Source organism: Muscardinus avellanarius, assembly GCF_963383645.1.
Source record: "Muscardinus avellanarius genome assembly, chromosome: 3".
NCBI lineage: Eukaryota > Metazoa > Chordata > Mammalia > Rodentia > Gliridae > Muscardinus > Muscardinus avellanarius.
In genome coordinates this window covers 112,431,774-112,690,768 of record NC_137788.1, presented here as the reverse complement: position 1 = coordinate 112,690,768, position 258,995 = coordinate 112,431,774, and the positions used below count along the sequence as shown (strand labels likewise).

The following is a 258,995-nucleotide window of genomic DNA, read 5'->3' as shown; positions in this document are numbered from 1 at the left end:
TGGCACATGTTTATAATCCCAGTACTTGGGAGGCTGAGACAGGAGGATTGCAGGTTCATAGCCAGCCTCAGCTACTTAGTGAGGCCCTCTGCAACTTAGTGAGACACTGTTTCAAAATAAAAAAATTAGATAGCAGGGTATGGTGGCCCACGCTTGTAATCCCAGCATTTGGGACGCTGAGACAAGAATATTGCAGGTTCTCTGAGAGCCTCAACTACTTAGAGGGCTGCAACTCAGTGAGACCCTGTTTCAAAAATGAAGAATAAAAAATAGGGCTGGGGGAGTGTTGCTTGGAAGTAGAATGCCCCTGGGTTCCATTCCTAAGACTACAAAATAAAGAATAAAAAAAATAGGGCTAGGGGCATAGCTTAGAAGTAGAATGCCCCTGGGTACAATCCCCATCTCCTGTACCGCAAAAAAAAAAAAAAAAGAAAAGAATTAAAAATAGGGGTGAGGTGTAGCCCAGAGGTAGACTGCCCCTGCAAAAAATAAAAATAAAAATAAATAAATAAATAAATAAATAAAGGAAATAGGTCTTGTTAAGTTGCTAAGGCTTGCCTCAAACCTGTGATCCTCCTGTCTTAGCCTCCCAAGTACCGGGGTTACAGGCTTGGGTGCCACCATGCCTGGCTCTGTCTGGGCTCTAAATACTTTGAGATTGGCACGGGAGGCCAGACACTGGGCAGGGTGGCTTTTTCTTAAGGAAGGAGCCAGTTTTTCGTTCGAGCCCTGTCTCCATCTTTCCAGGAAACCTCACAGTCTGCCCTGGGGCCAGCGAGGAGCAGCTCCCCTCCCCCCAACACTGCGGCCCCATCACTTCCAATCACCTGGCCAGCTCTGCAGTAGCGCACGCTCCCACTGCTCCTCGGGGCTAATCATGGCTGTCTCCGTCCCTGAGTGCCAGCCTCCCCTGCCCTGGTGATTCAATCTGGGTCTTATCACCCCAGGCCCAGCCCAGCGGTGTGCGTCTGCCTCTTGTCCAAGCTGCTTACTGCTAATGGAGGTCCACCCAGGGCGGAAGGCTGATTGATGGAGCGGGGTGTCCTGGTCCCCAAGGGCCAAGTTCACAGGCTCTCTTCCCCTGCTCTGTGGTGGCAGCGCTGGTGCGGCACCGCCCTTGTGAGGGACAGCCTGGGGACCTGCGCAGGACGCAATCGCAATCAGGGAAGCAGATCCTGCAGGTGAGGCAGAGACAGGCGAGGAGAGAGCGCAGAGAAGGGGACAGGTCTCTGGTGGCCTAGGAGGCTGCTATAGAGGTGGGTACTTGTGAGCAGAGAGAAAGGGAGGCAGAGATGGCAGGCAGGACGGGCGTGGCCTGTCATCCCAGTACTTGGGAGGCTGAGACAGGAGGAGCCTAGGTTTGAGACCAGCCTCAGCAACTTAGTGAGACCCTGTTTCCAAATAAATTAGGGCACAAAGCAAGCCTTGGCACTGTAGGGAGGCTCTCAGAAACCTAACGAGCCCCTGTTTCCAAATAAAGAAATAAAATTGGGTTGGGGGTATAGCTTGGAGGTAGAATGACTCTAGGTTCAATCCCTGGTACCAAAACAAAACAAACAAACAAACAAACAAAAAATTCTTAGCCTAGCGTGGTGGCGCATGCCTGTAATTCTAGTAATTGGGAGGCTGAGACAGGAGGATCACACAGGTTCGAAGCCAGCCTCAGTTACTTAGTGAGGCTCTCAGCAACTTAGTGAGACCCTGTTTCCAAATAAAATATAGAACAGGTCTGGGAGTATAGCCTGAAGGTTGAAAGCCCCTGAGTTCAAAAAAAAAAAAAAAGAAAGAAAGAAAGAAAAAAAGGAAGAAAAGAAAAAAAGAAATAGAAATAACAATAAAATAGGGCTGGAGGTGTAGCTCAGAGGTACAATGCCCCTGGGTTCAATCCCCAGTGTAACTAATAGTAATAGAAATAATAATAATAATAATAATAATAATAATAATAATAATAATAAATAATAACTGGGCATGGTGGCACATGCTTGTAATCCCAGCATTTGGGAGGCTGAGACAGGTGGATCGCAGTTCACGACAGCCTCAGCTACTTAGTGAGGCCCTTTGCAACTCAGTGAAACCCTGTTTCAAAATAAAGAGAAAAAATAGGGTTGGGGAGTAGCTCGAAAGTAGAATGCCGCTGGGTTCCATCCCTAGTACCTCAAAAAAAAATAAAAAAAGAAAGAAAATGTGGGCAAGTGAGGTGAGGTGTTCTGGGAACAAGGACAGAAGAAAGGAAAATTCCAGGAGGCCGTGCAGAGAGAGCCAGGCAGCTGCCATCAGTCTGAGAACAGGGGCTGCAGCCTGCACACCAGTCCCCTTAGGCAGCAGGGGGCTTGTCGTGGCCAGGAGGGTCCTGTGGCCTGAGGGCCGCTCCCATTTACTGATGGACGGGGTGCAAGTCATCAGGCCTACCGTATACACTCACACCCAGCTGCAAACGCGTCTCCCTCTGTCACACACACACACACACACACACACACACACACACACTGCTGTTGGATTCCACTATCATTAAGGCCCTCCCCCTACTTTGGCCCCTGCCCCCTCCCCGTTAATTACCTCCTGGCGGTGCCAAGTCCATTAACTGCCCCCACACGTACCCCGGGGACCAAGCACCAGCCGAGATGGACGGCTGCGGGGGATCGATGGAAGGGGCCCTGGGGACCCCTGAGAGGGCCGGGACCAGGACAGCAACCTGGGGCAGTGGGGGGGGGGGGCGGCTGGCCGCAGCCCCGGCCTCCACAATTTCTTCCAAGAGAGGGCTGCCTAGCTGGGAGAGGGGCTCCAAAAAGATGTGGGGGGGCCCCCAGGAGTGAGCAGCAGAGAGAAGAAGCCAGGCTCCCTGCTCAGGCTAGGCTCATGATCTGCGGAGAACGCAGCAGGAGAGGTTGCTAAAAAAGCCAGGGAGCCGCGCGTGGGGGCCCACGCTTGTCATCCCAGCATTCGGGAGGCTGAGACGGGAGGATCCGGGTTTGCAGACAGCCTCGGCTATTTAGTGAGGCCCTTTGCAAATCAGTGAGACCTTGTTTCAAAATAAAAACAGGGCTGGGGTGGTGCTTGGAGGTAGAATGCCCCTGGGTTCCATCCCCAGTACCACACACACACACACACACACACACACACACACACACACACACACAGAGACACTAAACGCTCTTATTCTTCCTGTCCTGCCCCCTTGGGATGGCTTCCCGACAGACAGAAGGACACAGTCTCTAGAAGCTCAGCTTCCAGGAATGGGCTGGGCCAGGAGGACTTTGGGGCTGCAGGAGGAGGAAGCCCACCTTGGAGCCCCAGGGCCTTGGATAGAAAAGAGGTCGTGAGCCAGGCGCAGTGGTCCACCCTTGTAATCCCAGTGCTTGGGAGGCTGAGACAGGAGGATCACGCAGATTTGAAGCCAGCCTCAGCTACTTGGTGAGGCTCTCAGCAACTTAGTGAGACCCTGTTTCCAAATAAAATATAAAATAGGTCTGGGAGTGTAGCCCAGAGGTAGAAAAGCCCCTAGGTTCCACCCCCAGTACCACAAAAGGAAAGAAAGAAAGAACAAGAAAAGGAAAGAAAAGAAAAGGGGAAAAAAAGGAGGTCCTGGAGAGAATTCCAGACTGCCCAGGCCCTGGGCCCTTGAGGTACCAGCTGAGGGAGCTGTCTTGCTAACGTCCTGAAGAGCCCTTGGAAAGGCTGCCCAGCGCAGGAGGAAGGAGGGCACATCCTTGGAGAATCCCTGAGTCAAGGATCCCCGAGTTCAGCCTGATCTGCCAGACAATCCCAGCACCTTTTGGGGGTGAGGGGTGGCTTCGTCTCACATTCTGGGGGCTCTGCCCCATCCCACCCTCCAGTGCTAAGAGGAGGAGTGCACAGCCATGGTTCTGGGTAGTGAAAAGAGAGGTCGTAAGCCAGGAGACACAGGCAAGACAGGGCTGGAAGCGCAGGAGCCACGCAGAGGAGAGGCCAGGGCTCGGCAGCCCCTGCAGTGAGGATACCTGACCTCCACGCACTGCCTGGAATCCTGGGAGCCAGAGGCTCTGCGGCTCCCCTCCCTCTAAACAGCCCCTCCTCCACACGGGGCTGTGCTGCCTGGCATCGCAGCTTCGAGCCTCGGTGGGCCGATTCTGTCGCTTCCCAGGTGTGTGGCATCAGGCAGGTTCCTCAGCCTCTCTGCCTTAGCATGCTCCACTGGCCACCTGCATCCCAGGGCGGGTGACGATGCTTTTGTCCCCTGCACCTGCCCTTCCCCTGCTTCCTCTTTCTCCCTGTCCTGCCCCAGGTCTTGGCCGCCCCATCTGGCTCTGGCTCCGCTGTTTAGGGTGGGGCATGCTGTATGTTTTGGGGGGAGACAGTGCTTGGGAAACTTCTGATACCAACCATGCCGTTGAACTGCAGCTGCTTCAGAGAGTGAGGTGTGAAAGAGGGGTCTCTCTATGCCGCCCCTCAGGAGGCCCCAGTGGAGGGACAGCTTGGGGTGCCACATAGAAGGCAGGGCCAGAGCCAGACCATCCCTGGCCAGGTGTCCTCTTAACTCAGGCCTCTGACTCCCTGATTTTCCCTAGTGGGAACTTCCCTCCCGGCTCACCTCCTCTGGGCAGCGCTCAGGGACCTTGGCCCCTCTGTAGGGTGCTCCTGGGTCACAAATCCTCAGTGACCCTCGGTCAGGTCTCTGATAGTAGCAAATAGGGTCAGGAGTGCTTTACCACTGAGCTCCACTCACATTCCTGTGTGTGTGTGTGTGTGTGTGTGTGTGTGTGTGTGTGTGTGTGTGTGAGTGTGTGTGTGTGTGTGTGAGAGAGAGTGTGTGTGTGAGAGAGTGTGTGTGTATGTGTGTGTGTGTGTGTGTGTGTGTGTGTGTGTGTGTGTGGTGTTGGGGATTGAACTCGGGGCATTCTACCTCCAAGCAACACCCCCAGCCCAATTTTTTATTCTTTATTTTGAAACAGGGTCTCATTAAGTTGCAGAGGGCCTCACTAGGTAGCTGAGGTTGTCCACGAACCCAGATCCTCCTGTCTCAGCCTCCCAAATGCTGGGATTACAAGAGCATGCCACCACACCTGGCTTACTTCTGAGACTTTCTATTCTTTATCCCCATGGCCTCCTGTTCCTGTGTTCGAGGAAGTCCTTCCTGTGGTCTACCTTCCTCTTCCCACCTGGATCTGAAGGGGTTACTCAGTTCTAGGCCTGCCCACTGCAGGTCTCAGCTGCCTGGGGCCTGTGGTCAGGGCTAATGTAGGCTAGAGTCGGAGGACAAGAGGGGATAAAGTTATTAGCGTCTTCATCTTTGAGGGATATCGATTGTCCAGGTCTCCAGGCTCACTTGGTCTTATAATGGGGCACACGGGGGTGTTGGGAGGGGCGCAGAGAGATCTCACAGAGCCCCCTGCCCCGTATCTCAGAGTGGGAGCTGGGCTCCCAGGTCTACTCAAAGGACAATATTGTGAAAACAATTTGCGGAGTAGGGCTTCAGGGAGGAAAGGGAGGAGAGGGGCTGAGAGGGGAGCTGGGGCTCTGTGCTTGGGCAAGGGGTGAACTGGAACGGGAATTGGTTCTCCACTGCACTTGGCCCTAAGAATGAGTGCGATAAGTGTGTGTGTGTGTGTGTGTGTGTGCGTGTGAGAGAGAGAAAGAGAGAGAGAGAGAGAGAGAGAGAGAGAGAGAGAGAGAGAGAGAGAGGAAGTTCACAACTGAGCTAGAGAAATTCAAGATGGCAGCCACCAGGGAGAAAGGAGAGGAGATGGCCCCTTCTCATGTGTGGGCAACTGGTCCTCCAGCCCCAGCCCCCTTCACACAGGCAGAGCGCTGTCCCCAACATCCCGGCATGGGGAAGCTCTGTAGCAGTCACCTGGCCCTCCAGGGAGCATCATTGCTGTGCCTCTGGATGGGATGTTCTCCTTTATTTCCAGTGGTGGTGAGGAGTCGAGTAAGTTTGGTGTGTGTGTGTGTGTGTGTGTGTGTGTGTGTGTGTGTGTGTGTGTAATACTGAGGATTGAACCCAGGGACATTAGGGGCATTCTAACTTTGAACCCCACCACACAGCCCTACTTATTTTATTTATGGGAATGGAACCCAGGGGCATTCTATCTCTGAGCTACACCCTCAGACCTATTTTTTATTCTTTATTTTGAAACAGGGTCTCACTGAGTTGCAGAGGGCCTCACTAAGTAGCTGAGGCTGGCCGCGAGCTTGGGATCCTCCTAGCTCAGCTTTCCAAACACTGGGATTACAAGTATGCACCACCACACCTGGTTTTATTTATTTATTTTTGTGGTACTGGGGTTTGAACTCAGGGGCATTCTACCTTTGAGCTAAATCCTCAGTCCTATTTTATTTATTTTACTTTTTATTTTGAAAGAGGGTCTCACTAAGTTGCAGAGGGCCTCACTAAATTGCTGAGACTGGCCGTGAAATCCAGTTGATTCTCCCATCTCAGCCTCCCACGTACTGGGATTATAAGCATGTGCCACCACACCCGGGTTTATTTTTAAACTTTGAAATAGAATCTCTTTCTAAGTTGCTGGGACTGGTCTCCAACCTGAGATCCTCTTGTCTCAGCCTCCCACATACTGAAATTACAGGCATGGGCCACCATGCCCGATGTGTGTCTGGTTTTGTCTGATAAGAAGGATCGCGGTTTGCAGATAGCCTCAGCTACTTAGTGAGGCCCTCAGTAACTTACTAAAACCCTGTTTCAAAATAAAGAATAAAAAACAGGGCAGGGGGTGTAGCTCAGAGGTTAAATGCCCCCCTGGGTTCCATCCCCAGACCTGCAAAAAAAAAAAAAAAAATCAGGGTGCCCCTGGGTTCCATTGCCCCCAAAAAAAATTAGAAAGAAAGGATCCTCTGGTGTTCACAGCTCCCGGCTGAGCACCTCCAGGGGGTTGATGGAGCTCAAACTGCTGGGACTGGGATGTGGGGATGGGGGAACCAAAGACAAATTTTCCCTCCGTCCCTCTCTTGCTGTTTGCAATCCTCTCTTCCTCCCTTTCCTTCGGAAGCAGGCAGGAGGGGGAGGCGGCTCCTCTGGGCAGGGGGTCAGAAGCTCTGGTTCCTTCTGGCCCCCAGAGGAGCCAGCTTCCCCTTGCTGGGCTGGGAGAGGAGGTAATTAATGATGGGGAGGCCAGGAGGGGCCAGTGCTCAGGGCTAATGTTGGTATTAATCAGGAGCGGGTCCCCAGCGAGGAGCAGGATTCAGCTGGGGCACTGTGTGTGTGTGTGTGTGTGTGTGTGTGTGTGTGTGTGTGTGTGTGTGTGTTAGGGTGGGGGCTCCCCTCCCCATTCAGCCCTCCCGTCCCTGCCCTGATTTTTCTGCAAGTCCCGCGGGCTGATCCAACCTTCCTGGGGTGGGGTGGGGGTGTGTGTGTGACGACGCTCCTCAAGTCCAGGTCGGTCCTGGGGTGCCCTGGCAGGCCCCTCCTGGCTGGCCCTTCCCGCCCGCTGTGACTCCCGGGCTGTCAGCCAGCTAATTGCCTCTCAGCTTTCTCCCTGCACCAGGGCGGCCCCCCACGAACTCCATTAGTCCCCCTCCTCCTGAAATCAGCCCCAATTATTCACAGGAGGGGGGATCTGGGCTGAGCTGTAATCACAGCTGGAGTGGAGGGGCAGAGAGGAATCTGAGTGCCCGGCGGGCTGGGGGAGGCCGGGCTGGGGGCCCTGGGGGAGGCTGTGACCCGGGAGCATCCAGGGGCCGGACCGGAGCCAGAGATGCAGCGGGGAGGCCAGGTTCAAGTCCTGGTTTGTAAGACCGAGGAGGATGGGCGGCAGACAGCCCCGTGAATGGGGCTTCAGCATCACGCCGAGCACAGGGCTTTCCTGAGAGGTCGGCGGGGCCGCGGCGGGAGGATGGCGCGCTGGGCTGCATCGACGTCCCACCTGCCTGGCTGAAGGATGCTCCGCCCGAGACCGTGGGAGCCGCCTCCTGCCGGGTCTCGGCTGCCCTCTGCTGGCCCATGGGAGCCTTGCCCCGGAGCCGGACGCCCGTCGGCTTAGGTTAGGAGCACTGTCCCTCCCTGGCTCCCTACAGCCTCTTTCCAACGCAGCGATCGGTCCAGCCGTCCTACTGGGCTCTGGAAGGCCTGGCAGAGGTGGGGGTCTCGGTCACTGTCTTTTTTTTTTTTTTCAGTACTGGGGATGGAACCCAGGGGCATTCTACCTCTGAGCGACACCCCCAGCCCTATTTTTCATTCTTTATTTTGAAACAGGGTCTCACTGAACTGCAAAGGGCCTTGCTAGGTAGGTAGCTGAGGCTGGTCAAGAACCTGTGATCCACCTGTCTCAGCCTCCCAAGTACTGGAATTACAAGCGTGCGCCACCACGCCTGGCTCAAATTTTTTAGAAATATGAAACAGGGCCGGGCGTGGTGGCGCACGCTTGTAATCCCCGCGCTTGGGAGGCAGAGACAGGAGGATCGCGCAGGTTCGAAGCCAGCCGCGCGCTGGCTTAGGAGACCCTGTTTCCAAATAAAAATGTAAAAATAGGTCTGGGAGTGTAGCCCGGAGGTAGAAGGGCTTCCAGGAACCCCAGTACCAACCCCCCAAAGAAAAAGAAATATGAAACAGGATCATATTAGGTTGTTCAGCATTTTTCTAGGTTGCTGAAGGTCTTGTTACTTTGCAGAGGGTAGCCTCGAACCTGTGACTTTCCTGTCTCAGCCTCCTAGGTATTGGGATTATAGGTGTACAATACCGTGCCTGGGTTGTTTTTCTTTTTCAGAATTTAGGGAGTTGAATCTAGGGCCTGGTGCATGCTAGGCAAGCACCCTACCATCGAACTACACCCCCAGTGCTGCTGCTGCTGCTGCTCCTCCTCCTCCTCCTCCTCCTCCTCCTCCTCCTCCTCCTCCTCCTCCTCCTTTTTCTCCTTCTTCTTCTTCTTCTTCTTCTTCTCCTTCTTCTTCTTCTTCTTCTTCTTCTTCTTCTTCTTCTTCTTCTTCTTCTTCTTCTTCTTCTTCTTCTTCTTCTTCTTCTTCTGTGTTGAGACAAGGTCTTGCTAAATTGCCCAGGCGGGCCTGCAACTTGCAATCCTCCTGTTTCAGTGTTCCAAGTACTAGGATTACAGACATATGCCTCCACATCCAGTGGCAACTGCTTCTTCATAGTTTCTTCTTCTTTTTCTTCTTCCTTCTCCTTCTTCTTCTCCTTCTTCTTCTCCTTCTTCTTCTCCTTCTCCTCCTCCTCCTCCTCCTCCTCCTCCTCCTCCTCCTCCTCCTCCTCCTCCTCCTCCTCCTTCTTCTTCTTCTTCTTCTTCTTCTTCTTCTTCTTCTTCTTCTTCTTTACTGGGAGTTCAACCTAGGGGAATTCCACTACTGAGATACACCCCCAGGCCCAGGCAGAAATTACTGCCTATTTTATAGCTGTAGCTCCCAAGCTTACACATGGTAGACACTAAAAAAATCCTTATTCATGAACAAATGGATATTCGACTCTTTCCCCAGTTAGAATATGAGCTCCTTTAGAGCAGGGAACTTAAATTATCTATTTATTTATTACTTGTTTAATTTTTTGTGGTACTGGGGATGAAACCCAGGGGCATTCTACCTCCGAGCTACACCCCCAGCCCCATATATATATATATATATAATATATGTATTACATATATATATGTTTGTTTTTTTTTGCGGTACTGGGATGGAACCCAGGACATTCTAACTCTGAGCTACACCCCAGCCCAATTTTTTTATTTTGAAACTGGGTCTCACTGAGTTGCAGAGGGCCTCACTAAGTAGCTGAGGCTGGCCATGAACCATGATCCTCTGGTCTCAGCCTCCCAAATGCTGGAATTACAAGCGTGCACCATCACGCCGGCTCCCAGCCCTATTTTTCTTCTTTGTTTTGAAACGGGGCCTCACTAAGTAGCCGAGGCTGTCCTCAAACTGCAATCCTCCTGTCACAGCCTCCCAATTGCTGGGATTACAAGTGTGCACCACCACACCCAGCTGGGAACTTTAAATGATCACATAAACAAGTTCTGAAGTGTAAAGGTCTTCAGTGCCCTGTCGTCAGTAGATATTCATTCAATAAAAGTAGTTGCTATCAATACCATCACCATTATTTTCTCTGTGTTCTGGGCATGAAGTAAACAGGAAGGATGTTGAACCGTGGTGTGAATGAGAACTGTGGGCTCTCTCACACCTTCCTGCGGGGCCTCGGGGGGACTTCTGGGCTTCTGACTAGAGAACGAGGCTCAGGAGGTGGGACTGAGGTCCAGGGAGCTGGGAGAGAATTGTGTGGAGCGGCCCTGGTTCACCCTAATGTTTATTGAGCACTTAATTAGTGCCAGGCCCTTGGAGAAAAACGATGATTTGTCCTCAAAGAAGAAAAGGTCAGCCGGGCGTGGTGGCGCACACTTGTAATACCAGTACTTGGAAGGCTGAGACAGGAGGACCGTGCAGGTTCGAAGCCAGCCTCAGATACTTAGTGAGGCTCTCAGCAACTTAGTGAGAGCCTGTTTCAATATATATATATATATATTAGGTCTGGGAGTGTATACCGGAGTTAGAAGGCCCCGGGGTTTCATCCCCAGTACTACAAAGAAGAAGGAAGAGAAGGAGAAGGAGAAGGAGGAGGAGGAGGAGGAGGAGGAGGAGGAGGAGGAGGAGATGATGATGATGATGAAGAAGAAGTCTCATGCCCTAAAGAATTCAAGAGCCTGTGGTGAGGGCAAGTGTCACACTTCTAGAAGAAAGAGGGGGAGCCGAGCATGGTGGCGCACACTTGTAATCCCCACGCTTGGGAGGCTGAGACAGGAGGATCGCACAGGTTCGAAGCCAGCCTCAGCTACTTAGTGAGGCTCTCAGCAACTTAGTGAGACCCTGTTTCCAAATAAAATATTTTTAAAAAATAGGTCTGGGAGTATAGCCCGGAGGTAGAAAGCCTCTGGGTTCCACCCCCAGTACAACCAAAAAAAAAAAAAAAAAAAAAAGAAAGAGGGGGGATGCTAGGAGTAGGGTCTGGAAAGCCTCCCAGGAAGACGGGAGGGAGGAGTGCCTGTTCCTCTTCCTCTCTGGGTCTTGGTCTCCCCATTTGCATCTTGAGTTTGCTGGATTAGATGACTTTTTTTGTGTGTGGTGCTGGGGATTGAACCCAGGGGCATTCTATCTCCAAGCTACACCCCCAGCCTGCCCGATTTATTTATTTATTTATTTATTTATTTATTTATTTATTTATTTATTTAGCAGTACTGGGGATGGAACCCGGGGGCATTCTACCTCTGAGCTACACCCCCAGCCCTATTTTTTATTCTTTATTTGAAACAGGGTCTCACTAAGTTGCAAAGTGCCTAAGTAGCTGAGGCTGTCTGCGAACCGCGATCCTCCTGTCTCAGGAATGCTGGGATTACAAGCATGCGCCACCAGGCCGGGCTCCGATTTTATTTCTTATTCGGAAACAAGGTCTCGCTAGGTTGCTGAGAGTCTCGCTAAGTTGCTGAGTCTGGCTTCAAACCAGCAATCCTCCTGTCTCAGCCTCCAAGTGCTGGGATTACAGGCGTGGCCAATGTTGACATTAGAATTCATGCTGCAACTGTGATCTTTGGCTTCTGGTCCTTGAGCTGTGCGCTGGCTTTTGCTGCCCCCTACTGGAGAGTCTTGGTAATGCCGAATTTGTGAAAGTGACCTTTTTCTTTCCGAAAGCCATCAATCAGCATGATCTCATCCCCTGTCCCCACACATCCCTTACCCCTCAAAGCAACAGATAAAACAGAGCTTGGCTCTCAGATGGAAATTTCCCAGATAAGAAATAGTCTCAGTGCATATTTTAGACAAAGGACTTAAAGCTAGAATACCCAAAGAATTCATGATTGAAGACAGGCGTTATTTGCACACTTGTAATCCCAGCATAAGGGAGGCTGAGACAGGAGGATCTGGGTTCACGGCAACCTCAGCTAGTTAGTGAGGCCCTGTGCAACTCAGTGAGACCCTGTTTCCAAATAAAGAATAAAAATAGGGCTGGGGGTGTAGCTCGGTGGTAGAATGCCCCTGGATTCAACCCCCCAGTACCACACACACATGCACAAAGGCTATATATACACATACATGTTGTAGTACTGGGGATTGAACCCAGGATCATTCTACCTCCAAGGTACACCTGTAGCTTTGTGTGTGTGTGTGTGTGTGTGTGTGTGTGTGTGTGTGTGTGTTTTGCTGGAGATTGAACTCAGGGGTATTCTACCTCTGAACTATACCCTCAGCCCTACTTATTTAATTTGAAACAAGATCTCACAGGGTTGCTGAGAGTCTAAGATGCCGAGGCTGGTCTTGAACTTGCAATCCTCCTGTCCCAGCCTCCCAAGTGGTGGGATCACAAGCATGCACCACCATGCCCAGAACTCCAGCCCTTTTTATTTTGAGATAGAGTCTCACCAGGTTGCTAAGAGTCTTGCTAAATGCTGACACTGGCCTTGAACCTGTGGCCCTCCTGTTTCAGTCTCCCAAGTATCCTTTAACTGGATACTGCTCCCCAGTACTGGGGATTGAACCTGGAGACATGCTATTGCTGAGTCAAACCCCCAGCCCTTTTTATTGTTTTAATTTGAGACAGGGTCTTGCTGAGTTGCTGAGGCTGGCCTCAAACCTTTGATCTCCTGTCTCAGCCTCCCAAATTCTGGGATTGCAGACCTGTGTCACCATGCCCTGCTCTAAATTTTTTGTGTGTGGTGCTGGAGAATCTAACCCAGGACCACTGAACCCCAATTCCCATGTCACCCCATCCCCACAATGATTTTTGTTTTGGGGGGGTACTAGGAATTGAACCCAGGAGCATTTTAACTCTGAGCTACACCCCAGCCCTATGTGTGTGTCTGTGTGTGTGTCTGTGTGTGTGTGTGTGTGTGTGTGTGTGTGTGTGTGTGTGTATGGTACTGAGGATTGAACCCAGGGGCATTCTACCTCAGAGCTACACCTTGAGCCCTATTTTTATTTTTAATTTTAAAACAGGGTCTGAGTTGCAAAGACCTTCACTAAGTAGCTGAGGCTGGTTGTGAACCTGCGATCCTCCTGTCTCACCCTTCCAAGTACTGGGATTACAAGTGTGTGCCACCATGCCTGACTTCCAGCCCTATTTTTAATTCTTTATTTTGAAACAGGGTCTCCTTAGGTCCCCTCACTACTTGGTGAGGCTGTCCTCGAACCTATGATCCTCCTGTCTCAGCCTCCCGAATGCTGGGATTACAAGCGTGCACCACCACACCTGGCTCGTATACTTTATTTTGAAACAGGGTCTCACTGAGTTGCACAGGGCCTCACTAACTAGCTGAGGCTGGCTGTAAACCTGCGATCCTCCTGTCTCAGCCTCCCCAATGCTGGGATTGCAAGCGTGCACCACCACCCCTGCTCCCTGGATGTAAGGATGAGGCCCAGCCAGGCGCTAAGGGCTCCATGTAGCAACACACCTGTGGGCCGCTGTGGTCACAAGCCAGCCTTGTTATCAGGCTTAGACGCCCCGGGCTGCGCCGCTGGCCGCGGGGTGGCGCGCGCCCCTTGGACGGGTTCAGCTCGGGGCTGCTGGGCGGCAGAGCCCGGGACCCGGGGCCAGGGCCCGCGTCCCAGCTCAGGCGATCTCGGGCGGCGGGAGGCGAGGAGGGGCCGGGCCTGGTCCTGGTCCTGGTCCCGGCTCCGGGGAGGGCGTTGAGTCAGATCCCGCTTAGTGGGCAGCGCGGAGTGATGCTCGACGCGGATGCTGCGCAGGTGGGCAGGTGGGCACGAGAGGTCCAGGAACCCCGGCGGCCCGGGAGGGGGGCCCCGGGCCTCCCTGACTCCTGGCCCCCTCTCTGCTCCAGTGCCCCCACCCCCAGCAGGGTTCCCTCCGGCGCTCTGGACCTCCCCTCCCGGCTCCAGTTTCCTTGTCAAAACTTCCTGCCTTGGCGAGAGCCCGAGTCCCCACCCCCTTCCTGCGCTCCCGCCCTGCGAGGCGGCCGCCTCCCCGCCGCTCCGCAGCAGCCGGGGGCTCCGGGCAGGGACCCTCGCCCGCGCCCCGCGCCCCGTCCCCACCAGGCCCCAGAGCGGAGCCCCGAGGCAGGTGAGTGACCTGCCTGGCGCCACCCTGCGCCCGGGGAAGGGCCTGCAGACCCGGGTCCCTCCCCGACCCTGCGGGACCGTGGGACAGAGACTGGGGGGTGGGAGGGGGGTTGGAATGAAAATAACTCTGCCGAGGCTACTGGTGAGCGGGATGTCCAGGGACAGGCTCTGCCGGCCGGAGCGCACCAGGCCTAAGGGAGGTGCAGCCCTCAGATCGCGGCCGCCCAAGCTCCAACTTGGTACCTCGGTTTCTTCTTTCCAGAGGCGGATTCCACGCAGTGTAGACGGCACATGGCGACTCTGAGGCTTGGGTGGGCAGGTGGTGTCTCCCACTTGGACCAGTACAGAGCCCGCAGGGAGAAACAGGGGCAGGGGCAAGACAGGGACCAGGTTTGCAGATCCCTGGCTCCCATCTTTGCCCGGAGGAGGACTAGGAAGTATCCAGTGGAGCAGGCCCTGCAAAGCTTTGTGGGTGGGTGACCGGGGCAGGGCTGTGGGGCGTGAGCAGGTGGCTGGGCCCCTGGGCCCAGGACCCAGCGGGGTCACCCCTCCCCTCCTACCCCCATCACGGAGCCACACCCCAGCCCTTTTTATTTATTATATTATTATTATTGTTACTATTATTATTATTTGCGGTACTGGGGATGGAACCCAGGGGCATTCTACCTCCAAGCTACACCCCCAGCCCTATTTTTTATTCTTTATTTTGAAACAGGGTCTCACTGAGTTGCAAAAGGGCCTCACTAAGTAGTAGCTGAGGCTGTCCGCGAACCACTATCCTCCCTTCTCAACCTCCTAAATTCTGGGATTACAAGCGTGCGCCACCACGCCCAGCTTATTTTATTTTCTTTTTTGCAGTACTGGGGATGGAACCCAGGGACAGTCTACCTCTAAGTGACACCCCCAGCTCTATTTTTTTATTCTTTGTATATGTGTGTGTGTGGGTATGTGTGGTACTGGGGGTGGAAATCAGGGGGCATTCTACCTCCGAGCTCCAGCTCCGGCCCTATTTTTTAGTCTTTATTTTGAAATGGTCTCACTGAGTTGCACTCAGTTACTAAGTAGTAACTGAGGCTGTCCTCAAACCATGATCCTTTGGTCTCAGCCTCCCAAATGCTGGATCATAAGCATGCCCCCCACGCTGGCTCCTTTCTATTTTTTATTTTGAGGCAGGATGTTGCTAAGTTTGCCTCTCCTAGCCTCTCCTTCGCAATCCTCCAGCTTCAGCCTTCTGAGTGGCTGGGATTGCAGGCCTGCGCCACCGCACCGCGCCACGCCAGCCTTGGACCCCCGACTGCCCTCCCTGTGCTGGCCTTTTAGGAGCGGCGTCTCCGGGAGCTGGGCTGTGACCCTGGTCCCCTGGGGGATGAGAACAGCTTGTGCTAGACTGAAGTTCCCAGGCTCAGCCTAGCCTGGGCCCCAGGCAGGATTGGATGAGGGGTCACTCTCAACCCTGGCCCAAGCTGGCGGCAGGAGGCTGGACCCTGAGCCCGCCCAACCCACAGAGAATACCTGTGTGTGTGCGTGTGTGCATGAGCCGGGGCGCAGTGGGCCTCCTGTCTCCTGCATCCCACACCGGCAGGCCTCCCGGCCATCCCCGCGGCGGCTGGCACTGCCCAGAGCCTGGTCAGCCAGGCTTGCCCGCCTGCCTCCCTCTTTCTGTGCGGGGAGTGGGGGTTGACATCTGCTCCCCACCGCACCCACCCCAACGTTCCCTATCAGACTTTTCCAGAAGAGGAAACTTGCTCCCCAGGCAGCTCCAACCACTTGCAGGGAAACTGGACAGACAGAGGCCACTGGCCTTTCCCACAAGTACACACTTCAGGAGAGGGCTGAGGCCAGACCTGGCCTCCACGGCCTCCCAGCCTCCCCTCTGAGGAGCCTCTTGAGACCCCTGGGAACTCATCCGAGCTCTGGGAAGGAGGCTGCTACTGGCACCCAACTATGGATGGGGGAGAAGCCACTAGGAAGGGGAAGAGGGGGCCGGGGAGCTCCTGATGGGCTCACTATCAAAGTAAAAGCCGGGCGTGGGGGCGCAGGCTTGTCATCCCAGCATTCAGGAGGCTGAGACAGGAGGATCGCAGTTCAGGGCCAGCCACAGCTGCTTAGGGAGGCCCTCTGCAACTCAGCGAGACCCTGTTTCAAAAATCAAGAATAAAAAAATAGGGCTGGGGGTGTAGGTCGGAGGTAGATTGCCCAGTACCAGGGGAGATTAAAAAAAAAAAAAATCAAAGCAGAGGCCCACACACGCAGGCAGAGGCAGAGGCAAAGACTTAGAGTAGCAACAGGGCCCTGGGGAGAAGGGCCAGCTTGGAAAATAGGGCAAAGGCTAGAAGAGCAGAAGGGTTAGGAGATCAAAGAGAAGCCCAGGGCCCGGACACTGAGCACTGATCACCGGTTTGGGAGCACCGGCCTGCTCCAAGCCTTGCTGTGCCGCAGGTTGGCTGTGTGGCTTCAGGGAGATGACTTAACCTTCCTGGGATTTTCTTCTTTCTTTCCTTCCGTTACTGGGGACTGAACCCGGGGATACGCTACCACTAGTTGGGCTATTTCATTTTTTCTTCTTTTTCTTTTGTTGTGAGTCTGGGGATGGAACCCAGGGGCATTCTACCTCCCAGCTACACCCCCAGCCCTATTTTTTTATTCTTTATTTTGAAACAGGGTCTCACTGAGTTGCAAAGGGGCTCACTAAGTAGTAGCCGAAGCTGTCTGCGAACCACCATCCTCCTGTCTCAGCCTCCCAAATGCTGGGTCTACAAGCGTGCGCCACCATGCCCAGCTTCATATTTTCTTTTAAAAAGCTTTTTGTGGTACTAGGGCATCCTACCTCCTAGCTAAAACCCCAATCCTATTTTATGTTTTATTTTGAAACTTACTTGCCGAGGGTCTCACCAGATTGCTGAGGCTGGCCTTGAGCCTGGGCTCCTCCATCTCAGCCTCCCAAGTACTGAGGTGAAAGGTGTGTACCACCACCTCCCTACACATTTGACAAGCATGGTCACCAGTGGTACAGCACCCGCCCACGGCAAGATGGAAGTCCTGGGGGAGGCAGCTGTGGCGGGGCCCTGGCTGCGCGCCATCCCTCCGTTGAGAAGGGCGTGTGGAGTGGGCGCGAGGGGGTGTTGTCCAGGGCAGGGGCCGCACACCACACCCCTGCCTGGAGTTGAGTCAGTTCCTTGCAGTACTTACACTCAGCCCGTAGGAACTTGGAGGCCAGCCCTGAGGAACTGCTGCCAGCCCGGCATGAAGCGCTTCCTGAATTCCACCAATGGCACGCTATCTGTCTGTCCGTTTGTCTGTCTGTCTGTCTGTGGCACTGGGGATTGAACTCAGGAGCATTGTGCAGTGGACCATGGTTGCTCCAGCTCCTGTTTGGAGCCAGCCTCAGGGCAGAGTAGAGGGGGAACAAAACTCGTCTCTTTCTTCCCTGCAGGGGCCTCGGGGGTCAGGGAGAAGAGGCTGAGGCTATCTTGGGGAGCCTCCAGGTGGCGGCTCTGGCTTCTGGGGACTGCGCAGAGGTGCCGTGTGCCCAGAGCTATGTGGGGACCGCATCCTATGGATGTGAGGCTGTGTGCTTGATTCCTGCCTGTGTGGGAAGCCACTGAAGGTGGTAGAGGGGGCAGTGACCGAGCAGAGCCACACACCCTAAAGGTAACCTAGGCGCACGCTTGGAATCCCAGTACTTGAGAGGCGGAGACGGAAGGATTCCAGGTTCCCGGCCAGCCTCAGCTAAGTAGCTAAGACCCTGTTTCAAAATAAAGAATTAAAAATGGGGCTGGGGAGCCTGGCGTGGTGGCGCACCCTTATAATCCCAGCATTCGGGAGGCTGAGACAGGAGGATCTCGGTTTGAGAACAGCCTCAGCTACTTAGTGAGGCTCTCTGCAACTCAGTGAGACCCTGTTTCAAAATAAAGAATAAAAGATAGGGCTGGGGTTGTGACTTGGAGGTATAATGCCCCTGGGTGTCATCCTTAGAACTGCAAGAAAAAAAAAAAGATAAAAAATAAAAATAACCGCCGGGTGTGGTGGCACATGCTTGTAATCCCTGCACTTGGGAGGTGGAGACAGGAGGATTGCGCTGGTTTGAAGCCAGCCGCGCTGGCTTAAGAGACCCTGTTTCCAAAAATATATATAAAATAGGTCTGGGAGTGTAGCCCGGAGGTAGAAGGGTTTCCAGGAACCCCAGTACCACCAAAAAATAAAAATATAAAAAATAAAAATAACCTAGAGTGATGGTGAGCAAGGTTGGCCTGTGTAACCGTACCCGCCACTTTGTGGTCAGAACCTTATTCTCATCCCATTTGTTTATTTATTTATTTGTTTATCTATGTATCTATCTATACTGGGGATTGAACCCAAGGATTTTGGACCTCTGAGCTATACCTTCAGGCATTTTTCTTTCTTTATGTTTTGATGTGAAACAGTCCTTCTAAATTGCTGAGGGCCTTGCTTAGGTTGCCGAGGCTAGCCTCAAACCTGCAATCTTCCTGCCTCAGCCTCCCAAGTACTGGGATCACCGGTGTGCACCATGGCACCTAGCGGGCGGGTCATCTTCCCCAGGACCCTGGACTGTGTCACCTGTGGGGTGAGGCGCGATGGCCAGCGTCTTCTGGGGAGGTGGCGAGGGCGGGGGACAGGCACTGGCGTCAACCTGCAGTGATGTTTGGTAAATCAATCGGAACCCTGTAGCTTCTCTATTTCCTGATGAGTAAACAGCTCGGACCGAGAACCCTCCAGCTCCGCTTCCTGAGCCACCCAGAGTGCGGGCCGCTCTTCGCCCTCTGGCCCTGGCCGCGTGCAGGCTTCCTGTCCCTCCATCCGGCAGACATGCCTGGCGTGCACAGTGGGCTGGCTGCAGCAGGGGCTCTGCGCCTGCGTGTGCGGGAGGCACAGGTGTGTGCCAGGGCTGCGGGGCTCCGGGTGGGAGGGAGGAGAGGGCCCTTGGATGCAGACAGCTGCTGAGCCATCCGGCCTCCGAGGCAAAGATAGGTTAGGAAGGGGCCCAGAGGGACCCAGACAGGGAGAGGCCGGCAGACAGACAGACAGACAGACAGACAGACAGACAGACAGACAGACAGACAGGAGAGGTACGGGCAAGACAGCCTCACCTGGTGTTATACTGCACAACTGTATATGACACCCACCTTTCTTTCTTTCTTTCTTTCTTTCTTTCTTTCTTTCTTTCTTTCTTTCTTTCTTTTTCTTTCTTTTTTTTTTTGTGGTACTGGGGATGGAACCCAGGGCCATTCTGTCTCTGAGCGACACCCCTAGCCTTATTTTTTATTCTTTGTTTTTTTTATTTTTTATTTTTTTAGTGGTGCTGGGGTTCCTGGAAACCCTTCTACCTCCGGGATACACTCCCAGATACCTATTTTTTATATTTTTATTTGGAAACAGGGCCTCTTAAGCCAGCGTGGCTGGCTTCGAACCTGCACGGTCCTCCTGTCTCTGCCTCCCAAGCAGGGGGATTACAAGCGTGCGCCACCACACCCGGCTGACAAGCGCCTTTTTTTTTGTACTAGGGATTAAACTCAGGGGCATTCTATCTTCGAGCTACATTCCCAGCCCAATATATATGTGTGTGTGTGGGGGGTGTATATGCGTATATGCGTATATGTGTATATGTATATATATATATGTATATATGTATGTATGTATGTATTGAGGGGGTACTGGGGATGGAACCCAAGGGCATTCTACCTCTGAGCCAACCCCAGCCCTATTTTATTCTTATTTTGAAACAGGGTCTCACTAGGTTGAGTTGTATGTCACAGTGCTTGCTGAAGCTGTCCTTGAACCTGCGATCCTCCTGTCTCGGCCTCCCAAGTACTGGGATTGCAGGCATGTGGCACCACGCCCAGCTCCAATATATATATATTTGAAACTGGGTCTTGTTAGGTTGTGGAGGGTTCTGCCAAGTTGCTGAGGCTGGTGGCCTCAGACTTGCGATCCTCCTGTCAGCCTCCCAAGCACTGGTTTTACAGGTTTGGGCCACTGTAGTGGCCTTGATACAGAAAAGGGAGGGGAGAGGCAGAAAGACTGAGACGCGATGGAGGCAGATAGTTACTGATGAAGAGCTGGAAAAAATGAGAACAGAAGAGACAGAGCAGCCTCTAGTCCGAGGCTCTGTTCCAGCGTGGTTACTGGAACCTGCAGCTCCACCCCGCTCAGTCCCGGGAGCCGTGTGTGTGTGTGTGTGTGTGTGTGTGTGTGTGTGTGTGTGTGCGCGCGCGCACGCATCTGAGTGTGAATGTGTGTCTGTGTGTGTCCTTGTGCCTGTGTGTCTGTGTGAGTGTCTGTGTTTGTGTGTCTGTATGTGAGTGCATCTCTGTATGTGAGTGCATCTCTGTGTGTCTATATGTCTCTATGCGTGTACGTCTGTGCATGTGTGTCTGTGTGTGTGTGTGCGCACATCTGGGTGTGTGAATGTGTGTCTGTGTGTGTCTATGTACCTGTGTGTCTGTGTGAATGTCTGTGTGTGTCTGTGTTTGTGTGTCTGTATGTGAGTGCATCTCTGTGTGTCTGTATGTCTCTATGTATGCGTGTATGTCTGCATGTGTGTCTGTGTGCGTCTGTGTGTATCTATGTGTCTGTGTGTGAGCGTGTGTCTGATCTGTGTGTGTCTGATCTGTATGTGTCTGTGGTGTATGTATGTCTGTGTGCCTGTGTGTGCATGTGTCTGTGTGTGAGTGTGTCTGTGTTCCTGCGTGTGTGCCTGTGCTTGTGTGTGTATGTGTGTGCACGTATGTCTGTGTGCCTGCGTGTGTGCCTGTGTATGTGTGTGTATGTATGTGCATGTATGTCTGTGTGCCTGTGTGTGTGTGTGTGTGTGTGTGTGCGCACGTGTGCGTGTGTGTGAGCCGAGGAGTTTGTCTTCCGTTTTACAGATGAGCTAGTTTCAGCGGGCTCGGGCCACTTCACTGAAGTCCACAGCTTTAGAGGCAGGATGGGGCTCTCCTGGGCGCCATGGGAAGGGCAGAGCCGTGCAGAGAGGAGGAGGCCGGGCGGGCGGAGGGCAGAATCCAGGATCCTCCTCTGGCTCCAAGACCACCTGGCGGCAGCCCAGGTCCTGGGGTCGGCTTCTTGGCGCCGCCCCTCCCACCCCACTTCCTTTTTCTGTGTCAGCAGTTTCAGCCCCGCTCCCCTTCCCGGATCATCCTGGGGTTCTTCAGAGAAAAAACAAGTAGCAGTTTTCCTGGAGGAAAGCACAATGCCAAGGGGCGGAGAGATGGCCCCTTAGCAGCCGGAGCCCCAGGCACAGAGGGTGCTACCTCGGAAATCCAGTATCTATATTACCCCACTTCATCTGCACAACAACCCTACAGAGGAAGTATTGTTGTCGTCCTTTTGTTTTTTGGCGTTGGAGATGGAACACAGGGGCATTATTATTATTATTGTTATCAATATTATTATTGTTTTGCTGTATTGGGGATTGAACCTGGGCCATTCTACCTCTGCGCTACACCCCTAGCCCTATTTTTTTTTTTTTATTCTGAATTTGAAACAGGGTCTCACTAAGTTGTAGAGAGCCCCACTAAATAGCTGAGTCTGGCCCTGGACCTGCCATCTTCCTGTCTCAGCCTCCCAAGTACAGGGATTACAGCGTGTGCCACCACACTCGCTGGCATTCTTTTTTTTTTTTTTTTTTGGTACTGGGGGTGGAACCCAGAGGCTTTCTACCTCCAGGCTATACTCCCAGACCTTTTTTATATTTTATTTGGAAACAGGGTCTCACTAAGTTGCTGAAAGCCACACTAAGTAGCTGAGGCTGGCTTCGAACCCGTGTGATCCTCCTGTCTCAGCCTCCCAAGCGCGGGGATTACAAGTGTGCGTCGCTACGCCCAGCAGCATTCTTTATTTTTGAAACAGGGTCTCACTGAGTTGCAAAGGCCTCACCAAGTAGCTGAGGCTGGCCCCGAACCTGCGATCCCCTGTTCCCACCTTCTAGTACTCCCACCGGCTGGGGTCTGCATTTCTGTTTTATAGGCAAGGGAGCCCAGCTGGGATTCACACCCAGGTTGGGAATGGGGTGGGTGGGAGGTGGCAGAGGTTGGGGTTATCCTGGGCTACAGCACTCCCCAAAGGAGCTGAACGGGAGCCCAGGCGGAGTCTCTACCTCGCTCTCAGAGGCCCCAGGTCGTTTTTCTTCTCCAGGGGGGCCAGAGGGGCTCATCTTGGAGCTTGGGAAGGCAGGGTTGGGCCCTGCGTGGGCCGGAGGCGAGGCGGAGGCGGGACTGGGCCCTCCAGGGCTGGCCAGTGGCCCAGCGATTTGCATGTGGAGGTGGAGGAGAGAGAAGTGTCCCCGGAGCCTGGACCAAACACACATGGCCGTTCCCACGCCTCCTGGTAGCCCCCCTTCTCCTCCTGCCCAACCCCTTGCTGGTTTCCAAAACTGAGGCCCTCGGGACAGGAGGCAGAAAGCCCCCGGGGCTTCCCTTTTGGCTCAGGAAAGAGATTGGGAGATTGGGAGGCTGCAGGCAGCTTGGGCTTGGATCCTTGGTGGGTCTCTACTGCTGTGTGGCCTTGGGCAGGTCCCCCCTCCCACTCTGTCTCTGTTCCTGTTTCCTCCACTGGTGAGGGGAGAGTGATACCTACCCTGGCGGGCCATTCCCCTCCCTGCCTGCCTTCCTCCCTTCTGAGAACTGAACCCAGAGAGGCATTCTACCTCCAAGCCACATTCCCAACATTCCCAGCCCTTATTTTATCTTTATTTTGTTTCAGATAAGGAAACCTGTCAAGTCCCCCCCCCCCCCCCAGTACTGATGATGGAACCCAGGGGCATTCTACCGCTGAGCTATGCCTCCAGCTCTATTCTTTATCCTTTATTTTGAAATAGGGTCTCACTAAGTTGCAGAGAGTCTCACTAAGTAGCTGAGGCTGGCCACAAACCTGCGATCCTCCTATCTCAGCCTCCAAAATACTGGGATTACAAGTGTGTGCCACCATACCTGGCTTTTTTATCTTTATTTTTATTTATTTATTTTTTGCGGTACTGGGGATGGAACCCAGGGGCATTCTATCTCTGAGCTACACCCCCAGCCCTATTTTTTATTCTTTATTTTGAAACAGGGTCTCACCGAGTTGCAAAGGGCCTCACTAAGCAGCTGAGGCTGTCTGCGAACTGTGATCTTTCTGTCTCAGCCTCCCAAATGCTGGGATTACAAGCGTGCGCCACCACGCCCAGCTTTCTTTATCTTTATTTTGAAACAGAGTCTTGCTAGGTTGCTGAAAGTCTCACTACTTGCTGAAGCTGTCCTCGAACTTGTGGTCCTCCTGTGTCACCACACCCCTGCACAATATTTTTTTATTTTAATTTTTGGTACTAGATGTTGAACCCAGGGACATTCTGCCTCTGAGCTATGCCCTCCAGCCCTATTTTTCATTCTTTTATTTTGAAAGAGGGTCTCACTAAATTGTGGAAGGCCTCACTAAGTAGCTGAGGCTGGTTGCAAACCTGCCATTTTCCTGTCTCAGCTTCCCAAATACTGGAATTATAAGAGTGGGCCACCATGCCCAGCTATTCCTTATTTTTTAAAATAGGTTCTCACTAAGTTGCAGAGGGCCACACTAAGTATCTGAGGCTGGCTGTGAACCTGAACCTGCAATCCTCCTGTCTCAGCCTCCCAAATACCAGGATTACAAGCATGAGCCACCACACCTGGCTTGCATGCATGCTTTAAACAAGATTGAACTGCTCATGCTGGGTGTGGTGGCGCACGCTTGTAAGCCCAGTACTTTGGAGGCTTAGACAGGAGGATCACAAGTCCATGTTCACAGCCAGCCTCAGCTACTTAGTGAGGCCCCCAGAACTTAGCGAGACCCTGTTTCAAAATAAGGAATAAAAGCCAGGCGTGGTGGCACACACTTGTAATCCCAGCATTTGGGAGGCTGGGACAGAAGGATTATGGTTTACGGACAGCTTCAGCTACTTAGTGAGGTCCTTTGAAACTCGGTGAGACCGTTTCAAAATAAAGAATAAAAAATAGGGCTGGGGCTGTAGCTCAGAGGTAGAATGCCCCCTGGGTTCCATCTCTAGTACCACACACACACACACACACACACACACACACACACGCGCACGCGCGCGCGCGCGCGCGCACACACACACACACACCAAAAAAAAAAAAAAGAAAAGAAAAGAAAAAGAAAAAGAAAAGAAAGAAAGGAAGGAAGGAAGAAAAGAAAAAAAATTGAACTTCTCAGCACCCTGCCTGTTCCAACAGAGTGCAATATATATATACCGGGGTGGTGGGTGGCACAAGCCAGGGGTGATGGCACAAGCCTGTAATCCTACTTGGGAGGCTGAGACAGGAGGATCGCACAGGTTCAAAGCCAGCCTCAGCTACCTAGTGAGGTTCTCAGCAACTTACTGACACCCTGTTTCCAAATAAAATATGAAACAAGTCTGGGATTAGCCTGGCGTGGTGGCGCATGCTTGTAATCCCAGCATTTAGGAGGCTGAGATGGGAGGATTGTGGTTCAAGGACAGCCTCAGCTACTTAATGAGGCCCTCCAAAACTTAGTGAGACCCTGTTTTAAAATAAAGAATAAAAATAGGACAGGGGGTGTAGCCCGGAGGGAGAGTGTCCCTGGGTTCCATCCCCAGTACCACAAAAACAAAAAGAAAAAAATAAATACAGCATACATATTCTGGTTGTGAGAGAAGGTGTTTGGTCCCCTGGACCAGGGGTGTAGCAGAGGATGAGGGCTGAGCAGGGCGGCGGGGAGGAGTCCTTCCCCTCCCCCAAGAGAGCCGGATGTGTAATCACAGGGTTCCACGGGGCGGTGAGGGGCAGGACCTCAGGGCCTTCGTCCTGGAGCAAAGGCTCAGAGGCCAGCAAGCCTTCTTGTCTGGCCTGTGTTTACTCCTCAGGGCCAAGCTTTCCCTCTCCCTCTCCTCTCTCCCCCTCCCCATCTCCTCTCTCCCCTCCCTGTTGGCCACCCACACGGTCCCCCGAACCCCAGCTTGGCTTCTAGCCCTGGACTGAACTCTGAGGCTCTTTGGAGAGACAAGATCTAGCTGCCCCTCCTGCAGCCAGCCAGAATTGGGAAGCACTCCATCACAAACAGCTCCTCCGCAGGTCCCCTTAGAGCCGTGGGCACCGGTTTCTTGAGCGGAGGAGTTGGTTGGAGAGGTAGTAAGGACACCCGCGGTGCTCGGGGCCCTGGGTGGAAGCCAAGGCAGGTGGGGAAGTGATTTCCCTGGACCTGGCAGCCAGGTGCAGTGGCACACACCTGGAATCCCAGTACTCAGGAGGCTGAGACAGGAGGATCACAGGTTTGAAACCAGCCTCAGCTGGTACTGGGGTTCCTGGAAGCCCTTCTACCTCCAGGCTACACACCCAGACCTATTTTTTATACTTTTTTTAAAATTTGAAAACAGGGTCTCTTAAGCCAGCACGGCTGGCTTCGAACCTGCGTGATCCTCCTGTCTCCACCTCCCAAGCGCGGGGATTACAAGTGTGCGCCACCACACCCAGCTATTCTTTTTATTTTAAAACAGGGTCTTACTAAGTTGCAGAGGGGCCTCACTAAGTAGCTGAGGCTGTCTGCGAATCGTGGTCCTCCTGTTCCAGCCTCCGGAATGCTGGCATTACAAGCATGCACCACCATGCCCGGCTTTTATTCTTAATTTAATTAAATTAAACAAAAATTTTTGCGGTACTGGGTGTGGAACCCAGGGGCATTCTACCTCTGAGCTATACCCCAGCCCTATTTTTATTTTTTATTTTAATTAATTAATTAATTTTTGCACTACTGGGGATGGAACCCAGGAACATTCCACCTCTGAGCGACACTGCCAGCCCCATTTGTGTGTGTGTGTGTGTGTGTGTGTGTGTGTGTTACTGGGGATGGAACCCAGGTGCATTCTACCTCCTGGCTACACCCCCAGCCCTATTTTATAATTTATTTGGAAACAGGGTCTCACTAAGTTGCTGAGAGCCTCACTATGTAGCTGAGGCTGGCTTCGAACCTGTGCGATTCTCCTGTCTCAGCCTCCTATGCCTAGGGTTACAAGTGTGCGCCATGCCCGGCTTATTCTTTATTTTGAAATAGGCTCTCAGTGAGTTGCAAAGGCCTCACTAAGTAGCTGGGGCTGTCCATGAACCGTGATGCTCCTGTCTCAGCCTCCCAAGTGCTGGGATGACAAGCGTGCGCCACCACGCCCGGCTCTGTTTTCTATCTTAGGCTCCATCCTGAGTGCTGGGACCCCCTAGGACATTTTCTGTACCCCAAACCCCTGCTGGACCCCCCTGCTCATCCGAGCTCCTCTGGCTCTACCTGGTGAGTTTCTTGGGGACTGAAGGAGCTTGGGTGGAAGAGAGGAGGCCATAGGTGATGGGGCCCGGTGGCCCTGCATGACCAAAGGGGGTGGCAAGCAGTGTTTGCAGGAAGGAGGAAATGAGCAGGGTTGGACATCTGACTGATGCCAGGGGGAGGGCTGCAGGGGTGGGGCTGATTGGCCCCGGAGTGCGTGGGAGGGGGCGTGGAGTGGGGCCGCAGCAGGCATTCCAGAGATACTCAGGGGGAAGGGGCCAGCATCCGTGACCTCTCTTCTTGGAAAAATTATAAGCAGATGTTGGCGCCTCAGGGATCGAGGGCAAGTTTTAGGAATACAGAACACAGCCCGCGGAAGCTTAGGCGGGCCTCTAGCAGCGCGGCCTCTCTCTAGTGAGGCACCCAGAAAGCGATTCAGGATTCCGGATTCTTCCAAGGTCCTGACCCTCCTCCCACCTGCTGGGTGAGGCCAGGGCTGCAGGGTGGATGGATTCTGTTTCTTAGTGGCTGCAGGGCTGTCCAAGGGAGGGGGCTGCTCCCTAAGTCCAAGGCTAGCTCAGGGACTTCCTTGGGTTTAGCACCTAGCACTGGGTGCAGCGGTGTGCTGGCAAATGTTCACCACCAGCTCTTCAGGGCAATTGGCCATGGTGCATGGTGTGTGGACTCGTGTCAATTTCTACCCCCCCCCTCCCCCAGTGATTTCAAACTCACTGATGCCGCTGAGCACGGATTGGGGAAGTCGCCTCTCCAGAGCCCACCGGAGCTCACACCAACCCACCAGTATTTCGAGCTCCCGCGCACCCAGTCCCACTCCTGCCCCGAGTAGCAGGACCCTCGACAGCGCTTTGTCAGAGGGGTTTTGGCTTCCGCCTGCGCTCTTCCAGTGACGGGGAGCTCAGCATCTGAGGAGGTAGCCGACTGTCTCGGTCCACATTCCCACTGGTAGATTCCAAAAGACCCAGCCACACAACTTACAGGAAGGAAGAGGAAGATTTATTTGTTCAGAGTTTTCTGGAGATTCTGGGTTCAGTCTATATGAGGGCATGGTGAGCAGGAAGCCCAGAGAGAGAGAGAGACAGACAGACAGACAGACAGACAGACAGACAGACGGAGGGCACAAGGTGATTCAAAGACACATACTCCCTGAGGCAACATCCCTAGGGACCCACCTCTTCCAACGGCACCCCATCAGCCTAGGTTAAAACCCAGATAAATCATTTACTGATGAGAATACAACCCTCCCTCATGACTTAACAATATCAACCCTGAACATTAATACATGAGCAGGCGCATTGGGGGACATTTAACATGTTATATAACTGTCCCACTGACTCTGTTACTGAATTGCCCTGTTAGAAAGTTCTAAGTGAGCTGGGCGTGGTGGCGCATGCGTGTTATCCCAGGAGAATCCAGGTTCACAGCCATCTTAGTGAGGCCCTTTGCAACTCAGTGAGACCCTGTTTCAAAATAAAGAATAAAAAATAAGGCTGGAGGTGTAGCTCAGAGACAGAACACCTCTGGGTTCTATCCTCAGTACCACAAAAAAGAAAAAGAAAGTTGTAACTGAGCCCAAGTGCAGAATTTCCCCCTTGGGGGTCCATGCCTGACACACACATCAAAATGTCCCATGTGTGTTTGCTGGGTTAGGGGCTGGGGATTCAGAGATAATGATCTGGGGGGGTCCTTGCACCCAGAAGTCACGGTCAGGGATGGACACTAGAACAGGTGGGTGAATGTTATTGGGGGGTTCCAGGGGAGACAGGAGGCAGTCGGCAGCGGGGTCCCTTGGGCAGGCTTTGCGAGAGGAGAGTCTCGGGAAGAACCACAACTAGAGGGTCTAAGCAAACCCTGAGCCAAGACCCGGAGGCACAGGCCTACACGGCCTATCTGGAGTAGGATCTGGGGGAGATGGAGCTCCAGGGGCAGGGCCGTGGCTTCCTGAGCGTGCCCACAGCCCGGATCTCTAGGGACGCTGTCACCCAGGCTGCTCACCGGCTCCCACCTGGCCCTGACACAGGTCTGCGATGCCGCTCGGTCCTCTCCTTCTTCTGGCCCTAGGCCTGGGGCTGGCCAGAGCGCTCAGCTCCAAGGATCCCAACGCCTGCAGCTTCTGGGAAAGGTGAGGGGCTGCTGTGTGTGCCTGGAGGGCGCCCGGCCCAAGATCCATGATCCCTAAGGGGCCCCTTTCCTGCTCTCTGCAGCCCCCTTTCCCGACCCGACCCTCCCTTCGATTTCTCTGTCTCTGCTCCTGCAGGGTCTGCCTCAGACTCCTTTCAAAGCCCTCTCTGACCTTGTCTCAGCCTCCTTTAGCCTGTTTTAAACCCTGTCCCTTCCCCATCCCTCCCTGGGGGCCTTGGGAAGCCGGCTGTAGGAAAGCTTGGTGGGAGAGGGGCAGGGAGCAAGGGCCCAGGGCTCGGAAGGACACCAGGGCAGAATTTAGCCAGAAATGCTCAACCCATCACTGGGCCCACAGTCAGTCCCAGCTCTGTCTTCTCATAGAGGGAGCAGAGGGGAGGTCAACAGAAGGCTTTGGTCAAGCCAGGCGTGGTGGCGCACACTTATAATCCCAGCATTCGGGAAGCTGAGACAAGAGGATCATGGTTCAAGGACAGCCTCAGCTGCATAGTGAGGCCCTTTGCAACTCAGTGAGGCCCTGCTTCAAAATAAAGAATAAAAAATAGGGCTTGGGGTGTAGCTCAGATGTAAAATGCCCCTGGGTTCTATCCCTAGTTCCACAAAAAGAAAGAAAGAAAGAAAGAAAGAAAGAAAGAAAGAAAGAAAGAAAGAAAGAAAGAAAGAAAGAAAGGTTGGTTCTGGTATTTCTCATGGAACCCAGGGGCATTTTACCTCTGATCTATACCCCCAGCCCTATTTTTTATTCTTTTTTAATTTTTAATTTTATTTTTGCGGTACTGGGGATTGGACCCAGGGGCATTCTACCTCCAAACTACACCCCCAGCCCTATTTTTTTATTCTTTATTTTGAAACAGGGTTTCACTGAGTTCCGGAGGGCCTCACTAAGTAGCCGAGGCTGTCCGCAAACTGTGATCCTCTCAAGTACTGGGATTACAAGCATGCACCACCACTCCCAGCTTTGAAGTGACATTCTGATTTAGGGAGAAGCCCTCCAGACTTGAGGAGTTGGGCTGGATGAGAGAGTCCCAGCCCAGGCTTGGGGAACAAGCCCAGATATCGGGGTCCTGATTCTCCGCCATGGCCAAGCCCTGGCCCAGGGCCAGCTCCGGCCTCTCCCCAGCCCTCGGGCCTGACCCTGTCCACTTTCTTGCAGCTTCACCACCACCACCAAGGAATCTCACTCCCGGCCCTTCAGCCTGCTGCCCCCGGAGCCCTGCAGCAGGCCCTGGGAGGGCCCCCAAGTCTGCCCCCAGCCCACGTGAGTGCGCTGCCCCCCAGTGGCCGCCTCAGCCCACCCCACACCCTGTTCCCTTCTCAGAACCCTGAGTTAGAGGAAAGTCCTAGCTAAGGCATCCCCTCCCTCAGTGCCCTGCACCTGTGGTCCAGGTGGAATGTGATCTGCAGTGTATGCCAGTGTGTTTGCAGTGTGCAGGCGGTGTGTAGCATGCATGTATGATGTGTGTGTGTGTGTGTGTGTGTGTGTGTGTGTGTGTGTGTTGGTGGGGACAAGACATACACATTGTTTCTGGACTCCCCCAGCCCAGAGTGTTGGCCAGGGCCCAAGGGTGGGCAGCAGGGTTCTCAGCTGGAGTCCCGAGCCCACCTTCTGGGTGACCCTAGAGTCGTGTACCGGACCGTGTACCGTCAAGTGGTGAAGACAGATTATCGCCTGCGACTACAGTGCTGCCCGGGCTTCTACGAGAGCAGCGGGGCCTGCGTCCGTGAGTCCCACGCTGGGCCCAGGATGGGAGGGGGCCTGGGCCACCATCAGAAACTGGCCCTAGCCAGGTGTGGTAATCCCAGCATTCGGGAGGCTGAGACGGGAAGATCGCGGTTCACGGCTCAGCTGCTTAGTGAGGCCCTTTGCAACTCAGTGAGACTGTTTGAAAATAAAGAATAAAAGTCAGGTGTGGTGGCGCATGTTTGTAATCCCAGTACTTGAGAGGCTGAGACAGGAGGATCGCACGGGTTCCAAGCCAGCCTCAGCTACTTAGTGAGGCTCTCAGTAACTTAGTGAGGCCCTGTTTCCAAATAAAATAGAAAATAGGTCTAGGGGTATAACCTGGAGATAGAAGGCCCCTGGGTTCTATCCACAGTAACACACACACACACACACACACACACACACACACACACACACACGATAAAAAATAGGGCTAGGGATGTAGCTTAGAGGTAGAATGCCCCTGGGTCCATCTTCAGCACCGTAAGAAAAAAAAAAAAAGGATTAAAAAAAATTGGGCTGGGGGATGTGGCTTGGAGGTAGAAGTCCTGGTTCAACCCAGTACAGAAAAAAAAAAAAAAAAAAAAAGCCTCCTCTGCCCCAGCAGGGTGCGCCTGCCCTCTGCCCCCCAGGAATCTAGCAGCCAGGTGACAGGGCCCAGCAAAAATGGTCTGGAAATGAAGGTTGGCTGGCCGTGCCCAGCTACCCTGGCAAGACCCTGGACGGGAGCCGAGCAGGGTGGCACTTGCTCCATCTGACAACGAGAAGCGTAAGAGCTGCAGGCAGAGCACCCTGAGTTCAACCCTAGTGCCAAAGCAAAGCTGGTGCAGGGCTGGGATCCAGGTGTGGACAGCCAGGCTCCCGGGTTTCCACCTGCCCTCCTCAGCTCCGCCTCATGCCCTGTCCAGCTGACCTGGCCCTGGCCCCATGGCCCTGGCAGTCTGTCTGTCTCAGAGCTCTCTTGCTGTCTTGGCGTCTGTCACTGGGTTCTTCTCTGTCTCTTTCTGTCCCTGTCTCTGCTGCTGCCTGGCCTTCCCCAGGACCCCACAACCCCCCAGGCTAGACCCTGCCCCTTGCTGCCAGATCCCGTCAGCCTGCAGTCTCCACTTCCCAGCATGACCCAGGCCCACCCTAGCCCTTCCCCTCTCTCTGACAGTGTCCAAGTCCAGCCTCCACCTGAGGACCCCCACTTAATCCCAACAAGGTGAACATTTCATGGAAAAAGGCCAGGGAGCCGGCACCCTGGCCAATTTACAGCCTCTTTCTTTCTTTCTTTCTTTCTTTCTTTCTTTCTTTCTTTCTTTCTTTCTTTCTTCTTTCTTTCTTTCCTTTATTCATTTATTTTTTGTGTGTAGTACTGGGGATGGAACCCAGGGGCATTCTACCTGAGTTCCACCCCCTGCCCTATTTTTTATTCTTTATTTTGAAACAGGTTCTCACTGAGTTGCAGAGGGCCTCACTAAGTAGCTGAGGCTGTCCTCCAACCACGACCCTCCTGTCTCATCCTCCTGAATGCTGGGATGACAAGCCTGCTTCACCACGCCCGGCAGGGGTGGAGGCGTGTCTCATTCACCCCATCTCTGTCCCCAGCACTCTGTGCCCAGGAATGTGTCCATGGCCGCTGTGTGGCACCCAACCAGTGCCAGTGTGCGCCAGGTTGGCGGGGTGAGGACTGCTCCAGTGGTGAGTGGCTGGTGACCCGGGATGCTGGGTGGAGGTGCTCAGGGCCCCAAGGCAATTCCCGGGAGCCTGCGGTGGTGAACGGGATGGGCATGAGGTCAAGGGACGTGGGGGAAGGCATAACTGGAGGCTGGGGAGGACAGGCCCCTGGTGACCCTGGTGACCGTCCCCATCACAGAGTGCGCCCCCGGAGTGTGGGGGCCGCAGTGTGACCGGCCCTGCAGCTGTGGCAACGGCAGCTCCTGTGATCCCAAGAGCGGGGTGTGCTCCTGCTCGGCTGGCCTGCAGCCTCCCCAGTGCTCCCAGACCTGCGCCCCTGGTCACTATGGCCCTGCCTGCCGCCTCGTCTGCCAGTGCCACGGGGCGCCCTGTGACCCCCAGACCGGAGCCTGCTTGTGCCCCCCGGGGAGGGCAGGGCCCAGGTACAACCCAGGGGATAACATGGGGATGAAGTTTCAGACACAGCCTTACAGATTTCCGTGGAGAGATGAGGGGGTTCAGGGTCCTGGACATGGGGATGGAGTGGACAGTCCAAGGTCCTAGCCCAGCTGGCCGGAGACTAGTTGAGTGACCCTGCACACATTGTTGAGTCTTTAGGAGTTTGTTTTCTGGCTGTGCGGTGGGAGAGGTCCTGTGTGTCTGGAAGGGCAGAGATTGGAAGGTGTGTCGCTGCAGCCAGAGATGCCCTGGTGCGAAGCAGACTGGGAGGAGGTGAGGGAGTTGAGGAAGGAGATCAAGGCCGGAACCTTGTGGGGGAGCTCGGGGGCGGGGGCCCTCCAGGACAGGAAAAGTACAGTGTCAGCTGGGTATGCCTGGGCAGCCGAGCCTCAAGGCCAGTCTCAGCAACTTGGTGAGCCCTGGCTTTCTGACTCCGGGTGCCTGGCGGGAAGAGCAGGTGTGAGTCACCAGGTCGCAGGTGGGGCTCTCCTCCTCAGAGGGCCTGTGTGCGGGTGGCCGGCTTTAGGGGGTCAAGGGGGCAGCAGGTGAACTTTTTCACCCTGACCCTCTGTCCTGCAGCTGTGAGCTGTCCTGTCCCCAGGGCACTGCTGGATTCTTCTGCCCCAAAACCCATCCTTGCCAAAATGGGGGTGTGTTCGAGGACCCCCAGGGCTGCAGCTGCCCACCTGGATGGATGGTATGAAGGCTGGGGCCAGCGGGTGTGGGATGTGCGTGGAGGGAGGATTCCTCTAAGAGGGTGGGTCTGGGGGCCTGGAGGGGTTGTGGCCTGGGGCTCTGTCCACCTCTCACCCCCACAGGGCTCCATCTGCTCCCTGCCCTGCCCCGAGGGCTTCCACGGCCCCAACTGCTCCCAGGAATGCCTCTGCCACAATGGCGGCCTCTGCGACAGATTCACCGGGCAATGCCACTGCGCTCCGGGCTACACGGGGGACCGGTGAGTGCGGAGGCAGGAGCAAGGGGCGCGGGAATCGGGTGACCCGGAGGAGGCCGGGCAGCTCGCTCACGTCTGCGGCCCCCAGGTGCCACGAGGAGTGCCCGGTGGGCCGCTTCGGGCAGGACTGCGCCGAGACGTGCGACTGCGCCCCGGGCGCCCGCTGCTTCCCCGCCAACGGCGCGTGTCTGTGCGAGCACGGCTTCAGCGGGGAGCGCTGCTCCGAGCGCCTCTGCCCCGACGGCTTCTACGGCCTCGGCTGCCAGGCGGCCTGCACCTGCGACCCGGAGCACAGCCTCAGGTGGGCCGGGGGTCGGAGGCCCGGAGGCCGGAGGGCTGGCGGGGTCTTCGGGGCTGATGGGGTCTGGGGAAGGGGCCTGGGGTCCCCTCCCTGCGCCCAGCCCGCGCCGTCTGCGCCCACAGCTGCCACCCGATGCACGGGGAGTGCGCGTGCCGCCCGGGCTGGGCCGGCCTGCACTGCAACGAGAGCTGCCCGCAGGACACGCACGGGCCGGGCTGCCAGGAGCACTGCCTCTGCCTGCACGGCGGCCTGTGCCTGCCCGACAGCGGCCTCTGCCGGTGCGCGCCCGGCTACACGGTGAGGCGCGCCCCGGGGTCGGACGGAGGGCTGGGAGGGGGCCGGAGGGGCCGGGCCGCCCCTGACCCCGGCTGCCCGCTGCCAGGGGCCTCACTGCGCCAGCCTCTGTCCCCCCGACACCTATGGGCCCGACTGCTCGGCTCGCTGCTCCTGCGACAACGCCATCGCCTGTTCGCCCATCGACGGGGCGTGCGTCTGCAAGGAAGGTCAGGCGCCGGGGTCTCCCCGAGCCGCCGCTGGGGGCGGGGCCAGGCGCGGGAGGGCTGCAGGATGGGGGGACCAGGTGCAGGAAGCTGCAGCATGGGGGCGGGCTTAGGGGGGGAGGGTGCAGCGTGGGGGCGGGGCCATGCGGGGAGGGGCTGCAGGATGGAGGGGGGACCAGGTGCAGGGGAGGGGCTGCATCCTGGGGGCGGGGCCAGGCGCAGAGGAGGAGATGCGGGATGGGGCGGGGCCAGGCTAGGGGAGGAGCTTCAGGGTGGGGCGGGGCCTGCCGGGCCCCTGGCTGGACTGTGGGAAAGTATCCGGGCTATTTCCTCTCTGGATGCTCCACTTTGCTTTTCTGCAATCATCGCAAACATCACAGCTCGTCCTTAAAGGCGCCTCTCTGGAGAACGTGTCTCTCACACCCAGCGTTGGTTGGTTCGCCACCTGGTGGCGGCGGCGCTGAGAAAGGGGCTCAGAGGCCAGCGGGGAAGCTCTTTGGCCGCCTTAGGTTAAATTCAGATACGGATGTGTTTTGTTTGCTAGTTATATATTTATTTATTTTTGCGATACTGGGTATGGAGCCCAGTGACATTCTATGCTGGGATTAACAAACAAAACACAAGCATGCGCCACCACGCCCAGCCCGATCTTCCTTTTATAGAAGGGATGACCTGGACCCAGAATGGGGTGGTGTGGCACTGGAAACCTTTTAGCCTTCTATTTATTATTATTATTGTTGTTATTTTATGTTTTGGTACTGGAGATGGAACCTAGAGACTTTTTATCTCCGGGCTATATACTCCCATACCTATTTTCTATTTTATTTGGAAACAGGGTCTCACTAAGTTGTTGAGAGCCTCACTAGCTGAGGCTGGCTTTGAACCTGTGTGATCTTCCTGTCTCAGCCTCCCAAGCGCGGGGATTACAAGCGTGCGCCACCATGCCTGGCTAGCCTTCTATTTAACATATAATCGTTCCTCTGCCCTTTCCTGTATACTCTGAGCAATCACCCCTAGCTCACAGCATCATGCCCAGTACAGCTAGCACCCAGTATGTGCTTGCTCAGGCAGGAGCGGGGCGCCCATGCCCACCTACCGCCTCTCTCCAGGTTGGCAGCGTGGTAACTGCTCTGTGCCCTGTCCGCCGGGAACCTGGGGCTTTGGCTGCAATGCTACTTGCCAGTGTGCCCATGAGGGAGTCTGTAGCCCCCAAACTGGAGCCTGTACCTGTACCCCAGGGTGGCACGGGACCCACTGCCAGCTACCCTGCCCGGTGAGTCTCAGCCTGCCGCCAGGGGAGGGGTGGGCATGGCTCCCCAGCTGACCGGCCTCCCTTCCCTTCCCCTCCCTCTCCAAGAAGGGGCAGTTCGGCCAGGGTTGTGCCCGCTCCTGTGACTGTGACCACTCTGATGGCTGCGACCCCGTTCATGGACGCTGCCACTGCCAGGCTGGCTGGATGGGTGAGCATTCCGGGCCTGTCATGGAGCTGGGGCTGCACCCTGCTGGGAACGTGTCCCGGAGCGTGCCCAGGGGGCAGGAGGGGCTCTGGCCATGCTTACCCTGTTGCTTTCCTCCACAGGCGACCGCTGCCACCTGCCCTGCCCTGCAGGTCTCTGGGGAGCCAACTGCAGCAACACCTGCACCTGCAGGAACGGGGGCACCTGTGTCCCCGAGAATGGCAACTGTGTGTGCGCGCCAGGGTTCCGAGGCCCCTCCTGCCAGAGACGTGAGTCTCCCCACGCCCACCCCGCTCCTGACAGTAGCTGGGGACAGTATAACGCAAAGCCAGCCAGGCACGGGAGCACAGGCTTGTAATCCCAGTCTTTGGGAGGCTGAGACAGGAGGATCGCAGGCTCAAGGACAGCCTCAGGTACTTAGTGAGGCCATGCTTCCGAATAAAAAGTAAAATGAAGCTGGGAGTATAGCTCAGAGGTAGAATGCCTGTGGGTTCAATCTCCACTAACACACACACACACACGCACACACACACACACACACACACACACACGGCGTGGTGGTGCATGTTTGTAATCCCAACACTTGGGAGGCTGAGATGGGAGGATTGCGGTTCAAGGACAGCCTCAGCCACTTAGTGAGGCCCTCTGCAACTCAGTGAGACCTTGTTTCAAAATAAAGAATAAAAATAGGGCAGGGGGTGTAGCTTGGAGGTAGAATGCCCCTGGGTTCCATCCCCAGTACTGAAAAACAAAACAAAACAATCAGGAGCTCTACCTCTCTTTTATGGATATGTCAATTAGTATGATTTATAATTTCACATGTATACACATCAATTATTACTCTGGGTACTATTTTTTTGTGTGGGTCTAGGGATGGAATTCAGGAGCATTCGACCTCTGAGCAACACCCCCTGCTCTATTTTTATTCCTTATTTAAATTTTTTTTTTTTTGTGGTACTGGGGGTAGAACCCAGGGGCTTTTCTACCTCCAGGCTACAGTCCCAGACCTATTTTATACTTTATTTGGAAACAGGGTCTCACTAAGTTGCTGAGAGCCTCACTCAGTAGCTGAGGCTGGCTTTGAACCTGTGTGATCCTCCTGTCTCAGCCTCCCAAGCGCGGGGATTACAAGAGTGCGCCACCACGCCTGGCTTTATTTATTTATTTATTTTTTGGTGGTACTGGGGGTGGAACCCAGAGGCTTTCTACCTCCAGGCTACATTCCCAGACCCATTTTATATTTTATTTGGAAACAGGGTCTCACTAAGTTGCTGAGAGCCTCACTAAGTAGCTGAGGCTGGCTTCGAACCTGCACGATCCTCCTGTCTCAGCCTCCCAACCGCAGGGATTACAAGCGTGCGCCACCACACCCGGCTTTATTCTTTATTTTGAAACAGGGTCTCACTAAGTTGCTGAGGGCCTCACTAAGTAGCTGAGGCTGGCCCTGAACTGTGATCCTCCTGTCTCACCCTCCCAAATGCTGGGATGACAAGCGTGCGCCATCAGGCCCGGCTTACTTTGGGTCCTATTAATGCATACAATTATGCTCTGCCAATCCCAAGCTCTACCTCTCTAGGTCTCTTTCTCTGCCTCTAATTTTTAAAATTTTCTTTCTTTTTCCTTCCTTCCTTCCTCCCTCCCTCCCTCCCTCCCCCCCTCTTTCTTTCCAGTACTGGGGATGGAACCCAGGGGCTTTCTACCTCTGAGCTGCACCCCCAGCCCTATTTTTTATTCTTTATTTGGAAACAGGGTCTCACTGAGTTGCAAAAGGCCTCACTAAGTAGCTGAGGCTGTCTAGTCTCAACCTCCCAAATGCTAGGATTACAAGCGTGTGGCACCATGCCGGGCTTGCCTCAAGTTTTCAAGCTAGCACTGTGGGAAGGAGGGGGCGAGATGGTGGGGACCATCAGGGCTGATGGTTCAATCCCCTGCCCCCAGTCACCATACATCTCTTTCCCCAGCTTGCCAGCCTGGCCGCTACGGCAAGCGCTGTGTGCCCTGCAAGTGCAATAACTATTCTTCCTGCCACCCCTCGGATGGGACCTGCTACTGCCTGGCCGGCTGGACAGGCCCCGACTGCTCCCAGGGTATGTGCTGGTCCATGTGTCTGGGCCTTTGGGCATGCTGGGTCGGGGGAGGATGGGAGGCTGGTTTCCCTGCCCCTGAGCAGGGATCTATACTGTCATAGCCCCTGGGCTTATTATTATTATAATTATTATTATTATTATTATTATTATTATTATTATTATTATTTGCTATACTGGGGGTTGAACCCAGGGGCATTCTACCTCTGAGCTATGCTCCTAGACCTATTTTTTTATTCTTTATCTTGAAACAGGGTCTCACTAAGTTGCAGAGGGCCTCACTAAGTAGCTGAGGCTGTCCACGAACCTGCAATCCTCCAGTCTCAGCCTCCCGAATGCTGGGATTACTAGCGTGAGCCACCACGCCTGGCTTATTTTTTATTCTTTATTTTGAAACAGGGTCTCACTAAGTTGCAGAGGGCCTCACTAAGTAGCTGAGGCTGGGTGCAAACCGTGATCATTTTGTCTCAGCCTCCCAAGTACTGGGATTATGAGTGTGCGGCACTATGACCGGCTTGGGCTACTATTATTTATTTGGCTGGGGATTGAATCCAGGGAATTCTACCTCTTATTTATTTATTTTTTATTATGAAACAGGGTCCTGCTAAATTGCTGAAGGTCTCACTGAGTGGCTGAGGCTGCCCTTGGAAACATGCCCAAAATTTGAGTTTAGGATTTCCCCTGCTCCTGTAAAAATACTGCTCTTCCCAGGCCTCTTATGCTGAAGGGTAGGGAACTGCCTTTCTTTCTTTCTTTCTTCCTTCCTTTCTTTCTTTCTTTCTTTCTTTCTTTCTTTCTTTCTTTCTTTCTTCTTTCTTCCTTTCTCTCTCTCTCTCTTTCTTTCTTTCTTGTAACCCATTAATTGCTATACCCTAGCACCTAGAACCAGTACACAGCATGTAGGCGATGCTCCGTAAATGTTGGTTTGTATCGTTTACATCAGTGAGTCCGGAGCTGGGCGTGCTGGCACATGCCTGTCATCCTAGTACTGGGGAGGCTGAGATAGGAGGATTGCAGGCTCGAGACCAGCCTTGCAATTTAGTAAGACCTTCAGCAACTTAGTGAGCTCCTGTTTCAAAATAAGAAAGGGCTGGGGGTATAGCTCAGAGGTAGATTAACCCTGAGTGTAATCCCCAGTACCAAAGGAAAATAAAAAAAAGATAATTCGCATCTGGCATATAAAAACTATGCGTTATGCTGAGCATGCTAGCACGTACCTGTAATCCCAACTTCTCAGAGACTAAGCAGGAGGAGCAAACATTCGAGGCCAGTTGGGGCAATTTAACGAGATCTTGTCTCAAAATAAAAATAAAAAGAGCCAGGCACAGAGGCACATGCCTATAATCCCAGTACTTGGGAGGCTGAGACAGGAGGATTGCAGGTCTGTGGCCAGACTTAGCTACTTAGTGAGGCCCTCCGCAACTAGTGAGGCCCTGTTTCAAAATAAAGAATAGCTGGGCGCGGTGGCGCACGCTTGTCATCCCAGCATTTGAGAGGCTGAGACAGGAGGATCGCGGTTTGAGGACAGCCTCAGCTACTTAGTGAGGCCCTCTGCAAATCAATAAGATCTTGTTTCAAAATAAAGAATAAAAAATGGGCTGGGGGTGTAGCTTGGAGATAGAATGCCTCTGGGTTCCACCCTTAGTACCGCAAAAATATAAAATAAAACAAAAAATGAAGTCGAGCATGGTGACGTGTGCTTGTCATCCCAGTACTTGGGAGGCTGAGACAGGAGGCTTGCGCAGGTTTGAGCCAGCCTCAATTACTTAGTGTGGTCCTGTTTCCAAATAAAATGGAAAAAATAGGTCTGGGAGTGTAGCCCGGAGGTAGAAAGCCACTGGGTTCCATCCTCAGTATCACAGGGAAAAAAAAAAAAGGGGCTGAGGCGTAACTTAGTGGTAAAAAACCCTAGGTTCAATCTCCAGTACCACAGAATGAATAGAGATAGATAGATAAATAGATAGATAGATAGATAGATAGATAATAAGTAAGTAAATAAGGTTAGGGGTATAGCTCAGTGGTAGTGTGCCCCTAGGTTCAATCCCCAGTAATGCAAAAAGAAAAAAAACCCTCACACCTCTCTCTCTCTCTCTCTCTCTCTCTCTCTCTCTCTCTCTCTCTCTCTCTCTCTCTCTCTCTGGCAGTACTGGGGATGGAACTCAGGGGCGTTACACCCCCAGACCTATTTTTTATTCTTTATTTTTAAACAGGGTCTTACTAAGTCGCGGAGAGCCTCACTAAGTAGCTGAGGCTGTCCATGAACTGTGATCCTCCTGTCTCAGCCTCCCAAATGCTGGGATTTTGGAAGCATGCACCACCATGCCCGGCTTCTCATATCTTTATTTTTTATGTTTATTTTTTGCAGCACTGGGAATTGAATGCAGAGGCAATGTATCTCTGAGCTATACCCCCAACCCTATTTTTTATTTATTTATTTTTACAGTACTGGGGTTGGAACCCAGGGGCATTCTACCTCCGAGCTACATCCCCAGCCCTATTTTTTATTCTTTATTTTGAAACAGGGTCTCACTGAGTTGCAGAGGGCCTCACTAACTAGCTGAGGCTGTCCATGAACCTGTGATCCTCCTGTCTCAGCCTCCCGAATGCTGGGATTACAAACCTGCGCCACCACGCCCAGCTGAGCTAACTTTAGTGATGCTGGGGTTTGGGTTTATCCAGGAGGGGGCGACCCCACCTCTCAAAAGGCTCCTTGCCTTCTGTAGCATGCCCCCCAGGCTACTGGGGGGCCCACTGTGGCCAGCTCTGCCAGTGTCACCATGGTGGGACCTGCATCCCGCAGGACGGGAGCTGCATCTGCGCCCCAGGCTGGACCGGAGTCCACTGCTTAGAAGGTAGCGCAGGAGGGGAACCCGTGCCGGGCCGTTGGCGTGTCCCTTGCCAAAGAGGGGCTACAGTTTCTTGATCCCTGCCATCTGTGTCTGCCTCCTTGGCACTCTCCCCAGGTTGCCTGCCAGGGATGTTCGGTGCCAACTGCTCTCAACCATGCCAGTGTGGTCCCGAAGAGAGCTGCCACCCTGAGACCGGTGCCTGTGTGTGTCCCCCGGGGCACAGTGGCGCACCCTGCAGGATGGGTGAGTCCTTAGTGTCCCCGCCCCATCATCCCTACGGAACTGGGACCCTGGCCCCTGATGCCGCCCCTGCCTTCCTCCTGGGCGTCCGTCCACTATGCGCACCCAAGCTCAGTAGCAGGCCGAGCTGCCAGCCTGGGTGCCCGCCCGTCCCACACAGGAGGCCAGGAGCCCTTCACCATGACGCCCACCTCGCCAGTGGCCTATGACTCGCTGGGCGCTGTGATTGGCATCGCAGTGCTGGGCACCCTGGTCGTGGCCCTGGTGGCGCTGTTCATCGGCTACCGCCACTGGCAGAAGGGCAAGGAGCACCGGCACCTGGCAGTGGCCTACAGCAGCGGGCGGCTGGACGGCTCAGAGTATGTCATGCCAGGTGAGCTGCCACCGGGGCGCCGGGCACGACCCCAGGGAGGGAGGCCAGGGGTCAAGGTATCCGTAGCCTGGGACAGAGTGACTCCAGGGCTCCCCATGTGCTCTCTGCCTGCAGATGTCCCTCCAACCTATAGCCACTACTACTCCAACCCCAGCTACCACACCCTGTCACAGTGCTCCCCGAACCCCCCGCCCCCTAACAAGGTCAGTACTGCACACTGCGGGGGACGGCGCAGACCTGGTTCTCTGCCAAACCCCAGCCTTCCCAGCACCGCCTGCGGCTCCTTCCCCCCAGGGTCCAGGCACTCAGCTCTTTGCCAGCCTCCAGGTGCCTGAGCGGCCAGGCGGAGCCCATGGGCAGGATAACCACGCCACCCTGCCTGCCGACTGGAAGCACCGCTGGGAGCCCCATCTGGGGCCCCCGGACAGGGGTAGGTCCCAAGCGCAGGCTGCTCAGAGGGGAAGGGGGCTTGGAAGGAGGAGGCCGGAGCCTCTGGTGGAGACCGCCTGCTCTTCCTCAGGTGGCAGCTGTCTAGATCGAAGCTATAGCTGTAGCTACAGCCATAGGAACGGCGCCGGCCCCTTTAATAAAGGTGCGTGCGGTGCAGGGCAGCCAGGGTGTGCTGAGCTGGGGAAGGAGCCGGTGCCGTCGCCCTCCCTCGCGCCTGACTCCTCCCTCCATCCTTAGGGCCCATCTCTGAGGAGCAGCTAGGAGCCAGCATGGCTTCTCTGAACAGCGAGAACCCCTACGCCACAATCCGGGACCTGCCCGGCCTGCCCGGGGGCCCCCGGGAGAGCAGCTATGTGGAGATGAAGGGCCCCCCCTCGGGTTCTCCCCCCGGGCAGCCCCTTCAGATCCGGAATGGCCAGAGGCGGCGGCAGCCCCTGCCTCAGAGGGACAGTGGTACCTATGAACAGCCCAGCCCCCTGACCCATGGTGAGCTCTCCTTCCCGCCTGCACAGGCCTTGGGGACCTAGGGTGAGGGAGGGAGGAGGAGAGAAGGGATGGGGAGAGAATAGAGAGGGTAAAAGACCACACATGGTGGTGCATCCATGTAATCCCAGTACTTGGGAGGCTGGAACAGGAGGATTGCAGGTTCAAGGCCAGTTTAGGCATTTTAGAGAGTCCCTCAGCAACTTAGTGAGACCCTGTTTTAAAAGACAAAATAAGCCAGGCGTGGTGACACATGCTTGTAATCTCAGCATTTGGGAGGCTGAGCTAGGAGGATTGCGGTTTGCAGAAAGCCTCAGCTACTACTTAGTAAGGCCCTTTGCAACTCAGTGAAACCCTGTTTCAAAAAATAAAGAATAAAAAATAAGGCTGGGAGTATAGCTCGGAGGTAGAATGCCCCTGGGTTCCATCCCCAGTACTGCAAAAAAAAAAAAAAAAAAAAAAAAAAAAAGAGAAAAAAGAAAAAGAAGAAAAGAAAAGAAAAAACAGCCAGGTTTGCGGCCAGCCTCAGCTACTTAGTGAGGCCCTTTGCAACTCAGTGAGATCCTGTTTCAGTATAAAGAAGAATAAAAAAAAATAGGGCTGGGAATGTAGCTCAGAGGCAGAATGCTCCTGGGTTCCATCCCTAGTACCATAAAATAAATAAATAAATAAATAAATAAATAAATAAATAAATGGCAAAATAGCTGGGCATGGTGGTGCACGCTTGTAATCCCAGTACTTAGGAGGCTGAAACAGGAGGACTGCAGGTTCGAAGCCAGCCTCAGCTACTTAGTGAGGCTATCAGCAACTCAGTGGGACCCTGTTTCCAATAAAATATAAAAATAGGTCTGGGAGTATAGTCAAGAGATAGAAAGCTCCTGGGTGGTTCTGTCTCTAGTACCATTACAAAAAAGAAAAAGATGAAATAAAAAGGGTTGAAGGCATCTCTTTCTTGGAGGTAGAATGCCCTGGGTTCAATCCCCAGTAGCAAAACAAAACAAAAAAATGAAGGCCACAGGCCCCAGGCTTTTGCAGACAGACATGGCCTCATCAGATGCTGGCCCCTTAGAATCTGTTCCTCATCTGTAAAGTGTCGTGCCTACCTTCAAGGCTGAGCATTTGGAATTGTGGTTGTATAGCACCTGGGGGGTGGTATCCAGAAAAGTGGGGAACAAATTAGATGACAAGGCGCCCTCGTATCCTGAGGTGGAGCCGCTCAGCCTGGGCGGCGGGCCGTCCTGCCTGTGGACACCACCCATCCTCTTCTCCCTGGGCACAGAGGTGGGTGGGAGGTAGTAGTGGGAAATGGAGTAGCCGCCTCCCACTCAGCCTGCCCCTGTGTCTCCAGATCCAGACACCCTGGGCTCCCAGCCCCCAATCCCTCCAGGCCTGCCACCCGGCCACTACGACTCGCCCAAGAACAGCCACATCCCTGGACATTATGACCTGCCTCCAGTAAGGCACCCCCCGTCACCCCCACTTCGGCGCCAGGACCGTTGAGTACCGGGAAGCTCTGGTGGAGGCCGGAGCACCTGACCCTTGCTACCCCAGGGCTGGGCGGAGCCTGGTGCCCTGCAAGAGCCCGCGTGGACCGGCAGGCCATGGCTCTGGACACATTGAAGGAAGGAAGGGAGACGTGGCAGCCTCGCTCCGGGGCCCAGCAGGGGAGACACTGCTGGGCGGGCGCGGGGTTCCCTTCCCCAACCTGCTGTTCCCTGTGTGTATAAACTCGTGGGTTGAGTACTGCTGGAAAGCTCTGATTTCAGATTGATTCAAGAAATGTGTATTGGGGATGTTTTCTGTGCATGCCTAGGACGGGCTGTGCGTACGTGGGTGCATGCGGGCGGGCGGGCGTGTGGTTTCGGAGGGGGTACTGTTATGGTCGCCATTATTTCAGTTATAATATAAAAGATTGACCATGTAACATAGAGGGAAGAAAATTTATTTTCTTAAGGTTTTGGGTTTAGTCCATGTGAGGTTGGGGACCAAAGGTCTCAGGGCATGTCGGCAAAAGGGAGAATACATGGGCTGCGCTCCTCATATTATGGAGGCCAAACCCAGGAAAAATGTTGGGGGGGGAGGAACCGTTTATATAATCCCAAGGCTGCACCCCCAGGGACCCACTCTCAGCCACACCTAACCAGCCCGGGCCACCACCTGGATTTATCTACCACCAGTATGACAACCCTCCTGGCTCAATTACACCAGCTCCAAGCATTGATAAATGAGCTCTCTTTTTTTTTTTTTATGGTACTGGGGATGGAACCCAGGGGCATTCTACCTCCAAGATACTCTCCCAGCTCTATTTTTTATTCTTTATTTTGAAACAGGGTCTCACTGAGTTGCAAAAGCCCTCACTGAGTAGCTGAGGCTGTCTGCAAACCACGATCCTCCTTTGTTAGCCTGGGACATTTTCTATGTAACTAGAACAGGCACCTGCCCAGGTCCTGCCTTTGGGCCCCTGTCATTTAGCCCGGAGGTGGCCAAGCCAAAGTAGTTCCAGCAGGAGCCTCTCCACCGGTCTCCCTGTGTTGGTCTGGCATCTCCTCCATCACAAAGCTCACCTTGCAAGCTGGCTGGTTGCTCCCTGCCTGTTAAGTCTCCATGCCCTCCTGGGTGCCCCGTTGCTTTTGGGGCCAGAGTCAGGACTTTTTTTGTGTGTATGTGTGGTACTGGGGATGGAACCCAGGGCCATTCTACCTCTGAGATACACTCCCAGCCCTATTTTTTATTCATTATTTTGAAACAGGGTCTCACTGAGTTGCAGAGGACCTCACTAAGTAGCTGAGGCTGTCTGTGAACCGCCATCCTCCTGTCTCAGCCTCCCTAATGCTGGGATTACAAGCGTGCGCCGCCACACTTGGCTGAATCAGGGCTTTCAAAGGCCTCAGAAGCGCTGCTGCTGGCCCGTCTGTCCAGCCTCACCTACACATGGGTCCCCTGTCCCTCCATGGCGGTCACACCAACCTCCAGGCAGGCATTCTCTCAGCCACACTTCTTTCCGACACTTACCTGTAGTGCTCCCGCTACACCTCTGGGCTCCCGCTGCCCTTCCTGCATTCCACAGGACAGCGCCCTGTAGTCATGTACCCTCCCTCACACCCTGATGGCCGCTGTGTCTGCAAAGCCTGGCCTCCAGGGTGCCCAGGCGCCACTCCAGGGTGCGGTTTCCTTTATCATTAACTCTGGATTAACCTCTGCCTCCCCGGGGGACCGTGAGCTCCCTGGAGGCAGGATGCTCGTCTGTCCGTCGTCGGTTCATAGGGTGACTACTGGCTCCCTTTGGCACACAGTAGCCACTCAGTAAATGTTCCTCAAAAGACGGAGTGGGTGCGTGTGAATTAAAGGGCCTATGTGCCCAGCCAGGGAAGAGGCCACTCAGCAGGGGAGCCTCCCCCAAAGGGCCGGCTTCCAACAGAAGGCCCTGAGTGGGATGGGGAGACTGGAGGCAGAAGACCACGGGAGATTGTACTCAAAGGGGCCCAGGCCAGATTTGCGTGGATATGGCCTCCTCATCAATTTATTAATGCACCAGACCAATGAGATTGAATCCCGGGGCCCCAGGAGGTGGCCAGATGGGGTGGAGAAACCCCATGCCTCGCTACGGGGTGGCGCTCTCTGGACCCTTCCCACCAGGTGCTCGCTCTCCTTATAGGATGGATGAGTGCACCCTGGAAAATGGACCTGCCCCCACCTGGACCTTCCCTTCCTAGCGTCCTCAGTGCAGCCATTACCATGCTGAGCTCTCTCCCCGGGGGTCCATTCCAGGGATGCTCGGCTGGCTCGGCGCCTGCCTCGTCCCCACTAGGTCTGTGCATCCAGGCCGCGCTGGGCCGCCTTCTGCCTTGGCACACGCGCTGTGTGCTCACCTGCACCCAGACTTCAAGCCATCATCTGCTCCAGCCGGGCTCGCCCCGGCCGGCTCTCCTGCAGCGCCCCCTGCCGGCCCGCGCGCGCTCTGCAGCTGCTCTGTCGCCGTCGCCATGGAGACCGACGCTGAGGCTCTGCGGCGCATCCTGGGGGCGCGCACACCGCAGAGACCCCCTGATTGAGCCGTTCCCAGGGTGATCCCCAGAGCCCTGAGCTCCATTCCGCCCCCACGAGGGCCCCAGACGTCCCAGCATGTCCAGCGAGCCGAGCGCACCCGGGACCTCACCCAGGACCCCTCGTCCTGGGACCCAGAAGTCGTCCGGCGCGGTGACCAAGAAGGGGGAACGCGGGGCCAAGGAGAAACCCGCCACCGTCCTGCCGCCGGTCGGCGAAGAGGAGCCCAAAAACCCTGGTAGGCCCCGGCTCTCGGCTCCCAGCTTGGCGATGTTTCGCTGGACTCGCTGGGCCCCATGGCACCTGCCGCCAGTGGCCCTTGGTGTTGCTGGGGGCTCCGGGCTGCCTGCGCCCGGCGGGGGCTCCCACCCCATCTTCCCTGCCGCACCCTGAAAAGAGCAGGGGTGTCGGGGAACCGGACGCCTTTGTCCGCAGAGCCATCATGGGACCCGGGGGGCTTGTCTGAATTAATGACACAGGAACGAGTTAATCTATCTTTCTTTCTTTCTTTCTTTCTTTCTTTCTTTCTTTCTTTCTTTCTTTCTCTCGTTCTTTCTTTCGCAGGTCTGGGGATAGAACACAGGGGCATTCGACCTCCGAACTGCACCCCCTGCCCTATTTTTTTTTATTTTGAAACAGGGTCTCACTAAGTTGCAGAGGTCCTTACTAAGTAGCTGAGGCTGTCCGCGAACCGGGATCTTTCCCTCTCAGCCTCTCGAATGCTGGGAGTACAAGTGTGTGCCACCACACCTGGCACAGAGTTAATATTTCTTATTTATTTATTTATTTATTTATTTATTTATTTATTTATTTATTTATTGGTGGTACTAGGGGTGGAACCCAGAGGCTTTCTACCTCTGAGCTAGACTCCCAGCCCTATTTTATACTTTATTTGGAAACAGGGTCTCACTAAGTTGCTGAGAGCCTCACTAAGTAGCTGAGGCTGGCTTCGAACCTGTGCGATCCTCCTGTCTCAGCCTCCCAAGCGCTAGAATTACAAGCGTGGGCCACCACGTCCGGCATGAGTTAATATTTCTAAAGCCTTTAGAAAAGCACTGCAGGCTGGGATATAGTTTGGTGGCAAAGTGCTTGCCTGGCCAGTGCACTGTCCTGGGTTCAATCCCCAGTCCAAGAAAAGACCCTTAAAAGCAAGCAAGCAAACAAGCAAGCAAGCAAGCAAGCAAGCAAGCAAGCAAGCAAGCTAGCTAGCTACCAGGCATGGTGGCGCATGCATATAATTCCAGCATTCCAGAGGCTAAGACAGGAGGATTGTGATTCCCAACAGCCTCAGCTACTGAGTGAGGCCCTTTGCAACTCAGTGAGACCCTGTTTCCTAAAAAGAATAAAAGATAGGGCTGAGGAGGGTAGCTTGGAGGTAGAATGGCCCTGGATTCAAACCAGTACTGCAAATAAATAAATAAGATTAAAAAATAGGGCTAGGGGTATAGCTCGGAGGTAGAATGCCCTTGGGTTCAATCTCCAGTACTCAAAACAAACAACAACAAAAAAGCTAGGAACACACACACACACACACACACACACACACACACACACTTGCCTGGAGTGATGGTTCACTTTTGTAATTCCATTACTTGGGAGGCAGAGCCAGGGGGATGGTGGGTTCCAAAACAAAGCCCTATTTTATTAATAGGGCTGGGGGAGCAGGGCATGGTGGCCCATGCTTGTAATCCCAGTATTCAAAAGGCTGAGACTGGAGGATCGCGGTTCACGGACAGCCTCAGCTACTTAGTGAGGTCCTTTGCAACTCATAGAGACCCTGTTTCTTTCTTTTTTTTTGGGGGGGGGTCTGGGGATGGAACCCTATTTTTCCTTTTTTTTCCCTTTATTTTGAAACCGGGTCTCACTGAGTCGCAGAGGGCCTCACTAAGTAGCTGAGGCTGTCCAGGAACCGCGATCCTCCAGTCTCAGCCTCCCGAATGCTGGGATTACAAGCCTGCGCCACCACGCCCGGCTGAGACCCTGTTTCAAAATAAAGAATAAAAAACAGGGCAGGGGTTGTAGCTCTGAGGTCGAATGCCCCTGGGTTCCATCCCCAGACCAGCAAAAAGAAAAAAAGGAAAGAAAAGAAAGAAAGACCAGGAAGGCAGCCTAGGCCTGAACCCAAAGAGTCCCAACAAGGAAGGGAGACAAGGGCAGAGGCTGAGGACTCCTGCCATCCCCACCTCTCAGCGAGTGGGAGCCGTGACCTGGGATGAGTGGAGGAGCCGCTCTAAAAGGCATCCCCAGCCGGATGTGGTGGGAGGCTGAGAGCAGGAGACGGGATCTCAAATTCAAGGCCAGCCTCAGCAATTTAGCGACACCCTTGACAACTTACCCAGACCCTCTTTCAAAAAGGAAGTGGCTTAGCCTGTCGTGGTGGCATAGGTTTGTAATCCCAGGACTTGGGAGGCTGAGACAGGAGGATCGTAGGCTTGAGGACAGCCTGAGCAAGTAGTGAGCCTCTCAGCAACCTAGAGAGACCCTGTTGCAAAGTAAAAATAAAATGGGGCTGGGGCCGTGACTCAGGGGTGGAATGCCTCTGAGTTCAATCCCCAGAACCATATAGAGCTCAGTGGTAGAGTGCCCCTGGTTCAATCCCTAGTACCACGCCCTTCGGTCCTCTTTCTGTTGCTCTTCCCCTGAAGTGTTTCCAGCGCTGGTGAGGACCAGCTCCGGGAGCCCCGACCTTGCGGGGCCAGGGCATGGGGCGTGGGAACGCGGACCTATTTGGGGGCCTGGGTCTCTGCTGCCCCCTGGCGGCGGCGACGGCTGAAGCCAGTGCGCGGGCCTCTGCTGCCCCCTGGCGGCGGCGGCGGGTTAAAGCTGGTGCGCAGGGCGCGTGTCTCTGCTGCCCCCTGGCGGCGGCGACGGCTGAAGCCAGTGCGCGTGTCTCTGCTGCCCCCTGGCGGCGGCGGCGGGCTGAGGCCGGTGCGCGGGGCGCTCTCCCTCGCAGAGGAGTACCAGTGCACGGGGATCCTGGAAACCGACTTCGCTGAGCTGTGCGCGCGCTCAGGCTACACGGACTTCCCCAAAGTGGTCACCCGGCCCCGCCCGCACCCAACCTTCGTATCCTCGGCCTCCATGTCGGAAAAGCCGACCCTAGGTGAGTGACAGTGGGTGGAGCTGCCTGGGTTCAAATCCGAGCATCCCTGCAGGGGCGCGCCTGGTCCCGGGTCCAGGTCCCCGCGCGGGCCGGGCCGTGCGCTCCCGCCTCGCCCCTGCCTTCTAGACGACCAGCGGCTGTCGGCGTCCTGCAGCCTCAACAGCCTGGAGAGCAAGTACGTGTTTTTCCGGCCCACCATCCAGGTGGAGCTGGAGCAAGAGGACAGCAGGGCGGTGAAGGAGCTCTACATCCGCGGTGAGCAGGGCGCCGGCGCCCCGTGCCCCCGTGCGCCCGCGCCAGGCCTGAGCGCATCTCTGCTCCCTCCGCAGGGTGGAGGGTTGAGAACCGCATCCTGGGCATCTTCTCCAAGTGCCTGCCCTCCCTCAGCCAGCTGCAAGCCATCAAGTGAGGCTCCTGGGTGTGGGGACAGCGAGGGGCGAGAGGGCCGGCTGGGAGGAGGCCCTCAGGGCTGGGGGCCACCTCCGGCTGTTTCTGTACCCTAGCTTCTGGAAGGTGGGGCTGACTGATAAGACCCTGGTGACCTTCATTGCGCTGCTGCCCCTGTGCTCCACCACGCTCAGGTCAGCCTCAAAGCCCGGGGCCTGGCTGGGTAGGTGGGTGGGAGCAGGTGAGTTTGGGTGCCCAGCTCCTGCAGAGCCGCGCTGGCATCCCCAGAGAAAATGGCTCAGCCGGTGCCTGGGCCCAGGGAGCTCCCACTGGTAAAGAAGCAAGCCTGGTTTCTGCCCACACTAGCCTTCACAAAGGCCAGCCTCCCTCCAGGGCCTTCTCCCCTCTCCTCTTCACTTCTACTGACCACCTACACCAAACGTGGAGGCCTTCTTCCTCTTCCCTGGCCCAACATCGGGGCTGGTAAGACAATTTTTTTTTTTTTCGGTTCTGTGAATGGAACCCAGGGGCATTCTACCTCTGAGCTACACCCCCAGCCCTATTTTTTATTCTTTACTTCGAAACAGGGTCTCACTGAGTTGCAAAGGGTCTCATAAGTAGTAGCTGAGGCTGTCTTCAAACCAGAATCCTCCTGTTTCACCCTCCCAAATGCTGGGATTACAAGCGTGTGCCACCATGCCCGGCTTTCTTTCTTTCATTCGTCATTCATTGATTCATTGATTCATTCATTTGTGGTGCTGGGAATTGAACTCAGGGGCAGTCTATCTCCAAGCTACACCCCAACCCTGTTTTGGTAGTACCGGGGATGGAACCCTTCTACCTCCAGGCTACACTCCCAGACCTATTTTTTTATGTTTTTATTTGGAAACAGGGTCTCTTAAGCCAGCGAGGATGGCTTTGAACCTGCGCGATTCTCCTGTCTCCGACTCCCAAGCACGGGAATTACAATTGTGCACCACCACGTCTAGCTCCCAGCCCTATTTTGTATTTGTATTTTGAATCAGGGTCTCAATAAGTTGATGAGGGTCTCCCTATTTGCTGAAGCTGGCCTCGAACCTGTGATCCTCCTGTCTCAGCTTCTCAAGTACTGGGATTACGGCCATGTACCACTGTGACCAGCTGGGGAATGTCTTCTTTACCCAGGCCCAGCACTCTGTGCAGAACACTATGAAACCCATCACAACAACTAGAAATTATTTGGCTAGCAGGAAAAGAACAATATGGATTCATTATGTAAGAATAAGTCAGCCGGGCATGGTGGCGCACGCTTGTAATCCCAGCATTTGGGAGGCTGAGGCAGGAGGATCATGGTTCGTGGGCAGCCTCAGCTACTCAGTGAGGCCCTCTGCAACTCAGTGAGACCCTGTTTCAAAATAAAGAATAAAAAATAGGGCAGGGGATGTAGCTTGGAGGTCGAATGTCCCTGGATTCTATCCCCAGACCTGCAAAAAATAAATAAAACTAAAAAAATATCCAGGAGTGGTGGCGCACACTGGTAATCCCTGCACCGATCTCTCCCATCCTCAGGAAAGTGTCCCTGGAGGGGAACCCGCTGCCACAGCAGTCATACCACAAGCTCATGGCACCGGACAGCACGTGAGCGGCCCCTCGCCCTCGTCCCCCTTTCTCTGAGCCTCTCCCTTTCTTTTCTCTTTCTTTCTTTCTTTCTTTCTTTCTTTCTTTCTTTCTTTCTTTTTTGCAGTACTGGGGGTGGAACCTAGGGGCTTTTCTACCTTTGGGCTATACTTCCAGACCTATTTTATACCTTATTTAGAAACAGGGTCTCACTAAGTTGTTGAGAGCCTCACTAAGTAGCTGAGGCTGGCTTCAAACCTGTGCAATCCTTCTGTCTCAGCCTTCCAAGCGGGGATTACAAGCATGTGCCATCACGCCGGCCTATTTTTTATTCTATATTTTGAAACGGGGTCTCACTGAGTTGCAGAGGGCCTCCTCACTAAGTAGCTGAGGCTGTCCACGAACCGTGATCCTCCTGTCTCAGCCTCCTGAATGCTGGGATTACAAGCGTGCACCACCACGCCCGGCTGCCTGCTTCCTCTTCTAAACTACGCCTCATCCCCACCCTTCCCTGATTCTCTGGCCTCTCCCCAGGGGTCCTCAGTCCCATCCTGTCCCCAGGCCTCCAGCCCCGTGTTCCCGTTGACCCTGTTCTTTCGCTGCCAGGATCGCTCACTTGTCCCTCCGGAACAACAATATCGACGACTATGGGGCGCAGCTCCTGGGCCAGGCGCTGTCCACCCTGCACAGCTGCAACCGGACCCTGGTCTCGCTGAACCTGGGATTCAACCACATTGGGGACGAGGGCGCGGGCCACATTGCAGACGTGAGTGCGGCTGCGGCGGGCGGGTGGGCGGGGAGGCGTCTGCGGGCTCACCTGTCCCTCCCTCACGCACCCCCAGGGCCTCCGGCTGAACCGCTCCCTGCTCTGGCTGTCCCTGGCCCACAACCGCATCCAGGACAAGGGCGCCCTGAAGCTGGCCGAGGTGGGTGTGCGGCCGGGCGGGCGGGAGCGGAGCCCACTGTCCTGCTGGAGGGCCTCTGACCGCCAGGGCACCTCCTGCCCCAGGTCCTGCGCCCCTTCGAGCTGACCCACACGGAGGTGGTGGAGCGCCGGCGCCTCCTGCTGGAGAAGGGCACGCAGGAGCGGCTGCGATCAGTAAGAAGCCTCCGGAGCCCAGTCACTTTGCAACAGCTGGACTCTAATCTCCATCCTCCTCTGCTGTGACTGTCTCTATCTCTGACTTTTTTTTTTTTTTTTTTGCAGTACTGGGGATGGGACCCAGAGGCATTCTACCTCAGAGCTACATTCCCAGCTCTATTGATTTTTTTCTTTTTTTTTGGGTGGTACTGGGGTTCCTGGAAACCCCTCTACCTCCAGGCTACACTCCCAGACCTATTTTATATTTTTATTTGGAAACAGGGTCTCTTAAGCCAATGAGGCTGGCTTTGAACCTGCACGATCCTCCTGTCTCCGCCTCCCAAGGGGGGATTACAAGTGTGTGCCACTACGCCCGGCTTGATTCTTTATTTTGAGACAGGGTCTCACTGAGTTGCAGTGGGCCTCATTAAGTAGCTGAGGCTGGCCGCAAACCATGATCGTCCCATCTCAGCCTCCCAAGTACCAAGTCCTGGGATTCCAAGCGTGCATGCCCGGCTCAGGATTGAGAAGATTGAATTAGCATTTAGCTCAGTGCCTGACACTTAGCTCAGTAAAGGCTACCGTTTTCCCTGATTTGAGGGCCTGAGCCCCCTCCTCACCCACCCATAGCTCTGCTCTTCCTGCCCACAGCTACTCAGCCCAGATGGGTCCTGTACAAGTGCTTTCGCACCAGGGCAGGGGGGTACGTGGCATCTGCCCCTCCTCATCCACCCTCGCTGAGGAGGGAGGCCCCTTTCTTCTCTCCCTTCTTCCATTTTTGAGCACAGCCCACCTCCTCGCGACTGATGGAGTCCAAGACGGAGCGTGGTGAGAAGACCCAGCTGATAGGAATGAGTACGATCGCACTGCAGGAAAAGCCGGAGAAGATGCAGACGATGAGGACCCCCAAGGGCCTGGGCAAGAAGAAGGAGAAGCCAGGGGTGGGTGGGCTGCGGACAGGGGCCCCCGGGCGGCAGGAGGAGCGGCCGTCTCCCGGGGAAGTGGGACTGCCAGCTCTCCTCTCACGTCCTCCCCAGGAAGTGGTCAAGAAGGAGGAGAAATCAGGGTCTGGGCAGTCACCCACACAAGGGACGCCTAAGAAAGAAGACACCACGAAGTCAAGCAAAGGGAGTAAGTCCGTGTCCCCCTGCCCCCCCCACCCCCGTGCCAGCCCTACCCCAGTGGAGGAGGGGAGCCTCCCGGCAAGGTGCAGGGATTCTTCCTGCATGGCTGGGGTGGCCGGGGTCACATTCCCTTCTCATAGCAAGAGGCAGAAGGTGCTCTAGGCAAAGACGCCATGGCTCGCTACCTGGGGCTGGGCCACCGTGGCCCTGGAGCCCGCCTGCCCGCCCGCTATCGCTGGGGAGCCTTCAGAGGGCTGCACGGTGCATTCTGGGTTCTCTTCTGGCCCCAGAGGTGACCATCCCCGAGCAGAAGCTGAGCAAGGGAAAAGGGACCAAGACGGGGAGCAAAGAGAAACGTAGCATCCTGCCGGAGTCAGAGGTGAGTGGCCGGCCCCAGCCGAGAGCTGCCCCACACCAGCATGGATGGCCTGGCGGTAGCTGCTTCTCTGGACTTTATCCTTCATTTTCCACCACACCCAAATGACTGGGGACTGCCAGTCAGTAAGAATAATGGGGCCAGTGCCCCCTCTCCCTTTCCTGGTCCTGGGGTAGTCCACATTTTGGGTCTGCCGTCCCCAACATCCCCAAGGGCTGTCAGCTCACCACTTCACTAGGGCTTTTTTTTTTTTTTTAGGTGCTGGGGATTTAATCCAGGGGGCATTCTACCTTCCAGCTACCCCCCCCAGCCCTATTTTTTTTATTTTTTATTCTGAAACAGGGTCTCACTAAGTTGCAAAGGACCTCACTAAGTAGTAGCTGAGGCTGTCCGCAGAACACCATCCTCTCGTCTCAGCCTCCCAAGTGCTAGGATTACAAGCCTGCGCCACCACGCCTGGCTTCACAGCCCTACCTTTTATATTTTATTTGGAAACAGGGTCTCACTAAGTTGCTGAGAGCCTCACTAAGTAGGTGAGGCTGGCTTCGAACCTGCGTGATCCTCCTGTCTCAGCTTCCCAAGCGTGGGGAATACAAGTGGGCACCACCATGCCCGTCTTCTCATTGTCTTGAGGGCCATCTCGCCCCAGCTCCCTCTGCGCCTGGATACCATGTGCTGTTTCACGCTGGGGGGGGGGCTTTTGCCTGGAATATATTCCCCTCACCTTCCTCCAAGGCTGTCCATAAGCTTCTAAATGCTAATTTAATCCTCTCACACTGCGGCTCACCAGCCTCCTCCATCAGGGGCCCCACACTGGCCCGGATGTCCCCCACCCGCCTCCTGTTGCCCCCCGAGCTCACTCCCATCAGCTGCCCCGTTGCGCGGCCTCCTGGTCTCACTGTCTGGCTCCCCACAGCAAGGAGTGTCTGGAGGGGGGGCTTCTTTACCTCTGTGCCCCCAGCAAGGACAGAGCCTGGACTAGAGCTGGCACTCAGAACAGGCAGCACCCCCTCCGCTGCAGCTAGTATTCTACCTCAGCAGCTGGTCGCTGAGACCACGGAGATGATCAACCCTCTGCTGGAGCCTGTGGAACACCGAGACGGGAAGGTTTTCCTGCCTGGGAACAAGGTCCTTTTGCACCTGAACCTCCTCCGTATGTGTGCCCACCTTGCAGCCCCGGGGCTGCTGGGCCCCGCCCCACTCCACGTGAGATAGGAGCCCAGACCTGGAGCTCACCCGGCTGCTGTCTCCCAGAGCCCAAGGAAGTTAGCTTAGGAGACTCAGGAGTCAGAGCAAAGCACTCATAGGAGACAAGGCTCTCACACAGGGGAGGGGCCTGAAAGGGACACCACCCTTGGTGCTCCATGGGTTCTGGCTGTGGCTGTCGCTACCTCCACCACCACTTTATTATTATTATTATTATTATTATTAATCAGTGGTCTTCTACCTCTGGGCTCTGGCCCAGACCTATTTTTTTTTTTTTTTTTAATTTGGAGACAGACTAATTACTGAAGCTGGCCTTGAACCTGTAATCTTCCCTTCTCAGCCGCCCCTAGCTGGGCTTATCAGTTTCACCAGGCCAGGGGTGGGGGAAGTGCAGCGTCAGGGAGGAGGCTTAAGACATTAAGAGACAGATGGAAAGCCTGGGCGTGGTGGCGCACGCTTGTAATGCCAGCTGAGACAGGAGGATCGCGGACAGCCTCAGCTACTGAGGCCCTGTGCAATTCAGTGAGACCCTGTTTCAAAATAAAGAATAAAAAATAGGGCTAGTGCTATAGCTCGGAGGTAGAATGCCCCTGGGTTCCATCCCCAGTATTGTAAAGTAAAAAAAAAAAAAAAAAGACAGATGGAGCTGGTCTGGCAGTACACACCTATAGTCCCAGTACATTTATTTCTTTATTTTTGTGGGTCTGAAGATGGAACTCAGGGGCATTTGACCTCCAAGCTAACACCCCCTGCCCTATTATTATTTTATTATTATTTTTTGCAGTACTGAGGATGGAACCCAGGGGTAGTCTACCTCCAAGCTACACCCCCAAAGGGCCTCACTGAGTAGCTGAGCCGGCCACAAACTGTGATCCTCTGGTCTCAGCTTCCCGAATGCTGGGATTACAAGAGTGCACCACCACTCCCAGCTGGTACTTGTGAGGCTGAGACAGGAGGCTCATGGGATCCAGAGCAGCCTCAGCAATTTAGCAAGACTCTGCAATTTAGTGAGACCTTGTTTCAAAATAAAGAATAAAAACTAGGGCTGGGGGTGCAGCTCAGGGGTAGAATGCCCCTGGGCTCCATCCCCCACCCCTGCACCACACATGGAGATGGAGGGCGGGGCGGGAGATGGTCTGACCTGCAGGCCATGGTGTTGAGCTGCCCTGTCCTCCCCCCACCAGGAAACCGCATCACGGAGGTGGGGCTGGAGGGGTTCCTCACCGCAGTGCAGTACCAGGTGCAGTTCTCTAAGGCCAGGAGTGCGTCCAAGGGCCCGGTGGGGCTGCTGTGGCTGTCCCTGGGGGTGAGTCCTGCCTCCGGTGCTGCTGCTGCAGGCAGCTCCTGCCTTCTGATTCCAAGGGAGGTCTGCAGTCCCCATCCTCGTTCTGACTTTTATACTGGGGATCGGACCCAGGGGCATTCTGCCTCCAAGCTACACCCCGTCCTTCTCATTTTGAAACTTGTTAAGTTGCCAAGGTTGGCCTCCTGTCACAGCATCCCAAATACTGAGATCACGGGTGTGCACCACCGCCCTTGCCCAATCCAGTTTTTGCGGTACTGGAGATGGGGCATTCTACCTCTGAGCTACACCCCTAGCCCTATTTTTTATTCTTTATTTTGAAACAGGGTCTCACTGAGTTGGCAAAGGGCTTAAGTAGCTGAGGCTGTCCTTGAACCATGATCCTCCTGTCTCAGTCTCCAGAATGCTGGGATGACAAGCGTGCGCCACCACGCCCGGCTCCTCCCAATCCTTAATCAGAGCTCAGCCTCTGCTCCTTTCTGCAGGATCCTAGTCGCTGCCTTTTCTGTGCTCCCCTGCCCCTAACCCCCCTGCCTCAGGGCTGCTTGTCCCAGGGCATGGTTTTCATTCCTGTCAGCCTTCCTTTTCCCCTTCCAGAAAAACTGCTTCGACCCGCAGTGCCCCACGTACTGCATGATCCAGGAGCTGATGCAGCCGCGGGACCCCATCAAGGCCAAGCTCAAGGAGGAGGAGGCCCCGGCCTTCCCCACCTAGCCAGTGTCCACACCTCCCTTCCTTCCTTCCTGGCTTCTGGTGGCCTCCCCAGGGAGACGCTGGACCAGTAACAAAGTCTATTGCTTTACTTTTCTGAGACTGTTTGGAACTTTGTCTGGGAAATACTTAGGACTGGGAGAGTCTGCTCCTGTTACATGGCGGGAAACGGCGGATGTGGTGGTCTGAGTGACTTCTCAGCCCCTCTGGCACCCGCCGGCCGGGCACTCTCCTGGGCTCAGGAAGTCACCCGCTGCCACTGTGTCCCCGAGGGCTCCAGCCGGGTCTGTACTCTGCCTTGGGTCTCAGGCAGAGGGTGGGGGTCATCACGCCACGCTTGGGGGTGGGCATCTTCCCAGGTCAGGGCTCCACTTGAGGAAATGTGTGAAGCCCTGGCTCCCTGGAGAGGCGCGGTCTCAACGCACAGCTCAGGACCCTGCTGCCTCAGAGCGCAGGCGCCCGGCAGGACCAAGGCTGCCCCACTCCCCTCACCAGCCCTCCTCCCAGCCGGGGGCAGCCTTCACCCTCACGGAGCCCTGCTGTGGGCACCCCCAGCGCATGTGGCCTGTCCAGGGACAAACTACCATTTCTTTGGCTCCAACACTGCACACATTAGGGGCTCCGTGGCAGCAGCCATCCCAGCTTCTGGTCACCCCACCCAAGTCCTGGAGCCTCTGTGGTCTCTTACACCCTCTGGGCCGCTAGTCTTGGTAACGTGGCATGTCTGCAGAGAGGATGGCGCTGGCCAGGCCCATGGCCCTCCTGCTCAGGTTTAATGACCAAGCCGAGGGCAGCATGGGCCCTGGGGCGCTGGGCTCGCCACGGCTCCTCTGCTCGCCAGGGTTGTCTGCCCCACCTGCCCGCCTGGTGGGCAGCATAGGGCGAGGCCTGGGCTGGGGCCTCGATTCCCTCGACCCCACCCCCCCAGTCTGATGGGGCGAGGCCTTGGCATCTTTAATCACAGTGGTCTGAAGGATCACACACACACCAGCACAGTGAAGAATATTTAACTTTTCTTAAAAAAACTCAACCATGAAGGAAGAAAATAAGAGTATACATTATCTTAACAGCAAAACAGTCATTTCCATGTCTGTATTTTATATATTATATATTTATATATGTATATATACACCTAGCACAGTGTGTATATCTGTTCGTTGGTGGGCGTGGAGGCGGCTGTGGTGATGGCCTTGCTGCGGTCCCTGGCCAGTCCTGGTGAACTCGGGGACTCCAGCATTCAGCTCCCCAACCCTGCGGCGGGGTGAGGTGGGAGGGTAAGAAGCCCCCCGCCCCACGTGCTGACCAGGGAGCTGAGCACCAGGCGTGAGGAGGGGCTCTGCAGGGGGCTGGGGCTGGAGGTCCTGCTGCCCACAGGACAGTCTGGCCGCGCCGCCTGCCTCTGCTACAGGTCTCGAGCCTGGAGCTGGGCCCCTCTCCCGCAGCCCTCCAGGGACAGAAATAAAGGTCATGTTATTTACAATAGCAGAGATGCACATACAATACATTACATATTTATAGGAAACCAAAGTGACAGGTGGAGGGGTGGGCGCCGCCCCATGGCCGAGGAGGGAAAGTGCACTCTTAGGCTGCCCGCCTCTGCCTCCTGACCTGCCCCGCAGAGGTGCAGCCAGCGTGCTCTGAGACCGCCCCCTTGGCGGGCCAGGCGGGGGTGCAGACCCGAGCTCGACTCCGATCCCAGCAGCCCAAGCAACATGCAGGTCCCCCGGCCCCAGCTGGCCCTTGCAGGGAGGGGCTGAGGTCCCCCACGGCAGCCCTGCCACTGCCCAGCTGAGGAGTGGGCAGGCGATGATCTGGTGTTTGCAGGGCTACAGTCCTGGGGACGTGGCTGCATCTGTGGCACTGTCCTCCAGGGGGGTGTCAGAGCCTGCGGGAGGACGGGGAGCGTGAGGGCCTGGACAGGCCGCGGTCACCTGTGTCTAGAAAGTCCTCAGGCTCGCCACGCCGCCTGCGCCACAGCACCCCTCCCTCCCTCCACAAGCCCCACCTGAAGGGTCACAGGACGCCACCACAGTGAAGGATATTTAGCTTTCCTTAAAAAACTTGCTGGGCATGGTGGTGGATATTTGTAATCCTAGCATCTTGGGAGGCTGAGACAGGAGGATCTGGGTTCCCGGACAGCCTCAGCTACTACTTAGTGAGGCCCTTTGCAACTCAGTGAGACTCTGTTTCAAAATAAAGACTAAAAATAAATAAATAAATAAAATAAGGTTGGGGGTGTAGCTTAGAGGTAGAATGCTTCTGGGTTCCATCCCCAATACTGAAAAAAAAAAACTTGACCACGAAGCCAGGCGTGGGGGCACACGCTTGTAATCCCAGCATTTGGGAGGCTGAAACAGGGAGATTGCTACTTAGGCCCTTTGCAACTCAGTGTTTCAAAATAAAAAATAAAAAATAGGGCTGGATGTGTAGCTTGGAGGCAGAATGCCCCTGGGTTCCATCCCAGCCCCTTAACCCTGAGGGAAGGGTTCAGCAGAATCTGCCAGCACCACCACCCCAGGGCAAGGCCAGCACTTGCTCTGTGGTCCTGAGTCAGCGGCTGTTACCTCTGCAGCCCAGGAAAGAGAAGGCTCAATTCTGGCTCCCGCTGGTGGGGGCCTGAGGCAGGGCCCCTTCCTGTGAGGGAGCGCACTGGCTGCCCTCAAGGGCAGCGAGACCTGGGACCCCCGTCCTGTTGGCAGAGCTTCCTGGAGGGGGGTGGGAACTGGCTCTACTCACCGTCCTCGGGGCAGGACCCTGGTTCCTGGCTGTCCTGGGAGTCAGAGGTCAGCGCTTCCCTGGCTGGGGGCACGCGGGAGCTGTCTGGCCACCGGGCCGCCTCTGCGCGGAGACTGCCCACAGGCGTGGTGTCCCCCGAAGGCTCTCCCCCCAGGGACGTGAGCAGCTCTCTATGGGCCAGTTCCAAGTCCTGAAAGAGTCGCAGTGGGGAGGTGTGCTGGGTCCTGCTCACATCCGATACATGCCGGCCCTGGGAGGGGCGGCCTGGCCCCTAACCGTGCAGTGCTGGGCTGAGGCCGTGCCCGCAGGGACCCTCACCTTGAGCCTGCTGAGCTTCAGGGTGAGCTGCTCGATGGTGTGGAAGATCCTGCCCACATCCCTGAGGGCTGGGCCCGGGGGTGGGCGGCCCGGCCGGCTCTGCTCTCCGCGGCCTGCCTGCAGTGGGGGCCCAGGCTCTGCCTGCCAGGCAGGGGGGCTGTTGGACCGGGCCTGGCCTGTGAGTGCCCCAGAAGGGTCGGTGCTGGAGTCCAGGGGCCCCGCCGGCATGCTGACGTAGAAACAATTCCCTGCCCATGGTGAGAAGAGAGATGAGAAGTGGGCAGAGGCGGCAGCCCTCCCTGGCCGGCCCTCCCTCCAGTCAGGCGGCTCGTGTGCCACAGCTGCCCACCAGCCTCCTAAGAGCAATTTCGTGATTTTCTCAGCCTGGCCACACGGGGAGAGCAGCTTAGAAGGGAAGGGAGAAAGGGTGGGAGTGTTTCTCTGAGGAAATGGCCCCCATCCCTTTAAAGGAAGGGGAAGAAGATGTTGGGCTTATTTATTTGTAGTACTAGGGATTGAACTCAGGGGCATTCTACCTCTGAGCTACACTTCAGCCATATATATATATACATATATACATACACACACACACACACACACACACACACACACACACACACACACACACACACATATGGTACTGGGGTTCCTGGAAACCCTTCTACCCCCGGGCTACACTCCCAGACCTATTTTTATATTTTAAAAAATTTGGAAACAGGGTCTCTTAAGCCATCGTGGCTGGCTTCGAACCTGCGTGACCCTCTTGTCTCTGCCTCCCAAGCGCTGGGACAAGCATGCACCACCACGCCTGGCCAGCCCTATTTTTTAAAATTAATTATTTTGAAACAGGATCTCACTAGACTGATGAGAGTCTCACTACTTGCAAAAGCTGTCCTCGAACGTGTGATCCTTCTGCTTCAGCCTCCCAAGTAGAGATTACAGGTGTGCATTACCAAGCCTGGACGCAGCCTTTTTTTTTTTTTGCAGGTCTGGGAATGGAACCTGGGGGGCATTCAACCTCCAAGCTACACCCCCTGCCCTAGTTTTTATTCTTTAATTTGAAACTGGGTCTCACTCAGTTGCGGACGGCCTCACTAAGTAGTTGAAGCTGTCCACAAACCGCGATCTTCTGGTCTCAGCCTCCCAAATGCTGGGATTAAATGCGTGTGCCACCACGCCTGGCTCAGTCCTACTTTTTATTATTTGCTTTTGAAACAGGGTCCTACTAGGTTGATGAAAGTCTCACTATTTACTAAGGCTGTCCTTGAATCTGTGATCCTCCTGCCTCAGCCTCCCAAGTACTGAGATTACAAGCATGTACCACCCTGGCCCAGTTTTTGGGCTGGTTTTAGACCCTTTTAAAAAAGACCCTCTTTTTTTTTTTTTTTTGCGTTACTGAGGATGGAACCCAGGGGCATTCTACCTCCGAGCGACACCCTTAGCCCTATTTTTTATTCTTTATTTTGAAACAGGGTCTCACTGATTTGCAAAGGGCCTAAGTAGCCGAGGCTGCCTGTGAACTGCGATCCTCCTGTCTCAGCCTCCCAAATGCTGAGATTACAAGTGTGTGCCACCATGCCTGGCTCCTAGCGCTATTTTTTTATTCTTTACTTTGAAACAGGGTCTAAGTTGTGGAGAGTCTCACTAAGTAGCTGAGACTGGCTGCGAACCCAGATCCTCCTGTCTTGGCTTCCCAAGTACTGGGGTACAAGTGTGTGCCACGCCACAGGGCCCGGCTTGAAGACCCTCTTCCATCCTGCCTCAGCTCATGCCCCACTGAACTTCCTTGATGCTTCTGCCCCGCGTGACACCGTCCTCCAAACAGCTTGGCCCAGCTGGAGGATGTGGGAGGCGCCCAAGGCCACGGCCTGTTTCCATGGAGGCGCGGGATGGCGGGTAGGGACGCAGCAGCGGGTGGCAGGTGGCAGGAGTGGAGCCGGGCTCCTCCTGACAGCCCTGCCTGCTCTGGCTCCCAGGAGAGGTTCATTACCGGTAGCCTCTGTTCCGCCTTCCACACCAGGGGGCTCAGGCTGGGACTGGCCACTTTCTGGGAGTGCAGGGACAACTTTGCTGTCTGTCACCTCAGCTGCACCGACACCACCACCACCAGGGAGAGCGAGGACAGGGAGACAGGAGGGGAAGGGAGAGAGCAGGGGGAGTGGAGGGAAGGAAGGAGCGAGAGGGAGAGAGAGAGAGGGAGGGAGGGAGGGGCACAACGTGAGCACCGGCACCCGCCACCATGCCCTGCGCACCGCGGGTGGCCACAGGCGCACAGAGAGAAGGAAGGCAGCTCCCAGAATCCCCAAGCAGACCGCCTCCGCCTTCCCTGCAGCCACTACCCTCCCCGGCTGCCTGGGCTCCCCCTTGCCCGGTCCAGCTGATCCGAGCCCTCACTGCTGCGCCTGGAGACGGCTGTAATGGCACCTGCCCACTGCCCAGGTTGCTCTGGGGCAGAGGCCAGGAAGAGCCACACCTTTTCCTCAGGACTGGAAGGTCAGTGAAGAGCAGAAACCGGGAGCCAGAAATGTCCCCAGATGGAGTTTAGGGACAGCCAGTCTGCCTGGGGCCACACAGGCATTACATGGGGGAGGGAACTAGGTTTTTGGACCTGGCTGTTCAAACTCTGCATGCTCTTCATACGTCTCTGCTCCGAGTCCCAATGCCAGCCTCCGGGAGGCGGCAGCCAGGACTCGTGGGAAGGGGGCGCAGACTCTGGTGGCCTCACCTTTCCTCACCACCTTGTAGGCTCCGGCGGCCTCCGGGCCGGGCGTCTCCTCTGTGAGAGTCCCGTCCAGCTCAGGAGACTCCCAGATGCCCGAGTTTCTGGTCCGTGGGGGCAGGTGTGCCAGGGAACAGAGCGCCACATCCTCCTGCTCTGGCCCTGGGAGTGGGGTGCTGTCCCCATCCCCGCCCGGGGGCGCTTGTCTTGGTGAGCCTGGGTCCCAGGGGTGCGAGGTGACGCTGACGACGGAAGGCGTAGGTGTCAGGTCGTCCTCAGGCTCTGCGGCAGTCCGGGCCTCCACGCCGTGAGCAGGCAGGAGGCTGTACAGGATCAGGTGCCGCAGGCTCTCCACTGGAGGGACACAGGGCGTGGGTCTCCATGAGGGGCTGACTCCACACACAGCGAGGCGAGGGCGCCCCTCCACTCCCAAAGGCAACCGCTCAGCTGCAGGCTGGAGCTGGAGGCTGAGCCCCGAGCAGGTGGGGAGAAGTCCACGCCAGGCCTGCTGTCGGGGCCTGGGGCTCATGGCAGGTCCCTAAGCACTCACCGTCCTCCAGGGCCGAATCGGCGAGTCCTTCCATGAACAGGGGGCCAGGGAGGGCCAGGTGGATGGGGCCCCTCGTCCCAACGCCCCTGTCCTCTCCACCCAGGGGTGCAGAGGGGCGAGGCAGGTCACTTGGCCCCTCGCCCTCTATGCTGCTCTCGTGCTCAGGGTCCTCCAGGGGCGCTGGCCACTTCCCCCGGACTCTGCGCAGGGGCCCCAGGCCTGCTGTGGACGAGAGGCACGGATCAGGCAGGCAGGGGAGAGTGCAGTGGAGGACTCCAAGCCCGGCTGTGGATCCGAGTTGCTGGGACACTGGTGAGACTCTCTTGTCCCAGGCTCTTGGCATGTCAGTCAACAAAAGGAAGCCCTGGTGGGGGGCTGGGAGCAGGAAGGGGCTTAAATTCTAGTGGAGGGACACAGATAGCAAGCAAGATGACAGTCTAGGAGGCGGGGATGCCACGGGAAGAGGACGCCTCAGGCAGGAGTGTGAGCTAGGAGGAAGGGCTTCTCTTCTCAGCAGGACGGGGCAGACACCAGCCAGGGTGGCCAGGATCTCTCTCCAAATGAGCATCCTCAGATACTGCACTTAAAAACTCAGTGAGAAATCTGCTTGGGAACTGTCCACGCCATTCCACCCAATAAGCCCCTCAAACCCTTCGAGGATGCTATTCCAATAGTTAACCTGAAACCGTGTGAGCCCCAGGTCCTGTCCCCTGCCCCTGCACTAGGGGCAGGGGCTCTGGGCAAGCGAGTCTGCGAGCTCTGTCTTCCGTCCATGTCTGTCCCCCTGCTTCTTTTCTATACACTTTATCCAAACCTGGCACCTCTGGTCCTGGGACCCTCCCATCGCCAGCCCCCCGTCCCTACTCGGAGGTTGGGGCCTCACCTCCAGGGTGCTCCTCTGGCTCAGGCTCGCTGTGGAACACTTCTGAGTCGTCCAGCACCACCCTGTGGGAGGGCCCGCCAAGGGTGAGGGAGGATCCTGGTGCAGCGCCCGCCCAGGGGGAGCTGGGGTAAAAGCCCTCCCTGGGCTCCCAGGCAGAGCAGGAGGGGAGGCGTCCTCACACCTGCCTGGCCCAGTCCCTCCGGTCCCGTGTTCTACCCGTAGCCCCATGAGGCAGGGTCCACCACGGCCAGGTGGGAGGCTGTGGGGAAACCAGGCGGGGGCTCCATCTGCTGGGGTCTGGTGCCCCCCCATGGGGAGGGCTGAGGCAGGCAGCTTGGCCTGGGGGCGTGCAGTACCTGCTGGCAGGGGGGCCCTGCTGGGCTGGCTCCCGAGGGCCAGGGGGCAGGGAATGGGCAGGTGACGGGGCCGCTCCAGGGTGTCGGGTGGCGCTCCGCACCGCCTCTTCTAGGAGCTCCATCCATCTGATCTCGGCAGAGCAGAGGACTGGTGGTGAGAGGAGGCCGGGCACTGTCCTTGCCCTGGCCTCGCTCTACAGAGGCCGGGCAGGCGACTGGTGGTGAGAGGAGGCCGGATGCTGTCCTCGCCCTGGCCACCAGTCTATGGCCTCTGCCCGGCAGGTGATTGGTGGTGAGAGGAGGCCGCGCGCTGTCCTCGCCCCGGCCACCGCTCTACAGAGGCTGGGCAGGCAACTGGTGGTGAGAGGAGGCCGGACTCTGTCCTTGCCCTGGCCACCGCTCTACAGCCTCTGCCCGGCAGGCGTGCTTTCCTCTGTCCGCTGGCTGCAACCTGGGGCTCACGAGGAACACAGCTACCAGTACTGCACACCAGCCCTCGGTGGGCCCAGGCCTATGGTTTGCCTATGTTTTCTCTCTCGAATCAACTCCAGAGGTAGCGTTTTATCTACTCTGTACAGATGAAATCCCCGAGGGTGAGGGGCTGTGATTGGGCCTGTCCCTTTGTCGGGGCCTGGCCCGGCGTGGGGCGCAGTGATGACACCTATGGCCCAGCTGTGTCCCCCCTTCCTGGCCCCACCCTGGCCTTGCTGTCCATCTGCACACACGTCACACGAGTCCCAAGGGAGGACGGGGACACAGGCCCTCAATCAATCCTCACATGTTCTTGTCTGATGACGTCAACGCGACCAGCTCATAGATCTGGGGGGGGCCCAGCTCGGAGGTGCAGATGATGAAGAAGGCCCGCTTATCTGCGAGAGGAAAGGAGGCGGGGCAGGGCTTGAAGTCTGGCCTCAGCATGGCATGCAGACCGCAGCCTGAGGGAGACGGCCCAGAGCTTCAGGCTGCACCCACACAGGACAGGCACGCGGGCCCCTGCCGCCGCCCGTCACGGCTGTTCTGGTTAGACATGAGGGCTGATGCGTGTGGTGCCGGGTTCCTAAGACCCTGCCGATGCCCGAGGAGGTGGGTGAGCACACCCTGCGCTGTAGAGGAAGTGAGCCAGGGACGTGCGTCCCTCCGCCGGCCCTGGGCCTCCAGCAGCACCGTCCAGCCCACACCTGCCCACCCAGGACGCTCCTGCTGCCCGGTGGAGGGCAGGTCCCGAGGGAGCCCAGGCACGGGCACGAGTGGGTACCTGTGGCCACGGAGCGGACAAGCACGGCGTTGAGCTTGAGCACGGGGCTGAAGGTCTGCTTGCTGTCCACGGCGCCCGCGGCCGCCTTGCTGTGGCACTTGAGCAGCAGCCGCTCATCCTGCCTCTGCAGCAGCACCAGCAGGTCCTCCAGTAGCAGCACGTGCAGGTCTGGGAGGTTGGGAGCCGAGTGAGCACCTGCTTTGCACTCGCCCTCCTGCGGGAACAGGCTCTGGGATGGCCCAGGCGGGGCGGAGTCTGGAAACCCCACTCCTCTCTCTGGTGAGTTCTTCCGGTGCTGTGCTCGAGAAGCTCCCAGCCCCTGCCTCTGGTGGCCGAGCACCCCCGCTCCCTCCAGGTCCCGTGTTCCCCGCCGCCCCACCCGCACGCACCCAAGGTCTTCTCCTTGCTCATCCTCCAGGCCAGGGGCCCCTCGTGGATCATCTTCCTGGTCGTAAGATCCAAGCTCTGGAAGACACCGCCGCTCAGTCACTCAGCAAGTTTCTGAGGACCTAGTGTGTGGGCTTCGGGGAGAGCAGGAAGCCGCCCTCGCCCTTCCATTCTCCCCTGGGCACGGGGACTAGGAAGCTGAAGGAAGCCATCACCAGGCGCGCGGGGCCGCACCATGGCTCTGGTGGGGCCTCCCGGGTGAGAAGATGCCCTGGCTCTCCGGGCTGGCCTTCAGCTTTGCTCCCTCCCAAGTGGCCTCCTCCCTGGTCCCCTGCTCTCCAGGCTGAGCTCTGGCATTCAGCTGTGACTTCGCCCAGGGTGTGCCTCCCGGGTCCCCACAGGCCATGCACGACAAGGCCGTGTGGCCCTCCAGGTGTGAGAGCGCTGCCCCTACCCTGAACCCAGCCGCCAGCGGGTTGCTGGCCCTCTCCAGGGCGGTGGTGTCCAGCCGTTTCTGGTAGCCCTCCAGTCGGTGACGGTTTTCTGTTTGCTTCACCGCTTCATTCACGAACTTGAGAATCTCCCGGCACCGGTCCCGGGCCTGGCAGAGCTTCTTATGCTCAGATGTGCCCCCTACCCAACGGGGCATAAAGGCGGCGTTAGAGCACCCCTGGCAGAGGCGGTGCCACAGTCAATCCCCCTCCCTACCCACACCGCGGCGACTGGCTGGCTGCACGGGCAGACAGATGGAGGCCAGCCAACCCCACCCAGCTGGAGGGCCTGACATGGCCGGGCTTTTACCCAGCAACCTTGGGTCCAGACACTTTTTTTGTGTGTGTGAGGTACTGGGGATTGAACCCAGGGGCATTCTACCTCTGAGCTACACAAGGTCTTACTAAGTTGCAGAGGGCCTCACAAGGTAGAGGCTGGCTGTGAACCTGCAATCCTCCTGTCTCAGCCTCAGACACCTTTATGGAGACACTGACACTTGATTCCTGACACTTGATTCCTGCCAGGGCTGCTGTGAGTAACGGCAAGAACTATGCCTCTAGGAAAGCCTGTTCACATTGGGCCTCTATCCTGACCCCAGTGCGTGAAACTCTACAAAGCAAAGGGTGCTTGGGACCTCGGGGACGGAGCAGCTGAGGTAGACACCTCCATCCCTGTTCGCTTTCCCCCCTGGTGTTAGCACATACGTGTGTCTTTTGTGTGCTACAGAGGCGCCTGGCAGGGCCATAGTGGGGGTTAAAACCCAGTGTGGCCCCTGGTGCGCGATTACAATCACTCAGAGGAACCTTGGATGAGCCCAGCGCTGCTGAGGGCCTGCCTGGGGGGCAAACGAAGCTCCCTGACTTGCACCAAGGCTCTCAACACAGGGCAGCGGCAGCCTTGCCTTGGCTGTCGAGCACCCTGTATTTTACAAAGCAAAGTTCAATCATTTCCTCCTTGAGCTGCACTGTAACAGGACCAAGATGAAGGCACTTAAGACCAGAGGCACAGAGACTTGCTAAGGCCACAACACCAACGCGGCCGCGGGCTGAGGGAGCCCTCCCAGCCCTCCCGCGCCTACCCTCTGTGTGCTTGATGATGTTCTCCAGCAGCAGCGGGTACTTGGTGAGCCGCTGCATCTCGGAGATGATGAGGTCTCTGAGCTGCAGCCGCCGGCACTGAGGGTGGCTCTCGGCCTCCTAGACATAGAAGGCAGAGGAAGATGCCAACCTGTGGCCGCGAGCTGGTACAGGGATTGGGGCCAAGGTGGGTGTGAAATACCAAACAGGTCCTGAGCCCAGGTGGGCTGCTCAGGACACGGTGCTGCGTCTTCCTTCAGGGCTCAGGGAGGCGGTGGTGGTGAAGGAGAGAGGAAGGGATGTGGTCAAACAGAAGGCTGGCTATCATTACCACACTGAGGGTATTTTCCTTTGTGGTACTGAGGATTGAACTCAGAAGATTCTACCTTTGAGCTACAACTCCAGCCTTTTCATGTTATTTGTTTTGAAACAGGTCTTGCTGTGTTGTTGAGGCTGTCCCTGAACCTGTGATCCTCCTGTCTCAGCCTCTCAAGTACTGGGATTACAAGCAGGCGCCACCACGCCCAGCCGACATCAATGCTCTCCACACTGATGTGGGGAGGGCGTGGGTACCTCATAGAGGCCAGGGGGTCAGGAGCTCCTGGTGAACTTAGTGGGGGAGGGAGGCTGACCAAGCCGGGACACACCTGCATGAAAAGCTGGAATCGGCTTTCCTTCCGCTGCTTGGTCTTGATCAACTCGAGGGCTATGGACTGATAGGAACAGAACTGCGCAGCCACTCGCTGGAGCTCCTCTTGGGCAGGACCGTCAAACTGAGGAGACAGTTCACGGTCACCTGCTCTGCACACGCCCCGCCCGGGAACCGGGCCCCCTCCCTTGCACGTGGGAGCCTACCCGAGCCAACATGAGGTCACCGATCTCTTTGATGACAGGGCCCTCCTCCCGGAGCTTCTTCATGGATTCACACCAGGAATCTGGAGTGAGGAAAGACAGAGGGGCCTGGCTGGAGCCTTACTGCTGTCTGCCTGGGAGGAAAAGGGCCCTTGGCAGCAGTGCCGCAGGCGGGGGCTGGGGGCGGGACAGGCTGATCACCAGCTTCCCTCACTTGGGGGGCCGGGCAGGCCCAGGACGCCGGCTCCTTACTGTGGATCTCTATGAGCTCCGGCAGGTTAGGGAAGAGCCGGGCCAGCTCCTCCCGGGGCATCAAGTTCTCCTTCTTCATTCGCTGGTAGAAGATGAGGTCCAGAACCCGGAGCGTGCGCAGGTGGGAAGCTTCGGTGACAAACAGCTCTGGGGGTGAAGGGTAAAGAGACATAGAGGAAATGGACCTGCAGGTGTCTGCAGTCGTGCCCTGGTCCCCACACCACTCTGCTTTTGGGGGATCACACACACTGCTTGCGTCTAGGACCCCCCGCCCCTGTGTCCTGGTGCTCTGGACCCGCGGTGTGAGTAGGGCATGTGCAGAGGCTCACCGTTGATGACCTCTTGCCGGTCAATCTCCCTCTGGGTCAGCCCGGCCACCACATCCTTGCCCACTGTATGCTGCCAGTTTTGGGGGTCTGGCTCTAGCTCCAGGTCAGACAGCTGGCCCAGGTCGTCCTCTAGGAGGTGGGGAAGGAGGGCATCTGTGCAGAAGCCCAGGCTAGGGGACTCGATGCTCCTGGGGAAACGGGTGGCCAGCTTCACTCCAGTGACAGAGCTCTGGCTCAGTCTCTCCTGCCCTTTCCTGCCCAGAGCGCTGCCCTGGGCCACAGAGCGCCTCACTGGGAGGGCCCAGGCACCAGCCGCGGCACTGCGGTGCCCAGCACTCACCTGCGGCCCATTTTGGGGGTGAAAGGAGGGGTTGGGTTCTCAAGAGACCTGTGGAGGGAGGAAATGTCAACGCTAGCAACACAGCATCCCGCCCTTCCCAGATGGTGACGACGAGCCTCACCTGGCGGACAGGCTGGAGGCGGAGGATGAGGCTGACTGGTGGAGGCGCGTGGCCTCGGCAGCGGCGTCCATATCCACGTCGCTTCGGGAGCGGGGCACGTTCTCTGCCTTCCGAGACCGCTGCATCTCCTCCCGGCCCTTGAGGCTCTCGGAGCGGCCCAGGCGGATCTCTGCCCGTGAGCTGGGGAGGAGGGCAGGAGGGTTCAGGGCCTCGCCGCCAGGCCATCTTCTGCCTGTTGCCCATCTCTAGTGCCTCAGCGCTGCAGGACACCACCCACTGCACTGCCCTGACCCAGCCCCGACCGGCCAGCCTGCGGAGGGCTCCTCCCTCTCCCCCGCCAAGCGTGGTGGGCAGGCTCCCCTCTTCATCCTGGCTATGGGGAAGGGATGCCACAAGATCAGACCATGAGGCCCAAAGGCCCATCAGCATGGCCCCATCGGGGAGGCATGAACACTGCTGCCCTGGGGCCAGGCAGCGTCTGGGTGGGCCACTCTCATCTAGGACTCTGCTTGAGCTGGTCCTGGTCCTCTCCTTTGACCCATTTCAAGGGGGGCATTAGTGCTGTCTTCACCCGCAGGCCCTCTAGCAGTGACTTCTCCCATCTTATCCTAACAGTATCTGTCCTCAGCCTCCGCTTCCGCTCCCCCTTCAGGTCAGCCAGCCTGGAAGAAGGCCTCGAGCCAGTCACAGACCATAGGAGCGCTCCCTGCTGAGGTCTCCGATGCTGCCCTCCGAGTCCCGTGCTGCCTCAACCTGACAGCTGGCATGGCTGACCCCCGGCGGCCCGCACCACCCATGCCCTGCTGAGGCTCTGCGGGCTGGTCCTCACTGACAGTATGACTAATCTACATCCTGCCCTGCTTCTGGGCCCACGGGGGGCCTGGAGGCCTGGAGGTCTCAATGGCGTGGCAGGTGGCCGCGGAGAGGCGGCCAAGGGCCTTCATCACTCCTCATCATGTCCCTCCAAATGCACTTCCCTCCTGCCGCCGGGCTTGTCCTCGGGGGTCAGAAAGCAGTCTGAAAACCTCGCCTACTCCTCGCTCCTGAGGAACCCGTTAGGATGATTCCTGCCCAGACCAGCTGCAATGCTTCTCGCCCGTGCGCTTAACGGCTCGCCTCCATCCCACCCTCCTTGGGCAGGGCTCAGGCTGTGGAGCTGTGCGCCGGCCAAGAATGCCCAGGAGTGCGGTGGGAGCACCCCCACCACCGAGTGAGGCAGTCCCCTCTGGCCGGAGCTCCTGGGCACGGCCTTGTAGTACACTCGCATCTGCAACAACCTTGGACCCACCTTGCTGCTGATACCATTGCTCTCAAGATTGCCAGTGAGTTGATTTTTTTGGTAATGGGCATTGAACCCTGGGATGTTCAACCTCTGAGCTACACCTCTAGCCCTTTTTTAATGTTTCACATATGGTCTCAAAGGCGCTGAGGCTGACCTTGAACCTGTGATCCTCCTGTCTCAGCCTTATAAGTACCAGGATTAGGGTTGTGCCACCATGCCCGGCTTGCCAATGAATTTATTTCTGTTTAGCATACTAGGATCCTGGTCAGTGTCTTAGGTAAAGCCAATTTACCCAGCAAGGTGAAGAATACAAGTTTGTAAAAGGTCTCAAATGCTTTCTCAAACTGCTGACAATTTGTCATTAAAAATATCCGAGCCGGGCGTGGTGGCGCACGCTTGTAATCCCCGCGCTTGGGAGGCAGAGACAGGAGGATCGCTCAGGTTCGAAGCCAGCCGCGCGTGCTGGCTTAGGAGACCCTGTTTCCAAATAAAAATGTAAAAATAGGTCTGGGAGTGGAGCCCGGAGGTAGAAGGGCTTCCAGGAACCCCAGTACCACAAAAAAAAAAAAAAAAAAAAAATCCGACTGTCGGGCGTGGTGGCGCACACTTGTAATCTCCGTGCTTGGGAGGTGGAGACAGGAGGAGCGCGCAGGTTCAAAGCCAGCCTCATTGGCTTAAGCGACCCTGTTTCCAAATATATAAAATAGGTCTGGGAGTGTAGCCTGGAGGTAGAAGGGTTCCATCCCCAGTACCACCACAAAAAAAAAAAAAAAAAAAAAAAAAAAATCCGATCCATCTAGATGACCATGCATATCACAATAAGAATATAATTTCTGTCTTTAATTTACTCACTGATATTAGAACTCAACCTCTTTCCATAGCACAAATATTAACATTTACCACCCCCAAATCTTTGTGGGTGGTCTGGCAAAAATAATTTTTCTTTTTGTAGTACTGGGGATTGAGCCCTGGGGCATTCCACCTCTGAGATATATGCCAATCCTATTTTGTTTTTATTTTGAAAAAGGACCTTGCTAGGTTATGAGTCTCACAACTTGCTGAGGCTGACCTCAAACTTGTGACACTTCTATCTCAGCCTTCTGAGTACTAGAACTGCAGGCACATGCAACCATGCCCAGTTTCTTTCTTTCTTTCTTTCTCTTTCTTTCTTTCTTTCTTTCTTCTTTTCTTTCTTTCTTTCTTTCTCTTTTTCTTTCTGTGGTACTGGATATAAAACCCAGGGGCATTCTACCTTTGAGCTACAACTCCAGCCCTATTTTTTATTTTGAAACAGGGTCTCACCAAGTTGTGGAGGGCCTTACTAAGTAGCTGAGGCTGTAACTGAGGCTGGCTGAGTGAGAACCTGCAATCCTCCTATCTCAGCCTCCCAAATACTGGGATTATAAGCATGCAATACCATGCCCAGCCCCTAGTTAAATTTTTAATCTGCCAGGTATGGTGGCACATGTTTGTAATCCCAGTACTTGGGAGGCTAAGAAAGGAGGATCACAGGTTCTTGGCTAGCCTTAGCTACTCAGGGAGGCCTTCCCTAACTTAGTGAGACCTTGTTTCAAAGATAAAGGAAAAAAAAAATAGGGCTGGGGATGCAGCTCAGAGGAAGAATGCCCCTGGGTTCCATCCCCAGTAACACACATTTGTTCTAATTTTATAAAGGCTTAAATAAAAGAAAAAACAATGAGACAGGAGGATCGTGGTTCTCGGACAGCCTCAGCTACTTAATGAGGTCCTTTGCAACTCAGTGAGACCCTGTTTCAAAATAAAGAATAAAAAATAGGGCTAGGGGTGTCGCTCGGAGGTAGAATGCCCCTGGGTTCCATCCCTAGTACTGCAAAGAAAAAAAAAAAAAAAAAAAAAAAAAAAAAAAAAAAAAAAAACAAAACAAAAACAAAAAACAAAAAACCACAAACAAAAAACCCAGAAACAAAACAACAAAAAACCTTGCTGTTTGTGGTGGCGCACGCTTGTAATCCCAGTACTTGGGAGGCTGAGACAGGAGGATCACAGGTTCGCAGTCAGCCTCAGCTACTTAGTGAGAGCCTATTTTTTTTTTTTTTTTTTGGTGGTACTGGGGTTCCTGGAAGCCCTTCTACCTCCGGGCTCCACTCCCAGACCTATTTTTTATACTTTTTTATTTGGAAACAGGGTCTCCTAAGCCAGCGCGCGCGGCTGGCTTCGAACCTGCGCGGTCCTCCTGTCTCTGCCTCCCAAGCGCGGGGATTACAAGTGTGCGCCACCACGCCCGGCAGTGAGAGCCTATTTTAAAATAAAGAATAAAAAAGAGGACTGGGGGTGTAGCTCGGAGGTAGAACGCCCCTTGGTTCCATCCCCAGTTTTGTACCAAAAAGAAAAAGAGAAGAATGGCTTTGTATCCAAGCATGGGCGTTTTACTTATAGACAGCAGGTAGGCCAAGGCTTTCTTTGGCCTGCCCGGCTCTCTGACCTCCCAGGCTTGCCTTTGCCTCCTCTACATTCTTCATCCTTGTTGCTTAGTATTTCCCGAGCTGCTGCAGCACATGTACCCAGCACCCTATGGTGGAGGCTCCTGAGCAGTCAGGAGTGAGAGGAAGGAGTCCAAAGCGCTGGGCTCCTGGGCAGCACGCGATGCAGCGCTGCGGCTGTGTGGCGGGGTCGCTGTGGGGGTGAGGAGGCCACCTACCTGTCGCTCTCCAGCAGGTCCTCGGGGAAGCTTCCCGTCGACAGTCGCTGTGTTCCCGGCTCTGGGCCTTCACCCTGCTGGCTGTTCTCAAAGTGCTGGATGATGTTCCGCACACTGCCAGGCTTGACTGTGGGCAACAAGAGAAGGCAGCTGCACTTTGTGTTCTGGGAGGAGCCCCTGCCCTCACTCCCTCGAGCCAGGGGCAGAGCAAGGAGCAGGAGGCGTGCCGACGCACGGCCGCAGGGCTGGGGCTCGCTCTCCCTGGCTCCTCTGCAGCTCCCAGTGCACCCGGCGGCCACACCGCCCTCTCCTTCTAGTCTGCCCACACGTGCAGTGAGAGGACGTGGAAGGCCACCGTCTAGGAAGCTTTCTTTCCACTCTCACCTTCTTCACTGTGATGACATTCTGCTTGAAAACCACAACTACTAAGAGGCACATGGCCTCTGGCCATGTTGCCAAATTATACTGGGCACATTTCAATTTGTATTGCTTTTAGAGTGCATTATTTCTGTTTTTCCCCAATTCTTCATCCTATTTTAATTTTTATTGGTGCATCGTACTCATGCATCTTTTTTTTTTTGTGTGTGTGTGGGTCTGGGGATGGAACCTAGGGGCATTCGAACTCTGAGCCACACCTCTTGCCCTATTTTTTATTCTTTACTTTGAAACAGGGTTTCACTAAGTTGCGGAGGGCCTCACTAAGTAGCTGAGGCTGTCCGCAAACCGCGATCCTCCAGTCTCAGCCTCCCGAATGCTGGGATTACAAGCGTGTGCCACCACGCCCGGCTGTAGTCATGCATCTTAATGGGATACAAGATGGCACCACCCAATTAGCCTTGCCCCCCCCCCAGCCCTCCCTCCTTCACGCTTGGCTTAGTCATTCTATCCTTTCTGCTCCTGGTTTCCATCATCAGTCAGAGCCTCCATCAGTAGTGAGAGGTGACCCAGGAGGAACAGAGGAGAGAGGTTCCTCTCTGGCATTCAAATTCCAGCCCCCTTTCCAAGCTAAGACAAAAGAGAGCTGCTCTTGTTCAAGAAGAGAGAGGACAGGAGGCGAAGGAGGTGGTACAGATGCCACTCGAGGCTGCAGAGGGCTCAGCCTGTGGGCGCAGCGGCCGGGCAGCTCGTCTTCAGTACGTCTGGCCCCGAGTCTGGTGAGGTTAGAGAGCGCCTGGCCCGCAAATGGGACAGGTCTGCCTGGACAAGAGGTGTGCATTTACCCCGGGCCAGGAGATGCCAGGGACTCTGACACTCACACACAGCCCTCATATATCTCCCTGTCTCAAAATTTGCCTTTTAAGAAAAAGAAAAATCTCAAAGCCAGAGAGAACAAAAACTGTTGGCTACTCTCTTCTAAGCATGCAACCCCACCCTTGTGGCAGGTGGCTAGGACAGCCCCTTTCTCAAACGGCGTGGGTAGCTGAGTGTGCTTTAGGGACAGGGGCTGGCGCCACGCTCCTGTTTGGTTAGGGTCAGATCTGCCTGCTCCGGACTGAAGGTGCGTCCAGCCATGAGACTGCCGCAGATGCTGGGGTCTGTCACGGAGCCACAACCCTGGTCTACCCTGGCTGGGTGATAACAGAAAGCCACCAGGTTGAGTCCACTGCCTCATACCATGGGTCACCTGGAGAATGTCCAGTTGTGTTCTGGAAAGAGGTATATACTCGTGGTGGCAAGAAACAGGTGTAGCTCTGAGATGTGCTATGACTTGGTAACCCAAGCTAACATGGGAAACAGGGAGAAAGAAGTACATTTCTAAAAAGAGCACGTCTCACCGGTAGCCTGCTTCCCTCCTTCCACTCCTGAATGGTAACAGAACTACATAAAAGTCAAACGGAGGAGGGTGGCTGCTGACAATCACAAGCGTCAAAACCCCTCGATACCAGGGTTCCCAGCACCGGAGGTGTTGGGTATTTAGACGTGCATAGAGTTGTCTCAAGCCCTGGGATCTTAGAACCCCATCGCAAGTGATGCAATCACAAGGACAAAATCACAAACCCTGACTCAAAGAGCAGGCGGGCAGTGGGCGGCCCACCGCCTCAAGGCCAGCAGCTCGCAGCGCCCTGGGCACCTGTTCTCTCTCCATCTGACATGGCAGCCGCCGCACACCTTCTTGGACAGGGTGGGGAAGAAGGAGGTGCTCCAACTACGGGCCTGGGGCTGGGATGGCCCAGGGCAAGAGCACTTGCCTAGCATGTGTGAGGTCCTGAGTTCCAGCTACTGGCTTGGAGTCTGAGTCCATTTTCCCCCTCCCCGACTGTTTCATAATTATTTTTCAATAATTCTTTATTTTTATTGTTTACGATAGCATAGTGAAGATTTTTTTTTTTTATGGTACTGGGGGTGAAACCCAGGAGCTTTCTACATCTAGGCTGCACTCCCAGACCTATTTTATATTTTATTTGGAAACAGGGTCTCACTAAGTTGCTGAGAGCCTCACTAAGTAGCTGAGGCTGGCTTCGAACCTGTGCGATCCTCCTGTCTTAGTCTCCTAAGCGCTGGGATTACAAGCATGCGCCACCACGCCCGGCTTATCTTAATTTTTTTTTTTTTTTTTTGGTGGTACTGGGGGTGGAACCCAGGGGCTTTCTATCTCCGGGCTATACTCCCAGACCTATTTTATATTTTATTTGGAAACAGGGTCTCACTGAGTTGCCGAGAGCCTCACTAAGTAGCTGAGGCTGGCTTCAAGCTTGTGCGATCCTCCTGTCTCAGCCTCCCAAGTGCTGGGATTACAAGCATGCGCCACCATACCCGGCTTTTATCTTCATTTTTAAAATTACTTCTGGTGGTGTGCACCACATACGCACACAGCCTGCTCCCTCACTCTGCCGCACACTAACCTACATCCTTTAGGTTTAAGTTTTGTGGTATTAGGACTGATCTCTCTCAGGGGCACTCAACCACTGAGCTACATCCTAGCCCCTTTTCATTTACTTTTTATTTTGAGATAAAGTCTCATAAGTTGCCCATGCAATCTCAAACTTGTGACCCTCCTGCCTCAGCCTTCCAGGTTGCTAGGCTCAGCGGCTTGCACCACCAGGCCTGGCCCCAATCACTTATTCTTTGATACATAAATTCTACTAGATATCTGTCCTCTAAAATGCAGTGAGGGCCATCCACAATGCCGGCAGCTGAGAGTCAGAAGAGATGGGGTGCTTATATTGAAGGCTTAGGTAAAGTAGATGATACGAACAAAACAAAAACTACTGGAGACCCCCAATTTACTCTCATTATTATCATTTCTATTTCTGTTTGTGGTTTTGGGGCTTGAACCCAGGGGCATTCTACCTCTGAGTTACTTCCTCTGCCCAGTTTACTTGCTGAGGCTGTCCTTGAACCTGCAATCCTCTTGTCTCAGCCTCCCAAATACTGGGATTATAGCTGTGTTTCATCGCGCCCAACGAGACCCACAATTACTAAAAAACAAAAACCCTTCAAAATAAGGATTTGTATGATTTCAATTGACAATAAAAACACGACCCTCCCTTGCTTCCGCTTTACGGCAATCGTGGGGGCCCTCCTTCCCAGAGAGCCCCAGGCTCTGGCATGGCACCCAGGGGAGGGCACAGAGTTGAAGAGAGAAGGCTCTGGCTACAGGAGCAGTGCAGGCCTAGACGGGAGGTCTCCCCAGACCCCAACGCGCTACCTGGCCGGGGTCTCCGTCAGCGCCAGGCAGAACCCTGGGCCTCTGTGCCACACAGCAGCATTAGCAACAGAGAGGGACGTGAGGAGAAATGGAGGAGGAGAGGGCAGGGCAGAGACGAGGGGACGGAGAAGGGCGACAAGATTCGGGAGATGGAAACTTGATGCTAACGCAAAGACAAACGCAAATAAATGGTCCTTTTACCTTCCACAGGGGACAAGGGAATATGAAATGCTAAAAGAAAAACAAACAGAAACAAAAGTAAACCATGAAAAGTCAAATTAATGTTTCAAGTGTCAAAATAAAACTTACATCAGGCTGGAAGATGAAAAGGTAGTGGCAAAATCAAGGCAGACCCAGAGGGGCCTCCCGCCCTCCCCCGCGGCCACCCACAGGGCCAGCAAAACCTCCAGGAGAGACCAAGAGGCTCGAGTGAGTTGGAGCTAAGGATGGCATCAGAGGAGCCTCCGGGTCTCCACCCTGCCCCTCACCGCCTACTTCTATACGCAGTCGCTCAAGCCCCCCGTCAAGGCCCATAACGGTGCCCACACCCAGGTCTGCAGGAGTGCAGCCGGATCCACGAGGAGGATGAAGGGCAGTACACGTCCCCCAGGTGGAAACTTCCTGCTTGACTGTCCAGCTGCTACAACCTGCCCCGAGTTCCCAGACTGAGAGCAGGGCCAGGCAAGGCCATGTGGTGCTGGCTCTGGCTTGCTCAATGGTACCTCAGAGACCCTGCACGGAGGTGGTCAGGAGAGAAGGCAGCGGCAGGAGAGGCGGCTGTGGCCTCAGAGTCTGGCTCCCAGAAACACTGGGAGCCTGGCACCACCCACACTGGTATCTGAGAGGGTTGGGTTGCCCCAGGAAAGCTCAGGGCCATGGCCCCCGAATACTCACTGCTCTGAGAAGAGCTTTTGGGCTTCCCAATGTACTTGAGGATGGGGTTTCGCTTCTTGTCCTCCAAGGCATCCTTTTCTTTCTTGGAATTGCTGCTCTGCTGAGACAGGACGCACGGGTTTGGGGGGTCGGATGCCCACACATGGCTGTTAACCACTCCGCCCTGCTCCAAGACTGCCGCTCAGGCTCTGCCCCATCCCGCGTGTTCACTCCTGGCGGATCTGGTCTGGGGATTCTCACTGATCCACACCTGAAGGTGCGGGGTGCCCCTGGCAGCTGTGAGTGGCCTTCCTGGGCCACCTGAGCACAGACACCTCTCCAAGGGAAGCTACGCTCTAGGGGCGCTTGGTCACCTTCTTGGTCTTGGGGAAGAAGGGCAGCCACTTGTCCTTGTCGGGAGCAGCCTGGGCCTTTTCAGCAGTGCTGGAGGGCCGTGCCTCCCGCAGGCGGATCCCGGCGTGGCTCATGTAGGTGTTGAGGGCGAAGGCCATGGGCGCGCTGCAAGAGAGGAGCCCGTGGTGGACTGGAGGCTCAGGTCCCTTCCCTGCCAAGCCTGCTCAGAATGTCTCCTCACAGCCACCTGGTGCAGTGCGGAAGGGGCGCTTATGTGCCTAGGTATTCAAAGGGAAGTCTAGAAAAATCAAGTGGGACTGCAGGCAGAGAAGCTGGCTGCAGGTCTTGGCAGGCATGGCTGCCAGGAGGAATCTGAATCTTTCCCTATGCAGTACTCTTCCCAGCAAGGTCAGTACACAGAGAGCAGTTCCCTACAACACAAGCAAACCACAGGTGAACCGGAGGCCCACAGTCTCAGCTGCACGTGAGGGTTGCGAGGGGAAGGGAGGAATGCCACCAGCTTCTGCCAAGCCACACTGCCCTCGCGCTACCCAGGACCAGCGAGGATGGAGAGGAGCTGTCAAGCAGCTTCCAGTGGCCAAGAATGAAACTGTCCAGAGCTCTGTGCTTACAAATGGACTTGGCTCGCGGTCTGGGAGATGGAGCGTCTGCTCCCTGGACTGGGGGCATCGAAGCCTCAGCCCTGGCTTTACTGCCCCCTACACAGCATTTAACCCCATCTTCTCGCCCTATTAAGTGCCTGCGTTCAGCTGCTGAGAAACCATGATGTAAGAATGCAAACTGCAAACACACAAACAAAAAAGCCAGTCTGCGCCGAGTGGAATGTGTTACTCCCCGGCCACCCGAAGGCGCTGCTAACACAGGCTGATTCTGCAATCACCCCTACTTCTCTAAGTGGTTTAAGGGAAAGACCTGGGGAGGAAGACACAGGGCTAATGTGGGCAGGGGCGGAAGCAGGCCTGGACGCTGGGGGTGAGGGCAGCTAGGTGCCTCCCTCGGCCGAGCAGCGCCACAGCCCCAGGCGGCCCCCGGGTGACACAGGGCCTGGACCTTGCAGCCCTGTGTGCTGTGGCTACGGGAACTAAACCTGCACAGACCGCAGTCTCACAATGCCGGGGACTCCCGCGGGCGGCAGAAAGGAGTACAGCAGCTCAGCCCATGCCTCCCCACCCAGAAAGCCGCAGACCACACCCCGGACCCACTCACCTCCTGTCTTCCTCGTACTTCGACCTGGAACAAGAGAAAGAACAGATGGCTCAGGCTGCGAGACAGAGGCTGTGGCCTGGGCTGGGAAGAGTGAGTTATTTCTTAGACAAGGGAGCAGGGCTGGGGGAGGAGTGTGAGGAGGTCAGATCCTGGTCTGATCGCAGCTCTGGAGGTAGCCCGGGGCTCAGGGGTGCCACTGCTTTCTCCCTGAGGGACTCAATGAGCACAGAGCTGATTTCGATGGCCACGTCCTGGCAGAAGGGGGATGTGACACACAGCCTCCTGCTCGTTGTTTTAGCAAATGAAGTATGACTGAGTTAGAGGGGCGGTGCTGTCTTTGGGGTGGGGATGGACTGTGAGAAAGCAGAGAAGACATGGTGAGTTTGGGTCCAAAGAAACTGATTTAAAAGGTAGATGGAGAACGGGGTGGGCTGGGGCATCCTGCAACGCCAGTACTTGGAAGGTGGAGGGCAGGAGGATCGCAGGTTCAAAGCCAACTTTAGGAACTTAGTGAGGCTCTCAGCAACTTAGTGAGGCCCTATTTCCAAATAAAAAGTAAAATTGGGCTAGGGGTATAGCCTGGAGGTAGAATACCCCTCAGTTCTATCCGTAGTAAAACACACGCACGCACGCACGCACGCACGCACGCACAGCAACTCACATCTGAGTGCTACCATGGGCCAGGTAGTCTAAGCTACTTATATCCAATGCCCAGCTAATTCTCAATGATCCCTAAGAAGTCGCTCCCACTGCATGAGACCTAACCCCACTGCTCTCCTCAGTGGGAACTGCTGTCAGGAGGGAGCCCATGCTGTCCACTCTGGTGCCCACGACCTCACACTAAGCACCGTCAGGCGCTGCCCCATTCCTGCAGCAGCTGGGGTGACGAATGGCAAGCAGAGGCCAGAAAGAATGGGGCCTGAAGCCAGGCACGCGCACTCTCTGTGGCCTTGCCTCCAGCCCAGGGGTCTGAGAAGACACGGTGCACAGGCAGCTGCCTCCTTGAGCCTCCAGTCCATGCCCCGGTGATCTCAGACTGCCACATCCCAGACCAAGTACCCGGTCGTCCCGCCATCAGCCCACTTTGAACCTCTGTCCTACACCTCACACTCAACCTCCAGGAAGGTGGCAGCTCCACTGTCAAAGTCTACCGAGCACTGGCCCTTTCTCACGACTTCTGTGCTCTAGCCCCATCGTCTAGATGGAATTCTTATGGCACTCCTCAATGATCTTCCTTGTCTGTCCCCCGCCCCCGTCTGCACCCACTCAAGTCCCAGGCAAGGACACCCTCCCGGGGCCTCTCCGACGCCCTTCACCCCTTGCTCGTGCTCCTCCTCAGCCGGCTGCCCCTCCCTCAGATGTCTGTAGGATGGCACCCCCTCTCTTCAACTGCTTGGCGGTGCTTTTCCCAGACAGCTTGGCCTGACGACCCTATTCAAAATGGCAACCCGCTGCTCCTGGTGCTCTCAGCTTGGCTTTCTCCCCGCGCTCGTCATCCTTAATGCACTACACAATTCCCTCATTTACCCTGTATCGCTGTCTGCGCCAGTGTGAGCCCCACAAGGGAGAGAGTCACCCTGTTTACTAGCGCAGCCAGGGGCATCTCACACGGTGATCTGCCCAACTGGAGCACCGGTGTCACTGGGGCTGCTGGGACTGTCCTGGCCTCTGCGGCCGAGGATGCAATGGTCTGACTGGTTATGTGACCACCAGCCAGAATGCACTTCTAGAGCTCTAGGGTCCCTACAGAGCCGGTGCCAGGCCGCAAGTCACAGGTGCCCAGCTGCTTAGCCGGGACTGGAGGAGGACAGCAAAAGCAACCCACCAGAAGCCCAGGAGAGGAGTTAGCTTGGTTTTCTGATGTGATTAGCAAAACAGTTCTGCTTCCTGAGCCAGTACTAGCTGCCTCCTGAAGGAACCTCAGCCTTCACAGAGAACAGGGGCGCCTGCCTCACTCGGTGTCAGCTGTGACCTTGGCGGCAGGAGAAGGGAGGCCAGGGCTGGGCAGCGCTGAGGCCTTCCTGGAGCTGGCTGCACACCTGCACCTGCACCATGGGCTCAGCCCTCTGCCTCTTTCAAGGGATGGGGGATCAGGCAAGCAGGGGAGAGGGGTGGAAGGAGACCCACAAGGTGGTGGGAGCGCAGGTGAAGACTCACAGGATGTCTCCAAGGGCAGCCAGCTGCTTCTCGGCCACCTGGCGCTCCTGCGTGGGGTCTCCATCCAGGTCCAGCAGGTCATTCTCACCATACAGACTGCCCAGCCCCAGCGTGCGCTTTGTTCTATGCCAGAGACACAGAGCAGGGAACAGAGAGACAAACGCTCAGCAGACTACACACAGGACAGTGGCAGACGCGCGCCAGGAACGGTAGGCAGACCTGTAGTCGTGGATCTGCTCCTGGATCTCGGGCATGGCTGCCTCCTGGGCTTCACACAGCACGCCTCGCGCATCCTCACTGCTCCGCAGGCGCAAGTCTGTAGCGGGAGCCCAGAGGAAGCAGGGTGGGTGGGGGCCGGGCTGAGGGGAGGCCGCTTCAATGGAGCATCTCCAAGGGTCCCAACTCCCCGGGATACTGGGGGCTTTCTGCCCTTTTCCCGAAAGGAAATGACAGCCTGGGCTCCATTCAGGCCTGGAATCTTGATCTCCAAGACTCAAGTCAAGGGCAGAAAAAAAAACTCTGGATGTCCTATGCTCCATTAGAGAAGAAATATGGAAGTCCCTCTCTCTCCCTGGCCACACGGGTGCTGTGCTCCGACATCAGTGACAGACTTCTGAGGCGCTTTCTCCTCCAGAGCCCCGGGGTTAGCTCAGAGGGCTGAACAAGGCAAGCACTCCACACTGCATGGAGCCGACACACAGATCCTTCCGCCCCCGGGTTGCTCTCCTTCTGAGTGAGCTCTGTTACCCTCTGTGTGCCCAGAAGCTTCCTCAGCCACTGCGCCATAAATCACCCTCTCCAGAGCAGCCACAGCCTGTGCCTAGCTCCTCAGATGGCCGTCCCCTTTACACAGCCTGCTGAATTCTCGCTGGATTAGAAGGGATTGTGTAACCACCTGTCACTGGGTCCTCACTCAGGACCATCAACATTTGTTAGCAAACTCAGGCAAGCAAAAATAAAGCCCTTTAAAATCAAAACCACTCCTGACCTGCCTAGGTAGGTGTGTGAGTGGGGCCCGGTCTATACATGCCCTCTCCCCATTAGAGACAGCTGCCAAGGGCCGGAGGCTGCGTCCCTCTGTCCTCTGGAGCATCCCGAGGGCTGAGGAGGATGGCACAGGCAGAGATGAACTGCCCCACAGCCAGCTTACCTATTTCGGCCTGTAACATCTCAGGGACCTTCACTCGGAGCGGCTGCAAAACAGAGGAGCAGGGGCAGATGTGAGAGGCGGGTGCACCAAGGCAGGGGTGGGGGGCGGCATCTTCTTCTTTTCTTTGCAGTACTGGAGACTGAACCCAAGGGCATTCTACCTTTGAGCTACACTTTTAGCCCGATTTTTTATTCTTTATTTTGAAAGAGGGTTTCACTAAGTAGCAGAGAGAACCTGCGATCCTCCTGTCTCAGTCTCCTAAGTAATGGGATTACAAGTGTGCGCCACCACGTCTGGCTTAGGGGCCCTCCTCTTCTTCTTTACTTGTGTCTTTCCCCACACCTTCTCTCCCCCTTCTCTGAATGCAGACCTGAATCCCAGGCCCCGGTTCTGGGGAGTGGGAGCTGAGGCTACAGGGTGGGACTGTTCTCAGAGGGGTACACAAGCAGTTTTCCCTCTTGGTTTAAGGACATCAGGGTGTGTTTTCCAAAACAAGGGACAAGTGATAATTTAGCAGCAGGGGAGAATATTTGTCAGGCTACCTGCTGGATCCCCAAGGGAACACTGGCCGCCGTCACCCAGTCCCGCAGTCGGCATGGTGTTCAGGCTTTCGCTGTACCCATCTCTGCCACATGGATACCAGGGAGGTTCCATAACAACCAGCAGAGAATGACTAGCAGTTCTAATCTCCTTACTCAGGACCCACTTAAGGGAGCAAATATAAAATATTGAGGAAAATCAGTTTCCCAACCTCATTAGCCCTAGTAGCTTACTGCCAAAGAATAAAGTCATTTTTGAATTAGTCAAGTTGATTAGGTTAGAAAGTCAGGATGGGAGCTGGCCTCTGCAGGCTCGAGTCCCTGGCCAGCGCCACCCCTGGCATCCCTGGGAACCATGTCCAGATGTAGAGTGCTCATTGGTCCTACGGCTGTGAGGCCCCCGCCTCCTGCCCCTTGGCTGAGCTCCAGAAACCTGGGTTCTTCTTGCTTTGCTGAGCTAGACCATCTGATGGCCCCCGGCCTATTTCTTCATCCAGGAAGGAGCAAGGTAGAACTAAAAATTCAGTGAATCTCTTCCTTCCCCAAGACATTGTGGAGACAGGCAACTGCATACTCCATATGTGGAACTGAACCGATGATGCAGAGAGACCAGTCTTTCTTTTTCCTTGTGGTCCTGGGGGTGGAACTCAGGGGCATTCTACCTCTGAGCTATATCCCCAGCCCTATTATAGCCTTTTATTTTGAAACAGGGTCTCACTATGTTGCAGAGGTTGCCCACGAACCTGTGATCCTCCCATCTCAGCCTCTCAGATGCTGGGATTCCAGCACGCGCGACCACGTGGGCTGAGTCTAGCTTTTGAGAGGAGGTAGGAATGAAGCCTAGAACCCTTGTCTCTCGGCTCAGCTGTTGCTCAAGGCCTGCCTCCATGTGGGCCTGGATGCCTCCCTTCCCTTGACTTTGAGGGCCACAAAGCAGTGAAATTGAAACCCAATGCACAGCTGCCTCACCGCATTTTTCTCCAGGAAAATATTCCAGATGTCTTTTCCCAAGTTTCGTGAATCCTTGGGGTTTGTCTGCTGATAAACTTCTGCACACAAGTAAAAGAGCTAGGAGAGAGAAACTGGGTTAGAACAGTGGTTTTCAACTGGAGGCAACTTCCCCAAAAGGACACTCGGTAATGTATGGAGAAATTTTTGGTTGTCAGTTATTGAGGGAATAGGCTACTGGTTTTTTAGTGGGTGGGATCCAGTGATGCTAAATACCCCAAATACACAAGATAGCCTACCACAACCCCGCATCCTCCAGTCTACAACATCAACGTGCTGAGGCTAAGAAGCCCTGGGTTAGAATGTTCCCAAAACCTGCGGCAATGTAACCCTCAGCCCTTCCTGCAGGCACATTCTCAGAAGCCAGTGCTCCTCCAGTCTGTATTCTATCCATGCGTGCATTTGGGTCTAGTAACTGTTATTTATTTTTATTTCTCTTTGTGATATGTCTTTTTTAGGAATACTTCTGAGACACCAGCACTCGGGTGGTAAGCAGTGAGTCTGCACACAGGGGCGGCATTCAGCGAGTCCCTGCTGAGCATATGGACATTCATTGTGACCTCTAATCGTGGTATCCCCAGAAAGACAGAGCATGGGCCAGGGAGAGTGTCACCCTCGCCAACGCCTTCTTCACTCATAAGCTGCTGGCTCTGAGCACCGCTGGGGCACAGGGCTCACCCGTCGTGTACCCCTTGCGGTGCCCTCCCCTGAAGACCCTTCCCACTGGGCCTGCTACACTGCCTGTGGGAACACCGCGCATCTGCCAGGGCCGTTCTCTCAACTCCCCAGTCATCTGTATCCACCTTCACCCAAAACACCCCAGAAAGACTATGTTCTCTAATAAAACTCGCTAGGCTCATCAACAGTGACAGTGCCTGCTGGCTCCTCCCCGGACTACCGAGGTAGCAAGCTGTGTCTCAGTGAAGAATCGCTCTGCCCAGGTTTCATCATCTTTTCTCTTTTGTCTGTGTCCTCGAGATGCCTGACTCTGCCCATGAATCCAGCTCATAACATCTAGACATCTAGAGATCAGGGACAGAGGACACTGCAGGTATGCAAACAAGACTCATGCTTCTGACTTACCAGTGGACTGGGGTCCGCCTGAGAGAAGATGTAACGGAGAAAAACCGCCAGGTGAGCCGGACGTGACCTCAGTTTCTCAAGGTCCTGGAAGATGATGTCACTCTGGGGGTAGAGGGGAGTGTGGCTGGGAGGTGCCGGGCCTGTCCTGCTGCCCCCTCTCCCAGGCTTGAGCCCCTGTCCCCGCCAAACTGCTCCCAGTCAAGGGCAGCTCGTCCAATAGGAGGACGACCAAAGGAGAGAGCCCAGAAGCCGTTACCTCGTTGTTGAAATAACCTGGGTCATAATCTTCCTCTGGGCCAATAATCAAAGGCTTTGGGCTGTGATCTAGACCCTGGGGGAGAAAGTCAGCTGCAGAGACGAGCGGCCGGAGGCTGGGGATCCCACCTCCTCCCTGGAGTCTGTGGTAGCAGCGAGGCATCCACAGGGAAAGCCAGCCGGGCTGGTAGCTGCTGGCATCTCACTGCCACCCCCAAATCTCAGCGCACAGATGCAATGACTTCCACTCACAGGAAGCCAAATGCTTCTGGGTGGAGCAGCCTGGTCACATGACACGTGAAGATGGGGAGTAGGAGAAATGCTCTCTTCCTGTTTGCAAAAGACCTGGGGAGGGAGTGCCGACTACAAAACAGTCACCCAGCACCTGCTGCACTGTGGGGCTGGGGGCTTTGTTGTGCTCCCAAGCAACCAAGCATCCAGCACCCTCTTCCCCAAACACTCAGCCTCTGCTCTGCCATCCACCACAGAACCTCTGAATGGTCTGGTAGCTTAGCAACTGTCAGAGCCACGAGTGCCAAGCTAAAGGGGATGGGCTGGCCTTCCTCAAATACCACCTGCACCACTGCCTTGTCTGCCCGAGCATCCAGGCTAGACCCAGCTACCTGTCACTGCCCACGCTTGGTGTGCTTTCCCTGCTCTGCCAATTTTAATGAAAACCGAACCCTAACTGACATCCCATTAGTCGCTTGTAAGAGGGACTCCATACTGCATGAACCTGCGACAAATCGTTTAAAGGTCCCTTGGGCTTCCTCCCAAGCTTTTCTAGCATCTCTATTTCCCCTGACTTAGCCCCTCATTTCCAGCCACGTCTCATTAGCCACCTACCTCCTCATGTCCATCTTCTTGCAGGCCTAGAATGCCCACCTCAGCACTCCCGCTCCGGCTCCCGCTCCGGCTCTCCTGCCTTACTGACTATGCCCAGAGTGGCTGTCACAGAATGCGAGAGACCCAGCGGTACTGCGAGTCGCACTCCTTCCTAGCTGAAGACAGCACGAGCCAGAGACCGCCAGCTCTGCTCAGCCCCACGGAGCCGGCCCGATGCGCTGAGCCTGGACTCCCTACGGGCGGATCCTGGTGCCCTCGCCTACTCTAACACCCTGCCTCTCAACTCCTGGGGCCCAGGACCCCTGGTAGGTGCTACACAAGCTCTTCTGGCAAAAAGCATGGGAAAGACTAGGTTTGCACTTGTTGGTCTTTACAAATATGTATTTTTTTTCTGATCACAAAAGCAGAATCTGTTCCTTATGAAAGAAATCACACATTACAGGATTATCTCACAGAAAGTAAGCATTCCCTTGGCTCCCATCCTCCTTCCTACTGACAGTATCATGGACAGTGCGGATCCCCCACCACGCTCTGACGACAGGTTCCATTAAAACACTGGCCTGTAGCACAATCTGCCTCATTCCCGCAACTCCCAGCAGGGCTCTGCTTCCGGAGCGCACCTAGCTTCATGTCTGCCTTCCCCAGGCCTGGGCCACCCACCTCACCACTGGAACTACACTACCTGTGCTCTTACCACTCAAAAACAGTTTTTGGGGATGAAGCGATTCAGAGGAAGAGGAAAGTGACTCCAAGGACATCGACCCCTTTCCTGCTCCTGTTGGCCATGGACAGGAAAACCTGTACCAAAGGATGGGCACCCAACCTCCCTCCGCCTCCTGCACCTGCTCCTGTGGAAGAAGCAGGCACCCAGAGAGCCCCAGAGAGGAAGCAGCGCTGACCCACAAGCCGGGCCCTTGACAGCCTGGAGCTCTCTGCCCCAGCTTCCTCATTCAACCAGATTAAGGTTCTAACAGCCACCTCCTTTCTTTTTAAAACTATTTTAATGCAAAATTGAAAAACAGTATTTTAATGCAACATTTTGTTGAATTTTTAAATTCTGAGCCAAGGTCTTGCTAAGTTACCCAGGTTGGCCTGGAACTTGCAATCCTCCTGCCTCAGCCTCCCGAGTAGGTGGTATTATAGGTGGTGCCACCATGCCCAATGCCTCCTTTCTTGATTTGTGAGGAGTGGGGCTTTTTGTAAAGGACCCAGCCTACTTGTGGGCACAGTAAACACTTTAAACATACAACATACATTCCTCACCTACCTCCTTCAAGTTCTAGAAACAACTGAGCCCGGTCAGATTGCAACTAGAGTCTCAGACACGCTGTCCTGCACGGTGACCTTTTATCTTTTGGTGCTGGGGTTGAATCCAGGGGCATTCTAACTCGGAGCTACAGCCCTGGCTCTGGCTGTGTGTGTGTGTGTGTGTGTGTGTGTGTGTGTGTGTGTGTGTGTGTGTGGGTGGGGGTGTTATGGGGATTGAACTCGGGCATTCTATCTCTGAGCTACACCTCCAGCCCTATTTTTATTATTAATTAATTAATATATTTATTTATTTTGTGGTACTAGGAATGGAACCCAGAAGCATTCTACCTCCGAGCTACACCCCCACCCCTATTTTTATTCTTTATTTTGAAACCGGGTCTCACTGAGGTGCAATGGGCCTTGCTAAGTAGCTGAGGCTGTCCACTAACTGTGATCCTCCCGTCTCAACCTCCCGAGTACTGGGATTACAAGTGTGCACCACCATGCCTGGCTGAAGTCTCAGTTTCAAGGAGTGTGAGATGCTTTGTTTTGGACAAGTCCTCCCATGATGACACTCAGAAGACAATTTTGGTTGGCCCATTTCAAAGCATTCATTCACTCATTCTGTAAATATTATGAAGTGCCTTCTCAAAGCTTTATCTTGAATATCCCTGAAGGTCCACATGCTAAAAGCCGGCTGCCAGCCCGTCGTGCTGTTGGGATATAGCAGGACTTTTAAGAAGAGGGGCCTGAGGAGAGGAAACTGGGTTGCCGGGGGCATGCCCGGGGTGGTGTAACAGGAGTCCAGGCTCTTCCTCTCCTCCTTACTTCCCGGCTGCTATGAGATGAGCCCCACCCCACCACACACAATTGCCGTGATGCGCTGATGCCACAGGCCCAAAGTCACAAGACCTCATGTGACCACGGCCTGGAACCTCGGAGCCAAGGGCCTGGCGCACACCTGGAATCCCAGGACTTGGGACCACAGGCTCCGGATCAGCCTCAGCAACTCAGAGGCCCTCTGCAACTTCGTGAGACCCGGTTCAAAAAAGAAAGCAGGATAGCGCTGGGCGCGGCTCAGAGGTGGACTGCTCCTGGGTTCAACCCCAGCACTAAGTAAACATTTTAAAAAGACTTTCCTCCTTTTAGGTTGATTATCTCAAGAACCAGCCTTGTAAACACAGAGTAACAGTAGGGGATCAATGCTGCGATACAGAAAGCTACTGCTTAGAACCCTCAACTCCAACAAAACCAGAAGGCGAGCTCGCCGAGGCGCACTCTCCAAGAGAGCTGAGCGGGGGAGTGCGGCCGCGTCAGGAGGCTGAGGCACCGAGAGGAAGGGGCAGGCCACCCGTCAGCCCTCCCCGGGCTTCCTCCTGAGGTGGGCTGAAGTGCTGCCCAACCCACTATTTCTGCAAAGCCTCCATAAGAGATTCGTTACAGGAAAGATTAAGGCCCAGTTTTGTCCAGGAGAGGGAAAAAAGGATAAATTAGTTCTAGATCCCAGGATTCCAGGACCAGCAGGGGATGGATTTAACTGACCTGCCGATTAACCGGTGCCTCACGTTTGTCTGCACATGAGGGCTACCATTTCTGTTCTCTCTTACCCCATCTCTCCCCTCTCATCTCAAGTACTGTAGCAGTCCCACATTCTGGAGACCTCCTCCTGGGGGCACTAATAGGTGCCCAGAGTCAAAGCAAACGCTACAGTGGCAACTTTCAAACTTTTCTGACCACATAAGTTTTTTTGTGGGTCGGGGGATGAAACCCAGGGGCATTTGACCTCTGAGCTGTACCCCCTGCCCTATTTTTTTTTATTCTTTATTTTGAAACTGGGTCTCACTGAGCTGCAGAGGGCCTACTAAATAGCTGAGGCTGTCCACGAAACGCGATCCTCCAGTCTTAGCCTCCCGAATGCTGGGGATTACAAGTGTGCGCCACCACGCCTGGCTTTTCTGACCACATAATAAACACATCTCATTCCAACCCAGTACACACATATGCAACTTAAACAGACGGTTTATAAAATTACACTTATTATAGAGAGTGATTATGATATTTTGTTCCATATTAGATTCTACTTCACTAACCATAAACACTGCTCCTGACCTCTAATACTGCGAGCAGGAGTCACTAAGAGGTGACAATTCAGTTTCACAATGCCACCTGCATATTCCTTACATGAATATGGGATGCTTTTCCACTCAGCTACATCCCCAGCCCTTTTTAATCTTTATTTTGAGGTAGTCTCACTAAATTGCTGAGGCCTCAACTTGCGATCCTCCTGCCTTGGCCTCCCTCCCCCGCCTCCTGAGTCGCCGGGATGACAGCTATGCCACCGCACTTGGCTTCTCTGCCTCTTCATACGTGGCAGCTTTCTGCCTATGCTGTTCTACATATTTCTATGTAGAATTTAACAAAATAGCTTCGAAACTTGAATTTGGTTTTACACATACCTTGCATTTATAGTGTGCTACTGATTTTAATTTAAGGCGGTGACAGATCTCCTTTAAAATGAACCTAAGTTTAAAAAGTGAGCAAGCAGCCGGGTGTGGTGGCGCGCGCTTGTCATCCCAGCATTCGGGAGGTGGAGACAGGAGGATCGCAGGTTCATTGCCAGCCTCGGCTACTCAGTGAGGCCCTATACAACTTAGTGAAACCCTGTTTCAAAATAAAGAATAAAAATAGGGCAGGGGGTGTAGCTTGGAGATGAATGTCCCTCAATTCAATCCCTAGTAATGCAAGAAAAAAAAAAAAAAGACAGTGAGCAAGCTTGAAGCTTGATGAGTGCTGAGTGACGTCATGCTGTTGGGATGGGAGTAGAGAAAGAAACCATGGCCTGGGGGATTTTAAGAAACGCTGCTGCACTGTCCAGGAGTTGCTTCCTACCATCAAAGGACTGTGGCTCCTGTTGCACAATGGCAGGCAAGTCCCCAACCCTCAAGTGAGCCGACTGTGTTGCCAGGCAGCCTGGATTCTCCGCAAGTTTTTGCACTGAGCCAAAACCTGTCTTTCTGAAGTCTCCCTGGGTTCTGCCCTTGAGAGCAGGGTTTTCAGATCATGAACCCTCGGGCTACATGAAAGGTGCCGTGAGAGCAGAGGAAGTTACGGAGGCAAGATCTTAGAAGCACTTAAGTTCTGTTTTCTATAATAAGAGTTACAAATGATAAGATTATGCTTAAGAAAAAGACTTTACAAGGAAGAGAACACTGAGAATTAGTATTGTGCAGACACACTCAACAGGCCTATTTCCTGTTCTATGTGGACATTAGCAATCTGCTCCTGGGCTGCCGTGTCCACGGTGCACCTTCTGATGATTCACAGGGAAACCGAGGCCAGCGACTTTCGTCTTTATTTGTCCCACGTTCTTTCTTCACTACCTGTTCTCTCAGTGACTATCTCAAACTGTGGGCTCCAAACAGGGTTCAGTCTTACTACTCAGGACCACGTACCGGGCCCCCGCCATGCCCCTGCCACAGTCCTGCCGGGGAAGGAAGAGTGCAGGGCTGCTGGCACCTACCTGGTCACTGGGCAGGGCTGCCACGTCCGAGCCTTGCCGCCTGTGGTGCTGGGCCAACCTGGTCATGATCACAGGGGAGGTCCGAGGGCTGTCGAGTCCAGGGTCTGAAAGTACCGAATTCCGATTCGTCAGCGACTAGAGGAACAGAGAATTTTGTGAGGAGGAGCCTTGTCCGGAAGGGTCTCGGGCTCGGCTCATTTGGTGATGATCAACACACAGGCCTGACACTGCACCCCGAGTACACATCGCCTCAGCCAACCTCGCTGGAGCCGCAGCGGCGATCACGACTTGCCCACTTTCCACACAAAGTAACTAAGACTCAGGGAGTTCACGAGACCTACTAAAGGTCAGCGGCCATACGGCGTCCTCTGGATTTGATCCAGCAGCCTCAAGCCAGGGCTGCACTCCCCAGCCTGACAGAACAGCAGGTCTGGGTGGCGCAGGACCCACCCTGCTGCCTTCTGGTCCTTTCACTTCGCTCACCTACCTAAGGGCTTTATGTGTCCTAACTACTTTCTCGGCTACTGAACCACTCTGGCTGGGTACGAGCTTGGCTGTAACTGTCGTCACCTCTCCCCTCCCTCTCCCTCTTACACTGCAAGTCCACAGTTCCAGCTTATACACACCAGCTGAGCACACCTGGGGAGATGACCACTCCAGAAAGATCAGCTCCCCAGCAGACCAAGACCAGAGGCGAGGGGAGCGGCCGGGCCCTCCTGCGGGGCAGGCTGCTGGCAAGTTACTGCCAGGAGAAACAGGTTCCGGTAGTGCCACTGTTTTAGATGATCAGGTCCTGCTCCCGGCTCCCACAGGCCTCCCTCTCCACCCCACTCTTCATTCAACAGAGCTCACTGTGCTCAAACACAGCCAGTGTTGATAGCCTGGATGTGGGACGCACTCTCAACCCCTTTCAGAACCAAGAGCACTGTGGCTAAAATCCCTGGTGCTAGACAAGAGGCGCCGAAGACGGGCCAGAGGCCTGATGTGATGACCCTGAGCAGCACAGCCTCCGGTGCCCAGGACAGGGCCATTTAGCGCAGCCAGCCCTGCCGGACTCACCTCACTGACAGAGGGAAAGCGCTCTGTCCCAGAGTCCAAGCCACTGTCTGCTTCCTGGGAATCCAGATAGAGGTGGCCTGGGAGGAAAAAGAGTTCAGAGAGCAAGGAAGGAGCTCCAGCGCACTTGCTGCACGACCCCGAGGTCCTGGCCACCCAGTGTTCACCTGCGTGGGACATGGCCCTCCTACGGTGGCTCTGAGGCCCTGTCCTGGCACACCCAGTGTTCACCTGTGTGGGACACAGCCCTCCTTGACTAGTCTCACCCTCTGCTCACCCCGGCCCTCTCCTGGCCACCATCTCTGTTCACAGGCATTCCCTGAGCTCCTGGGTCCAGATCCATCTTCCCCGTGTCTCCCAGCTCTTTATCCACCCGGTGCTCCTGGTCAGATGCTCATTTCTGCTGGGCTCGAGGGCCCTGGGCCCTGGTGCTGCTTCCTCCATCCCCCGGTTTCCCAGAGGGCAGATCGCAGAGGATCTGCCAGGAGGGGAGGGACACGAGATGGGAGGATGGGAACTCACCTTCTGAAGGTCTCTGGCTGGTGTCACCACAGAGTGGAGGTACGTCCTAAAAGAGAGAGGCCCAGAAGATGGGCAGATTCCGCGAGCTGCCCCTCCTGCTGCCCTCCTCCCGTCCTCAGAAGTGGCCAGCTGCAAGACACCGCTGTTTCTACAGTCTGAGCGGACACTGACCCCTAATGGTGGGAAGGAGCCTCACCGATAGTAAGCAGCAAACAGCCCACTTCATTTAGCACCAGCTGCCTCATCTGGGCCGGACACAGGAAACCCGCCTTCTAAGCAGCATGCAATGCGGGTAGGGGCTGAGGAAAGGGGTGAGCGGTGGGCCGGGCCCACAGAGCACAGGCAGGCAAGGGGAGGCGTGGCTGACGGCGCCTCAGGATTGCCGCAGCACTTTCTGGACTGCATTTAACTTCAGCCTGAGTGAGGCATGTTGTACTCCATGCTACCAATGAGGAAACAGGAGCTCAGGTCTCTGTGCACGCCCCAGCTCCCAGCCGGCCGACTCCAACTCCAATGCCAGAGCTCAGACCTCCAGACTCCAAGCTCAGTCTCAGACTCGCCACCTTCTCGGCAGGGGACACTAACAGTGGCGAGGGCCACAACCAGGCTCTGGCCCTGGGCCACACCCACTGCAGCCCGACAATACCTTTAGGTGTATACTGCTGTGATCTCCATTTTATAGATGAGGAAGCCAAGGCTCCTTGGATTAAGCAACTTGCCTGAGTCTTAAAGCTGGTGGGAACCTGACCCCAAATCCACAACCCGAGCTCCTATGTTTGCCTGCCTGACCCTAACTTTGCTGACTTGGATGTTCTCAAAAAGAAAGAAGAGAAGGCCTAACTAACTTCTATTAGTTTGGGCAGATACTGTTCTTGGAGACATTAAAGTTCCTAGAGAGTCACTGCCCATTCATCCAGAGAATTGAGGCTCAGGGCAGATTCGCGAGACACCAGTAGTAAGAGCAGAGAAGGAACCATTTCCTCCCTAGACTGTCGGCAGCGTGGCGAGGTGCCGACGAAGACCCCGCTCCCTGCACTGGGCCCTTACATGGCTGGCTTTGAAAAGTACTTGTGCTTCCTTGAGAAGACCCACTGCTTGAAAAACAGGCGGGAAAAGCTGCCAGATGAACAGTGAGTAAAAGCAGGTGGGAATCCACATCAGCTGTGAGGGAGTGCCCCGCAGGGGGGGGCACTTAGAGACTCAAGCCGACAGCCTGCTTCATTTCCTATTTCTTTCCACTGCAACTCTAAGTCCTTGGAGGGCTTCTTTTATTTTTTTTCTTTTCTTTTTGGTACTGGGGATCAAACCCAAGTGCATTCTACCTCCAAGCTACACCTCCAGCTTTTTAAAATGTTTTTAATTTTTTGTGGAACTCAGGATGGAACCCAGGGGCATTCTACCTCCAAGCTACACCCCCAGCCCTATTTCTTTATTTCTTATTTTGAAAAAGGGTCTCACTGCGGGGCGTGGTGGCGCACACTTGTAATCCCCGCGCTTGGGAGGCGAAAACAGGAGAATGGCTCAGGTTCGAAGCCAGCTGTGCTGGCTTAAGAGACCCTGTTTCCAAATAAAAAAAATATAAAAATAGGTCTGGGAGTGTAACCCGGAGGTAAAGGGTTTCCAGGAACCCCAGTACCACCAAAAAAAAAAAAAGGTCTCACTGGGTTGCAAAGGGCCTAAGTAGCTGAGGCTGTTCTTCAACCGAGATCCTCCTATTTCAGCTTCCCAAGTACTGGGATTACAAGTGTGTGCCACTATTCCCAGCTGTTTTCATTTTTTTTTTTTTTTTGGGTCATGCTAGGGATTGTACTCAGGGGCATTCTACCTCCGAGCTACACCCCCAGCCCTATTATTTATTCTTTATTTTGAAACAGGGTTTCACTAAGTAGCTGAGATGTCCGCGAACCCCAATCTTCCTGTCAGCCTCCCGAATGCTGGGATTACAAGCGTGTGCCAACATGCCTGGCTTTTTATTAATTTTTTAATTTCTGAATTAGGGCTAGGGTCTTGCTAGGTTGCTCTCAGCCTCCCAAGTACTGGGATTACAGGGGCACACCACACCTGGCTGACGGGGCCTTTTCCTCGCATGCTGTCCCAATCACAATAGTGCTCAGCCTCTCTGGCGCTAAGGAACCACTGAGCTTTGTAAACACTGAGCACTGCTGGGCCTGGGGCCCTGCCATGCCCAAGGCTTTCTGCTCCTGCCTCCTCTCCTCCTGGCTCAGCTCTACCCGCCCAGCGGCATGGCAACTCTCTTGGCACTACACCTGCGGGCACTCACCACCAAGCCACCAGTCTCCTGCTGGATCTTCAGCTGTAGCTGAGTGACTCGCCGCCGGGCGCCTTCAATCTGCTCTTCCAGCAGGCTGGCGGGGTTCCGGCTATACACCTCACAGATACGCTGGGGAGGGGAGGGGAGGGGAGGGCAAGGCGGACAGGGAGGAGGGGAGAGGGCAGAGGGTGGTTAGTAGAGAACGGAAGACTCGCCAGCGGGGAGACAGAGAGAAGAGCCGCTGTCCTCTGGGGACGCGCACCCTCACCTCAATTAGGATGAGAAGCGGCCTGGGAAGGAGACACGACACCACGGCGTGCCCCATCCCACGCGCGGGACACTGAAGCGACTGTCCAGATCAGTGCCAGAGAAGCACTAAAGAGGCGCCTGCTCACCAGGAGAGCCAGGAGGAGAGGAGGAGAGGAGAGGAGGGAGCCTGCAGGCCGGCCCATGCCGAGCCCTGGCTGGGGAGGCACAGCGCCCACGTAGCCCTGCTTTGGGATCCTGGTCCCTCCCTCACTGCCAAGTAGGCTCAGGCAAGTGCCAACCCATCCTCATGGATAAAAGGAGATGCCAGTGCCTGCCTGGTGGGCTGCTGTGTGGTGGACCGAGGCATGAAGTGCTCAGCAGGCTGGCAGCTGCCAGAAGACGCGGCGCTTCAGACTTTACTACTGGAGGAGGCACCTGGCTCCGTTTGTGGGCGGAGTACACAGATAGCGTTCACATGCTGGCTAGGCTCGCTGCTACCAGCCTCCATTCTGACCTTCCTCACATTTAGCGTTTCATCTTTCCCCTGCCTGTCAAGCCTGACTCTCCTCTTGGGCCCAGCGGATACCTTCATCAGGTGAGAAGTTCCCCAACTTTGCTGCACTCAGAAGAGGAGCTGCATCTTTTACAAGTTAGGCCTCCCACTGCTTGTTTGCTTTTGGCGGTACTGGAGGTTGAACCCAGAGACCTGCTACCTCTGAGTTACACCCTAACCTGATGTTTTATTCTGAAACTGGATCTCATTAAGTTACGGAGGGCCTCACTAAACTGCTGGGGCTGGCCATGGGCCTGTGATCCTCATCTCGGCCTCCAAGTACTGGGACTATGGTGTGCGCCACTCTCTCCCAACTGCTTCTGGCACTTCCTGGACAATGTTCACAGGTCTTCAAAGCCTCCCTTTTCCAGTGGTTCCTTCCCACCATCCTAGAGAAATGCTTAAGTTCCAGACTTAAAACACCACAATAAACCCTTCCCATGGCTTGGACCACCCTTCAAGCTCCATTCTCCTCCGTTGCAGGCAGCTGACTCGCAGCTGTACCTACTTGTGGAGCCCTGATCCCTGGCCTCGAGCATCCTCAACACACATCACCAGGCACCCTCCCATCACACAGCTCCTCCTCCAAAGATTAGGCACAGCAGCAAGCGGCATGAGTTAGAGGTATGCACAGATGCCGCAGAAGCACTAGGTCTCAAAACCAGCCCTAGCCCCTGCACAGGCGCCCTGGTGACCCAGCCTGGGCCCCACTCCAGGGTCACCCCGTGCACCTGCAGGCATCTCCGCTGCACCTCGGGTGTCTTTGACCCAGCGCAGCAGGCGCTAGCCCTTCCCTCCCTCAGCCCTGCCCGGCCACCATCCTGCCTTCAGCAGCTCGGCCTCCCAGCCAGCACCCAGACCTGCACCGACTGTTCTCTTTATTCTCCTTCACCAACAGTAGGTTCTCATTCCCACCACTCCTACCGTCCCGATTCCTGCTGTTCTCGTAGGCGGTCACCCTGCTACAAGGCTCCTATGTCCGACACTGAGCCCATCCCCTGAAGGGCACTGACTGGGAGGTGCGAGCAGTCCTCTGGAGGCCGATGCCTTTGGTCAGGAACCTGACAAGCCTCATCTCAGGACACCTTCACAGAACTGTATATAATGAACTTGTTGCCTGCCTGCCTTCTCCTCTTCCTCCTCCTCTTTTTTTTTTTGATACTGAGGATCAAACCCAGGGGCATTTTACCTCTGAACTACACCCCCAGCTGTTTTTATTCTTTATTTTGAAACAGGGTCTATGTTGCTGAGGCTGTCCTTGAGCCTGAAATCTTCCTGTCTCAGCCTCCAAGTACTGGGATTACAGGTATGTGCCACCATACCTGGCTGACTATTCCTTCTTTGGGGCTATCATGGCATTTAAATAATTTCTTCCTTCCTTTCTTTTGGGCAACCATGGCATTCAAAAACTTCCCTCCCTCCTTCCTTTACTTTTTTGAGGTTCTAGGGATGGAACCCAGGGGCATCCTATTTTTCAGCTACACGTACTACACCCCAGCCCTATTATGAAACAGAGTCTCACTAAGTTACTATGTATTGGTTTCAAACCTATGATCCTCCTGTTTTAGCCTCCCACATACTGGGATAACTTAAAAATTGTCCTGAAGCTGGACATGGTGGTACATACTTATAATCTCAGTATTTGGGAGGCTGAGACAGGAGGAATGCAGGTTTGAGGCCAGCCTCAGCAGCTTAGCAAAACCCTCAGACACTTAGCAAGACGCTGTTTCAAAATAAAAAAAAAAAAAAGGGCTGAGGATATAGCTTGGAGGTAGAACATCCCTGTGTTGACTCTCTATAACCCCCTCCAAAAAAATAAGAAAAAAAGTTGTTACTGAAATAATTCATATAAGCCTCATCATTTAAAAGTGTTTAATTTAGTGGTTTTGAGTATATTCATGCACCCGGGCAAGCATCTCCACTCTCTAATTACAGAACATTTCCATCACCCCAAAACGAAAGCTGGTACCTGCAGCCGTCCCTGCCAGTCCCCCCCCCCCCCTCTGGTAATGAAGAATCTACTTTCTGTCTCTGTGAATTTGCCTGTTCTGGAAATCCCCCCGCCCAGGGGCTTTTTTACCTCCAGGCTACACTCCAGACCTGTTTTGTATTTTATTTGGAAACAGGGTCTCACTAGGTTGCTGAGAGCCTCACTAAGTAGCTGAGGCTGGCTTCGAACCTGTGCCATCCTCCTGTCTCAGCCTCCCAAGCGGGGATGACAAGCGTGCGCCACCACACCCGGCTGGAAATCCCATTTAAACGGAGTCACTTTGTTGGCTTTTGTCTGGCCTCTTTCAGTTGACTGCTTTTCAAGGATCCCCCACCTCACAGCGCCGACCAGTGCTTCACTCATTTTTATGGTTACGTAATGTCTCATAGTGTAGGCTTACTGCTTCTGCTCAGCTGATAGACATTTGGGTTTTTTTTGTTTTTGTTTTTTTTTTTTTTTTTGGGTGGTACTGGGGTTCCTGGAAACTCTTCTACCTCCCAGCTACACTCCTAGACCTATTTTTTTTTTTAATATTTTTATTTGGAAACAGGGTCTTTTAAGCCAGCAAGGCTGGCTGCGAACCTGCGCGATCCTCCTCCTGTCTCTGCCTCCCAAGCGCGGGGATTACAAGCATGCGCCACTACGCCCAGCTCCATTTGGGTTGTTTTTACTATTTTGTTACTATTATTATTATTACTTTTTGTGGTACTAGGAATGGAACGGGGGGGGGGGGGGCATTCTACCTCCAAGCTACATCCCCAGCCCTATTTTTCAGTCTTTATTTTGAAACAAGGTCTCACTGAGTTGGAGAGGGCCTCATTAAGTAGCTGAGGCTGGCCTTGAACCTTGACTCTCCTGTCTCAGCCTCCCAAATGCTGAGATTACAAAGATGCGCCACCACGCCCAGCTACTTTTTCACTATTATAAATGAGGCTGTTAAAAGCTCAGGTGTAGGTTTGTGTGTGAATACAGGCTTTCAATTCTTTCAGGTGTTTAGGAGTAGAAATGCTGGGCCACATGTATCTCTGTGTTTAAGTGTTTCTAGCGTGGCGCCCTCCCATCAGTGGTGGGGATGAATTAGGATAGTAAGTACATGGACGCACTCTACACAAGTGTTTCTCAGAGTGGCCACATCCTCACCAGCACCTGTGACCTTGGGCGCAGTCACCTAGTGGCTGGGAAGCAGCACTGCCCCTCTCATCAGCATCCTTTATGATCAACGATGCTGGGCATTTTCTCAGGGCTCAGCAGCCACCTGTGTGTCTTCTTTAGGGAAACGCGAATACAATTAATCACGTACCTGATTGATTAATTAATTTGCAGTGCTGGGATCAAACCCAGGGCCTCTTGAATGCTAGGCAAGTATTCTACCATTGGGCTACACCTTCGCCTGTTTATCCAAATTCTCTGCCAATTTCTTTTTTTTTACTGAGTTGTTCATCTTTTTACTGTTGCACTGAAAGAATCCTTTACATATTCAGGGATTTAGACCTGAATATGTAAATATCATCAGATAAATGATTTGCAAACACTTCTATTCTGTGGGCTGTCTTTTTACTTTATGAGTGTCCTTTGATGTACAAAGGTTTTAATTCTGATGAGACCCAGTGATACTCTGGGGCTGGTTTGTGCTTTTGGTGTCATATAAAAGAAACCACTGTCTAAAGCAAGATCATGAAGTTACATCTAGCCTTGCTTCTAAGAGTCTTACAGCTTTTTAGTAAGATTTAGCTCTTACATTTAAGTCTCTGATTAATTTTGAGTTAAACTTTGTTATTTGTGTGCAAGTGGGTATCTGGTTGTTCTAGCACCAGCTGAACACTCTTGGCACCTTCCTATTAATCGAATTCTGCTTTAAAAAAATTCTACCAGCCCACATTCTTCTGCGGTGCTGCAGTCTGCGGAGGTGCTGACTGCCAGGCTGTGCGCCAGGCTGCCCTGTACTGGACACTTCCACTAAGGCCGAGCCAGGCTGCCTTGCAGTGACCTCACCTGTAACTCTTTTTCCTCTTGCCTCAGCATATTCCTGAGGATCTGCGTGGCGTGTTTCTGAACTTCAGGATCCTAGAAGTGAAAAGCACAACAGCTTTGAGTGTTGGGAACTAGCTTAACGCCGTGATTCTTTCTTGTGCCTGCTTATGCTGGGGCGAGGAAAGACTTAGAGTGCGTCCTGGGTACTGAGCGCACTGTGTAAAACGTTCAGCACCTTACCGCAATGCAGAAAACAAAATCTTTTTTATTTTTTTTCTTTGTGGTACTGGGATTGACTCGAGGGGCATTCGACACCCAAGCTATATCCCCAACCAGCCCTTTTATTTTGTGAGACAGGATCTTACAAAGTTGCCGAGGGCCTTGCTAAGTTGCTGAGAATGGTCTCAAACCTGCAATCTTCCTGTCTAAGGCGCCCAAGTGCCACCACACCTGGCTTAAATTTTTTTTTTTTTTTTTTTTTTGTGGTACTGGGGGTGGAACCCAGGGGCATTCTATCTCTGCGCTACACCCTGTCCTAATTTTACTCTTTATTTTGAAACAGGGCCTCACTGAGTTGCAGAGGGCCTCACTAAGTAGCTGAGGCTGGCCACTAACTGGGATCCTCCTGTCTCAGCCTCCCGAGTGCTGGGATGACAGGCTGCGCCACCACTTAAAATCTTACTTTACTCCTGAACTTCCTAGAGACCTTGGCTTTATATCAAATCACTCTAACTTCTCCAGAGACTTGCTGATTGGCTTCCTTTGCAACCAGAAACACTGGTCTCCACCTGCGTCCTGTCCTCTCTGACACCCTCACACAGGCTTCCCTGCTTGGAGGGTTCTTTCTGCTTATATGGCTCGCTCTCTCTGTGACTGGGCTCCGTGCCCTCTCCTCCAGGAAGCTGCCCTCGCTCCTTAGCGGCAGTACCTTCCTTACACTGAGTGGCAACAGTGTCTAGCAATGCCTCTGTCTGCTCCCGGAGGGCCGTGCTCTCCCACCAGGAGCTGCACTCAGAGGGCCTCGGCAGCCATGCACTAGCAACACCGAGAAGCCCTCCCAGCAGCTGCAGGTGCACGGGGCAGTAAGGCAAGAACACCCTTCATGCAGCCCCACGGCTATGCAACTCTTTGAAGGTGCTCGTGTCTTCTGGCTTGTCTCTGCCTGCCATGAGTCCCCACTGGGAGCTCCTCAAAGACCAGAGTGAGGGGAGGGAGCCAGGAGGGCTATTACCTGCAGGGGTTTTGGGCCCGTGATGCGCTGTGGAGGTGGCAGAGGCGGAGGAGGCGGTGGGAGGGCCGCGGGGGTGACTCGGGGGTCTCCTGCTGGGGACAGGTCCTGATGGAGCCCAGAGACATCAAGAGATGGAGGTGACGAGCCCAGCAGGGTCAGTGCGACATAGGCGCCAGCTGGAGGGAAACAGAGGGATGGTTCCAGCGTGTGGGTCTGCAGAGCGAGTTCTCCACACACGCACCTGGGGTGGCCCCATGACGCCTCTTCCTTCACTGACCCCTCATTATCTCACTAAGTGAGTAGCCAGTGCCCAGCCCAGCCCAAGACTCAGCCCGGGCCTCTGCCTTCCAGACTCTCTGCGCCCTTGGCCTCTCTCAACATTTGCTGTTTCTCTGTGGTCACCCGTGCAGACGACACCATTAGGCATTCTTGGTACAAACAGTATTGCTGCCTGTCTCCCCCCAAAAGGAAACAGATGAGAAAGAATGTCTGAGTGGGAGGGGGACAGACTTGTGTCTAGGTGGGACCGTCCCCGTAGGATGCATTCTAAACTGGGATGGCAGAGATGCATGTGGGGAGAATGGAGACGTCTAGTAAGAGATGAGTCGTGTCTCCACTGGCAACTGCGACAGGTTTTGTGGCTGTCACGGTGGTCACGCCACGTCAAAGCTAGCGACGTGGCCTCTGCTGCCTGGCCCACCCGCCCACTCTCGGTTGTAACCCCTCTCCAACTCACATTTGATAAGCTTCACCACCTCCAGGTGTGAACTGTTGGTCACCATGGTGCCGTTTACCTGTGGGAGGACAAAGCACACTGGGTTACGGTGAGGGAAACCCAGTCTCCTAGCCATTTCCCGCACTTTCAGCTGCACTGCCCTGGCCTGCTCTGGCTCATCCTTATCCAGGGCCAAGACCTGTGTTTTCATTCATGTGTTCGGTCACTGTCTATTAACTCTGGCAAAGCTCGCACCCACAGGTGCATGTAAAGTGGCCCAGGGGCGTCCCCTGCATCGGAGTCACCTTGCAGAGCTGACCTGGAGAGGGCACTGACAGTAGCTAGAAGAGGCAGGACCCCAGGGGGCGCTACCGAGCCGAGATCTGGAGGCGGGGCCCTCCGCTCGTCGCCGCCCCTCCTCCTTTTCTTTTGCCCCTCCCCCAATCTTACTTGAACCATCTGTGAACTGGGATAAGGAAAGCTATTCTAGAAGCTTGGCCGCTAGGGTCAAAGGGCCCAGACAGGGAAGCCAGCCGCAGCCCCTCCGTGCCTGCCCGCTGTGCTGTGCCACTCAGGACGGCCCGACACTCACTTTGATGATCCGGTCGCCCTCTTTCACACCGGCTTTCATGGCTGCACCTCCTGTGAGGAGAAGGCCTGGTCAGCAGAGCCCACAACCTCCCCAGAGGCCCAGGCATCTACCTGCGCCAAGGTCCCCGCTGGATGCTGCCCCCTCAAGTGCCACCTCGTCTCTGTGGGAAGCACCTCTAGGCTGTGGACGTCCCGTGCTGCTCCAGCAACACACGGCCTCGAAGCAGGAGAGGACTGCATAAGTAACATGGCCGTTCTCCCTGCACTGAACCTGGAGGCCAGGCTTCTGATAACCAGCCTGGTGGGAGCCTGGCAGGCCAAGGCTCCAGGGAGACAGGTGTGCTTTATCTGAATGTGTCTGAATATGGTCTAAGATCAGAGAAAAGTTATTGTTTATTATTCAGTGGGAAAAATGAATTTCCTATATTAAGTATAATTAATAAAATACTATCAAGGATATGGAGAAAAGGATTAAAGTATATTTTCAAACTGGTAGTTCTTAAGTCCTAAGAGACTCATAAAGAATATGAGAGTTCATATCATTAAAGATATAATAATTTTTATTTTCTGTTTAAAAAAAGCCAGTGCAGTGGTGCATGCCTGTAATCACAGTACTCGGGAGGAGTGTTGCCGGTTGGATGAAAGCCTTAGCAACTTAGTGAGACTCTCAGAAACCTAGTGAGACGCTGCTTCAAAACAAAAACATAAAAACAGGCTGGAGGTACAGCTCAGAGGTAGAATGCTCCTGGCTTCAACCCTAGTACTACACATAAGCAAAACAAAATTTATAGTTTCTCCCTCTAAATGGACCAGATTGAGTCCAGCATGGTAGCACACACCTGTAATCCCAGTCCTTGAGAGGCTGAGACAGGGGAATTGCATGTTCAAAGCCAGCCTCAGCAACTTAGTGAAACCTTGTTTTACAATAAGAATCAAAGCAGTCTGGGGTGCAGCAGGAGGTGGAAGTCCCTGGTTCAAGGACAGGCTCGCTGAAGAGTGAGCTCTGGGCCTTTCAGTTACCACCCTACTGGAAGCTGCCGTGCTTTTATCCACTGCATAGTTTAACAGTTTATATTTTCCTAGTTCAATTTTTGTGTGTGTGATACTGGGAATGGAACCCAGGGGCATTCTACCTCTAAGATATACCCCCAGCCCTATTTTTTATTCTTTTTTTGAAACAGGGTTGCACTGAGTTGCAAAGGACCTCACTAAGTAGTAGCGGGGGGCTGTCCTTGAACGGCGATCCTCCTGTCGCAGACTCCCAAATGCTGGGATTACAAGTGTGCGCCACCACGCCCGGCTCCTGGTTCAATTTATATCCAGGAAGCATTTACATTACAACCCAAACAAGTTAATGAGACACATAAAATTTATTCTGTACATTTGTCCCAAGATGATCATTAAATCTGTAAGTTGTATTCAACCAATCAAAACAAAACTCCTACAAAGCACATCTAGATGTTTCTAGTATAAAGAAAACATGTAGTAATGAGGACGTTCCAAGTTGACTTTTCAACATGGAACTCAGGCTCTCCTCATCCAAAATGAGCTACTTATGAAAGAAGACTTGCAAATAGCTTGAAACTCTGTTAGAGTCATCTACACGTGAGAGCCTGCAGGAGAGGAAAGAGCTATCTGCCTAAATTCCCGAAACACAGGAGCTGACTGCAAATAACTTAGTAATTAAAAAACAAACTAAGATCTTCAAAGAAGTTTGAGCAGAAGTCCCCAGACTTCAGTAAGAATGAAAATTAAGGGTTACTAGGGAAATTTCTTAAAAAGTGTATCCTGAGCTGGATATGGGGGCACATGCCTATAAGCCCAGTGACTTGGGAGACTGAGTTAGGAAACTCACTGGTTTAAGGCCGGCCTCAAACCGTGTTTCAAAATGAAGATTAAAAAGTGCTTGACGCGGGGGTGGTGGTGGTGCACGCTTGTGGTGCACGCTTGTAATCCCAGCATTTGGGAGGCCGAGACTAGAGGACTGAGGTTCACAGCCTGCCTCAGCTACTTAGTGAGGCCCTCCGCAACTCAGTGAGACCCTGTTTCAAAATAAAGAATAAAAACTAGGGCTGGGGGTGTAGCTCAGAGGTCGAATGCCCTTGGGTTCCATCCCCAGACCTGGGGGGGGGGGGTTGGCACATGCTTGTAATCCTAGTACTTGGGAGGCCAAGACAGAACAATCACGATTCATGGACAGACTCACTTACTTAGGCCCTCTGCAACTCAGTGAGACTCTATTTCAAAATAAAGAATATAAAGTAGGGCTGGGGTTGTAGCTCAGAGGCAGAATGCCCCTGGGTTCCATCCCCAGTACAAATAAACAAAAACACAAAACAAAAACCCCTAAAAAGCAACATAGGAAGTGATTTTTTTTTTTTTTTTTTTTTGGGGTAGTACTGGGGATGGAACCCATGGGCTTCCTACCTCTGGGCTATACTCCCAGACCTAGTTTATATTTTATTTGAAAACAGGGTCTCACTAAGTTGCTGAGAGCCCCACTAAGTAGCTGCGACTGGCTTTGAACCTGTGTGATCCTCCTGTCTCAGCCTCCCAAGCGCGGGGATTACAAGCGTGCGCCACCACGCCCGGATATAGAAAGTGACTTGTGACTTTTGGGGTTGAGCCCAGGAATGAGGATTGCAATCATTCTAGGGACAGGTGATTCTGAAGTAAGTTAACAGTCTATACTTGGAGAAATCGTGAGATAAAGAAACCTGAGATAAGCTGGCACACGCTTGTCATCCCAGTACTTGGGAGGCTGAGACAGAAGGATCAGGGTTTGCAGCCAGCCTCAGCTACTTAGCGATGCCTCCACAACTTAGTGAGACCCTGTTTCAAAATAAAGACTAAGCCGGGTGTGGTGGTGCACGCTTATAATCCCCGTGCTTGGGAAGCAGAGACAGGACGATCGCGCAGGTTCAAAGCCAACAGTGCGCTCTGGCTTAGGAGACCCTGTTTCCAAATAAAAATGTAAAAATAGGTCTGGGAGTGTAGCTCGGAGGTAGAAGGGCTTCCAGGAACCCCAGTACCACCAAAAAATAAATAAATAAATAAATAAAAACAATAATAATAATAATAAATAAATAAAGACTAAAACATAGGACTGGGGATGTGGCTCAGATATAGAATGCCCCTGGTTCCATCTTCAGTAAAAACACACACACATAGCCTGGTATGGTGGCGCACACTCGTAATCCCAGCATTCGGGAGGCTGAGACAGGAGGATCGCAGTTCACGGACAGCCTCAGCTACTTAGTGAGGCCCTTTGCAACTTAGTGAGACCCTGTTCCAAAATAAAGAATATAAAGTAAGGCTGGGGGTGTAGCTCAGAGGTAGAATGCCCCTGGGTTCCACCCCAGTACGTACGTACGTACACACACACACACACACACACACACACACACACACGGCGTCATCAGTGCAGTAGCCAGTAACCTGTGACCCTTCCATGGCATCATGCTGGCTCTCCTCTGCGGCGACCAGGCTTTTGCCTAGTGACCGAGGACTGTTCTACTGGCTTCCACCTCCCTGCTGGGGAAGCAGCATGAGGTGTGAGCCCAGAAACTCCTCATCGTGTGGCCTGGAGTTATGGAGACCCTAGGTGTCCATGGGGCTGGCCCTAGAGCATCTCGCCCAGCCCCAGACTCCCCAGCACACACTCTCCCAGTCCCAGGGCGCCACTGCATGTGTGGCGCCTCCGAGGACCGCCAGGCGGGCGGGAGCAGCCATACTCACCAGGCCGCACGGACTGCACCAGAACCACGCGGTCCCCACTGACCGTGAAGCCGAAGCCATGCTGGTCCTTCTGGATGATGACGCAGCGTTGAACAAGGCCTGGTGGGAGAGGAAGGCCAGTGTGTAAAGCCAGAGCCAGCTCGGCAGAGCCAGCTCGGCAGAGCCCGGCGCGCCTCACGAGGCCTCCCCGCGGCTCCCTGGGGCCCTCCTGCCCACACTCCTGCCTGATGGGCCTTCCCAGGGACTAGCAGACGCCTAAGTCTACTCTGTATTCCACGGAGACACCATCCTTGTCTGTCCCGGCCACACCCGCCCTTTTTGGTTAATTTGGGTGGCAGTGGCCAAGGACAGTCAGGGCCATGTCACCCCTCCTCGTATTTCAGGTAAGAAGTGCAACTGGGTTGAGGGGCATCGCTGCTAAGTGGCACCCATGGCAGGCAGTGCTGAACCCCAGGGCCTGCTGACTGTCCTAGCAGAGCTGGGTAACTCACACAGGATGACTTAAGCACATGAACAGCCAAGAACAAAACTTCAACAAAAAGAAAAGGAAGACGGGAGGAGGCTGATTACGGTGTCCCCAGCTCCGTGTGTGGCTGCATGGGTCTAGAGTCCTGACGGTGTCCCAGCAAGCGTGGGCAGCAGGGCAAGCTCATAACTTCTCTGTCCCTGCTTGCTCATGTGTGGAGTACGGACAATACACAAAACTACTTTCTAGGATGGCATAGGAGGCAATGTTTATCAAACCCATAACACAATGCCTGCATGCATTATGTGCTCAGCATGAAGACGGAGGGGCTGGGTACAGGTGGGAGGACCGCAGGTTCAGGGCCAGCCTTGGCAACTTAGCAAGACCCTGTTCCAAAGTAAAAAATAAAAGGGCTGGGGTGTGGATCGGAGGCAGTACATGCCTGAGTTCAATCTCCAATATCAAAACAAAGAAACAACAAAATAACAATAAGGCGTTTCTATTTGGGATGTGTGGATGGTGTGCATGGCTGTTTCCCTGTGCTAATGCCAAGAAGGTGCTTACCTGCTGTGTCAGAGGTGTCCGAGGGCTGGCGGTGGTGGGAAGGGGACTTGCGCTCAGCTGCGGAGTCTCCCAGAGAAGACAGGCTACTTAACCTGGAAGAGGGAGGAAAGCTTGTCGGTGAGCTGGACAGGGAGGGCTTGCGAAAGGAGGCTCGGTCGAAAGGGGCCCCGAGTCTCGGACCACAGAGACTGACCCACCCTGTAACCTGCTCGGTCTGACTGGCAATGCCACCTGTCTGGATTCTGGCCTGGCAGGGGGAGCACAGTCGCTGTACTACCAGCAGGGTGTGAAGGCAAGCAGCCCTTCAGGAGCCAGGTGACAGGAGACAGGAGCGAGGGGGCTGTGCACACGTACACATGCTTGAGTCTTACCAGGCTGCAATGGGGCTGATGGAACAGAACGGAGCAGCAGAGAAAATGAATGCGAGAAAAAGACAGGGAAAACCAAGGGCTAGTTAGTGTCAGGTGATGATGTGCAGAAGCCTGGACATGGTGGGCCAAGCACGAGGCCTACATGACACAGCAGAGCACGCACGGCTGCAGCAGAGACCAGCTCCCACGGCAGCTGCTTCCGTCCCTTAAAGCTCCTCCTCTCCAAAGGGGCAGGAACATGAAGGTACCCGGGTCCCGAGTACCAAACTACGGGGTAACTGGCAACTGGCACGGGGTCTTTTAGGAAGGAAAGTACAGCAGTGGCCCGAGCCTCTGGAAATTCCATTTTTCTTCCGGGTACCATGGGAAAATAGGATTCTGGCCTGTTTGGTGGTAGTGTATTCCAACCCCATAAGTAGCCCTGTCCCACAGCCAGCCCCAGGCAGCTTGCTTAGAAACTAGTCAAGACCTAACCCCTCAAAGTACTGCAGATGACCAAACCAGACACACTGTCTGACCTCTTCTTTACTTAGGGCCTCGCCAGGAGCAGAGGACTTCAAATCACCGCAGTGGCCCTCTCTTTGGCAAAGGGTGCCAGTTGCCAGTACCCGAGTCAACAGTGGCTGCGCCTCAGGAAGGGGCAGCTCTGCGACCAGCTAGTGCCAGTGACCAAGCGAAGGCTCTGCACAGAACCCCAGGTGCAACAGCAAAACACTGGAAGTGATCTAAATGTTTACAATGGTGACAGCTTAAATAAATTATTTTGTATCAATATAATGACACAGAACTTGGCCATATAAAACAAAGAGTGAGAATGCATTTTACATAATCTGATAAGGAATAATTTCCATGATATGCTATTGAGGGAAAGTGATATAGAATCGTGTGGACATTAAAAATAGTAGATAAGAGGAAAAAGAAATGTGTTTATATATTTATGTATGCAAAAATAACACATCTTTGGAAAGCTACAGAGAGAAACACTGGCTGGCTCTGAGGGGGCAAAGCGGATGCTGGGGCCCACTGGGATGGGCTGCAGCCTTCTTATATTCTCTTCTGTATTCTTTAGATTCAGAACCACATGTAGATATTATCTATTCAAAATACAAGTAACTTAAACGTAAAGGAGGGGCTCCTTCTTACCTGGACAGGTGAGACTGCTTTTTACTGGCTGATCTTTGGGTCAGAGAGGACATCAAGGCAGAAGAGCGCGTGGGGCCAGGAGAGAGCGATGGGGAGAGGAGGGAACAAGAAAACAAGACACGACATGGACCACACAAGACACTGGAGATGGTTGGCTCAAACGAAAAGCCACACGAGAGCTGGGGAGGACCCAAGGGTGGGAACGGGCCACAGCACGCCTGTAAGCTCACTAAGATGCAAATCTACTCATGTCATTTGCTACTTAAAATCTTTTTTGTTTTGTTTTGTTTTGTTTTTGTGGTACTGGGGGTGGAACCAAGAGGCTTTCTACCTCCGGGCTACACTCCCAGACCCATTTTATATTTTATTTGGAAACAGGGTCTCACTAAGTTGCTGAGAGCCTAAGTAGCAGAGCTGGCTTCGAACCCGTGTGATCCTCCTGTCTCAGCCTCCCAAGCACTGGGATTACAAGCGTACGCACCACGCCTGGCTTACTTAAAATCTTTTAAGAGCTTTCCATATACTTGGAAGAAAGGTAGTTGTCTACAAGTTGGGCCACCACCATAGCATCTAACAGGGAGTATAGCCTGAGGAATCAGCTTTCCCCTGGGGCATCCACAGCTCCCAGGACCTACAGCCTGAGGGGGGTCAGCTTTCCCCTGGAGCGTCCACGGCTCCCAGGACCTACAGCCTGAGGGGGGTCAGCGCTCCCCTGGAGCATCCACGGCTCCCAGGACCTCACCCTTCTGTGGCATGGATGCCAGTGGTAACTGCCTGCCTGCTTCTCTAGGGCTGCCCTGGTGAGGCCGAGATGGCTGCACTGCCCGTGTCCCCGGTGCCTCCCACAGCTCGTGCTCAGTCCTGTTCTCAGCCACCGCTTTGCCCACGCGAGTCCTTCCTATCCTATTTCCTATTACTGCAGCCAGGAGCCAGAAAAGGTAAACTTCTGGAAGCGACAACGTCTGCTTTCTTCGGATCAGCTTGTCCCACTGTTCCCGTCCATTCCTTGCCTAGGGTCCAGATCCGGCCTCCACCATCATGTAGCAAAGGTTTGCTCACATTCCAGAATCTAGACCAGTGCCCTCCTACAATAAGCCAAAAGCCACACGGAGCCATTTTAATTTTAAATGAAACTCAGCGTTCAGCTTCATGGTTGTATTAGCCGCACTTCAGGTGCTTGGCAGCTGCACGTGGCTAGTGGCTCCCATGCTGGACAGGGCGCCACAGGACCCTCCACTGCGGTGGAGAGCTCCGCTGGAGGCGCTGCCCAGGCAAGGCAGCAACGGGGCAAGCAGGGGGAACCTGCGGTCAACACCTGCGAGGTGGACTCAATTCGGGGCTTTCCTGGGCCTTCTGCCCCAGCTGCTCATGGCTGCCTTCAACTGCGCCCATGGCACTTGCCCCATCACCCAAGCTGGGCTTGACTTCTTCCTTACCACCACCAGGGGAAGCCCACATGACCTCCTTGCTTGTCCTGCTTGGCCCTGGCAAGACACTGGCTTCCTATACCCTTAGTGAAGCCTGGAAGATGCACTGTGAACTGTGAACCTAGTGACTTTTTTTTCTTTCTTTTTTTTTTTTTTTGGTGTTGGGACTGAATCCAGTGCCCTGCTGCTGAGCTCACCCTGGCTTTGCTTTTTGAGCTGGGGCGTGAGCAGCTCCACAGAGTCAAAGGCAAATGAAGGAAAGGCCCATGTATCTAGCTGTAGAATACGGCGGGGGTCACGGACAAAGGCCATTTCACCAGCTAATAAAAGTTCATCAAAAAAGAAACCAGAGCCGGGCAGGTGTGAAGGGAAACAAGAAAACTGCAAGGTAAGTACAGTCAGCCTGCCCCCCACCCAAAGAAGGGAAACCAGCTCTGAGTTGGAGGGAAGACAGGCAAGGAGTCTGGCACGAGAGGGAGGCTGTGGAAGAAGTAAGACTTACAGAGGACTCCCTCTCCTTCCACAAACACTGGCAGCAGAGCCTGACCTGGGGGCATAGAGAAGTCCCAGAGAATGGAGAACCTCCTCCCAAATTTGTTCTAAATGGCACCACTGGGGCAGATTTGCTGACTCAAATGTCTTCTCTATCCAGTCAGTCTGACCTGCAAATCCTACACAAACACACAAAGTGAAAACTCACTTCCACTCCTCACTCAAGCACACCCCCGTCACACACCTAAGACTTCTCTCCTTACCGCCTATACAAGCAGGGAACAAGAGCCCGCTCTTAAAGAACCTTCATTATGCGTATCCGAGTACTTTTTCGGATTCACCTCTCACCACCTGTTTGCATTCACCTGCCTCGGCTGGCCCTGAGAGATGCTGTGCTCGTGCCGCCTCTGGCGTCAGCTGGCCGCCAGCCCTTCTCCTCTCCCCATTTCCTATTCCTTTTTCAAAATCTTGGACAAAGCATCGATTCTATGAAGCGATCCCTGGTCCACATTCGTGTCAAGGTACATTAAAGTTAAGGAAGCAGCCTGATGGACACACCCTTCATCCAGACTCACCAATCAGCATTTGCACGTTTGCTTAACGTTTCTACCTATGTTCATCCTTCCATTTGAAGGTTGCGGATGGAGGCCATGATGCTTCACCCCTGGATCAGTTTCTCTCTCCTAAGATCTTGACACTTTGCATCTAAACCATAAAGCCATCTGCATACCCAACAAGTTTGACTTGAATGTAGCACATCCTAACACAGTATTTGAATCTCAACTATAGCTGCTCCCCAGGTGCCCCCACCCAGGACCCAATCAAGGTTCTCAAGTTATCTTTATGTTCTTGGTCTCTCGTAACAATAGCATTTGGAGAGTCCAGGCTGTCTTGTTGAATGAATGGCCGACAGTAGGGATTTATCTGATGTCTCCTCCAGATTAGACTCTGGGGTGTGTGTGTGTGTGTGTGTGTGTGTGTGTGTGTGAATAGGGATTGAACCCAGGGGCATTCTGCATTCTACCTGCAAGCTACACACCCATCCCTTTTTATTTTTGGTTTTGAAGCAGAATCTTGCTAATTTACTGATATTCTTGCTAAACTGCTGAGGCTGTCCTTGTACCTGCAATCCTCCTTGTCTCAGCCTCCCAAGTACTAGAATTACAGGAGTGCCCAGCATGCCTGGCTAGGTTAAACATTTTTAAAGACTATCATAAGGCAGGAGTAGTGACATCACCTGTAATTCCAGTACTTGGGAGGCTGAGACTGGAGGATCACAGGTTCGCAGCCAGCCTCAGCTACTTAGTGAGGCCCTCCAAAACATAGCAAGACCCTGTTTCAAAATAAAGAATAAAACAAAGTAGGCTGGGGGATGTGGCTTGGAGGTGGAGTGCCCTGGGTTCCAGCCTGTGCTATACACCCGAAGCGCTGGCTGAGGCCTTGCGTCTCGCTCCTCCCCTTTCTTTTCAGTGCAGCCCACCTCAGACACACACTGCCCCTTCCATACTGCTCCTTCTCACCTGGCTGCTAAAGGGGAAGGTCAGTGTGGGTCCCTGCTCCAGACAGCACTTGACAGGCAGCTACAGCGCACAGACGCCCAAAACTTGCCTCATCCTCGCCAGGAAGATGATGATGGAGCAAGGCAATGACTGGTGACCATCCAGAGAGCCCACAAAACCTCCCAGGTGACTGTGGTGTGTTGGGTGAGTACACACATTAAAAATCAGCTGCAATTCCAGCAACTCTGAGGCTGCAGCAGGGGATCACAACTTCAAGGGCAGCCTAGGCAACCTAGCAAGAGACTGTCCCAAAACAAAAAGGGCTGGAGATACCGCTCAGTGGTAGAACACCCCTAGGTCCTCCTTAAAACTGGAAGGAAAAAGGGTGGGGGCTCTAAGCAATTTTTCACACAAGTACACATTTCCAAGGAGCGAGGTGGTGTCAGCCTCTCCAGATGGGGCCAAAGTCCGACCTCTGCGGCACCATTGCCCACAGCTTATATTCCTCTGTGCTTTACTCAGACCCCCAAAAGGTGTGGGGGTTTAACCTCAGTCCTGCTTGGTCACAAGTAGGACTGCTCTGGAGTTAAAAGAAGTGAGGATGAGCAAACTACACTGTGTCCTTCCAGCTCCTCAAGGGCGGTCCCTGGCTCGTGACCCGTACTCAGGCCCAGTGCCACTGTGTAATGAAGGGGAGTCCGCGGGTACCCATGCTGTGTGGGAACGAGAACATTCTCACTGCCTAGTTACTGTACTAAGCCTTTGACCTGGCACCGTGCTGGGTCCTCCAAAAGCTTGGTGAATAGAGAGCTCATCTCCCCCCATCTTGAGATGAGTGAATACAGAGTTAAGATGCATAGGAGGCTGTTCTGATTTCAGAGTCTGTACTCCTAGGCCAATAATTTATATGACCTCTAGCAATACATAGATGTACCTGGTCCTTATTTCTCTTTTGCATATGTACATATGCACACATACTCTGTACATCACATGAAGATGATAGGTCAGGTCCCCCCACGTGACCCCACAGCAGGAACAGGAGGTGGAACCCTGGAAGCCAGAAGCGGAGATATCACGGGAATCTAGGTGCTGCAAGATCCCAGGCATCATGAGGCTCCAGATGTCATGAGAGAATTGGGGTTCCCACAGTCAGTCCCCCCCCCCCGCTTAAAGCATGGTTACTTCCTCCCCACCACGTGACTCTGCCGGCCAACAGGGACTATGTGCGACTCTCTGGATGCGTGGCTTGTTGGTCCCCTTCCCCCACGGCCTGCTGACTCCCCGAAGGTGCCGGTCTGATTAGAGCAGCAGCTTTTGATAACCTCGCTGGTGTTTACCTCCTTCACAATTTCCACAAACTATTCTCAGTGTTACAGAATTCACATACATTATATACATGGCATGTTAGAATTTATTACATACATACTTTAATATTAAAGATACATAATATGTACACATATCTGAGGTAAAAAGATACATGTACACAGGCTCAGTTATGTTTTCTGGTGGTGGTGGGGATAATGGGGATTGAAATCAGGGCCCAGCACATGCTAGGCAAGAGCTCTGCCATTAAGTTACATTCTCAGCCCTTTTATAAAAAAATTGTCAGACAGTCTTAAAATGCCCAGTCTGTGATCCTCTTGCCTCAGCCTCCCCAGCAGCTGTAATTACAGTAATGTGTCACTGTGCGCAGTTTGAGCAAGGTGTTCTTGAGTCTGGGGCAAGAAATATTCCTGAAGCCCTCATAACCCAGGAATAGCCACCCTGCCAAGACCTTCATTCCACATAAAGTCCATACTCTCCGGGGCATGATGGCACATACTTGTAATCCCAGTACTTATTTATTATTATTATTATTTTTGGTGGTACTGGGGTTCCTGGAAACCCTTCTATCTTCGGGCTACACTAACAGACCTCTTTTTTTATATTTTTAAATTTGGAAACAGGATCTCTTAAGCCAGCTCAGCTGGCTTCAAACCTGTGTGATCCTCCTGTCTCCTCCTCCCAAGTGCGGGGATTACAAGCCAATCCCAGTATTTATAATCCCAGTACTTGGCAGGTTTAGACAGAGGGATCACAGGTTTGTGGCCAGCCTCAGCTACTTAGTGAGGCCCTCTGCAATTTAGTGAGACTCTATTCCAAAATAAAGAATTTAAAATAGGGCTGGGAGCATGCTTGGAGGTAGAATGCCCTTGGGCTTGAGCCCCAATACTGTCAAAAAGAAAAAAGCCCAAACTGAGCCCCAGCCCTCACCCTGTTGGGTTCCCGTACCTCCCGGGTGAAGCACTGGGAACAGAACTTCCCAAGGACTTTGCCTTTGGGTGGAGTCTTCCCTGCGGCCTGAGGCTACAAACACTGCCTTCTAGGCCTGTGCAACTCAGCAGTGTAGGCTGAGAGGAGAGATGTGCGTGCAGATAACCCCAGCTGATCTAGTGGCAGAGAACCAGACAAAGTCTCTGGGCGGAGCCAGGAGAGGCCCAGATCTCAGCTGAGAGCAGGATCCCACTGCCTAGGAGCGCTGGATACTCATGCCAAACATGTTTGCTGAAGGAGCACGTGTGCATCTTTATTCTAGAGCTGGTGTGAGGACCAAAGATGTGCTATTTGTTAAGTGCTTTCAAAGTGTAAAGTCCTATGTAAATGGATTTATTCTGTTTTTTCCTGATCCTTTCCAGGTTCAGAAGTCGGAGGCACAGGACTAGGAGCCAGTGAACTGCGCCCCAGGGAGCGAGGGTGGGAGCGAGCGGCAGGGTGGCAGTGGGGGGTGTGTGTGTGTGTCCCCTTCTGCCTCCAGGAAGGCTCCGAGTGTGTGGAGGAAGACGGCAGGACCAGTGGGCCGAGGGCTGGCCAACTTGCTTCAGCACCAAACACTTAGCACACAGACTGCGTCTGCTTCCAAAGCACAGCTTTCAGAGTCAAATACTAGCTCAAGGTCAGGCTCAGCACTCTCCTGGCCAGTAGCTTCAGGCAAGTCACCTGACCTCTCCACGCTGGTTTCTCAATAAAATGTGGACAATGCCAACTTTCTCAAAAGGTCGTGGTGAGGACCTTCTCCTTCACTGACACCTAACAGCTGGACTATTGAGTCTGAAACCCATCTCAGGCAAGCTCAGCCCCGCTCCAGATCAAAGTCTCCTCTTAGTGCCCTGCAGCTGTGGTCACCAGGAATCCAAGTTGCCTGTGACAGCCCCCCGAAAACCACCTCAACTGCCAAATCTTACTGATGGGACCTAACTTTTCTGGACTCCACCTCCTCCCGTCTTGGCTGCATGCTGCTGTGAGGCCCCACCATCTCCTGGGTACAGGAGCTGGCCTCCCCAGGTCCACCCCAGCTTCGCCTCCTCCAGCAGCCCGCCCATCCATGCTCTACACGGGCGATCTTTCCCAGCATGGACGAGAAGACCCCTTCAGTGGTTTCTGCTGTCTCGTGGGAGGCTCACAGAGCTTTGGCCACGTCCTTGTCCTTTGCCACTCTTCCTCCGCTTACTGAACCTCAGCCCCAGAAGCCCCTCACCACGGCCAGGGGACCCACACGCACCTGCCTTCTCAGGGATGCCTCCTCAGCCACGCCACTGCTTCTGCCTAAAATTTCCCTTTGTGGTGCCTAACTCCAGAGTAACTAAATGATTGTTGGGGCACTTTCTGGTTGATTAATGCCTGCTTTCTCAGTCTTATAATAAGTTTCATGTTTCTCCTCTAGAACACACAGCAGATATTCAAGTCAGATAATATATGCAATAGAACCTCAAAGTACCATAAGCATAAACGTATCAGAGCAGATAGGGAAGTGGTTTTACATGACCTCCTAATACATACAAAGTAGGAGTGATGCTGGGCATGGTGGGGCTCTTCTGTAATCCCCAGCTACTGAGGAGGCTGACTCGGGAGGATCACAAATTCAAGTTCAGCCTGGGCAATCTGACAAGACCCCATCTCAATTTTTTTTGAGGGGGAGTACTGAGGAATGAACCCAGAGCCATTCTACCTCCGAGCTAGCTAGCTAGCTAGCTAGCTAGCTTCCTTCCTTCCTTCCTTCCTTCCTTCCTTCCTCTTTCTGTGGTACTAGGGATAGAACCCAAAGACATTCTACCTCTGAACTACACCTCCAGCCCTATTTTTTCACCTTATTTTTTTTTTTTGAAACAAGGTCTCACTGAGTTGCAAAGAGTCTCACTTAGTAGTAGCTGAAGCTATCCATGAACTGTGATCCTCCTGTCTCAGCCTCCCAAATGCTGGGATTACAGGCGTGCGCTACTACACCCTACGTTTTATTCTTTATTTTGAAATAGGGTCTAAGTTGCAGGCCTCACTAAGTAGCTGAGGCTGGCTGCGAACTTCTGATTCTCTTGTCTCAGCCTCCTGAGTACTGAGATTACAGGCATGCGCCACCATGCCCAGCTTCCCCCAGCCCTGTTTTATTTTTTATCTTGAAGCTAAGTGGCTGAGGTTGGCCACTAACCTGTGATCCTCCAGTCTCATCCTCCCAGCTACTGGGATTGCAAACATGCAGCACCATGCCCGGCATTGCTGAAGAACTGGGGACTGAACTCGGGAGCATTATACCTCTGAGCAACAACCCCCAGCCCTATTTTTAATTTTTTTGCAGGTCTGGGGATGGGACCCAGGGGCATTCGACCTCCAAGCTATACCCTTTCCCTATTTTTTATTCTTTATTTTGAAACAAGGTCTCACGAAGTTGTGAAGGGCCTCACTAAGTAGCTGAGGCTGTCTGCGAACCGCACTCTTCCTCCAGTCTCAGCCTCCCGAGTGCTGGGATTACAAGTGTGCACCACCACATTCGGCTCTATTTTTTATTTTGAAATAGGGTCTCACTAAGTTGCAGAGGGCCTAGGTAACTGAGGCTGTTCACAAACCTGTGATTCTCCTGTCTCAGCCTCTCAAGTACTGGGATTACAAGTGTGTGCTACTACGCCCAGCTCTATCTCAAGAATTTTAAAAAGGCTTAGGATGTAGCTCAGTGGTAGAATACTTCCTAGCATGTGCGAGACTCTGGGATTACTCTGCAACGCTAAACCAACACATCATTAAGAAGTCTAATGGCAGCCGGGAAACTGGGGCAGGTTCTGAAGGGCCTTAAATGCCAAGGATTATGGATTTTATTCTTTACATACGGGGGCTCTGTAGAGTAGAAACAGATTTAGCCTTTACAAAGATGAGTGTGATAACGGTTATTAAAGTGGTGGAGGAAAGGCTGGAGGCCCTGAGGCCAGCAAGCGCAGTGAGGGTATTACCCAGAGGATGGCACAGCCACTGGGCGTGCCAGAAGGGCGGGCGAGGGGCACCAGGTGGGGTGTTAGCGGCTGATGCTGGGCCCTCTGGTCCTGAACTAGCCTGTAATAGGCACACCCGAAATGTGCCTGGCTCAAATTGAAATACACTGCAAAAATAAAACATACCAGAGTTTAAGGACCAAAAAAAACATGTCTCAATTTTTTATATTAAACAACAGTATTTTGAATATACTGGGTTAAATGAATCATAACAATTAATTCCAACTGTTGTCATTTTTGTGTGGCTACTAGAAAACTCTTAAATGATGCACTTGCTTGCTTCCTATTTCTGTTGGACAGTGTTAGTCTGGCCTCCTTTGGCCATGGATAAACCACCACACTCAGCCCTCCAGAGGGGTCATAGCAAGCCAGCGGCTGGCCCGGTTGGCCTCCAGAGCCTGTCTCCCAGGCGCCTGGTATATACATAGGTGCGACCCAGCACCGCCCGCATGGTGGTCCACTCTTCTCCCTTGCTGGCTGGACTGTGAGCTCCTGAAGTGTGGCAGTGTGCCAGATTCACCTGTCTCCCTGGCTGGCTCTGAGGGCAGCCATCTTTAGCTGGGGGCAGGGAAGAATCCTACACAGCTCTAGGCTGGGTACCTTCCCCTTCACGCGACGCCCCTCCCAGGCTCGACTGGCACAGACGTGCATCTGGTTTATCTCTGTGTCATACTGAATGGCTATGCCCAGCCACTCAAGTTGATACTGAGGAGCAGGGTGCTGAGTGTGGTTGGACAGAGCAGGTTTGCACCCTGGCTCTGACCTGTGATGGAGGGCAAATTACTGGCTTTCTGAGAAACTGTGTTGTCATCTATGAAACTAGAATACTAGCCACCTACTCTGCAGAAATGTTATAAGAACTGGCGTTACAAGAGCAGAGTATCTAGACAATGGCTGGCATATAGCAAGACTTTTTTTGGTACTGGGAATGAAACTCAGGGACATTCTACCTCTGAGCTACACCCCCAGCCCTAGTTTTTCTTCTTTATTTTGAAACAGGGTCTCACTAAGTTGTAAAGGGCCTCACTAAGTAGTATTGGAGGCTGTCTGCAAATCATGATCCTCCTGTCTCAGCCTCCCAAATGCTGAGATTACAAGTGTGCAACACCATGTTTGATGCAAGACTTCATTTAAAATTTATTTTATTATTCTTGCAGTGCTGAAAACTAAAGCCAGGGCCTCACATAAAACATAGGCAAGTGTTTTACCACTGAGTTATACCCCAGCCCTTAACAGCTCTTTAGAAATGGCTGCGATTCTTGCTATAAGGTCCTAAGGCAAAAAATTAGCCAAAGCAATCACAATCTGCCTTTCTTTCTTTTCTTTTTTTTGGTGGTACTGGGGTTCTTGGAAGCCCTTCTACCTCCGGGCTACAATCCCAGACCTATTTTATACTTTTTAATTTGGAAACAGGGTCTCTTAAGGCAGCGAGGCTGGCTTTGAACCTGAGCAATCCTCCTGTCTCCGCCTCCCAAGGGCGGGGATTACAGGCGTGCGCCACCATGCCCAGCCACAATCTGCCTTTCAACATAAACTAAATGAGTCTTGAGTTGTGTAGAGGAGACCCAGCCTTCTCGGCTGTCTGATGTAGGCGCTCTACTGCGAGCTGGCAGCACGGCCCATGAGGACCATGTTCAGTCCACAATGGTTGGCTTCTTGTCCTCTATCAAGCCTCCTCCAGGCAACATCAAGCAAGTTCCAGAGATGCGAAGGAGGGGGGAAGGAAACGTCTCAGCTCCAGCTGCAAGAGGGCAGGACTGAGCCTAAACATCTGGGTCCTACACCTACTCTGCCTGCCTTTGCGTACCCTTAAGAAGGGAGAAGGAAATTATAGGCACTCATTTATTCCTTACGCCAGCCTGGTGAGGCAGCACTGCTGCCTTCCTCTCCAGGTGAGAACAGGAGAAGTTAAGTACGCTGCCAGGCTCCCGAGTGCGCCTATGACAAAGGCCACGCTCCTCCTCGGCATCTTGGCTGCATCTCCCTGCCCACAAGAAGGCATCCTCCCCTGTCCTGACACTGTGTCATTCTCTGTCCCTCACAAATTTTCTTCAGCGTATCAGGTCTCTGCATCCCAAAAGAGGCCAGATAAAACTCAATTTATAGCCTGGAAGGAATGATTCTCCTTATAAATTTATGTGAGCACAGCCGTGGCCAAATTCACTTCAAGTGGAAAACCCCACAGACACACCTTTGCCAACAATGGAAGCAACCTGGTGTCCACGGGTGGCTAAGAATTATTTTTTTTATTTTTTTTTAATTGGTGCACTGTATTCATACATCATAGTGGGATACATACTTTTGTAGACATACATGCACACATCGCCCAGTCAGCCCCCACCCGATCCCCACCCCATTCTCTCCCCATCTCTCCCTCCCATGCTTGGCTTAGTGGTTGACATCTAGTATTATAGCAATTTATCCAAAATTAAAAATGATAATCTCACATAACAGTTTCATTTGTCTGATACCAAGCTTTTGATGACTTAAAGATAACATTTCAATATTTCTTTTTACTTTCTTTCTTACCAGAGAATATTTTTTTTTCTATTTTTTTTAGGTGAAACTATCATATATTTATATATTTATTTTTCAGAAAAAAAGTCTATCCTAATATGGAAAATGGACTCTAGATACCCAAAACAATCTTGAAAAAGAACAAAGCTAGAAGATATATATTTTCTGATTTCAAACCATATAAAGCTACAATAATTGAAACAGTGTAGTACTATTCTAAAGGCAGATATATAAACCATTGGAGTTAAATAAAAGCCTAGAGCTAAATTCTTCCCTATATTGTCAAGTTATTTTTGACAAGGTTTCCACGAACATTTGGTGGTGGAAATAATAATCTTTTAACTAAATATTGTTGAAACATAATAATTACATGGAAAAGAATAAAGTTGGACCCTTACCTAATCCCATATATAAATATTAACTCAAAATAGATAAAAGACCTAAATATAAATCTTAAGACTATAAACTTTTAGGAGAAAATCTGGGTCATAAAACCTCACAACATTGAAATTGGCAGTGATTTCTTGGATATGATTTCAAAGGCACAGGCAACAGAAGAGTATACAAACTCCCTAAAAAATAAAAAAAAATATTGTATATCCAAAGACAATGTAAACAGAGTTAACAGTTACTAATAGAATGGGATAAAATATTTCCAAATGCTATATCTGAAGGTATATTAATATTCCAACTAGAAATCCTAAAAATTAACAACAATAAAGGCAAACAATACCATTTAGAGATAGATAAAAGACTAACATAAATAATGAATCTCCACAGATAACCAATCTTAGTTGTCTGTTGGATGGAAAATCTTGTTTCTCTGGTTCTGGTGTGTGTTACCTATTTCTTCTTTGTAGTTAATCTCTTTGAGTATTTTCTCTAGTGCTGGTTTTGAAGACATAAATTCCTTCAGTTTCTGTTTGTCATGGAAGCTTCTTATTTCTCCATCTAATTTGATAGAAAGTTTTGCTGGGTAGGAAATTTTTGGCTGGAAGTTGTTTTCTTTCAGAGTTTGGAATATGTTACTCCAAGCCCTTCTGGCTCTCATGACTTGGTTTGGGAAGTCTGGAGTGATTCTAATTGGCTTGCCTCTGAATGTCAGTTGGCCCTTTGTTTTTGTTGCCTTTAAGATTCTCTGCTTGGCTTCCACATTGGTCATTTTGACAATTATGTGGCGTGGGGATCCTCTTCTCCGAACCTGTCTAAAGGGAGTTCTATAAGTTTCCTGGACCTGTGTATCAATCTCTTGCTCTATGTTTGGAAATTTTTCTGCTATTACTTCCTTGAAGAGATTGTTGATCCCTTTGGTTTCACTTTCTTTTCCCTCCTCTATTCCAATTATTCTTAGGTTAGCTCTCTTAAAATGGGCCCATATTTCTTCAATATCAGATTCCTGCTGTCGGATATTTTTTCCTAGATTAGAAACTATGCGTTCATTTTTGGAATGATCATCTTCTAAGAGCGAGATTCTGTTCTCCATGTGGTCTAATCAGTTGTTTGTGCTTTGAATTGAGGCCTTTACTTCATTAATTGCATCCTTTATCTCTTTTTGGCTCTCTCTGAGTTCTTTTCGAAGCACCTCTATTATTTCTACAGTTATTTTCCTGATTTGATCTTCTAGAAATCTCTGATTTTCTGTTTTATCGGGTTCTGATGTTGTGGGGTTGTGGGCATTCATTGCCCACATGATTTCAGAAGTTTGTGCCTTCTCTGGGTTCTTCCCTTGGGTCACTATGACTTCACTTAAGGTGTTCTGGATCTCGAGTCAGTAGTATCTCAGACCCCACTACTCCTTCACTGGGTTGTATCACAGAGTCTCCGACCCAGAGAGTTGATAGAGGCTGCTTTAGACTGTGGGGGGTGCCAGGTTGCACGTTCTCCTATGGTGTGATATCTCTGCCACCGCCCCTCCCCCACTGGGTCAATTCCCAGGGAGTACAGTACTGGGATTTCTCCTCTGTGGCCCGCAATTTGACTCACTGTTCTTGAGTACGCAGATGTAGCTGTACTGGATTCGGTGAATTCTCTGCTGCTGCCGCTGGTGGCAATATGGCGCCGCTGCTACGCCCTCGGCCGTGAGGCTGCCATATTTCTTCTTGGTTTTGATTTCCACTCTGAATCCCTGCAGCATGTGCTGAGCTCAGCCACTGGGAGCTTTAGATTTTACCTACGGCGAGAAATCCCGCCTGGCTGTTCCGCAGCGGCTCACCTCGGCTTGCTGTAGCCGTCCGGTGAATTTGCCGCTGCCGCCGGCAGTATGGCACTGCTGCCGCGTCCTCGGGCGTGAGGCCGGTATATCTCCTCTGTGGCTCTGAGCTCTGTTCTCAGTCAGCTTTCTCTCTGGAGCCTGGTGATTTTTTTGTTTCTCTTGTGATGGTGTTTTCTGGCTATGAAAGGTGCTGAGTTTGTGGTAATAGAGATTAGTTGTTAGCGGAGCTCTTAAGCCCCGCTTTTCTCGGTCGCCATCTTCCCGGAAGTCTCGGCTAAGAATTATTTCAATCAAGTTTACTGAGTCTTTAATTTTTTTTTTTTTTGGTGGTACTGGGGATGGAAGCCTTCTACCTCCGGGCTACACTCCCAGGCCTATTTTTTATATTTTATTTGGAAACAGGGTTTCTTAAGCCAGTGCAGCTGGCTTCGAACCTGTGCGATCCTCCTGCCTCCGCCTCCCAAGCGCAGGGATTACAAGCGTGCACCACCATGCCCAGCTGAGTCTTTAATTTTTAATTTTTTTGGTACTGGGGATTGAACCCAGAGGCATTCTACCTGCAAGCTACACGCCCCAGCCCTATTTTATTTTTATTTTTGAAACAGAGTCTCATTGGGTTGATGAGAATTTCAGTACTTGCTGAGGCTGTGTTTGAACTTGGGATCCTCCTGTCTCAGCCTCCCAAGTACTGGATTATTCGAGTGTGTCACCATATCTGGCAAGTTTCCTGGCTTCATCGAAGGGCAAAGGAGTTAGAAGGAGCAGTCCCTAGACTCACAAGGTAAAGAATGAACATGTGTGGGGGCCAGGTATGGCAGGGTTGGCTGAGAAGGGCCTCGTTCAGGAGGACCGAGGACCGCTTTCCTCCCGCAGAGCGTGCCACTGCAAGGCGCCCACAAGCCCCGCGACGTCTTTATGTCTCAGCTTTCACAGAGACACAATGGGAAGACAAACGAGGCTTGCATTTCTGCAGGCTCTGTGACAACCGGAATGTCATCCCAAAATCACCCTGCAAGAATATCCTGTTTTACCTAACAACATTTTCCTGAAAAGTTACATGTGTTCTGAAGGTAATCTTCCTAAATGGGATGGTAATACCTCAAATTCAAACTTTCAAAGACTGGTTTCCTTAAAGCAAGGCATACCTTGTAAGCAGAACTACTATTCTGAGTCAATTCATAACCAATGCAAATAAAGAAAAGACCATAAAACAGCTAACCCAGAAGAATGGCTAAGATAAGGGGCTATCACCATTTCACTTTTTAAAGACTATGATTCTCCTTTCTCATCTGCTTTATTAAGGTAGATTTTAAATGAGTCCCTTCCCTGAGTTCATGCCAAAGTTGGAAGGGAAGTACTGGGTTAGTGGAGAGCTGGACTTTGACGTTCACCATTGAGGTTGAGCCATAAACGAGCGACTCTGGGGAGGCGAGGCGAGGTCACTGCAACCCCGTCCTCCTGGGGAGGCTGTCACCTTGCCTTTAGCTTGGGTACTGCCAGGCGTGGTGGCGCATGCTTGTAATCCCCGCGCTTGGGAGGCTGACACAGGAGGATCGCACAGGTTCAAAGCCAGCCTCAGCTACTGAGTGAGGCTCTCAGCAACTTAGTGAGACCCAGTTTCCAAGTAAAGTATAAAATAGATCTTAGAGGATAGCCCGGAGAAAACTTGGGTACCTGCGGGTGATGTAAAGGGTGCCTCGACTGTGCTGTGGGAGGGGAGCCGGAATAGCTAGGCTTAGTCCCTGCCCTCCACATTCTTAGCTGGTGACTTCAGGCAGCCCTGCCGGAAGTAGAAATAAGGGTGGATGGGCCAAGAAGGTTCTTCTCCAGCTTGCAAAAGGCCCCTACTAATTCCAGTTCCACCCCTTTAAAAATTGCCTGGAAGCCAGGCATGGTGGAGCATGCTTATAATCCTAGTACTTGGGAGGCTGAGACAGGAGGATTGCAGGTTAGCTGCTAGCCTGAGCAACTTACCAAGGCCCTCGGCAACTTAGTGAGACCCTGTTTCAAAAATAAAGAATAAAAAATAGGGTAGGCTATAGTTCAGAGGTAGAATGCCCCTGGGTTCCATTCTCAGTACTGCAGGGGGGGAAACTGCCTGGACCCGGGATGTGGCAGTGCAGGTTTGTAATCCCAGTACTAGGGAGGTGGAGACAGGAGGATCGCTGGTTTGCTGCCAGCCTCAGCAATTTACCAAGGCGCTCCATAACTTAGGGAGACCCTATTTCAAAATAAGAAATAAAAACGGGCTGAGGATATAGCTCAGAGATAGGGTGACTCTGGGTTCAATCCCCAGCACCATCAAAAAAACAAAACAAAAAAGCCGGAACTCCTCTCTTTTGAACGCCCTCCTCAGTTATCAGTGCTGATAAATCCTATTCTTTGCATCCTTCTAGACCCTAAACTTTCGACTTGTGCTATAATCATATACCCTTGCTTCTATATTCCTTTATTATTATTATTAATTATTATTATTATTATTAATTATTTTGCAGTACTGGGGATTGAACCTAGGGGCATTCTACCTTTGAACTATACCCCCCCAGCCCAATTTATTGTTAATTTTGAAACAGGGTCTCACTATGTGTGGAGGGCCTCACTAATAGCTGAGGCTGGCGACAAACCTAGATTCTCCTGTCTCAGCCTCCCAAGTACTGGGATTACAAGCACATGCCAGGATCTCACTGAGCTGCAGAGGGCCTCACTAAGTAGCTGGGGCAGGCCAAGAACTGTGATCCTCCAGTCTGAGCCTCCTGAATGGTGGGATGACAAGCGTGCACCATGCCTGGCCCATATTCCTTTAAAGGGGACTCACACACTCTCTGTGTTGTCTATAAAATGCCTATCCCAGAGGAGGGGCTCCCCCACTGGACCAACAAAGGTCCTGCAACCGATAAGCTCTCACAGCACTGGTTAGGATACTGAAAGAAGGCCAGACAGAAAAATCTGAGCCAACTTCTGTGGTGGCCCAACCCCATTTCACCAGCAAGGGACCCCTCTGATCATCCCCTCCTTCCTGATGGTCCTGGGACCCTGGAAGGAGACACTGTCTGCAGAACATGTACTCAGCCAAGACAACCCCAGGCTGCGAGCTCAGACATGCGCCTGCCCGACAGGAGGCCACAGACCAAAGGAATGTGTGCTGGCCCTGCCTTGCGGGCGCTGGCGTCTGAGAGCTCCAGGATACACATGAAGAGGAAAGCAGCTGCCGCCTCCCCGGGAGATCCCGGCTCCTGCGGTGCGCGGCAAGTGCTTCGTCTTCCACTCTTCCTACGGAGTGAAGTCATTGGTACTCAAGGGCAAGGATGACGAACCATCGGCCCTGGGAGGCGGGCTTGTGATCCCCTCTCTAGTTAACAGGGGCGATGAGCACCTGTTCTAGAGCCTGTCATCTGGCAGAACTGACCATCAAGCAGCAAAAAGCTCGACTCCGTGCGTCCGGCACAGAAGACGAACCTAGTGTCTGGCCCCAGGCACCTCAGCTTCAGAGCGTGTTCCCTAGCGCTTTGCTCTCTGGCCAGAAAGACCCCTCACCGTCCATTTTGTTTTACCACAGATCTTATCCCAAACCCAGAAGGCAGGTTACTGCTTACTTCTCTGTACTGCGATTCAGATTCGGCTAATATCCACTAAGCACCTGCTGGATGGCAGGCAGCAGGTGCCTCATCTGGCCCTCAGAGCAACTTTCTGAGTGGGAAACCGAGGTTCAGGATTAGTGCGACCTAGAGCTAACCAGGTCGGCTCAGGTGTCCGGCTCAGATCCCCGACTACATCCGACAGATGTCCCCACTGGTCGCCTGGCTCTGGTGCTCGCTGGCGTGAGTGTGAGCACTGGGTGACGTATGTGTGTGTGTGTGTGTGTGCACACGCGTGCACACGCGTGTGCTGGCCAGGGAGAACCCTGGTGCTCAGTGGCCCTGGGGCTCAGGTTAGCCTCTCCACCTCAGCTGGGGCGGAGGAAACTACTTCACTGGGTCGTTATGAGAGTAAATGGTAGAATTCATTACAGTATTCTGCAGAGGAGACACAGTAAATGCTGAAAGCATGTTAGCTATTATCACCACCAGGGAAAAGAGGTTGCCCTTATAGGAGTCTACCTTTTCTCCACCCATCACTTAGGAACAGCCCTGTAAAAAAGACCCATTGTCAAATCAAATGGCTGAGGGAGAAACTTGGGTCTAGAGAAACCAAGTTCCTTGCCCAAGGTTAGGGACAGAGACCACCTAACCTGCAGCACAGAGCTCTGCACCACACCCTGCCACCTGCTGCTTCTCTAAAGTTTTTCAAAACCATCTAGAATTTTGGGACATACAACCTCTCATTCAGATCCAAGGAAGGCCTATTATAGTCCTAACTGCCTCTTTTGAGCTTTAGGGGCCCTAAAGCTCATCCTGCCTTCCTTCCTGCCCCCCAAATGAACACACACACACACACACACACACACACACACACACACACAACAAAACCAAAAATGGGTCCTGGGCAAGCTATTCCAAGTGGAAAATTCAACTCCATCCCAGGCGGAAACCCCAAATCTCTGCTGTTCCAGCAGATTTCCAGGACGTGCTGGCTCCCAGAAACCACAATTACAGACAAGCTCAAGGCAGAGGAATAATTAGGCCCATACCACCAGCCCAGCAGTCTCTTGGCTGCTCCCTCCAGGGCTGACTCCATCTCCCTCCCTCCCCAGCCCCCAGCCCATGTAAACCGCAGTGCAGCAGGGACGCAATGGGAATTTCCACTCATTCTCTCTTCCACAGAAATTCTACTGAATTTCCAGGAAACTGACGAGGGGTGGGGTAAGGGAAGAAAGAAGCCATCTCATGGACAGACAAATGCTAAATGGCAGCTACAGCCAAAAATAGCTCTCATAGAAAGACAGACGTTCTCGGCCCTCCCTGCGCTGACACTCACACCCACGAAGATGGCACTGGGAAGGAGTTCCCTGGGTGAGACCCCAGAATATGAAATAGGAAGTGGAAACTTCAATTTCCCCAGAAAGGGCGGTCTTGGTGGGAGATGGAATGTGCAGAGATGACAGCTAGAAGGCCGGAGGAAGCTAGGATTTTTTTTCCTTTTCTTTAGTAGGACTGGGCACTGAACCCAGAACCTGGGGCATCCTGCCTCTGAGCTACATCCCAGCCCTTTTTTACTCTGAAGATGGGTCTCACTGAGATACTGCACACTGGCCTCACACTGGCATCCTGCTGGCTCACTCGGCCTTCCAAGCATGAGGAGTACAAGTGCGGGATCTAGGCTCCCATCTCCGAGACCATGGAGGAATCCTGGAGGAAGCTGCGCCTCCACCACTCAGTTTAGCCTTAGCTCACAGAAAGGCCGCCGGCCTTGGCTTTCCAAATACTCTGCTGTCCTACTCACTGAGCTTTCCTTTCTCCTTGCAGGATCCCGCTTCCTGGCTGGGGGTCAGCCTCAGCCGAAGCGGGCCTGACACTCCATCAGAGTGCTCCCGCTGCCTGTGTTCCCAGGGCTCCCCGGCCCCCCCCTTTCCCTCTCTCAGAACGCTGTTCACCTCCAGGGACCCTCAGGAGCTGATGCTGAGGTTGGGCTGTGAAGGCTAGAGCAGGCTTCACCACCCCGCGGAGCTCTGAACTGTGCCACCTGCTGAGAGGCTGGAGCTGAGGCTGTTGGGGCAGTTCCTCCAGCCCACTCCAGGGCCCAGCATGCTGCTGGCACAGCCAGCAGGAAAAAGCCAAGCAGCATGATGGTGACCCACTCTCATCAAAACCTGACAAACGTGTTAATACCATGAAGCTTTCCCGGAGGAGCCTCAACCTCAGAACTGACTCTGAGCTCTTGGTCAGTTTCACGGCCATTCAAATCCCTGACTTCAATTTGACCTGACATACCAGCAAGACCAAGTGTCTCAACACTTCCTTGGGGTGCATCCTCAAAGGCCCGCTTTCTCCATTAGGGCGCACTTGTTCTGACGCTTCTTTCCATCCACCCTTGAGTCAGCGTGTTCCCACATCTCCAGTTTTCCCACTAGGCGGCACTTCCTCCCGTGAAATGCCCTCCTGGCCTCCTCTGTGGCTGGCCAGGGGGATATGTGTGAGGTTTTTTTGCACATGTATGCATATGTGCGTGTGTGTGTGCAGACAACCCCCATCTGACATAAAATATAGGCCCCTACACACAGAGCACTGTTCAATTCATTTGTTTGGCAAATCAGATGCTAAATAAAAACTGACACAAGTCACAAATCAATAGACCAGATAGTCAAAGAGAAACTGGAAATATTCAAGATGGAACTACACAATCACATGGGCGAAGGATGAGAGGATCAGGTAAACAGATGATTGCCAAGAATCCTTCCTGCAAAGCCCTGAGGGTTTGGTTTGGTTTTTGCAGTGCAGGGAGCTGAGCCCAGGAGCATTCTATCTCTGAGCTCCATACTCAGCTCGCTTGCTCTATTTTCTTCCTATCTATATTTTGTTGTGGTGGTACTGGTGACTGAATCCAGAAGCATTCTCCCTCTGAGTTATATTTCCAGCCTATTTCATTTTTTATTTTGAAATAGGGTCTTAGTTGGGCATGGTGGTGCAAGCTTGTACTTGGGAGGCTGAGGCAGGAATATTGCAGGTTTGTGGCCAGCCTCTGCTACAAAGCCCTCTGCAATTTAGTGAAACTGTTTCAAAATAAAGAATAAAAAATAGGGTTGGGAGTATAGCTTGGAGGTAGAATGCTCCTGACTTTAATCCTCAGTACCAAGAAAGAAAGAAATAGGATCTTGCTAAGGTGCTGAGGGCCTAAGTTGCTGAGGCTGGCAGTGAACCTGTGATCCTCTTGTCTCAGCCTCCTTAGTGGGATTACAAGCCTGTACCTATCCTGGCCTTGAACTTGTGATCCTCCTGCTTCAGCCTTCTAAGCAGCTGAGATCACAGGTATGCACCGCCACACTTCACTTGACCCTGAAGTTCATTCTGATTTGACCAGTGAGTGGGGCTTAGGGAGGAGCTGGGGTCTGGTTCACCCAAAGCACTATATGAATAGTGGTACAAAATGGGTAAAATCTCATTTCTTTTGTCTCCTCTAGGGGTTAGTGGAAAAGGTTCAAAGGATAAAAAGAAAATTCCGCTCTGACCCCGTGTGCTCCCCAGTGCAGGAGGCTGCTCTCCCGAGACCCCACACCCTGGCTGGGCTGGGGGCACAGAGAGGACAGGAGTGACGACAGAGGCCTCGGTCTGCCTGACACGCTCCCTGGGCCGCACCCAGCACTTGACGCCTGGCTGACACTCGATGCCATCAAGGAGAAACGCACCAGGGCCCCAGCCAGCCCTGAAGCCTAGTGGAGCCCTGGAGTAACAGCCCTCAAGTCCTCCTGACCGCCTGGCAGTCCCAGCTCTCAGCCAGGGAGGCACGACTTCCTCTACTACCCTCCACACACATCACAGGTCTGGGAAATGACAAAGGGGAGGGAGAAAGACGTGGAGAAGGGAATGAGATGAGACTCGATGAGACAGTGAGGAAGGGGACAAGGAAGTCAGGAGAAGCAGGAAGCTCCTGGGGAGGGAGAGAGGAGAGAGCAGGGCAAGGGGAGTGAGCACTGGAAGGGGAGTCAGGGAGTTGCAGGGTTACTTAATCACACTCAGGAGCTGTTGCCTGCTAAGCCAGCCCAACTCTCCCAGTGTCTGGCAGCAGGGGTGTCAAATGGAACTTCTTGTTATAGTCCTTGGGTTGAAATGTGTATAAAGGGCTGTGAAATCATTCATTAGTGCAGTGTCTGGCACAGAGCAGGGAGGTGGGCTGGTGGAGAGAGGAGTTAGGGCCAGGAGGGCGGAGCCAGCAGCTGGGAGCCAGAGGCAGGCCTGTGCAGGGTTTGGGATTAAGGAGCTTTCCCTAGCAGGAACTCAGCTTCCAATCTGGCCACAAAAAATTACACACGCTCTCCCTCCCTTGACGCAAATACCACCGACAGCCACCTTCCCTAAGTGACTACGCTGCTGCTACTTCCGCTTCTGTCCCCTCGGCCGTCACTAGCCAGTAGAGTATACTTTCATTTCTAACTTAATTTTTTAAATGTAAGCTCCAGGAAGACAAATACTTTTGTCTTTTTTTGTTCACTGCTATAGTTTCAGTGCTTACAATAGTTCCTGGAGTATGGCAGATGCTTAAAAAATATCTGTTAAATGAAAGAAGAAACAGAACTCTATTTAAGCGTATCCTTATTAAACTCCCAGTTATGTGAGAGAATGAGGGAAGAGCATTTCATATATGCCAAATAGAAAATAATGCAAATCCATTCCTCACAGAATCAGAAAATACTGAAAGCCAGCCAAGTTCACGTCCTCCCTTCACAGATATGGAGATGGAGAGCCAGCTGGTGTGCGGCTTGCCCACCCCTGACCTGCTGAAGACCTAACCCCAATGTGATGGTGTTCAGAGATGGGGCCGGCTAGCCAGGCTAGCTGAGGTCATGAGGGTGGGATCCTCGTGCCAGGATCACGTTCCGGGGAAAGCCACCTGTGAGCCAGGAAGAGGCCCTTACCAGAACTCACCACACTGTGCACTGACCCAGGCCGCCAGCCTCCAACTGACAACCAGATGCCATCTAGGTCAGCGAGCCTAGGAGTTCTCCAAGCTGACGAGGCCGACGTTTAAGTGACTTGTTCAGGGTTCCCTGGTAGCAGAGTGGTAGTAGACTTAGGGCTCCATCCTGGGCAGCCAGTGAACTTCCTATTTTATCAAGGCCTTGGGATGTGTTTGTGTCCCAAGGAAGGGGTGGAGAAGAGTTTGGAAACAGGATCTAGGAAAAACTGGGTTGAGCACCTCTATTTTACTCCATCCAACTTCTGAGGGCTTCTCATCCTCTGCTGAGATCCTTACCTGGGAGGGGCTGCACAGCCAGAGGCCGTCCGAAGTCCCACTCCAGACCCCACAGCGGGGAAGGAACAAAAGCACGGCCTGGCGTGTAAGCGAGGGCCTTTCCTTCTGGCCACTGCTGAGCCACCAGGTGCACTCAGGAGTAAGAGGGATCCGACCGAGGCCACAGGGAGTGGAAAGTCAGTTACGAAGGAACTTAAATTAAGTCCTAGGGCACTTTGCTCCTGCGATCTTTAAAAACTTATGTGTGTGTGTGTGGGGGGCATACTAGGGATTGAGCCCAGGGACATATTACCTCTGAGCCACACCCACAGCCCTATTTTATTATTTATTTATTTATTTATTTATTTATTTATTTATTGTGGTATTAGGGATGGAACCCAGGGACATTCTACCTCTGAGCTACACCCCCAGCCCTATTTTTTATTCTTTATTTTGAAACAGAGTCTCATTGAGTGGCAAAGGGCCACTAAGTAGCTGAGGCTGTCCGTGAACCAGATCCTCCTGTCTCAGCCTCCCAAATGCTTAAGCGTGTGCCACTACGCCTGGCTTTTTTATTTTGAAACAGGATCTCACTACGTTGCTGAGGCTGGCCTCAAACCTGCAATCTTTCTGTTTCAGCCTAGAATTATAGGCATATAATCCAGGCTAAACACTTAAATTTAACATTAAAATAATGGCTTTCAGGTAACCTCTTCCATCCTATGAAGAGTGCTTATCACGTACAGAATAGACTTATGCTTCCCACATGTCTGAGAGATCTTTGTACTTATGATCGCATTTACTTTCGGCAATAGCTAACACTATTTACTGGTGTGAAGAAATGCTTTAGACATCTGGGCATATCTTAAGGTAGGCATGCCCTTGGGAAACTTCCCGTCTTGAGAAGTTGGGACATAGACACGCAAACTTGAGTCTGTACAGCGTGTAAAAGGGAGTCACGCCCGAATCCGCACAGAGCCAACTACACACAGAACGGACTACGCAACAAAGTCATCAGAAGTGGAGCTGTCTGAGGAAAGCTATTCTAGGGATGGAGGTGCCCTTCCAAAGGGCACCCAGAACAAACGTCCTTCTCGTATTTCTCCTAGCTTCTACAGTTGAGTTTGAACCCTGAATTGATCTCATAAACACAGGACTCCTTACCAACACAGATTCATTAGCTGATCTCAGCTACCTGGTGGGAAACTTCTGCAGAGGTGAAGCCAGTTTACCTCACTGGAAAGTCTGAAAGCACTGAAGTTGCCGGGGCCTACGATCTCAGCTTGGGCCACTTCACTCCACTGCAGGGCTTTCCCAGCCCGGGTCCGTATGCACTAACCAATCTCCACCGGAACTTCTCTCAACACAGCAAGCGGCCCAGGGCGCCTATTAAGTACCATTTCACCCTTCCCTCAGATAGAAGAAAACCCACAGCAAACTCGAGGGGGAAAGGCTGTCTGCCCCTAAGAGCCACGTCAGGTAAGATTGTCCGCTCTTGCCCTTCAATCTGGTACTGAGCTGGGGGTTCTAGCCAGAAAAAGAAATAAAAGGTATCCAGATTGAATAGCAAGAAAACCCTTTGCACAGATTACATGACCTTGTACAGGAGACCTTAAGGAACCCACAAAATAAACTAATAAAACCAATAAATGGTTTACAAGATACAAGAGTACCATACCAAAAAGTATTTTATACATTTACAATGAACAATACAAAGGTAAAATTAAGAAAGTTCCCATTTTAATTGCAAAAATAATGCATAGAAACAAGTCTTACAAGGTAAGAGCAAGACCTGTACACCGAAAAATTATGAAACACTTAACGAAATTAAATGGAAAGACATCTACATCCATAGGGTGAAAGACAGATGGCAATACTCCAAATTGGTCCATAAATTCAACGACTCCTATTAAAATCCCAGTTGGGCCAGGTGTGGTGGCACACGCTTGTAATCCCAGCATCTGGGAGGCTGAGACCTGAGGATCACGGTTCACAGACAGCCTCAGCTACTTAGTGAGGCCCTCTGCAATTCAGTGAGACCCGATTTCAAAATAAAGAATAAAAAAATAGGGCAAGGGGCGTAGCTTGGAGGTCGAATGCCCCTGGGTTCCATCCCTAGACCTGCAAAAAAAGAAAAAAAAATCCCAGTTGGAATTTTGTAGATGTGTGTGATAATGGGGAACCCAAAGGCGATCCTAACTCTGAGCTACACTCCCAGCCCCTTTTAATATTTTATTTTGAAATAAGGTTTCACTAGATTGCTGACAGTCTCACTAAATCACTGAGTCTGGTTTTGAACCTGCGATCTTCCTGTCTCAGCTATCCAAGCACTGGGATTGCAGGCATCCACCACCATGCTCAGTAGGTTTTTGGTTTGGGGCAGAGATTGACACGTTGACCCCAGAATTCATTATGAAATTAAATAGCTAAAACAATCTTGTTTGAAAAAGAACAAAGTTGGATGACTGCAGTCTCTGCTACACAAACCTACAGCAATCAAGTCAAACGAGACAGGCACAAGCATACTGATGAATTACACAGGACATCCAGAAACACCCTGGCAGTTATGACCAAGTGATTCTGACAGGGGATGTGGCAAGGAGGTCGCGTCTTTTCAATGGATGGTGAAGGTCGACCAGGATGCAAAAGAATGAAGCCGAAGCCCTGCTCCACATCACACACAAAAAGTAACATGGACCACAGACCGAATTGGAAGTGCTAAAGCTGTAACCCCCAGAAGAAACCTAGGGGCAAACCTCTGCACTCCAGTGAGGAAGCACTTCTTAGACAGGACACAAAAGTGCAAGCAACACAAGAACAGGAAACTGGACCTCAGAAAATTAAAACCTGCATGGTTCCAAGGGCGCCTTTGAAACTGGGAGGACAGCCACACACCAGGAGCACCTGCACATCATGCCATCTGCTATGGGGTCTGCGAGCAGAACACATGAAAAGACCAGCAACTAAAAACACAACTGAAAATGGACACACTTCCCCAAAGAGAACTACACGCGGCCCATATGTACCTACAAAGATATCAGTCGTTAGGAAGATGAAAATCAAGATGAGACAGCATTTCAGATCCAGTGAAATGGCTAGAGTGATATGTAATATTAAACACGGTTGGTAAGGGTGCGGAGACATCAGAACACTCATACACAGCTGGTGGGGATGTAGAACAGTGCTTTCACATTGGAAAATAGGCAGGCAGCCAGGCCAGGCCTGGTGGTGCACACCTGCAATCCCAGTACTTGGGAGGCGGAGACAGGAGGACTGCAGGTTCAAGGGCAGCCTCAGCAAGTAATGAGACTTTCAAAAACAAAAAGAGTAGGCCTGGGGGTGTAGCTCAGAGCTAGAATGCCTCTGGTTCAATCCTCAGTACCAAAAAGAAAAAAAAGAAAGGAAGGAAGGTAGGAAGGAAGGAAGGAGCAAGCTCACCATGGCAGCACACACTTGTAATAGCCAGTTAACAATCAATCCTACCAACATGATAAAAATGTTTACACTCTCATTTTTGTCTCTACTGCAGGAATTCCAAGAGGCTACATGGTATAATGGTCAAGAGCAAAGCTTCTTGGACCAGACTACCTGGAGGGGTGTGTGTGTGCGTGTGTTTACGCATGTGCTACTACAGACTAAACCCAGGGGCATCAGGGGGATTCTACCTCCAAGCCACACCCCCAGGCCTATTTATTTTTTATCTGAAACAGCATCTCACCAGGTTGATGAGTCTCACTACTTGCTGAGCCTGTCCTTGAACCTGTGACCCTCCTGTCTCAGCCTCCCAAGTCCTGGGATTTGAATCCTAGCTCACCATTTACTAGCTCTGTGACCTTGGGTGAGATTCTGAACTCTCTAGGTCTCATCACCCTGGCTTGTAAAATGGAAATATGACTAGTACCTCCCAGGGTTGTTACGAGGATTAAAGAAGGTATTACGTGCAAAGTGCCCAGGCAGCGCCTGGCTGGTACCAAGCAAGTACTCTAGTGGTTACTCACCTTTACCCCGTGCTCACGGTGCTCGTCCCATCACTAATTCACCTGCCGCTGTAGTTACTGTCGCATATTCTGAGCTAAATGGGGAACCAAACACTCATTCACTCAAAAACATTTACTGAATTCCTACCACTGCCAGTTGCCTTGCTACTGGCCCCGCCCTCAGAGATTCTCAATCGAGGATGGGGTGGGGGGACTCTTTTTCACAATGGGGTAACAGAAGAGTGAGGTAATGGTCCAGTTTAGTGTTTTCCAAATTATACAATTTTATAAACCAATGTGAAATCCTAACTTCTCTTTCAAAATGCCTACTATAACTTACTCTCACGGCTTGGAAAATTTTCCTTACCTCTAACATGGGAAAGCTCCTGTATTATTTGGAAGAACCCAAAGCGTGATAACAGGGCTAAAGAGAAATTACACCAACATACACTGAGGTCTACAGGGTGCCCCCACTCACCAGACTGAGAAATATGCTAGGGCTAAGAAACCAAACCCCCCCTCAAAAATGTGTATGCAAAAGAAACGTAAATACCTCAAGGGGTGCTATGAGGAATAAAAAAATTAAGAGAATACAGGCTACAGTGCCCTCTAAGAACACAAACAGGAAGGGGGACAACAGTACTGCCCTGCAGGAGCCCCCTCACAGGGCATCAATCAGCATCGCCACTGATGGCGCAGCCTTAAACACCCCTGTTCCCACAGCGCCCACCTTCGCCCGCCACGTTTAAGGCCAGAAGCAAAGCCTGCTGCCTACCTACCCTGTAAGACTTGTAAAAAGAAAGAAAACAAGAAGGACAAAAAGATCTGCGATCACAATGCCTTCCTGTGATGCAGTGACGCGGACCATCAGCGCAGGGAAGCACTTAACATTCCCTGTGGGTGATCTCCACGCGCTGGAGGGGACCTTCCAGGCAGTGGCCTGCAGCACCTCACTCCCTGGAGTCCCGGCAGCCCTCCTCCTAGGTCCGCAGGGGATCTGCAGTGCTACTTTGGCACTTAGTACACTCCTTAAACTGTGATTACCTGTGTCTATGTCTGTCTCCACGAGTCACCAGTGTCTGGCATTGTGGGTACTAAATATTCATTGAATAATAAAGGAATGGATGAAAAGACTATTTTAATAGTCTCTTTTTAAATTTATCTTTAAGCTGGTTATGGTAGTGCATGCTTGTAATTCCAGTACTTGGGAGGCTGAGACAGGAGGCTCGCAGGTTCAAGGACAGCCTCAGCAAGTGGTGAGACTCAGCAAGCTAGTGAAACCCTGTTTCCAAATAAATAAAAATTGAGCTGGAGTAGAGCTAGGAGGTAGAATGCCTCTGGGTTCCATCCCCAGCAACACACACACACACACACACACACACACACACACACACACCACACAACAACAACAACAATTGGGCTTGGAGGCAGAATGCCCCTAGATTCAATCCCCAGTACCACACATACACAAGATAAAACAAAATAAACTTCCATATGTCTATATCTTTTGCTACTCTTGGCCTTCATTTGTTGAAATCCACGGGACAAGAGCCCTCTAAGGGGGGCCACCCCATCCAGCCATGGTGCTGACCAGGAAGGCCCAAGCCGAAGGGCTATGGAAAATGAACATGGCAAGGTGTCTGGATTAGTAAAAATGGACTAAGGAGCAGGTTTTCATGTGTATGTCCCTGAACCACCAGGAATGACTTTGCTTTTGTTTTTGTTTTTCCTTCCAGTACTGGAGGAAAAAGAGAAGGGGGGAGGGGGGGAGAGAGAAAAGAGAGATTGCGCGCACGCGCACAAGAGACACTGTAAGGTCAGGTAGGGTGACAAACACCTGCAATTCTAATACATGGGAGGCTAAGAAAAGAGGATCGCAGGTTAGAGAACAGCCTCACCAAGGAGTGAGACTCTTAGCAACCCACTGAAGCCCTGTTTCAAAATAAAAAACTATAAGGGGCTTGGCATAGCTCTGAGGTAGAATGCCCTAGGTTCAATCCCCAGTGCCTGCGCCTCTGTCTCTGTCTGTCTCTGTCTCTGTCTCTGTCTCTGTCTCTCTCTCTCTCTCTCTCTCTCACACACACACACACACACACACACACACACACACACACACACACACAGTGCATTTAGGTTTAAAACAAGGTTTCCCCCCCCCTCCTTTTTTGCAGTATTAGAGATTGAACCCAGGGCACTCTACCTCCAAGCTACACCCCAAGCCCTATTGTTTATTCTTTATTTTGAGACAGGGTCTCATTGAGTTGAACAGGGCCTCACTAAGTAGCTAAGGCTGGCTGTGAGGCTGTGAGCCTCCTGTCTCAGCCTCCCAAGTACTGAAATTACAAAAGTGTGCTACCAAGCCCGGCTTAAAACAAGTTTTAAAAGATATCATCAGTGGGCTGGGATGTAGCTCAGTGGCAAAGCGCTTGCCTGGCAAATGCACCGCCCTGAGTTCAATCCCCAGTCCAAAAAGACAAAAAAAAAAAAAAAAAGACCCCCTTTGAAAGATATCGTTAGGCAAGGTAGCACACATCTGTGATCCCAGTACTTGGGAGGCTGAGACAAGATGATAAGCTGGTTCCAGGTTAGCCTCAGCAACTAAGTGAGACCCCCTCCCAAGCAACTGAGAAAGATTTTGTTTCAAAATTTAAAAGAAATCCAGGTGTAGTGGTGTACATTTGGAATCCCGTTACTTGGAAGACTGAGACAGGAGGATTCAAAGGTTTGTGGCCAGCCTCAACTACTTAATGATGCCTTCTGCAACTTAGTCAGACCCTGTTTAAAAAAATAAAGAATAAAAAATAGGACTAGGGGTGTAGCTCGGAGGTAGAATGCCCCTGGGTTCAATCCCCAGTACAATAAATAAATAGTAATAAAATAATAAAAGGGCTGGCTTGTAGCTGGGAGGCAGAAGGCCTCTAGGTTCAATCCCCAGTACCATCACCACCACCAAAAAGATATTGTAACAACAATATACCAATAAAAGTACATTAAAAAGACATTGTAGCAAAAATGAAAGCAAGCCACGGGCTGGGCTGGCAGCAGAGACTATCTTATAGAGAAATTGTATCTAGAATACATTAAGGATGCTCAAACTCAATAGATGAGCTCCTCCCAGACAACAGCTTACTTAAAAATGATACAGTGCCTGAATAAAGAGGACACACACATGAAAAAGGCTCATAAAAATGCTCAGTCATTATGCATCAGGGAAATGCAAATTAAACAGGGTAAGATAGTCCTCCATTCATATTAACTTAGTTAAAATTAAAAAGAATGACTGCACCAAGAACTGGTTAGTATATACGGCAACTGCAATTTTCATAGACTGCGGTGGAATGTAAAATTATAAGACCACGTTGGAGCGGGTGTGGGGGCGCACGCCTGTGACTGGGAGGCCAGGAGAGGAGGGCAGGTCTGTGGACAGCTTCAGCAACTCAGTGAGAGCCCGCTTCAAAATTAAAAAGAAGCCGGGCGTGGTGGCGCACACTTGTAATCCCCGCGCTTGGGAGGCAGAGACAGGAGGATCGCGCAGGTTCGAAGTCAGTTGCGGGCGCTGGCTTAAGAGACCCTGTTTCCAAATAGAAATGTAAAAATAGGTCTGGGAGTGTTGCCCGGAGGTAGAAGGGCTTCCAGGAACCCCAGTACCACCAAAAAAAAAAAAAAAAAAAAATTAAAAAAATAAAAATAAAAAAAAGAAAAAGAAAAAAGGGGGCAGGGGGGGTGTATCTTAGATGTAGAACGCCCCTAGGTTCAGTCCCCAGAACCAAACCAAACACTTTGGCAACACTATTTTTCTTTTCTCTGTATTTCATCAATTTGGCAATTTGTTACCAAGTTACACCTACCACAAGACCTAGCTATTCTTCAACTAGGATTTACACATCAAAAAGAAGACACAAGTCCACACAAAGACCTGTATACGAATGTTCATAACAATTTTATGTATAGTAGCACAAATGCCCATCAATGGATGAATAGGTCCACAAATTACCAATAAAATGAAATACACTCAGCAGTGAAAAGGAAGACACGATTGATATAGACAGCAATCTGAATTAACCTCAAAATAACGTGTTAAGTGAAAGATTCAAACAGTATACAGTGTATGGCTTCATTTATATAGAATTATAGAAACTGAGAGAGGAAGGCAGGTGTGGTGCATAGGTGTAACCCCAGTACTTGGGAGGATCACGGACAGCCTCCGCTCACAGTGAGACCCTGCTTCAAAATAAAGAAGAGAAAAATAGGGCTAGGGGTATACCTCGGAGGTAGAATGCCCCTGGGCCCCATCCCCAATACCACAAAATAAATTAAAAAATAAAAACAAAGAAGCCAGGGGGAATCACAAGATGTGTACACACTCCTGTATTTTACATATTTGTACACATATGATTATTTAATCAATTAATACACAGGAAAACACCAAGTGCACATATTAATGAAGAAGCAACACAAGGTGTCAGCAAAAATAGATTTATTTATTTATTTACTGAATGATATTGGAGACTGGAACCCGGGGACTCTACTACTGAGCCACGTCCCAACCCTTTTAATTTTTAACTTTAAAAAGGATCTTCCCAGGCCGGGCATGATGGCGCACGCTTGTAATCCCAGCATTTGGGAGGCTGAGACGGGAGGATTGTGGTTCAAGGACAGCCTCAGCTACTACTTAGTAAGGCCCATTAGAACTCACTAAGTTCCTGTTTCAAAATAAAGAATAGAAAAATAGGGCTGGGGGTGGAGCTTGGAGGCAGAATGCCCCTGGGTTCCAGCCCCAGAACCATAACTTAGGATTTCCCCAAGTTGCTGAGGCTGGCCTTGAACTTGTGATCCTCCTGTCTCAGCCCCCCAAGTACTGGGGTTACAACAGACATGTGCCACTGCACCTGGTTAAATAGATTATGTTTTAAAGTATCTCCATTTGACTTTGTAATATATTACATGGCTTTGTTTTGCAACAGACATATGAAGAATGTGACTAATATTAAAATGAACCTAAATAAAATTGTAGACTAAGTAATCCCAGTACTTGGGAGGCTACAAGAATTGCAGGTTTGAGTCCAGCCATAGCGATTTAGCAAGACCTTGTATCAAAATTTTAAAAAGAGCCAGGCATGGTGGCACATGGCTATAATCCCAGTATCTGGGAGGCTGAGACAAGAGGATTGCAGGATTACAGCCAGCCTCAGCAAGTAGTAAGACTCTAAGCAATCTACTGAGACCCTGTTTCAAACACAAAAAATAAAACAGGGCTGGGGGTACAGGGCAGAGCCAGAATGCCCTTGGCTTTAATCCCTAGTACTACTAAATTAATTAATTAAAATAAGGCTGGCAGAGTAGCTCAGAGGTCAAATTCCCCCGGACTCAATCTCCAGTGCCACAATAAATAGGTAAATAAACAGACCAATCATACTAGAAGGGAGGCTAGGGAGCTCCAGCGGGAGGACAGTCAAATGCTGACGCTGATAAGCAGCGTGTTACATGGAGACAGGATCCGAAAGCTTAGTACACGAAAAGTGCTCACCGCAGCTCTACGGGTCCCGGCGCCGCAGGGACACTGCTCAGTCTCTAGGTGCCTGTTCCTGTGTGTGCACACATCAGAAGAAGAGGAGAAAACAAAAGATCCCATCCTGAGACTCCTTCAGTAAACTCTCACCAGTTAGGGAGAGGCACAGGAACGATGAGGTGCCAGGTCCCCACTGGAGAGAGCTGTTGAAGACAGTGACGGGATCTCAGGTGGGTGGACGCAGCGTAGCAGAGCACCCTTGCAGGTGGGCACAGGACTAGGGTGCAGCGGCCTCCACATTCGGCCGTGGGGTGCACACCCTGAATCCCAGGACTTGGGACTGCAGGTTTGAGGCCAGCCCTCAATTTGGCAAGACCCTGTTTTTAAAAAAGGAAGAGGGGTGGAGGGTGGGCTTGGTCCCCAGCACAGGGGGTGGGGACCCTTCTAAATCCTAAACATTTTACTGACAATTACTTGGACACTGCAAATATCGAGCACTAAAAAAGAATAAAGAATCATACACATGTCCTGGGCCCTGTAATCTCATGATTAAGGAAGGAGAAGCCAGCAGGCCAGGTGCAGTGGCCCATGCCTGTAACCCCAGCTACTCGGGGTGAGGAGAAATTCAACTGTTGAGTCCACGCCAGCCCAGGCAACTCAGCAAGGCCCTGCTTCAAAACAAAGCACAGAAGGGCCGAAGGCTGCTCAGTGGTGGTACTTTCCTAGCATACTTAATGTCCTGGGTCCAATACCCAGTACTGCAAAAAAAGACATAACAAGGATACACTTCAAAGCAAAGTAACACCAGGATGTGATTTTTACTATTATCCAAACTGCATCCAATATTAACCCCTAACTGTGTGGCCCTGCGATGGAAGCATTAGTAAGACCACCCCCTGGGAATTTTCATTCCAAAACAGTAATAATGACAGTGTTTTTAGAAAGGTAACAGCCCAGGAATGTGACCGACTTGGGTTGGTTGAGAGCAAAGTGAAGCCAGGAAAGGACGCCTAAGCTCAAGAACTGGACGCGCAGTGAGGCTGACCCCAGGCCGCCCAGCGAGCGGCGCCCTGAGCCCTTCAACCGCTCTGGTCTTAAGACAAGTGAGGCTGGTCTCAGCCTCGTGAGTGCTGGGATCACAGGTGTGGGCCACTGCACCTGGACTGATCACAGACTCTTAGAAGAATTTCAGCTCAGACTGTAAAATTCCTGGAAAAAAACCCACATCACCCAAGCAAATCTTGGTGCTTTCTGAGCTAAGCAATGGTTTCTTAGTCTGACACCGAAAGCACAGCAAGAAAAGAAAAAATAAATCTTACATCATTTAAATCAAAACTTTCATAGGGGTTGGGGATGCAGCTCAGCTGAAGAGAGCTTGCCCAGTATATGGATTCCCAATGCTGGGGGGGGTGGGGGGGAGGTCAAAGGACACCAATACCAATTAACAAAAAGTGAAAAAACAATCTACAGAATAAGAGAAGTTATTCGTCAACATTATATCTGACAAGGGTCTACCATACAGACAGGATCCAAAGAACTCTTAAAACTCAACAATAAAAAGGGGAAAAAAGAAACTGGGTGTGGCAGGGCACACTTGTAATCTCAGGACTTGGGGAGGCTGAGACAGGAGGATTGGAGTTTGCAGCCAGCCTCAGCTACTTAGTGAGGCCCTGTTTCTAAATAAAGAATAAAAAATAGGGTTGGGGGTGTAGCTCAGAGGTAGGATGCCCCTGGGTTCAAACCTCAATACCGCAAACACACACACACACACACACACACACACACACACACACACACCCAGTATGTATCCACCGGGATGACTATCATAAAAATGTCAGTAAGTGTTAGAGTATATGGAGAAATTGAAATTCATCGGTTGCTGGCAGAAAGGCAAATTGATGCGACCACTGGGAAATATTCTGGTAATTCCTCAAAATGCTAATCACAGAACTGCCATGTGATTCAGCAATTCCCCTTCAAGTTACATACCTAAGAGGAATAAAAATATATATCTATACTGCTGTGAACATTTGTGTACATAGCTGTTAACTATTTACTAAAGACAGAGAAGCTAAGTTGTATGTGTACATTTCACAGCAATATTAAACAAAATAGCCAAAAAACCCCACCCCAAGTGTCTATCAATTAATATATAAATAAAAGGTGATATATCTACACAACAGAATATTAACTAGCAATAAAAAAATAAAGTATGCTACAATACAATGAACCTTCAAATTACATGTTAAGTGAAAGAAGCCAGAAACAAAAAGCCAAGCATACAAAACATTCCAAATAGGCAAACCCAGAGACAGAAAGGAGACTAGTGGCTGCCGGGCTCTTGAGAGAGTAGGAAATGAGTGCTGCTGCCCCCAGTGTCTTCTGGGGGATGAAAATTTCTGAAATGAGATCATGGTGATGTGTGTAAAACTTAAGTATAAATTGAATGGCGTATGAACTATATCTCAATGAAGCTTTTTTATTTTTATGGTACTGGAGATAGAACCCAGGGGCATTCTACCTCCCAGCTACAGCCCCAGCCTTAGTTTTTATTCTTTATTTTGAAACAGGGTCTCACTGAGTTGCAGAGGGCCTCATAAGCAGCTGAGGCTGGCCACAAACCTCAAATCTCCTGTCTCAGCCTCCCGAATGCTGGGATTACAAGCATGCGCCACCACGCCCAGATGCATCTATTCTTTTTTAAAAATAGCTTTAGGTGGCACACACTTGTAATCCCAGCATTTGGGAGGCTGAAACGGGAGAATCATGGTTCTAGGCCAGCCTCAGCTACTCAGTGAGGCCCTTTGCAACTCAGTGAGACCCTGTTTCTAAATAAAGAATAAAAACTAGGGCTGGGGTGTAGCTGGGAGGTAGAATGCCCCCGGGATCAATTCCCAGTACCACATACACACATTAAAAAAAAAAAAAAAAAGGAATATATGTTAAAACACTCAAACTACAAAACTGCAAAGTGCCGCACAAACACAAGGCATTGTTATGATTCAAAATAAATGGCTGTGGACTGTGAAGTCATGAGGGCTGGATGAAGCAGCAATTAACTCAGCCAACTCCCGAACCCTCAAAACACGCGTCTGCAGGCCAGGGAGAGGCCGGCCTGCTACATATTTCATATTTGACCTATCTCTTGACTTCTGGGTACATTTATAATAATAATCTTTTAATCTTTGACCAGTAACAATATTAAAGACAAAATGCATGGGATGGGGGAAGGAAACCAAAATCCCACAGAAACCTATCATTTTCCATGGAGTAAGAAGCCTGTGTCTGTGCCATGGTCAAAACAGCGGAGATTTTCAGCTCAGCAGCAAGGACGTCAGCTCTGGCCTGCACTTACCGCAGAGGCTAAGGCTCTCGCTTCCTTTCTCTTGTATCCCTAAATCTATTCCTAATACCAGAGAAAACTTAGTGTGCGTGCGCGGTACTGGGGATGGAGCCCAGGGGCACTCTACCTCTGAGCTGCACCCCCAGCCCTGGTTTTTATTCTTTATTTTGAAACAGGGTCTCACTGAGTTGCAGAGGGCCTTACTGAGTGGCTGAGATTGGCCGTGAACTGTGATCCTCCTGTCTCAGCTTCTGAAATGCTGGGATTCCAAGCGTGCGCCACCACATCCAGCTAACTTCTTTTCCTACTTTGTGAACACATATCTAAGGTTAAGGACATGCTTAAGAATACTAATCTAACACAGTGCTGGTACATCAACTTGGAGTCAGTAACATTATGTTACCAAATAAGAACTGAAGATTCCATATCCCTTATCTCCACCAGACTGGCTGTATCACCAGGGCGAACTCGGGGCTGTGGGCTGTGTGTCTCTGGTAAAGGCCTCACTGCTCAAAGGTTCCGAGGTCTCTTGCTTGCCAGTCCACAGTCAGGTATGGGAAGGCAGGGCCAGCTATCTCTGTTATCTCCTAGGTATGCAGAAGAGCAAGGCACACACAGGCTGCGGGGCAGCAGCAGAGGCTGAGGCGGCAGGGAGGGAGAAGGACCTCAGCTGCCCACTGCTTATCTCATTCTCTCCCATCTTGCTGAACCTGTGGGTTCCTAGCCTCAGAATTGGCCCTCTCTCTGCCCTAGCCAACTGATTTCCTAATCTTGTGGCTTTCATATAAAAGGCCACCAGGGGACTGATGATGACAGACGGGGCGGCCACACAGATGAGCGCCTGTTAATTACCAAGGAGGACAGGAATCTCCGTTTGCTAGATTAAAGACAGAGAAGCCAGGTTGTATGAAGGGGGGCAATTCCAAAAGGTGCGAAGTGTGTTCAAGACAGTACACTCTGGGGGAACCAAGGGGCAGCAAGGAGAGGAAGGAACTAGGTCGCCTGAAGAGAGGAGCCCCCCATCGCAGCCCCGGCTCTGAGGATGAAGCTGAGCAGTAGACGGGCGAACGCTGTGAAGGAAGCACGCGGGGCGCACAGCTTGTGCTATGATAACAGTGCGCGCATTCTTACCTCTGCCTGACTGACACCCTGGTTCTTGCAGCAGCACTCTAATAAGACCAAATGTTTGCTCACCAGGACAGAAAGTGAAACGACCAGACGCGGTGGAAGCCCTGGTGGCCTAAGCAGCACTCTGGAGGCGGCCGCCCACCAATGAGGCCAGGCAGGGTGTGTCGCGCTGCGTCTGCCTTCGCTCTTCTCGACCCAGGAAAGAATTTTCCGTCACCACTTGGAGAGTCTGTCCTCCAGCCACCTTCCTATTCCTTCTGCTCATTCGGGGCCTCCTAACCTGCTAAGGACTATTTCTCAGACTGTCCTCTTGGAGCGCACATACAAGCAGAGTTTCTTTTACTGGAAATAGACTTTTCCAAAGTAGCCAAGCTCAAAGGGCTCCCAAGCAACACATCCCTGGTGTAAATAATCAGAGCAGCAAGGCAAGACCACAAGAGGAAAGAAAGCTCAGAGTCCCAGATCACCAGGACATCTGCTGCAAAGACGCCGGGGCTAGAACTCGGAGGACAGACTGCATCCGAGCTCAGTTCCTTCAACAAGACTGCAAGCCAGAAGGGGACTTCTGAGATCTGTGCTGGGGGGCTCCTTGGAGCCCTGGCTGACTGGGAGAACCAAGCCAGGGGCCAAATTGGATGCCTGCTTAAGCAAGGGCTCAGTCCGAGCACCAAGGTCGCTACTGTGCTGTGGACTCGCCACAACGCCCATGACTCCAGCCTTCCCACCTAAAAAGAGATAGTTGTAACAGCCACATATCAGAATGGCTGCTAACGCACTTTCAAAATCAGCCAAGCGCTGGACAAATGCTGTTATGGATCTCTCTCTACCTGCCCTTCTATAAACCTCAATGGCTAGATATAACGCCATGGGGGAAAACAGAGGACTGTGGTTCTTGGGCTCCCCAAGTGCAGGACAGACTAGCGTTAGGGGTTAGTATGAAAAACTGCAAGAACTTTGAACCATGAGAGAACCCATCAACATGTGAACATTAGCCAATGAAAGCTACTAGAAATTATTCCAAGCAGCTCATGGATACCACCTATAGTACAGAGCCCAGATGTAGAAACTGGAGATATTTATGGAAAAGACAGGCACAATAGATGTGAATTCCATACAAAAATCTACAGGGACCTTTGTGGGAGAGAGGCAAACTCAAGTTTCCAAAGTCACATTACCTGGGAACATGGCCCGTCCCCATCCGCCCTGATCCTAGGCACTGGTGACTCCATTACTAACAGACTCCCGAAGGCGCGCCACCCTTGCAAGTAGCCTGTGTTCTGGCTTGGGTCTGGAGCGTCCCCAAAGTCTCATGTGTCCCCAAGTGCAGCAACGCCCAGAGGAGGGCTGGGGAAGTGACCGATGAAGAGCTCTGCCTTCATCGATGCCGAGTCCTGAGAGCTGAATGCACTGCTGGCTGGTGGGCCTCGTGGGGCACGCAGGTCCCTGGGGCTCGCCCTGGAAGGGCTCAGCTTCTCCTGGCTCCTTCCTGCTTGTTGATGCATTCACAGAGTGGGATATGTGAGGCTCAGTGGTTCAAGGCTGGCTCGTGTGCCTCTCATTTCCCCCCTACTCCTGTCTCATCCCACCGCAGCCATGAAGCCAGGTCGATGCTCTGAGCCCTAACTAATAGTGACATGCTTTATACCTCCTCCATGGCTGTCTTGCTTCAACAGAACCCCGCTGCCAAGCTCTGGTGTATTCCAGTATCTAGAATGCTGTATAATATTTAGTATGTATTTAATAAGTGTGTTGATTGAATAAAATAATTCCCCTGAGCTGGATCAACAAATGGGAAGTTGGATTTGTGTGTGTGCGCATGTGTGTGTGTGTATGCTGCTGGGGATTAAACCCAGCGACATTCTATTACTGAGTTACGCTACCAGATTGATTTTATTATTTTTTAGTTATTTATTTATTACACTTGGAGTTGAACCCAGGAGCAGTCTACCTCTGAGCTACACCCCCAGCCTCCCCCCTTTTTAAATTCTTGCGGGGTTGATGAAAGTCTCACTACTTGCTGAGGCTGTCCTTGAACCTGCAAACCTTTTGCCTTGCCTCCCAAGTACTGGGGTCACAGGCGTGCACCACCACGCCCGCCCGGCTTAACACCCACAACAGCACGCCCTTTCTTGCCTTCAAGCTTCATTCCGTACCTAGCTCACCCCGCCTGGACTCCCTCACCCTGCCTGGACTCCTGTTCCTCCTCCCTCCTGGCCTCAACTCCAAGGTCCCGTCCTCTAGGAAACCTATGCGTGTCCCTCACAGGGTGGACTGGGTGCTAGCCACAATTCCTACTGATTTTCTCCCCCCCCCCCACAACAAAACCAGAAGTTCCTCGAGGGGGTAATACGCAACAAATTCACACTGAATCCCAAGTGCCCGCAGCTCACTGTGGAGATCTGTTAATGGGTTGATCTTCCTATGTGAAGGACCACGAACGGGCCTGAACCCGAAGCCCTCCTGCTGTGAAGACGCTGACACCCTAGTAGTTTTCCGGCCGCGGGCTCTGAGAAGTGGCCTGTCGTCCTGGCCTCACACAAAGTCCCATTCACACAGCTACTCACTCCTCTCTCCAGCCACCTCCCCGAACAACAGTGGCCTTTCTCTGCTGCGGCAGTCTCTTGGAGGGAGCTCTGGAGGGCCCTACTCTGGAAGTGAACCGGCCAACAGGGGCAGACGGGACAATAGCGGGGTGGGCCTGGGCCCCAGACCCCCCACGGTGGGGGGGGGCAGCCCGGAAGCCAGGCCGCCAACGGGGGAATCCCAGAACTCGAGCAGCTGAAGGCTGAAGACAACCCAACAAGGCTGCTCTGTCCCCGGAGGGGACACTGGGTGCCAAGGACCCAGCCCAGGAAGAACAGGGGGGATTCTTGGGCTCAGTTTCTGGCAAGCAGTGGTTAGAAGTGCTTTCTTGAAATCCCTTGGCTATTCCTGATGGGAAGCAGCAAGGTGAAGAGAGGGCTACACCCGGGTGTGGTGGCATGTGGCTGTGCTCCCAGTACTTGGGAGGCTGAGACAGGAGGGTCTCAAGTTTAAGGACAGCTTCAGCAACTTAGCAAAACCCAGTGTCAAAATAAAAAACTAAGAGTCGGATGTGGTGGCACACACTTGTAATCTCAGCATTTGGGAGGCTGAGACAAGAGGATCGCGCTTCAACCTCAGCTACTTAGTGAGGCCCTTTGCACCTCAGTGAGACTCTGTTTCAAAACAAAGAATAAAAAATAGGCCTGAGGTGTAGCTTGGAGGTAGAATGCACCTTGCTTCTGGGTTCAACTCCCAGTACCACACATGAAACAGTAGCAGCAGCAGCGGCAGCAAGGTAGATTTCAAGCCAGGAAGCAGCATACCTGGTATGAAGACAACCAAGCTGGGCACTAGAGGACAGCCCAGAAAGGTGAATTCAGAGGCACTGCTCTTGAACCCTGGGTAACAGGACACGATACAATAAAAACAGGAGAGATGCCAAGAACAGGACAGCACTACCACTTATTTGTAGCAGTCTACCGTGTGCTAGGGAGTCTTCTAGAACTTTTACATAAGTTATTATACACAAATAAAATAGTTGAATTGGTATAGGCACATACAAAAGGAAGGCTCAGGAGTACAAATGTGTGGGGTTCGATGGCGTTAACGAAAGAGGTTTCCTTGAAGGTAATATGGCTCAAGGGCTGGGGACAAGAAGAACGGAGCACAAAGGTGTGAGGCAGGGCTTGGTCCACCTGAAGCGAGGGGCAGACACAGTAATTGGGAGACATGTCTCAACTGAACAAAGTCAGGAATCCCAAGCCCGAGGAAGCGGTCTCTGTGGGTTTCAAGCCGAGCAGGATCAAGTCTGCTTGGCTGAGATCTTAGGCACCTAATTTTTAACTACTGATCATTCCCTGGGTTCCAGAGCCATGCCTGTCAGCCCTCAGCAGAGAGTCAGCACAGCCCTGCAGGGAACCCAAGCTGCGTCTTCTAGCAGCAGTCAATGAGAGTTCAGGTCGTCTGGGGTCCCTGCCAAACCAAATGCCTTAACAACACTGACCATATGTTTGGCACTATAGAATTCGCAAAATGCTTTTACACAAATCATCCCGATCACACAGCAAGTCGGTGGCTGAGTGGGGTTCACACAACAATCTCCACACAACGTTCTTTTTTGTGTGTGTGTGGTACTATGGACAGAACCTATTTTATTCTTTTATTTGGAAACAGGGTCTCACTATGTTGCAGTTGACTTCACTAAGTTGCTGAGACTGGCCATGAACCTGCAATCCTTCCGTCTCAGCTTTCCAAGTACTGGAATTACGAGTGTGTACCACCACGCCTGCAACAGTCTTTGTTTTTCTATTATGCTACTGGGATGGTTTCTACATCTTGGAGTTTGGTCTGCTGTGTGGGAATGGGGTATGACTGATTAGTCAGGGCCCATCAAGTGTGAGCTAAGCTCCTCAATCAGGGCCCAACTTCCTAAAATAAGAGATCACCTAGAAACTGACTCTCCTTACCCTTCCACACTGAAGAACTCGGAAACGATTTGCCAGAAACAACCCAAGAGTCTCAGCAAGATAAGGCTTTCTCAACGGGCTAGATTTGTGAAGTGCCAGGTGTCAGGAGGCAAGCGACTTCTCAGGTCCTATTCCAGCACTACCTCTCCTAGTCGGCCGGCCTCAAAAGCCTGGGGCTCAGTCACATTCAGCCTGGACACGCCTCCTTGATTCGCCTTCCAAAATGTCTCGGAATCCCGCTTCCCCTCCCGTTCCCACCAGAACCACTCAGATCCAGAAACTCATCCTCTTTGGCCAGGGCCTGCAACGAACACTCCTACCTCACCTTACCGACCTCAAGCTCTCGTCGACTTACGTATCAGTATCAGAATCCTAAACCAGGCATGGAGGCTGCTGCTCGTGATCCCAGTACTTGGGAGGCTGAAACGGGAGGGTCTCCCAAGTTGGAGGCCAGCCTCAGCAACTTAGTGAGACAGTGTTTAAAAGTAGTAATAATGATATTAGGGCTTGGAGTACAGCTCAGAGGTAGAATGCCCTGGGCTCAATCCTCAATACCACACACACATACAAAAGGAATCCTCCCTTTAAACACTGTTTTTCCCTCAGCATATAATACCTGAAGCTTCACTGGCTCCCTTTCTCTGGTGCATGAAGTGTGGGCACCTCATCCCCCCTGCCCACCTGCCAGCCCACTCTTTCTCTGCGCTGTAGGCCCACCAGCCCGGCAGCCCGCACTCCCGGCTAGCCCGGGAGCCTTTCAGCCACCCACCTTGCTGGAGATGGCTCCTCTCCCTCCCATCTACACTAGCTCTAAATATCCCTCCCTGGTCATTTTCACCAGCAACCTTCCACTCTCAATGGACCTTTTCTGGTATAAAGATTCAGCAATTACCTACTTTGTTTTCTTACTGTTTTGTGTCGCATTAATATTTCCCCAAAAGAATGTAAGCTCCACGTTCCTGTATGTTATCTACGAGAACACTGAGAACACCAAGAACCGAGCTGGGCAGGGAAGCACTGGATAAATATTTGCAGTCCAATCAGCTGCTGGCCAAGTGCGGCAGGTCTCGGGTCTCGGTCTCGGCTCTCCCCTCGGCTCGGGAGCTGCTGCGCCGATGGCCGCTGACTTCAGATCCCCCATCACACCACTGAGCAGCCGCTCCCCAAGCACTGGAGAGAAAGGAGCGAGGGCTGGGAACCAAAGTGTTGATGCGACTTCACTCCAACGCCAACATTCACATGTCAGTTTGCTGTACTTCAGAATAAGGAGAAACATCTTGAAGAAGTTATTAAAAGTAGTGGGACACTTGTGACTTTGGAACCCACACTGAAATAAGAATTAAAGGCAATAAAATGGCTTTGAGTTGTAGCAAAGGGTCAGGCACAGTGGCCCATGCCTGTAAGCCAGCTACTAGGGAGGCTGAGGCAGGAAGACTGTAAGTTTGAGGCCAGCCTGGGTGACTTAGCAAGACCCTGTCTCAAAACAAAATTTAATAAAAAGGGCTGAGGGTGTAGCACAGGGTAGAGAACCCCTGAGATCAATCCCCAGTACTAAAACAAGAAAAGAAACAAGAAAAAGACATAGCCTGTTTGGAGTCAGGAAGAAAGGGCAAGGTAATGAAGCCCCTACCAGACTTCTGCTATTTCCCCTCAAATCTATTCAATTATTTAGTACCACAAATCTGGTACCTTAAAAACACCTTCCAGAGCCGGGCGTGGGGGCTCACACTTGTAACCCCAGCCTTCAGGAGGCTGAGACAGGAGGATCCGGGTTCGAAGACAGCCTCAGCTTCTTAGTGAGGCCCCCTGCAACTCAGTGAGACTCTGGTTTAAAAAAAGAATAAAAAATAGGGCTGGGGGTGCAGCTCAGAGGTAGAATGCCCCTGGGTTCCATCCTCAGTACCGCAAAACAACAACAAAACAGCTTCCAGATCCTGCTCCAGTGCTTTTAGGGGCCACGCAGTTTCCCCACTCTCCACCCCCTGCACTTCACTTTCCCGCCCTTCTCACCAGGCAGTAGCACCCTGGTCTTTTCGAACTTTCATTTTCACTGGTTTTCAGGAAGACTAGATGATTCCTGATAAAAAAAATCCTGGCTGGCTGAAAAGAAGGACACAGGTCCTGTGCTTCCAGGGGCTCAAGGCTCGCAGCAGCTACAAGGAATCAAATCCTGGAGGCTGGCCTGCCCAAAGTACTCATCTTTCCAGATAAGAGGTCAAGAGCAGTGAGCATCTTTCTAAGGTCATTTCACAAAGCTGGCCCCAGCATACAGAGCGCTTTCCTGGAATTCCAAGCTTCCTGTCACAGGCGGTCTACATTGCTTTTAAGCAGTCTTTTCCTCTCCCTCCCTAGAGCAGAGCACCAGAACCAGGGGCTCCCGAAGCCCCTTGTCCCTGCCCCGTTGCTGAGGGCGTGACCTTGGAGCCACGTGCAGGACTGTGCTGCACTTGGTTTTTTCCCAAAATGGTGATTGAGAAAAGGAAGAACATACAGTCCACAGGGAAAAGTGCCCGAGCCACACAATAAATCCTCCGTGTGTGCATGTGTGTGTGTGTGTGTGTGTGTGTGCGTGCGCACGCGCGTGTGATTGAACCCAAGGGCATTCTACCTCTGAGCTATACTCCCAGCCCTTTTTATTTTTTGTTTTGAAACAGGGTGTCCCTGGGCTGTTAAGAGTCTTAGCTACATTGCTGAGGCTGTCCTTGAACCCATGATCCTCCTATCTCAGCCTCCCAAATACTGAGAATACTGGCATGCATCAACATGCCCAGCCCATTTAAGTTTTAAAAACAAGCCAATAAAAATTTGTGTGTGTGTGTGTGTGTGTGTTGTGTGTGTGTGTGTGTGTGTGTGTGTGTGTGTGTGTGTGTGTGGTATTGGGACTGAACCCAGGGAGCTCTACCTCTGAGCTATATCCCTGACTTTTTTTTATTTTGAAAAGGGTCTCCCAAGCCGGGCGTGGTGGCGCACGCTTGTAATCCCAGCATTCGGGAGGCTGAGACCTGAAGGATCACGGTTCGTGGACAGCCTCAGCTACTTAGTGAGGCCCTCTGTAACTCAGTGAGACCCGGTAACAAAATAAAGAATAAAAAATAGGGCAGGGGGTGTAGCTCGGAGGTCAAATGCCCCTGGGTTCCATCCCCAGACCTGGAAAAAAAAAAAAAAAAAGGGTCTCCCAGCCAGGCATGGTGGCACACGCTTGTAATCCCCGAGCATGGGAGGCTGAGACAGGAGGATCGCACAGGTTCGAAGCCAGCCTCAGCTACTTAATGAGGCTCTCAGCAGCAACTTAGTGAGACCCTGTTTCCAAATAAAATATAAAAAAGGTCTGGGAGTATAGCCCAGAGGTAGAAAGCCTCTGGGTTCCACCCCCAGTACCACAAAAAAAAAAAAGAAAGAAAGAAAGAAAGAAAGAAAGAAAGAAAGAAAGAAAGAAAGGGGTCTCCCTACATTCCTCATTACTCAATCTGACCTCAAACCTGGGATCCTCCTGTCTTAGCCTCCTCAGTACTGGAGTTGCAGGTGTGACCGGCTAATTAAGTAGATTTTTAGTGGCAATGCCACTATAAAGATGTGAAACAAATTCAGTCAGTATAGATTAAAATAGCTCACCTTATATTTCACAGAATTTCACAGTTAAGACACTTTCACAAACATCAGAATCTTAGATCTTTAAACCAATGAGGAACACTACCCAAATTCCAGTTTCCAGCCTCTATTCCATAGAGGTATGACCTTCCAGAACTCCTTAGCTTTTACATTTATTTGGGGATTAAGTATGTGCCCTTCACAAAATCTTTTTTATTTTTAATAATTTATAGGCATTTTATTTTTTGTCTATGTTCCTGAAAAGGTATAGGGCCTCTGCCTGACAGTAATCTAGAAAAAAAGCTTTAAAGATGAATTAAAGCACTCTTTCAGAAAGGTTTTTGAGTCTCTGAGGTTAAGCTTAGCCTACTCCTGCTCATAATGGTGATTAATCGCCAAATTAATTACCAAATGTTTTACCAGAAAATATTTTGGAAAAGACCCAGCACTATTTGTAGTTCTAGATCTCTATCGCTGTTCTGGGAGGCTAACTTTCTAAACTAGGTAGAAGCCCAGCTAAATGCTTGGGGATTTCTTTGTTCCAGAGCTCAATAATGACCAAAAACTCAAGAGATCTCCCCTGAGACCAGCTGGTAGGTCTGGACGCATTCTGAATTAGACAAGTCGTATGCTTCTATGACAAGGAGCCTTCCGAGGTAAGAGAACAGATCTGCTCTAGGGCTCGGGGTGCCGATCAACGGTAGAGCAGTTTAGTGGCCCGGCATATGTGAGGTTCTGGGTTCAATCCCTAGCACCACAGATAAAAAGAAAGAAGCCACGTGTGGTGAATGCTTGTAATACCAGTACTTGGGAGGCTAAAATAGGAGGATTGCAGTTTTGAGGCCAGCCTCAGCTACTTAATGAGACTCTCTACAACTAAAGAATTAAAACTTCAAGCTAAAGAATTAATAATTGGGCTCAGGGTGTAGCTCGGAAGTGGAATGTCTCTGTGTTCAATCCCCAGTATTGAAAAAAAAAAGTGTTTGTGAGCTGGGAGCAGTGGTAAAATCCGTTACTCAGGAAGCTGAGACAGGAGGATCACAAAGTTTGAGGTCAGCCTCGGTAATTTAGCAAAAGTCTGTCTCAAAATAAAAAATAAAATATGGCTGGGGAATATGACTCCGTGGTAGAGCACTTGCCTAGTATGGGTGCAGCCCTGGTTCTAACCCCAGTAGCGCAGGAAAAGAAAAGTGAGAACTGGAAAGGACTTCACAGGAATGAGCTGCTGCTTTCCCCACAGCTGCTTTGCACCAGGAAGTCGGAGGCCAGGACTCGCCCAAGGTCACAGAGTCAAAGGGAAAGGCAGGGCTCAAACCAAGAACTCCTGAAAGACATCTCTGGTTGGGTCCTCACTTGAGCTAACTTTGTGCACAGGAAAAGCTATTTCACAGATTAAAACTCCTAATCAATCTGGCCATTTCAAAAATATGCGTCATGGGAAAAAGGCAAACAGATTATCAATGACTAAGCAAAACTCATTACCATTCCTGAAAGAATAATTCAGTACCATAATCTCCGTGTGCAGCTGTGCACGCTTGTAATTTGTAATCCCAGTACGTGGGAGGCTGAGACAGGAGGATGGCAGGTTCGAGGCCAACCTCAGCTGCTTAGTGAGGCCCTTCATGACTTAGTGATATCCTGTTTCAAAATAAAGAATAAAAGTTATGGCTAGGCCCTCAGCAATTTAGTGAGAACCTGTTTCAAAAATAATAACCATCATCTCTATGTGCAATATGATGAATATTTTTAGAAACTCTTGCTGGGCGTGGTGGCGCACGCTTGTAATCCCCCGCACTTGGGAGGCAGAGACAGGAGGATCGCGCAGGTTGGAAGCCAGCCGCGCCGGTTGGCTTAGGAGACCCTGTTTCCAAATACAAAGTATAAAATAGGTCTGGGAGTGTAGCCCTGAGGTAGAAGGGCTTCCAGGAACCCCAGTACCACCAAAAAAAAAAAAAGAAACTCTTGAAAATTATATATATACAATTATATATAATTATAATTATATAATATATAGTGTTATATACATATATAAATTATATATATATATATATATATATATATATATATATATATGGGCAACAAATTATCCAAAACAAAAATGGAAAGAGAGGTGGTGAAGAGCTTCAGCCCATCTTCCAGGAACAACTGACTTGCACTAAAGAATAAAGCCTAGTTGCCAGTGGGGCGTGGTGCAGAGATCTATTTTATATTCTGTTTGGAAACAGGGTCTCACTAAGTTGCTGAGGGCCTAAGTAGCTGAGGCTGGTTTCAAACCTGCATGATCCTCCTGTCTCAGCCTCCCAAGTACTGGGATTACAATTGTGCACCACCACGCCTGGCTTGGCACATGCTTTTAATCCCAGTATTTGGGAGGCTGACAGGAGATCACAGGTTCAAGGACAGCCTCAGCAAGTAATGAGACTCTCTTAGCTGGGCATGGTGGCGCACGCTTGTAATCCCAGCATCTGGGAGGCTGAGAGAGGAGGGTCATGGCTACGCACAGCCTCAGCAACTTAGTGAGGGAGGCCCTTTGCAAATCGGTGAGACCCCGTTTCAAAATAAAGAATAAAAAAATAGGGCTGGGGGTGTAGCTCGAAGGTCGAATGCTTGTGGGTTCCATTCCCAGTACTCCAAAAAGAAAAAGAAAAAGAAAAAAAAAGTAGTGAGATTCATCAACCTAGTGAGCCTCTGTTTCAAAATAAAAATATAGCGCTGGGTGTGGTGGCGCATGCTTGTAATCCCCAAGCTTGGGAGGCGGAGACAGGAGGATCTCACAGGTTCAAAGCCAGCTGTGCTGGCTTAAGAGACCCTGTTTCCAAATAAAAATATAAAAAATAGGTCTGGGAGTGTAGCCTGGAGGCAGATGGGCTTCCAAGAAACCGCAGTACCACCAAAAAATTAAAAAATAATAATAAAATAAAAATATAATAGGGCTGGCTGGGGGTGTAGCACTGAGGTAGAATGCTCCTGGGGTACCACAAAAAGAGACTAGTTGCAAATGTTTCTGCTTCCTCTGGACCCAGGAATCACCACCCAACAGGACCGAGGAGCACAAAAGACGGCCAATTAGTTATTCCAAAGTCGTCTTCAAGCCTCAATCTCTCTCTAAATACATGATCCTTCCGCTTATCTACTAGAAAAATGCACTCCACCTAGGAAGCCTTCTCTAACTGACCTGATTTTGACTGCATTTGAAATTAACAGAGAAATGGTGAAAACAACCTGAAATGGGAGGATTTACCCTTGCTGACAGGTTCAGTTCTGGAGCACTTACTGCATCCAAGGCACCAGGCCCGACATGCCAGAGATAAAACAAGCAAAGCAACCACGGTCCCTGCGAACATGGCGCTGACAGACGCGTGCTGCTTTATGTAGCCTTTGGGGTCTTGTTTCCTAGCTCCCCGGCACATGTTCTTATGTGCAAGGTGTGTGCAATTTAATTTTCTAAAACATGATTCTAGCATCTATATAAGGCTCTCTCCACACACACAAAACAAATAATAATAATAAAAAAAAAAACCCTGATACAGTAAGAAGAGAAACCCTGCAGAATCCGCAGCATTTCCTTTCAATCAGTGCTTCCAGTGTGGTGTGAGACTGAATTACTGAAAATTCATAGGGTCTACAGCCCAGGATGTGAAAAGGTCCAGCAGAACGCGCTGTAAGGGAGCAGGAGCCAGTGAGTGAGGCTGGCTGGAGATGACTCGAATGCCTTCTCGTTATCACCTTGGGTCCCAGAACTTACCCCCTTAATGGGGAAGAGCATCAGACGGGTGGAAGCAAGGGCAGCCCCTGTCCTGCAAAGCTGTATTATCCCACAGGAGAAAATGGTGCTTTAACTATAGAAATTACAGGTCTGGAGTGCAAGGGAGCACCCTGACAGCCGAAGAGCCCCTTCCTCCACTGCGGGAGACAGCAAAAGGCTCCCTCGCACACTGCAGGGGCACCTACAAACCCAGTCACACAGGATGGGGTGACAGAAGGTCGGGGATCTGGACTCAGGAGGCGGTGTGAGTCCAGATTCTGCCACTAGCCAGGCAAAATGGCATGGAGCAAACCACAAATCCCCTCTGAGCCTCAGTTTCACCCCTGATAACTGAGAATAACTTCTGATTTGTGGGGCTCCAATGAGCCATGTCTTCTGAAAGCATTTAGGAGACCATAACATGGTGTACAGAGCCTGAGATCTGTAACTGTGAGAACAGCCAAACCCCCAAGGAACAACTCACACCAACCCAGCTGTCCCCCTCCCCCCACACCCCTTTCCACCTTCTCCAATCCCTGAATTCACAGAAATAGTGCACCATCCCAGTCTCAGGACAGCAAGTGCACTAATCCCCAAACTCAAAAAGGATGGGAAGGAAGAAGAGCGGCCAGGTAAACCATTCAGCTCCCGGCTTTGACGTGCCTCACCTACCGCAACGACGCAGAGGCAACAGGAGGGGAAGGTTTGAAGCAGTCATGTATGTTCTGTGATGGCATGCCTCCCTTGCACCATCGTGCAGTCAGTTCCCTGCCTGGGGACTGCTGAATGATCCGAAATGGGACTCTAAGGCAACGCAGAGATTAGTGCTTGGGGGAGAGAGATTATATGCATTCTAGGCCAGTCAAAAGGAAATTATTATTAGCATGGAAAACCAAAGGTTAACCAGACATGGGGAGAGCCACTGCTCCCTTGCAAATATCCTGTCCCCTCTCTCCAGTAATATTCCTCCCAGGCCCAGTCCCCTCCCTCTGCTTGCTCAGTCCTCCAACAACCTATCATTCAGTTAGGGTGTGTGCAGCACCCTTTAAAACACCGTCCCGCAAGATTCTCAAGGAGGAAAGGACCAAGACGAGGGAGGAGACGGAGGGGAAAAGCTGACACCTTACAAAGTTGTACAGAATATTGGAGGAAAGAATTCCAACCACACTAATATTATCAGGACAGGGGAGACTGTCTCAGCAGACTCCTGAGGCTAGGGGCTTCTTGTGCTCTCAAGACTGAGGGCCAGTGCCTCTCTCTACCCATCAGGTCAAGAGCCCTGCAACTCCTCTGGGGAGGCCCATTTTGCAGAGTCAAGCTCATTAAGAACAAACCGAGAGCATGAGCACTGGCTTGCACGTCTCCATTTAAACACTAAACTTGGAAGGGAGGAGATTTGAATGTGACCTAAACATTTGGGGGGCCATATTAGGCCACTGGCAAAAATTTAGATCTGGATGGGTACCAAGGGTGTTTCTACCCCACCATTCAGGCTCAGAACATCCTCCTCATTCTAGAAATGGGGCCCACCCCAGCACCAAGCCCACCATTCCAGAACAACAGCCTGGTGGAGGCCCACGCCCCTGCCAGAACCCTTTCTCCAGCAACTCTAATACCTAAAACCAGTCAGTCCCCCCAGCCTCACAGGACCAAGCTGGCTCCTGCCTCCCATCCCTGCCAGGCAAGTTGGGGGCCAAAATTCCACCTCCAGCCAGGCCAAAGTCAAAAGCCAGGAAGCACTTCCCCCTTCCTCCCTCTCCTGGCTCTACTGACTAGTGCTTGTTTTCAAGACAGTGAATTGGGAGGTATGTTTTGAACATGGATGCACACAGAGGGAACATAATCATATATGCTGACAGCCTTCAGAGACCAATAATGCTCCCACCCCACCAATTCCAGAGCCCACTGGAGCCACACCCCCCGCCATCAATTTTGAAAATGCAACACCTCTTTTCTTTAGTAAGTGTTAACAAACCAAATTATAAGCAAACCTACCTGTCTATGCTCTGGGGTAGCCTTACACTCATGGTTTCCCGGTATCTCCACGGTTCCAGAATCCTGTAGCTTCTGTGTCTTGTTCAGGATTGAATCCCTTGCAAATTTTTAAGAAAGGCAGAGGAGGGTCTCCCAACTTGAATATTGAGTCCTTTTTCTTCCAGCTCTCAGGACCCTGGTAACTGAAGCCCTATTCTACCTCTACCAGTTAACATGGTCTCTTCTCTTAAAACCCCTTTCCCCTCCCTCCTCTAAAAAAAAAAAAAAAAAAAAATAGAAAGGAAAAGAGGAAAAATTATGACCTTCTTAGAAACCAAAATCCCAACCACAAATCTCTTCAAGGTTAGCACTACGGGCTAAAAAATGAATCAGAAAGAATGTGCCTTCAAAATATCAGTCTTAACTGCTAAACACAGATAAAACCATCCTTTTAATCCAGTTTCCCTAGCTGTCCTCCTGTTGGCAAGGGAGACTCAAGCTCCAAAAGGGAAAAATAATTCTCTGGTCGCCGATGTTTAAAATGACAATAGCAGATATATATTCGAGGGAAGAAGAAAAAAACAGAATATGAAATGTCACTTGGAAAAAATCTTCCAGCTGATCTGCACAGTAAAAAATAAATAAATAAAAACATACAATAGTATGTACACAACAGCACTCTTCCAAGTCCAGTGCAGCACTGGGAACTAAAATCTGTGGATATCTTAAAAAAAAAAAAAAAAAAAAAAAAAAAAAAGCCCTTACATGAAAGGGCTTGAAATTCTGAAATAAGCCAATTGCACCAAGGAAAAAAAAAAAAAAAAAAAAAAAAAACACCTGAAATGCGATGCTTTCTATCTTTAAAAGGGTAGCATTAACCACAAACCAGAGAGAATTTCTGAAAAATATTCTCTCCTTTCCTTTTTCCTTTAAACTTGCAGGTTCCTCCCTCCACCTAGCCCAGCCTGATTCTAAGATCCAGCCTCCGTTCGGCCTTTTTCCGAGAGACAATTTCCTGAGTTAGCTCTTCTGTTTTGCTCCTCCACATCCAGGCTCCGAAAACCTCTCTCGCCTCAGCCTCCATGAAACGAGAGATTTCGCTCCCTCTCGTCCCCCCGGCTCTCTGCTCTCTCCCCTCGGGTCAGAAGAGCGGCTCCCTTATTGTGACTCGCCGGGCTGGGTCGGGTGGGCTTCTCCTCCACACCGCTGCCGGGCTCTCGGCCTCCGTCGCTCCCTCTCGCCCCTCGCCCGGAAGGCGGCCGCAGCCCCCGCTCCCGCAGCCCCGGGCCGCCCGGGCTCCCGGCCCGCTCGCCCACGCCCCGCGCCGCGCTCGGCCTCTGCGGCCGCTCGGGACCCGACTCCGGCGCAGGCCGGCGAGAGCGGGCGTCGGGCTCCCAGCGCCGCCGCGGCTCGCCTCCTTCCGGGCCCTTCCCCCTCGGCTCGCCGGGGCGCAGGCCCGCGTCCGCCCCCTCCCCTCCCGCGCCGCCCCGCGCCGCCGCGTCTCTCCGCCCCGCGCCGTCCTCTCTCCGGCCTCAGGCTCCTCCCACACTGCACCCCGCTCCGCCTCTCTCCAGCTATATAAGGCGGGGCCTCAGGCTCCGCCCACATAGTGCCTCGCCACGCCTTTCTCAGGCCTGACTACGGGCGGGGCCACAGGCTCCTCCCTCCGCGGCCCAGCGTTGGCCTCTCCGGGCCAGAGGGCGGAGCCTTAGGCTCCTCCCACACCACCTCTATCTGGCTTGGTTGGAGCGGAGCTTCAAAGCCCCTCCCCTCACGGCCCCGCGCCAGCCTCTCCCGGGCCTAGGGCGTGGCTTCAGGCTCCTCCCACACTCCGTCACGCCCCTCTCTGGGCGGGTTGGGGCGTGGACACAGGCTCCTCCCCCGCCGCTCCGCTCCGCGCCCGCCTTTCCCCTCACGCCGCGGCGGCCGGGCAGGGATGGGCGGGGCGGCATGGCCGCGCCTCCCTCTCGGCCTCGAGGCCTCTTGGCCTCGCTGTGCGCCCAGCTGGTCGGCCCTCTGCCCGTCTCGCCCTTCTTTCGGCGCGGCCTCGCCGGTCACCGCGCCGTGGGATCCCGCGCGACCCCAGCCCGCCCCGCCCGGCCCGCGCGCTGCGGCTCGGGCTCCCCGGACTTGCGCTGGGACCCGACCTTTGTTCTCTGCGCGTCGCTTCCCTCCAGGCCGGAGCCCGCACCCTCGTCCTCCCTGCAGCCGGCTGCACCTGCAGCGCCGTGGCCCTCACCGCCTCTTTTGCCCTCTTTTCATATATATATATATATTTTTTTTTTGGCGGTACTGGGGATGGAACCCAGGAGCATTCTACCTCCGAGCTACACCCCAGCCCTTTTTTTGTTTTTTTGCGTTACTGGGGGATGGAACCCAGAGACATTCTACCTCCTAACTATACCCCAGCACTATTTTTGATTCTTTATATTGAAACAGGGTCTTACTGAGTTGCAAAGGGCCTCACTAAGCTGAGGGTGTCCTCGAACCGTAATCCTTCCTGTCTCAGCCTCAGGATTGCTGGGATTACAAGCGTGCGCCACCACGCCTGGCTTGAAGTACATATTTAAAATCACACATTTTGAGCCGCGCATGGTGGCTCAGGCTTGTAATCCCAGCATTCGGGAGGCTGAGACCGGAGGATTGCGGTTTGAGGACACCCTCAGTTCCTTGGTGAGGCCCTTTGCAACTCAGTGAGATCCGGTTTCAAAATCAAAAATAGGGCAGGGGGTATGATAGCTCAGAGGTCGAACGCCCCTGGGTTCCATCCCCAGACCCACACACACAAAAAATAAAATCACACTTTCTAGTGACAATTAATGGCTGTCCTAACTGGAAAAGATACTTGTCAAGGAGAGGTAGATACAAACAGAAGAAGTGTATCCCTGATTGCATTCATTAAACCATGATATCCATTTTCGAATCCCATTCAGCAACCATGCAAAGACTTCTAATCAAATTCAACAAATGAATTCACTTTTGAAGTCAATCATAATTTGTTTTGAAGGCATTACAGTTATATATATATATATGCATTATATATATAGGCATTACAGTTTTATATATATAGTTATATATATGTTAAGGCATTACAGTTATATATATAACTATATATATATATTTTTTTTTGCACGGTATTGGTGATGGAACCCAGAGGCATTCTACCTCCGAGCTACATCCCCAGCCCTATTTTTTATTCTTTATTTGGAAACAAGGTCTCACTGATTTGCAAAGGGCCTCACTAAGTTGCTGAGGCTGTCCTTGAACCGTGATCTTTCCGTCTCAGCCTCCCAAATGCTGGGGTCACAAGCATGTACCACCATGCCCAGCTTAGTTTTATATTTTTAACAAAGTACCTAAAATTCACTAAGAAGCTTCATTTTTTCAAGTATGTGGATGAAAGTTCATATAAGTGAAGTACTGTTTTAATAATTAAAAATTGCAATATTGGAAGCCGGGCGTGGTGGCACATGTTTGTAATCCCAGCATTCGGGAGGCTGAGACAGGAGGACTGCGGTTCAAGGACAGCCTCAGCTGCTTAGTGAGGCCCTTTGCAACTCCTTGAGACCCTATTTCCAAATAAAGAATAAAAAATAGGGCTGGGGGTGTAGCTTGGAGGTAGAATGCCCCTGGGCTCCTTCCCCAGTACTGCAAAAAATAATAATAATAATAATTGCAATATTGAACAGCTGGGCATGGTGGCACAGCTTAATCGTGCTATTTGGGAGGCTAAGGCAGGAGGTTCACACATTTACGGTCAGTAGGGCAACTTAGTGAGACCCTGTCTCAAAATGAAAAATAAAAAGAGTTGGAGATGTAGCTCAGTGGTAGAGTGCCTCTGTACCATCACCACCGCGGAAAAAAAAAAAAAAAAAAAAAAGGTAGTATTAGAGCCATTTTCAAAATGCTTTCTTCAAATGTTTCTTCAGAAAAGTAGACTTTCTCATTTATAGTCTGTTTTACGGTACCGGGGATTGAACTCAGGGGCATTCTACCTCCGAGCTACAACCCCAGCTCTATTTTTTATTCTTTATTTTTGAAACAGGGTCTCACTAAACAGCTGAAGTTGGCTACAAACCTGGGTGATCCTCTTGTCTCAGCCTCCCAAGTAGCAGCCCAGGTTGGCAGCCCGCCCACCCTCTTTTTCTCTCTCTTTCTTTCTTTCTTTCTTTCTTTCTTTCTTTCTTTCCTTCTTCTGGAATTACAAGCATGTGCCACCACACCCGGCAAGAAGTTTCTTTTCTGTGGTGTATTTTTGAAAAGAAGTGCTAAGTAGCCTGGCATGGTGACACCTGTAGTCCCCACACTTGGGAGGTGACAGGAGGATCGCGCAGGTTCGAAGCCAGCTGCGCTGGCTTAAGAGACCCTGTTTCCAAATAAAAAAGTATAAAATAGGTCTGGGAGTGTAGCCCGAAGGTAGAAGGGCTTCCAGAAACCCCGGTACCACCAAAAAAAAAAAAAAAAAAAAAGTGCTAAGCAGCGCATGCCTGGCAGCTATTTCTGTGAGAACTCAGCGACATAAAAATGTGTATCTTCTCTCTCTTCGGGATACTGCCAACCTGCAGATTAAAGATTTTCATGATAATTCCCTATCATAACAGAGAATTTAGAGTTTGTAGCAATTAACAGGCATATGCTTGTCCAGTGGGGGGCAGACATTATGAAGAAAATAAAGGTCAGCCACGATGTTACCTTTGGTTCCTGGAAATTCTTCACATGCTCCACGTGACATATGACTTCTGGTACAATGACCCAGTGAGCGTACTGGGTCCTTAGTGTTAGGAAAGTTTAAATAGTTGTTTTTGCTATTGTTAACTACTAGAGCGCATTCTTTTTTCTTTTCTATTTTTTTGTCTGGGGGATTTAACCCAAGGGTATTCTACCTTCAAGCTATACCCCCATTCCTATTTTATTTTTTATGTTTTGAATCAGGGTCTTGCTAGGTTGATGAGAGTCTCTCTAAATTGCTGGGGCCGCTAGGCGTGATGGTGCACGCTTGTAATCCCAGCTGAGACAGGAGTAGATTGCAGGTTTCGGGCCAGCATCAGCTACTTAGTGAGGACCTTTTCAACTTAATGAGACCCTGTTTCAAAATAAAACATAAAAAATAGCGCTGGAGGTGTAGCTCAGAGGTAGAATGTCCCCAGCAAACTAACGTGGGTTCCCTGAAGTTAGCTGGGCATGTGAATTAACTGCCCTAGATGAGGAGTCTAAAGAAGTGAGATTGTAAGTCAGGCATCGTGGCATTAAGGCTGAGACAAGAGGATGGCAGGTCCTAGGGCAACCTCTGTAAGCAGTGAGACTCATCTACCTAGAGATGCTGTTTCAAAATAAAAATAAACCAGGGTATGGTGTGCATGTTTGTAATCTCAGGATTTGGGAGGCTAAAACAGGAGGTAGAATGCTCCTGGGTTTAATCCCCGGTTCTACCAAAAAAAAAAAAAAAGTGTAAGTTTGTTTTGAGCTGTGTTCCTTTCCTGCTTTGAGACCTGAATTCTGCAAGTTGTAAGAATGTAATAAGATCAAGTTTGAAGGCCAGGCGTGGTGGCTCACACTTGTAATTCCCCACTTGGGAGGCAGAGACAGGAGGATCGCGCAGGTTGGAAGCCAGCCGCGCTGGCTTAAGAGATCCTGCTTCCAAATAAAAATATAAAAATAGGTCTGGGAGTGTAGCCCGGAGGTAGAAGGGTTTCCAGGAACCCCAGTACCACCAAAAAAATAAATAAATAAATAAATAAAAATAAATAAATATTTTATTTTATATTTTTATGTGTGTGTGTGTGTGTATGTGTGTTTTACTGGGAATTGAACCTAGGGGCATTCTACCTCTAAGCCATACCTCCAGCCCTTTTTATTCTTTATTTTGAAACAAAGAATCACCCAGTTACTGAAGCTGGCCATAAACCTGCGATCCTCCTGTCTTGGCTTCCCAATTACAGGGATTACAAGCGTGGCCACCATGCTCAGTTTAAGATATACATTGAATTTACATGACTCTTTTAACTTTTTTCTTACAGAACTCTATCAATATCTGAATCCTCTGCTCAGCATCCTGTGTGGCTGGTAGTGATAAAGGGTTGTGAGCCAGCCCAGGTGGCAGCTCGCTCTCTCTCTCTTTCTCCAGTACTTAGGATGGAACCCAGGAGCATTCTACCTCTGAGAGAAACCTCCAGACCTATTTTTTAAGACCTATTTTTTATTCTTTCTCTCTTTCTTTCTTCTTTCTTTTTGGTGGTACTTGGGATGGAACCCTTCTACCTCCAAGTTACACTCCCAGACCTATTTTATATTTTTATTGGGAAACAGGGTCTCTTAAGCCAGCGAGTCTGGTTTTGAACCTGCGCGATCCTCCTGTCTCTGCCTCCCAAGCGCGGGGATTACAAGCGTGCACCACTACGCCCAGCATTATTCTTTATTTACTATTTATTTATTCATTGTGTGTGTGTGTGTGTGTGTGTGTGTGTGTGTGTGTGTGTGTGGTACTGGGGTTCCTGGAAGCCCTTCTACCTTTGGGCTACACTCCCAGACCTATTTTATATATATCCTTTTATTTGGAAACAGGGTCTCTTAAGCCAGCGCGGCTGGCTCCGAACCAGCGTGATCCTCCTGTCTCCGCCTCCCAAGCACGGGGATTACAAGCGTGCGCCACCACACCCAGCATATTCCTTATTTTTGAAACACAGTCTCACTGAGTTGCAAAGGGCCTCACTAAGTTGCTGAGGCTGGCTTTGAACTTGCGCAATCCTCCTGTCTCAGCCTCCTGAATGCTGGGATTACAAGTGTGCGCCACCACGCCCAACTTGGCAGGTCTTTCTGACCTCTAGTTTAAGGCCTATCAGGGAGGGATTGAAAATGGATCAATTAGGATCCAGATTTAAAGAATTAAAATGGACCAATCAGGGCCCGGATTCAAGGACCAATCAGAAGAGCTGCCAGGCTATATAAGCTAGTCTCCACAGAGCTACAGCAAGGAAACCTTGCAGCTGCTGCAGAGAAAGCAAGGGAGGCAGGCAATTAACAACAGCACCAGTGATCAGCAAGAGCAGAATCCTCCTAGCCCTGGCCCTGTACAACCAAAAAAATAGCAACATTTGCAGCTGGATGACCATTTCCGGAACTCTTCCCTATGGAGGAGTCCTTCTCCCTTTCCCCATCCTGTGTGTGTGTGTGTGTGTGTGTGTGTGTGTGTGCTGCTGGACTGAACTCAGTCATTCTACCTCTGAGCTATACCGCTAGCCCTGTTTTTTGTTTTGTTTTGTTTTTGCGATACTGGGATGAACCCAGGGGCATTCTACCTTTGAGTTACACACCCAGCCCTATTTTTTATTCTTTATTTGGAAACAGGGTCTCACTGAGTTGCAAGGGACCTCACTCAGTAGCTGAGGCTGGCCATGAACCATGAACTTCTGGTCTCAGTCTCCCAAATGCTGGGATTACAAGCATGTGCCACCAAGCCCAGCTCCTGTTTTTTATTTGGCAACAAAGTCTTACTAAGTCACAGAGGGCCCCATTAATTTGATAAGGCTGGCTTGGAATCTGCAATCCTCCTTTCTCAGCCTCCCAAATACTGGGATTATAGGTGTGTGGTGTCACGGCCAGCTCCCCAGCCTTTTCTGTTAAACACTTTACCTTGATTCCTGTGTCTCTTGAGCTAAATTCTTTTTACTCTTAAAGATAAAAACCAGCCAGTTGTGTTGGCACACATCTGTAATCTTAGTACTGGAGAGGCTGAGACAGGAGGATTGCAAGTTCAAAGTAGTCTCCACTATTTAAAAATTAATAAATACAAAAAATAAAAATAAAACAAAAAAAAGTAACATTAAAGAATAAAAATAAACATTAAAGATAAAAGTAGCCAGGCGTGGTGGCACAGACTTGTAATCCTAGTGCTTGGGAGGTTGAGATAGGAGGATTGCAGGTTTGCACCCAGCCTCAGCTATTTAGTGAGGCCCTCTGAAACTTGGTGAGACCCCGTTTTAAAATAAAGAATAAAAATGGGGCAGATGGTGTAGCTGGGAGGTAGAATGCTCCTGGGTTCCATTCCCAGTTCCTAAAAAAAAAAAAAAGCTGGCCTAGTAGCATACACTTGTAATCCCAGTACATGGGAGGCTGAAATAGGAGGACTGCGTAATCAAAGGCAGCCTCAGCAATTTAGCAAGGCTCTCAGTAGCTTAACAAGACCCTGTTTCATGTATCTCGGAGATAGAATGCCCCTGGGTTCAATCCTTAGCAACACACACACACACACACACACACACACACACACACACACACAATAAAAATAAAAAATTTAAATTTTATAAGACTAAAATTTAAATTAAAAAAGGGGGTTGGAGGTATAGCTCAGAGGTAGAATGTCCCTGAGTTGAATCCTCAGTACAAAAATAAAAAAAGAAAGAAAGAAAAGCGCCTGAAATTAGCTACAAGTCTGGTGTTGAGATTTCCTATCCCCAGTCCAATCTTTAGCAGCCTCTATCCCAGTAGTGTTAGAAACAAGACTTCAGGGAAGCCATAAATAAAAACATGAAGTTGCCGGGCATGGTGGCGCACGCTTATAATCCCCGCGCTTGGGAGGCGGAGACGGGAGGATCACGCAGGTTCGAAGCCAGCCGTGCTGGCTTAAGAGACCCTGTTTCCAAGTAAAAATATAAAAAATAGGTCTGGGAGCATAGCCCGGAGGTAGAAGGGCTTCCAAGAACCCCAGTACCACAAAAATACAAAAAACCAAAAACTTATGAAGTCGAAAGTAATTATGAGGGCAATTTACTTTTGCACAGAAAGGTGCAGGAGCCACAGTAAAACCGGTACAGACAGCACACTAGGCGGGTGGTCTGTTAAGCCTTTTATTCCTTAGCTCGAAGGCCACTACGCTGGTCCCCATTGGCTGGAGCGTGACTTTACAATCTAATCTGGTTGGCTAGTTTTCACTGGGCAGATTTGACAAAAGGAGAAACAGGAAACCAGTATATCTGGGAGTGAAGTGCATAGACACTTACAAAAGTTGCAAAATGGATACCTAAGCTATAGTTACAAAATGGAAGACCCCAGTTTCTATATGGTCTTGTGATCTCAACAGAAAAGATTGCTTTCCTTTCTTACATTTCCCCCCTCTTGTATTGGATGCAAACTGTTCTTCAAATTCTGTCAACATGAGTTGACTTTCATGATCTGAGTCTGTAAATAGAAAAAGGTTATTATTGTATGGGGGCAGATGCTGTTTGATGATGGCTGTCTCTATAAGTCTTTGAACTAATCCTCATATGCAGGGGATTATAAAGCCTCTTACCAAAATCATCATTCCAGCTGGGAGTGGTTGCACACTTGTAATCCTAATACTTGGGAGGCTGAGACAGGAGAATTGCAGGTTTCTGGCCAGCCTCAGCTGCTTAGTGAGGCCTTCTGCAACTCAGTGAGACTCTGTTACAAAATAAAAAATAAAAAAATAGTGCAGGAGGCCGGGTATGGTGGTACATGCTTATAATCTCAGTACTTGGGAGGCTGAGACTGGAGGATCCCAGGTTCAAAGCTGGCCTCGACAATTTAGCGAGACCCTCTGCAACTTAGTGAGACCGTGTTTCCAAATAAGAAATAATATCAGGCTGGGGTTTAGCTCAAAGGTAAAATGCCTTGGATTTGATCCCACACATAAATAGGGCTGGGGATATAGCTTGGAGGTAGAATGTCCCTGAGTTCAGTCCCTAGTACTGCAAAAATAAATAAATAAATCATCACTGAGTAACAGTGATAAGGGAGGTCAGGACAGATGTCATTATTCCCTTCCATTTGCCTAACTATTGTTCCATTACATTAATAAAGGGATTGTACACTTCTGAATTTTTAGCGAGTTCATTCACTGGGGTTGTTAATCCATGTAGAGCTAATCTATTTTCCTATGTCATCTGGCTAGTAGCATTTAATTGTTTTCCTATTCCTTTTATAGCATCGATAGTATAGTCTACAAATCTCTGGTGAGGGTAATATATGTAAGTAACCCATTTTACATTTTTTTGGGCGTGGTGCTGGGGATTGAACTCAGGGATATCCTACTTCCAAGATACACTCCAGCCCTATGCTATTCTATGTTTTATTTTGAAACAGAGTCTAATTTGGTTGCAGAGGGCCTCACTAGGTTGCTAAGTTAGCATCTGTTGCCTCTCAGGAAGTAAAGTTTTTCTACCGTGGTCCTCAGCCCTGTCTGCCCACTTTTTTCTACCACCTCAGTTGCACTAATTGGCATTCCCTCTAACAGTGTATGAAAGTTTCTGTTTTCCCATATACCCGCCAGCATTTATTGTTGTTTGACTTCTTGATGATTGGCATTCTAATTGGGGTTAGATGGAATCTCGGTATAGTTTTGCTTTGATAGACTCTCAGGATAGTTTTGATTTGCATCTTCCTGATTGCTAATGATGTTGAACATTTTTCATGTACTTACTGGCCTTTGTATTTCTTCTTTTGTGAAGTGTCTATTAGTTTAATTACCCATTTATTGGTTAGGGTTTTTTTTTTTAATATAGTCTTAACTTCTTGGTATATTCTAGATATTAGTCCTCTATCAGGAATATAAGTCTTATCTTTTACAAATCACTTGCAACCTCCTCAAACCCTCTGTGACTTGCTTAACCCTCTTATTTTTGTTCTTATCTTTCTACCTGAATTACCCTAAGAGATAATTCAGTCATAAATTTTAATAACATCTTTTACTTTTATTTTACCAAACTTATTTTTTATTTACTTATTTTATTTTTTATTTTGCAGTACTGGGGATGAAACCCAGAAGCATTTTATCTCTGAGCTACACTCCCAGCCCTAATTTTTAGTATTTTCCTTTTTTTTTTTTTTTTGTTTTGTTTCTTTGTTTTTTGCAGTTCTGGGTATGGAACCCAGGGGCATTCTACCTCTGAGCTCCACCTCCAGCCCTATTTTTTATTCTTTATTTTGAAACGGGTTCTCACTGAGTTGCAGAGGGCCTCGCTAAGTAGCTGAGGCTGTCGGCAAACCATGATCCTCCAGTCTCTGCCTCCCAAATGCTGGTATTACAAGCATGTGCCACCATGCCTGGCCTTTTAAACTTACTTTTTAAAGATATATAAGTCACGTGACCTAAAAGGTATTTAGATCCATTCTTTTAAAATTTTTTGAAAACTCATTTATCTATAATTTATCTATAATTGATATATATCCAATCCTCATCTGGCCTGAACTCTTGCCAAAAGATAGCCAGTCACAATATGGGTTCATGGGTCCAGATGAAACAATAATATTAATCATTCTGTGTTTCTTTTTGCCCTAAATCCAGAGATTATCTGCTCAGTATTTAAGTGTAGAACCCAGGGGTGCTATCTGAGGGAATCATAAGTCTTTTTTTTTTTTTTTTTTTTTTTTTTTTTTTAGTACTGGGTTGGAACCCAGGGGCATTCTACCTCTGAGCTATACCCCCAGACCTATTTTTTATTCTTTGTTTTGAAACAGGGTCTCACTAAGTTGGAAAGGGCCCTGTTAAGTAGATGAGGCTGTCTGAGAACCGTGATCCTCCTGTCTCAGACTCCCAAATGCTGAGATTACAAGCATGCAGCACCATTGTGGTGCTGGCAATGGAACCCAAGGACCTTGTACCTCTGGACTACACTCCCAGACCTGTTTTATATTTTATTTGGAAACCGGGCCTCACTAAATTGCTGAAAGCCGCACTAAGTAGCTGAGGCTGGCTTTGAACCTGTGCAGTCCTCCTGTCTCAGCCTCCCAAGTGCTGGGATTACAAGCGTGCGCCACCACGCCGGGCTCATTTTTCTTTTCCTGATCAGAACTTCCCCTCCTTTGCTTGTTCCCTGTTCTGGACACCTGTCTCTGCGTGTTGACCGGCTCACCCCCTTAGCAGAGGTCTCATCCACACTCACACAGTATCTGGAACGCCACCAGGGAATGCTTTCCCACCTCCGTGGCTTTCTTACGGTGATTTGTATTCAAACCTATCTGGTCGCCGTTGTGTTTGCTTAGGCGAGACTTTTACTGCTTGGTCTCGGCCAGTTAGGGACCTGCCAAAATTTCCCCAGCACTTAGAATCTATTGCCAACAAGACATTAGGATGTGTTCCCCTTGAGTGAAGAGCCCATAGCATTCTCCTGAATAGTGGGGATCCTGGATGTGTGCCTCCAATCATTAGAAACAGATTTGGGGGAAACCACAAATAAAACCTCATTAAATCAAAAGTAACCCTGCAAAGCAATGTACTTCTGTGCAGAAGGGTGCAAGCACATGGAGCGGCCGGCTGCCTCAGACTTTTATTCCATACCTTGAAGACACCATGTCCTTCCCCATTGGCTGCAGCTCGGCTTTACAATCTAATAAAACTGGCTAGTTTTCACTGGGCAGGTTTTACATGTACAGAAGTTACAAAGTGGCTGCCTAGGCTACAGTTACCAAGTGGAAGCCTGCCAGCTTTCACGTGATCCTATGACTGATAGGAAAGATTGCATTTATTTATTTATTTATTTATTTATTTATTTTACAGCAGGACACTTGTTGTTAGAGTCATTGACAGTTAAGGAAACTCTGGCAAAAAGAAATTTTTAGGTGATTTGCAAAAATCTCATTAATTGAGGCTGTAGTTTATTTATTTATTTATTTATTTTGTGGTACTGGGGTTCCTGGAAGCCCTTCTATCTCCGGGCTACACTCCCAGACCTATTTTTACATTTTTATTTGGAAACAGGGTCTCCTAAGCCAGCTCGGGTGGCTGGCTTCGAACCTGCGCGATCCTCCTGTCTCTGCCTCCCAAGCGCGGGGATTACAAGCGTGCGCCACCACGCCCGGCCGAGGCTGTAGTTTATACCTGATCTTTCTTTCTTTCTTTCTTTCTTTCTTTCTTTCTTTCTTTCTTTCTTCCTTTATCTCTCTCTCTCTTTTTTTCAGAGTTGATTAAAGAAAATCTGAGGCAGAGCTGAGTTTGGAGGCACACGTGCTTGTAATCCCAGTACTTGGGAGAATGAGACAGGAGGATCTCAGGTTTTTTTTTTTTTTTTTTTTTTTTTTTTTTTTTGGTGGTACTGGGGTTCCTGGAAGCCCTTCTACCTCCGGGCTACACTCCCAGACCTATTTTTTACATTTTTTAAATTTGGAAACAGGGTCTCCTAAGCCAGCGCACGCGGCTGGCTTCGAACCTGCGCGCTCCTCCTGTCTCCGCCTCCCAAGCGCGGGGATTACAAGCGTGCGCCACCACGCCTGGCAGGATCTCAGGTTTGAAGCCAGCCTTTGCAATTTAGTGAGAGCCTGTTTTAAAATAAAAATAAAATAGGGCTGAGAGTGTAGCTCAGAGGTAGAATGCCCCTGGGTTCCATCCCTCACACCCTACCCCCGCAAAAAAAAAAAAAAAAAAAAGGAAAGAGAAAAGCTGGGGCAGTTGCAACCAGAAAGAGTCCAGTGGTTTAGCTCCTCAATCAATCCGGAGAGTTCTTTTTCCCATGGTGCAATGCCTGGGATGAAAATTTCCCCTAAGGCTTTTTTTGAAACAGAGTCTCACTGGGTTGCGGAGGGCCTCACTAAGTAGCTGAGGCTGTCCGCGAACCGCGATCCTCCGGTCTCAGCCTCCCATGTACTGAGGTTACAGGTGTGCGCCACCATGTCCCCCTCCTCCACTGAGGATCTCAGGGCATTCAGTGGAGCAGGCTTCCACCTTAACTCCCACTGAGCAGAGCTCTGTATTGTCTGCGGGTCCCTCCCAGGAGTGGTACCTTCCTGTCTGTGGTTACCTTAGAAACCCACTCTCCCATCACACCTGTCGCTGAGATTAATTAAATAGCAGGGAAGGTGCCAAGATAAATAGAAAGACAAATGTGTGAAGAAAACCAGTTTTAGATCGAGGGATAACATTTTGGGGGAGTGTGTGTGTGTGTGTGTGTGTGTGTTTTTACTGAAGACCAAGCCCAGAGGCCTTCTACCACTGAGACAGGCTCCAGCCCAATTTTATTTATTTGGAACAAGGTCTTGCTAGGTTGCTTAGAGCCTCACTAAATTGCCAAGGCTGGTCTCGAACCTGCGATCCTCCTGTCTCAGCCTCCCAAGTACTGGGATTACAAGTGCACACCACCATGCCTGATGATATTTTTATATAAATGAAACAATATTGTATGTAGTGTGTGTGTGTGTGTGTGTGTGTGTGTGTGTGTGTGTGTGTGTTAGTAGGGTGGACATCCCCAGCCTTTTAATTAATTAATTAATTAATTTTTTTGGGGGGGTACTGGGGATGGAACCCAGGGGCTTTCTACCTCCGGGCTATACTCCCAGACCTATTTATATTGTATTTGGAAACAAGGTCTCACTAAGTTGCTGAGAACCTTACTAAGTAGCTGAGGCTGGCTTCGAACCTGTGTGATCCTCCTGTTTCAGCCTCCCAAGTGCGGGGATTACAAGCATGCGCCACCACGCCCGGCTTTTTATTTATTTATTTTTGATATTGGAGATTGAACTGAGGGGCATTCTACCTCCAAGCTATACCTCCAGCCTTTAAAAAAAATTTTTTTTTTCAGTACTGGGGATGGAACCCAGGGGCATTTTACCTCTGAGCTATACTCTCAGACCTATTTTTTATTCTTTTATATTAATTAATTAATTTATTTATTGTGGTACTGGGGTTCCTGGAAGCCTTTCTACCTCCAGGCTACACTGCCAGACCTATTTTTACATATTTTAAATTAATTAATTATTTATTTATTTATTTATTTTTGGTGGTACTGGGGTTCCTGGAAGCCCTTCTACCTCCGGGCTACACTCCCAGACCTATTTTTACTTTTTTATTTGGAAACAGGGTCTCCTAAGCCAGCACGCGTGGCTGGCTTCAAACCTGTGCGATCCTCCTGTCTCGGCCTCCCAAGCGCGGGGATTACAAGTGTGTGCCACCACGTCCGGCTATATTTTTATTTAGAAACAGGGTCTCCTAAGCCACCATGCGCAGTTGGCTTCGAACCTGCGCAATCCTCCTGTCTCTGCCTCCCAAGCGCGGGATTACAGAGTGCGCCACCACGCCCGGCTTTTTATTCTTTTATTTTGAAACAGGGTCTCCCTGAGTTGCAAAGGGCCTCACTAGGTAGCTGAGGCTGTCCACGCCGAACAGCAATCCTCCTGTCTCAGCCTCACAAGTACTGGGATTACAAGCGTGCGCCACCATGTCCGGCTCTTCTCCAAGTTTTCTGCAATAACTTATATTAATTTAACAATAAATTTAATTTTGGGGGGGAATGTTGAGGACTGAACCAACAGGCATTCTATCTCTTGAGTTACTCCCCTGGTCCTTTTATTTATTTATTTATTTATTTATTTATTTATTTATTATTTATTATTTATTTATTTGGATCTGGGGGTGGAACCCAGGGGCATTCTACCTCTGAGCTACATCCCCAGCCCTATTTTTTATTTTTTATTTTGAAATAGGGTCTCACTGATTTGCAAAGGGCCTCACTGAGTAGCTGAGGCTGTCCGCGAACCGCGATCCTCCTGTCTTAGCCTCCCGATTGTTTTTTATTTTGAAACAGGGTCTTGCTAAGTTGCTGAGGCTGGCCGCGAACCTGTGATCCTTCTGTCTCCCAAGTATGGTTTATGTATTGTTTTGTTTTGCAGTACTCGAGTACTTGTAATACTACTTCCAAGATACACCTCACACCCCTATTTTATTCTTTATTTTAAAACAGGGTCTCACTAGTTGCAGAGGGCCTCACTAAGTAGCTGAGGCTGCCCATGAAACTGCAGCCCTCCTGTCTCAGCCTCCCAAGTACTGGGATTATAAGCGTGCATCACCACGCCTGGATATGGCTTAGGTTTTTATTTTGAAACAGTCTTATTAAGTTGCTGAGGGCCTCAATAAATTGCAGAGGCTGGCTTTGAACCTGCAATCCTCCTGTCTCAGCCTCCCAAGTGCTAGGATGACAGGTGAGAGCCACCGCACCTGGTGTGTCTAGTCTTATTCGATCAGATTGTAATACATAATTTTGTTTTGTTTTGTTTTCATTTTGTGTCTCTGGAGATTGAATCCAGGGGTCATTCTACCTCCAAGCTACACCCTCAGCTCTATCTTATTTTTATTTTGAAACAGGGACTTGCCAAGTTGTTGAAAGCCTCACTAAATTCTTGAGGCTGGCTGCAAACCTGGGATCCTCCTGTCTCAGCTTCTCAAGTATTGGTATTACAGGTGTGCATCACCATCCCTGGCTCCTTATAAGGTTTTTATGATAATTAAATGGCTTATAACTCTAAAGCTCTAGAATATTATCCAGCCTGTAATAAGCACTCAATAAAGGTTATCATTATATGCCAAGCTCATGATAGTAGTCTGGGTGTTTATTGCTTGCGCTGGCTCCTGGGTGTCAGCGCTGCACATCTTTTCCTGATTTTACATTCACTCTGGTCCTGTAGCTTGGAATTGACTGTGGTGGTAGTATTGATATCATAATAAATGGCAAATCCATCCTTCCTTCCTTCCTTTCTTCCTTCCTTCCTTCTTCCCTCCCTCCCTTCTTTCTTGTGGTAATGGGGATTGAATCCAGACATTCTACCTTTTTGCTACACCCCCAGTCCGATTTTATTTCTTATTTGGAAACAGGGTCTCACTAGGTTGCAGAGGGCCTCACTAAGTAGCTGAGGCTGGCTGTGAACCTGGATCCTCCTGTTTTAGCCTCCCAAGAACTGGAATTACAAATGTGCGCCACCACGCCTGGCTTTAGCCTCAGTGACTTGGTGTGACTGTCAGCAACCTAGGGAGACCTTGTTTCAAAAACAGAAACAAGAGCCAGGCATGGAGGCACACACTTGTAATCCCAATATTCGGGAAGCTGAGACAGGAGGATCGTGGTTTGCAGCTAGCCTCAGCTACTTAGTGAGGCCCTTTGCAACTCAGTGAGACCCTGGTTTAAAAAAAAAAAAAAAAAAAGCTGGGCATGGTGGCACACACTTGTAATCCCAGCATTCGGGAGGCTGAGACCGGAGGATCAGGGTTCGTGGACAGCCTCGGCTACTTAGGCCCTTTGCAACTCAGTGAGACCCTGTTTCAAAATAAAGAATAAAAACTAGGGCTGGGGGTGTAGCTTGGAGGTAGAATGCCCCTGAGCTCCATCCCCAGTACCGCAAAATAAATAAATAAATAAATAAATAAAATCTAAATAAATAAAATAAAAATTAAGAACTGAAGTTAGTCAAAAGACATTGGATCCCCAAGACCCACTCTGGCCAATTATAAAAGAGCAGATGGGAAACCTCAGCAGGGTATAAAAGCCCACCTCCCAGGAGCTGAGGTGGTTAGTCTCTTTCAGGGACCCCCACTCCCTGTTTGGTGGTGGTGGTAAGCTGTTTATTGTCTTCTGTCTTTCCTTGACTTAAAATAGCTTTTTATATTTCTATATCTTTCATTAGTCCTTGGACTTCATCAAAATCCACTGGACAAGCTGGGCGTGATGGCGCACACTTGTAATCCCAGTCCCATTCGGGAGGCCGAGACAGGAGGATCAAAGATCTCCACCAGCCTCAGCTACTTAGTGAGGCCCTTTGCAACTCAGTGAGACCCTGTTTCAAAACTAAAGAATAAAAAATAGGGCTGGGGGTGTAGCTGGGAGGTAGAATGCCCCTGAGTTTCATCCCCAGTACCACATACAAAAAAAAAAAAATCTACTGGACAAGAACCCACTAAGAGGAAACATCACCCCATAACACCAGTACTTCGGAGGCTGAAATAGAAGGATCACAGTTTCAAGGGTAGCCTCAGCAATTTTTTTTTCAGTACTGAAGATGGAATCCAGAGGCATTCTACCTCCCAGATACACCCCCAGCCCTATTTTTTATTCTTTATTTTGAAATGGGCTCACTGAGCTGCAAAGGACCTCACTAAGTAGCTGAGGCTGTCCGCAAATCACCATCCTCCTGTCTCAGCCTCCTGAATGCTGAGATTACAAACGTGTGCCATCCACCATGTCTGCCTTAGCCTCAGCAATTTAGTGAGGCTCTCGGCGACTTAGTGAGACCCTGCTTAAAAAAAAAAAAAAAATAGGGCTGGAGCTGAGCATGATGGTGCACACTTATAATCTCAATACTTGGGAAGCTGAGACAGAAGGCTCATGCCGATTCGAAGCCAGCCTCAGCTACTTAGTGAGGCTCTCAGCAATTTAGTGAGACCCTGTTTCCAAATAAAATGTAAAATAAGTTTGGGAGTGTAGCACGGAGGTAGAAAGCCCCTGGGTTCCGTCCCCAGCACCACCAAAATAAATAAATAAATAAATAAATAAATAAATAAATAAATAAATAAGGCTGGAAGTGTAGGAAGTATAGCTTAGTGGTAGAAGCACCCTGGGTTTAATCAGGAGGAGGAAGAGGAGAAGGAAGAAGAAAAGGAGGAGGAAGAAAGAAAAGGGCTGGAGGTGTAGCTCAGTGGCAGCTCATCTTTGGGTTCAATCCCAGGTACCACTAAATACATAAGCAAGGGAAGGACAGGGCTGAGCACAGTGCACCAGCTGGGTGCCACCAGGGTGTCAAGCGGGTGCGGGAAGCAGCTGCAGAGGGTCTCCGAGTGTGTTGGGGTTATGATGAGCTCCTGCATTCCATGCTCCACGGACACGGTTCTTTAGGTTTTACCCTGAGTTACATGACATTCTGGGGGGAGGTTAACTTCTGTGTATTCCTTGCAGTGATAATCAAGTGAACAAAACAAAACAAAAACCAGAGAAAAAGTCTTCTGGATCGTCCTGGCAGCCTTCTGAAAACCATCCGCCAAAGGATTCCAGCGTCTGCAGATGGCCTCTGTGTGTGTGTGAGATGAGTTAGCGTCCACTGATGCTGCTTTAATTGTCTCTGCTAATAGAGAGAGATCGGAGGAGGCTTAATGTGTAAATGATGGGCTTGTGCCCCCGAGGAGGCCAAATGTCCTTGCAGCAGGCCGAAGGAACAAAGGTTTAGCGGGAAAATCCAGCCGGGGAGAAGGATGGTAGAGGTGAGTCACGCCCAGACACAGCAGTCGGCCAGCTCCAGGGACTCCGCGGCAGCGCAGCCCAGGGTCATCGTTTAGTGTGGCATTTAGTTCATCTGTTGCAAAACATTAATGTTTTTCCTTCCTTCCTTCCTTCCTTCCGTCCTTCCTTCCTTCCTTTCTTCCTTTCTTTCTTTTTTGGTGGTACTGGGGATGGAACCCTTCTACCTCCGGGCTACACTCCCAGACCTATTTTATATTTTATTTGGAAACAGGGTCTCTTAAGCCAGTGCGGCTGGCTTCCAACCTGCACGATCCTCCTGTCTCCGCCTCCCAAGCGCGGGGATTACAAGCGTGCCGCCACCACGCCTGGCCAATATTTTTATTTTAAAATACACTAGTCTACGCCGGACGTGGTGGCGCACGCTTGTAATCCCCGCGCTTGGGAGGCGGAGACAGGAGGATCGCGCAGGTTCGAAGCCAGCCGGGCGCGCTGGCTTAGGAGACCCTGTTTCAAAAATATAAAATAGGTCTGGGAGTGTAGCCCAGAGGTAGAAGGGCTTCCAGGAACCCCAGTACCACTAAAATAAATAAATAAATAAATAAATAAATAAATAAATAAATAAATAATAAAATAAATAAATAAAATACACTAATCTTAGATAGGTGTGGTGACACACACTTGTAATCCCAGTACTTGGGAGGCTGAAACAAGGAGAATTGAGGGTTCACAGCCAGCCTCAGCTACTTAGTGAGGCCCTTTGCAGCTCAGTGAGACCCAGTTTCAAAATAATGAATTTAAAAAAAAAAAACAGGGCTGGGGGTGTAGCTCAGAGATAGAATGCCTCTGGGTTCCATCCCCAGTACCAGAAACAAACAAACAAACAAAACAAACAACAGGGCTGGAGGTGCAGCTCAGAGGTAGAATGCCCCTGGGTTCAATCTCCAGTACCAAAAAAAAAAAATTAAAAAAAAAATGGTCTTATAATTTTGTTTTTATTTAGCTGGTAAATTCGTATGTGCCGTACACATATATTAACACACACTTTTATGTTTCTGTCTAATTAAATGGCCTTAAAGTGCAAATAGATAGATGGTCATCATTGGAGGAAGCAAAAGATGCTTCTTTATTGTGGTGCTGATGATGGAACCCAGGGCCTTCTGTCTCTGGGATATAGCCCCAGCTCTGTTTTATTTTTTATTTGGAAACAGGGTATTGCTAAGTTGCTGACAGTCTCACTAAGCTTCTGAGGCTGGTCTCGAACCTGTGATCCTTCTGTCGAGCCTGGATTGCAGGCATGCATCCCTACGCCCAGCAACAAAGGATATTTTTTTCCTTTCAGGGTTGCCACTGAAGAGTTTTAAATTATGTTAGTTGATTAGCCTGTTGTTGTTTTTAGTACTAGAGAAGGAATTCAGCGGTGCCCTGCCACTGAGCTTTATCACCAGCCCTTCTTATTATTTATTTTTGAAACAGCATCTCAATAGGTTGATGAGAATCTCACTACTTGCTGAGGCTGTCCTCGAACCTGTGATCCTCCTGTCTCAGCCTCCCAAATACTGGGATTACAAACTTGTGTCCAGCTCCTGAGCTGAATTCTTTAGCTCTTGAAGACAAGAGCTGAAGGTAGGCTCTGGTTGGGGGCCCAGATCTCCTTACCCTGGCCCAATCCATAGCAGCTCCTGTGTCAAAAGGAAGCAGGTGGGGGTTATTCTCACCACCCTCAATAAGGGATGAAAAATATTTTGTTTTTAAACCTTCAAAGCCTCTTTCACTTGTTAATCAAATGTACTTGTGACCAAATACCTTCCATTTCACAAGGGAGAGTGGCCTTACCTGGAGAATATACCAGCTTTATGGGGAAACAGTGTTGATTCAGATGTGGCAATGAGACACCAGCATAGACAGTAGGTAACCAAGTGCCAAAATGCACAGGAAAAGGAAAGTTCTCGCTACTGTGGCCACATTAAAAACCACAGCAACAAGCCGGGCGTGGTAATGCACACTTGTCATCCCAGCATCTGGGAGGCTGAAACAGGAGGATTGCCGTTCTTGGCCAGCCTCAGCTACTTAGTGAAGCCTTCCACAACTCAGTGAGACCCTGCTTCAAAATAAAGAATAAAATAATAGGGCTGGGGGTGTAGGTCAGAGGTAGAATGCCCCTGGGTTCTATCCCCCGTGCCACAAAAACAAAACAAAACAAAAATCACAGCAATAGTTTAGAATCTCCTCCTTTACATACAATATAGTTTTATTTATTTTTTCTTTTCTTTTCTTTTCTTTTCTTTTTTTTTCCCCCCACTGGGTATTGAACCCAGGGGCATTCTACCTCTGAGGTACACCCCAAGCTCTATTTTTTCTTGAAACAGGGTCTCACTGAGTTTCAAAGAGCCTCTCTAAGTAGATGAGGCTGTCCATGAACCACAAACCTCCTGTCTCAGCCTCCCAAATGCTGGGATTACAAGCGTGCGCCCAGCTCTTATTTTTATTTTTATTTATTTTTTTGGTACTTGAGATTGAATCCAGAGGCACTCTACTTTTAAGCTACACTTCTAGGCTGATTTTATTTCTTATTTGGAAACAGGGTCTTGGTAGGTTGATGAGTGTCACTATTTGCTGAGGCTGTCTTTGAACCTGGAATCCTTCTGTCTCAGCCTTCCAAGTACTGGGATTACAGGCGTATACCACCATGCCCAGCTCAATATACTCGTGTGTGTGTGTGTGTGTGTGTGTGTGTGTGTGTGTGTGTGTATGTGTTTTACTGGAGCTTGAACCCAAGGACATTCTGCCACTGACCTACATCCCCAGCCCTATTTTATTTTTGATTTTGAAACAAGGTCTCACTAAGTTGTAAAGGCTGTCTGTGAACCTGCAGTCTTTCTGTCTCAGCCTCCCAAACATGTGGAATCATGCCTAACTCCTTTTTTTATTTTTTACTAGAGATTGAACCCAAGGACATTCTACCTCCGAGCTATACCCCCAGTCCTATCTTATGTTTTATTTTGAAACAGGCTCTCACTAAGTTGCAGAGGCCTGCCGCAAACCTGGGCTCTTCCTGTCTCAGCTTCCGAAATCCCGGGATTATTTTTCATTTTGAAACAAGGCCTCATTAAATTGAAGGCTGGCTTCAGATTTGCCCTCTTTCTGTCTCAGCCTCCCAAATCACTGAGATTATCAACATGTGTCACTATGCCCGGCTCAATATACTCTTTTTTTTTTTTTTTTTTTTTGGTGGTACTGGGGTTCCTGGAAGCCCTTCTACCTCCAGGCTACACTCCCAGACCTATTTTATATTTTTATTTGGAAACAGGGTCTCTTAAGCCAGTGAGGCTGGCTTCGAACCAGCGCGATCCTCCTGTCTCCGCCTCCCAAGCGCGGGGATTACAAACGTGCGCCACCGTGCCCGGCTAATATACTCTTATTTCTAAGGAACTTTAAGCACCTCTTAAACTTTCTAGCCAAGTGATTATGTGAGATGGAAAGAACATTAGCTGATAATTAGGAAATTTATATTCTGAGTTTAGCTCTTCTGCATATATAATTTGGAACAAGTCCCCTTTTTCTGGAACCGGAAAATTAGTTTTACACTTAATGACCTAAAATGGGCTCCTAACAGGGTAAGGTTCATGCAGCCTAGGAATCTAACTCCCTAGAATTAATTAATTTATGGTGCTGGGGATGGAACCCAGGGGCATTCTACCTTTGAGCTACACCCCAGCCTTATTTTTTTATTCTTTATTTTAAAACAGGGCCTCACTAAGTTGCTGAGGGCCTAAGTAGCTGAGGCTGGCCACGAACCTACGATCCTCCTGTCTCAGCCTCCCATAAACGCTTTGATGCTGAGACTGCCTGCTTCCTCCAGAGGACTCCAGGGTGCCCATGCTCCTCCACCTCTGAGACTCCCGGGCCTGGCTGTACCAGCCTCGCCGGGTCCAGAGCTTTATACTTCTGAGAGCTGGTCCCGACTGGCCACCAGAGGGCACTCTTGCAACGTGGACGCCCAAAGATCTCTTTGGAAGCATGGCCCCATCTTTGCCAGAATACCTGGGTTTGCTGAAGCATGCTCTACTTCAGTGACTTCCAACTGGGGACAGTTTACCCCACTCTTCCAGGGGTCAGTAAACAATCTCTGGAGACATTTGGGGTCGTCACAACTGGATGGGGGTCGGTGCTACTGGTATCTACTGGGGAGACGCCCCCGCTGCTGCTGAGCAACCAGGATCCACAGAACCGGGTCCACACGACAAACTGCTCAGCCCAAACGTCAGCAACGCCGAGGCCAGGAAAGCCCACCGTACATGCGGGCACGGTGGTGCACGACCGTATCCCGGGTACTCAGGAGGCTGAGACAGGAGGATCGCGGGTTCAAGGCCAGCCCCAGAAACTCAGTGAGGCTCTCTGCAACTTAGGGAGACCCTGTTTTAAGTTTAAAAAGAAAAAAGGGCTGGGGGTGGGGGTAACTCAGAGATAGAATGCCCTGGATTCCATCCCTGGTACAACCCCGCGTGTGTGTGTGTGTGTGTGTGTGTGTGCGCGCGCGTGCGTGCCACACACACGGAAGTTAGCTTACTATAATCTATTGCCTAAAACAAAGAGAGTTATCTGGAGATAAGTCCTCTAGGTTGAGCTTCTATTATTTATTTATTTAGGTATTGAAGATGGATATTTATTTTTAATTAATTAATTAATTAATTATTTTTTGTGTGTATGGTACTAGGGATGGAACCCAGGGGCTTTCTATCTCCATGCTACACTCCCAGGCTGATTTTATATTTTATTTGGAAACAGGGTCTCACTAAGTATATTTAAAATTTTTTTTTTTATACCGGGGATTGAACCCAGAGGCATTTTACCTCTGAAGTAAACCATATGTATATATTTGGTGGTACTGAGGATGGAACCCAGGGGCCTTCTACCTCTGCGCTATACCCCCAGACTGACTTATTTATTTATTTATTTATTTACTTACTTACTTACTTATTTTGTGGGTCTGGGGATGGACCCTTGCCCTACTTTTTATTCTTTATTCTGAAACAGGGTCTCACTGAGTTGCAAAGGACTTCACTAAGTAGCTGAGGCTGTCCTTGAACCCAATCCTCTAGTCTTAGCCTCCTGAGTGCTGGATTACAAGCCTGCAACACGCCTGGCTATATTTTATATTTTATTTGGAAACAGGGTTTCACTAAGTTGTGGAGGGCCTCACTAAGCTGCTGAGGCTGGCTTTGAACCTGCCATCCTCCTGTATCAGCCTCCCAAGTACTGGGATTACAAGTGTGCGCCACCATGCACGGCTCCTTCAGCAATATTTTATTTTTTATTTTGAAACAGGGTCTTATTAAGTTGTGAAGGGCCTCACGAAGTAGCTGAGGCTGGCCGCAAACCCGCGATGCTCCTATCTCAGCCTCCCAAGTACTGGATTATAGACATGCGCCACCATGCCTGGCTCTGGGCTGTGCTTCTAGTGTTCTGGGTTCACCCACCCCAAAGGGAACGGTTAGAACAGTGACCAGAAAGCATTGTTTATTACCCAGAATGTGGGGCAACAACCACCTCTAACCAATGAAGAGGTATGGCCAGTCAAACTGAGGACATAGGAGAGTCCCCATTGTGGAGAAAACCCTGTCCTTGGGCTGGCCTCTCTGAACAGGACCCAAGGCTCATGACAGCACTCTCTACTTGAACCCAGAGGCATTTGACTTCTGAGCTACACCTTCAGCTATATTTTAATTTTTTATTTGTTAGTGTCATGTGCTGTAGCAGGGGACACTAGTTCTTTTTTTCCCGGACTGAGCAGATGATGGGAAAGCACCTGGGATGGGTCCTTCTTGGGGCTGGGGACCAGAGGGCAGTACACACCTCACTGTGGCCCAGGAGCTATAAGGAAGAGGAGCCCAGGGTCCCCTCTCTTGGCAGCTGGGCTGAGGCAGGGGGGCTGAGAGATTCTCTGGAGGACCCTTCTGGCCCAGGCTCAGCTTAGAAACCAGGATGGCTTCCTCCCCTACCTCCTGGGGGGTGTTTGCCTGCCCCTCCCCACTTGGGTCTCTCCTTCCCAATTCCAGTGTTCCAGCAACACATCCGCCACAAGAAGGCCGCATGCAGATGTGAGGGGAGCCCCGGAGAGGGTCTGGAGGAAGCAGATCCTGGATCCTGTTCCTTGTCACAGAGGCAGACAAATCCCAGGTATGTCATGGCCTCAGCTGCTGAAGCATCCCTCTCTGTTAGCAGGGTCGCGGTAGAGCCAAAGACCCTGTCTCTCAGGGGCCCCCACTCCCCCAGCCAGTCTGGGACAGAGGAGGCAGGACCCCTGCCAACTGCCTCCTCTCTCCCACATGCCCTAGAGCTCCGGAGCTGCTGGGGCCGAGGCTTCCTCCCCCCACCCCTTCCCTCTTCCCAAAAGGACTTTCAGGTGCCATTCAGCAGGGCGGCGCAGGACCAGAAAGCAGGCGGAGTGGGCAAGGGCGGGCGCTGCCCACCAAAAGAGAAGTTTGCTAAGGAAATTTTATTGAAGATCCCAGGCACAGAAAGCATAGTGTTCCGAGGATGGGGAAGCGGCCCCTTCCCGCCCACCTGCCTGTGTCTTAGGTGATGGAGAAGAAGGGAAGAGCCTGCGTGAGACAGGAGACTCCAGGGGTTCAGAGGAAGGAAGCGAGGTGCAGGACAGGTTGGGAGGGAGACTGCACATCTTTGCTGGCCCAAGAGAAGAGCCCAGAGTCACCTCCCCCCTCTGCAAGATAAACCCTTAATTTTCTCCCTCACCTCCCGGCAGGTCTGGGGCGGTTCATGTGATGGAAACCTTAATCTCACATCTCTCAAAACAAAACAAAACAAAACAAAAACAAAAAATATCGAAGCTGGGCGTGGTGGTGCACTCCTGTAATCCCAGTGCTTGGGAGGTTGAGACAGGAGGATCGCAGGTTTGATTCCAGCCTCAGCAAGACCTTGTTTCAAAACAAAGGGTGTAGCTGGGGCTGTAGCTCAGAGGTAGAATGCCCCCGGGTTCAATTCCCAGTACAAAAACCAAAACTAAAACAAACCTCTTAATCTAATGAGCGATTTGGTGGGACAGTTTCCCCAACCCACACCTGCACCTTCCCACAATGCCCCACGTTGTCCATCTCCACCCCCTTTAAGTTTTTCTGCAGTATTTTAGCGGGGGCTAATAGGGATTGAACTCAGGGACGTTCTACCTCTGAGCTACGACCCTAGCCCCCCCCTTTTATTTTTTATTTTATTTTATTTTTGCAGTACTGGAGGTGGAACCCAGGGGCATTTTTACCTCAAAGCTACATTCCCAGCCCTATTTTTTAAGTCTTTTTTTTTTTTTTTTGAAACAGCGTCTCACTGAGTTGCTAAGGGCCTTGCTAAGCAGCTGAGGCTGTCCGTGGAACCGCGATCCTCCTGTTTCTGCCTCCTGAATGCTGGGATTGCAAGCATGCACCACCACGTCTGGCCCTTTTATTATTTTGAAATAAGGTCTCCCTAAATTGCTGAGGCCATCCTCAAACTTTTGATCCTCCTGCCTCAGCCTCCCAAGTACTGGGGTTACAAGTGTGTACCACCACGCCTGGCCCTTCTGCAATTTTTGATGATGTCCAGCCAGAAGGAGGTGCAATACCAGAAGGGAGGTGAGCGAGAGGAGAGAATGAGCCAGATGTGGTGGTGCATACTAAATAAATAAATAAACAAATAAACAAATACAAGAGGAGGGAGAGTGTTTGCAGACCATCCCCTTCACATCTTCCTCTCCAATGAAGGAGGGTCCCAGGGCCTGCTGCCTTGGGGTTCTCTAGGTTGGGGGGCTCAGGTCTTTTCTCCCTGGCTTGAGTCCGTGGTCTCTGAGGAGGAGAGGCCCTCCATGGGGCCCCCCTTGGCTCTCAGCATGGCATCCAGCTCTGCCTCCAGCCCCTGGGGCCCCAGCCTCTCTCCAGGACCCTGCCCCAGCCCCGCCAGCAGGGGAAGTCCTGGGAGGCCCCAGCCCCCCGTGGGCAGCCCGGGCCCAGAGAGGTGGGAGTCTGACTTGGAGAACCCTGGTAGCTGCTGCTCGGAGGGAAGATGAGGCAGGAAGGGCGCTGATAGGTGGGTCCAGTCGGAGGGGAGAGCGGGCGGTAGAGCAGGGGCAAAGGTGACCAGACTGGGCGGCTCCCCTCGGAGGTTCCCGACATGACAGCAGGGGCCCAGCCTGCAGGGGCCTGGGGCAGAGCGCAGTCCTGAGGAGGGAGGACGGAGGGTCAAGAGGTACCCTCCCCATTCCCCATCGCTTCTAACCTCTCCCCTTTATTGGAACCCAGGAGCATTCTACCTCCCAGCTACACCCTCAGACCTATTTTTATTCTTTATTTTGAAACAGGGTCTCACTGAGTTGCAAAGGGCCTCACTAAGTAGCCGAAGCTGTCCATGAACCGTGATCCTCCTGTCTCAGCCTCCAGAATGCTGGAATGACAAGCGTGCGCCACCGCGCCAGGCTCCCTTTTGTCATCTTTCTACTGAGGATTGAACCCAGGGATAGTCGACCTCTGAGTTATACTCTCAACCCTCTTTTATGTATTTATTTTGTGTATTTATTTTATGTATTTTGTGTATTTATTTTATTGAATTTATATGTATTTATTATTATGTATTTATTTTATGTATTTATGTATTTATTTTTATTTTGAATCAAAGTCTTGCTGAGTTGCTGACAGTCTGCAATCCTTCCGTTTTAGCCTCCCAAGTACTGGGGTTACAGGTGTGCGGCACCACGCCTGGCTTTCCGCTTTGCTCCTCTTCATGGTCCTCTGAGTTTGGCGGCACGATGCACCCTATATTACTGGCTGTCCACCCTTGAAAGCCTGTAGACGCCCTGGTGTTGCGGCTCCGGTGTGCCTTGTATTGCTCTCTCAGGCTAAGACTCAAATCCGTTATGTCCCCCACTGAATTCATACTACCTTTGCACCACGCCAAAGCCCAAACCCCAAAGCCACACCATGGCAAGTTGGGGACTTTTGCAATCCTTACTAAATGAAAATCTGACCACGCCTCTCCCTCCCACCCATAGCACGAAGACCAGCCACCTTAAAATGGTTTCTGAGCTGGGCGCAGTGGCACATGTCTGTAATCCCAGTACTTGGGAGGCTGAGACAGGAGGGTTGTTGGTTGGAGGACAGCCTCAGCAACGTAGCGAGACCCTCAGCAACCTAGAGAGACCCTACTTCAATATAAAAATAAAATAAAATAAGGGCTAGAAGCTGGATGTGGTGGCGCACGCTTGTCATCCCAGCATCTGGGAGGCTGAGACAGGAGGATCACGGTTCGTGGCCAGCTTCGGCTACTTAGCGAGGCCCTCTGCAATTCAGTGAGACCCTGTTTCAAAATAAAGAATAAAAAATAGGGCTGGGAGTGTCGCTCAGAGGTAGAATGTCCCTGGGTTCCATCCCCAGTACCTCAAAAAAAAAAAAAAAAAAGGTCTGGGGGTGTACCTGAAGGTAGAATTTCTCTGGGTTTGACCTCCAGGGTCAGGTCCTTCTTCACCTGCCTCCTCTGTGGCCTCAGTTTACCTGGTCACTGCTGAATCATCGCACCTCTGCTCCCCACCAGCCTCTGAGCTGTTTGCGGGCCATCTTTCATCTAATTAACAGCTGGCTCAATAAATGTTGGTTGTGCCGGGCGTGGTGGCGCACGCTTGTCATCCCAGCATTCGGGAGGCTGAGGCCGGAGGATTGGGGTTCTTGGCCAGCCTTAGCTACTTAGTTGAGGCCCTTTGCAGTTCAGAGACCTTGTTTCAAAATAAAGAATAAAGGCCGGGTGTGGTGGCGCACGCTTGTAATCCCCGCGCTTGGGAGGCGGAGACAGGAGGATCGCGCAGGTTCGAAGCCAGTCGTGCTGGCTTAGGAGACCCTGTTTCCAAATAAAAAATGTAAAAACAGGTCTGGGAGTGTAGCCCGGAGGTAGAAGGGCTTCCAGGAACCCCAGTACAACAACAACAAAAAAATAAATAAAAATACAAAATAAAGAATAAAAAAATAGGGCTGGGGGTGTAGCTCGGAGGTAGAACACCCCTGGGTTCCATCCCTAGTACAGAAAAAAAAAACTGTTGACTGAACGTTGCTCTGCGCATCATCCTGGGTCTCGCGCCTGCTGGACCCTGCGCGGGCCGGGAGGGCCTGTCCCTGTTCTGAGTGGCTTGAGGGTCCCTCCCGCTCCTCCTCACTCACGGTGGGTGTTGCTGCCGCTCTCCTTGGGATCCCCAGAGGCTTCCCGGGGCCCCCGCTGTCCAGCCGCAGCCACACAGGTAAGTGGCAAGCTCTGCAGGAGCTGAAGATGAAGGAGAGGGGTGCCATGGTGAGGGGTGCGGAGGCCCCAAGCTAGAGAGCGAGGTGGGAGTTTGGGGGCAGAAGGGCGGATTCCGGTGCACCTGGGGGCCTACCTCACTGTGCACACCCAGGGGCGCCAGGGCTGGCCGGCAGAGGGCGGGGGCCCCCAGCAGCAGGTGGGGGGCGGGCGGCGCCCGCACCTCCCACAGGGGATAGCTGAGCACCAGCAACTTGCTGAAGTTGAACTTGTAGGTGAACCTCTTGCCTTTGGTCTTGTGCAGGATCCTCTTATTGTAGTAATATCTGGACAAACAAGATGGAGGAGAGAAGCCGGGCGTGGTGGCACACGCTTGTCATCGTCATCCCAGCATGCGGGAGGCTGAGACCGGAGGATCGAGGTTCGCGGACAGCCTCAGCTACTTAGTGAGGCCCTCTGCAACTCAGTGAGACCCGGTTTCAAAATAAAGAATAAAAAATAGGGCAGGGGGTGTAGCTCGGAGGTCAAATGCCCCTGGGTTCCATCCCCAGGCCCGCAAAAATAAAATAAAATAAAATAAAGATGGAGGAGAGAGGGTTGGCCCAGTGGGGAGGGGACAGGCTCAGAGTCCCCCATCCTGCCAGGATTCAATCCCAGCCCCACGCAGGTGGGCCCCAGCGGTTCTGGGAAGACGCGGGCGTGTGGCTGCGGTGGGGCAGATCCCCGCACTGGGAGGGGTGGGAATCGGACACTGTGCCAGGAACTACGGCCTCCCCTCTGATCTCCGCCACTCCCTCACCTGAGGGCCCGGCTCAGCTTGTCATAATTCATCTGCGGTTTGCATTTCCTGCGGCCCCAGAGGCGGGCCACCTCGTCGGGATCTTTGATGACGAACTCCCCGTACTCTCCCTGCTGCCAGGCGATGACATGGCGGAACTCTTCCTTCTGCAGCAGCTCCAGGATGAAGTGCCACAGCTGGATCTGCCGGGAGCCCGGGGAAGACTCGGCTTTGTAGGCCCAGTCGGGGAAGGCCAGTCCTGGGGGCGAGGGAGCGATGGTGAGCCTTCCCCTGCCCAGAGGCCCCGAGCCGCGGAGGCCTGCAAGGCGCTCACCTGAGATCCAGTAGTTGCCAGGGGAGGCCGGGAGGCCCTCGGCCGGGCAGCTGTGCTGCATGGTCCACTCCACATGCGAGGGGCCCGGGTCTGGGCCTCGGGGGAAACGGTCACCACTTAAGAGCAAGGGGAAAAGGAGGCTGCCGTGGCGCATGTCTGCAATCCCAGTGCTTGGGAGTCTAAGACAGGAGAGGAGGATCACAGGTTTGAGGCCAGTCTCCGCAATCTAGGGAGGACCTGCATTAGAATAAAGGATAAGCCGGGCATGGTGGTGCACGCTTCTTGCAATCCCAGTACTTGGGAGGCTGAGACAGGAGGACCCTGGTTCACGGCCAGCCTCAGCCCTCTGCAACGTAGTAAGACCCTGTTTCAAAATAAAGAATTAAAAAAATCGGGCTAGGGTGTAGCTCAGAGATAGGATGCCCCTGGGTTCAATCCGCAGCACCACACACACACACACACACACACACACACACACACACACACACACACACATATAAACAAATAAATAAATAAATAAATAGTGCTGGGGCTCAGTGTACACCCTCAGCCCAACTTTTATTTGAAAACAGAGTATCACTAGGTTGATAAGAGTCTCACTACTTGCTGAGACTGTCCTCGAACCTGCGATCCTCCTGTCTCAGCCTCCTGAGAACTGGGTTACAGTTGTGCGCCACCATGCTCAGAGAGCCGAGGGCCATTCTTTCTTGGTGCTACACCGCCCTTTTTTAATATTTTATTTTATTTTATTTTTGTGGTACTAGAGATTGAACCCAGGGGCATTCTACCTCCAAGGTACACCCCCAGTCCTATTTTTTATTTCTTATCTTGAAACAGGGTCTCACTACGTTGCGGAGGGCCTCATTTAAGTAGCTAAGGCTGGCTTCGAATCTGCGTGATCCTCCTGCCTCAGCCTCCCAAGTACTGGGATTACAAGCATGCGCCACCACGCCCACCTTACACCGACTCTTTTTTAATTTTTTATTTTGAAACAGGGTCTTGCTACGTGGCTGAGGCTGTCCCCATTGAGTCCCAGGGGCCCTGCCCACGATGGATATTCAGCAACGGGCCAAGGGTGGGATCCGGGATGATCGGTGACTTCTCCGCGGCGTTCTCCCTCGGGTGCTGCCTCCTAGGAGCCCGGAGCCAGCGGTCAGCGGACCTGCTCCCTGCTGGCACCGGCATTCCATCTGGCACCGGACCTTGGACTCACAGGTGCTCTGTAAATATTTGTTGAATTAATGAGCCGAGGATGAGGTTCCCCCGGGACAGGGAAGCATCCTTCTCAGCTGGAGCCTTTTAGACTCTCAGGTCTGGAGGATGCGTGTGTGATGGCTGCTCGGCAGTGCCCCTCACGTTCCAGAGGAGGCTTAGAGAGGAGCCAGCTGACCCAGCTGACCGAGGCCCTGGCTGAGCTGGCTGTCACCCCCCCCCCCAGGCACTCTCTGGTCTTCCGAGAAGCCGGGCACCTTGGCTTGCACCTGCCATCCCAGGAGGCTGAGGCAGGAGAATCACAAGTTTGAGGTTAGCCTGGGAAGTTAGTGAGACCCTGTTTTTATGTTCTTTCTTTTTTGTGCTACTGGGGATGAAACCCAGGGGCATTCTACCTCCGAGCTACATCCCCAGACCATTTTTTTTTTCTTTATTTGGAAACAGGGTCTCACTAAGTTGCTGTGAGCCTCATTAAGTAGCTGAGGCTGGCTTTGAACCCGTGCAATCCTCCTGTCTCAGCCTCCCAAGTGCAGGGATTACAAGCGTGCGCCACCAAGTCCAGCTGTGAGACCCTGTTTAAATAGAATATGAGCTGTATGCTTCTGTGTGTGTGTGTGTGTGTGTGTGTGTGTGTGTGTGTGGTACTGGGGGTGGAACCCAGGGGCTTTTCTACCTCCGGGCTATACTCCTAGACCTATTTTATACTTTATTTGGAAACAGGGTGTCACTAAGTTGCTGAAGCTGGCTTCGAACCCGTGCGATCCTCCTGCCTCAGCCTCCCAAGTGCTGGAATTACAAGCGTGCGCCGCCACGCCCAGCTTGAGCTGCATGCTTCTAATGCCAGGACTTGTAAGGCTGAGACAGGAGGATCACAGGTTCAAAGTCAGCCCTAGCAACTTAGTGCAGCCCTCTGCAACATAGTGAGAGCCTGTTTCAAAATAAGAAATAAAATCAGGTTGGGGGCATAACTTGGAGATATAATGCCTCTGGGTTCCATCCTCAACACCTATAAAATTGGGCTGGGGGGGGGGTAGCTTCAAGGTAGAATGCCCCGGGATTCAGTTTCTAGCACCTAAATACATACATACATAGATATGATATGAAATCAGAGTTGGGATGTAGCTCAGTGGTAGAGTATCCCTAGTTCAATCCCCAGTACTGAAGAATGAAAGAAAGAAGGGAAGGAAGGAAGGAAGGAAGGTTGGTTCCTTCTCTGTCTAACCTCAGTCTGATTGGGAGCTCTGGGAAATGGGGTGTTTACACAGGGTAAGAGGTTCTACGAGAAGACTGTTCCCAGGGGGAAGCTGCTAGGGTACCCCTGTGTCTTGCCCTGGTTGCTCTGGCTCTGTTGGGCCTGATGCTGTTTCTTGGCCTGAAGGATCTGAGACCTCAGGGGAGATTTAGGATCTGGAAAGAAGAGGATTGGTGGCCCACGCTTGTCATCCCAGCATTTGGGAGGCTGAGACAGGAGGATCGCGGTTGGCAGACAGCCTCAGCTGCTTAGTGAGGCCCTCTGCAACTCAGGGAGACCTTGTTTCAAAATAAAGAATCAAAAATCGGCCTGGGGTGTAGCTCGGAGGTCAAATGCCCCTGGGTTCCACCCTCCGGGCTGGCCGCAGCCTCTCCCCGCCTCTCCTGCATAGAGAGCCGTCCCCTCTTTTCTGCTGGAGCCGGAGCGGACTCCCAGGGAAGAGCCGACTTCAGCTCTGCCTCCCGCAGGAGGGCTTGGCTTCTCAGGTGCCCCTTTAACGCTTGGTGACGATGCTCCAGCGGCTGGGGAGGGGTCCCGCTCGCCCCCACCCCCCGGCCCTGGCTCTTGCGCTCTGGGGAAACACACAAAGCATGGGCGCCCCTGCCCACCAGCTCCGCACAGCCCCGTTGGCCCCCACGGCAGGATCAGCACATGGCCTCGGAGTATTAGGAACTATAAATCAAAAGGGGCCATAACCCAATCGCCAATGATCCGTCCGGTTGGGCTCCAGCTCTCCGTGTCCCTGGAAGGGCTTTAGCAGCACGAGATTACCATCGCCGTCCGCATTGCCATTATGATTACCACTATGAGGCTAATCCCCTTGGCCAGTGGAAGTGTGCATTTCAACACACGTAGGTTTTAGGTCACTATTTAATAGAAGCAATACAAATAGCAGTGCTAACCATGGGGGCTAAGCCTTAAGATAGGGTTTAGAGCAAAGGAAGCGTCCAAAGCACGTGTGTGTGTGTGTGTGTGTGTGTGTGTGTGTGTGGTGTGTCTTGGAGGGGGGGCTGGGAATGGAACCCAGGGGCATTCTACCTCCAAGCTCCACCCCCAGCCCTCTTATTTTATTTTATTTTATTTTTTGCGGTACTGGAGTTGAATCCAGGGGCATTCTACCTCCGAACTATACTCTCAACCCTATTTTTTCTTTCTTTCTTTCTTTCTTTCTTTCTTTCTTTCTTTCTTTCTTCCTTCCTTCCTTCCTTCCTCTCTCTTTCTTTCTTTTCTTTTCTTTCCTCTCCTTTCTCTTTCTTTCTTTTGTTCTCTTTCTTTTTTTCTTTTTTTTCTTTCTTTCCTCTCCTTTCTCTCTCTTTTTCTTTCTCTCTCTCTTTCTTTTCTTTCTTTTCTCTCCTTTCTCTCTCTTTCTTTCTCTTTCTTTCTTTCTTTCTCTCTTTCTTTCCTCTCCTTTCTCTCTCTTTCTCTCCCTTTCTTTCTTTCTTTCTTTCTTCCTTTCTCTCTTTCCTTCCTTTTCTTTCTTTCCTCTCCTTTCTCTTTCTTTCTCTTTCTTTCTTTCTCTCTCTCTCTTTCTTTCTTTCCTCTCCTTTCTCTCTTTCTCTTTCTTTCTTTCTTTCTTTCTTTCTTTCTTTCTTTCTTTCTTTCTTTCTTTTTTCTTTCTTTCGTGTGGATCTGGGGATGGAACCCAGGGGCATTCGACCTCCAAGCTACACCCCCTGCCCTATTTTTTTTTATTCTTTATTTTGAAACAGCGTCTCACTAAGTTGCTGAGTGCCTCTCTAAGTAGCCGAGACTGTCCACCAACTGCCATCCTCCGGTCTCAGCCTCCCGAATGCTGGGGTTATAAGTATGGCCCACCGTGCCCGGCATTCCGAAGCACATTTTTGCCTTTTGCAAGGTCTCATTAGTATGAACCGGGCCCCTGATTATGCACCAGTATTGGGCTTGGCAGTTTCTCTTTATACGTACTTCATTGATTCTTCACAATAACCCTTCAAGGTGAATATGTGCTATATTTTGCAAGCAGAGGAAATCAAGGCTCAAAAAGATTAGGAGACTTGCATCAGACCGTGGCAAAGCGGTGGAGCCGGACGGGACAGGTGTGTCTGACTGCAGGGCTGAGATGTCGTCACTCAGGGCGAGAAGTTGAGGATGAAACTTTAAAAATTTTTTTTTTTTTTTTTGTGGAACTGGGGATGGAACCCAGGGACATTCTACCTCTGAGCTATATCCCCAGCCCTATTTTTTTATTTTGAAACAGGGTCTCACTGAGTTGCAAAGGGCCTCACTAAGTAGCTGAGGCTGGAGGATGAAACTTTGAAACTTTGGGAGCAGAGAGGTGAGTCTGGCAGAGGCCCGGGGTCCATAGAGCCACTCCAGTCTGAAGGTACGATATAACGTCACAGAACCACATGGTCCCTGTTAAATCTCCTGGTTTCCTGAATGCCAGATTTTATTCTTTCTGTCAGAAAGAATTTCAACAGTGACCCCAGGAAGCCAAGGACAAAGGACAGCCAGACGGACAGAGAGAAATATAGAGGGGATGAGAAAGACAGGAATGAACACACACACGCACGCGCACACACACACGTGCGTGCACACAGAGCAGAACACCGCACGCATGCAAAATAGAAAAAAAGAAGCGTTTGGAAGTCACTCTATGGGTGGGGCTTTCTAGAGCAGGTCCAAAGCATAAGGGATTGACTGGATAAACCCAGTCCTGTCGTGAGTCCTTGATGGGTTCTGTGGGACACGGGACCGTTTGTAAACACAGAAGCCGCCAAAGGAAGCAGCGGTGAGATTCGGCGAGGAACCCAAACTCAAGACAATGAGACACTTAAAAATAATAAAAAGTAATAACTTTAAAAATAATAACTAACTTTAAAAAATAATAACTCAAGAGAATGAGGCACTTAGAAATAGTACTGCAGAAATCCAGCCCAGGGGACGGGAAGATCAGAGCGAAGGAACCGGCCCAAAGGGCCGCCTCGGTCCCCTGGCCGTCTCCAGGGGACGTTTCACGCTTGTTAGCTTTGAACAAGCTGCGCATCCCCCTCCCCGGCCCGCAAATCCCCAATCTGATTAGAAGCCTCTGGTCTCTCCCCTTGATCTCAGCCCCCAAGTGGAGAGTGGTCAGTCCTGAGACCAGCCTAATGCTATTAGCCAAAGCCGCTTAGGTAGGAGGAAAGCGGGCCGGGGAGGGCACGGGGCAAAGCCAGACACCTTTTTTTCCCTGGGGGGGGCTTGGAGGAGAGGCGGGGCAGAGGTTCTTCTTCCCCTGTCCCTCTGTCTCTTCTCCCTTCTCCCCCGACAGAGGGACAAGCTCTCAGAGGCGCCCGAGGCATCTCTGTCTCCACACCAGGGTGATCTGATGCTGGTGCTGGGAACCCAGCTCCCTCGGTGGCCTGGGCGTCTCCTGCGGCAGCTCCGGAGGGAGGCTCTCCAGGGGGGTCAGCAGCAGCGCCCCCCATCCTGAGCCTCCTCTAGGCTTCCTCTCCAGTACCCTCACCTGGTCTCAGATCTCTGCACAGACCCCCCCCCACCCAACCAACCTACCCCTCACGGTGGGCTCCAGTCCTGCCTCCCTGGGGGCCTGTGAGACTTAAAAGTTGTTCTGTGTGTGTGTGTGTGTGTGTGTGTGTGTGTGTGTGTGTGTGTGGTGCTGGGGATGGAACCCAGGGGCATTCGACCTCCGAGCTCCACTCCCAGCCCTATTTTTTAGTTTTTATTTTGAAACAGGGTCTCACTGAGTTGCAAAGGGCCTCACTAAGTAGCTGAGGCTGTCTGCGAACCTGCCTCCTCCTGTCTCAGCCTCCCAAGTGCTGGGATTACAAGCGTGCGCCCCCATGCCCGGCTACTTAAAAGGTTTTGTACAACTCCATGGAGCAGAAATCCGGAGCCACACTCAGGGGCAGTTGCAGGGACAGTCGAAGTTGTGCCTTTACACATCCCCTTAGGGACCCAGGCTCAGAGGCATGGGAGACGGAGAGGGGCACACACCCCAGACTGTTTGCCTGGCCCTTTCTCCTTCATTGGTCTCCCCTCCCCCGTTCCATTAGAACTCTTCCTGCCCTTCCCAGGCACTGGCTTCTCAAGGTCTTGTTCCCTGCCATCTCTCTCTCTCTCTCTCTCTCTCTCTCTCTCTCTCTCTCTCTCTTTTAAAATGTTGATACTGGGGACTGAACCCAGAAGGGCTTTCACCGAGCTACACCCCCAGCCCTTCTTATTTTTATTTTGAGGCAAGGTCTTGCTGAGTTGCGGAGGCTGGCCTCGAACCTGTGATTCTCCTGTCTCAGCTGCCCAAGTACTGGGATTACAAGTGCATGCTATTACGCCTGCCTTTTTTATTATTATTAATTTTTATTTTGAAACAGGGTCTAAGTTGCTGAGTCTGGCCTTGAACCTGAGATCCTTCTGTCTCAACCTCCCAAGCACTGGGATTATAGGTGTGCACCACCATGGCCTGCTTTATTTTTTATTTTATTTTGAAATAGGATAGTCTCAACCAGGCACGGTGGTGCACATATGCAATTCCAGGACTTGGGAGGCTAAGACAGGAGGATCGCAGGTTCAAGGCCAGCCTCAGCAAGTAGTGAGACTCTCGTCAACCTAATGAGATCCTGTTTCAAAATAAAAATAAAATAGGACTAGGGGTGTGGCTTGGAGGTAGAATGCCCCTGGGTTCAAGCTCTAGTACCACAAAAAGAAAGAAAGAAAAAAAGATAAAAGAGCTGGACATTGATGGTGCACGCTTGTAATTCCAGCATTTTGGGGGCTGAGACAGGAGGATCACAGTTCACTGCCAGCCTCAGCTACTTAGAGGCCCTTTGCAATTCAGTGGGACCCTGTTTCAAAATAAAGAACAAAAAATAGGGCTGGGGGTGGGTGGAACTCAGAGGTAGAATGCCCCTGAGTTCCATCCCTAGTACCACAAAAAAAAAAAAAGGAAAGAAAGGTGGATGGAAGGAAGGAAGGAAGAAAGAAAGAGAGAAAGAAAGAAGGAAATGAAAGTCGGTCTTGCTAAGTTGTCGAGGAGGCTGGCCTCAAACTTGCGGGCTCTCCTGCCGCAGCCTCCTGGGCACTGGCTTGTCAGGCGCACATCACTGCCCGTCTGCTGCACGCGGCCTGCTTACCCCTCCTCCTTCCTGCCCTTCCCCTCCATCACCCCGTGGCCCTCTGCCGGGCCCTGGGAACACCGGTTTCCTCCTGTCCCGCGCTCCCTGTCCCTCCACGTCTTGCCCGCCCCGTGTCTCTGTGGAGGTGACTGTCGTTGTCACTCAGTTTTCTCCCCTCTCCTGGCCCCTGCCTCTCGCCCCCGCTTCAGAGCTGGAAACTGAGCCCTGCTCAGCACCTCTGTCCCCATCCTCCTCTCCCCATCTCCCCGCCCTGTCCCAGATCCCTCCAGTGCCCCTCCCCCCCAGTGGCACCTGGGCACCAGTTCCCTTCCTGACGTGAGGTCCCAGCAGCTGGGCTGGGGGAACCCCCGGGACAAGCCCTGTCTTTAGTCCCCCGCCCCCAGGGACGAGAAATCCCCGCCAGCAAGTGCTGAGCTGGCCAGACCCGGCCCTAGCAGAGGAAATGAAAGTTCCCCGGAGCTGGGCGAGCCGCTGCGGGCCCTGGCACCCTCCATCTCCATCCCCGTCCTCCTCCCCAGACTTCCTGAGCCCCAGGCCTACGCCGGCTCCATCCACAGCCCGTGCCTCCGGGGCTGCTGTCCTGGAGCTGGGCAGAAGGGGCCGGGCAGCCAGGGAAGCAGCGGCGCCCTTGATCTCTTTTCCTTGGGAAGGCACTGGGTGGGTGGGGCTTCGTCTGCCAGGGGAGCATCCACTGTGCGCTGGGCCCACTGTCCCAGAGATTCTGGGATGGGGGTACCAGGGTCTTCTTGGTCTTAGTTCTGTCTTATTTGTTGCTTTTATTTATTTATTTATTTATTTATTTAGGTACCGAGGATTGAGTTCAGGGGCAGTCCACCTCTGAGCTACACCTCCAGTCCTTTTGAATTTTTATTTTGGAACCAGGTCTTGCTAGGTTGCTGGGGGCCTCCTTGCTCAGTGGCTGAGGCTGGCCTCAAACCCGCTATCTTCCCATCTCAGCCTCCCCAGTCCTGGCATTATAGGTGTGTGCCCCTGCGTCCTGCCGGGTCTCAGTTCTTTGGGAAGGATCTGAGCATTTTGAGGAATGGAGGGAGCACCCCCTGACCCAGGCCTGGCCACCGGAGGGGGGCCGTGAGTGCTGAGACCCCTCCAGGTGGACAGCGGGGTGGGGAGGTGGTCAAGACACTGCCGTTCAGCCCCGGAATCTAACTCAATCCATTCATTTCCCCAGAGTGTGTCCCGGAGAGCTCTCAGCTGTGATGCCCCAGCCAGGGAGTAGAGCCTCGCACCTGGACCGCACCTCAAACTCCTGCAAGTGCCAAGATGCGCCTGCCTAGGGATGCCTGAACCTCGCGCTGCGGCTGCCCGGCACTGAGTGGGTACAGCCAGCTCTTGGGCTCCAGGACAGACCTGGGGGCCCTGAGGGCTCCTGTCCCAGTTGCCCCCAGCTGGCTCCACAGCTGGGGACAGAGGGCCGGTCACTCCCCTGGCGCCAGCCCCTTCTGCAGATCCTCCAGAGTCGCTTACCTCGGCTGGTGGAGCAGCAACCAGGGCCCCTCGCTCCGTCTGGTTCCTTGGGCTGGCTCCTTGCCCAGCGATGACGGCCCTGCTCCTCACAGGCAGGCGTTAGGGTTACTTAAAATGAGAGCGGGATCTCCAAGCTCCCAGGGGAGCCGTGTGGTTTGCAGACAATAGCATTAACCCTTCAGGGGCCAGCGGCCCGCAGTCCCGTGCCCCTCCCCTGCGTCCCACCCTGTGGGGGTGGGATGGAAGGAGCGGCTGTCGTAGGTCCTTTGCGACCAGAGCCAGCCTCTGAGGCAGAGGGCTCCTGAAACCACCTACAGGTGCCGGTGTGAGGGCCACCTCTCCTGCTGACCTACGGGGAAGTCCTTCCAGCTGTCCAGCTTTCATACAATCAATCAGCCCTTCTCTTCTGCAGCTGCCTGTGGGATATAGAGTCCAGACTCAGAACAAATCTGCCCCCAGCTTAACATCCCCCCACCGAACGCCACTGAATTTCAGGTTTTCTCTCTCCGACCCCCAGGGGCCACTGCTCTGCATACATAATCCTGCTATGTCTTTATAATTTGTAACCCCCTCCAATCTCAAATAGAATGAAGTACAATGACACTAATAGTTCACTCAATCTCTGTCTCTGTCTCTGTCTGTCTCTGTCTCTCTCTCTCTCTCTTCTTTGGTACTGGGGCATTCTACCTCCGAGCTACACCCACCCCAGCCCTATTTTTTTATTGTTTGTTTTGAAACAGGATCTCACTGAGTTGCAAAGGGCCTCACTAAGTAGCTGAGGCTGTCCACGAACTACTATCCTCCTGTCTCAGCCTCCCAAATGCCGGGATTACAAGCATGCTCCACCACGCCTGGCTTCTATTTTTTATTCTTTATTTTGAAACAGGGTCTCACTAAGTTGCAGAGGGCCTCACTAAGTAGCTGAGGCTGGTGGAGAACCTATGATTCTCCTGTCTCAGCCTCCCAAGTACTAGGATTACAAGTGTGCGCCGCCACGCCCGGCTTTTTTTATTTTTAATTTTTTTGGTGTGGTACTGGATATTGAACTCAGGAGTGTTCTAACTTCTAAGCTCTACCCCCAATCCTATTCTGTTTTTTATTTGGAAGCAAAGTCTCCCTAAATTGTTTAGCGCCTTGCTAAGTTGCTGAGGCTGGCCACGGGGACCTGTGATCCTCGCATCTCAGCCTCCCAGGTACTGGGGTTACAGGTGTGCACCACTACACCCGACTTGACTTTTCCTTTTACTTGTTAACTTAACTTGAAGTTAGACAGCAGGGAGAACTTCCAATAACATAGCCAGGAAAATGCGAGGTCAGGAACACTGGCTTGTTGAAAAAACAAGATAAGGGGGAAGAATGTCCAGAATATTGGGGGGGGGGGGCGATAGAGGACTTAGGTAACTGATCTCAGGACAGGGTTTTTTTTTTTTTAGGAGAAACTGGAGGAGGACAGATGCTTAAGACAGAGCATCCATCTTTAAAGACCTGGGCAAGCCGGACGTGGTGACCACATTTATAATCCCAGTACCTGGGAGGCTGAGGCAGGAGGATGGTGGTTCACGGCCAGCCTCAGCTACTTAGTGAGGCCTTTTGCAACGCAATGAGACCGTGTTTCAAAATAAAGAATGAAAAAATAGGGCTGGGGGTGTCTCTCAGAGGTAGAATGCCCCTGGGTTCCATCCCTAGTACCGAAAAAAAAAAAAAAAAAAAATAGGGCTGGGGGTGTTGCTCAGAGGTAGAATGCCCCCTGGGTTCCATCCCCAGTACTGCAAAATAATAAATGATTAAATAAATAAATAAATAAATAAATCAGTCAGTCAGTCCTGGGCACCAAATCACCCTGGAGCCTGCCAGCCCTGCAGCTAATCTTCATCCCCTAGCAGGGAAGAGAAGATTGACGGATGTCATTGGGGGAATCAATATGATTTTCTTTCTTTCCCCCCGACTCCGAGAGGCCAAGTCGCCCGCTCCCCACCCTGCCCGCCCCTCCCATTACACAGCCCCTCGTAGCCCTGAGCTGATGGAGATCGGAATGGAGGACCATGGAATTAAATTCTGGGGGTTGTTTTCTGGTTAAATCAACCGAAGCTAACATGATGGAAAGGTGAGAGAGAGGCTGATTGATGATGGGAGAGGGGGGAGCGGGGCCATGGAGAGGGTCCTGGGCGGGGGGAGCTGGGCAACAGAGAAAGGAGCTACAAAGAGAGGGTGGTCCAGAACACTGTGCCACGGGGCCGGGTGGAGGGACGGGAGACATAGGCAAGGATGAAGCTGATCTGGTCTCCATTGCAGAAAGACAGTCACAGCAAGAAAGACTGAAGTTGGAGCTGGGCACCGTGGTGTACAACTGTGATCCCATTACTGGGAGGCTGAGATGGGAGGATCGCAGGTTTGAGGACAGCCTCAGCAAGTTGTGAGATTTCATCAACCTAGGGAGATGCTGTTTCAAAATAAAAATTTAAAAAAAAATAGGGCTAAGGGTGTCGCTTAGAGGTAGAATGCCCCTGGGTTCAATCCCCAGCACCATTAAAAAAAAAAAAAAAAGAGCCAGGTATGGTGGCGCACGCTTGTAATCCCAGCATTTGGGAGGCTGAGACAGGAGGATCGCGATTTGTGGACAGCCTCAGCTACTTAGTGAGACCCTTTGCAACTCAGTGAGACCCTGTTTCAAAATAAAGAATAAAAAATAGGCTGGGGGTGTAGATCGGAGGTAGAATGCCCCTGGGTTCCAGAACCGCAAAAAAAAAAAAAAAAAAAAAAAAAAAGACCAAGGTTAGAGCCAGGTGTGGTGCACACTTGTAATCCGAGGACTTGAGAAACTGAGGCAGGAGGATCATGGATTCAAGGACAGCCTCAGCAGTTTAGTGAGATCCTCAGTGAGACCCTGTTTCAAGAGAATAAATAAAAAAGCCTGGGGTGAGCCAGGCGTGGTGGTGCACGCTTGTAATCCCAGCATTTGGGAGGCTGAAATCCAAGAATCCGGGTTCTTGGTCAGCCTCAGCTACTTAGTGAGGCCCTCTGCAACTCAGTAAGACCCTGCTTCAAAATAAAGAATAAAAAAAATAGGGTTGGGAGTGTAGCTCGGAGGTAGAATGCCCCTGGGTTCCGTCCCCAGAACCAAGAAAAAAGAAAAGTAAAAAAGAAAAGACTGGTTAGAGTCAAGATGCAGTACCTGGCCTTTCCTGAAGGTGTCACTGCTGGTTCCTCGTCTGCGGAGCTCGTGCTACCCCCTTGCTCACCTCGTCCCAATTCCATCTCCTTCATTTCAGGGTTGTAGGACCTTTGGGCTGGGGCAGGAAGGCCGGGGGCCAAGAAGGACGGCACAGGAAGAACAGCTCCTCGCTGCCTCTCCCGAAGGCTCCTGCTCAAGGAACAATCTGCAGGGGAGGCCAGGGTGGGAGCTCCTGCTGCCTGCAGGCTGTCCTGGGAGCCCCACAGCTGAAGACTTCCAGAAGCCCCTGCCGGAGCAGGCCTGTGATCCCAGGGCTCCCGGAGGCCGAGGCAGGAGGACCCCAGGTTCAGCCCCCTGGGCCATGGAGACTAGCTGGGGTGAGATTAGAATGGAGGCGTTTAGCTGTAAAGTTAGGATGGACAGCTCACTAAGGATGGAACCTCTCACCAAGTTGCTGACAGTCTCAGTAAGTTACTGAGGCTGGCTTGAAACCTGCGATCCTCCTGTCTCAGCCTCCCGGGTACTGGGATTACGGGTGTGCACCACCCACGTGCAGCTGAAAGAGATTTATGTAGGAGAGCAAGAAATGATGGATTGGACGAGGATGCAGGCCGTCTCCAGAGTGGGAGATGTATCGTGGAGGTTTCTAGCTCTTCTTTTATTTATACATATGTATTTTTGGTGCTGGGGATGAAATCCAGGGGCCTTCTACCTCTGGGTTCCACCTCTAGCCTTATTTTATTTATTTGGAAACAGGGTCTCACTAAGTTGCTAAGAGCCTCATTAAGTTGCTGAGGCTGGTTTTGAACATGCCATCGTCCTGTCTCAGCCCCCCCAAGTCTGGGATTACAGGTTTGCTCCACCATGCCGGCTGTGGCTTGTCTTTAAGGGGAGCCTGGGTGGGGGTGGGCCCCAGGAGGCGGGTGAGGATGAGAGCAGTCTGGTAACCGCAGGGCTAAGGTGTTTGGTCATCTTCTGGTCCTGAGGGCCTCCACTGTCTACCCAGTAAGTGTCCCTCTTTTTATTTTGGCAGTACTGAGGATCGAACCTAGGAACATTCTACCCCAGCCCTACTTTTTATTCTTTATTTTGAAACAGGGTCTCACTGAGTTGCAGAGGGTCTCACTAAGTAGCTGAAGCTGTCCTCGAACCCAGATCCTCATGTCTCAGCCTCCCGAATGCTGGGATTACAAGCGTGCGCTGCCACGCCCCGCTAGGTGTCCCTTTACCCTAATCTCTGCTGGGTGGGGTGACTAACAGTGCCGAGGGTGTTATCAGAGTGTTTTGGTGGTCTGGTCTGGTCATCTTTCTGGCTCTTTTGTGTGGGGTCTGCTGTGTATTAACAGATTTCTCTTCTGCTGAACTAATCCTAGGTGGGATAATTAACAGTGCTCAAGGTATTAATCACAAGTGAATGAACAAAGATACATACATTTCCCAGAAACTTGGAGTAGACAGACCTAGCTTGCAGAGTGAGGAAATTTAGCATAAGGCTTCAATTTATTTTATTTTATAATTATTATTTTTTGTGATACTGGCGATGGAACCCAGTGGCATCCTACCTCTGAGCTACACCCCCAGCCCTATTTTATTTTTAATTTTGAGACAAGGTCTTGATAGGTTAATAAGAGTCTCACTGCTTGCTGAGGCTGGCCTCAAACATGTAATCCTCATGTCTCAGCCTCCCAAGTATTGGGATTACAGGTGTGTGCTGCCAAACCCAGCAAAGCGTCAGGCTTCAGTATTAAAGTTACCTTTTCCTTTATGTCTCCGTGTGTGTGTGTGTGTGTGTGTGTGTGTGTGTGTACGCGCGCGTGTGTGTGTGTGTTACTAGGGGTTGAACCCAGGGGCATTCTAGCTTCAAGCCACATCTCCAGTGCTATTTTAATTATTTGTTTATTTATTTTTGTGTGTATGGGACTGAGGATTGTACCCAGGGACATTCTACCTCTAAACTACACTCTAGCCCTACTCTGTTTCTTGTTTTGAAACACGGTCTCCCTACGTTGATGAGTCTCACCACTTGCTGAGGATGTCCTCGAACCTGCGATCCTCCTGTCTCAGCCTCCCAAGGACTGTGATTGAAAGTGTGCACCACCACATCTGGCTCATTTTATATTTTGAAATAGGGTCTTGCCAGGTATGGTTTTATACCCCTGTAATCTCACTACTTGGGAGCTTGAGACAGCAGGATCACAGGTTCAAGACCAGCCTCAGCAACTGAGTGAGACCCTATTTCAAAATAAAATATAAAAAAGGCTGGGGGTGTAGCCCAGAAGTAGAGGCTTGCCGGATGTGGTGGCGCACACCTATAATCCCAGTACTTGGGAGGCTAAGACAGGAGGATCATAGGTTCAAGGACAGCCTCAGCAAATAGTGAGACTCTTATCAACTTAGCAAGACCCTGTTTCAAAATAAAATAGCTGGGTGTGGTGGTGCGCGCTTGTAATCCCGCTTGGGAGGCTGAGACAGGAGGATCGCACAGGTTCGAAGCCAGCCTCAGCTACTTAGTGAGGCTCTCAGCAGCTTAGTGAGACCCTGTTTCCAAATAAAGTATAAAATAGGTCTGGGAGTGTAGCCCGGAGGTAGAAAGCCACTGGGTTCCACCCCTAGTACCACCAAACACACACAGACACACACACACACACACACACACACACACACACACACACAAACTGTTTCAAAATAAAAATAAAATAGGGCTGGAGTGGAGCTCAGAGGTAGAATGCCTCTGGATTCAATCCCCAGTACCACAAAACAAAACAGGAGACATCACCAGGGTGGGCTCAGACCTTGAGGAGGGCTTCCCAAGAGGCTGCTAGGGTGGGGTTACTAGGTTGGTGGAGAAGAGGGTGATGCCATCCTGAGAGAGCCAGGCTCCAAGGCTCTATCTTCTCCCAGGAACCTCATTCTTCTGCTAGGGCTCAAACTTGGGGTCATAACAACCAATGGTGTGGCATTTGGGGACCTGGTTGGTTCAGAAGGCCTGTCTAGCCAGTCACGTTTTTTGTTTGTTTGTTTGTTTGTTTGTTTTGTTGTTGTTTTTTGCTGGTACTGGGGATTGAATCCAGTGGCCCTTGCCCACTGAGCTCACACCCCCAAATCCCCCTTTTAAATTACTTATTTAATTACTTGGTGCTGGGGATTGAACTCAGGGGCATTTTGTCTCTGAGCTACACCCCCAGCCTGATTTTATATTTTATTATGAAATAGGGTCTCACCGTTTGCTGGTTTTACCGGGCCTCACTAAGTTGCTGAGGCTGGCTGCAAATCTATGATCTTTCTGTCTCAGCCTCCCAAGTTCTGGGATTACAAATGTATACCACCACATCCAGCTTTTTTTTTTTTTTTTTTTTTTTTTTTTTTTTTTTTTAGTGCTGGGGATTGAACTCAGGGGCCTTCTACCTCTGAGCTACATCCCCAGACCTATTTTAATTTAATTTTATTTATTTACTTACTTACTTACTTACTTGGAGATGGAACCCGAGGGCATTCTACCTCCAAGCTATACCCCCAGCCCTAAGTTTTTTTATTATTAATTTTGAAACACTTTAACACTTTTTTTTATTCTTTATTCAGGGTCTCACTGACTTGCAAAGGGCCTCACTAAATAGCTGAGGCTGTTCACGAACCGGGATCCTCCTACCTCAGCCTCCCAAATGCTGGGATTACAAGTGTGGGCCACCACACCTGGCTTTTTATTCTTTATTTTGAAACGGGGTCTCACTAAGTCGCAGAGGGCCTCACTGAGTAGCTGAGGCTGGCTACCAACCCATGATCCTCTAGTCTTACCTTGCCAAGTACTGGGTTTACAAGCGTGCGCCACCTCGCCCAGCCCGGCTTATTTTTTTTTTTATTGTGAGACAGGGTCTCACTGAGTTGCTCAGACTGGACTTGAACTCGCAGTCCTCCTGCCTCAGCCTTCCGAGTAGCTGGAATTGCAGGACTTGCAGGTTCAGTAGTACCGGAAGAGTCATCTGCAAGCACTGCTCAACAGGTGTTGGAGAAAGGGGGACCCTTCCCAATGGCATCTGCCCTGGTATGGAGACGCCGCGGGCACACTGTTCCCTTGGAAGAGACCGCAGGAGAGAAGAGATGGAGAAGAGTGCTGTGGTCCCACAGAGGCCCAGGAGGGGCAGAGCAAGGAGGTGCCTGGTGAGCCTCAGGGGCAAGAGGGGCGCCCAGGGACTGAGCGGGCCGCCGAGCGGGCAGCCCAGGAACGTGGCGGGCTGGGGGAGGGGCGGCAGTGCGGGCGCGGTGCGGACTCTTCATGTCCCATTAGCGACAATGGAAGGTGACACGCGGGGATCGATACCAATCGAGGGAACAGACTCTGACTAATAAACCCATTTCGCTCACACTTCTCGGCCCCCGCCGGCCGCGGGCAGCGAGGAGGCCTGGCCCCACCTGCTGCCCCTGGAGGGAGCCCGCTCTAGGAGCCTCCGGGGGGGGGGCCGGGGCCAGGGTCTGCTGAGCTCCGCAGCCCCTCTGTCCTCCCCCCAAACCCTGAAGGTGCTGCAAGTCCCAGGTGGGAGTTGAGGGAAAGAGCCCTGGAGTATGGTGGCCAGCTGGCCCTGGGCGCAGGTGGAGGCTCTGTGTGCGCCTGGCCTAGAGGACACAGCTCTGCGTTTGTGTCTGGGTGTGGGTGTCTGAATGCGGGTCTGTCTGCCAGGAGGTGTGCCCTGCGCCTCTCCCCTCTCTCCACGCACCTCAGTGGGCCACTGTCTTTGCCTGTGGAGGCGTCGACGTGGGTTTCCGTGTTTCCAGCGGGTGTTGACCCGTACGGTGTGTGCCTGTCTGTCCATGCAGAACTATCTATGGGGACGTGGGTGTGTGAACCCGGGCCTGTCTGTGCAGACGGAGAGCAAGGGCCATGTTGCAGGAGTATCTGCCTGCCTGTGGGCCCGCTTTGTCTCCCAGACCATGTGTGGGTGTCTCTGCATGTCCTGGGGGGCAGGGGCTGTACAGGGCTTTGTCTCCTGGCTCATGTGGGAGGTGCATCCAAACCCTCTTCCCTCTGAACCCTTGCGACCAACCTCAGGCAGTGCACGCCTATCAAGAGCCTCCAGGGAGGGTGCTGAGCGCTCCTGCCCTGCGGGGACTCAGAGGGTCCCTAGATCCGGGTCTGTTAGTGCCCCGACTGAGACAGTCCTAGGAAAACAGGGCATTGGGCTGGGTGGCTGTGGTGTGCACCTGTAATCCCAGTATGTGGGAGGCTGAGACAGGAGTATCAACAAAAACAACAAAAAAAAAACCAGACACAGGGTCATGCTTTTTCCAGGCTTGGACACAAGGGCCAAAGTGAACGGAGAGCAGGTGTCAGGGGAGAGAGATGAGAAGGTGTGATGCCAAGACTATTTTTTGGTACTGGGGATTGAAAGCAGGGACATTCTACTTCCCTGCTACACCCAGATCCCCTGCCTTTTTATGTATGTATGTATGTATGTATGTATGTATGTATGTATGTATTGTGGTACTGGGGATGGAACCGAGGAGCATTCTACCTCTGAACTACACCCCCAGTCCTATTTTATTTTATTTTTTTGGTGGTACTGGGGTTCCTGAAAACCCTTCTACTTCCAGGCTACACTCCCAGACACCTATTTTTTTTTATATATATTTTTATTTGGAAACAGGGTCTCTTAAGCCAGCACGGCTGGCTTCAAACCTGCGGGATCCTCCTGTCTCTGCCTCCCAAGTGCGGGGATTACAAGTGTGTGCCACCATGCCCGGTGCCAACCCTATTTTTTATCTTTATTTTGAAATAGGGTCTCACTGACTTGTAAAGGGCCTCACTAAGTAGCTGAGGCTGGTTACGAACCCAAATCCTCCTGTCTCAGCCTCCCAAATGCTGGGAGCCACCGTGTTCGGCTTATTTATTTGTTTGTTTATTTATTATTTTTTGTGGTACTGGGGATAGAACCCAGGGGCATTCTCTGAACTACACCCTCAGTCCTATTTTTTATTCTTTATTTTTTATTTTATTTTTTGTGGTCCTGGGGATGGAACCCAGGGGCCTCTACCTCTGGGCTACACCCCTGACCTATTTTGTATTTTATTTTGAAACAGGGTCTCAGTAAGTTGCTGAGAACCTCACTAAGTAGCTGAGGCTGGCTTCGAACCTGTGTGATCCTCCTGTCTCAGCCTCCCAAGGACTGGGATTATAAACGCACGCCACCACGCCCAGCCCCCTTTATTCTTTATTTTGAAACAGCTTCTCACTGAGTTGCAAAGGGCCTAAGTAGAAGCTGAGGCTGTCCATGAACTGCGGTCCTCCTGTCTCAGCCTCCCAAATGCTGGGATTACCAGTGTGTGCCACCACACCCGGCCTGATTTTTTCTTTTGAAACAGGGCCTCGCTGGGTTGAGAGTCTTGCTATTTGCGGAGGCTGGCTCTGAACCTCTTGTCTCAGCCTCCCAAGTACAGGGATTACAGGCGTGCCCCATCATGCCTGGCTTTAGATTTTGTTTTGAAACAGGGTCTTGCTACGCTGCTAAGGCTGGCCTTGAACCTGCAATCCTCCTGACTCAGCCTCCGAAGTACTGGTCGTATAGACATCCACCTTGTTTGAGCAGGGTGCCAGGGCCCAGAGTGTCAGCTACAAGGCTCCTGGTGGGCATGTGCCTATGGCCCCACCTGGCTGGGGCCCTGGTTGTTCTGACGTCGGGGTGGCACTCTTTTTATTTTTATTTTTATTTCAGGATTGGGGGTTTAGCCCAGGGCCTTGCACATGGTAGGCAAGAGCTCTACAACTGGGCTGCAGCCCCAAACTTTTTTTTTTTTTTTAAAAAAAAAACAAGGACTGTCTCAGTAAATTGCTGAAGATTAAGCTGGGTGTGGTGGTCCACGCTTGTTAATTCCAGCATTTGGGAGGCTGAGACAGGAGGACCTAGGTTTGCAGACAGCCTCAGCTACTTAGTGAGGCCCTTTGCTTCAAAATAAAAAATGGGGCTGGGGTATCGCTTGGAGGTAGAATGCCCCTGGGTTCCATCCCCAGTACTGAAAATAATAAATAAATAAATAAATAAATAAATAAATAAATAATAAAAAATGCTGAAGCTCTCCCCAAGTGCTGCAGCTGGCCTCAAACCTGCGATCTGTGCGCCACCGTGGATCGTGAACCTGCCGGCCGCTCCTGCCTCAGTGTCTCTTGTAGCTCGGATCACAAGTCTGCGCCACCACACCCGGCTAGGGCATTGGCTTTCTTTGAGAAATAGTATTTCAGGGTCGGCTTCTGCCCTGTGAGCTGCGGTGGGGCACGTGGGGCTGAGCGCTGGAGGATGGAGAGAGTCCTCCAGGGTCTGCTGTGGGCTCTCCCGCCGGCCCGTCTTTTGTCTTCTGTCTTAGCTGCTCCTCAGGTGGGTGTTTGCCTTCTCTCACACTGGGGTTTCTGGGAGCGCTGCTTCTCAGGTTAGCTCTCCGCCCTGGGACTAGGATGGCATGGGGAGCTGAGCCTCCTGTCCTGGCTTGCCGTCCTCCAGCCGGAGGCCAGGCATGCTGCGGGGGGGGGGGGGAGCAGCAGGGCAGGGGAGTGTGAGGACAGCAGGCAGGAAGGACACAGGAGCCATCCTGGAATTAAGGGGGATGACTGGGATTAAGTGTTGTTTACGCCAGGCGGTGGTGGCGCATGCTTGTGATCCCAGCATCCGGGAGGCTGAGACAGGAGGATCGTGGTTCTTGGACAGTTTCAGCTACTTATTGAGGCCCTTTGCAACTCAGTGAGACCGTTTCCAAATAAAGAACAAAAAATAGGGCTGGGAGTAAAGCTCGGAGGTAGAGTGCCCCTGGGTTCCATTCCAATATTGAAAAGAAAAAAAAAAAAGGATTAAGCATAGTTTAAGAAGCCGGAAAGCACTGGCATGCTGGTATACCACTATAATTATAGCACTTGCGAGGCTGAGATAGGAGGATAGCAGGTTTGAGGCCAGCCTCCACAATGTAGCAAAATCCTCAGCAACTTAGCAAGACAAAACCTCAAAACAAAAAAAATAAAATAGGGCTAGGGGGTGTGGATTGGAGGTAGAATGCCCCTAAGTTCAATCCCCAATACAAAAAAAAAAAAAAAAAGTCGGGGATGGTGGCACAAGCCCATAGTTCCAGTACTTGACTTGGGAAGCTGGGACAGGAGGATCACAGGTTGGAGGACAGGACCTGCAAGTAGTGAGACTCATCAACCTATGAGACCCTATTTCAAAATAAAACTAAAAAATCGAGTTGGGGGTGTAGCTTGGAGGTAGAACAGTAGGGAAGAGAGGAGGGATGGAGGAGGGCTGGGAGGAGGGATGGTGGAGGAATGAGAGGAGGGGTGAGAGAAGGGATGAGGAGAGATAGAGGAGGGATGAGAGGAGGGATGGAGGAGGAATGAGGAGGGGTGAGAGGAGGGATGAGGAGGGATGGAGGAGGGATAGGAGGAGGGCTGGGAGGAAGGATGGAGGAGGAAGGAGAGGAGGGGTGAGAGGAGGGATGAGGAGGGATGGAGGAGGGTTGGAAGGATGGAGGAGGGATGGAGGAGGGATGGTGGAGGAAGGAGAGGAGGGGTGAGAGGAGGGATGAGGAGGGATGGGAGGAGGGCTGGAGGAAGGATGGAGGAGGGCTGGGAGGAAGGGTAGAGGAGGGTTGGGAGGAAGAATGGAGGAGGCATGGAGGAGGCATGCCCCGGGCCTGGTGTGGAAGCTTGGGGACCCCAGGGCTGGCCGCCCAGGAGGCAGGACGGGGTGGTAAGGAGCAGACAGAGGCTGAGGTCCTGGGCCTGCGGGCTTTGGAGTCACCTGAGGGGTTCAGTTCCCTTCTTGGAGACCTCCGAGAGGACCTCCGAGTCGTCTCCACCATCTGGGCCTGGGTGGGGAGAACTGGGGGCCGGGGCTGGGCTCCCCGCCCTCCCCCCCACCCCTCTAGCCCAGGGCAGGCTAAGAAAACTTTATATACAGGTTCTGTGTGGAGGAGCCTGTGTCAGGCTGATAGGAAAACAGGAGGGAGAGAAGGGGAGACAGCACTCAAATGAGAACCGAGATAAAGCAATTACCTGATCAATACTGGTGAAATTGAGTAATCCAGCGGGTCGATAGCGCGGGCAGGAGGCCGGCGCCCGGCTCTGGCTCGCTCCCGCCCACCTCTTCCCCCACCTGCTCACCACCTACAGGGGATTTGCCTCTAAGTGGGCCTCTGGCCTTAGCCCCTCCACTCTGTTCCCCTGAAGTACCGCCTGCCCCGCCCACGGCCCTGCCTCCTTTCCATGCTGATTGTGTGTGTGTGTGTGTGTGTGTGTGTGTGTGTGTGTGTGTGTGTGTGCGCGCACGCGCGCAGGCACTGGGGATTGAACCCAGAGGCATCCTACCTCCAAGCTACACCACCAGCCCAATTTTATTTCTTATTTGGAAATAGGGTCTCACTAGGTTGATGAGTCTCACCACTTGCTGAGGCTCCTGGAACCTGCGATCCTCCAGTCTCAGCCTCCCAAGTACTGGGACTGCAGGCATGTGCCACCTCGTCCAGCTCCCAAGCCAGTTTCACTCGGGGAGGTCTCGGCCTCCTCCTCGCCCTCCGGGTCCCCCAACCCCATTGCCCCGGGCACGGCCGAGCCATCTGGAGAGAGAACTGGCCTCGCAGGGCCCCAGCCTCTCCATCAGCCCAGGGGGAGCTGTGCCCCTCACTCACTCTGTCATGGTGACCGGGGTCTGAGGCAGGGCCCCCGCTGGCTCCAGCGTGCAGATGCAGATCCACAGGCGCCCTGTGGTGCCCACATGGGTACCGCCAGCTGGTGAAGAGGACCAGCCCATCGACAGCAGCCTGGTGCGGGAGGGGACCTGGGGCTGGGGCTATTCAGGTGAGTGGAGACAGAGGACGTCCCCCGCTGTGTGGGGACATCCGAGTTCTTGCACTGGAAATTCTACAGCAACCAGAAAAACCTCAGCCTCCCAGGGTGTGGAAAGAAAGAGAGAGCACTGGACGGGGAGTCAGAGCTTCCTGGTTTACTCTGTCTGGACTGGAAGTACCTGGCCAGTTGGTAATGGGTAATGGGTTTGACTTCGTAACTGAAGGGCAGGGCCTGGTTACATAAATGAATGACCGTTGTCACCTCTTAAAAAACTTATTTATTGGTGCTGGGGGTTGAACCCAGGGCGTTCTACCTCTGAGCTATACACCCAGCCCTGTTTTTATTTTTTATTTAGAAATAGAGTTTCTTGGGAGGCTGAGACAGAAGGATCTTGGTTCACAGCCAGCCTCAGCTACTTAGTGAGGCCTCCACAAGTTAGTGAGACCCTGTTTCAAAATAAAGAATAAAAAATAGGGCCTGGGGTATAGCTCAGAGGTAGAATGGCCCTGGATTCCATCCCCAGTGCCACAAAAAAAAAAAAAAAAAAAAAAGAAAGAAAGAAAGAAAAGAAAAGAAATAGGATTCTATTCCCAGACCCACAAAAATAAATAGTCGGGCGTGGTGGCGCACACTTGTAATCCCCGCGCTTGGGAGGCTAAGACAGGAGGATCGCACGAGTTCGAAGCCAGTCTCAGCTACTTAGTGAGGCTTTCAGCAATTTAGTGAGACCCTGTTTCCAAATAAAATATAAAAAAAAGGTCTGGGAGTATAGCCCGGAGGTAGAAAGCCTCTGGGTTACACCCCCAGTACTACAAAATAAATAAATAAATAATTAAAAAAAATAGGGCTGGGGATGTAGCTCTCAGAGGTAGGAAGCCCCTGGGTTCAACTCTAGTACCACCAAAAAAAAAAAAAAAAAAAAAGATTTATAAAGTTTCCAGTATTTTTTTTTAATGCAGTACTGAGGAATCCAGGAGCACTCTACCTCTGAGCTACACCCCCAGCCCTATTTTTTATTCTTTATTTTGAAATAGGGTTTCGCTGAGTTGCAAAGGGCCTAAGTAGCTGAGGCTGGCCCTGAACCGCAGTCCTCCGGTCTGGTCTCAGCTTCCCAAATGCTGGGATTAGAAGCATGCGCCACCACACCCGGCTTAAGTTTCTAGGTTTTAAAACTCTATGTCTCCTATCCTATGTCAGGATTACAGGTGTGCACCACCACACTCAGCTCTACTTTTTGAGGCAGGGTCTTCCTAAGACGTGGCCTGTGGGTTGGAACCTCAGCTGGCTGCCACGGTTTCTTCTACCAGTCTCTGAGGTCAGGGTGGAGCTGGCGAGCTGTCAGAGAGAAGGAACCAGGCCCACTGAGCTGCTCAGCCCTAGACCTTCGCGTCCTGCTTATGGCCCCCTCTGTGCTGTCTGCCCAACCTGATCCCTAGGTCTGGCCGGTGGGGCGAGGGCCCCAGGACAGTGGCTGCATCTGGAAATGCCTTCATCTTTCTTCCTGGGGTGGCACAGCCTTGGCAGCCTGTTTGACCAGAGCTGGCACATGCGCAGGCGCAAGCGCGCGCGCGTGTGCGCGGCTGGGGGTGTAGCTCAGAGGCACAATGCACCTGGGTTTAATCCCCAGTATCACAAAACAAATAAAGAGGTCTGGGAGTATAGCTCAGAAATAGAACACCCCTAGGTTCAGCCTTCTCTCTCCTCTCCCCCTCCCCCCCTCTCTCACGCACGCGCGCGCGCACACACACACACACACACACACACACAATCACAGCAAAAACAAAAACCAGGTGGGAGTTATTAAGGAAGGACGGGTAAGGTGGCTTTACTGTGAGGCCTGAGCTAACACTCCCAGCGGAGTCTGTACTTAGGTTCCTTTTGGAAAGATGGCCAGACCACTAAAAGGGAAGCCCACTCCTGCGTGAGCACACCTGTGAGAGGTGGGGTGGGGTGTGTGGCTGTGCGTATGATGAACAAGGAAACCAATGTTTAGCAAACATTATTTAAAAGTACTTTTTTTATTTAACTTTAATTTCTGAGGTAAAATACTTTTTTCTTTCAACTTCCATAACAAAATACAGAGCTATCAGATACCCCTGGAAAAAATATGTATATTATACATATATTTCTATAACATTACATCATATATATAATATATATGCAAAAATTTGAAGACTTTATAGAAAGCGGTACATCTAAAAGGCACTGCACAATGGAGTTAAGATTACTTACATTTTATGTACATATACACACTTTATTCTGCTTAAGCGGATAGTGAAGTCTTCTTTCACCTGTGAATGTCTCATTCACAAATCCCTGCATCACAATTTTAGAACTCAAAGAATGCCTAAATATTTCATAACAAATGAACTGGCACTCCTCTCCCCCAAGAAGAAACTAAAAATGGTAGTTCTCGAAGGACTGAATCAAAGTTTTCTTTTAAACTACATAAAAATGTATGTTCCAAGACTGTTTACAAAACAGAAAGCACGAACATAATTACGGACTAAAAAACAAGGGAGAAGCAGCCAACCACTTGGTGAGAAGCAGTATCTTCAACTATTTCTTAATGCTTCTGAAAGTTTCTGGCCGGTGGGTCACTCAGTCCAGAATGGACTCCCCGTGCCAGCGAGCTGGGTCTGCGCGGCACAGCCTGCCCGCGGGGGAGGGGCCCGGGAAGCTGGTTGTTTCACTCCTACCTGTTGTTCTTCAGGAAAAAAGGTGAGCTCAGCCATGCTGGATGCCCTAAGAGATCGCTGTTTTTTCCTCTATGGCTGAAAAACAGTTTACACGAACAAGTTCTTGCTTAATAAAGATTCACTAGGTTTATATTTGCAAAATGTAAAAACATTTGGCACAGCAAAAATTGGAAAAAATGGGGGGAGATGAAGCAGGTCTGGTTTGTGTTCCTTTTCTCCACCTGCTGCCGGGCAGTGATGGGATGATGTTGATGGAAGAAAAAGCCCTGGCTCTGCGCCAGGCTGGAGACGGGCGCTGGCTGCCAGGAACGGGCTGAGGGAGAAAACGCACTCGCCGCCCCAGGAAATATCGACATCGTATTCCCTGGTCCACTTCCTGAGGAAGCCCAAGTTCGGCTCTGTACGAGAACCTCCCTCCCAGCCCCACCCCAGTGTGCAGTGCAAACCAACTGACAGTTACTGGTGGAACGGCGATCAAAGAAACAGTATACACCAAACGATTTCTTAAAGCCAGAAAACATCTTTCATGGAGTTGAACATTTAAGCATGTTTTTTCAAGTGTAAAAGCAGTGACTTTTTGTTCAAACAGCAGCAGCATCTAGGAGTTAATCCTGGCACTTGGGTTCTAGGGCATTGCAGGTATGCATCATGGATTTTCTTCCTCTCTTGGTTTAAAGGCCTCATGTTTCTATTCCTGAGTTCATACGACACCTGCTGGTCCCCCCCTGTATGGGACAGTGGGTAGCCAGCCTGGTTAAGTTGGGCAAAGCCGAGCAGAATGCCCTCCTCCACCTGTAAGGGCCTGCTTTCTGAATCAGAGGTACGTTGAGGTGCGGAAGGAAATTGACAGACCACGGCCCGATCAAAGCCTGCCTCGTGGCCCGGGACCACGCTCCGTCCCTCTCCTGGGGAGTGTGAACTTGTGGTCAGCAGCACTGCATGCTAGGAAGCAACATGTGGAATCGTCACCCTGGCATCGTTCTCTCACCTGCCCTAATCTTTGCCGCGCATGTACTTGCCACAAAGTCCCACCATCCAATTCTCTTAAACTAGGCTGGAGCGAGGGCTTCTCCAGCCCCTAGGCCCCAGGCCCATTTTACCCCCTCATCCTCAGTCAAGAGGTGGAGTGCCTCTTCTTCCCCTGCTGCCAGGGAGATTGGAGCCACCGCCAGGAGGGTGTGTACGTTTATGTATAGAAAACAGGCTACTGTGGCTTTCTTTCCACTCCCCCACTTTTTTTCTTTTTAGAGTCCTCCTTATGCTAGGGAAACACCACCTGCTAGACACACACTGTCCCAGAGCCACACCCAGCCCTAGACCTAGTCTTGCTTCACACAAGGTCAGTAATTTCCCACTCCTTGAAGGTGCTGGAAAGGCGTTCCCTCACGTCCGCAAGCCAGTGTCATGCAGGACAGCCGACCCACCAGGAGACTCAAGGGACCGGGTGACGTGGAGGGCGAGACTGGCCGGGCAGAGGCCCCGTACTCTCCCTCGGCGGCCATCTTTTCTTCCCACCTCTCCCTTCACACAAGTGCGCACTCACTTGCAGTACTTTGGTGTGCCAGGCACGTCTCGATCTTGGCTCCCACAATCCTGCCTTTTGCTACCCATCCTGACACGGAGAGGGACTGACTGAATACCAGCTGGGAATTTAGGCATGTCTCAACACTCCTGGATTCTGTGACAAGCGGCTCATGCCCCGTGAGGGTTTATGCGGCCGGACCCGTATCATCTTAGAGTCTGTTCAGTTAAGGCGCAACTTCAGAAACTGTAAAGAGAACCGGACACCATGGACCCACATCTTCAACATAAGCCTCAGTGAACCTGCTCAGCCACACTTCCGTTTGGCCTCCCAAATGCGATACGGAAAAGAAAGAACGAGGACCCTATGTTTCATCTGTATCGTTTTTAAAGGCATTGGGTTACTTCTTCCCGCTTTCTTCTCTCCTCCCTGAACAAGAGTTGACAATCCTCATGGCTTGTTAGTAGGTGAAGTGGGTGAGAAGTCCAAGGAACGCAGCGGGCTTCCTGCCCCCACTCTAACGGGCAGCACGCGCACGTGCCTGAAGAGTTGTTAAAAAAACAAAACTGCCGAAAAAGAGAGAAAGAGGAAAAAAGGACTGACATCTAAACACTTCCCCTCTCCATTAAGACCGAGACACCATTTCTCCCTCAAGATAATTATAAAGTAACATTCCAGGCAAAATACTTAGTATTAATGGTTTCTTGCTGCGCAACCTCCCAGCCACGACCTTTCCCTTTATGTGTCTCTCTTGGAGCAAAATAGGCTCATTAATGGCTTTTCATATATAAATACAAAAAGAAAGAAGTCTGGAATCTGAACTACCTTGGGACCAGAAAGTACCCGGGCCCTTCAGGAGTTTCCTTGCGGGGAAAGTCTGCACCTCAGCCGGGAAGCAGGCTTCTTCCCCTTCCAGCTCCACACCCTTACTGTGTCCTGCTCACCAGAAAAGTGTGTTCACATCCCACCTAATTTACAACAGAAGACTCCCATCCCGTCCCCAACGCAAAAGTACAAGTCTATGCCCCAGTGATCAAAGCAGTTGAACTCCCTCCCCCCAACCTTGCTACATAAATACATGTACGTAGGGATTATAATATAAACAGCTCCCGGCCCCCCGCGCAGGCCTATGCATCCGCGGCCGTCAAGCCCCGGGGCCCCGAGCCGCTCCAGAGGAACTTGCCGCTCTTGCTCAGCTCCCGGGCCTCAGGGTCGTCGTTCCAGCGCCGCTTCAGCCGCAGCTTGGGGGGCATCAAGGCATCTTCCTTCTTCTCGGGCCCGCTGGGCTCCCTGCCTGGCCTGTCCTCACCGTCTTCGGTCACCTCCAGCGGCTCCTCGCTCGGGCTGCTCGCGGGCGCGGAGGGCCAGGTGGGCGGAGCAGCAGGGCGGGCGAAGACCGCCTGGGCCTCCTCCGCAGTCCTGCTGAGCACAGCGCCCTCCTCCCGAGGGGGCTCCTCCTCCTCGCGGCCCTCAGGCTCCTTCTCTGAAGCGGGCTCCACCTTGATCCTCGGGGGCACAGGCTCCTCACTGCTCTCCACCCTCTCTCTATTCTTGCGGCCTGCAGGCGGGGGCTGCAGCTTGATGGGAAACTGAGCTGGCTCCTCGGGGTGCACTTGGCACTGCAGGGGCGGGACCACGAGCCCCGGGTAGCGGGGGAAAGTCCGAGGACTCAGATGGTAGTTGAAGACGGAGCAGGCTTGAGAATGAAGGTAGTGTTTCATTTCTTCTGGGTTGAAGGAGAAGCAGCTGCTGGTGAAGGGGCTCAAGCCCGGTGAGGGGCTATAGGAGAAGATGGTGGGGGTCAGGGAGAGGGCGGGAGAGATGGGGACGTTGAGGACGCCTCCGCGGCCGGGGACTGGGGAGACAGCGAAGGGGCTATGGGGGTCGGGGTACATCCCCGGCCTGGAGAAAAGCGGGAGCATAATGTCGGGCTTGCGTTTCTGGTGGCTGAGCCCTCCCCCACCCACAGCACTCCGGGCAGACATGAGCTCGCTGCGACGCCAGTCAGCGGCAGAGCCGTCCTCCAGCTCTGAGAGCTCGGCCTTCCTGTCAGAGCCATTGCTGGGCTCGGCGGCCAGGGAGCCGGCAGAGAAGCGCCCCGGCTGCAGGTCACCAGGCGGAGAATGGGCGTCCAGCGGCGGGAAATGGAAGCGCGAGGCGGCTGTCGGCACCGGGGGTGCGCTCTGCGGAACCACACCTGTGATGGGGAGACAGAAGGCCAGTTGGAGGCTGCGTGCCCACCCCTGTACTTCCAGGAACTGGGACACAGTGTTCAGTGGCAAGAGGAAGCAGAGGTGCCTTCCAACTGGAGCCAGCCTGCAGCTGCGCGCCTTGCCAGCTGCCGCCCGTCAGCCTCCTGTGCTCCCGGAGCGCCCCTCTTAGCCTCCGGGTCGTCTTCAGAGCACTCCTTACTATCTACAGCATAACTCACTCCTTTACTGGGATTCTGAAATACCAGTTTCACACGGTGTGCGCGTGCGTGGTGCAGTGGGCCGAGTCCGGGGGCAGCGGTCACAGCTGCACTCGCAGGGCCCAGGGCTCCCCAGCAGGAGCCAAGTACCAGGGACCGAATGGATGGCACACCTCCTCGTCCTCTGCGACTCTAACTACTGTGCATGTGCCACGGCCTAATTCCAGTTTTGCAAATAACCTTATTGTCATAATTTTGGCTGGATGTATAAAGCAAGCCATTCTAACCAAAACCCAAACAAAAGAGAAATAACACATGCAGCGCATTAGAAACCCAAAGGCCTGCACATCACATATACGACAGGAACACGAGTGCACGCAGGTGCGCCTGTGCAAGCCAAGGTGCACCCTGGGCTTTCTATCTCCAAGCTTTGCCCCAGCTCTATTTTATTATTTTTGGAAACAGGCTCTCACTAAGTTGATGAGACTGGTTTCAAACTAGTGATCCTCCTGTCTGTGCCTCCCAAGTGTGCGCTGCCACACCAGGCTACAAGACCATATTTTAATGAAAATAGATAATAAAGAATTATGTTTGTTAGGGTAAGTTCTTATGGCATATATTTTATCCTCTTCTTTGGGGCATTCTACTATTCAACTTTTAATTTTGAAACAAGGTCTTGCTAATTACCAAGGCTGGCCTGAACCTGTGATCCTCCTGTCTCAGCCTCCTCCCAAATACTGAGATGACAGGAGTACCCACCACGCCAGGCTTATTTACCTTTTTTTTTTTTTTTTTAAGTATAGAATCAATACCAGCCAGGCATGGTGGCGCACACTTGTAATCCCAGCTTTTGGGAGGCTGAGACTGGAGGATCGCAGTTCCTGGACACCCTCAGCTACTCAGTGAGGCCCTGTTTCAAAATAATAAGGCTGGGGGTGTAGCTCGGAGGTAGAATACCCCTGGTTTCATCCCTAGTACCACAAATAAATAAATACATACATACATAAATATAAGGAATCAATATCTTAGAGTCAAATATTTTTCAATCTCTCCAAATATATTTTCCTCTAGTAAATTTCACACAATTCATTCCTCCTCTGCTTCTAAGCAGAGACAGCCAGGAGAAAACCAGGACAAGTGTGAATGCTTAACATCTGATCTCCAAGCAGAAACTAGCACTGTGTTAACATCAGCCTGAGAGGTACAAAAGATCTTTTTCCTTTTCCACAAGTTCTGAACTTCCCTCCAAAGGTCCTAAGACCTGAGAAAGGAATGCCAGCTGCAGTGCAAACAGCTTTTGTCATGGTAATGTGAGAAGGGACCTTGCACTCCAAGCAGATACAAGGGGGAAAAATATAGGAAAAACAAAAACCAGTGGAAGTCTGGTGGTGGAGGAGGAAACAAAAGAGGTGTAAGATGCAGTGTGGCCAGAGTCACTCTGGGCTAGCTGTGACCTTCTACCGCCGGCAGGGCAGAATTGTCCTGCGCTGTGACTGGCCTATGGACCATGTGTTAGATAACAGCATTAGAGCAAAGCTAAACTTCCTGGGTGTGAGAACATTATTGTGGTTACGGAAAAGAATGTCCTTGTTCCTGGAGATACATGCTGGAGTCGAAGGGGTGAAGTGCCAGGATGTCTGCAACTTAATCTCTAAAGATTTAAAAAGTACATATAAATAGAAAGAGATAAAGCAACGTGGCAACAATATTAACCACTAGCGAATCTAGATAAAGGATATGTGGCTGCTTACTGTTCTTAAACCAGTTTTCCTGTAGGTTTGAAGTTTTCCAAAATAAAAAGCTGGGGTGGGTAGAAATGGGGAGGCATAGATAGAGGGTTCATTTTTTATATGTGTGTGTGGTACTGGGGATCAAACCCAGGGGTGTCCTATCTCCAAGCTACATCTCTAGCTCTGTCTTAGTTTTTATATTGAAAGTCTTCCTAAGTTGCTGAGGGTCTTGCTAAATTGCTAAGGCTGACCTTGAATCTATGATCCTCCTGTCTAAGCCTCCCAGGTACTGAGATTACAGGTATATGCCACTATGCCGGACACCACAGTTCTATTTTATTAGAGCACTCACCACACTTCACATTGTATTAAACCTAGTATTGTGTGTGTGTGTGTGTGTGACTGTTACTGAGACTGAATCCAGAGGCAGTCTCCTTTCGTGCTACACCCCTAGCCCTATTTTATTATTTGGAAACAAGGTCTCCATAGGTTGATGTGAACCTTGCTACCTGCTGAAGATGTCTTCACACCTGTGATCCTCCGGTCTCAGCCTCCAAAGTACAGGAATTGCAGGCATGTGCCACGGACCCAGCTAAACCTAATATTTATCTTTCTTGCTAAATTCTTAAGAAGCCTGAAGAAAAGAACTCCCCTTCCCTTTGGTTTGTAGGTCTTAACATGTCACCTGTTAGCTAAATGAGTGAATCCCAATCAAGGGGTTGGAATGTACAACCTATTAATGAAGAGCTAGGTTTAAAGGCTCAGTCTCAGGAACTGTTTCCTGAGTATGTTCAACAAGGAAGTGTCTGCTCTACCTTGACCAATCTGAGACTTTGCTGCCTCCATCCTTAAATCTACCATTTGTGAATGCTGAAACACACACCTCACAGGGCTAGAAGGACTGGAGGAGAGGATGGCCAGACACTAAGCAAAAGTACTTCAACTAGGTAGACATGGTGTATTCCTTCCTCATTACCCTTAAACAACACTTGGCCTACATGGGCAAAACTTCTCTACCAACAAACGACTCCAGTTCTTTGGAATAAAGTCTATCTAGGCTGCGAACCACCAAAGAGTGTTACTAAAAGAAATGCAGCATATGCTGGTAGCCAGATGTGGTGGCTCACTTGCAATCCCAGCACTTGGGAGGCTGAGAGAGGAGAGCAGGTTTGATGGAGGCCAGCCCCAGCAACTTAGCAAAGCCTGTTTCAAAATAAAAAGGGCCGGGGTGCTAACTCAGAGGTAAAATGTCCCCGGGCTCAATTCCCAGAAACACTCCCCCCACCAAGAAAGGTACACTGTTTTGCTTTCCCTGTAACTCTGATTAGGATCTTGAGGCTGTTAAGGGTCAACCTTAAGCCAACTGCTTTTGGGCAGAGCAGGTGCGCCAGACACTACTGCTAGGTTTCCCGATAGTCTTCACAGAGTGCCAGTCCAGATTTCCTTGCCCTGAAAAGCCACAAATTCCCAGGGCCTGAAGGACACACCATTTCAGATGGTCCAAGCAGCAGAATTCTGGGGATTCACTTAACTGGATCAGACAGAAGGAATAAAAAAGCAATGAAGCATTCGGGGCGGGGTGGAGGAGGGTGAGTCCCGGCACAGTTCAGAGCCGCGGCATGCCCAGCTGAAGCTCAGCTCTTGTAGGCACACACGGAAGGGACAAGAGTGAGAAATAGAGGAAACAAGATTCCAGTGTTAGAACAGGTCTGTCTGATTTCCTAATGCCGCTCCCTCAGGCACAAGGAAAGAAAACAGGTTGTAATTAGAGAGATGCATTCCAATACCACTTTTTTTTAAATGCATGCCCCAGGGATAGGAGGGAGTGGTTACAGAAAGAGAGATGAAACTGTAATGATAGCAGTCAGGCTAAAACTGCCCTAACTTGTTATGTGCAGCAATTACATATCTGCAATGGATTTTAGCATTAAATTCTCAGCCACACCCCCGCTCTAATTTTTCAGGTTTCTTCCAACTTTTCTCTGAGAAGCTGCATGTTGTAGAATCATGATCAGCCTGCTCTGTTTTAATACACAAGGCTTCAAAAGACAAAGCAATGATAAATTGGTCAGAATATACCTTAATTTTCTCGTTCTTTCCTTTTTATGGTACTGTGAATTAAACCCAGAAGCATTCTGCCTCTTGAGCTACACAACTGCAGCCCTATTATATTTTTAAATTTTGAAACAGGGTCTTGCTAAATTGCTGAGGCTGGCTTCAAGCCTGCAAGACTCCTGTCTCAGCCTCCTGTTCCACTACACCTAGCTCATCTCTTTACTAAGCCTGGGCGTACTTTGTATCTTAAAAAGCCTCAACAAAAAATAACTACATACAATATAAATGAGCACTGTTCCATCGAGAGAGGGGCAGATCTAAAGCCTCCACAAGCAGTGGTGAGAGAAGGCTGCAACCTGGAGAAATGAGGGAAGCCCTGCTGTACTCTGAATGAGAGAAGGCTAAGTAACCCCAGAGCCTTGCTTTCTGAGGAGCTGCTAGTGCAGATCAAAGACACTGCTTTTCACTGCAAACATGTGGCCCTCCCTGCTCTGATCAAGGATGCTGTGGTTTTGATGACATTCACTTGATAAGAGAGAGCTTGGTGGTTTCATAGAAAATCGGAAGTGTTTGTAGAAACAGGTTCTCGTCTATGAAAGAGCCTTTGGTCAGGGTGTAAAAACTGACGCTTGAAACCTAAAGTTCAACACAAACCTACGGAACCTCATTTCCAAACAGGATAGTTTAATAAAAAGGTGACTACAAATAATATGCAGAATAGGGAACTCAGGCCGAACACGCCTATCTTTGGACTGCACAGCCTATCCTGGGCACCTGAGAGTGTGGCCTTGGCCTCAATCCCCAGCACTATGAGACATGGGTTTCTTAATTGTTTTCTTAAGCCGGGCATGGTGGCGTAAACCTGTATTCCCAGTACTTGGGAGGCTGAGACAAGAGAATTACAGGTTCGAGGCCAGTCTCAACTACTTAGTGAGGCCCTCTACAACTTAGTGAGACTCTGTTTCAAAATAAAATAATAAAGTAGGGCTGGGGGTGTGGTTCAGAGGCAGAACACTCCTGGGATCAATCCCCAATACTACAACACACAAATAACAATAATGTTGTTGCTGCTGCTGCTGTACTCTCCTTTGAAAATGTGTTATTTAAAAAAAAAATTCTGTTTTTAGCTGAGTGTAGTGTGCACACTTATAATCCCAGTACTTGGGAGGCTGAGACAGGAGGAGTACAGGTTCATGGTCAGCCTCAGCAACTTTGTGAGGCCCTTTGCAACTTAGTGAGACTCTGTTTCAAAATAAAAAATAAAATAAGGCTGTGGGTATAGCTCAGAGGTAGACTGCCTCTGGGTTCAATCCCCAGTACCAAATAAAAATAAAATTCTTTTTAATTTTATTTATTTATTTATTTATTTATTTATTTATTTATTTATTGGTGGTACTGGGGTTCCTCGAAGCCCTTCTACCTCCGGGCTACACTCCCAGACCTATTTTTACATTTTTTTATTTGGAAACAGGGTCTCCTAAGCCAGCGCGCGTGGCTGGCTTCGAACCTGCGCGATCCTCCTGTCTCTGCCTCCCAAGTGTGGGGATTACAAGTGTGCGCCACCACGCCCAGCTAAAATTCTTTTTTAAACTGGGCATGGTGGTGCATATCCTACTACTTTAGAGGCTGAGAAAAGAAGGTCACAGGTTCTAGACCAGCCTTAGAAACTTAGTAATACCCTGTTTAAAAAAAAAAAAAAAAAGTTCTGAGGGTATAACTGCCAACTGCCCTCAGGTTCAATTCCTAGTATCAATAAAAAACAAATCTTTTTAAACTTAAAATTCACTTCCAACCAGTTTGCATCTTACCACTTGACCGAATGTTGATGAATGGGTAGTTGGGCATCACCAGCTTGTTGAAGTTAAATTTGTATGTAAACCTTTTCCCTTTTGTTTTATGAAGGATCCTCTTGTTGTAATAGTATCTGTAAAAACAGGAGCGCATGTCAATTCACCTTCTAGTTACGGACACCTTTATCCATACTTAGGGATTTGCTGAGACTAACAACTCTTGCTCGACGGATTCCTTGCAAACGTCATTATCATGCTTTTGCAGGCTGGTCTTCAGGTTAGGGCCCATAGACCGACGAGCTCACTTTTCTCATTCTGTTGTCAACAAAGCTCCAGTCTTTGGCTAGAGCTTTACAAAGACATCTTCACTTTGAGATCCTAAACACCTATCCTAGCTCTAACCTCCCTTCTCCACCGTGTTACAGCTCGGTTCTACAGTTCACTTCCTTCCTGTCTCACGGTCACTAGCGCCCAGCTCCCTTAAGTCTTGTCCAGGTGGGGGCAGACAAGTCTCCCGGGATCTGAGGGGTAGCACACACAAAGGATGGTAGAGCTGCCTCACGGTGGCTTGTGAGACGATGGCATGCCCTGATCTGGACAGCAACAGTCGGCGTGCTGCTGCCTCTTCAGACTCAGAGGGAGGTGGGAAGCCGCAGCAGAGCCCTGCACAGACTACACTCGGGGCCACGAAGGCTGGGGACAGGCAGGGAACTCTGACACACCTGGAACCTTTAGCCCAGCTTCTGCTAAGAAGCACAGGTCATAAATCGCCTTGTGGTCCCTTGAGGGCTAAAGGGTTATGAAATTTAACGAGTGACAAGGGGAAAGGAGAACCTGAGAAAGCTTACAGCCATCTATCTTTAGGCATGCTGGAGCAACCTACACACTGACGACTGAGTCTACAGACAGTGCCTCAGCGGCCAGGTCGGTGCCATTCGGCGGCCTCCTCCCGCACTGCCTCCACCAGTTTCTGGCTTCTCGCAGGGGAGCCCCACTGAGAACACTCTAATAAACTCTCAACACGGAAGTCTAAAGGAACCCTCTGGATTATAAATGAGCTCCAATCCATGTTTCACCACACACTCTCGCCCACTATAGAGCAGAATCGGCTGTCTGTCAGAATCCAGTGCCAGCCACATTGGAATTCCCTCCTACATAGAACCAAAGATATGTCTTTTCTCCTCCTGTGCCTGTGCTACTCAGCTTCAACAGCTCTTCAACTCCCACTTTAAAGCTACACATTATTCACTAAGATAGCGTAACCTCTTATCACCCGATACCCTTTTTATCTAACATTCTCCAAACTGTGCAGTCTCCTTCCAATCTGTTAACACCACAGATTTGGGAAACCTCTCCCTCACCTGAGGGCCCGGCTCAGCTTGTCATAATTCATCTGCGGTTTGCATTTCCTGCGGCCCCAGAGGCGGGCCACCTCGTCGGGATCTTTGATGACGAACTCCCCGTACTCTCCCTGCTGCCAGGCGATGACATGGCGGAACTCTTCCTTCTGCAGCAGCTCCAGGATGAAGTGCCACAGCTGGATCTGCCGGGAGCCCGGGGAAGACTCGGTTTTGTAGGCCCAGTCAGGAAACTGATACCCTTTAATGTGAAAAAGGCAAGATCAAAGTAGGCAGGAATTAGGTGCATACATACCAGCACCCCGACTTCACATTCCACGACTTAGGATCTCTAGAGTGCTTTGCAAACATGCCACAAACACCCTTTCAGTCATCTGGGGTAACTACCACAGGGGAGAGAAAAGGACAGAGAAAGCCAGATGTGGCGGTGCATGCCAATAATCCCAGTACTTGAGAGGCTGAGTTAGGAGGATCACAGGGTTGAGACCAGCCTCAGCAACTTAGTGAGACCCTGTTTCAGAACAAATAATTTTAAAAAGACAAAGAAATCACTTATCTTGTAGCAATCACTGATTCTGAGAGTTCAGCAGCAGTACCCAGGGGCCCTAATCTCTTATCCTTTCATATACTATTAAACCTCATACCTACTTTGTAGGAGGGCATGAAAGTTCTTAAAGGGAACAAACAGGAAAGATAAACTATTGTTTTAGGAAAATACTGCTGAAAACTCTTGACCCCCCCAAGGTTGGGCTCATGTCTCTAATAGTAAAGAGACTCCGAAACTGGAGACATATTAAATACACATCCATAAGAAATAGGGCTATCACCGCCCTAGCAAGATCCACCCAGTCAAGAGCTGTCAGTCATTATCTAGTCATTGTGAACTGAGCCAAGCGCAGAGGACAGGAGCCCGGGAGAGACACCCAACACAGGAGCGATGAACTTCTGCTCACCTCCACCTCCTTCAGGCTTTTCCACGATGCTACAGCCTGCTTTCATTTTCACCCTCCTGCTGAGAGACACAAGCCACACAATTACTTTAAGAGGTTGCTTATTCATTATCCTCCTAAGGTTTTCTGGTAAGGCCTTTCCCCAAACTTCCTTTTCCTCATCTTAGTCCTTATTTCCTTATGCAACCCTTGGCCTTTCAAACATGTCACCTCCAAACTGCTAATCTCCAAGTCATCAAATGATGGTCCTCAGGTCATCAGCTTCAAAAGCCATAATTATCTCTCACCTGACTTTAAACCACAAAGTGTAAACACTGTCCTTAATATTTACATTCTTCCTAGTGACCTAGCCTTCAAATGTTAAGAAAAGAAAAAAAATAAATAAAAAAGGAAAGGTGCGGTGAAATGGGTCCAAAAGGCAGCCAGAACAAGTCCAACAGTTTGTCTTCTATTACTAGACAGCCCAGATGCCAAGATACACAAGCCTGAGTTTACCCAGATGTACCAGTTTAAAGAGGATAGAAAAAAAAAATCCAAATCCAACTGATTTTCACTCAAGAATGAACATATGATTTTGATTTATTTTACTAGATTATGTGAGATGGAAGGAAAACTCCTCCTAGTCAGAAACTGCCCTCTCCCCCTTGAAAAATATTCTGGATACAGCAAGTAAACACATCCTATCATATGTATACTCAGTCTGTACAAGAAATGCACACACACTCACACTCCCAAAGTCTGAGAAAAATGTTGTTATTCCTTTAAGGGGGGGAACATCCCTGGGATCCTTCTGGACAATGAGTGGAGCTAGTCTTGCACGAAGATCTAAATTCATTCCATCCAGATTTACAGTTCCTCAATAAATTTCCTGTTCCAAGCAGCAAGCAGCTTTGTTTCCACCAGTCAAAGGAAGGAGGGCTGAAACTGCTGGGGAGATGTGGGGACAGGAGAGGGCAGACCTACCCCCACTGTTCCCGGGGCGTGTGGGGTGTGTGACAGCCCCTGAACCCCCACATTAGCAGGAGCCTGGAGTGCCTCAGTGGCCCGGGGGTGGGGTGGAGACACATTCTTCATCTCGGAAATTTCATCTTCACCTAGGATTCCTCTAGACCCTTTTGCGTTTTCTTTCTCACCCTACATATGGAAGGAGATCCGTAAGTTTCAGCCTATATATTACAACTGGCAGAGGTGGTGAGGAAAATAAATAGTCCAGAGGAAGGAGAAAACACGCGCACGCGCGCGCACACACACACGCACACACACTCCCTATACAATAACAAGGCACCAGCAGCGCCTTCCTCTCCCATTTCCGTGACAATGAAGGAGGAAAGCCGTAATTTCCCCAGCGCTCCGAGGCAGCTGCTCTGGAGGGGGGCTCCTGGACCGGCCTGTGGGTGCCCGGGGCCTCCGGCCGGCACCCCGCTGCACCGACGACCCGACCCGACCCTCGGCTCCCCGCCCGGAGGACGCGGTCCCCGCAGGGCCGCCCGCCTCGCCTCTGCGGCCCTCGCCCGGCCTCCCGCGCGGACGGCGGCCACCCCCATAGAGCGGGGCGCGCCCGGGGCGCCCGAGCCTCCGCTCGCCAGCCTCCCGGCCCGGCCTCCCGGCCCGGCGCCCGCGCCCAGGGTCCCCGCCGGGCCTCGGGCTGCGCCGACCCCGGGCCCCGTCCCCGCCGGGCCCGCCTGGGCCGAGCGGCGGCGGCGCGGCGGGCGCTCACCTCGCCCCGGCGCGGTCCGTCTTCGGTCGGGTCTCCTCCGCGGCGTCTCCGGCTCCTCCTCATCCACCCCAGCAGGAAGTGACCTTCGCGGCTGCTTTCGTCACTTCCATCCACAGAGCGAGGGCGGGGAGGAGGAGGAGGAGGAAGAGGAGGAGGAAGAGGAGGAGGCGGCGCCCTCCCGCCGCTGCCGTCGCGCCGCACCCCGCCGCGACGCCGCGGCTTTCTCCTCGCAGCCCGCGGCGACTTCCGCCCGCGCTGACTTCCGCCCGCGCTCTGCGCATGCGCGCGCCTGACGCCGCGCCCCCGCCCGCTGCGCCGTGCGTCACGCTGCGGGGGCGCGCACGCTCCTCACGCGCGCACGCCCGCGGGGGCTGTGCTGCTGCGGGGCAGACCTGGCAGCCACCTAGACCCGCGCTGGCCTCTGCTCCCCCTAAGATTGTAGATATGCGTGTATTTGTTTATGGCACTAGGGATTGAACCCTGGGGCATCCTACCTCGGAGCTACACCCCCAGCTCATTTTATTTATTTTTATTTATTTATGAGACAGGGTCTTGCCAGGTTGCCGAGAATTTTGCTAAGTTGCTGAGGCTGGCCTCGAACCTGCGAGCATCCTCCTGTCTCGGTCTCCCAAGTACTAGGATTACAGGCATGGGCCCCCATTCCAGGCTGCATTAGCCCTAATTTGTCCTGAGCCAAGCAGCCTGCAGGTCCTTTACTAAGTCATTCAAACGCTTTTTCCTTTTTCTTCCTTCTTTTTTTCTTTTTCTTATTTTGTATGTGTGGTACTGGGGATTGAACCCAAGGACATTTTACCTCCGAGCTACACCCCCCAGTCCATTTTATTTTATTTTAAAACAGGGTCTCGCCAGGTTGATGAGTCTCACTTCTTGCTGAGGCTGTCCTTGAACCTGTGCTCCTCCTGTCTCAACCTCCAAAGTACTAGGATCACAGGCGTGCAGCACCATGCCCGGATGCATTTAGTCTTAATTTGTCTGGAGCCAAGCAGCGTGTAGATCTTTTCACTATGTCATTCAAACGCATCCTCCCTTTCCTTTCCTTTTACCTTTTCGATGATTTAATTCCAAATGCCTTCTTCATAGCATATTTTACTTTAAAGCCTAATGATAAAAAAAAATCTCAAGCCCAGTGTGGTGGCCCACGCTTGTAATCCCAGCTTTTGGGAGGCTGAGACAGGCGGATCGTTGCCTGAGGACAGCCTCAGCTACTACTTTAGTGAGACCCTGTTTCAAAATAAAGAAGAAAAAATAGGGCTAGGGGTGTAGCTTGGAGGTAGAATGACCCTGGGTTCTATCACCAGTATCGTTAAGAAAAATATCTCAAACGGTTGGTGTCCAACTCCTGGCCAAGTGGTGTTCAGGCCTAGATTCACTAGAAGCAAAGTGGAGATCACTAAAGGTTAAATAAAAAGTTGAGACAGATGCCGGGCATGGTGGCGGACGCTTGTAATCCCAGCATTCCAGAGGCGAAGACTGGAGGACTGCGGTTCGCAGACAGCTTCAGCTGCTTAGCGAGGCCCTTCGCCACTCAGTGAGACCCTGTTTCAAAAATAAAAGTACTGAAAAATAGGACTGGGGGTGTAGTTCGGCAGTACAATGCCCCATGGGTTCCATCCCCAGTACTGCAAAAAAAAAAAAAAAAAAAAAAAAAAAGTTGAGACAGAAAGATCAATCACAGATTCCAGGGCAGCCCCAGCAATTTAGCAAGGCCCACAGCAACTTAGATCCTGTTTCAAAATAAAAATAAAATAAAATAAAATAAAATAGGGCTGGGGGTGTAGCTTGGATTCCCAATTGCTATTACCACAATAAGTAAATAGGAGGGAAGGAAGGAAGGAAGGAAGGGTGTGGTAGTGCATTTCTGTAATCCCAGTACTTGAGAGGTTGAGACAGGAGGCTCACAGGTTCAAAGTCATCCTCGCAATTGGAGGAGGCTCACATCAACTTAGCAAGACCCTGTTTCAAAAAACAAAACAAAAAAACTAGGGCTGGGGTGTATCTCAAAGGTAGACACCTCTAGGTTCAATCCCCAGCACCTACACACACACACACACACACACACACACACACACACACACACACACACATACACACACATACACGGAAGAATAAGGAGTTCAGGGGCAGTGAGAAGAACTAAAGTTCAATTTTGAGCAAATGGATCAAACTTTGTTTCGTAGCAATGTCCTAATAGTACCTTTCCATCCTGTCTTTCATGTAGAACATGGACGTATCAACTTTAATTGTCATAAACATTCCCTTCCAGCTTGTTTTTGTTTTTGTTTTGGGGAGAGGTGGTACTCGGGATTGAACCCGGGGACATTTTACCTCTGCACCACATCCCAGCTCTGTTTTATTTTTACTTGGAAACAGAGTCTTGCTAAGTTGCTGAGGCTGGCCACAAATCTGCAATCCTGCTGTCTCAGCCTCCCAAGTACTGGGATTACAAACATGAGCCACCACGCCCAGCGCCTTCCAGTTTTGACAAGCCACTAGCCCTTCTGTAGGTGTCGATACATTGATTAATAAGTTGCTTGCCTCTGGCCTACAGTTGCCTTACATAATAGGGGATAATCACATTGGTAATGCCAAATCTTTTCTCCTTAGGAAGTCCTATATAGGTGAATAAAATGACCCAAATTTAAACATCACAGAGAGGATGACCGACATCTGGGAGTATTCCCAGGAGCTCCCTGAATGTAGAAATGGGCTGTTTATTCTCTCTCTTCTGTGTAGAACCTAGAACAGTGTCTTTCATGTAAATGTCCGATGTTTGGTTGAACAGACCAAAGTATGAGAGTTTAGCCAAACGATGGGAGATTATATTTAGTCTCTCCTGCTGTCAACGACTAGCTCTGTCACCCTGGTTACGTTACTTAGTCTTTCCGTGTCCGTTTCTCATCTGTATGAACGTGATACCTGTGGAGTCTACTCGTGGGACATCTCCAGGCGTCTGTACGTATCTCGCTGTTACAGTGCAGGTACTGCAGAGATCTCTGTAGTAGATGTGGTTAATATCCCAGGAGGAGAGATGATTCCGTGAAGGGTTGGGAGGAGCTCCCCATGGGGGAGACAGCAGCTCAGGACCAGTGGGCCAGGGTCCTTGGCTTATATGACAGAGAAGAGTCAATAGGAGCCTGTCAGAGATTTAGAGATTTATTTAGGAAAACGAGAAATACATATTCAAGAAAGAATACCTATCATCTTCAGAGAGAGGGAGAGGGAGAGGGAGAGGGAGAGGGAGAGAGAAAGAGAGGGAGGAGAGGGGAGAGAGAGGAGAGAGGAGAGAGAGAGGAGAGAGAAAGGGGGAGACAGAGAGAGGAGAGAGAGGAGAGAGAGGAGAGAGAGGAGAGAGAGGAGAGAGAGAGGAGAGAGAGAGGAGAGAGAGGAGAGAGAGGAGAGAGAGGAGAGAGAGGAGAGAGAGGGGAGAGAGAGGAGAGAGAGGAGAGAGAGGGGGGATAGAGAGGAGAGAGAGGAGAGAGAGGAGAGAGAGAGGAGAGAGAGGAGAGAGAGGGGAGAGAGAGGAGAGAGAGGAGAGAGAGATAGAGATAGAGATAGAGATAGATAGATCTTGGGGGTTCATAGCTCTTCTTTTAAGGGAAGCCTTTTGAGGGATGGGCACAGGAAGGTATGTGGTAATGATATGTGACCAGTCCAGTATTCATAAATCTAGTTAGGGTGTTTTAGTCTTCTTTCATTTGGGGTGTTAAGGTTATCTTCCAGCTCCCGATAGAGCCGCCATTGTCTAACCAATAGGTATCCCTTTCTCTTGAATCAGTCATGGTGGGAAGGCTGGCAGTGCCCAAGGAGATTATCACAAGTGCATGGGTAGCCAGGCGTGCGTGGTGGTGCACATTTGTAATCTCCGTGCTTGGGAGGCTGAGACCAGAGGATCGCGGTTCGCAGACAGCCTCAGCTACTTAGTGAGGCTCTCTGCAACTCAGTGAGACCCTGTTTCAAAGTTAAAAAGACTTAAAAAATAGTGTTGGGGGTGTAGCTTGGAGGTACAATGCCTCCCGGTTCCATCCCCAGTACCGGAAAAATAAATAAATAAATAAATAAATAAATAAAATATATAAAATAAAATAGAGCTGGGGGTATAGCATAGAGGTAGACAGCCCTTGGGTTCAATGGCTAATACCAAAATGGGGGGAAAAGTGAGTAGGCTTCCTGTTTCAGTGATGAGGTGTTTTTCCAGATCTTTTGTGGGGGCCAGGGTGTCTGACCAGCAGATTCCTCGCCTGTGTGACTCTTCCTACGTAGAGTAACCAACAGTTCTCAAGGTATTTTACACGTTGATTTAATTTCCAGTCTGGTATCTGGCCACCTTTCCAAATCTTGTGTGTGTGTGTGGGGGGGGGTACTGGGGGTGGAACTCAGGGGCCTTCTACCTCCAGGCTACATCCCTGACCTATTTTATATTTTATTCAGAAACAGGATCTCACTAAGTTACTGAGAGCCACACTAAGTAGCTGAGGCTGGCCTTGAACCTGTGATCCTCCTGTGTCAGCCTCCCAAACACTCGATTACAAAGGAGCGCCACCATGCCCGGCTACCTTTCCAGCTCTTTTGTGTGGCCTCTGTTTCCTGGTCAATAGATACTTTCGTATTTTCTCTTTTTGGCACTGGGGATTGAACTCGGGGCATTCTACCTCTGAACTAGACCCCCAGACCTATTTTTTTTTTTTTGAAACAGAGTCTTGCTAAATTGTTGAAGTTATGAAGGCTGGACCTGTGATCCTCCTCTCTCAGCCTCACAAGGACTGAGATTTCTGGCTTACAGGCATGGGCCACTGTGCCCAGCTCAGTGGATACTCCTCTGAGGATAGCTAATAGTGTTCAGGCTAATCAATATTAGTGAGTAAAGACTTGAAAATTGGCCCACACCTGTAATCCCTGTATTTGGGAGGCTGAGACAGGAGGATCACAGGTTCAAGGACAGCCTTAGCAAGTAGTGAGACTCTCATTAACCTAGTAAGACCCTATTTCAAACTAAAAATAAAATAGGGCTGGGGGTGTGGATTGGAGCTAGAATGTCCTTGGTTCAATCTCCAGTACCACAAAAGATAAAAAATAAAAATAAGCCGGGCTAATTTTTGGTGGCGCATGCTTGTAATCCCCGCGCTTGGGAGGCTGAGACAGGAGGATCGCGCAGGTTCGAAGCCAGCCTCAGCTGGCCTAAGAGACCCTGTTTTCAAATAAAATATAAAATAGTTCTGAGAGTGTATCCCGGAGGTAGAAGGCCCCTGGGTTCCAGCCCCAATACCACCAAAATAAATAAATAAAATAAAAAATAAAAATAAATGGCCAATTCTCCAGAAATCTAGAAGTGACAAGCCTAACTTTGAGGGGATTTTAGCACAGGATTGCAGAATAAAGGCCTTCTTTTCTGTCTCCTAATTTTTACCCATCATTTCTTCTGTCCTGCCTCATTAACACATGTGGAGCATTTAAGACATAGAATGGCCCATTGTAGGTTCGGCAGATGAAGAAATGTTAGCCAAGGTAATCACAAGTATCCTCAACTTCCTACACCGCCCACACGCATCTTGGTAATTCTGTCAACTCTGAAACCAGAGAGGACGAGAGTGGCTTCTTCAGAAAGTCTGAAGGTTCTAACCTTTAGGTCATAGCTCCAGGGCCCATGGCGAAGGCCGGTGCTGTCCACTCCACAGACAGACTCAGTGTTCTCCCGAAGCCGGGGCCCAGAGTGCGCGGACTATTACTGCATATATTATGCCTCGCCCCAGCCTCTTGGTGGTTCTCAGCCTCTCTGACTAATTAGGGTCACAAGGCCCGACTGAGTCAACACAATTACCAGGGGTAAACAGGGCTCTAACTCGGCTGAAGTCTGGGTTGATATATAAATATACATACATATATTTTTCTTGTACTGGGGAAGGAACCCAGGGCATTCTACCTCTGAGCTACACCCCCAGCCCTATTTTTTATTCATTATTGTGAAACAGGGTCTCATTGAGTTGCGGAGGGTACCTGAGGCTGTCCGTGAACCACAACCCTCCTGTCTCAGCCTCCCAAATGCTAGGATTACAAGGGTGCGCCACTATGCCCGACTTATCCTTTATTTTGAAACAGGGTCTCACTAAGTTGCAGAAGGCCTAAGTAGCTGAAGCTGGCTTTGAACCTGTGATCCTCCTGTCTCAGCCTCCCAAGTACTGGGATTCCAAGTGTGCGCCACCACGCCGGGCTTTGGATCGATATATTGAGAAATGTTTATGCCCCAGCAGAACCCAGCAGAGTCTTTGGGCTTCAAACTGGTCTGAAACTCCACAGGTGAATTTGGGTTTGACAAAGCCGGCTGGAACCTGCCTAATGAGCAGCTGTGGGTAAATGAGCTGTGTGCAGGGACACTGTCCCGTGGCGGCGGAATCCAGGGAGATGGGGATGGCTGGGGACTTGGCGCCCGCGGACCTCAGGTCCCTACCCACACCCCTGCGCTGCGGGCGGCTGCTGCTGCTACTGCTGCGGACAGGCTTTTTCACAATGAGGCGTTTCTTTGTGTTCCTGAAGTAGAGGCAATGTGTGCTCTGAAAGCCCCGGGGTGGGAACACACACAGCCTAGAAGTCAAAACAGGTTGTAATCTCTCTTGAATTTCCACCTGTTCAAAGCACTCTTTGTCCATTGACGCGGCCGTCCTTTCGCTTCCCAGCCATCTTTACTGTTGTTCCATGTCTAGGATGAATTGTGTTTGTGTGTGGGGGATATTAGAGATTGAGCCCAGGGTGTTCTACCTTTGAGCTACAAGTCTTTTAATTTTTTTTTATTTTTTATGTTTGGTACTGGGGATTGAATCCACTGGCATTCTCCCTCAGAGCTACACCAATTTTTTTTTTTTTTTTGAGACAGGGTCTTACTAAGTTAATGAGGATCTTGCTGACTTGTTGAGGCTGCCCTCGAACCTATGATCCTCCTATCTCAGCCTCCCAAATAAGAACCGGTGATGACAGGAGTGTGCCACCATGTCTGGCTAAGTGTGCCACCACACCTGGCTTCCACTGCTTCTTAGAAAAAAAAAAAAAAAGGAAAGACAGACAGACAGACAGACAGACAAAAGGAACTCTTCACGTCGATTTTTTTCCCCAAAAAAGCTCCTTCCTGGATTGAGGCGCGTGTCTGTTTTCCCTGGCTTGTGTTCCTCTGTTGCTGTCATTTTTATTTATGCATGTACGTCCTCCGCACCCCAGCTTTCCTGGACATTGCATGGGTCTAGTTGCTTTCCTGATGATTCTTGCAGTACTTTCCTCCTTCTCCTCCTCCTCCTCCTCCTCCTCCTCCTCCTCCTCCTCCTCCCTTCTCCCCCTCCCCCTCCTTCTCTTCCTTCTGTACTGGGGATGGACCCAGGGGCATTCTATCTCTGACCTCCACCCCAGCCCTATATTTTATTCTTTATTTTGAAACAGGGCCTCACTGAGTTGCAGAGGGTCTCACTAAGTAGCTGAGGCTGTCCGGGAACCGCGATCTTCGGGTCTCAGCCTCCTGAGTGCTGGGATGACAAGTGTGCGCCACCACGCCCCGTTTTACTTTGCTGTTCTTGTTCTACCGTGTGTGTGTCATGTACACACTTGTGCTTCCTTGTGTGTGTGTCTTCAAACGCAGGCCCTCAGGTTACAGCCCCAGTCCCCACAGTGCCAGAGCAGTTCAGTACCACCATTTGAAATGCCTTTCGCTGTAATTTCCTTCCCTGAGATGATGTGTGCGGACCAGAGCGGCTTCTTCCACCTCCCTCTGTCTCTTCTAAAGATCTCAAGAAAAGGCAGAGCCGGGTGTGGTGGCGCACGCTTGTAATCCCCGCGCTTGGGAGGTGGAGACAGGAGGATTGTGCAGGGTCGAAGCCAGACGTGCTGGCTTAAGAGACCCTGTTTCCAAATAAAAATATATATAAAAAATAGGTCTGGGAGTGTAGCCCAGTGGTAGAAGGGCTTCCAGGAACCCCAGTACCACCAATAAATAAATAAATAAATAAATAAATAGTAGTTGTCTGGGAGTATAGCCTGGAGGTAGAAGGGTTTCCAGGAACCCCAGTACCACCAAAAGAAAGAAAGAAAGAAAGAAAGAAAGAAAGAAAGAAAGAAAGAAAGAGAGAGAAGGAAAGAAAGAAAGGAAGGAAGGAAAGGCAGATAGCCACTTCCCCCACCAACACATTCCTTCCCAGCACTCTTGGGTTCAGACGACCTGAGTTTGCTAGTCCCAGCCAATTCTGTCCTCTGACAAGCCACCGACCTCGGAGTCACAGTGCCTTCATATCTGCGAGGGTCACTTGATGTCCTTGATGAGCACAGAGTGTAACAGCAGCTGTGTGGTGCTTGGAAACCATGAGGCCTTTTGCAGAGTTCCAGGGCTGCCATTGTTTTGCTGCCCTCCCCAGACTCCGCTCAGACTGGACAGCAGTCACCCGTGATTTCACCAAGTTCGAGTGGGTTAAATGTTTCAAAACTGGGTAGGGCCAGGCATGGCGGCGCACACACTCTTATAATCCCAGTATCTGGGAGGCTGAGACAGGAGGATCACAGATTCACGGCCAGCCTCAGCTACTTTGTGAGGCCCTCTGCAACTTAGTGAGACCCTGTTCCAAAATAAAGAATAAAAAACAGGGCTGGGGTATAACTTGGAGATAGAATGCCCCTGGGTTCAATCTCCAGTATCGGGGGGAAAAAATTGGGTAGGAATCTAATCAGAAAAGAACTTGTCCTGACAATTAGAGTTCATTTTTGTTTCATCTAAGCACTACTTTATGAGGTTTAGCTTGAAGTAACACATTTTAATCATGCCGTCTCTATTTCTCCATTTATAAAATGGCCATGTATATAAGATTTCCAGGAAGCTGGGCGTGGTGGTGCACACCTGTAATCCCAGTATGTGGGAGGCTGAGACAGACAGATTTCAGGAGGACTGAGACTGACACCAGCAACTTAGAAACCCTCAACAACTTAGACTTCGTTTTTTTTCTTTTTCTTTTCCATTTTTGTGGCACTGAGGATTGAACCTAGAGGCATTCTCCCTCCAAGCTCCACCTCCATGCCCTATTTTATTTTTATTTAGAAACAGAGTCTCCCGAGATTGATTAGAGTTTCGCTACTTTCTGAGATCGTCCTTGAACTTGTGGTTCTCCTGTCTTAGCCTCCCAAGTACTGGGATTGGAAGCGTGTCCACCACACCCAGGGAGATCCTGTTTCAAAATAAAAAATAAAAAGAGATAGGGGACTAATTCATTCTAGCCCTGGGTTCAATCCCAGTACCACACACACACATGCACACATACTATATAAAAAAAAGAAAGAAAGAAAAGAAAGAAAAAATTTGTGGTACTGGGGATTGAACCTAGGGGCATTCTACCTCTGAGGTACACTCCTAGTACTATCTATTCTTGTATTTATTCTTCATTTTTAAACAGAGTCTCATTAAGTTGCTGAGGCTGGCCATGAACCTGTGATCCTTATCTCAGCCTCCAAGTACTGGGATTACAAATTTGTGCCACCATGCCCAGCTAGACAGGAGATTTATGGCCAGCACATAGTAACTTAGTGAAACACAGTTTCAAAATAAGAAATGATAAAGAACCAGGAGTGTAGTTTAGGGACAAATTGCCCTTGGGCTAAATCCCTTGTTCTACCCCCCCCCTCCAAGAAAATTCTCAGCAAGAAAATACTGTAACCTTAACATTAAAACATTGAATTATTGAAGCTAGGCATTGTGGTACTTGTAACCATGGGCTTGAGAGGCTGAGACAGGAGGATTTCAGGTTTGAGACCGGCTTCGGCAATTTAGAAAAACCCTCAACAACTTAGTGAGACCCTGTTTCAAAATAAAAAGTGTTAGCCAGGCGTGGTGGCGCACGCTTGTAATCCCCGTGATTGGGAGGAGGAGACAGGAGGATCGCGCAGGTTTGAAGCCAGCCGTGCTGGCTTGAGACCCTGTTTCCAAATATAAATAGATCAGAGGTAGAATGCCCCAGGGTGTAATCCCTAGTACTAAATAAATATATAACTAGCTAAATAAAAATTTAAGCTGGGCATGATAGCACATGCCTGCAATCCCAGTACTTGGGAGGCTGAGACGGGAGGATTGCAGGTTCAAGGCCAGCCAGGGTACAGCTGGGAGGCAGAGTGCCCCTGGGTTCCAGTACCCCGTACCATCCCCCAAATTGTAAAAGAATAAACTTTGACTAGACATTATTTGGATATTACTATACAACACCTATGTTTTAGTTTATTTTCCCCACAAACCTAAGGTTGTTGTGAGGCTAGAGGAATTAATGTCAGTACCGTGATCGGGGATCCCCAGATTAAAGGTTAAGTAAGTCCAAAGCAGAAGTAACTTTGCCCAAAGGGACAGCTCTGCCCGAAGGACCGGAGAGCTTGTCTATGTAGCAGTGACTGGGGGACTCTCGGACTCTCCGGGATTCCGCGTCCATCACAGTCCACAAATACCCCTTTCTCTCATTTCCCTTTTTTGAGGTCTTGGTTCCCCCGTCTCAGATGAGTACCGGGGAGAGGGTAGTGAGAGGACGGAATGGGAGAACAGGATTAAGGAGGAAATGACCATGTAAGCTAATTTAGCTTTTTTTTTTTTCTTTTCTGAGCAGCTTAGGAGAAAGATTCCCCTTACCAAATGTTTAATAGCTAGAATCATTTCCTTTTTTTTTCTATTTATTTATTTATTTATTTATTTGCAGTACTGAGGATGGAACTCAGGGGCATTCTACCTCTAAGCTACACTCCCAGCCCTATTTTTTTATTCTCTATTTATTTTATTTTATTTTATTTTTGCAGTACTGGGGATGGAATCCAGGGACATTCTACATCTGAGAAATACTCCCAGCCCTATTTTATTGGAGGGGGGGGTTCTGGGGATATAATCCAGGGGCATTTGACCTCCAAGCTATACCCCCTGCCCTATTTTTTATTCTTTATTTTGAAACAGGGTCTCACTGAGTTGCAGAGGACCTCACTAAGTAGCTGAGGCTGTTTGTGAACCGCAATCCTCCTGTCTCAGCCTCCCCAATGCTGGGATTACAAGCGTGCGCCACCACGCCCGGCTCCCCAGCCCTATTTTTTATTCTTTATTTTGAAACAGGGTCTCACTGAGTTGCAGAGGGCCTCGCTAAGTAGCTGAGGCTGTCTGCGAACCGCGATCCTCCTGTCTCAGCCTCCCAAGTGCTGGGATTACAAGTGTGCGCCACCACACCCGGCTTCTTTTTATTTCTTTTTGCAGTACCGGGGCTTGAGCTCGGGGTGTTCTACCTCCAAGCTACACTTGCAGTCCTGTTTTTTTCTTTTGGAACGTGTATTTCTGAAGCTGACTTCTTCCAGGAAGGCCTGATGAGTTAGTTCATGGAGCAGATGGCCAGCTTGTGTCTTAACCTATCCAGGCTGCGTTTGCCGAGACCTGGCACTTGATCCCCACGCGTTTAATCCTGGAAACCTTGACTCACTCACCGCATGCACCCTCTTCTTTTCTTCTGTATTTGACTTCACCATTCATATCCAGCCCTCACTGAATTATTTTTATGAGTGGCCATGTCATTCGTCATCCTAAGAGGGCAGAGACGGTGTCTATCTACTTCTTATATAATGGCTAATAAAACTGATAATCACTGTAATAGACACATGGGGATCATAGTCTAGCAAATGCCAGTAATAGTTGGAGTGAGGCCTCACACTGAGTTAATTAAAGGAACCTCACCCGCCGGGCGTGGGCGCACGCTTGTCATCCCAGCATTTGGGAGGCAGAGACCGGAGGATCACGGTTAGCGGACAGCCTCAGCTACTTAGTGAAGTCCTCCACAACTTAGTGAGACCTTGTTTCCTAATAAAGAATGAAAAATAGGGCAGGGGGTGTCACTCTGAGGTAGAACACCCCTGGGTTCCATCCCCAGTACCAAAAAAAAAAAAAAAAGAACATCACTTTAAGAATATTTTAGAAGAACTTTGTTGTGTTAATTGCCCGTGTACTTATGGACATGTAGACTCTTCGAGACAGCATGAACCTCAGCTGTTGTTCCCTCCCTTCCTTCCTTCCTCCCTTCCTCCCTCCATCTCCTTCCTTCCTTCTATTTTTGCAGTACTAGAGATGGAACCCAGCGGCATTCAACCTCTGAGCTCCACCCCCAGCTTTAGTTTTTTTTTTTTTTTTTTTTGGTGGTACTGGGGGTGGAACCCAGAAGCTATCTACCTCTGGGCTATACTCCCAGACCTATTTTATATTTTATTTGGAAACAGGGTCTCACTTAAGTTGCTGAGAGCCTCACTAAGTAGCTGAGGCTGGCTTCGAACCTGCGCGATCCTCCTGTCTCAGCCTCCCAAGCGCGGGGATTACAAGCGTGTGCCACCACGCCCGGCTCCAGCCCTACTTTTTATTCTTTATTTTGAAACAGGGTCTCACTGAGTTGCAGAGGGCCTCAGTAAGTAGCTGAGGCTGTCCTCGAACAGCGATCCTTCTGTCTCAGCCTCCTGATGTAGGGATTACAAGCGTGCCCGCCATGCCGGCTCCTCAGCCATTGTTTCTCTATTCCCTCCTCTGGCGCCATCAGCCCCTCCTTGACTCACAGTGATGGGGAGTTCACTACTCTTCTCGGCAACCCAGGCAGTCAGTGTTTTTTTTTTTTTTTTTTTTTTCATTATAAAATATACCTGCGGAAGAGGGTGTGAAATGTTTGTGGATCAGTTGGCCAACACTACTAAAACACGGTACTTCAGCTCCTTTTACCAAGCGAAGAATAAACATGACTATACCCCAGCGGTCTTTATTGCCTCTCCCCAAGTTCGTCCTGGTTGATTGTTTAAATCACCCTAACTGTGGAAAGTTCTTTCTTATATGGACCTGAAATGGATATTTCTTTTCTTTTCTATTCGTGTGTGTGTGTGTGTGTGTGTGTGTGTGTGTGTGTGTGTTGTACTGGGAATGGAACCCAGGGGCATCTTACTTCTGAGCTACACCCCTAGCCTGATTTATTTTTATTTTGAAACAGGGTCTCACTAGGTTGATGAGAGTCTTACTATTACTTGCTGAGGTTGTCCTCGAACCTGCGATCCTCCTGTCTCAGCCTCCCAAGTACTGGGATGACAGGCGTGTACCAACACGCCCGGCCTTGTGAACATTTCTAACCATGACTCCTAGTTCCGTGTACTGAGGCTGTGCCCTAAAATTTAATGTTTCTTTTAGGTGACATCCATCTGCTATTTGAAGACAGGTTTATATTAGAGTCGCCAAAAGAAAGATTCTTAGCTCCTTTCCTTTTCAAATATGGCCTCCATAACCAAACACAATCCTCTACAGACCTAGCTAGAGGTCTGTTCTGTCCTGCCTGCCTGCCTGCCTTCCTTCTTTCCTTCCTTTTTTCCTCCTTCCTTCCCTCCCTCCCTTTTCTGACCTTAGCCCAGCAAGCTTGTAATCCCAGTATTTGGGAGGCTCAGACGGGAGAGTCACAGGTTTGAGGCCAGCCTCAGCAATTTAGTGAGACCCCATTTAAAAATAAAAAGTAAGCCAGGCGTGGTGGCACACGCTTGTAATCCCAGTACCTAAAAGGCTGAGACAGGAGGATCTTGGCTTCTCAGCCCACCTCAGCAACTTGTGAGGCCATGTGCAACTTAATGAGACCCTGTTTCAAAATAAAAAATTAAAAATAGGGCTGAGGGTATAGCTTGGAGGTAAGATGTCCCTGGGTTTCATCCCCAGCACCCCCAAAATAAATAAATAAATAAATAAATAAATAAATAAATAAATAATAAAAAAAGCAACGGGCCATGATGGCACACGCCTGTAATACCTGTATTTGGGAGGCTGAGACAGGAGGATTACAGAATTCGAGGACAGCCTCAGCAAGTATTGAGACTCTCATCAACCTAGCAAGATCTTGTTTCCAAGTAAGAAATAAAATCGGGCTAGCCTGTAGCTTGAAGGTAGAATGCCTCTGGAGAGGTAGAATGTCCCTGGGGTCAATTCCCACTACAATAATAAATAAATGTGGCTTTGGATAGGATTGACTGTCTCAGAGACCACTGCATACTACCAAGTTGATGGTCAAAATCCTTATAGCTGGGCTGGGATTTAGCTCAGTGGCAAAGCTTTTGCCTTGCAAGTATAACACTTTGGGTTTGATTCCGCAGAGACCAAAATAAATAAATAAATAAATAAAATCCTCATAGCTTTCTTTCTTATTTCTTCTCCTCCTCCTTCTCCTCCTCTTCCTCCTTCTTTTTATTTTATTTTTTTAAAATATTTTTAAATTTATTTTTATTGGTGCATTGTAATCATACATCACATTGGAATACAAGACTTGAGAGGATATACAAACACACATCATCCAATTAGCCCTCATCCAGTCCCCATCTCATTCCCTCCCCCTCCCTGATCCCATGCTTGTTCCGTGATTAACTTTGATACATATGTTTATGTACCTCCCGCTTTTTAAAGAGGCTCCATCCTCCCCTATTCCATACCCTCTGATTGGTCACCTTAACTGCTTCACTATAGGGCCCTTTCTATAGCTCGACCACTTCCTGTTGCCCCTTTCCTCCTAGTTATTGCTGATTAGGGGAAGCATCTGGTTTTTATTTTCTGTGATATTTCTCTGTGCATGCCGCGTTGCAAATACCGATCCCACTCTTGATGGCCCCGGTTGTGGCCTGGTTACCCGGTGGACTGATCCAGACCTCGCTGGCTCAAGCAGCGGCCTTGCCTCATGGGAGGCCCCGGTTCTGGTCTCGCTGGCCCCGACACTGGCCTAACCCCTCAGCTGGCTCCGATCCCGGCCTCGGAGGCCCCAGCACCGGCCTTCCTCACGGCAGGCTCCAATGCTGGCCGCTGGCCCCGGCACTGGCCTAACCCCTCGGCAGGCTCTGATCCCGGCCTCGGTTCCTCCTTCTTTTTAATTTTCCATTACTGGGGATAGAACCCAGGGGCATTCTACCTCTGAGCTACACTTCCAGCCTTTTTTATATTTTATTTTGAGAGAGGGTCTCCCAAAGTTGCCCAGGCTGGTCTCAAACCTCTGATCCTCCTGTCTTAGCTATAACTTTTTTACAGGGTTTGTTAACCCAGGTATCTTTTTTTACTATTTTATTTTTGGTTTTTGGTACTGGGAATGAACCAAGGGACATTCTACCTCTGAGCCACACCCCCAGCCCTTAAAAAAAAATTAAATAAATTTTTTTTCTTTGGTACTAGGGATTGAGCTCAGGAGCATTCTACCTCTAAAATATACCCCCCCCCCCCAGCCGGGCGTGGTGGCGCACGCTTGTAATCCCCGTGCTTGGGAGGCGGAGACAGGAGGATCACGCAGGTTCGAAGCCAGCCGCGCGCGCTGGCTTAGGAGACCCTGTTTCCAAAAATGAAAATGTAAAAATAGGTCTGGGAGTGTAGCCCGGAGGTAGAAGGGCTTCCAGGAACCCCAGTACCACCAAAAATAAATAAATAAATAAATAAATAAATAAATAAATAAAATAAAATATACCCCCCCAATCCTATTTTTTAATTTTTGAAACAAGATCTTGCTAGGCTGATAAGCGTCTCACTACTTGCCGAGCTTGTCCTCAAACCTGTGATCTTCCTGTCTCAGCCGCCCAAGTATTAGAATTACAAGCGTGCACCACCATGCCTGGCCTCAATATTTATTATTTATTTATGTATTTATTGTGGTACTGGGGATGGAACCCAGGGGCATTCTACCTCTGAGCTACACCCCCAGCCCTATTTTCTATTCTTTATTTGGAAACAGGATCTCACTGAGTTGCAAAAGGCCTTACTAAGTAGCTGAGGCTGTCCTTGAACCGAGATCCCCCTGTCTCAGCCTCCCAAATGCTGGGATTACAAGCGTGCGCCACCACACCCAGCTCAGTTTTTGTTTTGAAATAGGGTCTGGCTTAGAACCTGTGATCCTCTTCTTCAGTCTCTCAAGTACTGGGATTGCAAATGTGCACCACTGGATCAGGCTGTCTCTTCTGTTAAGTACTTTTAAAGCCTAAATGCCAGGCTCTATATTAATCCTATTAACTCCTACCAATTTAATTTTCTTGATTTTGGTCTGTTATTCCTTCCAGCCTGTCTGCATCAACCTGCTTTATTCAGATGTATTATTGCATAACTTATTGACAGTCTGCTTGGGGCAAGCATGAAAACAACCTCTGCAGCCTACAATAAAACTTGGATGTTGCCGGGCGTGGTGGCACACGCTTGTAATCCCCACGCTTGGGAAGTTGAGACAGGAGGATCGCACAGGTTCGAAGCCAGCCTCAGATACTTAGTGAGGCTCTCGGCAACTTAGTGAGACCCTGTTTCCAAATAAAATATAAAATAGTTCTGGGGTCTGAGAGTGTAGCCTGGGTGTAGAAAGCCCCTGGGTTCCATCCCAATACCACACACACACACACACACACACACACACACACCCCAAAACCCTGGATGTTACTCTGAGCTCAACACAATCAGCCATTTCAAAATGGCTCAGAAGTCCCGGCAGGATCTTTGAGTGCGTCATCCTGCGCTGTGCTTTTGATCTCTGGGATCCCAGGTAGTAAGTAGCTTTGCAGGTAATGGCATTCCAAATAGCAGAGTGCTTAGCGCATGAGACACTGCCAGAGAGAAAAAGCCACCGTAGAAAGCAGAGGACATCAAAGCCAAGCTCATCATTATGTTGGCAGCCAGGAGAGGCGAATGGGAGTTCACGTACGGTAGTTGGGCATCTTACGGAACTGGGATCTGTCCCATTTTGGCATCGATTCAGAAGGTACAACTTCCACCTACCTGCGTTGCCAGAATATCTGTCCCTTGACAATAGGTTATTGTAATGGGTGTGGCTAATGTGCTCGCCATAATGTGCGAAGACCGGGTTCATTAGCACAATTACAAAAAAAAAACCAACACTGTCATTATAGTAACCGATCTTGATTTTGCAGCAAAAATCGGCTGCCAATACTTTAAGAAGAGGAAACCTGAGCTTGTAAGGCCAACGCTCGAGCAGGCAGCTGTCTTCAGACTGTAAGGGAAGTAAGTACCCGGGGCAGAGCCAGCAAGTACAAGTGCCATCTTGCCCAGCTTCTCCACCATGCAGACGTCGGCTGCAGATCAAGCCCCATCCTGCCCCTGCATGCCGAGCGGGGGTCTCAAGTTCCTCCTAGGAAACGTTTTGCCCCGAGACCCCGAGCCTTGAGACTCACAGATGGAGCCTGAACGTTTAACTGCAGCTCATTATGTGGACGGCAAGAGGGAGGCACGAGCCCCTTGGGTCTGAGCCTGGGTCCCGCAGGCTGCCTCCTGGGAAGCCGGTCACTTGTGGCAACTTGGAACCTTCGCCTCCCCGCCCCACACTTACTCCATGTAATTGGCACCTTACCTGCCGAGTCCTCTCACCTGCACGCTGAGGGAGAGCTAGGAATTCGGTGCAAATGATGAGTCTCTCTTACATTGGGGTGGTGGCCTGATTTGGGGACCCACCCCTTACCCCCACAACTGGTGCTGGTCTTTATTTACTCAGCGCCTCTTCTCTGTTCTGAAGAACCTGGCGAGTCACATATGTGGGGTTTGTGGGGCAAAAGCACCACATGCCAGAACCCCGGAGCGCGTTGTGTCGCTTTTTTTTTTTTTTTTTTTTTTTTTGGTACTAGAGATTGAGCCCAGGGACATGCTATCTCTGAGCTACACTCCCAGCACTATTTTATTTTTTTATTTGGAAACAGGGTTTCACTAAGTTCCAGAGGCTGTCTTTGAACCTATGGTCCTCTTGTCTCAGCCTCCCAAGTCTTGGGATTACAGGCATATAGTGTGCCTGGCTTTTTTTTTTTTTTTTTTTTTTTTTTTTGGTACTGGGGATTGAACCCAGGGACATTCTGCCTCTAAGCTACACACTCCCAGCCTCCATTTTAAAATTTTGTCATTGTGTGGCTTTGTGACGTGCTCCACAGAACCAAAATCAAATACCAATCCACATAGCTCAGTCTTAATAGTATATCATTACTGTTGTTCGCAGCGTAATAGAACATATATATATATATATTTTTTTTTTTTTCTTGCAGTACTAGAAATGGAACCCAGGGGCATTCTACCTCTGAGCTCCACCCCCAGCCCTATTTCTTATTCTTTATTTTGAAACAGGGTCTCACTGAGTTGCAGAGGGCCTCACTAAGTAGCCGAGGCTGTGTCGAGCCGCCATCCTCTGGTCTCAGCCTCCCAAGTCCTGGGATTACAAGCGTGCGCCACCACGCCTGGCTCCATTATTAATGTATTCATTCCACAAAAATTCCTGCAGCAGTCACTGCATGGCACGCAGCGCATCAGACTTTAAGGAGACAGCCCGTGGAGGTTGGTCTCCTCTGCCGGTAATAACAGTTCCATTAGCAATCCTCCCTACAATTATTTAAAGGTGTGAACCACCAGCCGTGCAAGCCAAACCTATGAACAAAGTTTAATGTTGTAATCCAATATAACGCAAACAGGTTCATCTGGTTCGTTAAACTCTCTGCATTCGTTCCTGTAAGGGAGAGTGGTTGGACACTTACTGTGGGCCAGGTCTGGGGAACACCAGATGACTGCAGACCGGCCTCTGCTGCAGAGTTAGCGGGAGAGGTGCCTGTGAACAGGTGGCCATCACACAAGGCGGAGACAAGCCTGACGGTTTGGCAAGCTCCGCACTGGTCATTCACACCCTTTCTTTCAGGCGTCCAGAGTCCTCTTCCCATTATAAAAGTGAGCGCACTGAGCGTGATGGTGCACACTTGTAATCCCAGCATTCGGGCGGCTGAGACAGGAGGCAGTGAGACCCTGTTTCCAAATAAAGAATAAAAAATAGGGCTGAGGGTGGAGGTTGGAGGTAGAATGCCCCCCTGGGTTCATCTCCCAATACCACACACATGCGCGTGCACGCGTGCAGCTGGCATGTGGTACAGGCCTGTTGCTCCAGTACTTGGGAGGCTGAGGCAGAAGGATCGCAGGTTCAATGCCAGTCTCGGCAACTTAGTAAGAAAGACCCTGTTGCCAAGTAAAAAATCAAACAAAGCTGGAGGAATAGCTTGGAGGTAGAAGTCCTCTGGGTTCCATCTCCGACTCTTCCACTTCCTAACACACACAAAATCAAAATTCTTCCATAGCTGCCCTTATAACTAGGAAAGGGGCAGGTTAGCAAATCAGAAGGATTTTGGGAAATATTATCTTCCCCTGAAAAGAGTGATTCCCAGAGGGAAACTCCTAGCCCAGAATCTCCTTCTGTGATGGACTGACTTGTGTACCCCCAAATTCCTATGTTCAAGTCCTAACCCCCAGGGCTTGCTTGATTTATTTTGAGATACTGGGGATGGAACCCAGGGGCATTCTACTTCCGAGCTACACTCCCAGCCTGACTTTTCTATTCTTTATTTTGAAACAGGGTCTCACTGAGTTGCAAAGGGCCTCGCTAAGTAGCTGAGGCTGGCCATGAACTGCGAACCTCCGGTGTCAGCCTCCAGAATGCTGGGATTACAAGTGTGTACCACCATGCCCGGGTCCCCCCAGTACTTTAGTATGACAGTACGTGGAGATAGGGTCTCTGAAGAGGTGATTAGACATGACAGTCAAAGAGTTTTAAAACACCACATTAAGACTTGAGGAGAGCCGGGTGTGGTGGCGCATGCTTGGAATCCCAGTACTTGGGAAGCTGAGACAGGAGGATTACCAGTTTGAGACCAGCCTCAGTAACTAAGATATATATATATATATATATATATATATATATATATATATATATATATATATATATATATATGGTACTAGGGCTTGAATCCAAGAGTAAGTATTCTACCTCTGAGATACACCCCAGCCTCTTTTACTTTTTTTTTTTTTGTGTGTGTGTGTTACTGAGGATGGAACCCAGGGGCATTCTACTTCCAAGAGACACCCTCAGCCCTATTTTTTATTCTTTATTTAGAAACAGTGTCTCACTGAGTTGCAAAGGGCTTCACTAAGTAGCTGAGGCTGGCTTTGAACCTGTGCAATTTTCTTGTTTCAGCCTCCCGAATGCTGGGATTACAAGCATGCACCACTACGCCAGGCTCCTTTTACTTTTTTTTTTTTTTTTTTGGTGGGAATTGAACACAGGGGCATTCTACCTTCCAGATACATCCCCAACCCTATTTTTACTTTATAGGTGTGCACCATCATGTCCAGCTATTTTTTATTTTGAAACAAGATCTCCCCAAGTTTCTGAGGGTCTTGCTAAATTGCTGAGGCTGCCTTCAGACCTGGGATCCTCCTATCTTAGCCTCCCAAGTACTTTAATCAGCCACACCTGTAATCCAAGTACTTGTAATCCTAGTTCTTGGGAGACTGAGACAGGAGGATCGCAGGTTTGAGGCCAGCCTCAACTACTTAGTGAGGCTCTCTGCAGTTTAGTGAGACTCTTTTTTAAAATTAAGAATAAAAAATAAGGCTGGGGATGTAGCTTGAAGGTAGAATGCCCTTGGGTTCCATCCCCAGTACCACACACACAGGAAAAGTACTGGAATTATGGGCATGTGCCACTGTGCCTGGCTCTGTGTGTGTGTGTGTGCGCACGCGCGCGCGTGTGTATTATTAAAAATTTTTAAAAAGCACACCTACTTCCCTGTGTTCTTCCCCACAGTTTGCTAGACATAAACTAACCTTTTCTTCATGACTCATGGTCGCCCTTATGAAAAGGGAAGATGTTACTGTATAAAGGAAAAGGCCAAGTCATGGTGCAGGGAAGGGGCCTGCTGGGCACCCCACGACCAGCTTTATTCCCAGCTCCAACACACCCTAAATTGGGGGGGGGATTGAACTCAGGTGCATTCTACCTCCGAGCTTCCAGTGTTTCTTATTTATTTATTTATTGTTGTTGGTTTTTTTTTTTTGCGGTATTGGGGGTGGAAACTGGGGGCATTCAACCTCCGAGCTGCACCCCCAGCCCTATATTTTATTCTTTATTTGGAAACAGGGTCTCACTGAGTTGCAAAGGGCCTCACTAAGTAGCTGAGGCTGTCTGCGAACCGCAATCCTCTTGTCTCAGCCTCCCAAATGGGGGATTACAAGTTTGCGCCACCTTCCCTGGCTTCAAAGCTCTTTTTTTTAAGGGAAGCCTGGGGAGGGGCGGGCTTGGAAAGGGGTGTGAGGATGACATCAGCCCGGTAATCACAAGGGCAGTGTGTTGGGTCTTCTTCCATTTGGGGCACAAGGGTGATGGCCCGGGCCCTCAGGCGGCCTTCCTTGTCCACCTGATTAGCACTCCTTTCTCTTGAACTGCTCAGGGTGGGATGCCTAACAGTGAGTGCCCGAGGAGATTACCGTAAGCAAGTGGGTTTCGTGTTTTGGCGGTGGGCTGGTCTCTCTGGATTTTTTCTGTGGGCCCTAATGGTTCCCGGGGTGATTGGTTTGAGTTAGTGAACAAAGATTTGCAAAAGTCTGGGCCCCGCGGCCTGGCTTGGGGAGCGCAGGCTTCCTCATTCAAGTTGTGTCTTCCTGGTCCTTCCTCTGAGTCTCTCTTAAGCTTATCTTGTTTTTTGTTTGGTTTAGTTTAGTTTTTTTTTTTTTTTTCCCTTTGGTACTGGGGCCTGAACTCAGGAGCATTCCATCTCCGAGTTACACCCACAGACCTGTCTTATTTTGTATTTTGAAACAGGGTCTCACTAAGTTGCAGAGGGCCTCACTGAGTAGCTGAGGCTGATCGCGAACCTGCGATCCTCCTGTCTCAGCCTCCTGGGTGCTGGGATCACCAGGTGCGCCACCATGCCTCCCTTACCTAACTTTTAATTTCCTTTCTCCTACCTCGGTCCCACCTCGCTGTCCCAGGGCCATTGTGGGGAAGCCGGAGGTCAAAGTTCTCAAGTGTGTCCCCCCCCCCCCCACCCCCGGGTGACCAGGGAGGCTCTTCCTGGAGGCCTTAGGGCCTGGCGTGGGTCGGTTCGTGGCAGCTATTTCTGGTGCTCGCAGGCCTCTTTCGCTTCCGGATTCGGAGCCACATTCCACAGAACTGAGGCTGCCAGGCCTGACTTCCAGTTACGTGGGAGCCGCGCCACGCCACGCCGGGCTTCATCACGCTTCCTGCGCAGTTACTTCTCTTTTTATCTCTTTGTAACCTGCTTTCAGTGACATCAGGTGCTTGTTTACCCTCCCCGCTGGCCCACGCGCGACGACATAGAAGAGGGCAAAAGTCTTGCCTGCACCTTTTATTTTTATTTTTATTCTTTGTGGTACTGGGGATGGAACCCAAGGGCATTCTACCTCCAAATGACACTTCTGGCCCCGATTTTTTTTTTTTTTTTAAATTTAGAAACAGGGTCTGGCTAGGTTGATGAGTCTCACTACTTGCTGAGACTGTCCTCGAACCTGCAATCCTCCTGTCTCAGCCTCCCAAGTACTGGGATCACAAGTCCCACCGTGCCTGGCTCTTGCCTGTAACTTTTCTTTTTTGCAGGTCTGGGGATGGAAAACCCAGGAGCATTTGACCTCAGAGCTATACCTTTTTTATTCTTTACTTTGAAACAGACTCTCACTAAGTTATAAAGGGCATTACTAAGTAGCTGAGGCTGTCTGTGAACCACGATCCTCCGGTCACAGCCTCCCAAGTGCTGGGATTACAAGCATGCCCCACCATGCCTGGCTCCAGCCTGCTTTTTAACAGAGAAGATTTCATACTCTCTCTCTCTCTTTTTTTTTTTTTTTGGTACTCGAGCTTGAACTCAGGGACATTCTATCTCTTAGCTATATCCCCAGCCCTTTGTTATTTTATTTATTTATTTATTTATTTATTTATTTTGCAGTACTGGGGTTTGAATTCAGTGGCATTCTACCTCTGAGCTATACCCCTAGACTATTTTCATTATTATTATTATTATTATTATTATTATATTATTATTATTATTAGTAGTAGTAGTAGTACTGGAGATGAACCCGGGGCATTCTACCTTTGAGCAACACCCCCAGTCCTGTTTTTTTTAAATTTTGAAACAGGGTCTCACAGAGCTGCAAAGGGCCTCACTAAGTAGCTGAGGCTGTCTGTGAACCGCGATCCTCCTGTCTCAGCCTCCCAAATGCTGGGATTACAAGGGTGTGCCACCATGCCACCGGCTTTATTCCTTATTTTGAAACAGGGTCTCACTAAGTTGCAGAGGGCCTCACTAGATAGCTGAGGCTGGCTATGAACCCGCGATCCTCCTGTCTCAGCCTCCCAAGTACTGGGATCACAGGAGTGTGCTACCACGCCGACTTTTGCTTTTTATTTTGAAATAGCATCATGCTAAGTTGCTGAGAATGGCCTCGAGCCTGAGATCCTCCTGTTTCAGTCTCCCAAGTCCTGGGATTACGGGGCTGCACCACTGTGCCCCAAAGAAATTCTTTTCTTTCATGTAAGCCCAGGATCCCACCATTCCTCAGCTGGGTGTCCCTCTCTCCCCCACTGTGAACGCCTCCAGAACCTCCATGGACTTCCCTTGGCTAACTCATCTCCCCTCCCACACCAGGGACACCTTCTTTTCTCCCACTGGGAAAAAAGGTTTTTTTTTGGTGGTTCTAGGGATTGAACCCTGGGGCATTCTGCCTCTGAGCTATACCCCAGCCCTATTTTATTTATTTGGAAACAGGGTCTCACTAAGTTGCAGAGGACCTTACTAAGTAGCCCTAGCTGGTCCTGAGCCTGTGATCCTCCTGTCTCAGCCTCCCAAGTACTGGGACTACAGGTATGTGCCTCCGTGCCTGGCTTCCCTTTGAATTTTGGAAGAGGTGGAAGGACCTGGGCTTAAAGAACTGGAAAGAGGACTGAGTACAAATTAGTTTTCAGAACTTGATGGTCATTAATTGATTAATTAATTAATTTTTTGGTGCTGGGGATGGACTCCAGGGGCATTCTGCCTCTGAACTACACCCCCAGGCCTATTTTTTATTCTTTATTTGGAAACAGGGTCTCATTGAGTTACAAAGGGCCTCACTAAGCAGCTGAGGCTGGTCGAGAGCCCATTTCCTCCTGTCTCAGCCTCCCAGATGCTGGGATTAGGAGCTGCGCCACCTCGTCCAGCCAGAACTTGATGGTTTTGCTTAGGGCTAGCTCTATTTTCCTCCGAGCATAAACAAAAATATAAGCCAGGTGTGGTGGCGCACACCTGCAATCCCAGTACTCAGCAGGCTGAGACCGGAGGATCACAGGTTTGAGAACAGCCTCAGCAATTTACGTCCTTAGCAATTTAGTGAGACCCATTTTCAAAATAAAAAATAAAATAGGGGTTGGGGTGTGGCTCAGAGGTAGAAAGCTCCCGGGTCAGTCTGTCTGTCTGTCACACACACACACACACACACACACACACACACACACACACACACACACACAATCCCCAATGGAAACTGAGTTTCAGAGCAGTTTCTTGCTTGGATCACCTGTTGTGTGAATTCACGGGCTGGAATTCAGCTCCTGGCTCTTCTGAGGTTTTTCTACTGTGCAGGGATGTTTTCTCTTCCCATGTCACAGAGGACAGGTCACACTGTAGTCACGATTATCTAGCAGTTCTCTGGGACCCCACTTTCCTGTGCTTTAGTCACACGCCAGCCGGAAGACACGAAGGGGCGGCTGTGTCCCACCATCTTGGACGATGATGGAATTGAAACAGGGAAGTGGGTTTGCAGATAGCTCACAGCTGGGAAAGAGGTGTCGTAGGGGAGGATTTCAAGGGGGTCAGGTGTCTGGCCTTGGGCACTGACAGCCAGCTGAGAAAGGGATAAGACATCTATCTGCTTTCTCTGGTGGTGGTGGGGAGGGGAGAAAGCTGTGACCAAGCAAGTCCAAAACATGGTAATAAATAAAAATAACTATCTCAAAATCGAGAGAGATGGAGGGGAGCCGGGCACCGGGGCGCACGCCTGTAGTCCTAGTGCTTGGGAGGCTGAGACACAGGATCACAGTTTGAAGGCCAGCCTCAGCGACTTAGCGAGATTCTGAGTACCTTAGCAAGACGCTGTTTTAAAATAAAATTAAGGCCGGGCCTGGTGGCGCACGCTTGTAATCCCTGAGCTTGGGAGGCTGAGACGGGAGGATCGCGCAGGTTCGAAGCCAGCCGTGCTAGCTTAAGAGACCCTGTTTCAAAAAAAAAAAAAAAAAATATATATATATGGTCTGGGAGTGTAGCCCGGAGGTAGAAGGCCCCTGGGTTCCATCCCCAGTACCACCAAAAAAAAAAAAAAAAAAAAAAAAAAAAATATATAGAAGGCCGGGCATGGTGGTGCATACTTGTAATCCCCGCATTCAGGAGGCTGAGACAGGAGGATCGCGGTTCACAGACAGCCTCAGGTACTTAGTGAGGCCTGTTGCAACTCAGTGAGACCCTGTTTCAAAATAAAGAATAAAAAACAAGGCTGGGGGTGTAGCTCAGAGGTACAATGCTTCTGGGTTCTATCCCCAGTACTGGGGGGGGGGGGGAAGTGAAGAAAGGAAAAACAAAAAAACAAAAAACTTCTAGAAGCAAATGTTTTGTATAAAGTTTGAGAAGCAGAGACAAGCACTGTTCATGTTCAAGATGTGATAAGAAAGTTGGCCGAGGGAGCCCAGGCTGTCTCTCCCCCAGGAGGCGGGAGGTGTGCTCAGAACACTGAGGCCAAGAGGTGTGATAATGAGGGAGGAGAAGATGGTGCTCAGCTGTTTTCTTTTCTGAATCTCTGGGCCTCCCCTTCCCTGTGGACTGGCTTGTCATGGGATTGGAGGTGGAAGAAAAGAAATAAAAAAGGCCTGGTGTTGCTGGGCATGGTGGCGCACGCTTGTCATCCTAGTACTTGGGAGGCTGAGACAGGAGGATCATGGTTCCCAGACAGCCTCAGCTACTTAGTGAGGCCCTCTGCAAGTCAATGAGACACTGTTTCCAAATAAAGAATAAAACATAGGGCTGAGGGTGTAGCTCCGAGGCAGAATGCCCCTGGGTTTCATCCCCAGTAAAAAAAAAAAAAAAAAAAAAAATTCAAGCATTAGATAATTAGAAGACACTGCCAATTAAATATGATTGTCAAAACAGATGTGATCGATGTCACCTGCATGTGCTGTCAGGAGGAGCCAGGCTTGAGTAGCTGGAGCAAACATGGACCCGAATGGGATAATAGGGATCAGGTTTTTGTTGTTGTTGTTGTTGTTTTGGTGGTACTGGGGGTGGAACCCAGGGGCTTTCTACCTCTAGGCTATACTTCCAGACCTATTTTATACTTTATTTGGGAACAGGGTCTCACTAAGTTGCTGAGAGCCTCACTAAGCTGTTGAGGCTGGCTTTGAACCTGTGCGATCCTCCTGTCTCAGCCTCTTAAGCGCGGGGATTACAAGAGGGCGCCACCACCTGACAGGGATCAGTAGGAATGGTAAAAAGAAAGGGTCCTTCAGAGCGGTATGTAGGGCAGGCAGGAGTTTTAACAAAGCCAAGAAAGGAGACTAGGCATGGTGATGGTGTGAAGGCCCTAGAAAAATTGTGTTTTTTTTTTTTTTTTTTTTTTTGGTACTGGGGATTTAACCTGCAGGCATTCTACCTTCAAGCTGCGCCCTCCAGCCCTTTTTATTTATTTATTTATGTCAAAACAGTATCCCAGCTGGGTGTGGTGGCACTTACTTGTTATCCCAGTACTTGGGAGGCTGAGACAGGAGGATTGCAGTTCACAGCCAACCTCAGCTACTTAGTGAGACCCTGTTTCAAAATAAAGAATAAAAATCTGGCTGGAAGCCGGGCATGGTGGCGCACGCTTGGAATCCCAGCATTTGGGAAGCTGATGTACCAGTATTGGGAACGGCCTAGGAAGATTTTGGAAAGCTCTGATTATTAATATATTTCAAAAGAAAATAATTGATATATTTCAAAATAGTTGTGTCGAAATGGGTAAAGAAAGGACTTGATTTCTGCCTAAAACAGGCAGCTATTCCAATGTAAATTAACCTAGCTCAAAGTAATTAACAAGTCAATAGAGGAGAGCTACGGCTTCCTCTATCTAAAGACAGATCTTAAGAGAGGAGAGCTAGGCTTTTATCTAAAGACAGATCTACAGGATGATCTAGGGAGGATGGAGCAGGGTTTGACCTTGCCCTTCATGAAAGGAGATACCTTGCCACACCTTGCTGGGGGAGGTACCTTACAGGGACGTTCACTACGTCAGAATTACGTAAACAAGATGGAGGTGATGGGTATAAAAGTCTGGTCCACGTGGGATTCCATTGGTGTATTCATTTCAAGTCACCCCCATGGGGCTGTATTTCTATTTTCTGTATTTCTATCTTTCTAATAAACTTCTTTAAATCTTCAGCAACTGTCCAAGCTATGCATATTTATTCTTAGCTTAGGACAAGAACCCGCGGTAATTTTCTGTCTTTGGTCGTTTTGGCTTTTGTTATGGGTTGGGGGAAAGTGTGTCCGGGGCCCTCACAGGGTTCCCAGGGAACAGTTTCCTCAAAACATATTTCCCCCAAATCCGTAGCAGCTGAGACAGGAGGATGGTGGTTTGTGGGCAGCCTCAGCTACTTAGTGAGGCCCTTGGCAACTCAGTGCGACCCTGTTTAGAAATAAAGAATAAAAAGTAGGGCTGAGGGTGTTGCTTGGAGGTAGAATGTTCCCGGGTTCGATCCTCAGTATCGCAAAAAAAAAAAAAAAAAATGGGCTGGAGGTATAGCTTGGAGGTAGAATGCCCCTGGGTTCAATCCCTAGTAACACACACACACACACACACACACACACACACACACACACACACCAAAAACAAAAACACACACACACACAAAAAAAATGGATCCCATTAGGTTACTGAGATTCTTTTTAAGTTGCTGAGGCTGTTCTCGAACCTGTGATCCTTCTGTCTCAGTCTCCTAAGTACTAGGATTACAAGCGTGCCACCCATGCCCAGCCCGTTCTTTCTTTCTTTTTTTTTTTTTTTTTTTTTAATTGTGGTACTGGGTATGGAACCCAGAGGCTTTCTTTTGTTCTGAAATGGTCTTGCTAAGTGGTTAGCGCTCTCTAAGTCGCTGAAGCTGGCTTCCAACCTGGGAGCCTCCTGGGTCAGCCTCCCGAGCGCTGGGATGCAGGTGTGTGCCAGTGCACCTGACGCCGAGAGAGCACTGTGGTGTCAGACAGGCTCAAGCCCACATCTGGCTCTGCAGGAAGCTCTTTGCCACCTTGGCATGACTTAAGCTTTGAAGCCTCAGTTTCCTCCTACAGTGGTGAGTAGCTGTTCAGGGCTGTCCAAAGGTAAAGGATCACAACGTAGAGGAGTCAGGCAGAGAGCGGCGCTCAAGGGAAGAGGAAAAGTTAGCTATTATTCCAGTTATTTTTATTTTTATTTTTTGGTGGTACTGGGGTTCCTGGAAACCCTTCTACCTCCGGGCTACACTCCCAGACCTATTTTTATACTTTTTTTTAAAATGTGGAAACAGGGTCTCCTAAGCCAGCAAGCGTGGCTGGCTTTGAACCGGCGCGATCCTCCTGTCTCCGCCTCCCAAGCACCGGGATTACAAGCCTGGGCCACCGCGCCCGGCTTATTCCAGTTACTCTGAAGATGAAGTTGCATGTGTGAAATCAGGTTACACAACACGGCCTGGCATCAAAACCTGGCTCCATGCGTGGTGGGCGGGCCAGCTCAGACAGCTTTCTTAACCTCCGGAGCCTCAGCTCTTCATCCAAAACTCAGGACGGCAAAGTCACCTCCCCTGTAGGGGTTTGCAAGGATTAAATGACACAACGCCTAAAAACACTTGGGACAGGGCTTGGGACGGAAGCAGAGCTGGTAAGGGTTAGCTATGATTAGCACAGCTAATCCTCCTGCGCCCTGCAAGGATTTTATTTATTTACTTATCATTGTTATTATTGTTATTATTATCAACCCCATAAATTGTTGAGAACAAAGCAAAGGCTTACAGGTAGAGGAACTTGTCCAGGTCCACCCATTCCACAACCAAGAGCCAGAGATGAAACCTCTGGGGATGTTCCTCACCCAAGCGAGTGGTCCCCACCCCGTTTTTGCAGTACTGGGGATGGAACCCAGGGGCATTCTACCTCTGAGCTACACCCCCAGCCCTCTTTCTTTCTTTCTTTCTTTCTTTCTTTCTTTCTTTCTTTCTTTCTTTCTTTCTTTCTTTCTTTCTTTCTTCAGTACTGAGTATAAAACCCAGGGGCATTCTACCTCTGAGCTATATCCCCAGGCCTATTTTTTTATTCTTTCTTTTCTTTTTTTTTTTTTTTCCTTTGGTGGTATTGGGGATGGAAGGAACCCAGGGGCCTTCTACCTCCGGGCTACACTCCCAGACCTAGTTTATATTTTATTTGGAAACAGGGTCTCTTAAGTCAGCGAGGCTGGCTTCGAACCTGCGCAATCCTCCTGTCTCAGCCTCCCAAGCGCGAGGATTACAAGCGTGCGCCACCATGCCCGACTCTTCTTTTTTTGAAGTACTGAGGATAGAACCCAGGGGCATTCTACCTCCGAGCTATACTCCCGGCTCTATTTACTTTATTTTTTCTTTTCTTTCCTTCCTTTCTACCTACCTTTCTTTCTTTCTTTCTTTCTTTCTTTCTTTCATTCTTTCTTTCTTTCGTGCAGTACTGGGGATGGAACCCAGGGACATTCTACCTCCGAGCTACACCCTCAGCCCTATTTTTATTTTTATTTTTTTTTGGCCTCCAAGCTCCACCCCCAGTCCCATTTTTTATTATTTATTCTGAAACAGGGTCTCACTGAGTTGCAGAGGGCCTCACTAAGTAGCTGAGGCTGGCCGAGAACCGTGATCCTCTTGTCTCAGCCTCCCAAATGCTGGGATGACAAGCGTGTGCCACCACGCCCGGCTGGAGCCCACCCCTTTTGTCACCAAAGCCCCACTAGCTACAGTCGGACTCCACCCAGGCAGCTCCCTTCAGGGCAAAGCTGGCTCTCAGTCACCCGGCAGCTGGGAAGGTGCCAGGGGAGAGCCTGTTGAGTCCAAGTGCAGCGAGATGTTTGGGGCCAGAGCAGCACAAAGGCAGGGCTTGCCATAAACCCGCGTCTGGGGTGTCAGGGGCGACCCCAGGCGTCTAGAGCGCAGCGGAGCTGTGGGCAGGGAAGAGGAGGTTGGGAGGGGTCGGCTGGGGAGAAAGTGGGGGAAGGGAGGGTGCAAAGGTCAGGTCCAGACCGGTTTCAGTGATGGAGAGATGGGCTATTTAACTCACGTGGCGCCACCCGCCCCGCCCTGCCCTGGTCCCAGTGGACTGACTTGTGACCTGACACGGAGGTCTCTGCCCAGGACTTGCTCCTAATGGGAGAGGCCAGAGACACCCCCAGGAAACCGCAGTGTTCAGGACATTTGCACAAATACCTGGGGATGCAGCCCAGCGTTTAGTGGGGGTAGAGAGGCAGGAGGCCTGGGGTGGCCTGGGAAGGGCTGGCTACCAGAGCTGTGCTGCTCCTCTGCTCTCTTTAATCCTGGGGATTGAACCCAGGGGCATTTTACCTCTGACCTTCATGCCTCCCCCCCTTTTATTTTTATTTTGAAATTATTTTTTGTTTGTAGTACCAGGGATTGAACCCAGGGACATTCTACCTCTGAGCTCCACCCCCAGCCCTGTTTTTTATTTTTTATTTTGAAACAGGGTCTCACTAAGCTGCAGAGGGCTTCACTAGGTAGCTGAGGCTGGCCGCAAACCTGTGATCCTCCTGTCTCAGCATCCCAAGTACTAGGATTACAAGTGTGTGCCACCATGCCCGGCTTATTTTTTAATTTTTAAAATGTATTTATTTTTATTTATTTACTTATTTTTGTGGTACTGGGGATAGAACCCAGGGGTATTCTACCTCTGAGCTCCACCCCCAGCCCTATTTTATGTTCTTTATTTTTGAAACAGAATCTCACTGAGGCTGTCTGTGAACCACAATCCTCCTGTCTCAGCCTCCCAAACGCTGGGATTACAAGCATGCACCATCATGCCCGGCTTTTTATTCTTTATTTTGAAACCGGGTCTCACTGAGTTGCAAAGGGCCTCACTAAGTAGCTGAGGCTGTCCGTGAACCATGATCCTCCTGTCTTAGCCTCCCTAGTAATGGGATTACAAGTGGGTGCCACCACGCCCGGCTTTATTTCTTATTTTGAAACAGAGTCCTGCTACGTTACTGAAGATCTCACTAACTTGCTGCAGTTGGCCTGGAGCCTGTGATCCTCCTGTGTCAGCCCTTCAAGTGCTGGGATGGCAGGTGTCGTCCCTGCACCCGGCTGGGAGAGCTTCATGGAGGAGGGGAGGCAGTAGCTGGCCGCAAAAGAGGGAAGAGGATGCGGCGGAGCCTGTGCACTGCAGGACGATGTGAATGTCGTCCCTTGCCTAGAATCCCGGGCGCCGACGGAGAGAGGGAGGAAGAGCCCATCACAGCTGTTGTGAGAGCCCAGAATGAGATCTCTAGGGTAACGGGGACAGGAATAACCGTTCCAGTGCCCAGGGCTGTTTCCTAGCTGCCTGCCTCCTCTCTGCCTGTGGGGGCTTTGCTTTCTGCCACGTGGACCCCTCCATCTCTTCCTGTTGCTCCATCCCCAGAAGGTGGTGGGGGAGAGGACCAACTGCTTGCTACCTTCCTCTGTGAGGGGAGAGTGGGCCTC

At 51.1% G+C, this 258,995-nt stretch overlaps 5 protein-coding genes across 6 annotated transcripts; 2 read left to right on the top strand and 3 right to left on the bottom strand.

Moving 5' to 3' along the window:
* Positions 1 to 28,295: 28,295 nt before the first annotated feature.
* PEAR1 (platelet endothelial aggregation receptor 1) lies at positions 28,296 to 43,437 on the top strand (the record flags this gene model as incomplete). Its single annotated transcript, XM_080692074.1, has 22 exons — positions 28,296 to 28,390; positions 29,561 to 29,665; positions 30,028 to 30,128; positions 31,721 to 31,813; positions 31,989 to 32,232; positions 32,828 to 32,945; positions 33,067 to 33,203; positions 33,289 to 33,501; positions 33,624 to 33,798; positions 33,884 to 34,004; positions 35,111 to 35,274; positions 35,359 to 35,461; positions 35,581 to 35,727; positions 37,420 to 37,545; positions 40,266 to 40,394; positions 40,506 to 40,634; positions 40,792 to 41,004; positions 41,119 to 41,207; positions 41,299 to 41,434; positions 41,525 to 41,596; positions 41,692 to 41,940; positions 43,286 to 43,437. The coding sequence occupies 22 exons, from the start codon at positions 28,296 to 28,298 to the stop codon at positions 43,435 to 43,437; spliced, it is 3,111 nt and encodes a 1,036-aa protein (XP_080548200.1).
* A 2,622-nt stretch (positions 43,438 to 46,059) lies between these two features.
* LRRC71 (leucine rich repeat containing 71) lies at positions 46,060 to 56,871 on the top strand (the record flags this gene model as incomplete). Of its 2 annotated transcripts, none has more annotated exons than XM_080690682.1 (15): positions 46,060 to 46,219; positions 48,935 to 49,084; positions 49,211 to 49,339; positions 49,414 to 49,489; positions 49,588 to 49,665; positions 51,020 to 51,088; positions 51,674 to 51,833; positions 51,910 to 51,993; positions 52,077 to 52,166; positions 52,937 to 53,089; positions 53,186 to 53,279; positions 53,563 to 53,651; positions 54,690 to 54,801; positions 56,039 to 56,160; positions 56,755 to 56,871. In XM_080690682.1, 15 exons carry the CDS (start codon positions 46,060 to 46,062, stop codon positions 56,869 to 56,871), a joined length of 1,683 nt encoding a protein of 560 aa, XP_080546808.1. The 2 variants fall into 2 exon arrangements, with proteins under 2 accessions (XP_080546808.1, XP_080546807.1); XM_080690681.1 differs by having other exon boundaries at positions 54,687 to 54,801.
* A 1,823-nt stretch (positions 56,872 to 58,694) lies between these two features.
* ARHGEF11 (Rho guanine nucleotide exchange factor 11) lies at positions 58,695 to 158,902 on the bottom strand (the record flags this gene model as incomplete). The annotated part of the gene is made up of 41 exons (XM_080692756.1): positions 58,695 to 58,753; positions 59,605 to 59,794; positions 59,923 to 60,170; positions 61,913 to 62,008; positions 62,648 to 62,995; positions 63,192 to 63,413; positions 64,075 to 64,136; positions 64,431 to 64,556; positions 65,209 to 65,299; positions 65,686 to 65,853; positions 66,075 to 66,150; positions 66,527 to 66,705; positions 67,643 to 67,760; positions 68,288 to 68,413; positions 68,496 to 68,575; positions 68,745 to 68,891; positions 69,074 to 69,261; positions 69,414 to 69,461; positions 69,535 to 69,714; positions 73,494 to 73,620; positions 77,344 to 77,373; positions 78,037 to 78,136; positions 78,390 to 78,534; positions 79,597 to 79,620; positions 81,754 to 81,876; positions 81,973 to 82,069; positions 82,904 to 82,946; positions 84,412 to 84,510; positions 85,534 to 85,635; positions 85,790 to 85,864; positions 91,403 to 91,537; positions 92,462 to 92,538; positions 92,981 to 93,026; positions 95,262 to 95,381; positions 100,037 to 100,108; positions 101,247 to 101,422; positions 101,983 to 102,040; positions 102,554 to 102,603; positions 106,291 to 106,389; positions 107,321 to 107,412; positions 158,871 to 158,902. 41 exons carry the CDS (start codon positions 158,900 to 158,902, stop codon positions 58,695 to 58,697), a joined length of 4,674 nt encoding a protein of 1,557 aa, XP_080548882.1.
* Positions 158,903 to 185,590: 26,688 nt separating this feature from the next.
* LOC308260255 (ETS translocation variant 3-like protein) lies at positions 185,591 to 189,229 on the bottom strand (the record flags this gene model as incomplete). The annotated part of the gene is made up of 5 exons (XM_080691563.1): positions 185,591 to 185,997; positions 187,981 to 188,080; positions 188,193 to 188,382; positions 188,856 to 189,093; positions 189,169 to 189,229. The coding sequence occupies 5 exons, from the start codon at positions 189,227 to 189,229 to the stop codon at positions 185,591 to 185,593; spliced, it is 996 nt and encodes a 331-aa protein (XP_080547689.1).
* Positions 189,230 to 216,544: 27,315 nt separating this feature from the next.
* Positions 216,545 to 225,783, bottom strand: LOC308259856 (ETS translocation variant 3; the record flags this gene model as incomplete). The annotated part of the gene is made up of 4 exons (XM_080691166.1): positions 225,714 to 225,783; positions 224,764 to 225,001; positions 223,421 to 223,536; positions 216,545 to 217,614 (listed from the first exon to the last, which is right to left on the bottom strand). Exons 1-4 carry the CDS (start codon positions 225,757 to 225,759, stop codon positions 216,545 to 216,547), a joined length of 1,470 nt encoding a protein of 489 aa, XP_080547292.1. The 5' UTR covers positions 225,760 to 225,783.
* Positions 225,784 to 258,995: the final 33,212 nt, after the last annotated feature.